This window comes from Coregonus lavaretus (genome assembly GCF_964263955.1).
Source record: "Coregonus lavaretus genome assembly, chromosome: 12".
Lineage (NCBI taxonomy): Eukaryota > Metazoa > Chordata > Actinopteri > Salmoniformes > Salmonidae > Coregonus > Coregonus lavaretus.
In genome coordinates this window covers 17,729,882-18,018,239 of record NC_139999.1, presented here as the reverse complement: position 1 = coordinate 18,018,239, position 288,358 = coordinate 17,729,882, and the positions used below count along the sequence as shown (strand labels likewise).

Sequence of the window (288,358 nt, the reverse complement as noted above, 5' to 3'; positions counted from 1 at the left end):
AAACGTGACGTAACTCAACTTCACGTCTACAGGACAGCCAAATGTTTCTATGAAACAATCCTAATGTTTATGGTGCTCCGTTTCCTCTTTCATCATCCTTAGTATCATCATCATTGCGAAACAACCAGAGAATTCTTCAGAGTCCCAAAAACAAGGAGAGTGGATAGTGTGGAATGGAGAACAGGACTGATACGATCAGAGCCCACCACACACTCCAAGACCTGTTTATCATCCCGACTGACGCACAGGTCACATCAGTCAACCACGAACATCCTGCTGCTGGGTCTGGGTAATAAACAGTGTAATATAGGCGAGAGGGATGAGCAACACGAGCAAGATATCCAACCACTTAATTACTCATTTCACTTAATAACATGGGAGAGACAAGGGGAGTAGAGGGGGCAACTCATTCCAGGGTCTCCCACGCACCCACTCCTGGACAATGCGCCGTAAAAAACCTCCACACGACCTGATGGTTTAGCTACTTTCCCACGGTGAAGAGAATTGGGGCCCCTGGCCCAAAAGCAAATAAAATAAAAAACGAGAAAAAAACGTGCATGGTCGGAGCTGTCCAGCAACATGACAGGGCAGTGGGTCGCATAAATAATGTCCCTGTAAGTGAGCTGCGTGCCCTCCTGCAGCTGCTGCAGCCAGGGTTTATGAGTTGTGGTGTGGCATTGTGCCCCAATTGAGCAATAATGAGCACTCCCTCCTCTCCTTGTTTAATGGATCAGATAAAGGTTAGAACACTTTGTCTTTATTGGTAAGCGGTAAAGTGTTAAGTTGCAGTGTCATTAAACTGATAGATGGTGATACCAATGTGGATCACACCACTGCTGCCCTGCACAAGAGTTTCAACCAAGCAACCTAAACTTGGCTAAAAGGGAAAATATAATCATCAATACAGATTATCAATATTGGTTCAGATCGTACACTGGCTGGGGTATGAAGGGGCCTTCCAAGGAGCCTCTCTGTCTCAGAAGGCATCCACACAATGAAGAAGTGAACAGCAAACTATTTGTAAATACACTATATATTGTGGACTTTTTACAGTACTGTATTAAACATCAGTTTGCATAGCACTAAAAAGAATAACAGTATTATGCATAAGAATACATGACATGAATTGAGCAGACATAATTCTGAAAATAATGAATTGCCCAAACAGTGAGTAATCTATAAAAGTCATTGTTTGCAGAGACTCAGGGGTAATGCTTGTGCGTTTTGTGAGGAAATGTTTGCACAGCCTTGTTAGCCCTTGTTAGCCAACACACATTTTATCATGGCTGTAAGGTGGAACTTACACTGTCCCCTGGTTCCATAAAAGTCACACAAGCAGAGCTAATGTATCCAACCGGTTGTGTTGAATTCCAGTGAACTCCATGAAAACAGGCTGGCTGTGCATTAACCAATGGCATATGTTAACCGACCAATGGTCTGCACACCACTGAGACGTGTTAAAACACACTTCATGAGCTGTGGCCAGTGGTTTCTGGGTTATAGGGAGGCATATAGGACAGGTCCTGATGGGGTTCTGAAAAGTCCTGTGTTGTCCCATTCAAAAGATAAAGGAGGCCTGTCAACAAAACCTCCTAATGGTGTACTGGCATACTGTTGCTACTTGCAAAGAATTCACACGTTTTTTACAAGTGTTCAGTGTTGCCATTAGCAACCATGTAATTGTAGCATAGCTCATAACATTTATGAGATTGGTTGGGCAGAAGAGGAGGAGAAGGAGGAGGAGGAAATACAGTTGAAGTCGGAAGTTTACATACACTTAGGTTGGAGTCATTAAAACTTGTTTTTCAACCACTCCACAAATTTCTTGTTAACAAACTATCGTTTTGGCAAGTCGGGATAGGACATCTGATTTGTGCATGACACAAGTAAGTTTTCCAACGATTGTTTACAGACAGGTTATTTCACTTATAATTCACTGTATCACAATTCCAGTGGGTCAGAAGTTTACATACACTAAGTTGACTGTGCCTTTAAACAGCTTGGAAAATTCCAGAAAATGATGTCATGGCTCTAGAAGCATCTGATAGGATAATTGACATCATTTGAGTCAATTGGAGGTGTACCTGTGGATGTATTTCAAGGCCTACCTTCAAACTCAGTGCCTTTTTGCTTGACATCATGGGAAAATCAAAAGAAATCAGCTAAGATCTCAGAATAAAAATTGTAGACCTCCACAAGTCTGGTTCATCCTTGGGAGCAATTTCCAAATGCCTGAAGGTACCATGTTCATCTGTACAAACAATAGTACGCAAGTATAAACACCATGGGACCACGCAGCCGTCATAATGCTCAGGAAGAAGACGCGTTCTGTCTCCTAGAGATGAACGTACTTTGGTGCGAAAAGTGCAAATCAATCCCAGAACAACAGCAAAGGACCTTGTGAAGATGCTGGCAGAAACAGGTACACAAGTATCTATATCCACAGTAAAACGAGTCTTATATCGACATAACCTGAATGGCCGCTCACCAAAACCTCCATAAAAAGACAGACTACGGTTTGCAACTGCACATGGAGACAAAGATCGTACTTTTTGGAGAAATGTCCTCTGGTCTGATGAAACAAAAATAGAGTTTGGCCATAATGACCACCGTTATGTTTGGAGGAAAAGGGGGAAGGCTTGCAAGCCGAAGAACATCACCCCAACCGTGAAGCACGGGGGTGGTATCATCATGCTGTGGGGGTGCTTTGCTGCAGGAGGGACTGGTGCACTTCACAAAATAGATGGCATCATGAGGAAGGAAAATTATGTGGATATATTGAAGCAACATCTCAAGACATCAGTCAGGAAGTTAAAGCTTGGTCGCAAATGTGTCTTCCAAATGGACAATGACCCCAAGCATACTTCCAAAGTTGTGGCAAAATGGCTTAAGGACTACAAAGTCAAGGTGTTGGAGTGGCCATCACAAAGCCCTGACCTCAATCCTATAGATCATTTGTGGGCAGAACTGAAAAAGTGTGTGCGAGCAAGGGGGCCTACAAACCTGACTCAGTTACATCAGCTCTGTCAGGAGGAATGGGCCAAAATTCACCCAACTTATTGTGGGAAGCTTGGCTCACATCAACAGCATAATCCCAGAAACCCTAGACCCACTCCAATTTGCATACCGCCCCAACAGATCCACAGATGATGCAATCTCTATCGCACTCCACACTGCCCTTTCCCACCTGGACAAGAGGAACACCTACGTAAGAATGCTATTCATTGACTACAGCTCAGCATTCAACACCATAGTGCCCTCTAAGCTCATCACTAAGCTAAGGATCCTGGGACTAAACACCTCCCTCTGCAACTGGATCCTGGACTTCCTGACGGGCCGCCCCCAGGTGGTAAGGGTAGGTAACAACACATCTGCCACACTGATCCTCAAAACGGGGGCCCCTCAGGGGTGCGTGCTCAGTCCCCTCCTGTACTCTCTGTTCACCCATGACTGCATGGCCAGGCACGACTCCAACACCATCATTAAGTTTGCCGACGACACAACAGTGGTAGGCCTGATCACCGACAACGATGAGACAGCCTATAGGGAGGAGGTCAGAGATCTGGCCGTGTGGTGCCAGGACAACAACCTCTCCCTCAACGTGACCAAGACAAAGGAGATGATTGTGGACTACAGGAAAAAAAAGAGGACTGAGCACGCCCCCATTCTCATCGACGGGGCTGTAGTGGAACAGGTTGAGAGCTTCAAGTTCCTTGGTGTCCACATCACCAACGAACTATCATGGTCCAAACACACCAAGACAGTCATGAAGAGGGCACGACAAAGCCTATTCCCCCTCAGGAGACTAAAAAGATTTGGCATGGGTCCTCAGATCCTCAAAAAATTCTACAGCTGCACCATCGAGAGCATCCTGACTGGTTGCATCACCGCCTGGTATGGCAACTGCTTGGCCTCTGACCGCAAGGCACTACAGAGGGTAGTGCGTACGGCCCAGTACATCACTGGGGCAAAGCTTCCTGCCATCCAGGACCTCTATACCAGGCGGTGTCAGAGGAAGGCCCTCAAAATTGTCAAAGACTCCAGCCACCCTAGTCATAGACTGTTCTCTCTGCTACCGCACGGCAAGCGGTACCGGAGTGCCAAGTCTAGGTCCAAAAGACTTCTCAACAGCTTCTACCCCCAAGCCATAAGACTCCTGAACAGCTAATCATGGCTACCCGGACTATTTGCACTGCCCCCCCACCCCATCCTTTTTACGCTGCTGCTACTCTGTTAAGTATTTATGCATAGTCACTTTAACTCTACCCACATGTACATATTACCTCAACTACCTCAACTAGCCGGTGCCCCCGCACATTGACTCTGCAACGGTACCCCCCTGTATATAAAGCCTCCCTACTGTCACTTTATTTTACTTCTGCTCTTTTTTTCTCAACACTTTTTTTGTTGTTGTTTTAGTCTTACTTTTTTTGTTTAAAATAAATGCACTGTTGGTTAAGGGCTGTAAGTAAGCATTTCACTGTAATGTCTGCACCTGTTGTATTCGGCGCATGTGACCAATAAGATTTGATTTGATTTGATTTGATTTGTGGAAGGCTACCCGAAACGTTTGACCCAAGTTAAACAATTTAAAGGCAATGCTACCAAATACTAATTGAGTGTATGTACACTTCTGACCCACTGGGAATGTGATGAAAGAAATAAAAGCTGAAATAAATAATTCTCTCTACAATTATTCTGACATTTCACATTCTTAAAATAAAGTGGTGATCCTAACTGACCTAAGACAGGGAATTTTTTCTACGATTAAATGTCAGGAATTGTGAAAAACTGAGTTTAAATGTATTTGGCTAAGGTGTATGTAAACCTCCGACTTCAACTGTACCTAATGACTTGCTGTTTACTCTGAGGGGAGTGGGGTGGGGGGAAAAAGGCCACTGATCTAAATCACCCTATGTTTTCTGAAGAACACCATCCACATGCATGCTTGGCTGCTTACCTTGACTCATTAAGACAACTGCTACTTCATCATGCTCAAGATAGCAGATAGCTTTTCAAAAGAAACTGTTAAGCATCTTGTCAATTAAAAGTAATTGTGATGTCATGAAATGTTTTACAAATGGGCGTGTCAGCGGCATGTGGTATACTGGCACGTGTTTTTGTGTGTTTATAAATAATCTTTAGACCAATACCAGCTTGAAAACTTCACGACCGGCCTGGATGTTAATGTTGGCTTGCAAAGCTGAGGAATTTGTCAACATAGAAGCGCATGCAAAACATGTCAGAAAGGGTCTATTCTGAATCAAAGTAGCTTTACATTGTCATGTGTTAAACTGAAAGAGGAAATCTATTTTGCTTTCCTTAAGGTAATGACATAGCTAAGATTGATAGACACAGCGCATGTTAATGTTGTGGTTTTAAACAGTTAACGTTATTGGTAAGCTATAGGTGGCATTTGCAAAATGCAAAGGGGGGGGGGGTGGTTCGATGGCCACAATAATAAATTGCTGTGTTGGAATATGCTTTGTTGATTATATAAAGGTGAAAGGGAGGTGGTTCTGCTCACCTCACTCCTGTACCTTTGGTTCTTTCATTTCCTCCTTGCCATAGCCCTGGTCCCCCATGCCTCCTCCTCTTAGGCCTGGAGCAACCTGATGAGACCCAGATAAGAACCACTGCTACAGCTCAGACAGAGGAACCTTACAACCATACAGGCCTCCATTCATCCATCAGCAGCTCTGCTCTCTCTCCCTCTCTCTCTCAACCATCAGGCCCAGCCTATTTGTGATTGTACATCACAAGAAAGAATACAATAAAGAAAATAAAAGACAGACAGACAGTTGGCAGTCCTCTCCCTGTGGCTGCTCTATTCACTGTATGCAAGTTTCAAGTTTATTGACGTGCACAAGTACAGAGACATGCCTTTCTTGCAAGCTTTTCCCAACAATGCAGTAATCAATATACAGTATGTAGTACTATAAAATAAAGTAAAGTTGAACAAAAACACACAAGAAATAGAAATAAGTAGAACACGAGAAAGTTAGTAAACTATACTGTATACAGGGTCAGGTCCAGGGTCAGTGCCAATACCTTATTTATGTGCAGGGATACTGGAGTGGTAGGGTTAGATATGTATAGGGGTAAGGTGACTAGGCATCAGGATATAATGTAAACAGAGTAGCAGCAGCGTATATAATGATTGTATGTGAGTGTGTGTGTGTGTGTGTGTGTGTGTGTAGAGTCAGTATGAATGTGTGTGCGTGTTTTGTGTGTGTGAGTAAATTAAGTGTGTGTTGGAGTGTCAGTATGAGTGTGTGTGAGTGTGTGTGAGTGAGTGTGTAGAGTCCTGTGAGTGTGCATAGAGTCAGTGCAAAAATGTAAATTAAATAAAAGGGTCAATGCTAGGGATGCACATTTCAGTAAATGTTGTTGCCGACTAACTGACCCTCATTAACCGGTTAAATTTTTTCCAAACAGTAAAATGAGGTGACCAACAGAAAATACTATGCATGCATACAAGGATTGGACATTTTTCATTAAAAGCTTAATGAAAACATGCAACTATAGCTAGCCTATCGCCTTACTGTCACGCCCTGACTCAGGGGACTCTTATATGTTGAGTCAGGGTGTGTATATTCTTTGTTATATATATTCTATTTTGTAGTTCTATTATGTGTAGATCTATGTTGGCCGGTGTGGTTCCCAATCAGAGGCAGCTGTAGCTCGTTGTCTCTGATTGGGGACAATACTTAGGCAGCCTATTGGCACTAGTGGGTTGTGGGATCTTGTTCTGTGTAAGGTATGTTGTTTGTGTCTACCTTGGACTTCACATTTCGTTTAGTTTGTTGTTTTGTCGTTGTATTTATTCGTTATAATAAACATGTATGCATATCACACTGCGCCTTGGTCCGTCCCGTCCTTCAATGAACGTGACACTTACAGTCAAAAGGTTATAGCCTATTATTGAACATGCAACTGCTGTAATGAAGCAGCTAATAAAACGCAATTTTCAAACATTTGCCAAAATACAATTTGCGGAAAAACACTGTTGCAAACAGTGCACCTAATGCGAGTGGTTCCATATGTAACAGAGATGAAAATCTCAGTTAGAAACTTCGAAATATGGGGAATCTAATAGCAACAACTAGGATGGGTTGCTAATATGACTAGTATTGTGTCTTTGGCTTCTGGACAATGAAAGAAAATGTATATGAAAACCAATAGAACAGGAGAGAAATGCTGGTTAAAGGCATGAGGAAGTCTTTATAAAATAATTGCCTCCACATTTCTATGGTTGGATTTTGGCTAAGCTACTTTGAAGCAAGGTAAGACATTCCTCATTATTTGAAGTGAAGTAAAAAGCTCAGGTTTCAAACAATTATACAGCCTCAAGCTCACATTGTAAAATGGTGGGTGACGCGCTGATAGCCTGCCTACCATTGACTATAGCGTATGCACTTGAATGGCGAATGGGAGGCGTGCTTTAATTACCAGTTGAGATTGAAAAATAAAAATAGTAGCTATTTTTAATCGTGGCCAACAAAACAGTTTTTAACACTTGATTGCATATATAATTGTTATTTGTTGCGCAATGACTGGGCTTATCAAAGGACATTTCACTCCATTACCAGCTTTTTGAGGAGCTGCTCTCACTCTGTCTGAAAGGTGATAGGCCATTCCACTCCTCAAACTAGGCTCTGTATGCTGTGCACGTGTGATTTATTATTATTATTAATTATTATATATATATATATATATATATATATATATATATATATAAATTATGTATGCACACATGACTGTAAGTCGCTTTGGATAAAAGCATCTGCTAAATGGCTTATTATTATTATTATTATTATTATTATTATAAATAAGTTACATGATGACTAATGAAAATACACGCGTCAATTGAATTCCACTAAATTATGCAAATTCACCTATAGACCAATAAGCATGACCGGTCAAATTTATTTTTTGTGGTTATTAACGGTTAACCATTAACATCCCTAGTCAATGCAAATAGTCTGTGTAGCCATTTTGTTAGCTACAGTGCCCTCCACAATTATTGGCACCCCTGTTTAAGATGTGGTCGAGGACTTCCAAAAATTCTCCTTTTTTTTTAAACAACATAGAACCCAAATGCAAAAAAAGAGAAAAATCCAACCTTTTATTTAAGTACATTACTTTGGTGTAAAAAAAATAAATCACACATTTAGAAAAAAAAAAACTTGAAATCATGTGTCCCACAATTATTGGCACCCCTGATGTTAATACTTTGTACAACCCCCTTTTGCCAACAAGACAGCACTTAATCTCCTCCTATAACATTTCACAAGATTGGAGAACACAGAGAGAGGGATCTTTGACCATTCTTCTTTGCACAATCTTTCTAGATCATCCAGTGTCCTGGGTCCTCTCTTATGCACTCTCCTCTTTAGCTCGCCCCACAGGTTTTCGATTGGGTTGAGGTCTGGGGACTGAGATGGCCATGGGAGGACCTTGAGTTTGTGACTGCTGAACCATTTTTGTGTAGATTTTGCCACATGTTTTGGATCATTATCCTGCTGAAAGACCCAATGACGACCCATCTTCAGCTTTCTGGCAGAGGCCATCAGGTTTTTATTTAAAATGTCCTGGTAGTTCAAAGCGTTCATAATGCCATGCACCCTAACAAGGTTCCCAGGGCCTTTGGAAGAGAAACAGGCCCACAGCATCACAGATCCTCCACCATACTTCACGGTGGGCATGAGGTGCTTTTCGGCATACTCATTTTTTGTTTTACGCCAGACCCACTTAGAGTGTTTGTTGCCAAAAAGCTCAATCTTAGTCTCATCTGACCAAAGCACACGATCCCAGTTGAAGTCCCAGTGCCGCTTAGCAAACTCCAGACGTTTACGTTTGTGAGTGTTAGTGAGAAAAGGGTTTTTCCTTGCATGCCTCCCAAACAGCTTGTTGGCATGTAGAGAGCGTCTGATGGTTGTTTTGGAGACTTTGTGACCCCAAGATGCCACTCTTTGATGCAATTCTGTGACAGTGAGCTTAGGACTTTTTTTTACTTCTCTTACCATCCTCCTCACTGTGCGTTGTGGCAAGATAAACTTGGGACCTCTTCCAGCCTTGTTTGTCACTGTTCCAGTTGTTTTAAACTTCTTAATGATTCCTCTGACTGTAGATACGGGCAAGTTAAGGCGAGTGGCTATTTTCTTGTAGCCATTGCCTGACTTATGAAGGTCGACACAAATCTGCCTTACTTGAATCGTGTGTTCTCTTGTCTTTGCCATGTTGACAAATGGGTAAGAGAATTAGGCCTCTGTGTCACGTCATATTTATACCCCAGGGAAACAGGAAGTCATGAATTACTAATTAAAAGTTCCTAGATACCCTGACCAACTTTAGCAACTACAGAAAAATATATTTAAAAAAAAATCAATTAAAATTTTCAGCGGAATTGTTAGGGGTGCCAATAATTGTGGGACACATGATTTCAAGTTTTTTTTTTCTAAATGAGTGATTTTTTTTTTTTACCACCAAAGTAATGTACTTAAATAAAAGGTTGGATTTTTCTCTTTTTTTGCATTTGGGTTCTATGTTGTTTAAAAAAAATGAGAATTTTTGGAAGTCCTCGACCACATCTTAAACAGGGGTACCAATAATAGTGGAGGGCACTGTATTTAGCAGTCTTATGGCTTGGGGATAGAAGCTGTTCAGGAGCCTGTCAGACTTGCTCCGGTACCGCTTGCTGTGCGGAAGCAGAGAGAACGGTCTATGTCTTGGGTGGCTGGAGTCTTTAACAATTTTCCTGGCATACCTTTCACACCACCTGATATAGAGGCCCTGTATGGCAGGGAGCTCAGCCCCAGTGATGTACTGGGCTGCCCGCACCATCCTCTGTAGCGCATGCGATTGAAGGCAGTTCAGTTGCCATACCAAGCAGGGATGCAGCCAGTCAAGATGCTCTCAATGGTGCAGCTGTGTAACTTTTTGAGGATTTGAGGGCCCATGACAAATCTTTTCAACCTCCTGAGAGGGACTGTGTGCATGTGTGTGGACTATTTTAAGTCCTTAGTGATTTGGACACCGAGGACCTTTAAGCTCTCGACCTGCACCACTACAGCCCCGTCGATGTGGATGCAGGGCGTGCTCGCCCCCCTGTTTACTGTCGTCCACGATCAGCTCCTTGGTCTTACTGACGTTGAAGGAGAGATTGTTGTCCTGGCAACACACTGCCAAGTCACTGACCTACTCCCTATAGGCTGTCTCATCATCGTCGGTGATCAGGCCTACCGCCATCATGTTGTCAGCAAACTTGATGGTATTGGAGTCGTGCGTGGTCACGCAGTCATGGGTGAACAGGGGGTACAGAAAGGGACTGAGCAAACACCGCTGTGTGGCCCCCATGTTGAGGGTCAGCGTGGCGAAGGTGATGTTGCCTACCCTCACCACCTGGAGTCAGCCCGTCAGGAAGTCCAGGTTCCAGTTGCAGAGGGAGGTGTTCAGTCCCAGGGTCCCAAGCTTGGTGACTGGCTTGGAGGGGACAATGGTGTTGAACGCTGAGCTGTAGTCAATGAACAGCATTCTCACATACAGTGAGGGAAAAAAGTATTTGATCCCCTGCTGATTTTGTACGTTTGCCCACTGACAAAGACATGATCAGTTTATAATTTTACTGGTAGGTTTATTTGAACAGTGAGAGACAGAATAACAACCAAAAAATACAGAAAAACGCATGTCAAAAATGTTATACATTTATTTGCATTTTAATGAGGGAAATAAGTATTTGACCCCTCTGCAAAACATGACTTAGTACTTGGTGGCAAAACCCTTGTTGGCAATCACAGAGGTCAGAAGTTTCTTGTAGTTGGCCACCAGGTTTGCACACATCTCAGGAGGGATTTTGTCCCACTCCTCTTTACAGATCTTCTCCAAGTCATTAAGGTTTTGAGCCTGATGTTTGGCAACTCGAACCTTCAGCTCCCTCCACAGATTGTCTATGGGATTAAGGTCTGGAGACTGGCTAGGCCACTCCATGACCTTAATGTGCTTCTTCTTGAGCCACTCCTTTGTTGCCTTGGCCGTGTGTTTTGGGTCATTGTCATGCTGGAATACTCATCCACGACCCATTTTCAATGCCCTGGCTGAGGGAAGGAGGTTCTCACCCAAGATTTGACGGTACATGGCCCCGTCCATCGTCCCTTTGATGCGGTGAAGTTGTCCTGTCCCCTTAGCAGAAAAACCCCCAAAGGATAATGTTTCCACCTCCATGTTTGACGGTGGGGATGGTGTTCTTGGGGTCATAGGCAGCATTCCTCCTCCTCCAAACAGGCGAGTTGAGTTGATGCCAAAGAGCTCGATTTTGGTCTCATCTGACCACAACACTTTCACCCAATTCTCCTCTGAATCATTCAGATGTTCATTGGCAAACTTCAGACGGGCCTGTATATGTGCTTTCTTGAGCAGGGGGACCTTGCGGGCGCTGCAGGATTTCAGTCCTTCACGGCGTAGTGTGTTACCAATTGTTTTCTTGGTGACTATGGTCCCAGCTGCCTTGAGATCATTGACAAGATCCTCCCGTGTAGTTCTGGGCTGATTCCTCACCGTTCTCATGATCATTGCAACTCAACGAGGTGAGATCTTGCATGGAGCCCCAGGCCGAGGGAGATTGACAGTTCTTTTGTTTCCTCCATTTGCAAATAATCGCACCAACTGTTGTCACCTTCTCACCAAGCTGCTTGGCGATGGTCTTGTAGCCCATTCCAGCCTTGTGTAGGTCTACAATCTTGTCCCTGGCATCCTTGGAGAGCTCTTTGGTCTTGGCCATGGTGGAGAGTTTGGAATCTGATTGATTGATTGCTTCTGTGGACAGGTGTCTTTTATACAGGTAACGAGCTGAGATTAGGAGCACTCCCTTTAAGAGTGTGCTCCTAATCTCAGCTCGTTACCTGTATAAAAGACACCTGGGAGCCAGAAATCTTTCTGATTGAGAGGGGGTCAAATACTTATTTCTATCATTAAAATGCTAATCAATTTATAACATTTTTGACATGCGTTTTCTGAATTTTTTTGTTGTTATTCTGTCTCTCACTGTTCAAATAAACCTACCATTAAAATTATAGACTGATCATTTCTTCGTCAGTGGGCAAACGTACAAAATCAGCAGGGGATCAAATACTTTTTTCCCTCACTGTATGTATTCCTCTTTTCTAGGTGGGATTGCATCCTCTTGTCTAGGTGAGATTGCATCGTCTATGGATCTGTTGGGACGGTATGCAAATTGGAGTGGGTCTAGGGTGTCTGGGATGATGGAGTTGATGTGTGCCATAACCAGCCTTTCAGAGCACTTAATGATTACAGATGTGAGTGCTACAGGGCGGTAGTCATTGTGGCAGGTAGACTTAGAGTTCTTGGGAACAGGAATGATGGTGGTCAGTTTGAGACGTAGGGATTACAGACTGGGACAGCTGTTCTGCGCATGCTCTGAGAACACGCCCTGGAATACCGTCCGGCCCTGCGGCCTTGCGAGTGTTGACCTGATTAAAAACCTTACTCATCTTGGCCTCGGAGAGTGCGATCACCCAGTCCTCTGGGTCAGTGGGGGGCCCTCATGCACGGCTCGGTGTTGTTTTTGTCGAAGCGTGCATAAAATGCATTGAGTTCGTCTGGTAGAGAGGCATCGTTGGGCAGATCACGGCTGGGTCTTCCTTTGTAATCCGTGATGGACTGTAGCCCCTGCTACATGTGGCGGGCGTTGGAGCCTGTGTAATAGGATTCTACCTTGTTCCTATATTGTCCTTTTGATTGTTTGATGGCTCTGCGGAGGTCGCAGCAGGACTTCTTGTACTTGTTAGTGTCTTCAGCTGTAGCCTCTGGGTTGGCTGATATGCCCTGTGTTCGGTAGCCCGGTCCTTTATTTTAGCGCCAACCTCAGTGTTAATCCAGGGATTTTATTGTGGAAGCAGCAAACCTGCACTGTGGGGAAAACGTCAGTGATGCATTTTCTAATGAAGCCGGTGACGGAGGTGGTTAGCTTGTCGATGTTATCGGAGTAGTCCCGGAACATTTTCAGTCAGAGCTAGCAAAGCAGTCCTGTAGCATAGATTCGGAGGACCATTTCTCTACGGAGCGCGTCATGGGTACTTCCTGTTTGAGCCATGATCTGATTTGCCGATGGGGGGACGAGGGGGGGCCTTGTATGCTTGCTTGTGGGTTGAGTAACAGTGGTCTTTATTGCCCCTAGTGGCGAAGGAGACGTGTTGATGGAAGTTGGGCACCACTTGTCTTAATGATGCAGAATTAAAATCACCGGCAACCAGAAAAGCAGGCTCTGGGTGCATGGTTTCCTGCTTGTTTATAGCATATCGTACAGTTCGTTATGTGCCAGCTTGTTGTTTTTCTTGTCCTGAGGTGGAATATATACAGCAGTCACGATAACAGCTGAAACATTTATTGGGAGGTAAAAGAGTCGGCATTTGACCATCAGGGATTCCAAGACGGGTGAACAATGAGTCGAGACTTCCACTGCGCTAGAGTCAGCACACCATTTGCTGTTGATGAAGATGCATACCCCTCCCCCTCTTGATTTTCCTGAATGCAATGTCCTGTCCACTCGGTAAATGGAGAATCCATCGAGTTGGATAGGCATGTTTCAGAAATGCTGAGAATATTGCAGTTACAAGAGTCCCTTATTTTGAAGTGACTATCGATTGGCCAACAGAATAGAGGGAAGAGGTGTCCACTTTTCCATTCACCTTAATCTCGCCATGTGCATATACTGCACATGAGGCAGTTTGACAGGAAATGCTCTGCTTTGGTAAGAACTAGAGCAGGACAGCTTTGAAAGCTCCCACATGTAAATGTCTTCACACTGACAGGTTGGTAACCCGCCCGCCAAGACACCTACAGCACCCGATGTCACAGGAATGCCAAAAAGATCATCAAGGACATCAACCACCTGAGCCATCAACCACCCGAGCCACTGCCTGTTCACCCCGCTATCATCCATAAGGCGAGGTCAGTACAGGTGCATCAAAGCTGGGACCGAGAGAATGAAAAACAGCTTCTATCTCAAGGCCATCCGACTGTTAAATAGCCATCACTAGCACATTAGAGGCTGCTGCTGCCTATTAAAATCACTGGCCACTTTAAGAAATTGAACTTTAGTCACTTTAATAATGTTTACATATCTTGCACTACTCATCTCATATGTATATACTGTATTCTATTCTATAATATTCTACTGTATCTTAGTCCATGCCGCTCTGTCATTGCTTGTCCATATATGTATATATTCTTAAATTCCATTCCTTACTAGATTTGTATGTATTGGGTATATGTTGTGAAATTTTTTGATATTACTTGTTATTACTGCACTGTTGGAGCTAGAAGCACAAGCATTTCGCTACACCCGCAATAACATCTGCTAAACACGTGTATGTGACAAATAAAATTTGATTTGATTTGATTTAGACATAAGTAGCCTACAGGCAATTCCTCTCACCAAGAAGACCTCACACTGTTTCTGTACAGTCCAAGGTTTTCTTTCCCTATGAGCATCGGTCCAGAGCAGTATCTGTTTCAGGTCAACCTTCCAGAATGTCCTGCTGTGGAATTCTGTTCTTCTGTAATGAGAGAATGTTTTGTTGTGATTTTTTAAATCATTGTCAGCAATTACCGTTTTGTCCTCCAGCAGATAATGACCTCTCTCTACCTCTTTCTATCTGCTGCACCTCAGCGAGAAGGAGAGGCGGGCTGATGAATAAAGGGGTTTGTTCAGAGCAGGCAGTGTCATACAGAGAGTCTTTTGTGTACCTGGGGGAGTGTGGTGGAGTCAGACCGCTGAGAGACATACAGGTAGGGCTGAGGAGATGAAGTGGGAAACGGTGACCTGGATGATACCACTCAACCTCTGAGAGGGGGAGGTCAGGTCATTCATATAGAGCCCTCAACTTCAACTCTGGACCTCAAAGCCAGTTCTACTGCATTTTTTCATTGTTCCCCTCTAATCAGGGACTGATTTAGACCAGACACAAGGTGTGTGCAATTAATTATCAAGTAGAACAGAAAACCAGCAGGCTAGTAGGGTAAGAGTTGAATTTTTTAGGTATTTGGTATTTATTAGGATCCCCATTAGCAGCTGCAAAAGCATCAGCTACTCTTCCTGGGGTCTACATGAAACATGACATAATACATAGTACAGAACATTATTAGTCAAGGACTGAATTACATACATTTTAAACGTCACACATAGCCTACATATCAGTACATACACACAATGTTTAGGTTTAATACATAACACAATGCGAATTACAATACAAGATGGCTGTGTCTCTTCACAGTCCCCTTTGTGCAGTAAGGTGTTCTTTTATAAATTTTTAAAACTGGTTTTATTGCTAGCTTGAGTTATCTGGGGTGGCAGAGTTCCATGTAGTCATGGCTCTATTAAATACTGTGCATTTCCCAGCCTCTGTTCTGGACCTGGGAACTGTGAAGAGACCTCTGGTTGCATGTCTTGTGTTGTACCGATGAGTGTCCGAACTGTGTGCCAAATGCTTGAACAGACAATTCGGTACCTTCAACACATCAATACCTTGCACAAAGACCAATAGTGGTGCAGTCAATCTCTCCTCAACTTTGAGCCAGGAGAGACTGACATGCATGTTACTAACACTTTCCCTCCGTGTATATCTAAGTGCAATACGTGCTGCTTTGTTCAGGACCAACTGCAATTGACCTATGTCCTTCTTTGCCGCACATGTCCACACAGCTGGACAGTAGTCCAGGTGAGACAAGACTAGGGCCTGTATGGAGCATATCATCATGGACATGGTCCTTGAGATGTAGTATGGTTTGAAATGTCATTGGAACAACCATTCCATGTGTAATAGTTTTATGATCAAAAGGATCAAAGTGCTCCATTTGACCTTGTCAAGCAAGGTTCAAACTCAATCCTGAGGAGTAGCAAAGAGTATTCCATCTGCTAAGAGATACTGAACTTTTAAGTTATAGCTTCTCTTCTCCTGAAGAGTGCATGTGCACATCTGTGGTTACTGATTGAGATGTAGACTGGCAGCAGCTCAGTCCATCCTCCTGATTCAGACCTCCTCCCAGAGCCAGCAGAGCAGAAAATGAGTTCACTGATTGATTTGGAGGAGGAGGAGGCTTGTCAACCTGCTTGTCGGGAGCCATCCATCCATCACCTATTCAGCACCAGAAAAGGCGAAACAGCCTTACTCTCAGCCCAGATGGTCAAACTGTGAGCATAATAAGTATATTTCGATCTTTACATGCTTTCAATCATTGCATTACATACTTAGATGTATTGATACACTACTTTATTTATTTTGGGTGACTATGCTGAACAAAAATATAAGTGTAACATATAAAGTGTTGGTCCCATGTTTCAAGAGCTGAAATAAAAGATCCCAGAAATGTTCCATATTCACAAAAAGCTTATTTCTCTCAAATGTTGTGCACAAATCTGTTTGCAAGTGCTGAGGAGTATTTCAGTCTGTAATAAAGCCCCTTTGTGGGGAAAAACTAATTCTGATTGGCTGGGCCTGGCTCCCCAGTATATTTTATATTAGTTATCTTGTATTATTATTATTAATTTTTTTATCCCACCCTTCAGCTTCCCTCAACCCCTCCCATCTATCTCTGAACACCATCCAGTTTTAATTTCTATTAGCCATATATTTTTCAACTGTGCTGTGATGTTTCACAAAAGTCCTGAACCTTTCTATTCTCATAGTTTCTACAGATTGTACATTGAAAATAAAATGTTTTGCTAAGAGTATTATTATATTATTTATCGACTGACTATGACTTTTCCAATCACCCAGCAGTGGAGTTAGATCCAGGTAATGTTGTAATTCTTCAGCCATTCCTGAACCTGCGACCAGAAACACGCTACATATGGGCAGTACCAAAACAAGTGGTCTAATGATTCTGTCTCTACGCAGCAAAATCTGCAGAGATTAGATGGTTGTATTCCCCATATACTGCGCATTCGCAAAGTATTCAGAACCCTTTACTTTTTCCAGATTTTGTTACGTTTTAGCCTTATTCTAAAATTGATTAAATTGTTTTTTTACTCATCAATCTACACACAATACCCCATAATGACGAAGCCAAAACAGGTTATTAGAAATGTTTGCAAATGTATAAAAAATAATAGACGGAAATATCACATTTACATACATATTCAGACCCTATACTCAGTACTTTGTTGAAGCACTTTTGGCAGCGATTACAGCCTTGAGTCTTCTTGGGCATGACGCTACAAACTTTGCACACCTGTATTTGGGGAGATCCTCTCAAGCTCTGTCAGGTTGGATGGGGAGCGTCGCTGCACAGCTATTTTCAGGTCTCTCCAGAGATGTTCGATCAGACTCTGGCTGGGCCACTCAAGGACAGTCAGAGACTTGTCTCGAAGCCACTCCTGCGTTGTCTTGGCTGTGTGCTTAGGGTCGTTGTCCTGTTGGAAGGTGAACCTTCACCCCAGTCTGAGGTCCTGAGTGTTCTGGATCAGGTTTTCATCAAGGATCTCTCTGTACTTTCCTCTGTTCATCTTTCCCTCGATCCTGACTAGTCTCCCAGTCCCTGCCGCTGAAAAACATCCCCACAGCATGATGCTGCCACCACCATGCTTCACCGTAGGGATGGTGCCAGGTTTCCTCCAGATGTGATGCTTGGCATTCAGGCCAAAGAGTTCAATCTTGGTTTCATCAGACCAAAGAATCTTGTTTCTCATGTTCTGAGAGTCCTTTAGGTGTCTTTTGGCAAACTCCAAGCGGGCTGTCATGTGCCTTACTGAGGAGTGGCTTCCGTCTGGCCACACTACCATAAAGGCCTGATTGGTGGAGTGCTGCAGAGATGGTTGTCCTTCTGGAAGGTTCTCCCATCTCCACAGAGGAACTCTGGAGCTCTATCAGAGTGACCATCGGGTTCTTGGCCACCTCCCTGACCAAGGCCCTTCTCCCCCGATTGCTCAGTTTGGCTGGGCGGCCAGCTCTAGGAAGAGTCTTGATGGTTCCAAACGTCTTCCATTTAAGAATGATGGAGGCCACTGTGTTCTTGGGGAACTTCAATGCTGCAGAATTTTTTGGTACCCTTCCCCATATCTGTGCCTCGACACAATCCTGTCTCAGAGCTCTACTGACAATTCCTTCAACCTCATGGCTTGGTATTTGCTCTGACATGCACTGTCAACTGTGGGACCTTATATAAACAGGTGTATGCCTTTCCAAATCATGTCCAATCAATTGAATTTACCACATGTGGACTCCAATCAAGTTGTAGAAACATCTCAAGGATGATCAATGGAAACAGGATGCACCTGAGCTCAATTTCAAGTCTCATAGCAAAGGGTCTGAATACTTATGTAAATAAGACATTTATTTTTCTTATTTTTTATAAATTTGCAAAAATGTCTAAAAACCTGTTTTCGCTTTGTCATGTGTAGATTGATGAGGGTAAAAATAATTGTATCCATTTTAGAAATAAGGCTATAACATAAAAAAATGTGGAAAAAGTCAAGGGGTCTGAATACTTTCCGAATGCATTGTGTGCCGATAGTGGACAACTTTGTTTTGCTCCTCTTGACAGTTTAATACTTTCTGAGAAGAACACATTATTTACTATTTTACACCTAGGGTTACTATACATAACTGTAATCCATTGTATAATTTTGTAATCCATTACAAAATTAAAAAATATACGCGGCATTTATATATAAATTCCATTCATACTTTATCAAAAGCCTTTTCAAAGTCAGCTATGAATACTAGGCATGGTTTCACAGATGTTCATAGTGTTCTATTGTTTCCAGTACTTGTCTTATATTATCTCCAATATATTATCCATGTAAAACACCTTTCTGATTAGGATGGATAATATCCAACAATACCTTTTTTATTCTATACTCTATGAATTTTGCTAGAATTATTGCATCACAGCACTTAAGTGTAAGGGGCCTCCAATTTCTTTTGTGGACTGGATCTATATATTTACCACCTGGGTCCTGTTTCAGTAATAATGAAATCAGACCTTCTTGTTGAGTATCTGATAGTCTACCATTTTTATAGGAGTGGTTAAAACATGCTAACGGTCCTCTGAGTACATAAAAAAAAGTTTCATATACCTCAACTGATATGCCATCCAGCCCTGGAGTTTTCCCAGACTTAAAGGCTTTAATCGCATCAAGAAGTTCCTCCTCTGTAATTTGACCTTCACATTAGTCTTTTTTTGTACATTATTAATAGAAAAAAATCCTTTCAATTAACTTCGGTTAGTGGAGATGGATGAGACAAACGAAAACATATGCTTAAAGTACTTTCCTTCCTCTTTTAAAATATTGTTTGGTGAATCATGGGTGACCCCGTCATTTGTAACCAGTTTCAGTAAATTATTTTTTGCAGCATTTCTATGTTGAAGATTAAAAAATAATTTGGTAAATTTTTCCCCATATTCCATCCAGTTCGCTTTATTTATATAATACATTACACTTGATCTTTATTGAATAAGTCCTCCAGTTCTTTTTGTTTGTCCTCTAACTTATTCTGTGCCTATCTGGTAATTTTTTATTGCTATCTATCTGTACTGTTAGTCCGTCTATTGTCATTGTTGAACTCTGGGCGGCAGGTAGCTTAGTGGTTAAGAGCGTTGTGCCAGTAACTGAAAGGTCGCTGGTTCTAATCCCTGAGCTGACTAGGTGAAAAATCTGTCGATGTGCCCTTGAGCAAGGCACTTAACCCTAATTGCTCTGGATAAGAGTGTCTGCTAAGCGACTGTATATCTGACTGCTAAATGACTGTAGACTCATTTGAATTAAATTGCTTTTGTTTTAAAGATGAGTGTTGAATTGCATGGCCTCTAAAGGCACATTTTAAAAGTGTCCCATACAATAAGGGGTTCTGCTGTACCTATGCTATGTTGGAAAAAATATGTTATAAATTCTTCTGTCTTGGTTAAAAACAAGTTGTAATCCAATAGGTTTTGATTACATTTCCAATATCCTCGCTCATGTGGAAATTCTGTAAGAGTAATGTATATGCCAATTATTTTATGGTCCAACTGCATTCTGTCCCCTATCAACACTTTTCAACTTTTGGTGCCAGCGAGAATGACATAAGAAAGTAGTCAAGACTACTAGCTTGATTTAGCCTCCGCCATGTATGTCTCATTAGGTCAGGATATTTAAGCCTTCATATATCCACTAGTTCCAATTTATCCATGATATTCGTAATTTTGTTAAATGCATGAGAGTGATAGTTTGTAGTGTGATTTCCTTTACGGTCCATTTGAAGTATTTAAAACCGTATCTCCCACCATAATAATAAAGTATTGTATCGCTTGTAGGCTTGATAAATTATTATATTCAAAGAAGCGTGGATCAGTTTGCACTGACGTCTGTAGCCATGGAGTGCTTTGAAAGGCTGGTCATGGCTCACATCAACACCATTATCCCAGAAACCCTAGACCCACTCCAATTTGCATACCGCCCCAACAGATCCACAGATGATGCAATCTCTATTGCACTCCACACTGCCCTTTCCCACCTGGACAAGAGGAACACCTACGTAAGAATGCTATTCATTGACTACAGCTCAGGATTCAACACCATAGTGCCCTCAAAGCTCATCACTAAGCTAAGGATCCTAGGACTAAACCCCTCCCTCTGCAACTGGATCCTGGACTTCCTGACGGGCCGCCCCCAGGTGGTAAGGGTAGGTAACAACACATCTGCCACACTGATCCTCAACACAGGGGCCCCTCAAGGGTGCGTGCTCAGTCCCCTCCTGTACTCCCTGTTCACCCATGACTGCATGGCCAGGCACGATTCCAACACCATCATTAAGTTTGCCGACGACACAACAGTGGTAGGCCTGATGACCGACAATGATGAGACAGCCTATAGGGAGGAGGTCAGAGACCTGGCCGTGTGGTGCCAGGATAACAACCTCTCCCTCAACGTGACCAAGACAAAGGAGATGATTGTGGACTACAGGAAAAAAAAGAGGACTGAGCATGCCCCCATTCTCATCGACGGGGCTGTAGTGGAACAGGTTGAGAGCTTCAAGTTCCTTGGTGTCCACATCACCAACAAACTATCATGGTCCAAACACACCAAGACAGTCGTGAAGAGGGCAAGACAAAGCCTATTCCCCCTCAGGAGACTGAAAATATTTGGCATGGGTCCTCAGATCCTCAAGAAATTATACAGCTGCACCATCGAGAGCATCCTGACTGGTTAGACCACACTATTTACCAAGAGAGTTTTCATCTATATTTTTCATAGCTGTCTATTTACCACCACAAACCAATGCTGGCATTAAGATTGCACTGAATGAGTTGTACAAGGCCATTAATCAACAGGAAAACGCTCATCCAGATGCAGCGCTCCTAGTGGCCGGGGACTTTAATGCAGGGAAACTTAAATCCGTTCTACCTAATTTCTACCAGCATGTTAAATGTGCAACCAGAGGGAAAAAAACTCTAGACCACCTTTACTCCACACACAGAGACGCATACAAAGCTCTCCCTCGCCCTCCATTTGGCAAATCTGACCATAACTCTATCCTCCTGATTCCTGCTTATAAGCAAAAACTGAAGCAGGAAGCACCAGTGATTCGGTTAATAAAAAAGTGGTCAGATGACGCAGATGCTAAGCTACAGGACTGTTTTGCTAGCACAGACTGGAACATGTTCCGGGATTCTTCAGACAGCATTGAGGAGTACACCACATCAGTCACTGGCATCATCAATAAGTGCATCGATGATGTCGTCCCCACAGTGACCGTACGTACATACCCCAACCAGAAGCCATGGATTACAGGACACATCCGCACTGAGCTAAAGGGTAGAGCTGCCGCTTTCAAGGAACGGGACTCTAACCCGGACGCTTATAAGAAATCCCGCTATGACCTCCGACGAACCATCAAACAGGCAAAGAGTCAATACAGGTCTAAGATTGAATCATACTACACTGGCTCTGACGCTCGTCGGATGTGGCAGGGCTTGAAAACTATTACAGACTACAAAGGGCAGCACAGCCGCGAGCTGCCCAGTGACACAAGCCTACCAGACGAGCTAAACCACTTCTATGCTCGCTTCGAGGCAAGCAACACTGAAGCATGCATGAGAGCACCAGCTGTTCCGGATGACTATGTGATCACGCTCTCCGTAGCCGATGTGAGTAAGACTTTTAAGCAGGTCAACATTCACAAGGCCGCAGGGCCAGACGGATTACCAGGACGTGTACTCCGAGCATGTGCTGACCAACTGGCAAGTGTCTTCACTGACATTTTCAACATGTCCCTGACTGAGTCTGTAATACCAACATGTTTCAAGCAGACCACCATAGTCCCCGTGCCCAAGAACTCTAAGATAACCTGCCTAAATGACTACCGACCCGTAGCACTGACGTCTGTAGCCATGAAGTGCTTTGAAAGACTGGTCATGGCTCACATCAACAGCATAATCCCAGAAACCCTAGACCCACTCCAATTTGCATACCGCCCCAACAGATCCACAGATGATGCAATCTCTATCGCACTCCACACTGCCCTTTCCCACCTGGACAAGAGGAACACCTACGTGAGAATGCTATTCATTGACTACAGCTCAGCATTCAACACCATAGTGCCCTCTAAGCTCATCACTAAGCTAAGGATCCTGGGACTAAACACCTCCCTCTGCAACTGGATCCTGGACTTCCTGACGGGCCGCCCCCAGGTGGTAAGGGTAGGTAACAACACATCTGCCACACTGATCCTCAACACGGGGGCCCCTCAGGGGTGCGTGCTCAGTCCCCTCCTGTACTCTCTGTTCACCCATGACTGCATGGCCAGGCACGACTCCAACACCATCATTAAGTTTGCCGACGACACAACAGTGGTAGGCCTGATCACCGACAACGATGAGACAGCCTATAGGGAGGAGGTCAGAGATCTGGCCGTGTGGTGCCAGGACAACAACCTCTCCCTCAACGTGACCAAGACAAAGGAGATGATTGTGGACTACAGGAAAAAAAAGAGGACTGAGCACGCCCCCATTCTCATCGACGGGGCTGTAGTGGAACAGGTTGAGAGCTTCAAGTTCCTTGGTGTCCACATCACCAACGAACTATCATGGTCCAAACACACCAAGACAGTCGTGAAGAGGGCACGACAAAGCCTATTCCCCCTCAGGAGACTAAAAAGATTTGGCATGGGTCCTCAGATCCTCAAAAAATTCTACAGCTGCACCATCGAGAGCATCCTGACTGGTTGCATCACCGCCTGGTATGGCAACTGCTTGGCCTCTGACCGCAAGGCACTACAGAGGGTAGTGCGTACGGCCCAGTACATCACTGGGGCAAAGCTTCCTGCCATCCAGGACCTCTATACCAGGCGGTGTCAGAGGAAGGCCCTCAAAATTGTCAAAGACTCCAGCCACCCTAGTCATAGACTGTTCTCTCTGCTACCGCACGGCAAGCGGTACCGGAGTGCCAAGTCTAGGTCCAAAAGACTTCTCAACAGCTTCTACCCCCAAGCCATAAGACTCCTGAACAGCTAATCATGGCTACCCGGACTATTTGCACTGCCCCCCCACCCCATCCTTTTTACGCTGCTGCTACTCTGTTAAGTATTTATGCATAGTCACTTTAACTCTACCCACATGTACATATTACCTCAACTACCTCAACTAGCCGGTGCCCCCGCACATTGACTCTGCAACGGTACCCCCCTGTATATATAGCCTCCCTACTGTCACTTTATTTTACTTCTGCTCTTTTTTTCTCAACACTTTTTTTTGTTGTTGTTTTATTCTTACTTTTTTTGTTTAAAATAAATGCACTGTTGGTTAAGGGCTGTAAGTAAGCATTTCACTGTAATGTCTGCACCTGTTGTATTCGGCGCATGTGACCAATAAAATGTGATTTGATTTGATTTGATTTGGTTGCATCACCGCCTGGTATGGCAACTGCTCGGCCTCCGACCGCAAGGCACTACAGAGGGTAGTCCGTACGGCCCAGTACATCACTGGGGCCAAGCTTCCTGCCATCCAGGACCTCTATACCAGACGTCAGAGGAAGGCCCTCAAAAAAAAGACTCCAGCCACCCTAGTCATAGACTGTTCTCTCTGATACCGCACGGCAAGCGGTACGGGAGTGCCAAGTCTAGGTCCAAAAGACTTCTCAACAGCTTCTACCCCCAAGCCATAAGACTCCTGAACAGCTAATCATGGCTACCCGGACTATTTGCACTGCCCCCCCCCACCCCCACCCCCACCCCATCTTTTTATGCTGCTGCTACTCTGTTAATTATTTATGCATAGTCACTTTAACTCTACCCACATGTACATATTACCTCTACTACCTCAACTAGCCGGTGCCCCCGCACATTGACTCTGCACCGGTACCCCCCTGTATATATAGCCTCCCTACTGTTATTTTATTTTACTTCTGCTCTTTTTTTCTCAACACTTTTTTCTTGTTGTTTTATTTTACTTTTTATATAAAAAAATAAATGCAGGGCTGTAAGTAAGCATTTCACTGTAATGTCTACAACTGTTGTATTCGGTGCATGTGGCCAATAAAATTGTATTTTATTTTATTTTATTTGATCGTCTTTTCTTATTATCTGCTAAGCCTTTACAATTATAACTGGGTATAATTATTTCACCATTTACCATACAGATACAAGTTCTCATTATATTTATCATAATATATGTTTGTAAACTTACTATTAAAAAGTACCATGATTATTGAGTGTCCATGTAGCTGTACCATCATATTTGCACTGCTACTGAGTAAAGCTCCAATTGTTCTCCACACTTCCACCCGCTAAAACCTCCCCCAATCCCAAGTTGGGTTGTCGTCCCCATGAATAGTAGACCACTCCTGTCAACCTGGATCCTAGGGCCTTTAAGAGATTGGGACCCAACCTTTGAAAATACCTCACAGTGCCACCTACAGAACAGAAGCAGATCAGCAGCCAAAGGCATTTCCAATGCACTCACCTCGATTATATTGTATAGTTATTTAAAAAAAAGTATATACACTACCAGTCAAAGGTTTGGACACACCTACTCATTCAAAGGTTTTTCTTTATTTTTACTATTTTTTTACATTATAGAATAATAGTGAAGACATCAAAACTATGAAATAACACATATGGAATCATGTAGTAAACAAAAAAGTGTTAAACAAATAAAAATACATTTTATATTTCAGATTCTTCAAATAGCCACCCGTTGCCTTGATGACCGCTTTGCACACTCTTGGCATTCTCTCAACCAGCTTCACCTGGAATGATTTTCCAACAGTCTTGAAGGAGTTCCCACATATGCTGAGCACTTGTTGGCTGCTTTTCCTTGACTCTGCGGTCCGACTCATCCCAAATCATTTCAATTGGGTTAAGGTCAGGGGATTGTGGAAGCCAGGTCATCAGATGCAGCACACCATCACTCTCCTTCTTGGTAAAATAGCCATTACACAGCCTGGAGGTGTGTTGGGTTATTGTCCTGTTGAAAAACAAATGATAGTCTCACTAAGCCCAAACCAGATGGGATGGCGTATCGCTGTAGAATGCTGTGGTAGCCATGCTGGTTAAGTGTGCCTTGAATTCTAAATAAATCAAACACAGTGTCACCAGCAAAGCACCCCCACACCATAACACCTCCTCCTCCATGCTTTACGGTGGGAACTGCACATGCAGAGATCATCCGTTCACCCACACCGTGTCTCACAATGACACGCCGATTTGAACCAAAAATCTCAAATTTGGACTCCAAACCAAAGGACACATTTCCAATGGTCTAATCTCCATTGCTTGTGTTTCCTGGCCCAAGCAGGTATCTTCTTATTATTGGTGTCCTTTAGAAGTGGGTTTTTTTCAGCAATTCAACCATGAAGGCCTGATTCACACAGTCTCCTCTGAACAGTTGATGTTGAGATGTGTCTGTTATTTGAACTCTGTGAAGCATTTATTTGGGCTGCAATTTCTGAGGCTGGTAACTCTAATGAACTTATCATCTGCAGCAGAGGTAACTCTGGTCTTCAATTCCTGTGGTGGTCCTCATGAGAGCCAGTTTCATCATAGCGCTTGATGGTTTTTGCGACTGCACTTGAAGAAACGTTCAAAGTTCTTGAAATGTTCCGGATTGACTGACCTTAATGTCTTAAAGTAATGATGGACTGTCATTTCTCTTTGCTTATTTGAGCTGTTCTTGCCATAATATGGACTTGGTCTTTTACCAAATCTTCTGTATACCAACCCTACCTTTTCACAACACAACTGATTGGCTCAAACGCATTAAGAAGGAAAGAAATTCCACAAATTAACTTTTAAAAAGGCACACCTGTTAATTGAAATCCATTCCAGGTGACTACCTCATGATGCTGGTTGAGAGAATGCCAAGAGTGTGGCTATTTGAAGTAGTAAATATATTTTGATTTGTTTAACACTTTTTTGGTTACTACATGATTCCATATGTGTTATTTCATAGTTTTGATGTCTTTACTATTATTCTACAATGTAGAAAATAGTAAAAATACAGAAAAACCCTGGAATGAGTAGGTTTGTCAAAACTTTTGACTGGTACTATATGTAAAAAATGATTGAATATCATCTTTATTTATTTCCACAATTAACAAATAATATGCGTAATAATGTAGGCACTTACTACGAAGGATTGTTACCTAAAACCAGGACTGGCATTACGAAAATGACATTTTTGGCAAGCAATTATTATTTTGGCAAATACTATTGTGATTTAACCTATCAAATCAAATCAAATTGTATTTGCCACATGCGCCGAATACAACAGATTACAACAACATTACATTGAAATGCTTACTTACAAGCCCTTAACCAACAATGCAGTTAAAAAAATAAAAAAATAATAATAATAATTGTTAAGTAAAAAATCAATAATAGTGCAAATTGTCCGGGTAGCCATGATTAGCTGTTCAGGAATCTTATGGATTGGGGGTAAAAGCTGTTAAGAAGCCTTTTGGACCTAGACTTGGCGCTCTGGTACTGCTTGCCGTGCGGTAGCAGAGAGAACAGTCTATGACTAGGGTGGCTGGAGTTTTTGACAATTTTTAGGCCTTCCTCTGACACCGCCTGGTATAGAGGTCCTGGATGGCAGGAAGCTTGGCCCCAGTGATGTACTGGGCCGTACGCATTACCCTCTGTAGTGCCTTGCGGTTGGAGGCTGAGCAGTTGCCATACCAGGCATTGATGCAACCAGTCAGGATGCTCTCGATGGTGCAGCTGTAGACCTTTCTGTGCCTAATATACTGTGCCTAATTTCATTACCCCATAGCAAAATATGTGGGATAAATACACGCACTCACCCCACCCCTCCCCACAAACAACCACAAGCTCAGATGTTCAGCAGTTGTTCCATCCCGGAGCCCAACTCAAGAGAAGACGTGATGTGTGAATGCGTGTACAGTTGTAGCTGTTTACAAATTGGGCAAGAATGGGGAGATTTGATTAACCAATGTCTAGTCCTAGCTGATAGAGCTCGGATACACCCCTATCCTCCGAAACACACACTGGTCCCTTGTTGTGGCCATCTTTCCAAGCACCTCTGTGCAGTCAGACCATTAGATTATTTTGTGCTGCCAGGGCCACAATAATTTCCCCCCTCTCTGATTGTCCTAGTGTGACCCCGTCCCCATGGGTTGATGCAGCTAGTGTTGTCAGCACTGCCACTTCCTGGGTGGGGGTACTCCACCGGAATTCCCACAGGCTAGGTACGAGGTCATCAAGGTTCTCATTAGCAGCTTTGAGAAATTCCTTGTATATTATTCTCAGCCATCCGGGGGCTTTGGCTTTGTTGTGCCAACCCTGCCAGGCAGGCTCAGACTCTTGAGGGGGCGGCATTGCTTTAGTGGGTTTCTGACCGCATTTATCTTTCTGTCTTGGTTGCCTATAGGCTACTTGCAGTAGGCCTATAAAACAGATAAGCACTTCTCTTTAGTGTGTGGGTCGCTCAGTTGGGTGTCTAGGGTACAGGGTTGGAGACAGTTTCATCATGATAGGATACACTCCTGGTTCAATCTCTGTGGTTCAGATAAGATGGGGTCCTGGTCTACTCTGTACCACATTGACCGGTCCCAGGGACGACCTTTGTGCCTGGGGCCAGGCTACCCAGGAGCTCCATTCTACTCATGCAGGACCTCCAGCCTGTAAGGAACCCATTGTTCTCCCGGACGTGCCTCCTCCTGCCAGGCAGACGCCAACTGCTCTGCTCCTCACAAAGTTTATTCTCTCTGGAAGAGGCAGAAAAACAACTTCTTCTTCTTCTTCTTCTTCTTCTTCTTCTTCTTCTTCTTCTTCTTCTTATTTTCCTTTTTCGTCTTCTTCTTCTTCTTCTCCACATGAAGACACAGCAGCCCCTCATGCCATATTGATGAAAGGTTCCGCCCAGACGGCATACAGAATTTCTCTGGCTCCTTTGAAGACTATCAGAATCTCTTGTTTTTCTCAGAGACCTATAAGGAAAAGAGAAAGATGAAAAACATATTTCCCCCCTGAGATTTTCATAGAGATCAGAGATATGTGCACTATTTTTCTCCGACTGAGTTGTGCTTTATAACCCTGAGATGCTTTCACGTGTTGAGGATGTCTCTCAATCTTGCAGAGACAGGAATAGTGGAATAAAGGAATACTGCATAAAATGATCAAACAGCGCTGTTTCAACTCTTATGGGAGAGTCTTGCAGTGAGCTGTCCAGTTGTCCAAACTCTGAAGTCTGACGGAAAGGCAAGAATCTTAGCCTTTTATGTTCTCCTACCGAGACTGACTGATAGCAAAGTTATCTGTCTCCACCTCACCCTTCATCTTTGGCCAAAAGGAATATGTCTCGGGACTCAGACTGTGTTAGAAACTCAGCAAGCAATGTGTTGGGAGATGTTATTGAGTAGTGCAGAAATGCAGATTCTGTAGACGTTCGTCAGCTTGCAAACGAATTCATTGTAAAACATAATAGGCATGGGGCCTCTCGAGTGGCGCAGCGGTATAAGGCACTGATCAGTGCTAGAGGCTTCACTACAGATCCGGTTTCGATCCCGGGCAGTGTCGCAGCCGGCCACGACCTGGAGACCCATGAGGCGGCGCACAATTGGCCCAGCGTCGTCCGGGTTAGCGGAGGGTTTGGCCGGCTGGGATGTCCTTGTCCCATCGCGCTCTAGCGACTCCTTGTGGTGGCCGGGCGCATGCACGCTGGCTTTGGTCACCAGCTGTACAGTGTTTCCTCCGACACATTTGTGCAGCTGGCTTCCGGTTTAAGCGAGCAGTGTGTCAAGAAGCAGTGCGGCTTGGCGGGGTTGTGTTTCAGAGGAAGCATGGCTCTCGACTTTCACCTCTCCTGAGTCCGTATGGGAGTTGCAGTGATGGGACAAGACTGTAACTACCAATTGGATATCACGAAGTTGTGGAGAAAAAGGGGTAAAACGTTTTTTTTTTAATAATACCAAATAATTTTTTTAACATTATAGGCATAGCAACCTTTACAACTCCTTCCAACCTCTACTGTCTTCTCTTCTCTCTCCCTACTTCTCTCTCTCCCTTATTCATCTGCTCTCCCTTCTCTTATAAACATAAGACAAGTCAGTCACTCTCCAGCTTATAAACGTCACTCAATGGTAAAGCATCTCTCTCAGCAGACCACATTTTTATACCCTCACAGCAGCCCATACTTTTCTACTTCAGAGGACTGAGCTCTGGAGTCAATAGCTTATCCGGGATTCCCATAGTGGGCTGAGAAAGGAGTTTGGATGCTCCTCTGCCTCTTCCCTCTGTGACCACCAGCCTCCCAAATCACTTAACCCCAAACCACAGCTCCACAAGCACTGACAGCCCACAAACACCCCCATGCACGCCAAACGCCCCGCACACGTACACAGCGGCAGCCTGAGAGGCATTGCCTCACCAGCAACCTTACCCCAGCCAGGCTAGCGGTCTCAGTGAGGACTTGATTTATTCTATTTGATCTGAGAGAGACAAATTGCACTAAATGCATCAAGGGCAAAATGGTATAGCAGCCAAATTATGATGCATGTAAATAGCAAGGAGACATTTTCACTCCTTCACAGATACTATTTGTGTGTCTTTTCTATACGTCAAGAGGGACTAGAAAGAGCTTTTGCTTTTTAACTGAATCTTTCTTATTGAGGACAACCATGGGGAGAAGTTTAGGAACACGCCAGAGCTGAATGTATGAATACATGGCACTATTAAATGATTATACAGTAATAAGGCACTGATATCAAAACGACAAGAGTTATCTATCATTTTCACTCTGCTGTCAATGTGGTGACAAGATCCCCAATGCTCCCTGCAGCTTCTCGCCCAGAGCATAGCAATCATAGATAAACACTTTCCAGTTATAATGCTACTGATATGGAGCTCTTCCACAGAACGTACAGTGCCGGGCAGGGGAGATGATTGTGTGTTGGTCTGCTTGAGACCCCCCTTAGCATCTGTGGTGAGAGCTGAGAGGTTCACAAGCACATCCACGTGCCAAGACTCCTTCACCCTAAGGGCTCTCATCTGGCCTCCATATGGCCTCTGGTTCTGGGTGGGGCACTAAACAAACTGACCCTTGGGAGGGTATCCTTGGCAACAACTGGGATTGACAGAGGTACTGTATGCTACATAACAGCAATATTAGTTTGGAATGCAAGGGAAAGTATAAATCACCTTAATCATAATCTCAACTGAATCAATACAGTGTTTGTGTAGAGAGAAAATCCCAATACAGAAAAAATCCTGATTACCATATGGGTCAGTGTTAAAAGTGCCTCTAAATGGGCAGAGAGCTAGGCTCTGGGGGGCAACAAAGAGCCTTGAGGGAGTGGAGTGGATTGTGGGTCTAAACCTGACCTCTACATGAGACCCTGTAACTGGATTAACTAGGGAGGAATTCTTCATTGCATCATGGACTACACCCCAATAATCCCTGTACTAGGCCAGAGGATTTATCATTCAAACAATGATGCATTATTTACTGTTTCTCTGAAGGATACCCTACAGAATCTGTAATGATGTCCATCTGCCTAATATCTAGGTATAATATGTTCTCCCTTCTTGACTGTTATTGAGACTGTTCCGTTGACATATTTATTGCCATTTTGGAATGTGGAAGAATTTTGAAGTCTTCCAGGAATGGCTAACGGAGACGTTTTGCGCTGTGGGACCTCTTCATACACACCATCCGTTTTGCCTCCGCAAACACTGCCCACGGTTTGGCTCTGCTCTACTCTAACCTGAGCTGAACGCTGCACACACAGGAAAGTCCCAGCTAAATCCATGCCTGACAGAGGAGCCACAGGAGAGGATTGTCCTACATACTCACAGCCAATCATTCAACACTTGAGTCACTCAGAATGGCACTCAAAAATCTCTGAAGAGGTCACAGAGAGACATTACCTAGGTGCAATACACTTTCCACAAGTAACTGGGATATTTTATTAACGTAGCCCTTTCCTGTAGTCAAATGACCTAGTGGCCTCATGGGTGGAATGTTATAAAAAATAGCATAATTAATACACATTTGTTTTATGCCGAAAATCTGGCGTTTCAATGTCAAACAGTTTAATTATATTTCAGGCTTCTGTGATGTATATAAAGCGTAATATTGGGATGCAAACTCAACATTTTATACATTTCAACTCTATATCCGACATAGTACAGGTGTCTTCTTTTTTTAAGCCCATAACCATGTGTGTGAGGTGTATATTTTTGGTTTCAAAGTAGATTTGTTTAAGACTACTTAACCTTTTACTGCAGTGGGCTAAATCAGGGTCACACAGAGTGTGATTTAGCCCACTGCAGTAAAAGGTTAAATTGTGTTTATAATCCTCATCTGTCTCGAAGACAGAGTTGTGGTAAAATAGCATCTCCATTCATCACTCTGGACTACCTAAAAACATGCCACTTCGATACAGCTACGACCGGAAGTGACTTTTCTTAGCAGCTTAGGAGAGCATTTTCACTAACCCTAACCCTTTTCCTAACCTTAACCTCAGTCTCCTAACCTGCTACGTTAATTAACCTAACCTGCTACCAAAAAGTCACTTTGGTCATAGCTGTGTGGAAGTTGCTTGTTTTTTTGGAATCTCCCATCACTCACTGCCTGCTTGAATCCCGTTGTGATACAACAGTATAGGCCAAGTTAGTCTCTACCCTAGCTCGCCCCATTGTGTGAAAGCTTCAGTATAAAAACAGTGAGTCTTTTATATGATGCCAGTAATTGCTGACCATGCTGCCAAAGTCTCAGAGAATCCATATGAAACTCCCTATTTATACAGACAAAGCAAATATTCTGTGACCATCTCTGTTTAGTCTAGAACAGTGGTGTACAAAAAAATACATGAAGGGGGTTGGTAAGGGCACTATGGTAGACATGGAACTGTATAGATTTTTTTGGGGGAGGAACATGGTGCTCAGTCTTGTGTGAGCAGTCTGTGCCTGTGTTAGGGAGTCAGCTCAGCCGGAAGAGATGGGTGTGTTGGAGGACCTGAGAAGCTTTTTGCAGCTAGAAGCTTGTTCTCCTTTGGACTGGGGACTTTCACTGCAGATTTCTGTCAGCAGGAAGAGGTCAGTACCATCCCTGAACCCCCCTGGAGCTGCAGTCTGGAGGCAAGAGACGGACAGGAAATGAAACATAGGGTTTGTGGGTAGAAGACAGAGCACAGGAGAGAATCAGTGATCAATGAAAGGTATTTTCTCAAAATAAAGCTGAGATCATTTGAAAAGAGAAATTATTGTTATCAAAACATATCAAACTTATCTCCACAAGTCCAACAAAACACTTCCATGATTTCATAGAGTAGGTGTGGCAAAATTAGAACAATATGATATAACCACCAAATGAAACAGCTTGATGAGGTCAAAGAGATTTGATTTTGTATCGTTAACGTGAAAAGTACAGTATCTCACTGATCGTGTGTGTGTGTGTCTCTGTGGATGTGTTTAACTATACTTGTGGTGACCAGAAATCTCCACATGAATAGTAAACGAGCAGAAATTTGACCAAATGACATTTCTAGGGGGTTTAGGGTTAAGGTTAGAATTAGTGTTAGAATTAGGTTTAGGGTTGGGGTTAGGAGCTAGGGTTAGGAGCTAGGGTAAGGTTTTGGGGTTAAGGTTAGGTTTTGGGGTTAAGGTTAGGGTAAGGGTTAGAGTTAGGGTTAGGTTTAGGGTAAATAGGATTTTGAATGGGACTGAATTTTGTGTCCCCACAAAGTTAGTTGTACAAGACTGTGTGTGTGTGTGTGTGTGTGTGTGTGTGTGTGTGTGTGCGTGTGCGTGTGTCTGGGATCTCTTTTTACAGGCCCAACTTAGTCATGTTTGGCACCAGTTCCTCAGAATGAGAGAAATCCAATCCTTTTTCTGCTCTGAGTTTAAGGCTTAATAAAGGAAAAATGGCCCTCTAGAAAAAGCTTTTCTGAAAATAGGTCCTGTTCAATGCTCCACTCCAGAGTGTAATCACAGGTTACATGGGACAAACAAAGGCATATGCTTGGTTCACAACAGTCCAGTGCTCTCGCAGCAGTGCTCACCAGGCTCACTCCATGGTCTGTAAAAAACAAATACTGTCTTCCCATACAACTTTACTACAACAATCATTCAATAACATGCAAAATGATGTAAATGAAAAATTACATACAACATAAAACCAAGCAGAGTAAGATTTCAATGATAATTGCCTGTCATGGAAGCCAGCTCTTCCAAGCAGTTCATCTCTGTTCCAGCCTAACTTCAGATGTTGCTAAGATGTTGTTTGGTGCAGAGTAGTTCCTCATTATCTGAGCTAAATAAGTAAGACAAGAAGATACATGTTTGGTCAATAATGTAAACAAATGATGATGCTTACGCATAGAAACAGCTGGTGTGATTGGCTCTACTTGACCTTTGGTGGCCATGTAACACATACTGAGTAAACAAAGGGAAGAGACAGACAGAGAGACATGAATAATTCAGTCAGGAGACACTGCTGAGACTATTCCAGTTCAACTCTGTCAGAAGAGATCAGTCTCCTCTATAAACCCCAGTCTGTAATAGAGTAGACAATCATAAACCATAACCAAAATCAACACCATGGTTTCAGCTAATCTGGAAAAATGTCATATCCAACTCCAGGGACAACTGACAAATAAATAGGGCAATTCAATTTGTTGTAAAAGTCATGGGACGTGCATGCTGATTTATGGTATATCTTGTTCTAATAAAGACAAACATGTAGGCTATACACCTTGGAAATAAGTATGCTTGAGCCATCCTGATCATTCTGGCATCTTGATGGCTAAACCCACGATGAGTTAGCTGAGAAATACAAATAAAAAATAAAACACACACACACATAGAATCAAGGAATTGGGTGGTCTCTCAAAAATGATTCAGAATCTTGAGTTTCCTGAGTTCCATGTTGACAAGGAGCCCAGTGCACAGAGAGGTGACCAACAGGCCCAGGCTTCCATGGACTCAGGCAGCAGGATACGACTGAGCATTACTGAGGATCAATCAAATCAAATTGTATTTGTCTCATGCTTCGTAGACAACAGATGTAGACTAACAGTTAAATGCTTACTTACGGGTCTTTTTACAACAATGCAGAGTTAAAGATCAAGACAAACAAATGGTCAGGGAGGTGACAAATAACCCAATGGTCACTCTGACAAAGCTCCAGAGTTCCTCTGTGGAGATTTGAGAACCTTCCAGAAGGACAACCATCTCTGCAGCACTCCACCAATCAGGCCTTTATGGTAGAGTGGCCAGACGGAAGCCCCTCCTCAGTAAAAGGCACATGACAGCCTGCTTGGAGTTTGCCAAATGGCACCTAAAGGACTCTCAGATCATGAGAAACAAGATTCTCTGGTCTGATGAAACCCAGATTGAATTATTTGGCCTGAATGCCAAGCGTCATGTCTGGAGGAAACCTGGCACCATTCCTACGGTGAAGCATGGTGGTGGCAGTATCATGCTGTGGGGATGTTTTTCAGCGGCAGGGACTGGGAAACTAGTCAGGATCGAGGGAAAGATGAACGGAGCGCTCAGGACCTCAGACTGGGGCGAAGGTTCACCTTCCAACAGGACAACAACCCTAAGCACACAGCCAAGACAATGCAGGAGTGGCTTCGGGACAAGTCTCTGAATGTCCTTGAGTGGGCCAGCCAGAGCCGGACTTGAACGCGATCAAACATCTCTGGAGAGACCTGAAAATAGCCATCCAACCTCCCCAAATACAGATGTGCCAAGCTTGTAGCGTCACACCAAGAAGACTCGAGGATGTAATCGCTGCCAAAGGTGCATCAACAAACTACTGATTAAAAGGTCTGAATACTTATGTAAATGTGATATTTCAGTGTTTTAGTTTTTATAAATTTGCAACATTTATAAAAAAAATGTTTTTGCTTTGTCATTATGGGGTATTGTGTGTAGATTGATTTAAGCCATTTTAGAATAAGGATGTAACGTATCAACATGTTGAAAAAGTCAAGGGGTCTGAATACTTTCCGAATACACTGTATATACATACATATATACATAAAAACATACATACATATACACTCCGGACTCTGACATTGCTCGTCCAAATATTTCTTAATTCCATTCTTTTACTTTTAGATTTGTGTGTATTGTTGTGTATTGTTAGATATTACTGCACTGTTGGATCTAAGAACAAGCATTTCACTACACCTGCAATAACATCTGCTAAATATGTGTATGCGACCAATACAATTTGATTTGATTTGATTGAATGAGGTCCTCGTTTCAAACCAGCAACCACTGAGGGGGACATTGGACGCGATAGAGTCAAGAGGGGAGGGGGAAAGTGGACTTTTTTTTTTTCAACGATGGAATATACTCTCAGAAAAAACAAGGAACTTGCCAAGGTGTTTAGCACCATACCCCACAATGCCACACAATATTCTAAATGAAATCATAGGGCTCATGAGTGGGGCGTCCACAGCTACATGCGAGATCTCATTTTCCACTTTGTTCAGTCAGCACAGAAGAAGCATGCTACACCCAAGGAAAGCCTCAGCTAATCCAACTGGCATTTGAGGGGGGATCTTACAAGAAGATTTCGGGGAGAATGGAATGATTGATTACTCATGATGTTCCACAGAGCATCAAGGAGGCTGCAACTCTTCTGAAAAGGTAAGAAACAATCTAGCTGGTTGGTTTTTATCAAAATCTTGGTGGTATAGCCAGTGGCGTCATTTCAGCAAATAACTAGGGCTTGGAATGGCAAAATGACTTCCTTAGCCAGCAAAGGTTTTCAATGGCTTGCGTTAGTGTGTAGGGTTCAGTCCATGGTGCTGATAGAGCGCAGCGGAGATTCCGCGCCAACCTGTCACTTCTTGGTCAAAAGCAGTCAATGTTGTCAGCATTTTAACTTTTATGTTTATTGTGGTATAGCATGATATAAGCAGAATTCAATATAATTCCAATGCAAGAACCCAAATGACGCCCCTGGGTATAGCTACATCATAGAAATAGATACATAGTATGAAAATTGTATGCACTCACTTACAGTGGGGGAAAAAAGTATTTAGTCAGCCACCAATTGTGCAAGTTCTCCCACTTAAAAAGATGAGAGAGGCCTGTAATTTTCATCATAGGTACACGTCAACTATGACAGAGAAAAAAAAATCCTGAAAATCACGTTGTAGGATTTTTTTATGAATTTATTTGCAAATTATGGTGGAAAATAAGTATTTGGTCACCTACAAACAAGCAAGATTTCTGGCTCTCACAGACCTGTAACTTCTTCTTTAAGAGGCTCCTCTGTCCTCCACTCGTTACCTGTATTAATGGCACCTGTTTGAACTTGTTATCAGTATAAAAGACACCTGTCCACAACCTCAAACAGTCACACTCCAAACTCCACTATGGCCAAGACCAAAGAGCTGTCAAAGGACACCAGAAACAAAATTGTAGACCTGCACCAGGCTGGGAAGACTGAATCTGCAATAGGTAAGCAGCTTGGTTTGAAGAAATCAACTGTGGGAGCAATTATTAGGAAATGGAAGACATACAAGACCACTGATAATCTCCCTCGATCTGGGGCTCCACGCAAGATCTCACCCCGTGGGGTCAAAATGATCACAAGAACGGTGAGTAAAAATCCCAGAACCACACGGGGGGACCTAGTGAATGACCTGCAGAGAGCTGGGACCAAAGTAACAAAGCCTACCATCAGTAACACACTACGCCGCCAGGGACTCAAATCCTGCAGTGCCAGACGTGTCCCCCTGCTTAAGCCAGTACATGTCCAGGCCCGTCTGAAGTTTGCTAGAGTGCATTTGGATGATCCAGAAGAGGATTGGGAGAATGTCATATGGTCAGATGAAACCAAAATAGAACTTTTCGGTAAAAACTCAACTCGTCGTGTTTGGAGGACAAAGAATGCTGAGTTGCATCCAAAGAACACCATACCTACTGTGAAGCATGGGGGTGGAAACATCATGCTTTGGGGCTGTTTTTCTGCAAAGGGACCAGGACGACTGATCCGTGTAAAGGAAAGAATGAATGGGGCCATGTATCGTGAGATTTTGAGTGAAAACCTCCTTCCATCAGCAAGGGCATTGAAGATGAAACGTGGCTGGGTCTTTCAGCATGACAATGATCCCAAACACACCGCCCGGGCAACGAAGGAGTGGCTTCGTAAGAAGCATTTCAAGGTCCTGGAGTGGCCTAGCCAGTCTCCAGATCTCAACCCCATAGAAAATCTTTGGAGGGAGTTGAAAGTCCGTGTTGCCCAGCGACAGCCCCAAAACATCACTGCTCTAGAGGAGATTTGCATGGAGGAATGTGCCAAAACACCAGCAACAGTGTGTGAAAACCTTGTGAAGACTTACAGAAAACGTTTGACCTGTGTCATTGCCAACAAAGGGTATATAACAAAGTATTGAGAAATTTTTGTTTTTGAGCAAATACTTATTTTCCACCATCCTTTTTTTCTCATTTTGTCTGTCATAGTTGACGTGTACCTATGATTAAAATAAATTTTTAAGTGGGAGAACTTGCACAATTGGTGGCTGACTAAAAAATTTTTTTCCCCACTGTAACTGTAAGTCGCTCTGGATAAGAGCGTCTGCTAAATGACTAAAATGTCAAATGTAATACATTCTATTACGGTTTTCTTGGCATTGCTTAATTGATTGCGTGGGTCTAATTGGATCCACAGAAGTACATTATGCCTTATCACAATGTGTTGCTGTACTCATGAGCGGCATGGTTTTCCATGTTTGAAGCGGGCCTAAAGGCCTATTTGTTTGGCAAGACAGCTGTGCATGGCTGCATCTCACTGTAGTAGGCTGTAGGCTATGTTTTAGTTATTTGGATATTCATTCACCTTTTGTTTACTGCGTTTGTTTACTGTTAATGTAACTAGCCTAAATATAGATTGTGTCATGCCTTTATTGATCTGATACTTTGTTTACTAGGCCTAGTTGGTACCACTGTTTTGTTCTGTTCATATTCATTAGTTCACATTAGCAGTTGTGTCGGTATTCTAAGCCAAACTGCAATTCAGTATTTTTGTTTGCATGCATGAATAACTAGGCTACTACTTTCAGCATTTAGTTAGCATTATTTTGGTAAGACAGCTGTGTGTATGGCTGCATTCAAATAGGCTGTTTGTAATAGGTGAATTACCCTATCTATCTTGTAGCCTATATTCATGACCAAAACAGCCTTGCTTTAGTGTGTAGGGTGCTGTTTAGCAGTCTTATGGCTTGAGGGTAGAAGCTGTTCATGGTCCTGTTGGTTCCACACACAGCCTACCAGCCACTGATGCAGACCTTTGGAACATCTACATTTAAAAAAGTATAATAAATCAATTTAATATAGCCTACAACGTCACAATAAATCCATTATTTATTTTAGACAGGTCTAAAGAAGCATGATATGAAGAAAATGTAGTCTATTTCAGAAGAACAGAATAGCATACTCTGCATTGTGCTGATGTGGCTTTGCCAAATGGCTGTGGGCTACAATAGTTCATTTAGCAGACAAGATTTGCTTAGAATTCTGTGGCATTATTTTATATTATTTTATAGTATGACGAATACAATTGAACGATTTGAGGGACTGCGCACATGCGGCTATTCTGTGTTGAGCGGTTAACAAATAAATAGGTACTCCTATATGCTTAATTTAGAGTTATTAATATAACTTTACTTTTTCTACAAACGTTGGGCTATATGTTTACATATTTAATACATTGTAAGGCTGCATGATGCGACTCTAATGATGATTTGAAAAAAGTCACTTGAAAGGCATGAGCTCTGCTTTGTTTTTTTTTGCAGGCTATACACACTTCATCAGTCTCCCATTCACAATTTGACAAGCACTTGATAATGCCTAGAATTTCACGGCGGCATCCCCTTTGTGGCTGTAATGCACCCTAAAGAAATCCATGCCTTTTGCAGCCAGTGGCCATTGTGCCCTTGGCACGAAGTGCTGCGTTGTGCCCTTCTCCCTGAGTGCTGCGCAATCTGAAGCGCCTCTCACTTACATGGCTCTCTGTCACGTGATCGGGTCTTTCTCACAGGCTACAAGTGAAGACAGACACATCAGGGATGCAACTGCGCATGTCCATATCCAATTCCGAGGTGCATATTGAAGATATTGGAAGAACTGTCCACATTTACTTTTCGACAGCCAACAAGATCAGTAGGCCTAACGAAGAGCAAAATCACTAGCCTATGTCAATCTACTATCCCACATAATACAAAAGTCAACCTATTCTATTCTGTGCGAGAAATAAATATTCCTAACATAGTCTGGGACAGTTGTGGGATGCAATAGATCCCAAATGAATACAACTAGCATAAAAAAATATGTTTTTATGCAATGTGGCTGACGCAACAGATCAGAACGTTTGGCTTAAATTGTTGATAAACTATTAGGCTATTTCTTCACATTATAAGCGCAGCAATGCACACATGGCAGTAGGCTATAAGCGTGAATGTTCCATTAGCGGAAACACCATTATCAAATTATTATAAAGGTGCATTTTCATAGTAAAAATGATCTTCCCCAAACATGAAATCACGCGCTGCTTATTTATGCCAGTTAGGCTCTAAACCCCTTGTAAAACGGATTAATGTGCTTAACTTTTAGAAGTTATTTGGCCGCTTTAGTTGTGATACAAACCTTGTCAAAACATATAGGCCTACGGGCTAGGCTACATGAGGTGTGCGACTATGATACGAAAAGGTCGCAAAAAAGAAAGGCAGTTTCTTATGATGGGCATCATTCACAAGTGATTATACACTGCTCAAAAAAATTAAGGGAACACTTAAACAACACATCCTAGATCTGAATGAATGAAATAATCTTATTAAATACTTTTTTCTTTACATAGTTGAATGTGCTGACAACAAAATCACACAAAAATTATCAATGGAAATCAAATGTATCAACCCATGGTCTGGATTTGGAGTCACCCTCAAAATTAAAGTGGAAAACCACACTACAGGCTGATCCAACTTTGATGTAATGTCCTTAAAACAAGTCAAAATGAGACTCAGTATTGTGTGTGGCCTCCACGTGCCTGTATGACCTCCCTACAACGCCTGGGCATGCTCCTGATGAGGTGGCGGATGGTCTCCTGAGGGATCTCCTCCCAGACCTGGACTAAAGCATCCGCCCACTCCTGGACAGTCTGTAGTGCAACGTGGCGTTGGTGGATGGAGCGAGACATGATGTCCCAGATGTGCTCAATTGGATTCAGGTCTGGGGAACGGGCGGGCCAGTCCATAGCATGAATGCCTTCCTCTTGCAGGAACTGCTGACACACTCCAGCCACATGAGGTCTAGCATTGTCTTGCATTAGGAGGAACCCAGGGCCAACCGCACCAGCATATGGTCTCACAAGGGGTCTGAGGATCTCATCTCGGTACCTAATGGCAGTCAGGCTACCTCTGGCGAGCACATGGAGGGCTGTGCGGCCCCCCAAAGAAATGCCACCCCACACCATGACTGACCCACCGCCAAACCGGTCATGCTGGAGGATGTTGCAGGCAGCAGAACGTTCTCCATGGCGTCTCCAGACTCTGTCACGTCTGTCACATGTGCTCAGTGTGAACCTGCTTTCATCTGTGAAGAGCACAGGGCGCCAGTGGCGAATTTGCCAATCTTGGTGTTCTCTGGCAAATGCCAAACGTCCTGCACGGTGTTGGGCTGTAAGCACAACCCCCACCAGTGGACGTCGGGCCCTCATACCACCCTCATGGAGTCTGTTTCTGACCGTTTGAGCAGACACATGCACATTTGTGGCCTGCTGGAGGTCATTTTGCAGGGCTCTGGCAGTGCTCCTCCTGCTCCTCCTTGCACAAAGGTGGAGGTAGCAGTCCTGCTGCTGGGTTGTTGCCCTCCTACGGCCTCCTCCACGTCTCCGGATGTACTGGCCTGTCTCCTGGTAGCGCCTCCATGCTCTGGACACTACGCTGACAGACACAGCAAACCTTCTTGCCACAGCTTGCATTGATGTGCCATCCTGGATGAGCTGCACTACCTGAGCCACTTGTGTGGGTTGTAGACTCCGTCTCATGCTACCACTAGAGTGAAAGCACCGCCAGCATTCAAAAGTGACCAAAACATCAGCCAGGAAGCATAGGAACTGAGAAGTGGTCTGTGGTCACCACCTGCAGAACCACTTCTTTATTGGGGGTGTCTTGCTAATTGCCTATAATTTCCACCTGTTGTCTATTCCATTTGCACAACAGCATGTGAAATGTATTGTCAATCAGTGTTGCTTCCTAAGTGGACAGTTTGATTTCACAGAAGTGTGATTGACTTGGAGTTACATTGTGTTGTTTAAGTGTTCCCTTTATTTTTTTGAGCAGTGTATATCATTCACAAGTGATAGGCTAATATTGTCACCCATCAGACTATTCTTGATTTAATCTTGTCTTTACATATACTAAATAATATATGTGTGAAATTAGTTTTGATTTAGAATGGACCATTATCATGCACCTGTCTCGAAACAAGGGCCATGGGAAAAAATAAATGTAATCTATGCACTTAAATAGCGAATTTTCATGCCAGCCAGGCAGGCTATACTCCTGTTGTAAATCAAATCAAATCAAATCAAATTTTATTGGTCACATGCGCCGAATACAACAGGTGCAGACATTACAGTGAAATGCTTACTTACAGCCCTTAACCAACAGTGCATTTATTTTAAACAAAAAAGTAAGAATAAAACAACAACAAAAAAGTGTAAAGAAAAAAAAGAGCAGAAGTAAAAAATAAAGTGACAGTAGGGAGGCTATATATACAATAGAATAAAGTGACAGTAGGGAGGCTATATATACAGGGGGGTACCGTTGCATAGTCAATGTGCGGGGGCACCGGCTAGTTGAGGTAATATGTACATGTGGGTAGAGTTAAAGTGACTATGCATAAATACTTAACAGAGTAGCAGCAGCGTAAAAAGGATGGGGTGGGGGGGCAGTGCAAATAGTCCGGGTAGCCATGATTAGCTGTTCAGGAGTCTTATGGCTTGGGGGTAGAAGCTGTTGAGAAGTCTTTTGGACCTAGACTTGGCACTCCGGTACCGCTTGCCGTGCGGTAGCAGAGAGAACAGTCTATGACTAGGGTGACTGGAGTCTTTGACAATTTTGAGGGCCTTCCTCTGACACCGCCTGGTATAGAGGTCCTGGATGGCAGGGAGCTTTGCCCCAGTGATGTACTGGGCCGTACGCACTACCCTCTGTAGTGCCTTGCGGTCAGAGGCCAAGCAGTTGCCATACCAGGCGGTGATGCAACCAGTCAGGATGCTCTCGATGGTGCAGCTGTAGAATTTTTTGAGGATCTGAGGACCCATGCCAAATCTTTTTAGTCTCCTGAGGGGGAATAGGCTTTGTCGTGCCCTCTTCACGACTGTCTTGGTGTGTTTGGACCATGATAGTTCGTTGGTGATGTGGACACCAAGGAACTTGAAGCTCTCAACCTGTTCCACTACAGCCCCGTCGATGAGAATGGGGGCGTGCTCAGTCCTCTTTTTTTCCTGTAGTCCACAATCATCTCCTTTGTCTTGGTCACGTTGAGGGAGAGGTTGTTGTCCTGGCACCACACGGCCAGATCTCTGACCTCCTCCCTATAGGCTGTCTCATCGTTGTCGGTGATCAGGCCTACCACTGTTGTGTCGTCGGCAAACTTAATGATGGTGTTGGAGTCGTGCCTGGCCATGCAGTCATGGGTGAACAGAGAGTACAGGAGGGGACTGAGCACGCACCCCTGAGGGGCCCCCGTGTTGAGGATCAGTGTGGCAGATGTGTTGTTACCTACCCTTACCACCTACCCTTACCACCTACCCTTACCACCTAAAGCTAAACAATGTGCTTAATATTAGGAAAGTTGAGAAATAAATATGGTAGGCCTAGTCTATAGAAAGCTGATGGGATCCCCCTCTTTTTAGTAGAGGCCATCACTCTGTTTTCTCACACAACTGCATAGCCTATAGACATCTTGCGCAATATGAGCTCATGGGCATTGATAACATTTGCATTGATGTCAGAGTGATTAGAGGGACAATAGAGTGCTGAGTACCACGCAGTTAGCAAGTTTGGTAGGCTACTAATGACCATCAGCAGCTTTAGAGCTTGGAGAAGCCTAATTACCATGACTAAACGGTCACATGGAATTTTACTGCCTTCATGTAGCTCCTCGACTTGACCGCCCTCTGTAGCTCCTCGTGGGCGGGTGCCTTGCAGTTGCCGTATCAAGCGGTGATGCAGCTAGTCAAGATGCTCTAAAAAGGTGAAATTGTAGAACTTTTTGGGGATCTGAGGGCCCATGCCAAATCTTTTCAGCCTCCTGAGTGGGAAGAGGCGCTGTCGTGCCTTCTTCACAACTGTGTGGGTGTTTTTGTTTTTTTTTTCTAGGGGGGATGGATCAGCTTAATATTGCAGATAGATTGTATCTTCTATCAATGTAATTGTCTGCATCACTTCCAATCCCCCATGTTTTTTTTTTTTTTTATATATATATTCCCCTTTATTACTTTTCAACCCCACCATCCTTTCCCTACTTGGAGTAAATTAGTGAACAACAACGCCCAGGCCTCTACTTCCGGTCTATACTTACTATCTACACCTTATGGACAGAGTTAATTTTACAATAATTCTATATCTATATATATATATTTATTTATTTTTTTGCTCCTGAACTTCTTCTACTCTCAACCTCTCCGATCATTTTCATGATGTCCATCCGGTTTGCTTCTAAATGCCATATCTTTCTAACTGTGCTCTTTCCCAAAAGCTCCCAACATACAACCTATATACTTATTATGGACACAGTATGCTTACATTATTAGCTATCTTTGTTATTATTTGTTGTTATTTGTTATTAGTCCCATCCTTCAACTCTATTCAATACCTCCCATCTATCTCTTAACACCATCCATATAGGATTTCTATTTGCCATATATATTTCAACCGTACTGTGATGTTTTACAAAAGTTCTGAACCTTTCTATTCTCATTGCTTCTACAGATTGTGAATTAAAAATAAACATTTTTGCTAAAAGTATTATTATATTATTGATTGATTGACTATGACTTTTCAGATCACCCAGTAATGCTATCTGCAAGGTTAGTTCCAGGTAAATATTGCAATCCTTTAGCCATTCCTGGACCTGTGTCCAAAAACAAGCTACAAATGGACAGAACCAAAACAAATGATCTAATGATTCTATCTCTTCACAGCAAAATCTGCAGAGCTGGGAAGATTGTATCCCCCATATAAATAACATTCTATTGGTAGCAAGAATTTTATATAATAATTTAAATTGAAAGATTCTAATTTTTGAATCCGGTGTCGTTTTGCGTGTCAGTTCATAAACACTATGCCATGGGATCGGTACGTCAAAGATCTCTTCCCAACTATTTTGCAATCTATATGGGACGGCTGTCAATCCTTTGGTCCTTAAGTGAAACTGATATACTTTTTTATTTATCACAGTTTTCCTTAACCAATTATGTTCTTTAATGCAAGGCCGACAGACAAGTTCCTTACTTTCTCCCCCTTCAACTTTCCTCTTCCACTTTTGCGGTAAGGCTGCAATTATTTGGTTGTAATTCTGGGTAGAGCAGACATTTCCATATGTTTTTGTTAGCTGCATGTGCGACATAACTCCACCAGTCCTACCGATGATATCATTTACGAAGATTATACCTTTTTTAAACATTCTGTCAAAAAATAAAGGTTTTTTGTCAATTAGTATATTTGAATTTAACCACAATATTTGTTGCATTATTTGTTCTGTCGTTTCTGGAGGATTAAATTGAAATTGCAACCAACTTTCTATGGCTTGTTTTAGAAATAGTGACATTTGGGAGATTATTTCCTTTTCAAATAACTGAAAGTGAGAGGTTGTAATCTGAATAAAGGGAAAAAGGCCTTTCTTGAACAGTGGGTGAGACAATCTTACTAATTTGCTTGAGAACCAGTTCGGATTTAAGTATAACTTTTGGATGACTGAAGATTTTAGTGATAGGTCTAATGCTTTAATATTTAATAATTTCTGTCCTCCGAATTCATATTCATTATATAAATATGCTCTTTTAATTTTGTCTGGCTTGCCATCCAAATAAAATTGAATATTTTTTTCTCATATAATTTAAAAAACTGTTTGCTAGGCGTAGGCAAGACCATAAGCAAATAGGTAAACTGGGATAATACTAAAGAGTTAATCAGGGTGATTTTTCCACAAATTGACAGGTATTTTCCTTTCCATGGTAGTAAGATCTTATCTATTTTGATAACTTTCTATTTAAATTTATTGAAGTGAGATCATTTATTTCCTTTGGGATATGTATTCCGAGTATATCTACATCACCATCAGACCATTTTATTGGTAAACTACATGGTAATGTAAAAATTGTATTTTTTAGTGATCCAATACGTAATATAGTACATTTGTCATAATTTGGTTTTAATCCAGAGAGGTTAGAAAATGTATCTAGATCCTCTATGAGGCTGTGGAGGGATTCTAGTTGTGGATCTAAAAGAAAACATGAATCATCTGCGTACAATGACACCTTTGTTTTTAAGCCCTGTATTTCTAATCCTCTGATATTATTATTGGATCTGATTTTAATAGCTAACATCTCGATGGCCACAATAAATAGATATGCCGATAGTGGACAACCTTGTTTCACTCCTCTTGACAGTTTAAAACTTTCTGAGAAATAGCCATTATTTACTATTTTACACCTAGGGTTACTATACATGATTTTGACCCATTTTATAAGAGATTCTCCAAAATTGAAATGCTCCAGGCATTTATATATAAATTCCAGTCGAACTTTATCAAATGCCTTTTCGAAGTCTGCTATGAATAGCAGGCCTGGTTTCCCATATTTTTCATAGTGTTCTATTGTTTCCAATACTTGCCTTATATTATCTCCAATGTATCTTCCATGTAAAAAACCTGTCTGATTAGAATGAATAATATCCGACAATACCTTTTTAATTCTATGCGCTATACATTTTGCTAGGATCTTTGCATCACAACACTGAAGTGTAAGTGTTTGTTAGTGATGTGGACTTGAAGCTCTCGACCCGCTCCACTACAGCCCTATCGATGTGGATGGGGGCGTGCTCGTCCCTCCATTTTCTGTAGTCCACGATCAGCTCCTTTGTCTTGGCCAGGTTTCTGACCCTCCTCCCTATAGGCTGCCTCATCGTCATCGGTAATCAGTCCTACCACTGTTGTGTCATCAGCAAACTTGATGATGGTGTTGGCGTCGTGCGCGGCCACGCAGTCATGGGTGAACAAGGAGTACAGGAGGAGACTAAGCACACACCCCTGAGGGACCCCGTGTTGATGATCAGCGTGGCAGTTGTGTTGTTGCCTACCCTCACCGCCTGGGGGCAGCCCGTCAGGAAGTCCAGGGATTGCTTATTAGCGTCCGGATTAGTGTCCTGCTCCTAGAAAGCGGCAGCTCTAGCCTTTAGCTCAGCGTGAATGTTGCCTGTAATCCATGGCTTCAGATTGGGGTATGTACGTACGGACGACGTCGTCGATGCACTTATTAATGAAACTGGTGACTGATGTGGTAAACTTCTCAATGTTGTAGGATGAGTCCCAGAACATATGCCACTGTGCTAGCGAAACAGTCCTGTAGCTCAGCATCCGCTTCATCGGACTATTTCCATATTGGACCACTGTTTGTGTTTTTGCTTGTAAGCAGTAAGCAGGAGGATAGAGTTATGGTATGATTTGCCAAAGGGAGAGCGAGGGAGGGCTTTGTATGCCTCTCTTTGTGTGGAGTAAAGGTGATCGAGGGTTTTGTCGCCTCTAGTTGCACAGGTGACATGCTGGTAAAAATGAGGTAACCCTGCATTAAAATCACCGACCACGAGAAATGCCACCTCTGGATGTGCATGTTCTGAGTGCGGTCTTATTAGTACCAGCATCCGTTTGTGCTGGTAAATAGACAGAAGAAAGCCTGCTCCAGTTACTCCTCATGATTTATACCTCAGCAGCTGTCCTGGTGCCATATAGCCCCACATGAACCCAGTCACAAACAAAGAGCCACACACCTCTGTTCTGTAACATGACTCTGTGGTAACAAAAACACCCCACGCATTATCTCCAGATGAACAGGACAGAGGGGTGCCAGTGGGTATCCAACCAGATCACATACTGGAACAAGAACAGGGTACAGTATGGTGTACGAGCCCCAAGGTCAGATCACCCACGCGCCAACCACCAAGGTTGAAAACCTGATACAATTATTTGTTGCCAACAACAACTCACAGAGGTACACTCTTAGAAAAAAAGTGCTACCTAGAACCTAAAAGGGTTCTTCGGCTGTCCCCATAGGAGAACCCTTTAAAGAACCCTTGTTGGTTCCAGGTAGAACCCTTTTGCTTCCAAGTAGAACCGTTTTGAGTTCCATGTAGAACCCTTTCCACAGAGGGTTCTACATGGAACCCAAAATGGTTCTACCTGGAACCGAAAAGGGTTTTACATGGAACCGAAAAGGGTTCTCCTATGGGGACAGCCGAAGAACCCTTTTGGAACCCTTTTTTCTAAAAGTGTAGTTCACAGAGATCTGCTGTAGAATTATGGAGACTTCATTTCCTTCGGTACATTTAGAGGTTCTACATTCTTCAGAGAGAATAAGTTCACTGTACCTGCCAATTTACCCGAGGTACTGCAGCCTGAGATGACCTGAAAGAGGAGTTTGATGCCCTATTTATGGGTTGATTGTGTAATTGTGCTTGTATGCTTGTGAGATTGTGAGAACATGAGAATATCAACACCTCAAGGATTACATAAATGTCCAAATAAAACCAATAAGCTATTTCCTTAAGCCTATGCTCCTATTTCAAGTTCCCAGGATATTGTGAAATGTTACGTCACATTACTAATTTGATAATACCATAAACATGTATTAGTATGTGACTTTAGCTGTTGAAACCACTACGTATACATAATTATCAGGTTTGAGAGCTTCTGTTATAGACTTAAGTCTCATTCAATAAACACACAGAGCTGTGTCATGACTGCAGCCAGGTTATCAAATCATTAGCATTCGCACACACACACACACACAAACACACACACACACACACACACACACACACACACACACACACACACACACACACACACACACACACACACACACACACACACACACACACACACACACACACACACACGCGGTTGGGTAAGTTACTTTCTAAATGTAATCCGTTGCAGTCACTAGTCCAAAATTGTAATCAGTAACGTAACTTTTGGATTACACAAACTCAGTATCATAATCTGATTACTTTCAGTTACTTTTGGACTACTTTACCCTTAAGAGGCATTAGAAGAAGACAAAAAGGATCCATCAAAGCATTTGGTGTGTCATCTTACTGGTCTCTGACTTGTGGTCAGACTCGCTCAGGTGGAACAAACTTAAACTTGCGCCTTTTTTCAATGCTGAATTGAATGTCATTGAGAAAACAAAAAGGTGTCATCATGCATTTTTTCACAAACATCCTTTCTGAATGTAAAAGTAATCCAATAAATAATCATCTAGTTTTTCAAAAGTATTTGTAATCTGATTACAATATTGTAGCTGGTAATGTAATTGATTAAAGTTTTTTTTGTCATCAGATTACATGTAATCAGTTACTCCCCAACCCTGCATGCACGCACGCACACACACACACACACACACGCACACACACGCACATTCCAGAGCCCCACAGCAGAGGGACAAACAGTAAAGGGCAGGCAGCTCCAGTAATCAGTATTATGAATACGCTAGCTAGCCAGGCCCTAGGGTCTACTTACTCTCCCTGCTACCCTGGTCTGGTTACATTTCTCGCCATAGTAGCCTTTGGAGACGCTGGGCTATTGTTGTCCATGTTCCCCATGCTGGACCCTCACCAGCCTTCCAGGACCCACCTCCTCTCCCCCCTCTCTCCCTACCATGGGACATCTATTACTCACTTCCCTGACAGCCCAGCCTCACTCCCAGGGCTGACAGGGCTGAGGCACAGAGTTCAACCCCTGGGAAATGTATGGTTAGCCGTGTTGTGAGGGCGCGTGCCTGTCTGAGTTGTTTATGTGGAAACTGCAGACTGAGGGTCTGAGGGGATCAACACACAACTTAAGGCTCTGTGTCACAACACCAGCCTTCTGAGAAACACTTGTGTAACATCTCAACAGGACAAAAACATTCTAAAAAAGTGCTATTTATTCAGGGAATCAGGCTGAGGTGTGAGGGGCACGCTATATAAAGAGATCTTTGACAGGGTGAGGTGATGCTACTGACTCTAATTAGTTAGAGAAGCTGCAGGATCAGGAGGGGTGGAGCGAAGTCTGCAGGATTTCAAAGGCATACCTCTGAAAGTGGAGGCAAGGAAGACTGAGGGGAAAGCACTACGGCACCGCTCCATTATAACTACAGGAAAGGGGTCTTCTTGGAACAAATTCCTTTGCTGTCCCACGTTTCTCTGTTTTATGTACAATGTGACTCATGGGCCTTTCTCTCTCTCTCTCTCTTTCTCTATATAATTGGCTTCTATGGCTGCTGCAACCCTGGTAGATAATTGAGAAAAATGTGATTACCTCGATACAGTGAGTAACTCCGAGCCACTCGCAGATTCCTTTCTCTGCTCTAGTGAGCAGCAGGCTGTTTCTATAAATGTGTGGCGTTTTTGGGGGTATGCTCCAGTACAGTGAAAAGAAAATGAGAGTGAGGTCAACCTTTAATGAAGGATGTCTGGTGGGAGAATGGGGATTCCAGCCTTTGAAAAAAGATGGCTGACTGTACAGCCACCTCTGGACTAATTAGACACGACCAAACCTTCAAATGTATTACGAACTTCACAATTTCTTTAGTCTGCTGCCTCGTTTTCGACTGCGAAGGCCTATTGACACACTCGATATAGCTCCCCGGAGCTCCACCCTCTGCCCTTATGCGAATGCGTAAACAGCACTGATATTTTCATAACCCAGACTCTGTGAGGTAAGAGTCTATAACGGACAGCCTGGGCGGCTCGGCTCGATAGTTCCCAGTGATAGCACCCCGACAGCTGCTGCCAATACAGTATGACATCGGCCCCAGACCCCGGTATCGTAGCAGCAGGATAGCGGGGCAAAATAATCCCCCTCTATCCCACCCTAGCTCCACTATTAAGCGGGTGAGGAGCGCCTACTTGCGAGCATTACGTTTATTTTTATAAGAAACATTAATGTGTTGAAAATCCCAAATTGTTTGCATAGTCAACTTACACACAGCTCTGACACACACACTTACCCCACCAGACATGCCACCAGGGGTCTTTTCACAGTCCCCAAATCCAGAACAAATTCAAGAAAGCGTACAGTATTATATAGAGCCATTATTGCATGGAACTCTGTTCCATCTCATATTGCTCAAATAAAGAGTAAACCTGGTTTCAAAAAACAGATAAAGCAACACCTCACGGCACAACGTCTCTCCCCTATTTGACCTAGATAGTTTGTGTGTATTACATTTTAGTCATTTAGCAGACGCTCTTATCCAGAGCGACTTACATGAGCAATTAGGGTTAAGTGCCTTGCTCAAGGGCACATCGGCAGATTTTTCACCTAGTCGGCTCGGGGATTAGAACCAGCGACCTTTTGGTTACTGGCACAACGCTCTTAACCACTAAGCTACCTGCCACCCTATGTATGTATTGATATGTAGGCTACATGTGCCTTTAAAAACATGTATGTAGTTCTTGAGCTATTCTTGTCTATTAATGTTCTGTATTACGTCATGTTTCTTGTTTTGTGTGGACCCCAGGAAGAGTAGCTGCTGCTTTTGCAACAGCTAATGGGGATCCTAATAAAATACCAAATACCAATACCAAAATACCAATCTGTAAGCTTTGAACACTTCAGGTTTTCTGATCCTTGCACCCCTGCCAAAGATATACTGATGGGAGACACAATTGATTTGCCAGTTGCCAGCTCTACCTGTCATCAGCATACAATGTACACACCCACAGGTAAAAACATACAGTAGATCTCATCTCTCATCACCAAGAATCACAATGTAGCACATACAGCACATTATATTGGGTCCATTTAGAATGACTCATCGAGGGCTTAACAAAAATCTATGTGCAGACTAGGACTGTTACGGTGACCGTATTACCGCCACACCGGAGGTCACGAGTCATGATGGCAGACAAATTCCATGTGACCGTTTACTCACGGTAATTAGGCTTCTCCAAGCTCTGATGCTGCTGATGGTCATTAGTAGCCTACCAAACTTGCTAACTGCCTGGTACTCAGCACTCTATTGTCCCTCTAATCACTCTGATGTCAATGCAAAAGTAATCGAAAATCAAATCAAAGACTTCATGAGAGCACATGATCTCACATGTTTATAGGCTATGCAATTGTGTGAGAAAACAGAGTTTTGATGGACTCTACTAAAAAGAGGAGGATCCCATCAGCCTTCTATTGGCTAGGCCTACTATTTATCAACTTTCCTATTATCAAGCACATTGCTTCGCTGTACAACAGGAGTATAGCCTACCTGGCTGGCATGAAAATGAACCACGGGAAAAGCGTCCTCCATTCGCTATTTAAGTGTGTAGTTGACACATTTTTTTCCCCATTCCCCTGTTCCAAGACAGGTGCATGATAATTGTCCATTCTAAATCAAAACTAATTTCACACATATTATCTAGTACAGTGCCATGCAAAAGTATTCCTCCCCCTTGCCGTTTTTCCTATTTTGTTGCATTACAACCTGTAATTTAAATTGATTTTTATTTGGATTTCATGTAATGTACACAAAATAGTCCAAATTGGTGAAGTGAAATGAAAAAAATAACTTGTTTCAAAGAATTCTAAAAAATAAATAACAGAAAAGTGGTGCATGCATATGTATTCACCCCCTTTGATATGAAACCCCTAAATAAGATCTGGTGCAACCAATTACCTTCAGAAGTCACATAATTAGTTAAATAAAGTCCACCTGTGTGCAATCTAAGTGTCACATGATCTGTCACATGTTCTCAGTATATATACACCTTTTCTGAAAGGCCCCAGAGTCTGCAACAACACTAAGCAAGGGGCACCACCAAGCAAGCGGCACCATGAAGACCAAGGAGCTCTCCAAACAGGTCAGGGACAAAGTTGTGGAGAAGGACAGATCAGGGTTGGGTTATAAAAAAATATCAGAAGCTTTGAACATCCCATGGAGCACCATTAAATCCATTATTAAAATATTGAAAGAATAAGGCACAACAACAAACCTGCCAAGAGAGGGCCACCCACCAAAACTCACGGACCAGGCAAGGAGGGTATTAATCAGAGAGGCAACAAAGAGACCAAAAATAACCCTGAAGGAGCTGCAAAGCTCCACAGCGGAGATTGGAGTATCTGTCCATAGGACCACTTTAAGCCGTACATTCCACAGAGCTGGGCTTTATGGAAGAGTGGCCAGAAAAAAGCTGTTGCTTAAAGAAAGAAATTAGCAAACACGTTTGGTGTTCACCAAAAGCCATGTGGGAGACTCCCCAAACATATGGAAGAAGGTACTCTGGTCAGATGAGACTAAAATTGAGCTTTTTGGCCATCAAGGAAAACGCTATGTCTGGCGCAAACCCAACACCTCTCATCACCCCGAGAACACCATCCCCACAGTGAAGCACGGTGGTGGCAGCATCATGCTGTGGGGATGTTTTTCATTGGCAGGGACTGGGAAACTGGTCCGAATTGAAGGAATGATGGACGGCGCTAAATACAGAGAAATTCTTGAGGGAGACCTGTTTCAGTCTTCCAGAGATTTGAGACTGGGACAGAGGTTCACCTTCCAACAGGACAATGACCCTAAGCATTCTGCTAAAGCAACACTCGAGTGGTTTAAGGGGAAACATTTAAATGTATTGGAATGGCCTAGTCAAAGCCCAGACCTCAATCCAATTGAGAATCTGTGGTATGACTTAAAGATTGCGCCCCCGATGTGTCTGTCTTCATTTACTTGTAGCCTACTTCTTAGCTGAAATTCCTGTGAGATTGACCCAATCACGTGACGGGCATTGGCTACATCTAAAGGAGCCATGTGAGTGAGAGGTGCTTTGGAGCAAGGCAGCCGGGAGAAGGGAATTATAATTATTATATTCAGCCCAAGGGCACAACAGCCACATTGGCCGCAAAAGGCATACATTTTTTTAGGGGGCATTACGGCCACACAAGGGTGATGCCGCCGGGAAATTCGAGGCCTGGTGAGAACATTATCAAGTGCTTGTCAAATTGTGAATGAGAGACTGATGAAGTGTGTGCAGCTTGCGACTTTTTTCAAATCATCATTAGAGTCCCATCATGCAGCCTTGGAATGTATTAAAAATCAAATATATAGCCCAATGTTTGTATCACAACTAAAGTTGAATAAATAACTCTAAATTAAGCACATAGGAGGACCAGTTTCTTTGTTAACCACTCAACACAGAATAGCCGTATGTGCGTACTTCCTTTGAAATAATTTGGAGAAACTATCCTTTCTATTTTACTAAGCTATGTTCAATTGTATTCTTCATACTATAAAATAATAAAAAATAATGCCACAGAATTCTAGGCAAATCTTGTCTTCTAAATGAACTAGTGTAGCCCACAGCCATAGCCAGATCAGGGCCTAACATAAGGACAACTCAGAGTATGCTATTCTGTTCTTCTGAAATAGACTACATTTTCTTCATATCATGTTTCTTTAGACCTGTCTAAAATAAATAATGGACTTGCTGTGATGGTGTAGGCTATATTAAATTGATTTATTATACTTTTTCAAATGTAGATGTTCCAAAGGTCTGCATCAGTGGCTTGTAAGCTATGTGTGGCCGGCAGTTATTTGCTTGACAATCACCGGCGGACAACATTTCATGACCACCACAGCCCTAGTGCAGAGTGAGCGAGAGAGCGAGAGAGAGAGAGAGAGAATTGATTGCCTGCAAGCTCAATCTCTCGTTTCTTCCACAAAACAAAAACACACACATGATGACAGAAAGATGAAATGCTATGCTTTCAGCAGAAAGTGCAATCAGATTAATTGCTCATTTAAGAGGGGAATCACTTTGAACTACAGAGGAAAAACAGAGATTTAACTATTAACCATCAATATAAATAATAAAAACTGACATGCAGTTTAATGATGCAGGCAATTGACCCTTTGATAATAAATAATACACACACACTATCCAGGAAATCCTCCTATGGCCTCTAGTCAGAGCAAAATCAGTTTTCTAAATATACATTGCTAATTAAAATAGTTATAATTAGCTGCTATACATAACAGGAGAACAAGAGTTCATTAAATGTTTAAGTGGATGAAATAATTTAGCTTTCAAATCCTCTGACTATACATTCTCACAACCTGTGTAAGCCTATACATTATGCAACTGCACATCTTCCAAGGGGAAGGTGCCTGCCTGTCTTTCTGGATGGCTGTGACAGTTATCAGGATATCATTGCAGACTGTAAAGTGGATCACCTGTTGTCTTCTGGCCTGGGCTCCCAGTATGGTACTGCCACTAAGATGACTGTGAGTCCTGGAGGCTGGGGCTGGAGAGCCACGGCGGTGGCTAGGGACAGACAGTGATTATAGGCCATAGGTAACAGGTGGTGGTGGCAGTAATCAGGCCGCATGCGGCACACTGTCAGTGTGTCCAGTGGGCATGGTGTTAATACATTTACAGCTCCCCTGGGCAACATTTGGCCCATTTGAAGGCCTGTGTAAAAGCCTGTGGTGACAGGTCACCTTGGTAGAGGGTGGCACTGCGGCAGCAGCAGGGCATTCTGCCAGGTCACATGGGACTGTTTGTGGACAGACACATCAAGACCCGGCCTCAGTCTCAAGATGCTGTCAAAGAGAGAATGGTGACAGGGGATTTTTTATTCTTTTTAGATTTTCAGTCATTTAGCAGATGCTCTTATCCAGAGCGACTTACAGTTAGTGAGTGCATACATTTTCATACTGGCCCCCCGTGGGAATCGAACCCACAACCCTGGCATTGCAAGCGCCATGCTCTACCAACTGAGCTACACGGGGCTACAGTGGACACTGTCATCATGGTGGTGTTACATTATCACAAAATGACTTCTTCATTCCCAATGAAGAACAGTTGGTGCACACAGAGCATTGAATTATACTAAATATGTGACCCTGAAAAAATACAAGTTTGAGTCCAACTTTGATCGTTATGATCATAGCACAAAGCTATGAAAAATATGTTATATGCAGAGAACATAAAAGGCTCTAATCTTGGCTCATTGACATCAAGATTAAAACAGTGTCTCTGAAATGAGAGACAAATGAAAGCAGACACCTTCAAGCTCAAACACATTACAGAGCCTCAGGCAAATGAATGAACCCTTTGATCCCTTCACATCATAATAAAGCAAATAGTTGGCTTGCTTAAAACGTTGTTTCCCTGGCAATGGCAATGTTTGCCTGGCTACCCAAACTCCTTGCTCCGGCCAAACGCTACGCCACATCCACGGACGTTAGTTTCTTCTCCGCAATGAGTCTGGATCTGAATACCTCCCCTACTATTTCTAGAATGGAAATATGTTCTAGACCAATGGGTTGGGCCAGAGCCAGAACACACGTGGGTAAAGCAACATTTTGAAAATTCGTCAATGGCTTTGATACTCTGATTGGTTAGAGATAATCGAATCGCTGATTCCTTTGTTCTGTACAACACCCCTCATTTTGACATCACCACAAACGACTTCAATGATGGCCGTCTCAGACTGAAGTATGTAGCGATACATAGAACAGCGGAAGAATTAAGTTTGAGTCGTCAGGCAATTGCAAAACTGTATCTTAGAATAAATTATGGAACCTACAGTCCTTTCTAAATATACAGTATCTATAAACATTTTAGTTACTAAGATTACTAAATTAACTCCTCTCACATTACTGAATTTCAATGAGTACTCACACGCAGAACTTCATCCAGTTGAATTTATCTGGCACAAATCTGCTAATTCAGGCGAAATAAACTCATCACATTAATATAATAAATGATCTTTCTTCATGAAGCGTACATAAGACAAGACATCAAAGGCCAAACAATCTTATAAAAACCTCTGCCACAGAAGTGTATCTTTCAACTTGATCCTTCATCATCATCGTCATCATCATCATCATCAGGACCAAGTAACTTTCCAGAGACAAAGCTAAATAGATGATTTATCATTCTGTTATGTCACTGGGGGGCCTCCAGCGCTTCAACATAGGAAAAAACACAATTTGTGAGATACAAAGATCTAATGTATAAAACCTACAGCTGTTAGAGGAGGGGGTCGCAGGTCCGGAGCGACCCACTAGTTGTCATCCTCCGACAACCTTAGGCACCTCCTCACTCACAGTTGGGACTAATCATTATCCTATTGGTGTCACCTGTGTCTATCGGTTCACCTGTGTATTTATGCCCTCACTTCCCTGTGTTCCCTTGCTCAGTTTTCTCTGCTAGTTTCTCTATGTCCAGCAGTACTACTCAGTGTCTGATCGGCGATCTATGTACAGGTACTTGAGAAGTGTTCTTCCTGTTTCGTTATTTGTTTCAGTCTTAGGTAGTATTTCGTATTTTGCCTGTCAGCCGGTTTTTGGAGACTTATTTGCTCCGCCTTTCTTTTATCATGATAAGTCTGTTATTTTGTATTTTGGCTTTGGGACAGCCAGTAAAGATCCTTGTTTCACCATCTCTGCCTACTGCCTACTGTATATCCTGCATCGCACCAGGGTCACACCTCACCCCAACCCTTACAACAGCACTCACCCTTTTAAAACAACAGTGTTTTTTATTGTGCAAGTCCTCTCTGGGGCAGAGTGGGGACATTACTCTGCTGTCAACTCAGATTGAAGGTAATAGCTTTCTGAGCTTAATGGACTGACGTGAGGGGAAGGCTTGCACTGACTGTGATACTACTGAGTTAAGTGGTCCTTTCTGACACTGAAGAGGCAAAGGCATGAACTTGTTTTTAATCTCTGTGTAAGAAGTAAAATACATTTGATAAAAGCCTCATCCACATACTGTAGACCTTGTTCAATACAAAATTCACACAAGGTCTAAATTCTACCAATAGTTTATATGAGGAGAAAATCAAGACATATTGCAGTTAGGTGATATACAGCTGCATCCATCGTACTCACTACACAGTACTTTTCTCCTAAAGAAGCCCTTTTCATCGTGGATGGGTTTTGGTTTGGCCCCCCAATAGCTCTCAGGCTTAATATGTACCCCGTGGCAATTCTCCTCCAATGACAGGCAGCTTATTGTAGAATGGTCCAGTATATCAAAATGAAGCAATTTTGAACTGTCGAATAGAGATATACATCAACAGGAGATATTGCTCTTCCATGAGTTAAATTACGGGAACAATTACATGGGCACCCATGGCACAATACTGCTATTGAAGATGGTTATATAACCAGCAGGCCCATGACCAACTGTCCACATCTGTTTCGGTTTTCACCTGTACAAAGATATCAATGGACTCAACCAGAGCACACAATTTGCCCAGCAAACGATTCAGACTTCCATAAATACACAGCACACTCAGAAATTAGAGCATAGTAAATGGAATAACTGGTGTTTCTAGATGTTACTGTATTACAGTGTATACAGCAGTGTATATAGCCAAGTTATCATTACTCATTGTGTATTTTCCTTGTGTTATTATCTTTCTATTATAAATAAAAAATTTAAATAAATCTCTTTGCATTGTAAGTAAGCATTTCACTGTTAGTCTACACTTATTGTTTACGAAGCATGTGACAAATAAAATGTGGTTTGACAATATTAAAACAGGTTTAGCTAAATGTTATAAGGAGGTTGTGCTGTACATGTCCTTGTTCAGCTCAAATTCTATCAGTAAGAGCAGAAAGCAGAGGAGCACAGGAGCACAGGAGCCTACAGTCCAGCAGGCACCTCTCAACTCTCAGTTTATCATAAATGACCCAATGAAACTAACAAGACACAATTTCACTCTTCATACTGTACTGTACACAGTAATAAAAAATAAAAAATAAATAAAAAAAAACATTGTAAAGTGGTTATCCCACTGGCTATAAGGTGAATGCACCTATTTGTAAGTCGCTCTGGATAAGAGCGTCTGCTAAATGACGTAAATGTAATGTAAATGTAATGTAATAATCGACTCTGCCTGGAAAACACAGAGCACATTTAAACTATGAGCAGCCCTGTCTCTCCCAGTGTACCTCTGCCCCATATACTTACACACTGTCTTAATCTCAATCATTCCATCTTCACCTCCACCCTGACATACAGTACATTTTCAGACAAAGCAGAGGGGGAAGTTACAGTACCAATGAATGGAACAGATGTAGTTCTCATGATGTATTGTGTAACATCTCCACTTTCCCCCTTGTGATGATCACAGGAAGTGGACCATTCCTTCTCTCTACATCTCTCAGTGGCCCTGGGGGGGCATAAATGGGGGGGGGGGGGGGGGGGGCATAAATCTCTCCCCTTCAGAGAGTACACGCAATTGAAAGCATACTGTACAAATCAGGTTAGATAGAGAACTGAGCCACAGAGGAGGCAATAGTGTAAACGCGAACTCTGGACTCTGTCCTGGACTCAATCTCGCTCACACGCTGGCACTCCCTCCTTCCCTGCCAAACCAACAGAATGGAGTGTAAGGCCGATCAAATCAAATCAAATTGTATTTGTCACATGCGCCGAATACAACAGGTATTACTGCACTTCACAACGACTCCAAGACCGGGGAGGACTTCACTGGGAAAACTGCAGAGTGCGAGACAGACCTTACCGTGAAATGCTTACTTACAAGCCCTTAACCAAAAACGCAGTTCAAGAAATAGAGTTAAGAAAATATTTACTAAATAAACTAAAGTAAAAACTAAAATAAAAAGTAACACAAAAAAATGACATAACAATAACCAGGCTATATACAGGAGGTACCGAGGTACCGAGGTACAGAGTCAATGTGCGGGTGTACAGGTTAGTCGAGGTAATTTGTACATGTAGGTAGCGGTAATAGATAATAAACAATGAGTAGCAGCGGGGGGGTCAATGTAAATAGTCTGGGTGGACATTTGATTAATTGGAAGTCAGGAAGTCCAGGATCCAGTTGCAGAGGGAGGTGTTTAGTCCCAGGGACCTTAGCTTACCTTGGCACTATGATGTTGAATGCTGAGCTGTAGTCAATGAACAGCATTCTCACATAGGTGTTCCTTTTGTCCAGGTGGGAAAGGGCAGTGTGGAGTGCGATTGAGATTGCGTCATCTGTGGATCTGTTGGGGCGGTATGTGAATTGGAGTGGGTCTAAGGTTTCTGGGATGATGGTGTTGATGTGAGCCATGACCAGCCTTTCAAAGCACTTAATGGCTACCGACGTGAGTGCTACGGGGCGGTAGTCATTTAGGCAGGTTAACTTTGCATTCTTGGGCACAGGGACTATGGTGATCTGCTTGAAAAATGTGGGTATTACAGACTCGGTCAGGTAGAGGTTGAAAATGTCAGTGAAGACACTTGCCAGTTGGTCCGCGCATGGTCTGTGTACACGCCCTGGTAATCCGTCTGGCCCCGCGGCCTTGTGAATGTTGCTCACATCGGCTACAGAGAGCGTGATCACACAGTCGTCTGGAACAGCTGGTGCTCTCATGCATGCTTCAGTGTTGCTTGCCTCGAAGCGATTATAAAAGGCTTTTAGCTCGTCTGGTAGGATCGCGTCACTGGGCAGCTCCCGGCTGGATTTTCCTTTGTAGTCCATAATAGTTTGCAAGCCCTGCCACATCCGACGAGCGTCAGAGCCGGTGTAGTAGGATTCAATCTAAGTCCTGTATTGACGCTTTGCCTGTTTGATGGTTCATCTGAGGGCATAGTGGGATTTCTTATAAGCGTCCGAATTACTGTCCCACTCCTTGAAAGCGGCAGCTCTAGCCTTTAGCTCAGAGCGGATGTTGCCTGGAATCCATGGCTTCTGGTTGGGATATGTACGTACGGTCACTGTGGGGACTACGTCATCAATGCACTCAGCAGTTGACTGAGGTGGTATACTCCTCAATGCCATTGGATGAATCACGGAAAATATTCCAGTCTGTTCTTTCAAAACAGTCCTGTAGCGTAGCATCCGCTTCATCTGACCACTTCCGTATTGAACGAGTCACTGGTACGTCCTGCTTTAGTTTTTGCTTGTAAGCAGGAATCAGGAGGATAGAATTATGGTCAGATTTGCCAAATGGAGGGCGAGGGAGAGCTTTGTATGCATCTCTGTGTGTGGAGTAAAGGTGGTCTAGAGTTTTTTTCCTCTGGTTGCACGTGACATGCTGGTAGAAATTAAGTAAAACAGATTTAAGTTTTCCTACATTAAAGTCCCCGGCCACTAGGAGCGCCGCTTCTGGATGAGCATTTTCTTGCTTGCTTATGGCCTTAAACAGCTCATTGAGTGCGGTCTTAGTGCCAACATCGGTTTGTGTGGTAAATAGACGGCTACGAATAATATAGATGGGAACTCTCTTGGTAGATAGTGTGGTCAACAGCTTATCATGAGGTATTCTACCTCAGACGAGCAATACCTCGAGACTTCTATAATATTAGACATCCCGCACCAGCAGTTATTGAGAAATAGACACACACCCCCGCCCCTCGTCTTACCAGACGTAGCTACTCTGTCCTGCCGATGCACAGAAAACCCAGCCAGCTCTATATTATCCTTTTCGTCGTTCAGCCACGACTCGGTGAAAGATATTACAGTATTTAATGTCCCGTTGGTAGGATAGTCTCGATCATAGATCCTTGAGTTTGTTTTCCAGTGATTGCACATTGGCCAATAGAACCGATAGTAATGGCGATTTACTCACTCTGCTACGAATCCTAACAAGGCACCCCGACCTTCTGACTCTGTATTTTCGCCTTTTCTTCACGCCAATGATGGGGATTTGGGCCTGTTCTCCTGAAAGCAGTATATCCTTCGCGTCGGACTCATTAAAGAAAAAAATCATCGTCCAGTTCGAGGTGAGTAATCGCTGTTCTGATGTCCAGAAGCTATTTTCGGTCATAAGAGATGGTAGCAGTAACTTTATGTACAAAATAACTTACAAACAATGTGAAAAAACAAAAGAAATAGCACAGTTGGTTAGGAGCCCGTAAAACGGCAGCCATCCCCTCCGGCGCCATTATATGTTCAGATACAGCACATGTAGTGTTTTGACACACTGACCAACATATCAGTCAGACTGCATGTGAGATAGGGTTTTGGAGCAGTTACCAGGGTCTGTTTTGTGATGTGTCACAGGAGTACTGTACTGTATCATCACCATACTGTGCTGTATCTGGCAGAGAGCAGACAACACTCTGAATAGGACTAAACAGTAAATCTAATGGAGTGGGGCTAACTCAAGTGTAACCATGCTGCCATAATGATGTAGGGGATTTCAGTGGAAGATGCTGTTGTTGAAAATAAACAATGAAGCATTTAAAGTAACTGTCCAGTGAAAATGTCACTTTTAAAAGTTAATATTTTGTTAACTCATATCCAAATAATGTTGTTGACTCATCCTATACTCGTATTTGTGCCCAAAGCATAAATTGGAGAAAAACACTTCAAACACCCCACCTCAAACTTATATCTCAAACAGACAGTTTCAAAGATGCTTGCTATTTCCTCATAGAGGATGATGTCATCCTCCTGAGGAGCATGAGCTGGCCAATCAGTGGTTTAGTTGCATTAATATTTTTTTATTACCGGTATATGCCCACACCATTCCATATGCACTCATTTACATGTGAGCAAAATAGCCACTTGAGGATATTAATTTGCACACACACTGATTCACTGATTGTACATCTGGATTTGGAGTGTGTTGGGCTACAAATGAGTCCCTCTTGTCTCTGTTCAGATAATTACAATCATCATTAGTGCTAGCCATTGCTGCACACTCAACAACTGTCCCTTGGTGACAGAAAATACAGATAAAACTGTGTTATACCTGCAGTTAATGTCACCTTCTTTCAGTGAATGGATAATGTCCTCCTTTTGTCTGTTGCTCACAAAATCATTCCTTTTATATTGTGTACTTCAAATCATGGGGACTTTAAATATATTGTAGGATTAGCAATGATGTTTTGTATATCTCTTGTAACGACACCCTCAGATTAGAGATCATTTCTCCAGTCCAGTCAGCTAGCCCATATACGGACCAGGGAACTGAGCTCAACACAATGAGACCGCTACTAAATAGCTACAGTACATCTGTCGACCTCCAGGTCCCTGCACTCCAGAGAACAGTCTCCAGGATATTGTTTAGTTATTGTGATTGGCAGCAGAACCTGAGGTGAGATCCACCGGTGACTATCTCTCCTTATCTGATCCTCCTACACCTGACTTAGAGAGAGAGAAAGAGAAAGAGAGAGATCTGTCCTGACGCCAGCCACATACCTTACTCAAAGTAATCTGATTAACCAGACCAAACGAGCAAGGCGCTCAGAGCATCTTCTTTTCTCATTCGCGCGCACACACACACACACACACACACACACACACACACACACACACACACACACACACACACACACACACACACACACACAAAATACAAATTCAGTAGATAATGAGGGAAGAGTACAGTAGACCAGGGGTACTCAAATACTTTTTGAGAAGGTCCGGTCACACAAAGTAGCAAAGGTCCGGATGAATATTGTCATCTATCACCTCAACCCCTGTACTGTACTGTACTGTACTGTACTGTACTGTACTGTACTGTTGAAAACAAAACACCACAGTGTGTGAGAGAGAGGCCCCAGATTTCACTTGGTTTTTCCACAGTCCTTCAGTGGCTCATCAAAGTCTGAACAAGGAAGGAACTCTGGGATTTCATGGCAAGCTGGAACACGGCTCAGCCTTGGGGGAGAAAAAAATCAAGCCTGTCACCCTCTTCTTCATTCAGAATAAAAAAAGACAGCCAAATAGAAGAGTGAAGTTATTGGAAGTCAAAGCGACATTTTCACCAGAAGTGCACAGAGTATCAGAACAGAAAAGCTCAACACATTCCTTTGGTTATCTGAAGTCACCAACTGCAGATTATTCCAAGGTGGTCTGCATCATATTCATAATCTCTGCTGTCATTTTAGCAGTGAATTTTAACAGTGATTTTCTGGCGCAAACGCCTAAAACCTAGCATTAATAGGAAATACCATTAATCCTCAGTCAAAGCTTATCTACTGTACCTACATTCCCCACATGTACCCCCACACATCGTCTGGAGCTGGTCACTAACACAACATGGCAACAGAGTGCTCCTAACAGCAGGGTATCTAACTCCAAGAAGTGTAGTAGTTGGAGATAGGTCTGCCCTTGGACGGCAGGCGTGCAGGCAGGCAGGCAGAGGTAGAGTAGTTTGAGATAGACAATAAGACACGCAGGCAGGCAGGCCAAGGCCTTGGGTGGGTGGTGTGGTGGTGTGACAGAACAGAACAGGACAAGGGGTGGATGAAGTGCCTGGGAACCCTGTTCTGAGAGAATGACAGCTCTATAAATCAGCCCCTGATAAACCAGTCAGGAGTGCCAACCTCCGGGCCCCAGCCAGCGCACCGTCCGTCCTGCTTAGATAAACCCAGACAGGTCATCTATCAGCCCAGAGAGCTGGACCAGCCGGCCTGAATGGACAGGCTCAATGGTCAACCACTCCAGGAATGCATGGAACCTCTCACTCTTAAGAGGCAGTAGCAAGGGGAACAAAGATGGCAGCGCACTCTGAGGAGAATCACCCATGCAGATTAGTGGAGTGTGGGGGTGTGAGATTAACCCAATTATGTTAAGAGGACAAAGAGGAGAAATGCTGTGTCTCGGGGTGAAGGCTGAGGACGAGGGTTGACAATGACAGAGCCACAACAGGTCTCCTGTGAATGAGACCACAACCAGCGCAGACAGCACACAAACACTGACACATCACATGTCGTAATAAGAATGTGATAAGCCCTGATAAACCGTTACGGCCACTAAACATTCCACATGTCAAGTCTATGATACTACAGGCAAAACCAATGTCATGAACTTGCCCTGTCTTCATAAATGTACGATACCCTTCAACAGTGCTCATTCTGTAAATATATCTCAGCTGATGAAATGGGCACTTCAATAGGAGGTGGGAACCTCCGGAGAGGGCAACCTCTCCATCTGTCTTTGGCCTCACTCTGTTCCAAAGAGGCCAAGAACTTGTCTGGTCTGAGAACCATTCCAAGGGAAACACAACTGCTCTAAGAAGAACAAGGAATCATTTATTTATCTCGGTTTACTTAACATTAGCCCTTTGGAGGTGTACCTGATAATAATAATTTTTAATGGCGCTGGAGAAAGAGGTTCAGAGAAGAGAAGGGTGAATAATTTCCCTCTGTTAGAGGGAGCAGTAGAATTAAATAATGTATATATCTAAAGGGGGTAAATAAAACAGTTGGTAGGTAAGATGTCACTATGCTTCACATATTACCTATTGAAATATAGCCCTTCAGTATGACATTTTAAACTATTTCTAATGGGAAATTATTCATTGTGTGACTTTACGTAATGTTGTAATCACATTCATATGTTTACAGTGCCTGGTCAATGTTTCTGATACTGTACACGGCTGTGTGTTGTAAGCTGCTGGTGCGTACTGTAACACTGTTTATCAGAGGTCCTGTAGCTGGCATCAGCTCTGTGTCATCAGAGGACAGCATATTATTTACCCATAATGCACTAAGTAGCACCCGGGGCTGGGGATAGAGAGCTGTGCCCTGTGTGGCCTCAGGTTCAGGCTCCTCCACAGAAATAGATGTGTTACCCTCAGGGTGTGTGCGCTTAATGCCTAGACAATAGCATTCCTGTCATGGTTCATCACTGTTACTATTTACTGTTGAAAGACACGTAGACACACACACACCCCATAAACAATGACATCACAGCCCAGCACTCGACATGGCAACCACTGGACAGGTAATATGTCAATCTTCACAGGTACACCTACACAGCAACACACACCTTACCCTTTGGGAAGTAAGTCATCCATAAAAATGACTTAGGTTGTGTGTACAGCACACACTTTTCATGTCGTAGAGTACAGTATATACACTTTCCTTGGTCAAATCTTGTTGAAGTAGTACTCTAATCATACATGAACTGATGGAGGCAGTTGAATAGACAATCCCTCATGCAACACTGCCACAGAATGAATGACTGGAAAGTCTGTTTGAGAAAAGCGTCAACTTTAACCTGCCAAAGAAAAACTGCCGCTTGGAAACCTCTGCCACCAATTTGGTAAAACTTAAATGAACGGACCATTTAACTCTCACACAATACACGATTGAAAGCATGAACGTGAGTATGAGGTGAGGGGAAAAGAACACACTCCTGTAGCTCAGTTGGTAGAGCATGGCGCTTGCAACCCCAGGGTTGTGGGTTTGTTTCCCACGGGGGGGCAGTATGAAAAATGTATGCACTCGCTAACTGTAAAGTCGCTCTGGATAAGAACGTCTGCTAAAATGTAAATAAATGAAACTCAATAACTGTGTGTTTAGAATAGCTATGAGTTCACCGTCACTGAGTACCCCTCTCTTCCTTTTGGCAGAGCCAGACACAATATGACAGATTATACGACCAGAGTGTGTGTACCCAGAGGGAGACAGGTGCTTGAGACTTTCTCCAAAGCAGACTTTTTCACTGTGGTCTGAGGAAATGCGGAGAAAGCGGTGAAAAACAGATGTTTCCCATCAGAAAACCTACCCATTATTTAAATTCACAGAAAGCAGACAGCCAACCCCTTGGGGAAAGTGTAACTCATATGAGCAACAGTATAACAGGTTGGTTCATGCTGTTTCATTGATAGTGTTGTGGATAATGTTTTTTCTCCACTGGATAATACCGTCTCAATGTCTAATTTCAATCAAGCAACTGCAAGCACCTGTAATAACAATGACCACATATTCAGCCAGCAAAGACAAGAATATCCCTGTCTCCACGTGAGAACACACATGCCTCATGATCCATTCATAAATCCCTTTTTATCTGGATCTGTAATAACTCAAACTATTTTGGCTGCACACACCATGTGACGTATTCAATGAGATGATTCCAGACCTTAATCAAGAAGTCTCTTACAGGGAGATGGAGAGATCAAGAGGTTTAACCCTTTCTGGGAGTCAGGCTCAGTGTGACTGCTTGACTGCAATAATGGACAAAAAGACAGCAATGTCCAAGCAATAACACGTGGTCCAGGTCCTCACCAAGCATCTTCACCTAGCACATAAATACACATTTTCATTTAAGAATGTACAACACATTTACAACAAATGTTGGATTATTCATCTAATAATGTCTACAATGTAAAATATTGCTAAACAATACAAGGCTTAGACCTAACTGTTTCTGCATCGGACAATAAAACCTCTAGAATGGAGTTTTACACTCAAAACGTATTTTGTGCAAACTCATTGTTTGCTCTACGTTATTTTGCACATCTTCTCACATGCCTCCCCCAATGTTAATCCTTTTTCAACATTACAGCCTCCACCACACCATTGCTCCTGTCAGCCCCCCTTATTCAGCAGCCCATTGTCAACCTGTAGCCTGTGGAAGAAAGAATTTGCCCCTTCAGATTCTTCTCACACGCTTACCTGATGCAGCACCCAAACAATGACAGAGAGATTCCACAGAGCAGCAAGAACTTCTATTGTAGTGGTCTACACCACATTTCTCAGACAACAGACAGTTGGTGATATATATTTTTTTCATTTGTCTTGTCCACTTCAAAGTGGACTCCAATATCAGTAGAAATTAAAATGAGAACGGGTCTCCGTGGTCGACTCAGTCAAGACAGAGAGAGATGGAGATGGTGTGGGAGGGAGGGTGGAGAGAGCATCCCATGCAAAGAATGTGGCTGCATTGCCAATGAGTGAATGGAAGAGGTGACCTGACCCGGGATGACTGACGTAATGGAGCCTGCTCTGAGTAGCTGAACAAATCAAATCAAATTGTATTTTTTACATGCTTCGTAAACAACAGGTGTAGACTGTCACAGGCTTTGATTTTTCCATTTATGTTTTGAGGTTGGACTTTAGCACATATAGCTTGTTAGCATGTAGAAAAACATTCCTTGGGGGCCTCCCGAGTGGCGCAGCGGTCTAAGGAGCTAGAGGCATCACTACAGACCCGGGTTCGATCCCGGGCTTTATCACAACCGGCCGTGATAGGAAGTCCCATGGGGCGGTGCACAATTGGCCCAGCATTATCTGGGTTAGGGGAGGGTTTGACCGTGAGCGCTCATCGCGCTCTAGCAACTCCTTGTGGCAGGCCGGGCGCCTGCAGGCTGACCTCGGTCGTCAGGTGAACGGTGTTTCCTCCGACACATTGGTGCGGCTGGCGGGCAGGTGTTAAGACGTGCGGACATGTTTTGGAGGACGCATGACTCGACCTTTGCCGCCCGTTGGGGCGTGGCAGCGATGAGACAAGATCGAAATTAGGGAGAAAAAACATTCCTTTGTCTGATTTCGTTTTGCTCCACCTTTTTGGTTTGCTTCCTGTCTTTAAGTTTGGTGTGGGTTTTTCTTTTGTTTGCCTCTTAGTGGACAAATTTAGTTGCCGCTCATGGTGGGTGTCTTTTAGGTTCCAGTTTTCAGTGGACACCCCCATGAGTGTCTTTCAGAACTCCTCCTAAACCCCACCAACGATAACTTAGCTATATACTCGGAGTACCAGTACCAAGTCGATGTGCAGGGGTATGAGGTAATTGAGGTAGATATGTACATACAGTGGGGAAAAAAAGTATTTAGTCAGCCACCAATTGTGCAAGTTCTCCCACTTAAAAAGATGAGAGAGGCCTGTAATTTTCATCATAGGTACACGTCAACTATGACAGACAAATTGAGAATTTTTTTCTCCAGAAAATCACATTGTAGGATTTTTTATGAATTTATTTGCAAATTATGGTGGAAAATAAGTATTTGGTCACCTACAAACAAGCAAGATTTCTGGCTCTCACAGACCTGTAACTTCTTCTTTAAGAGGCTCCTCTGTCCTCCACTCGTTACCTGTATTAATGGCACCTGTTTGAACATGTTATCAGTATAAAAGACACCTGTCCACAACCTCAAACAGTCACACTCCAAACTCCACTATGGCCAAGACCAAAGAGCTGTCAAAGGACACCAGAAACAAAATTGTAGACCTGCACCAGGCTGGGAAGACTGAATCTGCAATAGGTAAGCAGCTTGGTTTGAAGAAATCAACTGTGGGAGCAATTATTAGGAAATGGAAGACATACAAGACCACTGATAATCTCCCTCGATCTGGGGCTCCACGCAAGATCTCACCCCGTGGGGTCAAAATGATCACAAGAACGGTGAGCAAAAATCCCAGAACCACACGGGGGGACCTAGTGAATGACCTGCAGAGAGCTGGGACCAAAGTAACAAAGCCTACCATCAGTAACACACTATGCCGCCAGGGACTCAAATCTTGCAGTGCCAGACGTGTCCCCCTGCTTAAGCCAGTACATGTCCAGGCCCGTCTGAAGTTTACTAGAGTGCATTTGGATGATCCAGAAGAGGATTGGGAGAATGTCATATGGTCAGATGAAACCAAAATAGAACTTTTTGGTAAAAACTCAACTCGTCGTGTTTGGAGGACAAAGAATGCTGAGTTGCATCCAAAGAACACCATACCTACTGTGAAGCATGGGGGTGGAAACATCATGCTTTGGGGCTGTTTTTCTGCAAAGGGACCAGGACGACTGATCCGTGTAAAGGAAATAATTAATGGGGCCATTTTTCGTGAGATTTTGAGTGAAAACCTCCTTCCATCAGCAAGGGCATTGAAGATGAAACGTGGCTGGGTCCTTCAGCATGACAATGATCCCAAACACACCGCCCGGGCAACGAAGGAGTGGCTTCGTAAGAAGCATTTCAAGGTCCTGGAGTGGCCTAGCCAGTCTCCAGATCTCAACCCCATAGAAAATCTTTGGAGGGAGTTGAAAGTCTGTGTTACCCAGCGACAGCCCCAAAACATCACTGCTCTAGAGGAGATCTGCATGGAGGAATGGGCCAAAATACCAGCAACAGTGTGTGAAAACCTTGTGAAGACTTACAGAAAACGTCTGACCTGTGTCATTGCCAAGAAAGGGTATATAACAAAGTATTGAGAAACGTTTGTTAATGACCAAATACTTATTTTCCACCATAATTTGCAAATAAATTCATAAAAAATCCTACAATGTGATTTTCTGGATTTTTTTTCCTCATTTTGTCTGTCATAGTTGACGTGTACCTATGATGAAAATTACAGGCCTCTCTCATCTTTTTAAGTGGGAGAACTTGCACAATTGGTGGCTGACTAAATACTTTTTTTCCCCCACTGTAGGTAGGGGTAAATGACTAAGCAACAGGATAGATAAACAGTAGCAGCAGCGAATGTAATGAGTCAAAAGAGTTAGTGCAAAAAGGGTCAGTGCAGATAGCAATTTGGTTAACTATACTGAAAAAATATATACTGAACAAAAATATATACGCAACATGCAACAATTTTAACAACTTTACTGAGTTACAGTTCATATAAGGAAATCAGTCAATTGAAATGAATTCATTAGGCCCTAATCTATGAATTTCACATGACTGGGCAGGGGCACAGCCACTGGGGAGCCAGACCCAGCCAATCAGAATGAGTTTTACAGACAGAAATACTCCTCAGTTTCATCAGCTGTCCGGGTGGCTAGTCTCAGACAATCCCGCAGGTGCAGAAGCCGGATGTGGAGGTCGTGGGATGGCGTGGTTACATGTGGTCTGTGGTCGTGAGGCCGGTTGGACGTAAAATTCTCTAAAACGACAATGGAGGTGGCTTATGCTAGAGAAATGAACATTTAATTATCTGGCAACAGCTCTGGTGGACATTCCTGCAGTCAACATGCCAATTGCCTGCTCCCTCAAAACTTGAGAAATAAGCTTTTTATGCGTATGGAACATTTCTGGGATCTTTAATTTCAGCTCATAATACATGGGACCAACACTTTACATGTTGCATTTATATTCTTGTTCAGTATATTTAGTAGTCTTATGGCTTGGGGGTAGAAGCTGGTTCCAAACTTGGTGCATCAGTACTGCTTGCCGTGTGGTAGCGGAGATAAAAAGTCTATGACTTGGGTGGCTGGAGTCTTTGACAATTTTTAGGGCCTTCCTCTGACACTGTCTGGTATAGCCGTCCTGGATGGCAAGGAGCTCAGCCCCAGTGATGAGCCATCACCAGCCTTTCAAAGCATTTAATCGCTACATATGTGAGTGCTACGGGCGATAGTCATTTAGAAAGGTTACTTTGGTGTTCTTGGGCACAGGGACTATGGTGGTCTGCTTAAAACATGTAGGTATTACAGACTGGGTCAGGGAGAGGTTGAAAATGTCAGTGAAGACAACCAGCAGCTGGTCAGCACATGCTCTGAGTAAGTGTCCTGGTAATCTGTCTGGCCCCGAGGCCTTGTGAATGTCAACCTGTTTAAAGGTCTTACTCACATCGGCTACGGAAAGCCAGATCACACAGTCGTCTGGAACTGCTAGTGCTCTCACACATGGTTCAGTGTTGCTTGCCTCGAAGCGAGCATAGAAGGCATTCAGCTCGTCTGGTAGTCTCACGTCACTGGGCATTTAGTGGCTGGATTCGATCTTAGTCCTGTATTGACGCTTTGCCTGTTTGATGGCTCGTCAGAGGTCGTAGCGGCATTTCTTATAAGCGTCCGGATTAGTGTCCTGCTCCTTAAAAGCGGCAGCTCTAGCCTTTAGCTCAGTGCGGATGTTGCCTGTAATCCATGGCTTTTGGTTTGGATACAGTGCCTTTGGAAAGTATTTTGCAAATGTATTTTAATAAAAAACTACTGAAAAATCACATTTACAGTGCATTCTGAAAGTATTCAGACCCCTTCAGTTTTTCCACATTTTGTTACGTTACAGCCTTATTTTAAAAGGGAATAAATATTTTTTTTTCATCAATCTACACACAATACCCCATAATGACAAAGTGAAAACAGGTTTTTAGAATGTTTTGCTAATTTATAAAAAAAAAAGTGAAATACCTTATTTACATAAGTATTCAGACCCTTTGCTATGAGACTCAAAATTGAGCTCAGGTGCATCCTGTTGAGTCCAACTGTGGTAAATTCAATTGATTGGACATGATTTGGGAAGGCACACATCTGTCTATATAAGGTCCCACAGTTGTCAGTGCATGCCAGATCAAAAACAAAGCCATGAGGTCGAAGGAACTGTCCTTAGAGCTCCGAGACAGGATTGTGTCTAGGCACAGATCTGGGGAAGGGTACCGAAAAATGTCTGCAGCATTGAAGGTCCCCAAGAACACAGTGGCCTCCATCATTCTTAAATGGAAGGAGTTTGGAACCACCAAGAATCTTCCTAGAACTGGCCAAACTGAGCAATCGGGGGAGAAAGGCCTTGGTCAGGGAGGTGACCAAGAACCCTATGGTTACTCTGACAGAGCTCCAGAGTTCCTCTGTGGAGATGGGAGAACGTTCCAGAAGGAAAACCATCTCTGCAGCACTCCACCAATCAGGCCTTTATGGTAGCGTGGCCAGACGGAAGCCACTCCTCCGTAAAAGGCACATGACAGCCTGCTTGGAGTTTGCCAACAGGCACCTAAAGGACTCTCAGACCATGAGAAACAAGATTCTCTGGTCTGATGAAACCAAGATTGAACTCTTTGGCCTGAATGCCAAGCGTCACGTCTGGAGGAAACCTGGCACCATCCCTACGGTGAAGCATGGTGGTGGCAGCATCATGCTGTGGGGATGTTTTTCAGCGGCAGGGACTGGTGACTAGTCAGGTTCGAGGGAAAGATGAACGGAGCAAAGTACAGAGAGAACATTGAGAAAAAACCTGCTCAAGAGCGCTCAGGACCTCTGAAGTTCACCTTCAAACAGGACAATGACGTTAGGCACACAGCCAAGACAACGCAGGAGTGGCTTCGGGACAAGTCTCTGAGTGTCCTTGAGTGGCACAGCCAGAGTCCAGACTTGAACCCGATCTAACATCTCTGGAGAGACCTGAAAAAAGCAGTGCTCCCCATCCAACCTGGCAGAGCTTGAGAGGATCTGCAGAGAAGAATGGGAGAAAATCCCCAAATACAGGTGTGCCAAGCTTGTAGCGTCATACCCAAGAATACTCAAGGCTGTAATCGCTGCCAAAGATGCTTCAACAAAGTACTGAGTAAAGGGTTGTTCCGGGATTCATCCGATGGCATTTAAGAGTATACCACATCAGTCACCGGCTTCATCATAAGTGCATCGACGACGTCGTACCCACAGTGTGTCAGAAGGCGTGGATGTGGTGAAGGAATCAATCGCAGGACACAGAGGCTTAGTCCAACAGTCTTTAGTAAAGACAAAATGACACGGCTACAAAACAGAGCCGGAGGCACGAGAAAATTACGCACACTGCGTAAACGAGCTAAATGCAACAAACGCGCACAACAAGTGCGGACTCTCTATAAACAAAACAAATAGAGAAAAAATGTACTGACTGCTCCAGCTGACAAAAGAACAACTACACACAAACACATGACAGAAACAACGAGAACTTAAAGGACACATAATCAACACTAAACGAGAACAGGTGTACCAAACAGACCAAACCAAACAAACATCGAAAACAAAGAACGGTGGCAGCTAGTACTCCGGAGACGACGACCGCCGAAGCCTGCCCGAACAAGGAGAAGGAGCAGCCTCGGCCGAAACCGTGACAGTACCCCCCCCTTGACGCGCAGCTCCAGCTGTGCGCCGACCCCGGCCTTGGGGACGACCAGGAGGACGCGGAGCAGGGCGCGTGGGATGACCACGATGGAACTCAGTCAGAAGAGACAGGTCTAAGATGTCTCTCCTCGGCACCCAGCACCGCTCCTCCGGACCGTACCCCTCCCACTCCACGAGATATTGGAGACCCCCCATCCGACGTCTCGAATCCAGGATGGACCGAACTGTGGACGCCGGAGCCCCCTCGATGTCCAGCGGGGGCGGAGGAGTCTCTCCTATCTCACAGTCCTGGAGTGGACCAGCTACCACCGGCCTGAGGAGAGACACATGGAACGAGGGGTTAATATTCTTATAATCAATAGGTAGTTGTAACCTGTAACACACCTCGTTCAATCTCCTCAGGACTTTAAAAGGCCCCACATACCGCCGACCCAGCTTCCGGCAGGGCAGGCGGAGGGGCAGGTTTCTGGTCGAGAGCCAGACTCGATCTCCCGGTGCGTACACCGGTCCCTCACTGCGGTGGAGATCGGCGCTCGCCTTGTGTCGACGGATGGCCCGCTGCAGATGGACGTGTGCAGCGTTCCACGTCTCCTCCGAGCGCCGCACCCTCTCATCCACCGCAGGGGCCTCGATCTGGCTCTGATGCTTACCCCGGGGATCTGGCTCTGTAACTTACCCCGGGGTAGGTGTCTGGGTGCCTTACACTGGGCACACACCGAGCAGGAGGAAACATAAACCCTCACATCCCTGGCTAACGTTGGCCACCAGTATTTAGTGCTAAGGCAGTGCACTGTCCGGCCAATACCTGGATGTCCAGAGGAGGGTGACGTGTGAGCCCAATAAATAAGTCGATCCCGAACCTCGAACGGAACGTACGTCCGACCCACAGGACACTGGGGAGGACTAGGATCGGTACGCAACGCCCGCTCGATTTCGGAATCGACTTCCCACACCACCGGTGCCACCAGACAAGACGGCGGTAGTATGGGTGTGGGCTCAACGGACCTCTCCTTCGTGTCATACCGCCGGGACAGGGCGTCTGCCTTACCGTTCTGGGACCCAGGGATGTACGTGATCTTAAATACGAACCGAGGGTTAAGTCTCCTAGCTGGCCGGATGTACTCCAGGTTCCGGTGGTCAGTCAAAATGAGGAAAGGGTGTTGAGCCCCCTCAAGCCAATGCCTCCACACCTTTAGGGCCTGTACCACGGCTAGCAGCTCCCTGTCCCCTACGTCATAATTTCGCTCCGCCGGGCTGAGCTTTTTAGAGTAAAAGGCACAGGGACGGAGTTTAGGTGGCGTGCCAGACCGTTGCGAGAGCACGGCCCCTATACCGGCCTCAGACGCGTCCACCTCGACCTGGAATGGTAGCGCGGGATCCGGATGCGCCAGCACCGGAGCCGAAGTAAACAGGTCCTTCAGTCTCCCAAAAGCCCTATCAGCCTCAGCAGACCACTGCAAGCGCACCGGACCCCCCTTAAGAAGGGACGTTATGGGAGCTGCCACCTTTCCAAAACCCCGGATAAACCTCCTGTAGTAATTCGCAAAGCCCAAGAACCGCTGCACCTCTTTAACTGTGGTTGGGGTTTGCCAATTACGCACGGCAGACACACGGTCAACCTCCATCTTCACCCCTGACGCAGACAACTGATAACCCAAAAAGGAGACAGACTCCTGGAAAAAAATATATTTCTCTGCCTTGACATATAGGTCATGCTCCAACAACCTCCTCGACACTCGGTGCACCAGGGCTACATGCTCGGCTCGGGTAGAAGAGTACACCAGAATGTCGTCAATGTACACGACCACTCCTTGCCCCTGCATATCCCGGAAGATCTCATCTACGAAGGATTGGAAGACTGAAGGAGCATTCATTAACCCGTATGGCATGACGAGATACTCGTAATGACCCGAGGTGGTACTAAATGCTGTCTTCCATTCGTCTCCCTCCCTAATGCCACCAAGTTGTAGGCGCTCCTGAGGTCCAACTTTGTGAAGAACCGCGCTCCGTGTAATGACTCCGTCATAGTCGCAATCAGAGGGAGTGGATAACTGTATTTCACAGTAATCTGTTTGAGACTGCGGTAATCAATACACGGGCGCAAACCCCCATCTTTTTTCTTCACAAAAAAGAAGCTCGAGGACGCAGGGGAGGTGGAGGGCCGTATGTATCCCTGTCTCAGAGACTCGGCTATATAAGTCTCCATAGCTCTCTTCTCCTCTTGAGACAAAGGATACACATGGCTCCGCGGAAGCGCAGCTCCTACCTGGAGGTCTATCGCACAATCCCCCTGTCTATGTGGCAATTGCTAAATCCTCATACTCGGGGGGAACGTGCATTGCGGGCACTTGGTTTGGACTCTCCACCGAGGTCGCCCCCACGGAAACACCCAGACATCGCCCCACACACTGGGCAGACCACTCCTTAAGAGCCCTCTGTTGCCACGAAATAGAGGGATTATGGGTAATCAACCAGGGAAGCCCCAGCACCACCGGATACGCAGGAGAGTCGATAAGATATAGCTGAATAGTCTCCTCATGACCCTCCTGCGTCCCCCTCCTAAGTGGCGCTGTGACCTCCCTAATCAACCCCGATCCCAACGGACGGCTATCTAGAGCATGTACAGGGAAAGGATTGTTGACAGGAAGGAGAGGAATCCCTAACTCTACACAAAATTTCCGATCTACACCCCGGGTTTCACCCCGAGTCAAATGGGCAGGTGGAACGGGTGAATCAGGATGTGGGTAGGTTCCTGCAGTCCTAATGCCAGGGCCGGCCAGGGGAGTGGTCGATGTTCTTGCCATGGGCCGAATATGCCCAGAACTCTCTCCGCCACTCCTCCACTAACCTAACACCCTTTCAAAGCATCCCAGATGGACATCATGAAAATGATCGGAGGAAGTTCAGGAGTAAAAACAAACAAAATATCATTGTTGACTTTCCATAAAATGTATATAGTATGTATAAGCATGAAGTAGAGGCCTAAGCATTGTTGTTCACTAGTTTACTCCAATTAGGGAAGGGATGGTGGGGTTGGAAAGTAATAAAGGGAAAAATATATATTTTTAAAGGATATGTATGTATATGCGTATATGTATGTATGTGTATGTATGTATTTGTGTGTGTATATATATATATATATATATATGCGAGAAAAAATAGAACAAAAAAACATATGGGGGATTGGAAGTGATGCAGACAATTACATTGATGGAAGTTACAAAATATCTGCAATATTAAAGCTGATCTACCCCCCCACAAATAAAATAAAAAAATAAAAAAATAAACACCCTTTCAATGTGTCTTAGGGTATCAGCCGGTTCTGGCTCCGTGGCATCAGAGCCAGACCGAAGCTCCTGCGGTGGACGACTGGTTTCGGCGCGCGGAGGAGACGTGGAACGCTGCCCACGTCCACCTCCAGCGTTGCCGTGCGTCGCCAGAAAGCCAACGCTGACCGCCACCGTAGTGAGGCCCCGGTCTTTGTACCGGGTGATCGTGTCTAGCTCTCGACCCGGGATCTGCCCCTCCGCCTGCCCTGCCGGAAGCTGAACCCGCGGTTTGTGGGGCCGTTCAAAGTCCTGAGGTGAATGAACGAGGTTACGCATAGGTTACTACTCACTCCTGATTACCGTATTAACCCCTCGTTTCACGTGTCTCTCCTCAGGCTGGTGGTGGCTGGTCCGCTCCAGGAGTCTGAGGTGCGGGAGGTCCCTCCGCCCCCTCTGGACATCGAGAGGACCCCGGCGTACTCCGTCCGTTCCATCCTGGATTCGAGGCGTTGGGTGGGGGACCTTCAGTACCTTGTGGAGTGGGAGGGGTACGGTCCGGAGGAGGATTGTTTATTGTGGAGGTTACTATAGTTCGGTGGAGCTATATTGTATTTTGTATCACCGGGATATTCACCCGTGTGCCTTGTTGTCTCCAGTGCGGCGTAATACCACACTGGAGTGTTTTACGCATTGCAGCGTACCGCTGTCTTACCGAATAAACCATTTATTCTGTGATTTACCCTCCTGCGCCTGACTCCGTCCAAATCACCCGCCACAATGGCAAATAGAAATCCAATATGGATGGTGTTAAGAGATAGATGGGAGGGGTTGAATAGAACTGAAGTTTGGGATTAATAACAACAAGATAACTAATGTAAAACATACTGTGTCTGTAAAACGTATATAGTTATAGGTTAAGAACTTTTGTGAAAGGGCACAGTTTGAAAGATATGGCAAATAGAAATCAAACCGGATGGACATCAGAAATAGATGGGAGGGGTTGAGGGTAGAGGAAGGACAGGAGTAAAAACAAACAAAATAGACTGTGTCCATAAAATGTATATAGTATGTATAAGCTTGAAGTAGAGGCCTAAGCGTTGTTGTTCACTAGTTTACTCCAATTAGGGGAGGGAAAGTAATAAAGGAAAAAATATTTTTAAAGGATATGTGTTTAAATGTATGTATTTATATGTATGTATGTATTTATGTATGTATGTATGTATGTATGTATGTAGAGTGGGGAGAACAAGTATTTGAAACAGACCTCTACATGCTTTGTAAGTAGGAAACCTGCAAAATCGGCAGTGTATCAAATACTTGTTCTCCCCACTGTATGTATGTATGTATGTGTATATGTATATAAATTATATATATATATATATATATATATATATACAGTGAGGGTAAAAAGTATTTGATCCCCTGCTGATTTTGTAAGTTTGCCCACTGACAAAGGAATGATCAGTCTATAATTTTAATGGTAGGTTTATTTGAACAGTGAGAGACAGAATAACAACAAAATAATCAAGAAAAACGCATGTCAAACATTTTATAAATTGATTTGCATTTTAATGAGGGAAATAAGTATTTGACCCCCTCTCAATCAGAAAGATTTCTGGCTCCCAGGTGTCTTTTATACAGGTAACGAGCTGAGATTAGGAGCACACTCTTAAAGGGAGTGCTCCTAATCTCAGCGTGTTACCTGTATAAAAGACACCTGTCCACAGAAGCAATCAATCAATCAGATTCCAAACTCTCCAACATGGCCAAGACCAAAGAGCTCTCCAAGCATGCCAGGGACAAGATTGTAGACCTACACAAGGCTGGAATGGGCTACAAGACCATCGCCAAGCAGCTTGGTGAGAAGGTGACAACAGTTGGTGCGATTATTCACAAATGGAAGAAACACAAAATAACTGTCAATCTCCCTTGGCCTGGGGCTCCATGCAAGATCTCACCTCGTGGAGTTGCAATGATCATGAGAACGGTGAGGAATCAGCCCAGAACTACACGGGAAGATCTTGCAGCGCCCGCAAGGTCCCCATGCTCAAGAAAGCACATATACAGGCCCGTCTGAAGCCAATGAACATCTGAATGATTCAGAGGAGAACTGGGTGAAAGTGTTGTGGTCAGATGAGACCAAAATCAAGCTCTTTGGCATCAACTCAACTCGCCATGTTTGGAGGAGGAGGAATGCTGCCTAGAACACCATCCCAACCGTCAAACATGGAGGTGGAAACATTATGCTTTGGGGGTGTTTTTCTGCTAAGAGAACAGGACAACTTCATCGCATCAAAGGGACGATGGACGGGGCCATGTACCGTCAAATCTTGGGTGAGAACCTCCTTCCCTCAGCCAGGGCATTGAAAATGGGTCGTGGATGGGTATTCCAGCATGACAATGACCCAAAGCACACGGCCAAGGCAACAAAGGAGTGGCTCAAGAAGAAGCACATTAAGGTCCTGGAGTGGCCTAGCCAGTCTCCAGACCTTAATCCCATAGAAAATCTGTGGAGGGAGCTGAAGGTTCGAGTTGCCAAACGTCAGCCTCGAAACCTTAATGACTTGGAGAAGATCTGCAAAGAGGAGTGGGACAAAATCCCTCCTGAGATGTGTGCAAACCTGGTGGCCAACTACAAGAAACGTCTAACCTCTGTGATTGCCAACAAGGGTTTTGCCACCAAGTACTAAGTCATGTTTTGCAGAGGAGTCAAATACTTATTTCCCTCATTAAAATGCAAATCAATTCATAACATTTTTGACATGCGTTTTTCTGGATTTTTTTGTTTTTATTCTGTCTCTCACTGTTCAAATAAACCTACCATTAAAATTATAGACTGATCATGTCTTTGTCAGTGGGCAAACATACAAAATCAGCAGGGGATCAAATACTTTTTTCCCTCACTGTACACACTACCGTTCAAAAGTTTGGGGTCACTTAGAAGTGTCCTTGTTTTCAAAAGAAAAGCAATTTTTTGTCCATTAAAATATCATCAAATTGATCAGAAATACAGTGTAGACATTGTTAATGTTGTAAATGGCTATAGTAGCTGGAAATGGCTGATTTTCTATGGAATATCTACATAGGCGTACAGAGGCCCATTATCAGCAACCATCAGTCCTGTGTTCCAATGGCACGTTGTTTTTGCTAGTCCAAGTTTATCATTTTAAAAGGCTAATTGATCATTAGAAAAACCTTTTGTAATTATATGTGTGAATGGGAGTACGCCACCATTCACATCAACAGGGCTGTAGTGGAGCGGGTCGAGGGCTTCAAGTTCCTTGGCATCCACAACACTAGCAAAGTCCAAAAACACCAAGACAGTCATGAAGAGGGCACGACAACACCTATTCCTCCTCAGGAGACTGAAAAGATTTGGCATGGGTCCTCAGATCCTCAAAAGGTTATACAGCTGCATCCGACCACAAGGCGCAACAGAGGATAGTGCATACGGCCCAGTACATCACTGGGGCCAAGCTTCCTGCCATCCAGGACCTCTATACCAGGCGGTGTCAGAAGAAAGCTCTAAACATGGTCAAAAACTCCAGCCACCTAGACTGTTCTCTCTGCTGCCGCATGGCAAGCGGTACCGGAGCGCCAGGTTTAGGTCTAAAAGACTCCTTAACAGCTTCTACCCCCAAGCCATAAGACTGCTAAAGACTGCTAAACAGTTAATCAAATGGCTAGCCGGACTATTTGCATTGACCCCCTTTTTTACACTGCTGCTACTTGCTGTTTATTATATATTCATAGTCACTTTACACATACCCTCAATTACCTCGACTAACCTGTACCCCCGCACATTGACTCAGTACCGGTACCCCCTGTATATAGCCTCGATATTGTTTTCTTACTTTATTTTTTAGCAAATATTTTTTCACTTACTTAAAAAATATATCTGCATTGTTGGTTGAGGGCTTGTAAGTAAGCATTTCACAGTAAGGTCTACACCTGTTGTATTTAGAGCAAGTGACAAATAAAACTCTCCTAATTTCCTCTGATGTCTTTGTCCCTGGCTCCCTCTAATGAAGAGATGGTCTCCAAGGAGCTCTAGACAGAGGTGGAAAACCTGATATTTGCATTTCTATACGTTTTTTTTTTTTTAACTGTCTGGGTGGCTAATTAGCGCTTTCTTTTAGTTTTCTATATGTGTTGGCTACAGGAAACTGATAACAAAAAAATAACATTCACTCTCTTGGAATTAGGATGATCAGAAATCAAATCAGTTATTCCAAAAAGGACATGAAAGTAAGTGTGGCACACATCCAAGATTGACCACATCACACTCAATAAAGTTCTAGAATCACTTCAGCAGTTGAGACATCCATGATCCTGCATTCTAATTCTGTCCAACACTCCATGTATACACCAATGTTCAAAGAATTACACTCCCTACATCATATTTTCATTAAATATTTATAAATCCAACATGGTCCAATAAAATGGACTACAGTGAATCTGCTTTAAACGCGGACTCTTTGATAAATACTCAATCTATATGTAAATATGAGGACATTGGAACTTTGAAAAAGCTGGAAAATGCATTACCTTTTCCATTTGATCAGAGCCCCTGGAGCTAAAGTTATGACTTTTAATGGAATTTGAGGGGCAGAGAGTGTCAGAAGCAGGGGAGCTGGAAGTGTAAATGCAGACACAGGGGAGCTATCTGAAACAACGATGGATAACAAAACGGCTCTGAAAAGATTATGCTTTTCTAAATCCAAATAGAATTATTGCTTTTTGACATCGCAGCAGCTTTCTCTCCAAAATTGGCATAAATAAAAAGGTGTGATGGTTCCGCACTCAAAAAGATGTAGCATAAAGCTTACTTCATTTTTTTTATATTTTTTAAACTATTTTCGCTGCATCAGGGATAGCGTTGGTAAATAAAAAATAAAAATGTCAGTCTAACTAAGAAATTCAGTCAGCTCTTTTGATTCTCACTTTGTGTTCAGTTAGTCACTAATAATACATCTGCCCCATGTAAAACAAATGTAAGTCATGTATGCATTAGCCTATGCACTAGTCAACACAATGGTTCAAATAGGAACCACATTAGGCCTGTCTGTTACATGGTGAATGTCCATGTAACCATCTGTCTTTTATGGGGTGTGGAGGAGCAGTAAAGGGGATGTGTGTGTGTGCCATGCGGCTCCATATTAATCATGTGCTATTCCACACATAGCGATTAGCCCCAGATTATGGCCCATGTCGGGACACGAAGGAGGTGTTTGCAAATGCCTGTCAGAGTTGGGATTTGAAACCTCTAATCCCAAAACTATAATTTAACAATTTTGGAACAAGTTATTTACTACTCATAAAACAGAAGCAATCACTGCCTTTTGGATCCTGGCACAAATTACCCCATAATTAGAGCAGCCCCAAACTGATAAAATGTATGTCAAATGTAGCAAAGGTATGTACAGTGAGTAGCTAGCTATCAACACAACAGTAACAATAACAGTGCCTGTAAATAAAGAAAGTACCTTCACCAGCAATGACTCTATAGTACTGTATGTCAGTGAAACCCTAAATATAAGCAATTTTTCCTTTCACATGAGGAATAACAGGAATGAGCCAGCGAAGTGTTAGGCCTATACACTGTTCCCACAAAGACATTATGAATCCTCCAGACAACATCCCAAATGAAAAAAATATGAAAAATGGAGGGTTGACACTGGACTGCACATCACTCCTTCCAAAACATCCCATTCTAGGAATTTTTAAAGATTGATCGATCTTGATCAGTAGTCTTTTCTAGGAAAGGTAACTCATTTTCTTTTTTCCATGCACCACCCTCTTCAATGTATTTTCCTTTTAAGAAGTGACATAGAAATGAACTTGTCATCAGTTGTGAAGGGTGTAGTGCTCCTCTCCCTTGGGAGGATTCACTGCACTCTCATAGTGTGGTTTGGTTAGGTTGGTCCTTCAAGAGAAACATTTTAAACGCCACCACCTCAAGCTCAACCTGCTGTGCTCTACTCAGCTGAATGCAGCTGCTCCATCAGTGGACCAAGTCAGCTACAATGTGCCAGATAACGTAAACCCTCAGCAGGCTTTAAAGAGTGAGGGCCTCAAATGATCACATTTCTTAACTTTTTGATTTGATGGACTGCACTATGCAATGTGAACATTTCATTTTATAGTAAGCTACAGTGGCTTGCGAAATTATTCACCCCCTTCGGCATTTTCCCTATTTTGTTGCCTTACAACCTGGAATTAAAATTGATTTTTTGGGGGGGTTTGTTTCATTTGATTTACACAACATGCCTACCACTTTGAAGATGCTAAATATTTTTAATTGTGAAACAAACAAGAAATAAGACAACAAAACAGAAAACTTGAGCGTGCATAACTATTCACCCCCCCCCCCCCCCCCAAAGTCAATACTTTCTAGAGCCACCTTTTGCAGCAATTACAGCTGCAAGTCTCTTGGGGTATGTCTCTATAAGCTTGGCACATCTAGCCACTGGGATTTTTGCCCATTCTTCAAGGCAAAACTGCTCCAGCTCCTTCAAATTGGATGGGTTCCGCTGGTGTACAGCAATCTTTAAGTCATACCACAGATTCTCAATTGGATTGAGGTCTGGGCTTTGACTAGGCCATTCCAAGACATTTAAATGTTTTCTCTTAAACCACTCGAGTGCTGCTTTAGCAGTATGCTTAGGGTCATTGTCCTGCTGGAAGGTGAACCTCCGTCCCAGTCTCAAATCTCTGGAAGACTGAAACAGGTTTCCCTCAAGAATATCCCTGTATTTAGCACCATCCATCATTCCTTCAATTCTGACCAGTTTCCCAGTCCCTGCCAATGAAAAACATCCCCACAGCATGATGCTGCCACCACCATGCTTCACTGTGGGGATGGTGTTCTCGGGTGATGAGAGGTGTTGGGTTTGCGCCAGACATAGCGTTTTCCTTGATGGCCAAAAAGCTCAATTTTAGCCTAATCTGACCAGAGTACCTTCTTCCATATGTTTGGGGAGTCTCCCACATGGCTTTTGGCGAACACCAAACGTGTTTGCTTATTTTTTTCTTTAAGCAATGGCTTTTTTTCTGCTCACTCTTCTGTAAAGCCCAGCTCTGTGGAGTGTACGGCTTAAAGTGGTCCTGTGGAAAGATACTCCAATCTCTGCTGTGGAGCTTTGCAGCTCCTTCAGGGTTGGTCTCTTTGTTGCCTCTCTGATTAATGCCCTCCTTGCCTGGTCTGTGAGTTTTGGTGGGCGGCCCTCTCTTGGCAGGTTTGTTGTGGTGCCATATTCTTTTTTTTAAATGTATCATGGATTTAATGGTGCTCTGTGGGATGTTCAAAGTTTCTGATATTTTTTTATAACCCAACCCTGATCTGTACTTCTCCACAACTTTGTCCCTGACCTGTTTGGAGAGCTTCCTGGTCTTCATGGTGCCACTTGCTTGGTGGTGCCCCTTGCTTAGTGGTGTTGCAGACTCTGGGGCCTTTCAGAACAGGTGTATATATACTGAGATCATGTGACACTTAGATTGCACACAGGTGGACTCTATTCAACTAATTATGTGACTTCTGAAGGTAATTGGTTGCACCAGATCTTATTTAGGGGCTTCATAGCAAAGGGGGTGAATACATATGCACACACCACTTTTCCGTTATTTATTTTTTTAAATTTTTTGAAACAAGTAATTTTTTTAATTTCACTTCACCAATTTGGACTATTTTGTGTATGTCCATTACATGAAATCCAAATAAAAATCAATTTAAATTACAGGTTGTAATGCAACAAAATAGGAAAAACACCAAGGGGGATGAATACTTTTGCAAGGCACTGTACTAACGTTAAATATTTGCAAGTAAGTACCCACAAAAAAGAGAGAGAGGTTTAAACTTCATGACAGGTGAGAGGGAAAGAGATAGATGGGTACTGTTGGTGTTAATGCATCAGAGGCAAGGAGAAACCCAGAAGGGGAATGGTCTGATGGTCTGTCCTCGACACAATGGCACAGGGGAGTATACAGCTCCACGTTTTAAGTGGATCCAATTGGGGCACCATGTCTGCCTTGACTCGACAGACCAAAATATTTCCGCTTTTCTCCCTGAAAAAAACGATACTGTAGATGTGGAGGGACAAAAAAAAAAAAAAAAAAAAAAAAAGCCTTTTGCTGAACAACCCCCCCCCCCCCCCCCCCCCCCCCCCCCCCCCCCCATCTAGATGTGGAGAGACAGTTTGCAGGGAAGTTAAGCACCAAGGTTAGAGTTATGAGACTGTGACCTCTCCTTTTCACAGACTAGGAGTGAAATGGATCACAAGGCAAATAAAAATATGTGATATACGCTTGTTACACTGTCTGGAGGCCAGGTTCAACCATCCACATAGGTCAGGAGATGTAACTGACTTTCCTCTTATCCAAAACATGATACACAGAAACCTGTGTGCCCTCTGAGTGTCTCCTCATTCAGATGCATTGCATGATGAATTGCTCCTGTTTTCTCATTATAACAGAGGCCATCCGTCAGAGTGCTGCCCAATTTGACTAGCTACTATCTCTCCATTGGAACACATGATAAAGCACTTGTAAACTCCGCCTGGTTCAGCCCACTTCTTATCCTCCTAACCTAGCGACTTTTATCAATGGTTCCCCGCAGTTCAGGCGGCATGGGTGCCTTTGCTGTCAAAAAGGGCCGCATCACTTTCAACTGGACCACTGGACGTCATGAAGAGTTGAAACAGGTTTGGAGAAGCAGGCTGTGCTAGAATAATTGTTCTAAGGAGGATCCCTGTAATTTAAGAAAACAATGGTAATTTGGCTGAAGACACGAAACTGCTATTTTGAAGATGTAAGAAAATAAACTACTAACCATTGAAGGTTTGTGACATCAGGTGATTGGAACAGAACATGCTGTGTCACATTACATACAGTAAGTGTTGTGGCTGGTTTTGTAATACTAATTATGTATGTTTGGTACATGGTGTACATACATGAAGACATTGATATACTGTACACTTGTTTCACTGTCTGGAGACTGAGTAAAGTCATTTTTCATACATAAAGGCATGTTACACCTTCAGGTCAAGTCCATGACCTTCTGTTCATAAACCCCTGAGGCAAGGCCATAACCACCACTTAAACCACTGTGCTCCTTATAATCATAAACTACACACACACACACACACTCTCTCTACAACGCTCATGGACCTTGTCACTAAACACCTAAATCCATCCACACATGAACTACTGCTCACACGTACAATAAAACCCAGCAGCTGTTCATTTAAAAGCGGTGTTTAAGAAATTAGATAATTAAGGCAGGTCTGTTAACAGACTGGGCTACTCTGGGCTTCTCTCTAAGGGGTCTATACCTTACAGCTGGGAGTACAGGAATCACTTTGTTCGCCCCTACACTTGTTCTCTTATTCCCATTATTAAGGTAGGAGTTTTATTTCAATATTGTATATGACAGTGAATTTACACAAGAAAAACTGAAAGGGGTTAAGAGTGCATTGTGGACTCCACAATTTATCGTAGCCTTTTATTGAAATATGGATTAATGTAATGATCAGCTAAGGCAGGATGTTTAGGTTGTGTCAAGCCAATATGTGAGATTGCTTCACATTTATGGGAGATTTTTTGGTACATTTTCCAAGAAGTTCACTGGAGATGGAGATATTGTACACCAGATATAAGCTTGGTGTGATGAGTGTGAAAGATGTTGGAGACATTTTGCTGCCTGTGGTAAGAAGCGACAGATGTAATGCATTAAAACAATCAACACAAAAGCTGCTAAAGACCTATGGAATTCAAGGTATAACATTTTTATAAAACTAGTAAGAAACACATAACCTTAGACTAGCCCCGTAAGCCCAGGCTTCGCTCACGTTGTGAGGTGAAAGCCTGTAACAAAGGCTTACCTTAGACAAATAGGCCTATCAAAACGTGTAGGCTATACCTACATAGATCAATTTACCACAGAGCGACTGTAAAGTCTGTCTGACCCACAAATACAGATGTAGGATCTCAATTTGATCACTCCTGCGCTGCAGGAAATGCAGATGAGCTTTGTGACTTACATACATTCACTGAAAACCTGCACTAACACACATTTATATCCACAGTATTCCACCTTTCATGTAGTCTCATTTTGACCAGCTAATAACTACAGAGAGGGAAAAAAGTATTTGATCCCCTGCTGATTTTGTACGTTTGCCCACTGACAAAGAAATGATCAGTCTATGATTTTAATGGTAGGTTTATTTGAACAGTGAGAGACAGAATAACAACAACAAAATCCAGAAAAACGCATGTCAAAAATGTTATACATTGATTTGCATTTTAATGAGGGAAATAAGTATTTGACCCCTCTGCAAAACATGACTTAGTACTTGGTGGCAAAACCCTTGTTGGCAATCACAGAGGTCAGACGTTTCCTGTAGATGGCCACCAGGTTTGCACACATCTCAGGAGGATTTTGTCCCACTCCTCTTTGCAGATCTTCTCCAAGTCATTAAGGTTTCGAGGCTGACGTTTGGCAACTCCAACCTTCAGCTCCCTCCACAGATTTTCTATGGGATTAAGGTCTGGAGACTGGCTAGGCCACTCCAGGACCTTAATGTGCTTCTTCTTGAGCCACTCCTTTGTTGCCTTGGCCGTGTGTTTTGGGTCATTGTCATGCTGGAATACCCATCCACGACCCATTTTCAATGCCCTGGCTGAGTGAAGGAGGTTCTCACCCAAGATTTGACGGTACATGGTCCCGTCCATCGTCCCTTTGATGCGGTGAAGTTGTCCTGTCCCCTTAGCAGAAAAACCCCCAAAGGATAATGTTTCCACCTCCATGTTTGACGGTGGGGATGGTGTTCTTGGGGTCATAGGCAGCATTGCTCCTCCTCCAAACACGGCGAGTTAAGTTGATGCCAAAGAGCTCGATTTTGGTCTCATCTGACCACAACACTTTCACCCAGTTCCCCTCTGAATCATTCAGATGTTCATTGGCAAACTTCAGACGGGCCTGTATATGTGCTTTCTTGAGCAGGGGTACCTTGCGGGCGCTGCAGGATTTCAGTCCTTCACAGCGTACTGTGTTACCAATTGTTTTCTTGGTGACTATGGTCCCAGCTGCCTTGAGATCATTGACAAGATCCTCCCGTGTAGTTCTGGCCTGATTCCTCACTGTTCTCATGATCATTGCAACTCCACGAGGTGAGATCTTGCATGGAGCCCCAGGCCGAGGGAGATTGACAGTTATTTTGTGTTTCTTCCATTTGCAAATAATCGCACCAACTGTTGTCACCTTCTCACCAAGCTGCTTGGCGATGGTCTTGTAGCCCATTCCAGCCTTGTGTAGGTCTACAATCTTGTCCCTGACATCCTTGGAGAGCTCTTTGGTCTTGGCCATGGTGGAGAATTTGGAATCTGATTGATTGATTGCTTCTGTGGACAGGTGTCTTTTATACAGGTAACAAACTGAGATTAGGAGCACTCCCTTTAAGAGTGTGCTCCTAATCTCAGCTCGTTACCTGTATAAAAGACACCTGGGAGCCAGAAATATTTCTGATTGAGAGGGGGTCCAATACTTATTTCCCTCATTAAAATGCAAATCAATTTATAACATTTTTGAAATGCGTTTTCCTGGATTTTTAGTGTTGTTATTCTGTCTCTCACTGTTCAAATAAACGTACCATTAAAATTATAGACTGATCATTTCTTTGTCAGTGGGCAAACGTACAAAATCAGCAGGGGATCAAATACTTTTTCCCCTCACTGTACCTAACCACCGACCTAGCCTAACCACTGATCAAGCAACATAATGGACTAAACTTTCAAATCCTGTTGCTGCAGGATTATTTTTGCTGCAACAATACAGGTCAAATTAAGATCATACACCTGTACACATTTAGACTAAAAGCTTTTCTTAGGCTTAGAAGGCTTCGATAATATTTCAAGGGGAGGAGAAAGTAGCCTACATGTGTAGCCCTGGGGCCACTCCTTGGTGCACGTTTTGGTTTTTGCCCTAGCACTACACAGCTGATTCAAATTACCAACTCATCAAGCTTTGATTATTAGAATCAGCTGTGTAGTGCTAGGACAAAAAAACAAAATGTGCACGGGGGGGGGGGGGGGATCAGGACCTAGTTTGGGTAACCCTGGGCTATTGTACCATGACTTGTTCCCTCTGCTTTCAGCTTCCATGGTGCTTTGCTTCCCTCTTGTGGACAGAAAACGAATGACTACCAATATCAGCTTCTATGGTGCTTTGCTTCCCTCTTGTGGACAGAAAACTAATGACTACCAATATCAGCAAGGCATTTATCTGGTAATGCTTTCCCAGTTCTTAAAAAATTAAAATTATTTTATTAAGCAGTCACAGAAAAAATGCAATAAACACATACAAGAGCATTCACCTGAATACAAATCTTAACTTCTTATTTTTCTGCTGTTGAATCTATCGGTTTTGCACACATATACAAATTCACATGGGGGGCGAACGGCAACGTCTTTCATTCCACATGGTGTCACGCTTCCATAAAATGTCTGGGACAGCAAACACAGGATTAAAGAGGTAACACGCTTTAACCACCAAATTCTGCAGAAGGACACGTGGTTTACCTGGCCCCCACTTTCAGTACAACTACTAGACCACTATCAGTACAAGTATACAGAGACAGAGAGAGATGCCCCAATACAAAACAACAAAGCATGTGAGCTACTATACTGAGGACATCCTCAAGCAAACTAGATGAGATGCAGAATAACTAGTACTGTACAAGCAGCAAAGCAGGGATATTTAAGTATTGAAAGCTCTTCACATTTGGGTGCAGTGAACAATTTACTGTCTTCAAGGTACAGAATAAAATCTGGTGGTGGGGCGTGGCCAAATGTACAGTAGCAGACAGACATTTTTTAGGCCCTCTAAAGCTAATTTCCTGCATTTTTCATCTTTCCATGGGGCGGAGAGAAAATTTGCAGTTTTAAAGCTAATTTCCCGCAATTCGAAAATGTTGCATGGCTTATGCTGTCTGAGTGACTCAAACACAACAAAATCAATGGGGCCCTATGCCATGACAAAAATACTCCTGAATGGATCATTTTGGGAATTTTAGATTCTCTGACTGTCTAGCTTTTATTTTGGTGATTGTTAGTTCTCAAAGATGAACTTATTTTAAAATATAGCTCCATTATCTTTTCTACATACATCTAGTTTTAGTCGTTTATGTTCACACAGAAAAAAACATGTCCATTCCGAAAAGTATCAAACATTTTTTTACTGTTTGGACATAGGCAGGCCGAAAAAAAACACTTAGGCTGCCCACCCAAGACTTTTCTATGCAGAAGATATTCTGAAATCTATAGTATGTCATGAAGTCATAATTGGAGAACATATCAAGAAATCATTGTCTAATCACTGTAGAACTGATGACTCTTTAATATAACATGTGAAACTAAGACAGGTGACATCTTGGGGCTTGTAGCATTTTCCTTGGATCAGTAAGGCTTCACAAAATACATCATTATTCAAGCTAAAGCTTAGACATGACAAGTCATCCATGTAAAACTTTGTCTCAGACTGATCGGCATTGTGAGGAATCGAATGACACCATCTGCCATAAACTCCTCCATGAGTAACACCAGCTGGCTTTCTGATCAACTGAATTATATGACCCTCTGTGAGCTTGATATTCAAGAGTAACCAATGAGACAGCCACTCAAAAAGCTGTTAGAATCTGAAAACGTATGATTATTATTTTCATCTTTCACAAAATGTGGAGAACTACTGTGTTTCTGCTTCCCCTTCAACCAAGCTACATTTCCTCCTATGTACATCAATGACTTTTTATTATTGAAGCATATTTACACAAGTGCATTAAATAACGTGGGATTCTACAGAGTTTAATGATTGTGTCCAGAGACAACTAAGTAAATGGCGTGGGTCAAAAGTCAAAACAATCATTATGTTCAGCATATCTGTATGGTGTGATGATCATCTTCTTGCATGGAAAGCTAATTTGCTCCAGAAATCAAAGAGATTTTGCAGAAGGCACTTAAAACTCTGCAGAGCCCTCTTAGGATTGAGCTCAGACTACAGCATTCCATACAGTCTTACTTTCCATTTGTCAGGTAAACTGTAAGCCACTTCATAAAATACATCATTAAATATGTCCATTGACCAGCAAATCAATTAACGTACATTATATCTATCACAGTGTGTCAGGATATAAAGGCATTCACACATGCAACGTATTTTGGCAAAAACGTTAATTACAATCAAACAATATTACATTGACACCAAATGGGGACATTGAACTGGAGTAGATCCTGAATGAAGGAGACTGGATTCCACCACCTAGATAGAGTCAAGCTGATATGATGCCAGTGGGCTGGGAGGTAATGAGACTCCCTGAACCCAGTTTGTAGCGTTAAAACCAAAGGATGGACACAAACACGTAGAACTTCTCCAAGGAAAACAAGTATGATGAGTAGGGACTCTCCGCTGTCCTTCATCACAGTATTGTGACAACTGAAAGACTAAGCAGTGGTTGGTGTTGTACTGAAGACTACACATCTGGAAACGGTGCAGAATGTAGTGGTGGGTTGAGCGTAGACAGGGCGGTCGAGAACCACTTCACAGAGGCAGCAAGGAGGACTCACAGAAGCAGCGAAGGCTGGGGCAGGACCTACACTCTCAGCTCCTTCAGGACTTGGAATGCTGGATTAACCACTGCAGAGTGATATCTGAAGATGGAATAAAACTTCATCACATTATTGCAGAGATATTTAAAATCCCCAAACTATTGCGAAACAGAAGATACTATATATTACAAAGAGGGGACCATTTTTTTTAAAGAACAAGCATAAGCACAGCACTCCCTCTTAATTGAATTAGAAATGCTGAAACTGATAATTGGTAGGGGCTGTGTGCATTGCCTGCCTCACTACTACTCACCTATGTTGTCCTTCTCTTTGCAGGAAACAGAGTAACAACAGATTTCTCGGTCCTGGATGGCTGACAAATTCCTGCAGAGAGTTAAATCAGTCAGTGCTTTGGTTTCTTTTACTTTTGTATACAGGATAAAAGTGTCTTCTAGGTGAAATAAATATACAGTAAATGTCCTTTTATCACCTTTCAAATGGTCCTAATGTAGAGTATGTAAGTAATAGTCCTTCTAAACAATGCCAAGATAAAAAGGTATTTAAGGACCTGGCAGAGCATTTCTCTCTTCAACCCCGCATCAACCAGCAATCCGTAAAATAAACTCAAGATAAATGGTTAGCAAGTAATGGGCTACAAAAGTTCAATGTGGCATTCCTATTGGGAGTCATGGCCATTTCAATACCCTTGGGAAGATTTTAATTACACTGTCAAGATCACATACACATGAAGGATATATAGGTTAACATGTCTGTCCTTGTCATTTTGACCCATATGACAAATTGATCATTCAGGGAACAGAGAGAAACGGAGCATCTTACAACTTTTCGATGAGTTGCTTCTCGTCAAGCGCACTGGGAAGATCTCTCTTGTTTCCAAGCACTAGAACCTGAGGAGAGAAGAGCAAGACGGGTCAGTGGGTGTATGCAGACTGAGAGCAGGCTTTATGACCGTCTCTCTCGGAGACTCAGACTTCTCAGCAGAGCCAATCCCACTGGGCTGCCCTTCCCTGTTACTGCAGATACATCACACCTTCTGGACAGATAATCTATAAGCTTTGTATTACCTCTTTGCTATTACAGAACCTTCTCTGTTGGTGGAAAAAGACAACCTCTATTTGGCATTTTATCAGAGAAGCTGGAAGGCTAACGGAGTCAGCATGTCAAACATTGTCCTGTCAGTTGGCAAGCTGCTGGGCTGGAAACTGAAATCTAATAAAAAATCTTGGATGGGGTACAAAATTGAGCACTTCCAATGCCACTTAGTCCGAGTCACTTAAACCATTAGAGGTTGTGATTGCCAATTAGGAGTGATGATCAAATGTATTTGATTGGAGTCATTGGACTCTCCTGGGGATGTATGGCATGGGGTCAAGGTCAACCAAGATGGGCTGAACATTGGGTCTGAAGAACTCAAGGAAGATGATAAATGTGTCACTGACTGGCCACTCATTGGGATTGATATAGCATTAGAATTGACTTACAGGGATGCCTTGTAGCTGAGGCTTGTCTAACAGGTTGTGGAGCTCATTCCTGGAGGCCTCTACCTTCTCACGGTCTGCTGCATCTACCATGTAACTGGAGGAAAAAAGACAATGCTCAGACGCCGGTTTTTCATAACATTCAATTTAGTAGATCCATATGCAACTGGGTACAAAACATATACATAACTGTAACTCATCAAAGACCAAAGGCATTCAGTAGCATTTGATTTTCTCACTAATCACCATTGTCATTGGGAATGCATCCAGACTTCCAGCGAAAAATAGGCTGTGTAGCTCCAACTAGCACTATACTGAAGAAAAATATATTCGCAACATGCAACAATTTCACTGAGTTACAGTTCATATAAGGAAAGCAGTCAATTGAAATAAATTCATTAGGCCCTAATCTATGAATTTCACATGACTGGGCAGGGGCGCAGCCATTGGTGGGTCTGGGAGGGCATAGGCCCACCCACCAGGCCCAGACAATCAGAATTAGTTTTTCCCCACAAAACGGCTTTATTACAGACAGAAATACTCCTCAGTTTCATCAGCGGTCTGGGTGACTGGTCTCAGACGATCCCGCAGGTGAAGAAGCTAGATGTGGAGGTCCTGGGCTTGCATGGTTACATGTGGTCTGCAGTTTTGAGGCCGATTGGACATACTGCCAAATTCTCTAAAATGACGTTGGAGTAGGCTTATTGTAAAGAAATGAACAATTTTGCCAACAGCTCTGATGCACATTCCTGCAGTCAGCATGTCAATTGCATGCTTCCTCAAAACTTGAGACATCTGTGGCATTGTGTTGTGTGACAAAACTGCACATTTTAGAGTGGCCTTTTATTGTCCCCAGCACAAGGTGCACCTGTGTAATGACCATGCTGTTTAATCAGCTTCTTGATATGCTACACCTGTCAGGCGGATGGATTATCTTGGCAAAGAATAAATGCTAACTAACAGGGATGTAAACAAATATGTACACAACATTTGAGCAAAATAAGCTTTTTGTGCATATGGGAAATTTCTGGGATCTTTTATTTCAGCTCATGAAACATGGGACCAACACTTTACATGCTGCATTTATATATTTTTGTTAAGTATAATTATCCAATGTCTTTTTGCATATCTTGTTGAAAACTACTTAGATTAGATTGACGACTTAGAAAAGCACAAAAAGACAGTTGACGAAAAACATGATTGCTGCAGCTGCTAGAAAAGAACATAGCGGAGAAGAACAGTCAGACGGCCGAGTTCTAAACTAAATGCATCCTAAAAAGTTAACAATATTATCTTCTGAACCCAGCGTGATTGCTAAAGTAGATCAGAGCTTCAAATTAGGACAGGAACCACAGAGTTTTAAAAGGGTAGAAGGAGCCTGCGTTTCAGAGCCAAGGGCATATAATGAGAGACGAGGTAGAGAAATTGGTGAGAGGAAACAGTCCTGGCATTGACATACACACAGACCACAGCAAACACACAGATGCCACAGCAAACGTTAATACAGAGTAGCATGTTATGGTTAGAGAGGGGAGCAGCAAGGTGCTTTACGCTGGTCCAGATACTTACACAATGGCATTGACTCCTCGACAGTACCTCTCCCACATGCTTCTGAAGCGAGGCTGTCCACCTATGTCCCAGATCTGCACAGTAGACAATACAGACAGACAGTAGGTCAAAGTGGAGATGCACAGCACAGAGAGCAATTAGAGCAGGGTTGAATGGCGAACCTTTACCTTTATCGTCACATTGCCTTTGGTAACCTTCCGCATGTTGAAGCCGACTGTGGGAATCATGTCTTCACTGAACTGACCAGACTGTGAGAAACAAAAGCAAGGAAAAGCGAACTTAGGACATGAGGAAAGCTTTGTCGGTGATGTGGACATTAAGCACATAAAGCTAGACAAAAACATTTGGCTACACATTGAGCAGCAATTTGAAAAATACTAAATGTATTGTAGCAGATTTGGGGATAGTTGGTGGCCAGGCTTGAGCCTGGAACATCTGAAGGCCGTTTTCCAACTGAATTCACTACTGATGATTGTATCAAAGACTCCATAAAATGTAGGTATGGTCAGTTAAGGTCACAGCGATGTAAATGGGTGTGATTGTATCTACAATATTGTCTCTACATTTTGAGGCTACTATAGGTCAAGATAGATTAAATAAATTAGAACTATATATATATATATATATATATATATATATATATATATATATATATATATATATATATATATATATATATATATATATATATATATATATATATATATATATATATATATATATTATGTCATTGTCAGTCACATTACCATTTTTCTAAAATGCCTCTTAAAACAACTTTGGCTATGCATAGAATTTGAAACATTTCAGACACTGAAAATATGTAACATTTTAGATCACACAAAAATACACATAGAATTGAATTAAGAATATATTCTGGCACATAAGCTTATCAAAACAGCTGAAGGGTTTGGACATACAGATGTGAGAACTAACAGAGGTTAAAATTGGCAAAGAACACACATTTCTTTCCACAGGGCCGTGGGGTGAGACAGGGATGCAGTTTGAGCCCCACCCTCTTTAACATATATATCAACGAATTGGCGAGGGCACTAGAACAGTCTGCAGCACCCGGCCTCACCCTACTAGAATCTGAAGTCAAATGTCTACCGTTTGCTGATGATCTGGTGCTTCTGTCACCAACCAAGGAGGGCCTACAACAGCACCTATATCTTCTGCACAGATTATGTCAGACCTGGGCCCTGACAGTAAATCTCAGTAAGACAAAAATAATTTTGTTCCAAAAAAGCCCAGTTGTCAGGACCAAAAATACAAATTCCATCTAGACACCGTTGCCCTAGAGCACACAAAAAAACGATACATACCTCGGCCTAAACATCAGCGCCAAAGGTAACTTCCACAAAGCTGTGAACGATCTGAGAGACAAGGCAAGAAGGGCCTTCTATGCCATCAAAAGGAACATAACATTTGACATACCAATTAGGATCTGGCTAACAATACTTGAATCAGTTATAGAACCCATTGCCCTTTATGGTTGTGAGGTCTGGGGTCCGCTCACCAACCAAGAATTCACAAAATGGGACAAACACCAAATTGAGACTCTGCATGCAGAATTCTGCAAAATATCCTCTGTGTACAACGAAAAACACCAAATAATGCATGCAGAGCAGAATTAGGCCAATACCCACTAATTATCAAAATCCAGAAAAGAGCTGTTAAATTCTATAACCACTTAAAAACAAGCGATTCCCAAACCTTCCATAACAAAGCCATCACCTACAGAGAGATGAACTTGGAGAAGAGTCCCCTAAGTAAGCTAGTCCTGGGGCTCTGTTCACAAACACAAACAGACCCCACAGAGTCCCAGGACAACGACAACAACAACACAATTAGACCCAACCAAATCATGAGAAAACAAAAAGAGAATTACTTGACACATTGGAAAGAACAAACAAAAAAACAGCGCAAACTAGAATGCTATTTGGCCCTAAACAGAGAGTACACAGTGGCAGAATACCTGACCACTGTGACTGACCCAAACTTAAGGAAAGCTTTGACTATGTACAAACTCAGTGAGCATAGCCTTGTTATTGAGAAAGGCCGCCGTAGGCAGACCTGGCTCTCCAGAGAAGACGGGCTATGTGCACACTGCCCACAAAATGAGTTGGAAACTGAGCTGCACTTCCTAACCTCCTGCCAAATGTATGACAATATTAGATACACATATTTCCCTCAGATTATAGCGATCCACAAAGAATTCGAAAACAAACCCAATTTTGATAAACTCCCTTATCTACTGGGTGAAAAACCACAGTGTGCCATCACAGCTGCAAGATTTGTGACCTGTTGCCACAAGAAAAGGGCAACCAGTGAAGAACAAAAACCATTGTAAATACAACCCATATTTATGTTTATTTATTTTCCCATTTGTACTTTAACTATTTGCACATCGTTACAACACTGTATATATACATAATATGACATTTGAAATGTCTTTATTCTTTTGGAACTTCTTAGTGTAATGTTTACTGTTAATATTTGTTTATTTCACTTTTGTTTACTATCTACTTCACTTGCTTTGGCAACGTTAACATACGTTTCCCATGCCAATAAAAGCCCTTAAATTGAATTGAAACTGTGACACTGTTGAGGTCAACCAAGTGCCCCCCAAAATTAGGCCTATAACATCTGGTTGTATTAGTGCCTTCCTGGCCACCTGGTCAAATGACACACATTCACTTCACAGTTCCCTTTTAGTGCAGGAGGGAGTTTGCAAGCACCATCTTGCAAAAATGTAACACCAACAGATTGAGAGGGGTATCTCATGTCTGCTCCAATGGGGACTGTAGGAATGAGCTCTAGAAGAACAAAAGTCCAATGACAGCCACCATTTCCATCAGTTTAGTTAAATACAAACAATTGAGTAGCAAGGCAGTCATTAGGGGGATTTCAAGAATGAACCCCCCCAAAAAAAACAGCATTCGAGTTGTGTGGCTGGTGTCGTACTGCTGGCTATGGAGTGGGTGAGAGTGCAGCTTTGTCCAGCTCCAGACCACATGTCCAGGTCACCTGACCACAACTAAGTGAAAAAGTGCTGCATTCTTGTGATGAATTCAAGCATGGGGAAACTGTATTCCAATCTGCTATTGCAAAGCCTCTTTGGTAATGATCCTCTTCTACTCAGACTAGAGTACCCAGCCATTACTGTAAAGGACATTCTTAGGTCAAGCCAATACATATGCCTTGGTTTTAAATGGTTTTGGGGTCATGAATTAAGCAGGTTTTGTTGGTCCAGTGGGTTTGTCACAGGATAATGGACACCAGTGGAGGCTGCTGAGGGGAGGACGGCTCATAATAATAGCTGGAACGGAGCAAATGGAATGGCATCCAACCATGTGTTTGATATATTTGATACCATTCCACTCTTTCCGCTCCAGTCATTACCACGAGCCCGTCCTCCCCAACTAAGGTGCCACCAACCTCCTGTGATGGACACACACACACACTCCATTATCAAAGTTGTGGACACCTGCTCATCGAACATCTCATTCCAAAATCTTGGGCATTAATATGGAGTTGGTCCCCCCTTTGCTGCTATAACAGCCTCCACTCTTCTGGGAAGGCTTTCCACAAGATGTTGGAACATTGCTGTGGGGACTTGCTTCCATTCAGCCACAAGAGCATTAATGAGGTCAGGCACTGATGTTGGGAGATTAGGCCTGGCTCGCAGTCGGCGTTCCAATTCATCCCAAAGGTGTTCGATGAGGTTGAGGTCAGGGCTCTGTTGAGGTCAGGCCAGTCAAGTTCTTCCACACCGATCTCGACAAACCATTTCTGTATGGACCTCACTTTGCGCACAGGGGCACGGTCATGCTGAAACATGAAAGGGCCTTCCCCAAACTGTTGCCACAAAGTTGGAAGCACAGAATCATTTAGAATGTAATTGTATGCTGTAGCGTTAAGATTTCCCTTCACTGGAACTAAGGGGCCAGACTATTATTCCTCCTCCACCAAACTTTATAGTTGGCACTATGCATTCGGGTAGCGTTCTCCTGGAATACGCCAAACCCAGATTCATCTGTCGGACTTCCAGATGGCAAAGTGTGATTCATCACTCTAGAGAACGCATTTCCACTGCTCCAGAGTCCAATGTCGGCAAGCTTTACACCACTCGAGCTGATATTGCGCATGGTGATCTTAGGCTTGTGTGCGGATGCTCGGCCATGGAAACCCATTTCATGAAGCTCCCGACGAACAGTTCTTGTGCTGACGTTGCTTCCAGAGGCAGTTTGGAACTCTGTTGTGAGTGTTGCAACCTAGGTCAGCTGATTTTTACGCGCTTCAGCACTCGGCGGTCCAGTTCTGTGAGCTTATGTGGCCTACCACTTCGCGGCTGACCCATGTTGCTCCTAGACGTTTCCACTTCACAATAACAACACTTACAGTTGAACGGGGCAGCTCTAGCAGGGCAGAAATTTGACAAACTATTTGTTGGAAAGATGGCATCCTATGACGGTGCCCCGTTGAAAGTCACTGAGCTCTTCAGTAAGCCTATTCTACTGCCAATGTTTGTCTATGGAGATTGCATGGCTATGCGCTTGATTTTATACACCCGTCAGCAATGGGCGTGGCCGAAATAGCCGAATCCACTAATTTGAAGGTGTGTCCACATACTTTTGCATATATAGTGTATGAATAGGCCAAGTTTATTTTTGGGGGAAAGTAACTGTACCAAGTGTCCTTCTGCATGGAGTCAAAATCCAACATTGTGGAACACAACTAGGGAAAACAAAGGGCCTGCATTCCTTGTGCAACACTATTAGTCCTTCCAAGTGACTTAGCAGAAAACAGTCAAATCAGGCCCAACTTTCCACATACCTGCCTGTCTACAAATATATTGCCAAAGAGCTAATATGGACATTGGGACACATTTGATAAGGCTAGGCTTGTGGAGAGGGAAATGTAGCCTAATCAGCATTAGGTCAGCTGAACTGAGCCAAGGTCAGAGAAAGTGAAAAAACTCAAAGTTCTTAAATACCCTTAAGTACTATGTAGTGTGCACTTTTAAACAGTGATTTACTCAATACAATAGCGACATTTTACAGGTAGCCTAGATAGAATGTTAATCCGGTCTCAGTTCTTGTTGTAAGCAGTGCAATTCTTATAGGCCTAACTGTTGATGTTATGTTTCGATGTGACTTGTATCAGTGCATGGGAGGCATTACATCATCCAAGTGAGATGAAAACAGACTCAGGTTTCATTCATATCAAGTGGAGTGACTAACAACAGCAGAAGGCTGCCAGAAAAAAACCTCAAATTGGATTGTACAGTTTGGAGTAAGAAGTTAGGTAGTTAGTCTCATGATTCAGCTCTCAGAAGTAGGGCCTAGCCTATAGCTAGCTAGCTTTAGGCCAAAGCAAAGGGCTGTGGGTTTAATCATTTCAAACGGTCACTCTTCCTTACAACTTTGAGTGATGTTGATTGTCCATTTAATTTGATGACAAAAACAGTTGAATACAGTTTGTTATGCGTTAGCCATGCTAGCTAGCTACCTAGCTAGACAACGTTAGCTGACTGCAGAAACACAAAAAGGTGATGCCCCTCAGCTAGCTACATATTTTAGCTCCAGCGTTGCCATGTGGATAAATTAAATGGATTTGACATTAGAATCTATGTGACATAGCTAACGTTAGTTATAAGATACAATAGTCTTATTTATGGCTAAAGTTAACCAGTCATGTTGCTTACTAAATAGCCGATTAAATTTAACTCCAATGTCACATCAAAAACGACTGATTTCAGCACAAAAAGAATAGCCCGCAATTACGCGCGACAATTGCGGACTATTCTTTGGGTGCTGAAATCTGTACTTAAAAAATAATAATAACGTGGTTTTATTTGACGTCGGAGCGACAGTCCGCCCACACTAGTCGCCACTCAACTCCATCATAAATCGTTGAGTTTAGCCGGCTACTTACTACTAACTAGCTAGCTGTTGACACTGCAGAGCACCTGAAATTACTGCTATGCTAGCATAGCATTCATGTTAGCAAACAGTGAATCAGCTCATATGGTAGCTAAGCACACAGGTTCCTTAAATACTAGCTAGCTGGGCTAGACAGTCCAGCGGCTCGTGGTCTCTTCCTATCCAACAATGTTAACACTAGCATGTTTTATTGATGTGGTGTGGTAATTAAATCATTATACTTACTGATATCACATTGACAAACGTGGTTTTCCCGGAGTACTGAAGTCCAACTAATGTGAGCTCCATCTCTTCTTTCCAGAAGAGAGACCTAAACCAGTCCAAAAGTCTGTTAATTAGCGCCAGCATCTTGATGAGTGACACCGAACACAAAAGTAGTACAGCAAGACCAGTAACTTCTATGCATAGAGATCCTATTAATTCCTAATGATATGGTTCTATCCGCCTCCAGACAGCTGTTCGGTTCGGACAAACAAAAGTACGTCTTCAGGAAGTAGCATACGCGCTGTCATATGACCATGACGGCTGCGTCTCGAGACTCAATCAACATTACGTGTAGGTCTTATTTTTCACCACAAGATGGCGAGTTAATACTGTATTTAGAAAAACATTTTACTGACTTCAAGGGTCTCGTTTCATTTCTCATTCTCAGGGGATAGACTACTGTCTTCTGTCTGTAGAACAGCCAGGGGCAGGGTAGTGTAGGATGATTGTTTTCATTTTGTCCAATTATTATAAGAGGAAAGTGTTTGTTTTAGTTTACTTTATTTTGTGTATTTTGTGTATATTTATGTTTGTCTGTGCAATATGTGTGGTGCTGTATTTTATTAGTTTTATATTGTATTAGATTTCTTTATGTGTTTTATTAAGTTGTGTTCACAGGACTCCCTTATAAAAAGAAAAAAAAAGAAAAGAGACTGGTCTCAATGGTGACTCCCTGATTAAATAAAGGTAAATAAGTCCTGACATTTCCGTATTTCAATTATTATAGATTGTTATGTCAGTTTTTGGTTCTTTTATTTGGTCCTATACAGGTGTAGGATCTTAATTTGATCACCATGTTGCAGGAGAACTTGTAGTGTATTTGAGATCGAAAAAGGCTTCTACATTTTGCAATTTCCACTTTGAAATTCCAGACTTGATTTTCCCTTACGAAATATGTATCAACTGCTACAAAAATGTCCATTAACTATAATCCACATAATAATTCACATTTCCTGTTGCGGCAAGATTATTTTCCTGCTGTAGGAGACTGGCTCAAATTAAGATCCTACATCTGTACCTATTAGGCAATATGCACGGAGGCCTATACTGGTTTAATATAGCCACTTGTGAACCTTTATTGTTGCTGTTTGTACTATTTGGTTGTTTGTATTTATTGTATTTTCTTTTTCACAATTATTATTATTTTTCATTTTTGTAACTTACTTCTATTATTTTAAAGCCCATATAGGGACTGGATATTTTTTTAAATGTGAAATGTTTGATGCTAAATGTTTTTTATAAATCTGCCCAGGGACTACAAAATACAGATTAAAACTAGCCAGCTGGCTAAATCTGGCATATACGCACATTTACAGAAATGTTAATTGATGTGCACTGTCCCTGTCAAATAAATAGATAAATGCAGGCTATGTTGAATAATATTATGATGATAAATGTTGAATTTAATGTTTCAGGTAGGCTAATAGGCCATGGCATGTGCATTTTTCTTGCTGCCACACCCACGTACAGTTTGTGGCACACGGTTGACCGCCAGTTTGCATGCTTTGACACACCGGGCCAGTTTGCATTCTTTGACACATCAGCTGAGGCTGGAGAGAAACAGTGTGGCCAAACCCAATGATTGCTGATGCTATGTAATGGCCAATGAGAGGCTTTGAAGCTACCGGTCAGCCATATTGGTACTCCCCTGAAGAAGCAGTCCTCCATAAGAATGAATGTAATTCTACAGTATTTCAATTAAATGTTTCAAGGAGAAAATGACATGTATTTAATTATTTTATGTTGTTGTAGTGGGGACAGTAACATTAGAACTTTTAAAATATTATACTTTAAGGATTTTTTTATTTTTATTATTTAAAAAATTATGTTTAGCTCACATTATATAATATAAAAGTATGCATTAAATGTGGCAAAAACAAATGGAGACATTAATAAATGCATTTCTTTAGCTTCCAAATATGGTTTAAAACAGCGCCTCTGTCAGTCATCTAGTGTATATATAAATCATTGGGCCAAACGTGCCTCATGTTCACAGAACAGCGGCGCTTGCAATAACCTACAGTCCTTTTATGTCGGGACAGCCATTAATGGTGGGACAGGTAAACAGATATGCTAAACAGATAGCCTATTACACTATTCAGATTGACCAGCATTATACAATGAGTGAACTATGTGCGCTGTAAGGTCCTGCTGCCTATGCAACTACAAGTAGGCTATAGGCCTAAAATAGGAAGGCCTATATTGGTTCTGTTGGTTAGTTCTTATTTTCTGATGAAAAGGCATATGCCTATATAAAACGTAATCACAGAACTTTTCCTGTAACTGATAAAACGTACAATCACTCAAAATATTATTGAATATTAGCCTACAGATGCTTGACTAGGCTATCCTTAATATGATGAAGACCAATCCACAATTGTTTCTATCAATCAATACACTATTTGGTCTATCAATCCACTAGTTCCAAAAATGTCAGGTGGTCATACTATAATATCCTATCAGTCTGTTATAGAATCTCTATAAAGTCATTTGAGTTGTGGGGAACATGTAAATGTATAGTTATTTACAGCAACCTGCTTAATATTTTTTTTTTCATTTTCATGTCTTGTTGATTTAGGTCTACAATGGCAAATGCCAGATGGGCTGGTCCATTTTTATCCCAGTGGGCCTGTTTAAGTTTTTTTTTTTTGGTGCAAAATTATAATTATCTGTCTAATAATGGGGGCCTTGAGGAAAAGAATAGGCTGTTGCGGGGGCCTCTAGGAAAAAAAGGACCGGTGTATTAGAAATGCCAGAGCCGATTTCTTGCTCCAGTCTGCCTCTGACTGCTGCCTTATGGATTAGGTGAGTGTTCATGTTATGTAAGCATGTATTGTTATTATGAGAAGCCAGGTAGGGTTGCGTTGCTGTGCAACATGCTAAAGTGTTCTACCAAGATTCAGACCCAAACACTTATTTCCACAGAAAAAAACTTTATGTCAACAATACTTTATAGACAAAATATGTACAACAAGCAACCTTCTGTTAGGTCGCAAAATAGAAATCCCAAGTACCTCGTCCGATATAAAACTAACATTTTGCTGTAGCATTACATTCACTCTCCTCTCTTTGCCACAGACTCAGGAATTGATACAAATACATTTAGACATCTGCCATAATTTGTGTCTGCTTTAAGCGAAAGCAAGCATGAACTAAGATCAGGCCAGAAATTGACCAGACCAGAAATGAATAATGAGCATGATGCAAATCAGGTCTAGTGCAATGCTATGTACACGTTCTCTTGGCATACAGCAAAATGGCCATCTAAAATTCCCTCCCTCTAGTTACAATGCAAATACACTCTGTAGATCATGTATCAAAAATAGAGATGTACAAGTAGTATAAACAAAATAATTACAAGACATTACCTCACAAGAACTACTTGCACGAATGGTAGTGACTTACAAACTCAAAACTAAAATGCATAACTGACTGCATCACTCCTCTATTTACATGAGTGACACATATCAGGTCCGGTGACACCATCCTGACTTTTTTAAAATAATAAAATCCAGTGGAGTCCATTTAGCTGCAAGGTAGGGTACACTTGGTGGGTGAAGAGGGAGCAATGGATTTTGTGAGAGCCCTGGTCAACATAAACCAGAGACGTATTTGGTAGCGTTCTAGTCTAAAGGAGGGTCTGTTGCAGTTTCAGCAGCTACAGATGCAGAAAATGTGGATCCTCCGGTCGCACTTCTACAACACATAGAAACTCAAGCAGCATCTACAGGGGTTTCGTTAAATTCTTACATTCATTACAGACCGGTGTGTGTGCAAAGGGCAGGTCTGAATGGCTGGGGGCTGTGCTGTCTGCTCATCACATTCAGGGTTTAACTCTGACATTCAACACAAGTGCAGGGAAGCTATCTCAACAGTATGTCCCTCTCTTTTGTGATGTCCTTGTGTTGACCAGCTCTTCAGGGCTTTGCAACAGGTAATCTGTGAGCCTCCATAGGGTCTGAGCTTCAGTGCTGACTGGCTCCAAGGTCCCTCTGTGCTGGCTTGGAGGGCGGTGGCCACTGGGTTTGTGTGTGACAGTTGTTGTTTGCTCTCAGAGGGAGAGTGCGGGCTAATGGGAGAAACAGTTGCTTGCTGCTGTTGCTGAGGGAGACAAACTGGTGCTCTCGTGTTTGTCTTTGCTAACCTGGACGCCTTCCAGCAGGCGATCCGTTCAACCCCAAACATTAATTGAGCTGGGTGCAAACACAAAAGTGTATCAGTCTTTGGATTCCAAGTTCATGGGGGGGCTTGCTTTAAAGCTTGGAGGAGGGCTGGTGAGTCCTTGGGTGTCTGGTAGAGTGCCGGGGAACCTGCCCTGAAAGACATTACTAGGTTTTGGGGTATTTTATCTGGAGACAAGCTGGCTGCTGAGCCACTCATGCCTGGGTACAAAAAGGGCATGCCCCCTGGGAACCAGCACTTCTCCATCATGGGCCATGATGCAGCCTCTTGGGGGATGAGGTAGAAGGGCACGCAGAGTGGGGTCTGGTATTGGGAGAAGCTCATGTAACTGTGATGGCTGCTAACCACCTGCCCAGAGGAAGACTCATCCTCTGAGTAGTTGGCTTTTAACCTCTTGGCCTGGGGCTCATCACCCTCCTGCTTGATGCCACCTCCTGCCATCCTCTCAGCCAGAGCGTACTTGAGCTCCCCCTCCTTGCCGTAGTAGCTTGAGCATTTGGCTTTGAGGTCCCGTTTCTCGTGTTCCCCTCCATAGCCGCTGTCTGTGTCTGTGTCACTGCCACTCTGCTCTCCATGTCCGTGGGGGTATGTCCTTTGAATGACAGACACAAAGTTCTTGGGGTGACCCTCATTGCCCTTAGGCAGCTGACCAGCAGGCTTCTCCATGCTATCGATGGGTTTGTGGGTGGGCTCTTCGGGCCGGGGGCTGAATGGACCCTGGAGCACCTCTGATGCTACTTTGTGGAGGTGGCTGATCATTTGGGAGGGGGTCAGGTGGTCTCTGCTGCTCCCCTGGTTAGCCAGGTACAGGAGGACCTCCTTAGCACAGACGTGGAAGCCAGAGCGGAACATCTCCTCACTGTTCTCTGAGCTAACACTGCTCTGATCACCTTCAACAAACAAAGTCATATCAGACATTCAGTTAATATTTAATAATACTACAGTTTTGGAAATGAAACAGGTTTCTTTTTTTATTAATTTTTTTAATGGGAAAGATACAATTTTAGCTTTGATTGAGCAGAAACATCTCAATGGTATGGTCTGTCAATAATAAGTAATACTATTGATCGGTGGAAATAGGGTGTAGTCATAATAAACTGAAACAGTGTATCTCAAAGTATCACACTTACTGATTTGCATGCCATTCTGCAGTGCAATGATTTTCTGCTGCTGCTGTTCCAGGAGAGTGCTCAGGGCTTTCACATGCTTCAGGGTGAGTTCCAACACCACAGCTTTCTCCAAATGGCCCAGAGTCTAAAACAGGAAGACCTTGATAAGCATGTTGATCTTTCTTACATAACACTTTTAGCAGCTGAACAGAGGACAAACTGCCACAGGGCGGGAAGGCAGGCAATCTGCACACACCAACACAATGCAGTAAATTTAAAGACATAATTTATCTACATATTGTTTATGTATATTGTTATGAAAGGGTTTGGGGCAATATGCATTGAATTCAATTATTGTAATTAACCAAACTTTTCAATCTGATAATTTTAAATAGTGTTGATGTAATAATAATAATAATAATAATAATAATAATAAACAACTAATTTACATTATGAAAAAAAAATCGAATAAGAAGTTTCCTTTGTCATAACAGGCTAAATGTTTGGATTAAATCAGACTAATCAAGGCATTGATTTGGCCAAACAAATGAATCATGAACAACCAGGTGGCGCATTTGCATTCCTATTCCACAGTCAGTAGTAGTAGGCTACACATGAAATTCGTACTCACTGTGAGTTTGAGATGTTCTGGCAATAAATCCTTCAGTTGGGCAATGCATTCATTGATTCTGTCACGTCTTTTCTTCTCAATCAATCGGTGGGGTAACTTGTTCGTCTCCTGTGGGAGAAATAAAAGTACATTTGTTAGTCAATGTGTAAAATGTCTTAAATAGGGTATAAGAAATAAGAAATTGCGGACAAAAGTAAACCAAAGATGTACAAAATGTTTAAAGTAAAGAACAGCAGCATACCTTACTGTCTTCCCCGCGCTTCATTCCCCTTCGGTGTTTGTTCATGTACTTTGGGATATCCATTCTATAGGGCAAAGAGAATAGACAATATTGATAAGAAGTCATGCTTATAGTGTTTTTATTATTATTATTATTTACATAAGAATACTATGTTGTTTTGCAGTGTTATAATGCATACATTACAAGCTGTTTCTGTGGGCTTACCTTTGAATGTCTGCCATCTCCAGCGACTGGTGTTTTGCCATACAAGGAGGAGGTTGCGCATTTGTAATCCTCTCCATTTTGCGTCTTTATGAAATCCAAATATTGGTCTCCAAACAATTCAACCTTAAAAATAGGCTTCACTTGTCTTTCAATATTTGGCTAATATTGTCATCTGAGGAAAAAAAAGTGTATTCTTCTTGCTAATAGTATTGTTATATTCTTCTATTCAATAGTGAACACTTTTTCTATAAAGAATATTCTTTCATCAGGCTATTGCTTTGCAGAGACTGTCAATGTGATGTTGTCACTCTGAGATCCAAGCACAGCAATAGTTCAGATGCTCTACTCCCGGGTAAATGTGTGGTACAGGGGTGGTTTGGTCTACGTGTTAAATAAACCCTGTGACTAGACACGTCTCTCCGTTGGAGAGCTGATCTACCTCCGTCACATGAGACTCACGTGTTGGACGGTGCTTTCTACCCATCTGGAGTACAACCCATTTCTGTAGTTAAGGAGGATCTGCACGAGAATTGCCCTCCCTCTTATTCTAGCGTGCTGTGTCCCGTGTTCACCATGCTACAGCTATGCTACGAGAACATAAAACAACTCTGGGCGGTATGTGCTAGTATATGTTTACTATATAGAAAGTAGGGCAGAATTCCTTACACACTTATTAGCCTTATCGCCTACTGTTTGTTATTACTGTATGTTCTACATTCCGGCTTCTGTTTCATTTACAACTTTCATATGCATAATAATGACATGGCATATATACGGTTATTATAGGAAAGTGTCAGAATTAAGATAAAATAGATGCATTATCACATTCCTGTTTTTCTACAATCATATGCAGAATAGTGGTTTATAGGGGGGAGAAGGTAAGCTAGCCCTTATATGGCTTAATTTGATTGAAATTGAGAAAATATCCACAGACAATGTGCAGGGAAGAACATATAACTTTTCATTCGTGTGTAGCCTCACATATTCAACTTGTCTCAGTGTGTTGGTTAAAGCCGCAATCAGCTGTAGAAACAATAACAAAGCGTGTACTCGCTCCTGTTTCGGTAAAAAGCCTAGGAAGGGGGCTGAAGAAATGTAACCAATCTCAAATTCATAGACAGAGCTATTGATGCAAGGACTGGCCAACCATTATAAAAGTATAGTTTTAACCATGTTTTGGGGCTATATAGTGTTTGTTTACATTTATATTGTTTACAAACATTGGAGTAAAACAAGCTTATATTTTGGTTTTGATGGGGTATTCCAACAGTTGAACTAAGCTCATGAGGTATTTATAAGTTATATTCTTCAAAAATCAATGGGTAAGCCTACACATGTATAAGTATATTAATGTATAAGTCCAAAAATTGATGTATCAACTGCAAATTGCCCTTTTAAAATAAAAATGTGTGTGAATGTTTTTTTACCTTCATGATGTGAAAATAGTATTTTATTACATTTACATTTTAGCGGACTATACAGTTAGTAAGTGCATACCTTTTCATACTGGCCCCCCAGGGGAATCGAACCCACAACCCTGGCGTTTCAAGCGCCATGCTCTACCAACTGAGCTACACGGGGCTTTATCTATTTCTCTTTAAATATTATCTTTAGTAGGTTTTCAATTTTAGGTTTAGATAAAGCCTAAATAGGCCTGCCTGTGTCCATGACAATAATTCCTAAAAAACCAATCCACCCAACCTAACAGTAGACTACAGTCAATATGTAGGCTATTACATAAAGCTGTAATGCCCCGTGGGAATAATTATTTGGTGTGGCTCATAGCCTAATGTTTTATTTTCTCCACGCTGCTCTGTATTCTCGCATGTGCCAATAGGCTCAGAGTGGACACGGTTTCCACACATTACCCATTTGAGTCTACACGTGCACCTGCAGATGGATGATTCGGTTGATGCTGTGGATCGGATTGTTACCTGCTGCACTGAGCTGTCACGTTGAGCTCCTCATGGCCGCGCGAACCAATACCAGCTCCCTGCCACTGACGTCATATGCTACAGAGCTGAGCGTGCCTGTCTATCTAGTGCCAACACACCATACACACTTATGTCCCCAGAAAGGACAACATATATTTTCATGGCAGTTAATTACAAATAGCATAGTAGGCTTACACTGTACTATGATATGTCTGGACAATATACCTAGATTAGAAGGTCAACATCGATAAGCAGGGGCAGACTGACCATCTGACATTTTTGGCAAATACCAGATGGGCTGGTCCATTTTTAGCCCAGTGGGCCTGTCTAACTTGGGTTTTTTGCTCAAACTGATCATTATCTGGCTAATAATGGGGTCCTCAAGAGGGAAAAAATAGTCTGGTGTGGGGGCCGCAAGGAAAGAAATGGGCCGGTGTGGTAGAAATGCCAGGGTTGATTTTCGGTCCCAGTCCGCCACTGTAGATAAAAATGGAGCAGACCAGTTCGATAATTTGGAGTCCATTAGCCTATTCAAAATATGCCATAGTCTATTACATTATGTATACAGTCCATTTGGAAAGTATTCAGCCCCCTTGAATTTATCCACATTTTGTTAAATTAGTCTTATTCTAAAATGGATTTAAAAAAAATAATCCTCATCGATCTACACACAATGCCCCATAATGACAAAGCGAAAACAGGTTTTTAGAAATGTTTGCAAATGTATTAAAAATATGAAACAGAAATACCTGATTTATATAAGTATTCTGACCCTTTGCTATGAGACTCGAAATTGAGCTCAGGTGCATCCTGTTTCCATTGATCATCCTTGAGATGTTTCTACAACTTGATTGGAGTCCACCTGTGGTAAATTCAATTGATTGGACATGATTTGGAAAGGCACACACCTGTCTATATAAGGTCCCACAGTTTAGAGTGCATGTCAGAGCAAAAATCATGGTGGTGCCAGCATCATGCTGTGGGGATGTTTTTCAGCGGCAGGGACTGGGAGACTAGTCAGGATCGAAGGAAAGAAGAATGGAGCAAAGTACAGAGAGATCCTTGATGAAAACCTGCTCCAGAGCGCTCAGGACCTCAGACTGGGGCGAAGGTTCACCTTCCAACAGGACGATGACCCTAAGCACACAGCCAAGACAACTTAGGAGTGGCTTTGGGACAAGTCTCTGAATGTCCTTGAGTGGCCCAATCGAACATCTCTGGAGAGACCTGAAAATAGCTGTGCAGCAACGCTCCCCATCCAACCTGACAGAGCTTGAGAGGATCTGCAGAGAAGAATGGGAGAAACTCCCCAAATACATGTGTGCCAAGCTTGTAGCGTCATAGCCAAGAAGACTCAACGCTGTAATCACTGCCAAAGGTGCTTCAACAAAGTACTGAGTAAAGGGTCTTTATACTTATGTAAATGTGATATTTCAGGTTTTTAGAAAATGTGTGTACAGCAGTAGATATATAGGATGAGCCAGGACTGGAATACAGTACTGTATATACCTTTTATATAATACATTTTCTTATTTGATATACATAAAGTAGGTGAAACAGTATGTAAACATTATTAAAGTGACCAGCAATCTCTAAGGTGCAGGGTAGAGTATCGGGTGGTAACCGGCTAGAACAGTGACTAAGGTTAGTAGTGACTTTGTAACAGTCTGATATTCTGGAGATAGAAGCTGTTTCTTAGTCTCTCGGTCCCAGCTTTGATGCACCTTTACTGTCTCTGCCTTGTAGATGGTAGCGGGGTGAACAGGCCGTGGCTCGGGTGGCTGAGGTCCTTGATGATCTTAATTGCCTTCCTGTGACACTGGGTGCTGTAGATGTCCTGGAGGGCAGGCAGTGTGCCCCTGGTGATGCATTGGGCTGACCGCACCACTCTCTGGAGAGCCCTGCAGTTGCCGTACCAGGCGATGATACAGCCCGACAGGATGTTCTCAATGGTGCATCTGTAGACGTTTGTGAGGGTCTTAGGGGCCAAGACAAATTTCTTCAGCCTCCTGAGGTTGAAGAGGCGCTGTTGCACCTTCTTCACCACGCTGTTTGTGTGAAGGGACCATTTCAGGTTGTCAGTGATGTGCACGCGGAGGAACTTCAAGCTTTTGACCCTCTCCACTGCGGCCCATTCGATGTGGATGGGGGCGTGCTCTCTCTGCTGTCTCCTGTAGTTTACGATCAGCTCCTTCGTTTTAGGCTCTTTGGAAGGGTTGCCAGAAAAAATACTTTATTGAGAGCAACCAACAAATGTAAACGCCTGGAGTTTGCTAAACGCCATTGGCACTTGTATTGGAACCAGGTGCTATGGTCAGATGAGACGGAAATAGAGCACTTTGCACACGCAAACCAGTGGTTGGTTTGGCATAAAAAGGATGCATATGCAGAAAATAATATCATACCTACTGTACAATATGGTGGTGGATATTTGATGTTATGGGGCTGTTTTGCTTCCACTGATCTTGGGGCCCTTGTTAAGGTCAACAGCATCATGAACTCTACTAACTACCAGGACATTTTAGCCCAAAACCTGGTTGCCTCTGCCAAGAGGCTGTAACTAAGCCGCAAGTGAATCTTCCTGCAGGAAAATGACCCCAAGCACACATCAAAATCCACAAAGAAATGGTTAATTGACCACAAAATCAACATTTTGCAATGGCCGTCTCAGTCTCCAGACTTGAACCCCATTGAAAACCTGTGGTTTGAATTGAAGATGGCAGTCCATAAGCGCAGACCAAAGGATATCAAGGATCTGGAAAGATTCTGAATGGAGGAATGGTCTAAGATCCCTAACAATGTGTTCTGCAATCTCATAAGACATTATAGAAAAAGGCTCAGTGTCGTTATTCTAGCAAGGGGAGGTTGCACAAAGTATTTAAAACAGGGGTGGCAATAATTTTGACACCTATCTTTTTGAGAGAAAAAATATATAACTTGTTAAACAAAATCTATTTCTCTGAGCAATTATATTATAAAATAATACAATTTCCCAATTTTTGGCCTTCAGAAAGTATTTATACCCCTTGACTTATTCCACATTTTGTTGTGCTACAGCCTAAATCCAAAATGGATTAAATCGTTTTTTTCTTCTCACCCATCTACACACAATACCCCATAATGACAAATTGAAAACATGTTTTTAGAAATGTTTTTACAAATGTATTCCAATGAAATACATAAATATCTCATTTACATAAGTATTCACACCCCTGAGTCAATACTTTGTAGAAGCACCTTTGGCAGTGATAACAGCTGTGAGTCTTTCTGGGTAAGTCTCTAAGAGCTTTCCACACCTGGATTGTGCAACATTTGATCATTATTATTTTCAAAATTCTTCAAGCTCTGTCAAATTGGTTGTTGATCAATGCTAGACAACCATTTTCAAGTCTTGCCATAGATTTTCAAGCAGATTTAAGTCAAAACTGTTACTCGGCCACTCAGGAACATTCACTGTCTTCTTGGTAAGCAACTCCAGTGTATATTTGGCCTTGTGTTTTACTTTATTGCCCTGCTGAAAGGTGAATTCATCTCCCAGTGTCTGGTGGAAAGCAGACTGAACCAGGTTTTCCTTTAGGATTTTGCCTGTGATAAGCTCTATTCCTTTTCTTTTTTATCCTGAAAAACTCCCCAGTCCTCAATGATTACAAGCATACCCATAACATGATGCAGCCACCACTATGCTTGAAAATATGGAGAGTTGTCACGGATACTGCCGAGGCTGCCCCTCCTCCTCGCTCGGGCAGGCTTCGGCGGTCGTCGTCACCGGAGTACTAGCTGCCACCGATCGATGTTTCTGTGTCTCACTAGTTCTGTCTTTATTTTTCACACCTGTTACTCATTAGGCTTATTAGTTTCCCTATATTACCTCTGTTTTCCCTCCTGGGTGTGTGCGTGATTGTTCTTTGTTACGTCGTCTGTTGAGCTGTTGTTTTGCTCTTCCCTGCGTGGAGGGTTTGCTATGGTTTACTTTGAGTCTAGTAAAGCTATTTATCTCTCAGTTCTGTGTCCTGCGCCTGATTTCCCCACTTCACCCAGACGCTGACAAGAGTGGTACTCAGTAATGTGTTGTATTGGATTTTCCCATAACATTACACTTTGCATTCAGGACAAAAAGTTAATTGCTTTGCCACATTTTTTGTACTACTTTAGTGCATTGTTGCAAACAGGATGCATCTTTTGGAATATTTATATTCTATACAGGCTTCCTTCTTTTCACTCTGTCAATTAGGTTAGTATTGTGGAGTAACTACAATGTTGTTGATCCATCCTCAGTTCTCTCCTATCACAGCCATTAAACTCTAACTGTTTTAAAGTCACCATTGGCCTCATGGTGAAACCCCTGAGTGGTTTCCTTCCTCTCCGGCAACTGAGTTAAGTGACTGGGTGTATTGATACACCGTCCAAAATGTAATTAATAACTTCACCATGCTCATAGGGATATTCAATGTCTGATTTTTCTTCTTCTTCCCATCTACCAATAGGTGCCCTTCTTTGCAAGGCATTGGAAAACCCCCCTGGTCTTTGTGGTTGAATCTGTGTTTGAAATTCACTGCTCGAATGAGGGACCTTACAAATAATTGTATGAGTGGGGTACAGAGATGAGTCAGTATTATAAAATCATGTTAAACGCTATTATTGCACACAGAGTGAGTCCATGCAACTTATTATGTGACTTGTTAAGCACATTTTTACTCCTGAACTTAAACTGAACAAAAATATAAACGCAACATGTAAAGTGTTGGTCCCATGTTTCATGAGCTGAAAAAAAAGATCCTAGAGATTTTCCATACGCACAAGCTTATTTCTCTCAAATGTTGTACACAAATTGGGTTACATCCCTGTTAGTGAGCATATTTATTTAGCCAAGTAGTCCATCCATCTGACAGGTGTGGCATATCAAGAAGCTGATTAAACGGCATGATCATTACACAGGTGCACCTTGTGCTGGGGACAATAAAAGGCCACTCTAAAATGCGCAGTTGTCGCACAACACAATGCCACAGATATTTCAAGTTTTGAGAGAGCCTGCAATTGGCATGCTGACTGCAGGAATGTCCACCAGAGCTGTTGCCAGAGAACTGAATGTTACTTTATCTACCATAAGCCGCCTCCAAAGTCATTTTAGATAATTTGGCAGTACGTCCGACCGGCCTCACAACCGCAGACCACATGTATGGCATCGTGTGGGCGAGCAGTTTGCTGATGTCAACATTGTGATCATAGTGTCCCATGGTGGTGGTGTGATTATGGGCATAAGCTACGGACAACACAATTGCATTTTATCAATGGCAATTTGAATGCACAAAAATACAGTGAAGAGTTCCTGAGGCCCATTGTGAGGCCCATTTTTTAAAGGTATCTGCGACCAACAGATGAATATCTGTATTCCCAGTCATGAAATCCATAGATTAGGACCTCATTAATTAATTTCAATTGACTGATTTCCTCATATTTTTAATTTTCTTAATTTAACCTTTATTTATACAGGTTTTTCTAATTGAGATAAAATCTATTTTTCAAGAGAGACCTGGTCCAACAGCAGCAGGGGGAACAACGTTTCAGACAAAACAACTTACATACACTAACACAACATTGAACAAAACTATAGACACACAGACAGTACAACAATTACATATTATGTAAGAAAAACGAATGTCATAACTAAAAAACAGCTGTCCTAAAGATAATTACACTCTTCTATGATATTTACATCAACCAAGTGTTTAAACTCCACCAACGTAACTAGATCATCACATTTTAAAATATTCAGGAGACAATTCCAGGAGCACGGAGCTGAATAACTAAAACCATTTCTACCATGACCTGTTCTAATTCTTCGTACTGTTAAAAGCAAATGAGAATGGGACAGTAACTGATATTTATTTACTGACCTGATTAAAAAAGAACAGAGATAAAGTGGCATTTTACCCAGTATGGCCTTATAAATCAGTGTATACCAGTGTTTAAGCCTATGCAAGGTCAATAACGACCAGCCAACGGCGCTGTAGAGATCACAATGATGTGTTAGATGTTTTTGATTGGTAATGAACCTGAGGGCCGCATGATATACTGAATCAAGTGCTCTCAGGGTAGTGGTTGAGGCCTGTATATACAGTGAGGAGAACAAGTATTTGATACACTGCCGATTTTGCAGGTTTTCTTACTTACAAAGCATGTAGAGGTCTGTAATATTTATCATAGGTACACTTCAACTGTGAGAGACGGAATCTAAAACAAAAATCCAGAAAATCACATTGTATGATTTTTATGTAATTAATTTGCATTTTATTGCATGACATAAGTATTTGATCACCTACCAACCAGTAAGAATTCCGGCTCTCACAAACCTGTTAGTTTTTCTTTAAGAAGCCCTCCTGTTCTCCACTCATTACCTGTATTGACTGCACCTGTTTGAACTCGTTACCTGTATAAAAGACACCTGTCCACACACTCAATCAAACAGACTCTAACCTCTCCACAATGGCCAAGACCAGAGAGCTGTGTAAGGACATCAGGGATAAAATTGTAGACCTGCACAAGGCTGGGATGGGCTACAGGACAATAGGCAAGCAGCTTGGTGAGAACTGTTGGCGCAACTATTAGAAAATGGAAGAAGTTCAAGATGACGGTCAATCACCCTCGGTCTGGGGCTCCATGCAAGATCTCACCTCGTGGGGCATCAATGATCATGAGGAAGGTGAGGGATCAGCCCAGAACTACACGGCAGGACCTGGTCAATGACCTGAAGAGAGCTGGGACCACAGTCTCAAAGAAAACCATTAGTAACAAACTACGCCGTCATGGATTAAAATCCTGCAGCGCACGCAAGGTCCCCCTGCTCAAGCCAGCGCATGTCCAGGCCCGTCTGAAGTTTGCCAATGACCATCTGGATGATCCAGAGGAGGAATGGGAGAAGGTCATGTTGTCTGATGAGAGAAAAATATAGCTTTTTGGTCTAAACTCCACTCGCCGTGTTTGGAGGAAGAAGAAGGATGAGTACAACCCCAAGAACACCATCCGAACCGTGAAGCATGGAGGTGGAAACATCATTCTTTGGGGATGCTTTTCTGCAAAGGGGACAGGACGACTGCACCGTATTGAGGGGAGGATGGATGGGGCCATGTATCGCGAGATCTTGGCCAACAACCTCCTTCCCTCAGTAAGAGCATTGAAGATGGGTCGTGGCTGGCTCTTCCAGCATGGCAGCGACCCGAAACACACAGCCAGGGCAACTAAGGAGTGGGTTCGTAAGAAGCATATCAAGGTCCTGGAGTGGCCTAGCCAGTCTCCAGACCTGAACCCAATAGAAAATATTTGGAGGGAGCTGAAAGTCCGTATTGCCCAGCGACAGCCCCGAAACCTGAAGGATCTGGAGAAGGTCTGTATGGAGGAGTGGGCCAAAATCCCTGCTGCAGTGTGTGCAAACCTGGTCAAGACCTACAGGAAACGTATGATCTCTGTAATTGCAAACAAAGGTTTCTGTACCAAATATTAAGTTCTGCTTTTCTGATGTATCAAATACTTATGTCATGCAATAAAATGCAAATTAATTACTTAAAATCATACAATGTGATTTTCTGGAATTTTTTTTTTTTTAGATTCCGTCTCTCACAGTTGAAGTGTACCTATGATAAAAATTACAGACCTCTACATGCTTTGTAAGTAGGAAAACGGAAAACCTGCAAAATCGGCAGTGTATCAAATACTTGTTCTCCCCACTGTATATATATATATATATATATATATATATATATATATATATATATATATATATATATATATATACATATATATACAGTGGGGGAAAAAAGTATTTGATCCCCTGCTGATTTTGTACGTTTGCCCACTGACAAAGAAATGATCAGTCTATAATTGTAATGGTAGGTTTATTTGAACAGTGAGAGACAGAATAACAACAAAAAAATCCAGAAAAACGCATGTCAAAAATTTTATCAATTGATTTGCATTTTAATGAGGGAAATAAGTATTTGACCCCCTCTCAATCAGAAAGATTTCTGGTTCCCAGGTGTTTTTTATACAGGTAACAAGCTGAGATTAGGAGCACACTCTTAAAGGCAGTGCTCCTAATCTCAATTTGTTACCTGTATAAAAGACACCTGTCCACAGAAGCAATCAATCAATCAGATTCCAAACTCTCCACCATGGCCAAGACCAAAGAGCTCTCCAAGGATGTCAGGGACAAGATTGTAGACCTACACAAGGCTGGAATGAGCTACAAGACCATCCCCATGCAGCTTGGTGAGAAGGTGACAACAGTTGGTGCGATTTTTCGCAAATGGAAGAAACACAAAATAACTGTCAATCTCCCTCGGCCTGGGGCTCCATGCAAGATCTCACCTCGTGGAGTTGCAATGATCATGAGAACGGTGAGGAATCAGCCCAGAACTACACGGGAGGATCTTGTCAATGATCTCAAGGCAGCTGGGACCATAGTCACCAAGAAAACAATTGGTAACACACTACGCCGTGAAGGACTGAAATCCTGCAGCGCCCGCAAGGTCCCCCTGCTCAAGAAAGCACATATACAGGGCCATCTGAAGTTTTCCAATGAACATCTGAATGATTCAGAGGAGAACTGGGTGAAAGTGTTGTGGTCAGATGAGACCAAAATCGAGCTCTTTGGCATCAACTCAACTCGCCGTGTTTGGAGGAGGAGGAATGCTGCCTATGACCCCAAGAACACCATCCCCACTGTCAAACATGGAGCTGGAAACATTATGCTTTGGGGGTGTTTTTCTGCTAAGGGGACAGGACAACTTCACAGCATCAAAGGGACGATGGACGGGGCCATGTACCGTCAAATCCTGGGTGAGAACCTACTTCCCTCAGCCAGGGCATTGAAAATGGGTCGTGGATGGGTATTCCAGCATGACAATGACCCAAAACACACGGCCAAGGCAACAAAGGAGTGGCTCAAGAAGAAGCACATTAAGGTCCTGGAGTGGCCTAGCCAGTCTCCAGACCTTAATCCCATAGAAAATTTGTGGAGGGAGCTGAAGGTTCGAGTTGCCAAACGTCAGCCTCGAAACCTTAATGACTTGGAGAAGATCTGCAAAGAGGAGTGGGACAAAATCCCTCCTGAGATGTGTGCAAACCTGGTGGCCAACTACAAGAAACGTCTGACCTCTGTGATTGCCAACAAGGGCTTTGCTACCAAGTACTAAGTCATGTTTTGCAGAGGGGTCAAATACTTATTTCCCTCATTAAAATGCAAATCAATTTATAACATTTTTGACATGCATTTTTCTGGATTTTGTTGTTGTTATTCTGTCTCTCACTGTTCAAATAAACCTACCATTAAAATTATAGACTGATCATGTCTTTGTCAGTGGGCAAACTTACAAAATCAGCAGGGGATCAAATACTTTTTTCCCTCACTGTATATATATATACACTGCTCAAAAAAATAAAGGGAACACTAAAATAACACATCCTAGATCTGAATGAATGAAATAATCTTATTAAATACTTTTTTCTTTAAATAGTTGAATGTGCTGACAACAAAATCACACAAAAATGATCAATGGAAATCAAATTTATCAACCCATGGAGGTCTGGATTTGGAGTCACCCTCAAAATTAAAGTGGAAAACCACACTACAGGCTGATCCAACTTTGATGTAATGTCCTTAAAACAAGTCAAAATGAGGCTCAGTAGTGTGTGTGGCCTCCACGTGCCTGTTTGACCTCCCTACAACGCCTGGGCATGCTCCTGATGAGGTAGCGGATGGTCTCCTGAGGGATCTCCTCCCAGACCTGGACTAAAGCATCCGCCAATTCCTGGACAGTCTGTGGTGCAACGTGGCGTTGGTGGATGGAGTGAGACATGATGTCCCAGATGTGCTCAATTGGATTCAGGTCTGGGGAACGGGAGGCCAGTCCATAGCATGAATGCCTTCCTCTTGCAGGAACTGCTGACACACTCCATCCACATGAGGTCTAGCATTGTCTTGCATTAGGAGGAACCAGGGCCAACTGCACGAGCATATGGTCTCACAAGGGGTCTGAGGATCTCATCTCGGTACCTAATGGCAGTCAGGCTACCTCTGGCGAGCACATGGAGGGCTGTGCAGCCCCCCAAAGAAATGCCACCCCACACCATGACTGACCCACCGCCAAACCGGTCATGCTGGAGGATGTTGCAGGCAGCAGAACGTTCTCCATGGCGTCTCCAGACTCTGTCACGTCTGTCACATGTGCTCAGTGTGAACCTGCTTTCATCTGTGAAGAGCACAGGGCACCAGTGGCGAATTTGCCAATCTTGGTGTTCTCTGGCAAATGCCAAACGTCCTGCACGGTGTTGGGCTGTAAGCACAACCCCCACCTGTGGACGTCGGGCCCTCATACCACCCTCATGGAGTCTGTTTCTGACCGTTTGAGCAGACACATGCACATTTGTGGCCTGCTGGAGGTCATTTTGCAGGGCTCTGGCAGTGCTCCTCCTGCTCCTCCTTGCACAAAGGTGGAGGTAGCAGTCCTGCTGCTGGGTTGTTGCCCTCCTACGGCCTCCTCCACGTCTCCGGATGTACTGTCTCCTGGTAGCGCCTCCATGCTCTGGACACTACGCTGACAGACACAGCAAACCTTCTTGCCACAGCTCGCATTGATGTGCCATCCTGGATGAGCTGCACTACCTGAGCCACTTGTGTGGGTTGTAGACTCCGTCTCATGCTACCACTAGAGTGAAAGCACCGCCAGCATTCAAAAGTGACCAAAACATCAGCCAGGAAGCATAGGAACTGAGAAGTGGTCTGTGGTCACCACCTGCAAAACCAGTCCTTTATTGGGGGTGTCTTGCTAATTGCCTATAATTTCCACCTGTTGTCTATTCCATTTGCACAACAGCATGTGAAATTTATTGTCAATCAGTGTTGCTTCCTAAGTGGACAGTTTGATTTCACAGAAGTGTGATTGACTTGGAGTTACATTGTGTTGTTTAAGTGTTCCCTATATTTTTTTGAGCAGTGTATATATATCATCACTAAAATCTAAAACCGCCAGTAATGTACATCGTACCAGCTCCTTCCTGGCCTCCAGAGAAAAACAAGCCTTATGCCGGTAATAAAAACCTATTCTCAGCTTGAGCTTCCTTATCAAGTTCTACACATGAACAGTGAAGCTCAGCTTGTCATCCACCCACACTCCCAAATATATGAACTGTAAGTCAGCAAAAATCAATGAAATTGTTGCATGTTGCATTAATTTTTTTGTTCAGTATATTTAGGCTTGTTGAATACTTATTGACTCATGACATTTCAGCTTTTCGTTTTTAATTAGTTTGTTTAAAAAAAAATTCAAACAATTACGCTGACATTATGAGGTATTGTGTGTAGGCCAGTGACAATTTCTTTTCTCTCAATATAATCAATTTTACATTCAGGCTGTAACAACAAAATGTGGAAAAAAGTCAAGGGGTGTGAATACTTTCTGAAGGCACTGTAGCTCAGTATTTGTATTATTTATTGTATACATTCTTTTTTGCTCATTTTTATCAAGGGTGTCAATAATTTTGGAGGTGACTGTATTTAGTTACCACCATATTCATACTGTATTGCCTTTGCACAGATTACAAGCATTCACTCCATATTCATTTGTCAGTGTTTAGCAGAGGTGTAAAGTACTCAAGTAAAAATACTTTAAAGTACTTTACTAATTATATTTTTGACAACTTTTACTTCCCTACATTCCTAAATAAAATAATATACTTTTTACTCCATTAATTTTTCCTGACACCCAAATGTACTCATTACATTTTGAATGCTTAGCAGGAAAATGCTCCAATTCACACACTTATCAAGAGAACATCCCTGGTCATCCCTACTGCCTCTGATCTGGCGGACTCACTAAACACAAAGGCTTTGTTGTAAATGATGTCTGAGTGTTGGAGTGTGCCCCTGGCTAATCGTTAATTTAAAAAACAAGAAAATGGTGACGTCTTGTTTGCTTAATATAAGGATATTTGAAATTATTTAAACTTTTACTTTTGATTCTTAAGTATATTTTAGCAATAACAATTACTTCACTTTTACTCAACTATGATAATTGGGTACTTTTTCCACCACTGCTGTTTAATTAACCTTAGGTATGTGGAGAATACTGCTGGAAAGTCCCCCAATGAAGCTGGACAATTAAACACTCCTTTTATGCCTTTGCGGTTGGTGACTCTGTCAACTTGCTGATGTTTTTGAGTCTACAGACACGCACTAGTTTATTCATATTTTATTTAACATGCTCTGTTTCTCTGAATAACTAAATTGTCTTTGATTTGTGCTCGTCTGTGCACCGGCATGCCCGCATATACTGTATATAAATTCTTCAATATTTGTGACAATACTTACAAAGAGTTGACTACAAATAAAGGAATACTTTCTTTAACAGAAGCAGACACTGCGTAAGTAGGTGAACATTTTGGGGGAAGTTACCTCTCTGACCTTTGCAGCTAGATTTTACAATGGACTACAAGACTGTGTCCATTTACACAGTGAGCAGAGGGATAAGAGCAGACTGGACTACAGCTTTCCTTCATATGGTAGCCCAGTAGCCTACAGTGTAGTGACAAGATTCAGTGGTGGATGTAAAGGAGAATTACATATATTTTATTAGATAATTCTACATTATTTTACAATTCTGACAGTACTTAAATCTTTTAAATTAGTCATCTGAACATTCATTTTCAGTAACACAGCTTTTAAATTCCACATTACTTTTCTGAAAACATAGGTCCCTATACAAAAAACAATGGCTTAAGTGACATAATGTATGTATGTACATGTTTAAAATACAACAATAAAAATAAATAAATAATAATAAATCAAATAAACAGCAGAATTGAGAACAGAACAGCCGTGCTGAACGATAAAACAAAGAAAAAGATAGTGGCTTTGTCACAAGTAGTAAATCAGAACCAAAAACGTCTTAAAGGGACAAATGGCACACATGACAGGTGTATAATTACAAGAGGATAAACCTGGATGATAGATGCTAATAATATGTAGTTCAATACAATGTGGAAATAAGATTCATAAACAAATCATAACAGCATGATCAAATTTGAAAATATTACATTTACATATTACATTTGTTTGGATGAAGAAAGGCAAGTATCCTAAAAGCTTTAAATCCCAGTTTTATATAAGAAAGCAAACACCATAAAATAGTACAACAAGATAGGACACAATCTTATTTGCAGAAATGAAACCGAAAACAATACCTATACTTGCTCTCAGACATTATACTATCTCTATGAAGTGCATTTAAGACTTTTTATGCAACATTCTGAAATAAATAAAACAAGTAAAATCAGAAAGGCCAGAACAATACATGTAACTTCATCTGTCCGACCAACTGCTATTCTATATGGAGTCATTTCCATATGTAAAGTCTAACAACAAGGTCCCTGTTTCATTTAAAAGCAAAATAATAAAAATAAAGCTCCCATGTGGAAAAAATTCAGTCCCTATTAAATAAGACATGACTTTAAAAACAACTTCAATTCACACACCAAGGAGTTTGCATATTAAAGTAGTGATATTGCACAAGATACAAAAATAAGACATTAAATACTGCTTGCTATACCAGTAGTAAATACAAAAAGATGTTTATTTCCATGTCTCTCAGTGTCATTTCACGTTGGACTACATCTTCCTGTGTCCGGTACAGCTCTGCTGCAGGGCCGGCGCCAGAACGAATCAGTTGGATGGGCATTTTATTTCTATAGGCGGCCAGGTTTTTTTTCACGGGACATCCGGTGTGCACGCGCTTGCATGAATTTTGTTCATGGATGTTATAATAAAGACCATAGGCAGCTTGTGGGTTTCAAGTTTGGGGAAGCTTACAATTTATCCCAATTTCTACCTATCTGCGTACCAGTTATGATTATTTTAATATTCGCATTTTCGTGGAACAGTTTCATTTCAATAATAACGTTTTCGCTTCTCAAAAATATTGTCACGTGGTTAATCATAAAAATCTGAATCAAAATGATAAAAATCTAAAAGTTAAAATTCAACTAATGCAAGAGAACCAGCCTTTGCCATATGGACACATTGATACACCGTGATCCATTGGTGGCTAAAGAAATTAGCGCATAGAACTCAGAGATAGCCTATAGGCCAATGCAGCAGTAGGCCAACAACTTCCATCTTCAACTAAGTAAAATAAATAGGCCTAAAGCGACAAATAAAAACAGTAGAAAATATCCGGAAGATAATTCAGGTTCTTTCAATTGCATTAATCTCTCTACTCCGCCTGCCTGCCTCTCTTTCTATCTGTCTTGACTTTAACTATTGCTAGTGAAGTGCAACATTGTATCAACTCATCAGGTTGGCATGCTCAGGCGCTCGCGCTCCCTCAACGTTATCAGGACAGAGAAACCACACACATGCTCATTGCTCACATGGACCACTCCAAACAAAAGACAATGGAAAAATTGACAAAACTCCTTAAATGATGGTTACGAAATAAACCAAAACTTGTTTCTCACAAGTGTAGCAGGTTGTGAACTCTGTAAACAACGTTTCCACTCTGAGAATGAGAACAGTAAATTACTGTAATAGATGCATTAACAGAAATTAATGTAACCAAATGACGGTGATTAACGGTACATTTACTAGGCCTACTGGTTACATATGTAATGGGGAATTTATAAAAATAAACAATCAAAGGGCAAACAATTCACACAATGAAACAATTAATGTGCAAGAATTCGCGGGAGACAGCGGTGTATATTCTGGAGAGCTGAGTGCATGCATTCTTGAGAGAGACGCCCATATCTTCACCACACACCCCTCCCCTTCTTCTTGTCTCAACATTCTAAATTATACTCAAGACATTATCTTCACACATTTTAGATGGTTTTCACTGACAGCCACAACTCAATAATCAGCTAGGCCTATTGCCACGCTCGCTGCCCAAATTGCTGGCTTTCCAAATAGGCATAGGCCTATGTAGCTATTTAAAAAACAATAAGCTAACAATCCTCTGTGGCTAAGTCAAGATCTCTGGTAAAGTATTTTGAATTATATTATTTAGACAGCAGTAATTATATACTTTTGGCAAAACATCAATTTACTTTAGGGGAAGCCAGCATTCGAACAGTGCACTGTGTACCCACCAAATTGCCTTTGTAATTCGCAAGTGGCTGAAACCAGATATCCGTGTATAATGACGAGATGCTTTGTCTCTGCCCTAACAGTGCAAGTCGTTGTCCCAAAGGTGGGAATGCAGGCGATAAGCTTAGGTCTGCATATTATGCCCATAGAATCGCATTGGGCTTATTCAGGACAGATGTTGTCGAGAGTGAGCCCTCTCGCTTCACCTCTGCCTCTCTGCTAAAACTAGCGAGCGAAACAGCGTCGCTCTGTCTTACTATGTGTAGCCCATGTATCTGATGCTGTCTGGACAGAAAAAGTATGACATGCCATAGTCCTTTTGTCCAGACAGCATCAGATACATGGTCTACACATACGGAGACAGAGGGGCGCTGTTTCGCTCGCTCGCATGCTTTATCTGAGATTGATGCATCTTTCTGTTGGCACACATCTCGGTCAAATAAATTATCAATATTTCAAGGAGGTACGGTAGGGCAGGCCAGGCCCCCTACAGCAGGCCAGGCCGCCTACGGCCCACCCATAACGCTGGCCCTGCTCTGCTGTATTTCAAGTTCACCCAGTAAAGGCCATGTAATGAGAATTCACTTTTATTTTTACATAGAAAACATTTGGCACCAATCCCAACTGGACTGGGAAAAGAATGGGTTGTCTGGGTGTGGTGAGTGTTTTTGTTTGAGTTATACCTTTGTAGGCTAACCTACATATCACAATTACATGACTAGCTATTTCAGTGTGTTTCCTACTGTTACGCTTCACACACACATTTGGTAGCTACAGTTTATATGCAGGACGGGAGGGCCCACTAAGTGAAGAATCGGCACTCCGATCCCTATGCAAACACAAAGCAGTAGAAGTAGCTCTTCCTGGGTCTTGTGGCTGGGTTGGGGGGGGGGGCTTCCTTGCCTCAGCCTCACGCAGTTTGCTGGGGGTTGGCGTGTTGAGGATGCTGAGGATGACCCAACAATCCGATCCGCTGTTTCTGCTTCCTCTGCTCTGTCATCTAGAGGACAACACACAGAACAGATGCATGGTTATTTGCTCAAGTCTCATTTCCTGTATCTGTACATCTGCTGCTCTGTCACGTCTATGGGTGGGTTATAGGTTGTATGTGTCTGACACTTACAGTACCTCCAAATAAGCTGCTACTAAGTTTCTTTTTCGGAGAAACAAAAGTATAAACTGCCCGTGTCTGCAAAATCTGCACAGCAATGAACTGAGAGCTTTTGGCTTTTTTGGCTTTGACGGGAGGGTTTCAGGGTTTCAGGGTTTCATTTGAAACGTATCCTCCTAGCCTTTCAGAATGTCATCTCCTCTAACAACAAGTAAACCACAGGAAACAAAAGAAAAGACAAAGAAAATACCAAAAGACCAATAGTGAAACTTTCAAGCCAGGCTCATGAGTAATAATGAAAGATGTTGGCCTTTATGTCAATAGGGACAACAACAGTTTTAAATAAATTAAAGTTCTAAAACAAACAAAACAAGTTTAACCAAAAAAGGTTTTATTCGCCATCTTAATATTGCAAAGGCAATACAAATACCCTCATAACAATGTTGTTGGTCATCATGAGTTGAGCATTATAAAGGAAATAATTATTAGATGTCGGGAAGTGCTAGAAAGAGCAGCATTATATTATTACGATAGAGCCATGGGGGTGGCCACTGGCTAAACTCAGTTATAGTAGAATGTGACTCTTTATTTGTGCCACAGCAAACTAATTAAGTCAATTTTCATTGGAATGATGTAATAGAGGGAGCTCTTGTTTGGGCCTGTTGTTTGTGAAACGATGTTCTTATTTGTGAGCCACTTTTGAGTGCCATGGAGCATGCTCACAAACCTTCCAGGCAAGGGAGGGGGGGGGGGGGAGGCACTGCCCTGACTTCTGGGAAAATAAGTCTGAAACAATCTAATGTAAAAGCACAGTTAAGTCTGAATTTGTCTGTCAACTAAACTCCAAAAGTAACATTTTCAATTTGGTCTATGTTAGTGTACGTGTGAAAGAATGTGCAAAAACTAAGACATCAACCAAACAAAGATTTATTTATGGAGATATTTAATCCTGAATAATCAAGGGGAAACTGTGATTGTGTCCTCATCTAAACCTTTAGCCACACAACAACCATTTCCTCCTGTCTGGGTCTAGATACCACACGTATCCTCAAACACTTCTCATTTTATTGAAAGGCCAAAATACTATTTTATTTACAAGAAACAGTGCGCCGAGTTTGATTAATTTATTTATGAAAAATGTTCTTAACCTGAACACGATAAAAAAAAGGTTTTACAATTGATGAAAGTAATTGTCATTAAGATGTATTTTAAAAAGAATCTGTGATATGTTTATAAGAAATAAAAGGTGTTACGATCATCATTATCATCTTGCTAATTTAATCTGACCATGGGCATCTAAAGTCTACCAGATTCATATACTTACATAGAAGTACTGCATTTAAAGAAGCAGTGCTCTAACTCTGACTAGGATGTCCACAATACAGTATGAGCAAATTCATTGTGGAATTAATCCTTGCTTAATGACGCAAAGAATATCAGGTTGAAAGCCACATGAGCTGCAGCGTTGTGAACTATGACTCATTGCTTTCTGCTTTTAGTAAGCTCTACACCTACAAGGCAAAGAGTTGCCATCAAACAGACCAAACGCTACACAAAATAAATGGAAAATAAAAATAAAACAAATATTTTCATTATCTGACTATTATCTGTTCACTTTACCAGTCTAGATGGCCCACTCACCTGCTCCTTGAGCTCGGTCAGTTGTCCAGAGAGGCTGGAGACCAGCTTCATGGTGGACTCCAGTTTCTCCTGCAGGCTCCTGATCTCATTCTGCTCCCCGTCCGCATCGCTACATACCAGGGACATGGCCCGCATCCGAGGAAACCAGTCCAGGTTGTGCTCCTGGTGAGCAGAGGGAGAAGATATGTTATTCAAGCATGACTAGAACATTTGTTGAAGCACTGTATATAAGTGCAATACATTTTAATTCCGGTCTCTAATTATAAAAAAAGTTATAGAAAATATTTGGTAACACTTCACATTACTGTGCCTTACACTGTAATAAGTACATATTGTGAAGTGTTCCCAAATATACACTGAGTGTACAAAACATTAGGAACACCTTCCTAATATTGAGTTGCACCACCCTTTGCCCACAGAACAGCCTCAATTCATCGGGCATGGACTACAAGGTGTCGAAAGCATTCCACAGGGATGCTGGCCCATGTTGACTCCAATGCTTCCCACAGTTGTAGTCAAGTTGGCTGGATGTCCTTTGGGTGGTGGACCATTCTTGATACACACAGGAAACTGTTGAGTGTGAAAAACCCAGCAGCGTTGCAGTTCTTGACACACTCAAACCGGTGCACCTGGCACCTACTACCATACCCCATTCAAAGGCACTTAAATATTTTGTCTTGCCATTCACCCTCTGAATGGCACACATACACAATCTATGTCTCAATTGTCTCAAGGCTTAAAAATCCTTATCCTAGCCTTCATCTACACTGATTGAAGTTGATTTAACAGGTGGCATCAATAAGGGATCATAGCTTTCACCTGGATTCACCTGGTCAGTCTATGTCATAGAAAGAGCAGGTGTTCCTAATGTTTTGTAAACTCATTGTATATTTAATGTACTGTCTAGGGTTGCAAGGAGAGGGTATATTACTGGAAACTTTCTACATTTACCAGTAAACTACCAGAATTTTGTTAACTTTCAAGGCATTTTTTGAATTTTATCAGATGACATCTAGTGGCCATTTTGGGTACTTCAGATTATCACAAGCGTCTGTAATTATCTTTGGCCCTCTGTGTGGCCTTATCACATGTAAAATATATAAAATAAGATGATTTTAAAATATGAAGTAGAATTAAAGCTGTTAAACATGATCGTAAATATAAACCATCAACTTAGTGAATACCATATGAGGGTTTCAACATGAAATATTTTTTACACATTTATTTATTTTACTTTGTCAAAATGTCTTTGTTGTAAATGTTTTGGCACCAAACAGGTGGCAGTTGTGAAAGAATCTATAGTTGGAAGAGTTGCAGAGTTAATAAAAAATAATGCCATTGTTGATTAGATGCTTTTTTCATTAATTAGGCCATTTTCTCTTGAACTATATGGTCTATCCACTAGAAACTCATGGACAATATGGACACAGATATAAAAATAAAAGTTAAAATTACCTTAATTACAGAAGATTCCGGTAACTTTTGTAAATTACTGGTAGCTTTGCAACCCGAGTACTTTCCAGAATTGATCAAATAAGGTACAATAATTCAAACATCTTTACAATTGCTTGCTCAGGGAGAAATGATATTTCCATCACATTTTGTCATTCATTTAATGCAATACAATTTCTGGTGAACACTTATTTGATTTAATTTCACCAATAACATGCTAAGGTCCTTCATTTATGGGGGGACATAGCCTTACACATTAATGTAACTCAAATTACATAAAATATATTAGCTAGCTAAGGCTTCACTTTGCATACAGATGCTTCTTTGACTTGTGTTTCTCTCAAATAATCCCCTCTGTTTCACTCTCTGTGTGCACAAATCAAGTCTATAATAAAATGTAATATAATTAATGTTGGGGACTTTCCATACCAGGGAGTTCCAACTCACTGAGACAACTTCCTTAAAAAGATTTATACACCAACACAGTCAGGTCTACCATTTTGCCTCGTTTGATGTGTGAGGGTCAAACAGATCACACATAATTTACTCAGAATTAACCATAGAGATCCTATTAAATTACTATAACCCTCAAAGTTCCAGAACGGGGTTAAAATGGCAGCCATATTGGTCAGGGAGAAATCCAAACCAGTCTAATTGGAATGAATGGCAGTAGAGGCATAATCCTGATTTTACTTGTGCAGGAAAATAAAAGTAAGGCGTGTGATATCAGAAATTATGTAATATAATTATTAGTTTACAGTTTATATAGGTTTTATACAACTTTTCTGTATAAATAGCCTCTAAAATATATGTCAACTGACCATAAATGTCTTCATTTTTGTTTTCTTGGACAGCTGATAGTGCTATTATATGATAAAAAATCAGTCAGGGCGGTGCACCTTTGGTGGGGCAGGTGCTCAAAGGGAAATGGGTAAATTAATCTCCCAGTGTCTGGTGGAAAGCAGACTGAACCGGGTTTCCTCTAGGATTTTCCCTGTGCTTAGCTCCAATCAATTTTTTTATCCTGAAAAACTCCCTAGTCCTTAACTATTACAACCATACCCATAACATGATGCAGCCACCACTATGCTTGAAAATATGGAGAGTGGGTAATGGGTTGTATTGGACTTGCCCCAAACATAACACTTTCCATTTTGGACAAAAAGTTAATTGCTTTGATTTTTTTTTTGCAGTATTACTTTAGTGCCTTGTTGCAAACAGGATGCATGTTTTGGAATATTTATATTCTGTACAGGCTTCCTTCTTTTCACTCTGTCAATTAGGTTAGTATTGTGGAAAAACTGCAATTTTGTTGATCTATCCTCAGTTTTATCCTATCACAGCCATTAAATTCTAACTGTTTTAAAGTCACCATTGGCCTCATGGTGAAATCCCTGAGCAGTTTCCTTCCTCTCCGGCAACGGAGTTAGGAAGGACAACTGTATCTTTGTAGTGCCTGGGTGTATTGATACACCATTCAAAGTGTAATTAATAACTTCACCATGCACAAATGGATATTCAATGTCTGCTTTTTCACCCATCTAGCAAAAGGTGCCTTTCTTTGCGAGGCATTGGAAAACCTCCCTGGTCTTTGTGGTTGAATCTGTGTTTGAAATTCACTGCTCGACTGAGGGACCTTCAGCTAATTGTATGTGTGAGGTACAGAGATGAGGTAGTCATTCAAAAATCATGTTCAACACTATTATTGCACTTATTATGTGACTTAAGAACATTTTTACTCCTGAACGTATTTAGGCTTGCCATAACAAAGGGGTTAAATAATTATTGACTGAAGACATTTCAGCTTTTCATTTTTAATTGATTTGTAAAAATTTCAAGAAACATAATTCCACTTTGACATTATGGGATATTATACAACGGGTGGGTCTAATCCTGAATGCTGATTGGTTAAAACCGCATTCCAGACGGTGTCTATTCCACAAATTGCCACCTGCTAAATGTATGACGTTAAAATGCCTATTTACTCTGTTCCATCTGACTGCGCAATCCACTGTCTCATCAGCCCAGCCAGGCAAGTTATAAACTTGATCTCCACTATAAAAAGCATCTAGACATATTCTCACATTTCTTTTAGACTAACATTTCGTTTTCAACAGTGGAGATTTGTATAAACCTTGTCTGTCTCTCCAACATTTGCAACATTGTTTCAATATTCAAATTCAATCTCCTGCTGTCCAATAGTAATGAATGTGTCAGGAGTCAGGAAGAGACAGACAGGCAGGCAGGCAGCGTTTCTCAACCAGTCAAAATCATGAATCAGCTGGCATTATTTTTATGGATATACAAAAAAATATAAATTGAAAAAAGGTAAAACGAAACGCAGCTAATTTGCAGTCTTTCCAGCTTCAGTTTGAAGTGATTGTGTTACTGTAGCTGTGTTGTTGGCAAGCTCCTCTGAACCAACAGTGTCCTGACGAGTGAGCACATTTTCTATGCCAGGCGAAATCACGCCTCATTGGCTCATTGTTATGGATGTATCCAAATAAATGTCACTAGAAAACAGCTTAAACAAATGCAAATGCGCTACTTTTCTGTTATTCTTGCTGCACTTTTTGACGTGACTGTAAGTTAGCCGTAGTTGGCTAGCTAGCAAGCAAGGGATAAGAACGTTGCCAGCCAGTATGTCAATGGAACATTTCGAACGAACGATACACAACAAAAAGACTGAACGACTGGGTCGCGTCTCTAGCAACACTAGATTTGTGTCGGGACTATATCTTGTGGAAGCATGAAATAGTATGAATAAATTAATCAAAATAATGTTTAATGAAAACATGTCAATCATTATTTGAATATATTGGTAATCCCTTGTATAAAAGTGATTATGTACTCGAAGCCGGTGGTTGGAGCATATATTGGCACCGTGCCAATATATCCTCCAAACACTGGCTTCTCTGGCATTCTCACTTAATTGTGTGTAGGCCAGTGACAGAATATCTCAATTTAATCCATTTTAAATTCAGGCTGTAACACAACAAATTGTGGAAAAAGTCAAGGGGTGTGAATACTTTCTGAAGGCACTGTAGCTGTTAGCTCTTCAGCATCAAGTAGTTGATGCATGTCTGCATGCATGCTCTGACCTATCAATGGAACAACAGACCTTTCACAAGAACTATGTTATGAGTTTAGGAGAATCTGAGAATTGGAGGAATCGGTCACATCCCTATTAGTTATCTTCCTATGCTGTCACAACTCATCACATAAACTCTTTATCCCGGATTTTACATGGTAGGGGAAAGGCTCCATATGTTAGTGCAGGGCTCTCCAACCCTGTTCCTTGAGAGCTACCCTCCTGTAGGTTTTCAATCCAACTCCAGTTGTAGCTAACCTGAACCTGATTCATCTTATCAACCAGCTAATTATTAGAATCAGATGCGCTAGATTAGGGTTGTAGTGAAAACCTACAGGACGGTAGCTCTCCAGGAACAGGGTTGGAGATCCCTGTGTTAGTGTAATAGGTTTAATACTGTATAATAGGCTAATTCTATTGATCCATTTTCCCTTCTTACTCTGCTAACAAGCATAACAGTGTCAGATGCTGCTTGTTGTAGTGAAGATGCCTCAGATGCACAGAGGGGATTGGAGAGATCAGGGGGTGTAAAAGAAGTCAGACAACTCTGACAATGACTGGGACTGACGTCAATGGCAGAATGCTTTAGCTGAAATGTCGGGTTGAAGGCGTAAATTGATGGTGCTTGACTCAGGTCTGCCAGAATCTGTGTCCCTCATTATTATTGCGTCTCGCACTCGCTTCTCCGAGATGCATCCGCATTGTGATATGAACTTTGAATCGCATGCATCTTATTATGTGACTTGTTAAACACATTTTTACTCCTGAACTTATTTAGGCTTGCCATAACAAAGGGATTGAATACTTATTGACTCAAGACATTTCAGCTTTTCATTTTAAATGTTTATTTTTTAAGAATCATAAGTTTATGAAAAAATAATGTAGTTTGATAGATAATTCATTGCATTTAAAGTTACAATAGAGAAAAGAGACTAAAAATATAATACAATAATTTTTACGCCACCAATCAAAAGGTCACTTTTTTCATAGGAGGGCAAAAGGACAAGTGCTCCAGGACCGCTACACTTAGATAAGTTGTAAATGCAACAAGTACTGATATCAGGCACATGCACAGATAGAGCCCTACACTCTTAGAAAAAAGGGTTATTTGGCTGTCCCCATAGGAGAACCCTTTTTGGTTCCAGGTAGAACCATTTTGGGGTCCATGTAGAACCCTCAGTGGAAAGGGTTCTACATAGAACCCAAAAAGGTGCTATCTAGAACCTAAAAGGGTTCTTCGGCCTTCCCCTTAGGATAACCCTTTGAAGAACCCTTTTTGGTTCCAGGTAGAACCCTTTTGGGTTCAATGTAGAACCCTTTCCACAGAGGGTTCTACATGGACCCCAAAAGGGTTCTACCTGGAACCAAAAAGGCTTCTCTTATGGGGACAGCCAAAGAACCCTTTTGGAACCCTTTTTTCTAAGAGTGTAGGGCTCAGTATATCAGTCCTTGTTGCATTTACAACTTATCTAAGTCCTACTATCAACTGATTTCAGCCAGTGCCTCTTTCCTTATATTTGTAAAAAGCTTCCGTGCTCCCCCCTAGTGTATAGCCTACAGTACACATTACAATACTACAGCTATCAATAAGTCAATACCTCTCAATATTACAGTGGACTGCTTCTAAATATGGAAAAGAGAAAACATACTGGGCATTTCCATGTAAAAATCCCCATGAGCACTAAATTGAAGTTCATAGGAGTACAATTTGGTGTCAAATGAAACCTAAGAGTATATATTTTTATACATTGAGTGTCAATTCGTCGGGGCATGGACTCTACAAGATGTCGAAAGCATTCCATAGGGATGCTGGCCCATGTTGACTACAATGCTTCCCACAGTTGTGTTAAGTTGGCTGGATAGGTGTAGGACCATTGTTTTATACACACAAGAAGCTGTTGAGCGTGAAAAACCCAGCAGCGTTGCAGTTATTTACACAAACCAGTGCGCCTGGCACCTACTACCATACACCGTTCAAAGGCACTTCAATATTATGTCTCGCAGATTCACCCTCTGAATGGGACACATACACAATCCATGTCTCAATTGTCTCAAGGCTTAACAATCCTTCTTTAACCTGTCTCCTCCCCTTCATCTACACTGATTGAAGCGGATTTAACAAGTGACATCAATAAGGGATCATAGCTTTCACCTGGATTCACCTGGTCAGTTTATGTCAAGGAAAGAGCAGGTGTCCTTAATGTTTTGTACAGTCAGTGTATTTTAAAGGCATATATACACGTTTCAACCATTTTTCATCCTACAAATTAGGAATAAGCAAAGGCTTTGATTTCTGGTCAAGGAGATGGAAAAGGTATCTAGCAGAAAAAGTCTTAAAAGGTATTATAAATACATAAAAAATAAAATAATAATGTTGAAGTAAAGACCCCTGCCAACTAATAAACATATATATTTAGTTTTACAGAAATGATTTGCCTTCTGTAAGTTTAAGATATATTGCCTAGTGTCTTGTCATTCTGTTACCAAAAAGTTGGGATACCTGCTACTGTCCTCCCTTCCACTGGCATACTGTTACGTTCAGCTCATAACTGTTTTTTTTCTCTCTTTCTGTCGCATGGTGGTCAAAGCAAGAGTGTGAAAACAGTCTACATTGTACATTTTTTGTCATTTAGCAGACGCTCTTATCCAGAGCGACTTACAGTTAGTGAGTGCATACATATTTTTTTCATCCTGGCCCCCCATGGGAAATGAACCCACAACCCTGGCGTTGCAAGCGCAATGCTCTACCAACTGAGCTACACGGGACTGTCTAGACAACCCATCCCTCTCTCTCTCTCCCCGTCTCTCTTCTCTCTCTTTCCATTTAATGTCACATCTCCCGGCTCTTACTGACACCTACCCATGAGCCCCCTCTCTTTCCATTTACTGTAACCAGCCCTCTCCACTGAGCACCGACCGACACCGGACGTTGAAAAGTAGTTGAAATGTGGTCAGTACAAATCTAAACCAATCACAGACGTCTGTTTCACAAGTTTGGACAGCACAGTACAGTAGAGCACAGTGCAGTACAGAAAAGTTCAGTTGAGTGTGGGTCAGTACAATACAGTAAGGTACTGTAATGTACAGTAGAGAATAGTTTAATACAGTAGAGCACACTAGAGTAGACTACAGTATAATTTACTGTATTGTACTTTACTGTACTGAACTCTACTCTATTGTACTGTACTATACTGAACTCTACTCTATTGTACTGTACTGAGCTATACTCTACTGTACTGTGCTGTACTGCAATATACTCTACTCTGTTGAGTTTTTCTGTACTGTACTCTACTGAGCTCTACTGTGAGGTCCAAACTTGTGAAACATAGACGTCTATGATTGGTACAGATTTGATGCAGCCCGGACCAATCACATTTTGTCTTTTTTTTTGGGGGGGGGGGGGCTCATTAGAATAATAGCCAATGTGTAGAATAATACCCAAACATGCAAAGGAGGATATTGCATTTTTCTACCTTTGTGTACCTATTCAGGATACATCACCATGAAGAATATGACATAATTATGCATTTATGTATAGTACAGATCAGGGACCCATGATGTCATTCTGTTACCAGCACTCTGTTACCGGGTGTTGATCCACTTCACTTACTGTAGTTCAACAACCAAAACAGATTTTTTCAAACTCAAGTTGTCATATCATAGCTGACACCCCATCCTTTCTGCAGACATCTTTGATGTTTTGTTAGACTTCAGTGTGGCTTTTGACATTATCGATCATAGTCTGCTGCTGGAAAGACTTGTGTTATGGCTTTACACCCCCTGCGATAATGTGGATAAAGAGTTACTTGTCTAACAGAACACAGAGGGTGTTCTTTAATGGAAGCCTCTCAAACATAATCCAGGTAGAATCAGGAATTCCCCAGTGCAGCTGTCTAGGCCTCTTGCTTTTTTCCATCTTTACTAACGACATGCCACTGGCTTTGAGTAAAGCCAGTGTGTCTTTGTATGCAGATGACTCAACACTATACACATCAGCTACTACAGCAACTGAAATAACTGAAACACTTAACAAAGAGTTGAAGTTAGTTTTGGAATGGGTGGCAAGGAATAAGTTAGTCCTGAATATTTCCAAAACTAAAAGCACTGTATTTGGGTCAAATCATTCACTAAACCCTAAACCTCAACTACATCTCGTAATGAATAATGTGGAAATTGAGCAAGTTGAGGTGACTAAACTGCTTGGAGTAACCCTGGATTGTAGACTGTCATGGTCTAAGCATATTGATACAACAGTAGCTAAGATGTGGAGAAGTATGTCCATAATTAAGTGCTGCTCTGCCTTCTTAACAACACTATCAACAAGGCAGGTCCTACAGGCCCTAGTTTTGTCAGTAGTACATAGAGCCATGACTACATGGAACTCTATTCCACATCAGGTAACTGATGCAAGCCGTAGAATCAGATAAGAAAAAACAGGTAAAAATACACCTTATGAAACAGCGGGGACTGTGAAGAGACACACACAAGGGTATAGACACATTCATACGCACACATTGTGATATTGTTGTATGGTGGTATTACATTTTTTTTTATTGTAGATAGGTAGTGGTGTAATAATGTCATATGATGTACTGTTTTATATGTAATGTAAATGCTTTAATATATGTTTGGACCCCAGGAAGAGTAGCTGCTGCCTTGGGGGCTAATGGGGATCCCTAATAAATACAAATATTAATTCGGCGTAGATATTTAACAAGAGTTTTTGGAAAACGTGGTCACATAAAACAAAACAGAGGGAGATTTTACTGTCATTCTGTTATCAAACTGCACTGTTCTTCGAGTAAATGTGTTTTTGTAAAAAAAGAAGAAGGAAATTGTTCGATGTAGTCCTTGTGCATAGAGTTGTATGGTTTAACTTTGCAATCGATGGTTTTTGTTTGACATACGTTTAAAGTGAAAAATCTCAGCGTCATTCTGTTATCGTGGAATTACCCTAATGTCTGCCCAGTGCGCACACAGTTTTACATGTGGAGAGTATGAGTGGCAGCCAGTCACTTCAGAGCCTTGAGCCAGTGAAAGGGTTGCTGCGATCATCCAGGCGAGCAGCCAAGGGTCACTCCGAGCGCATTCTTTCACCCCTCTATCTCCTCCAGCACTGGGCCACTACATACCAATGTTATTGTGCACTGTCTGAACCTGGCCTCAAACAAGCCAAGGCCGTGTGAATGGGTCTGTCTGTAGTTCCCTTCAACAAAAACACACACATGTGCGTAGACACACACACACACACACAGACCATAAAAAACAGTCACTCCTTTAGCTACATGCATGTGCACTCCCTCACCTTACAAAATAGCATTACACTATCAATTAGCCTTACTACAGACCCAACAGTCAACAGTAGCGCAGTGTTGCCTGAACAGGAGGGTGCTGGGGAGCAACTGCACTGTAGCCTGTGTATGTTGTGAGCACAGCTGCATGGATGGAAAAGTCCCTGGGTTTCAGTGGTGAGAAGCAGGGGGTGAAAGTGGCGACTGCAGTGGGCCACAGGCCTGGGTCAGACAGACAGCAGGACAGAGGAATCACACAGAGACATGTACTCATTCTGAGAGGAGGAAAGGAGTGCTGTGTGCATGCTCCACTTCCTGAATGTCCACAATCACACAGTGCTGCTGTCCCGCATGTTATCATGTACAAGTACACTCTGTATTGGACATCTGCATACTATAATATACTAGAGATGCACCCTCAATAGACACAGTATACTAGTTTCCTCTGCTAGCATACTGCTGAATGTAGAAACAGACCATTCAAGGGGGTCCGAGACCGTAGCTCAGAAATAATGACATGATAAGTAAAATCTTGTCAACATTGTTTGTCTGCAATCAATTTCAATCAAAAGTGCCAGGCTAATTCTGGACGAGAGGGGAGCAGAGACGTAAAGTACAGCAAGATTGCTTAATTCTGCCCTTTGCCATCTGTGTCAAGAGTCAGTTTGACAGCCCAGCCCCCCAAACCCGCTTTCCTTCCTCAGTGTTTACAAGTGAAAACACTTCCAGTAAGTCTCAGACCGCGTGCGGTCAACGCTGACATTCAATTAATCTTCACAATGGTTCAATGGAAATTAAAGAAGTGCATTTTTCAGTATTAAAACCACAAGGGCCATGACAGAGAAACAGGATGCTGTGTGGTTTTGACAGCAACAGAAACGTCACAGGCAAGCCACCACATCTACTACTCTTCTATGCAAATTAAAAGACACAGATCACATTTCAAACTAGACCTAACAAACAAATAGTAACAGTGTGCAAAACACAACAGAAAACTCCTCACTCTCCCTTCTTCTGAAATGCCTCTAATGCATTATCTTATCAATGCAATTCAAAGTTCAAATCACCATGCGGATGCATCTTGGAGCAGCGAGCGTGGGCCGCAATAATAATGAGGGCAACAGATTCTGGCGGACCTGAGTCAAGCACCATCAATTTACACCTTCAACCCGACATTTCAGCTAAAGCCTTCTGCCATTGACGTCAGTCCCAGTCATTGTCAGAGTTGTCTGACTTCTTTTACACCCCCTGATCTCTCCAATCCCCTCTGTGCATCTGAGGCATCTTCACTACAACAAGCAGCATCTGACACTGTTATGCTTGTTAGCAGAGTAAGAAGGGAAAATGGATCAATAGAATTAGCCTATTATACAGTATTAAACCTATTACACTAACACGGGGATCTCCAACCCTGTTCCTGGAGAGCTACACTACAACCCTAATCTAGCGCATCTGATTCTAATAATTAGCTGGTGATAAGATGAATCAGGTTAGTTACAACTGGAGTTGGATTGAAAACCTACAAGAGGGTAGCTCTCCAGGAACAGGGTTGGAGAGCCCTGCACTAACATATGTGACCCGTTTCAAGGAGCTAGGCATATGTCACACGTCTTTACATCACATGAGAGGCATTTGTCAAAATGTGTTTTTTGGTAGAAATGCCTTCTGGAACATGTGAACTTTCATATGCCTTAATAACAAACTTGTATGCCATCTGTAAATACGAATAAAATTGTTAAATTACGAACCTAGTTAGTTTAGCCTTGGAAAAAGACTTCCCGCTAGCCAAGATTGGCTGAGATAATGGATGGGCTGGACATGCAGAGAGATGAGTTCGGATTGGTCTGCCATGTAGCAGGCTTCTGTCTATAACATCAGTGCAGATAATCCTTGCTACTGCAACTTTTTTGAAATATATAACGTTAGCCATGGAGAACTGCAAAAGTGTTGCTACTGCTCTCAATAACATTGCTGCCCTAAATTTATCAGGCGCTATCGACAAAGATCAGAGGAAAAAGTTGTGACTTGACACAACGGGCCAAACAAGCTGTAGCTACAAACAAAATGGAAACGACACTTAGTTAAAGGGATTCCAGTCTGCCATTAAGCGTTCATCCATGTATACGGGTAAGAGTCTAGCTACATTTTCAGAAAGTTTCTAATTTGGTCAGAAAGTCGTTTTATTGCAAGTTAAAACATATTGTTAGCTAGCTAGCAAACATTACATGTATGATCTGTGTAGTAATATTATTAGTATCTCAGAAAGCTATTTGCATTGCTAGTTATAGCCTAATGTTAGCTAGCTAGCTAACATTGAACCTAGTTGGTTACCTTTAGCTACCTGCAGATTCATACTACAGCTTTTCATGCATGGTGGCTAGCTATGGCAATCCGTTTTGTGTTGCTAGTAGTATGGGCTGAGATTACGGTTAATTGTTTAGCTAGCTAGCTACATGTCTAAACAAAAGACACCACTTCGCCAGATGACTACATGATCCATCAAGTTAGCCAGGTGTGTCTGGGGGTGATTACGGCAATCTATTGTATTTCATGAACACGTGTACATATCTAGACAATAGTGACTCATCCACTTCGCTAGATGTGGCTGGGTGGTGGTTATAGCATTTCTTTCACATGACCCATCAATTTAGACAAGTGTCTCTGGGTAAGCATCATCTAATAATTATAAAATATTTTTATCTGGACACTTTCATCTGGACATTTTTGATATAGTGTGTGTTTACCAGAGACGGTAATGTGAAGAACAACATGACCTGCACCAAAGTCAGAGTAGGATATAGGCCAAGGACTAGATAAAGTGCATTTTTACCTGGAGTTTTTCCTTATTGTAGGCTACTACTTTCACCACTTTAAGTCTTGAAATCTTTGGTTGTTTACTACACTACCTTACTCACTCTGTTTAGCACATGGCCTCGCATCCTTAAAGAGATGGGTGGGGCTTAAGAGGGTTTGGACGATGCTGAATAGGTGTAGACAATGAAGAGCTCTCCAGTAGGTGTACCAAAACATTCAAGGGCCATTTTCTCAAAATTGGGGTTACAACTTGATCAATTTTCAAAGCAGAATTACTTTCCCATTGTTCCTCAACTGCAGTGTATGATGTACCATTTTGTAGCTCTGAGTCTCTACTTTTATCCAATGCAAAAAACACAATTTCAAATGTTGCAACATAACACCAAATCGAGGTGGTCGCCACAGATGGAAATGTTTTCCCTACCATGTAAAATCAGGGATAAAGAGTTAATGTGATGAGTTGTGACATCATAGGAGGATAACTAATAGGGATGTGACCGATTCTTCCAATTCTCAGATTCTAAGCTTATAATTTAGTTCTTGGTAAAAGTGTTTTGATCCATTGATAGCCCAGAGCATGAATGCAGACATTCATCAACTACTTGATGCTGAAGAGCTAACAGCTAAGGTGTGAGTTCTCGATCCTCATCCTCATCTTCTTGCAGCAGAAGACCATGTCTGAGCTCTGTAGTGAGTCGTGCTGCAAACACCTAATTTAGCTCCCAGTCCAGAGCAGGAGGCCCCACATGATTAAACTTGTTGCATGGGTCCAGTTGTGATTGACTGGGTCAGTTGACGGGTCAGTGGGGTCTAACACACCATGTTACCTTAAACCCTCCTGTGGGCTACCACGTCTTGCTGGCAAGCTCCATTTGGCTCAGTAGGGCCTAAGGCTAAGAGGGGGTCAGTTAATCCCAAATTAGGTGACTCCTCACAAGACCTCGCATGCCTCAAACTGAGAGACAGAGGTTAGGAACTGGGCCAACTTGTGCCTGTTCAGAAACTGTGTTACAGACCAACACTAGCACAACCGTTATCACCGTTGAAGAAGGGGCTTTCCTTTGACAGTTATATTTCTCCATTAAATCACCTAAAAGCAACGGATAGCCTACTGACATTTAAGAAGCACACTTGAACAAAACTCATCAAGCAACAACAGTATATTTTACATCATTCTAAAAACTCAGACATTTTTTTCCTTCAGTCTAGACAATTTGTGTGTTTGAGATGCCTCCATGCCATTGGAGGAGTAGTTAATTAGGTCTTCAGCGGTATACAGGTCTGTTTGGCACAGAAGACACAGCATACATGGTGGGAGGAAGGGGTTTCCCACACTGTTCAGCAGGCGAGATGCACCAGGTTGAAGCAGGGTGAAACAGGGTAAACAGAGTTTGTGTGTGTGTGTGTGTGTGTGTGTTTCTGTGAGGGGGGAATGACTAAGACATCCCAGCAAACCGGGAACATTGCCACAACATTAGCTAAGATTCCCATTAAATTCTAGTTAGGGTTTTATCTAACATTAGGATGATAACATCCCAAAAACATTCAAAGAATGTTTTAAATGAAATATCCTTGGAATGTTCTCATAACATTCACTAAAATGTTGTGCACAACATCTGTAACAACCACCACAGAACATTTCACCAAAGTTCTAATTTGGTTTCCAGGTAACAGAGTTGTGGACTTGAGTCAGATGACTTGGAATAGAGTCTGACTCGAGTCACAAATTTGATGACTTGAGACTCGAATTGATATAAAAACAAAAAACTTGAGACTTCACTTGGACTTGGAGCCTCCAGTCTCGGGACTCGACTTTGACTTGAGACTGATGACTTGAAATTATTTGGCCATGTTTTGTAATGTTTTGTTACTCATTTTGTGGCACAGTCTAGGTGGATTAAAGCCAATTTATGCATGATCTGAAAATGTAGTCGGAGGCTTCGTATGGAGGGTGTGATGCAATTGTGGCGCCTGTGGAGGCATGCAGAGGCCAAATCAAGCTCCGTACCGCATGGCCGTGCGCCTCTCAAATTTTGGAACAGCGGAGGGCTCCGTACGGCTCCACATTCAATGCATTCTGGCTGTCAGATAAACGTCTGTCAGACCAAAGATGTTATAACAAAATGAGGTGAAGGAATGGCTCACTCATCTTTCGAGCAAACTTCCGGAAGTGAATAAAGGGAATTGAATGACAGTAGACGACACACCCCCTTCAACATGCATACTGCAAACAGACCAAACTCATCTTGTCTCCTCTTCTTATCTTTGGTTGACGCGAAAAAACAAACATGGTGGCGTGCACGAACTACCCATCGTTGGATTACTTTAGATTTTTAGAAAGTGTTTTACTCAATTATTTAGATCAATGTTGAGCTCACCCATGATGTGATGAATTCTAAATAGTAATTGCTATTAGCTAATTCATATTAGGGTTTATGTCAGCCGACAGCTAGCTAAATATGACCGCTTGTGTTACGTCAATCTTTCCTCAGTTAGCGCTAGGACTAATGTAGCCGACATTTTCCGGTTTGGATGATTGTGTTATGCTGTTGCTACTTCTGTAAATGTCTGAACATTGCATCCAAAAATAAACTGGTCACATTCAGGACATAGCGTTGTAAGGACTGTGTTTGTGCAAATGTTTGTGAAAAAACAGTGTGGCCAGCTCAAACGCTGACTGTTGTGTCAATCGAAACTGGACGTTCTAAATAAGCGTTCTAATCACACCGTTTTCAGCGTACGCTGCAGGGACCACTGTAGAATGATCACACCCGTGTGTTGGTACATGTCAAAGGGTTAAAGGTTCATATAATGTTTCATTAGGTTGTGGGAACAGTCTGCTGAGAACATTGCGGCTACTTAAAAACACGTTACCAAAACACAAAAACTGTCCAGTCATGTATAAGAATATTCCCAGAGCACATTTAGACTGTTCTTTAAAAGGTTCCCAGAATGTTTATTTAGGTTGTGGGAACAATGTGGGGATATGACAAGAGATAGGTTTCCAAAACACTAAAACTGTCCAGTTGTGCTGAGGTTCAGATAATGTTTGTATCAGGGTTTAAAAAAAACATGTTGACAAAACAGCCTTTGAGTTCTTTAAAAAGGTTCCCAGAACATTTAATTAGGCTGTGGGAAAAGTGTGGATACATTACAAGAGATAGGTTCCCAAAACACAAAATATGCTCAGTTGCGATGACATTCATACATTGTTTAAGTTAGGTGGCACAGGACATTCCCTTAATGTTGCAAGAATATTCTTGTGATATTCATGAATGTTGCACAGAACATTCCCACAATGTTGCAAAATGTTCAACAATTTCCAAATAAGTCAGTTTTTATGACGTTCATAGCACATTTGTTTTAGGTTTAACATAATATTCTATTGATTTTCACACAATGTACATTTGACCTCATGTTGGAGGTCCTCAGAACATTTAGAAAATATTATATTTAAGTTTCACCTAACATTACCACAACATTCTCAGCATGCACATGTAGTTCAATAAAGCAGATTGGAATACATCCCCATTATGTTTCTCTCCAGATTTAATGGTAATTCACGTTTGAGGACTGTATAGTAGGCCAACTACAAGGTGATATAGACACACGTCATTTTAATTTCATTCATAGGAAACTTGAACAGCATTTAGATAATAAAAACACAACCGTATCTTTTACACTTTATATGTTAAAAATCTGCATATGTGGAGTTTGAACCTGCAATGTTTGGTTCCCAAGCCAGGTCTTTTATCCTCTGTGCCACCAGGGAAGCTCTTTTATATCTTCTTTTTTTTCAGTATATAGCCATGGCAGTATGGTCAATCAGGAATTCCATGCTTTCTTTTTAGCCTTGTTAGGCATAACTAACCCAGGGATACACCGGTAACTGGGTTATTCATCATCACTTCACCCATCCTCTTTATATGCTGCATACTTCTGGGCTCATATTTACAAGGTATCCAAGACTATGAGTGTTGATCTTTTGCTTTTCAGATCATGAAAAATAAGACAGGGGAGGACCATGTCAAGCATCCCAAAGTAGGAATTATATTGGGTGCGTTTAAAAAAAAGTTGAACAGTCCATTTTTACATAATGTTTTATTTTGTACAGTTAGTCTAAATTCTGCATTTCTGACTGGATTTATAAATCTGGATGAAATAAAGACATCCTCTCTTTTAGTAGATTATATCTGAGCCTCAATTAAAAAGAAAAAACATGGTTAAAGAATATGAGATTGAACCTGCAATCTTCAGAGCTGCAACCAAATCATTAACCCTCTCCACCACATACAGTGGGGAAAAAAAGTATTTAGTCAGCCACCAATTGTGCAAGTTCTCCCACTTAAAAAGATGAGAGAGGCCTGTAATTTTCATCATAGGTACACGTCAACTATGACAGACAAATTGAGGAAAAAAAATCCAGAAAATCACATTGTAGGATTTTTAATGAATTTATTTGCAAATTATGGTGGAAAATAAGTATTTGGTCACCTACAAACAAGCAAGATTTCTGGCTCTCACAGACCTGTAACTTCTTCTTTAAGAGGCTCCTCTGTCCTCCACTCGTTACCTGTATTAATGGCACCTGTTTGAACTTGTTATCAGTATATAAAGACACCTGTCCACAACCTCAAACAGTCACACTCCAAACTCCACTATGGCCAGGACCAAAGAGCTGTCAAAGGACACCAGAAACAAAATTGTAGACCTGCACCAGGCTGGGAAGACTGAATCTGCAATAGGTAAGCAGCTTGGTTTGAAGAAATCAACTGTGGGAGCAATTATTAGGAAATGGAAGACATACAAGACCACTGATAATCTCCCTCGATCTGGCAAGATCTCACCCCGTGGGGTCAAAATGATCACAAGAACGGTGAGCAAAAATCCCAGAACCACACGGGGGGACCTAGTGAATGACCTGCAGAGAGCTGGGACCAAAGTAACAAAGCCTACCATCAGTAACACACTACGCCACCAGGGACTCAAATCCTGCAGTGCCAGATGTGTCCCCCTGCTTAAGCCAGTACATGTCCAGGCCCGTCTGAAGTTTGCTAGAGTGCATTTGGATGATCCAGAAGAGGATTGGGAGAATGTCATATGGTCAGATGAAACCAAAATAGAACTTTTTGGTAAAAACTCAACTTGTCGTGTTTGGAGGACAAAGAATGCTGAGTTGCATCCAAAGAACACCATACCTACTGTGAAGCATGGGGGTGGAAACATCATCCTTTGGGGCTGTTTTTCTGCAAAGGGACCAGGAGGACTGATCCATGTAAAGGAAAGAATGAATGGGGCCATGTATCATGAGATTTTGAGTGAAAACCTCCTTCCATCAGCAAGGGCATTGAAGATGAAACGTGGCTGGGTCTTTCAGCATGACAATGATCCCAAACACACCGCCCGGGCAATGAAGGAGTGACTTCGTAAGAAGCATTTCAAGGTCCTGGAGTGGCCTAGCCAGTCTCCAGATCTCAACCCCATAGAAAATCTTTGGAGGGAGTTGAAAGTCTGTGTTGCCCAGCGACAGCCCCAAAACATCACTGCTCTAGAGGAGATCTGCATGGAGGAATGGGCCAAAATACCAGCAACAGTGTGTGAAAACCTTGTGAAGACTTACAGAAAACGTTTGACCTGTGTCATTGCCAACAAAGGGTATATAACAAAGTATTGAGAAACTTTTGTTATTGACCAAATACTTATTTTCCACCATAATTTGCAAATATATTCATAAAAAATCCTACAATGTGATTTTCTTAATTTCTTTCTTCTCATTTTGTCTGTCATAGTTGACGTGTACCTATGATGAAAATTACAGGCCTTTCTCATCTTTTTAAGTGGGAGAACTTGCACAATTGGTGGCTGACTAAATACTTTTTTTCCCCACTGTAGCCTTATGTTTTTTTTTTCAGTCTAATATGGTCAATCAGGATACAAAACATAAAATACAGTGTTACAAGTATACAGCATATGAAGAGGATGGGAACATTTTAATAACTCTGAAATTGTCTTCTGATTGACCATATTAGACTGACCCCCCTCTCTCTCCCCATTTCAAAGCTAACCCCTGGTGGCGCAGCTAGAATATTATGTTAAACCTAAAACAAATATGCTATGAATATCATAACAAATGACTAATTTGGTTATTGTGGAACATTGTGCAACATTGTGGGAATGTTCCATGCAACCTATGTAAATATCACAAGAATATCCTTGCAATATCCCAGACAACTCCCATAACTTAATTAAAATGTTCTGGAAACCTTTAAAGACCAGGTGTTCTGTCAACATTATAGCGATGTCCTGAATAACCCAATTTAAGATTTTGTATGAATGTCATCACAACTGAGCATATTTTGTGTTTTGGGAATCTCTCTCTTGTAATGTACCCACATTGTTCCCACAACCTAATTAAATGTTCTGGGAACATTCTACCAACATCAAAGCAATGTTTTGTGCACCCTGATACAAACATTATCTGAATGTCAGCACAACTGGACAGTTTTAGTGTTTTAGGAACCTATCTCTTGTCATATACCCACAATGTTCCCACAACCTTAAGAAACATTCTGGGAATCTTTGAAGAACAGAATAAATGTGTTCTGGGAACATTCTTGTAACATTAGGTGAATGTTTTTTGCACCCTAAAATAAACATTTTTGAATTATCCACACAACTCTAAAGTTTTAGTGTTTTGGAACATATTTTGTGATGTCCCACAATGTTCCCACCAGGTTGTTCCCACATCCTAATGAAACAATCTGTGAACCTTTAAAGAACAGGTGAAATGTGTTCTAGGAACCTTTCTTGCAACATCAGGCGAATGTTTTATACAAACATTCTATAATCATCAGCACGACTGGACAGCTTTTGTGTTATGAGAACATTTACCACAACCTAACGAATGTTCTAGGAACTTTCACAGAACCAATTTTGGTTTGCTGGGATGGCTGCTTTTGGGGGTTAACACATTTCATGCCAACGGAACATTGTCTGGATCTTAATTCTCCATGCCAACAGAACATTGTCTGAATCTTAATTGTCTATTCACAAAGCTTACAGGTGTGATTATTCTTTGGAGGGATTCAAGGTCATGAAGGCATGGATTACATAACACAATGCTGCTGCTTTGGGCCAGCTGCCAAATTAATGGTAGAAAAACCCGGCCAGCCATAGTAGTCAACTCTCTCTGACCCAGGACCCACATAACCCCATGTTGAGTTAATTTAGATTAGTAGATGGTGGACTGGGCCATCTGCAGCAAAGCAGTGGAGGAGGACCTTTAAAAAGTCTACAATGTATTGGCGCTAATGTGGTTTTCTGTTTTCTTAGATTTATTCTCACCATGTAACAGAGATATTTTACTGCATGCCAAAATCTCTCTATCTAGTATAGGAACTGACCTACATTCTGAGGAGACACATTTGATCAAAGCTCAGATATGTGAGCCCTTCTGATGAAGTCATGCAGAACTGCCAACTCCCTGTCAGAGATCTATTTAGGACCACATCCCTGCCTATCTTGATGTGTATTATCAAGAATCTCCTTCATAATAAGCTGTTTTGGCTTGTACGCATAGTAGTCTAGTCATACCCTGATCATCTCAGCGACGTAGCTCTCTGGTCCCGTGTACTCTGTGGAGTCCTTCACCTTCACCAGCACTATGAAAAACAAGTAGTGCCACATGTTGTGCTCCACCTTGATGTGCTCTTCAAATGTCACCGTCTTGTTGTCAAACTTGTCCCTTTCCAGGCCTGCACACGAGGGGACATACAAAAACAAATAGTCAAAAACACATGCTGGAAAACAAATGCATGGCAGTTACTTCATCTGTAAACAAACAAATGCATGTGTGGCAATAATGAGCCATTCATTATCAGTCTGGTGATTGTCATGACCTTAGTTGGGATGACTGACTGCACAGCTATAGCATAGGGAAGTTCAGTCATTGGACAGGAGAATATAATACACTTCAGAGGGAGAATAGAATAGGCCAAGTGTCTTAATGCTCAACAGGTTCTCAATGTCTTACACAAATTTGTATTTTACATGCCCCTTTATCCTACTTTATCCAACGGGGCCGGTCATACGTAAAATGCATATAAATGTAAAGAAATGGATAGGCTACTGTAACTAAGGCTACAGTAACTAAGGCTACAGTAAAATTCTTTTTTAATCTTCAACATAGGAATGCTACCAAAAAGAACTTAATGAAACTGGTTACAATTGACGGAGTCACCCATAATTCACCAAATGATATTTTGAAGGAAGAAACAAAGTACTTTAAGCATATGTTTTCTTTTCAGTCGCCTCCATCTCCTCTAACTGAAGCTAATTGTAGAGCTTTTTTTTCTATTGATAATGTCAAATTAACAGCCACACAGAAAGACTCATGTGAAGGTGAAATTCCAGAGGAGGAACTTCTGGATGCAATTAAAGACTTTAAGTCCGGGAAAACTCCAGGGTTGGATGGCATACCAGTCGAGGTATACCAAACCTTTTTTGATATACTAAGAGGACCGTTATTAGCATGTTTTAACCACTCCTATGTAAATGGTAGATTATCTGACACTCAAGAAGAAGATCTCATTATTACTGAAACAGGATACAAGTGGAAAATATAAAGATCCAGTCCATTTACAAAATTGGAGGCCCCTTACACTTCAGTGTTGTGATGCAAAAATCCTAGCAAAATGTATAGTGCATAGAATTAAAAAGGTATTGTCGGATATTATTCATTCTAATCAGACAGGTTTTTTACATGGAAGATACATTGGAGATAATATAAGGCAAGTATTGGAAACAATAGAACACTATGGAAAATATGGGAAACCAGGCCTGCTATTCATAGCAGACTTCGAAAAGGCATTTGATAAAGTTCGACTGGGGTATATATATAAATGCCTGGAGCATTTCAATTTTGGAGAATCTCTTATAAAATGGGTCAAAATCATGAATAGTAACCCTAGGTGTAAAATAGTAAATAATGGCTATTTCTCAGAAAGTTTTAAACTGTCAAGAGGAGTGAAACAAGGTTGTCCACTATCGGTATATCTATTTATTGTGGCCATCGAGATGTTAGCTATTAAAATCAGATCCAATAATAATATCAGAGGATTAGAAATACAGGGCTTAAAAACAAAGGTGTCATTGTACGCAGATGATTCATGTTTTCTTTTAGATCCACAACTAGAATCCCTCCACAGCCTCATTGAGGATCTAGATACATTTTCTAACCTCTCTGGATTAAAACCAAATTATGACAAATGTACTATATTACGTATTGGATCACAAAAAAATACAATTTTTACATTACCATGTAGTTTACCAATAAAATGGTCTGATGGTGATGTGGATATACTCGGAATACATATCCCAAAGGAAATAAATGATCTCACTTCAATACATTTTAATAGAAAGTTAGCAAAAATAGATAAGATCTTACTACCATGGAAAGGAAAATACCTGTCAATTTGTGGAAAAATCACCCTGATTAACTCTTTAGTATTATCCCAGTTTACCTATTTGCTTATGGTCTTGCCTATGCCTAGCAAACAGTTTTTTAAATTATATGAGAAAAAAATATTCAATTTTATTTGGAACGGCAAGCCAGACAAAATTAAAAGAGCATATTTATATAATGAATATGAATTCGGAGGACAGAAATTATTAAATATTAAAGCATTAGACCTATCACTAAAATCTTCAGTCATCCAAAAGTTATACTTAAATCCGAACTGGTTCTCAAGTATTAGTAAGATTGTCTCACCCAATGTTCAAGAAAGGCCTTTTTCCCTTTATTCAGATTACAACCTCTCACTTTCAGTTATTTGAAAAGGAAATAATCTCCCAGATGTCACTATTTCTAAAACAAGCCATAGAAAGTTGGTTGCAATTTCAATTTAATCCTCCAGAAACGATAGAACAAATAATGCAACAAATATTGTGGTTAAATTCAAATATACTAATTGACAAAAAACCTTTATTTTTTGACAGAATGTTTAAAAAAGGTATAATCTTCGTAAATGATATCATCGGTAGGACTGGTGGAGTTATGTCGCACATGCAGCTAACAAAAACATATGGAAATGTCTGCTCTACCCAAAATTACAACCAAATAATTGCAGCCTTACCGCAAAAGTGGAAGAGGAAAGTGGAAGGGGGAGAAAGTAAGGAACTTGTCTGTCGGCCTTGCATTAAAGAACATAATTGGTTAAGGAAAACTGTGATAAATAAAAAAGTATATCAGTTTCACTTAAGGACCAAAGGATTGACAGCCGTCCCATATAGATTGCAAAATAGTTGGGAAGAGATCTTTGACGTACCGATCCCATGGCATAGTGTTTATGAACTGACACGCAAAACGACACCGGATTCAAAAATTTGAATCTTTCAATTTAAATTATTATATACAATTCTTGCTACCAATAGAATGTTATTTATATGGGGGATACAATCTTCCCAGCTCTGCATATTTTGCTGTGAAGAGACAGAATCATTAGATCATTTGTTTTGGTTCTGTCCATTTGTAGCTTGTTTTTGGACACAGGTCCAGGAATGGCTAAAGGATTGCAATATTTACCTGGAACTAACCTTGCAGATAGCATTACTGGGTGATCTGAAAAGTCATAGTCAATCAATCAATAATATAATAATACTTTTAGCAAAAATGTTTATTGTTAATTCACAATCTGTAGAAGCAATGAGAATAGAAAGGTTCAGAACTTTTGTAAAACATCACAGTACGGTTGAAATATATATGGCAAATAGAAATCCTATATGGATGGTGTTAAGAGATAGATGGGAGGTATTGAATAGAGTTGAAGGATGGGACTAATAACAAATAATAACAAAGATAGCTAATCATGTAAGCATACTGTGTCCATAATAAGTATATAGGTTGTATGTTGGGAGCTTTTGGGAAAGAGCACAGTTAGAAAGATATGGCATATAGAAGCAAACCGGATGGACATCATGAAAATGATCGGAGAGGTTGAGAGTAGAAGAAGTTCAGGAGCAAAAAATAAATTATATATATATATATATATATATATATATATATATATATATATATATATATATATATATATATATATATATAATAGAATTATTGTAAAATTCACTCTGTCCATAAGGTGTAGATAGTAAGTATAGACCGGAAGTAGAGGCCTGGGCATTGTTGTTCACTAATTTACTCCAAGTAGGGAAAGGATGGTGGGGTTGAAAAGTAATAAAGGGGAATATATATATAAAAAACATGGGGGATTGGAAGTGATGCAGACAATTACATTGATAGAAGATACAATCTATCTGCAATATTAAGCTGATCCATTCCCCCCCCCCCCAAAAAAATAAAATAAAATAAAAATAAAAATAAATAACTAAGGCTACAGTAACTAATAGCTTGTGTATGCCGATGTGATACAGTTCATTGCCATTGCAGTGCACTTTGGGAGGAGTGTTTCTTGGCTGAGTGAGTGTTGCACACTAACATGGTCAAGAACCGCATGGTAACAGGAGGAAGTTACTCAGCATCGCATCAGCCATGACTAACCATTCTGGTTCTGGGAAGAGGAGGCGTTGTGATGTTTACGCTGCTGAGCTGAGCAAAACAGCCCCCATTCTACCACGGGCCAGCTGTGAGGCATGCAACAGTATAAACTGGGTGGTTCGAGCCCTGAATGCTGATTGGCTGACAGCCGTGGTATACCACGGTTATGACAAAACATTTATTTTTACTGCTCTAATTACGTTGGTAACCAGATTATAATAGCAATAAAGCACCTCAGGGGTTTGTGCTATATGGGCAATATACCACGGCTAAGGGCTGTATACAGGCACGCGTTGTGTCGTGCATAAGAACAGCCCTTAGCCATGGTATATTGGCCATATACCTCACCTCCTCTGGCCTTATTACTTAAGTAACAGCCTCAGACAGACTTACAGACTTAGAGTGCAGTCTCAGGTTAGACCACTCATCTGTTAATTCTCCTCCAATGCTCGCTGGACTGCACCAAAGCCTAGTGTGAAATAGCACTACTTTTCATAGACTCTACAGACCACATCCACTAGTCATTCCAACCCCAGCTCAAAATGCAGCTACCACCATGATAGCTTAGCAAACAGTCTCAGACCGAGCATCAGCCCACTGATCACTAGCGGTGGACACAGGCCAGAAGAGCCCAGCCAGACCCAGGTAGGTCCACTCACCGCAGATGAAGCATGTTGTCTTCAGGACTTCCTCCTTTTTCTGTTTCTCACTCCTGAGGTCGGCAAAGGTGTCGATGATGACTCCGAAGATGAGGTTGAGGACGATGATGATGACGAGGAAGAAGAAGAGTAGGTCGTAGATCACCCTGCCAGCAAATAGAGGCTCCTAGCAAAGACAAGGAAGACAGGAAAAGTCATTTGATAACATACACCTGAACATTTCAACTAGTCAACTATCAAAGATGACTGCAGCTATGAAACACAACTGCAGCAAAATTCTTCCCTGTTGATTAGCAATAATTGAGATTGAGGTGAAGCTAAACTGTGTTTCTTTCTTCCTCTTTCTGGACCTGTGGGAAATGTAAATGGATTGATGGTGTTCAACATGGGCATTTGCGTACCTCTTTGGATGGCTTCCGCAGAACGTCCCCCACACCACCTCCACTCCTCAGGCCGTGACTCAGGACAGTGACGATACACATGAGGAGGGAGTCACATGACCGCTCCTTGTCTTCAATCACCACCGCCGACGGCTGGGTGGCAATGGCAGCTACAGAGCGACATCAGGGATATGAATTACACATAGTGTATATCCACAACAAATCCACAAGTCCTTTTCATCCAAATCACATCTACATTTCTCACATGGCAAATTCTGTGTTGAGGATAAAGAATTATATATTTGGTAAATGAGGACAATGTTGTGCGAACAAAAGCTTAAAATAAACCTGCAAAACAACCCTACCACAGCCTGCTTCTTCCCAGCACAGGAACCACTGACAATACCAATGTGACCCTCCCAAACAGTTCTCAAAAAACAAGAAGTCACCAGTCTAGCGTCATTAATTTGGGTGATGTTGATGGTGGTGGAAGCCTACATGAGGTTTGAACCTATGACACCCTCAGGCGTGACAAGGTTCAGCAAAGGTTGACTGAGCACATTAAGGCAGCATGCAGGTCATCTTTAATTTGGGAGCTTTTTCTAAAGAAGTCAACAGTGTCTGTTAGAATGCCTGGATCCCAATGAGTTGCTCCCGGCACCATCTCAGAGCGAACACGTTCTGTGCCTGATGGCAACTAACCACTAACCTCTCCTCCACCTCCCTCTGGATCCTGGTCCTCCAGAAGCAGACACACACGGCAGGGCCTAAACACCTGTGTGTTTTCCCCAGCCCAGCCAAACCCAGCCAGGCCTAAACCCCTGTGTTTTCCTCAGCCCAGCCAAACCCAGCCAGGCCTAAACCCCTGTGTTTTCCCCAGCCCAGAAGGGAGAGGCTATACGGACACGCCTGGTTCCCAAAACTGATGACGTGTGTCACGCAGCAAGAGTTGAGTTGGGACGAACGGATTCGTTTGTCAGTTCTGTCAGTTGCCTTGTCCTAATGAGCGCTCCCCAGCAAGCTAGTTTATGCTTATTGCTAGAAACTTCCGCGAGAATTTGAAACTTGAAGAAAGTTGGAACTTGGGAGTTGAGAATCATTCAGTTTTATCAGACTACAAAATCAACAAATGTGCTTTAGCTGCCTGTCACCCTGGTCTGATATTAGCTGCACTATCTATACTTCCCTCTAAGTTACTGCAGGACAGCAGTGCTCGGCACGCAGGACTCGGGAGCGAGGACACACTGTGTTAAGTTGCAGGCTTGCAGCGCAAACTCTTCCCATTGAGCAGCAGGAGACTGTATCACGGTGACATCCAGATGTTTACTACCAATACAAGTTATTTCTTGTGTAGGCTGCTATCCTACTCAAAATATAATTGAGTATGGAAGAAATTGGCAACATCAACTACCGCCAGCTGCATGTGATACAGCTGCCCGGTGAAGCAACTGCTGTCCAGTGGGAAGCAAAAGTGTAAAGCACCTCACAACACCGTTGCATTGGTCATTCACACCGGCTTGTCGTAACGTTAGCTAATTGGCATGTCACGGTGACATCCAGATTTCAGATGGTGACCAATACTACAAGTTATTTCTCCTTCGCCCATCGAAATAAACATCACATTTTCTTTGACAAGTTTTAACTAGCGCCATGCTGTTGTTGCCAGCATAAACTAGCTAGCTGGGAATGAAGGGCTTATCAGGACGACTGACTGAACAGAATCCATCGACTCTCGGCTGCATGACATTTGTCATCAATTTGGGCACCAGGAGTGTCGGTATAGCCTCTCCCAGCCCAGCCAAACCTAGCCATGTCTAAAACCCTGTGTGCTTCCCCCAGCCAGCCAAACCCAGCCAGGCCTAGTCAAGGCCTAATCCCATGACTGCCTCATCGCACAGATTTCCGTCTCAGTGGAATTGTGGGAAACGTCTCCTCTGGGGGAGGACTGACTCAGGTGGTCTGAAAGGACACAGGAGAACCCCTTGACACACATGCAAGCCTGCGCACACACACATACACACACACACTTTTCCCTTTTCCTGGAGCACATACCATCCACAACAGCTTCTGTGGAGCAGTTCTCCCCGCTGTCCTTCTGACAGACTCCTGCTGACAGGAAATCTCCCACCATACTGGCTCCACTCTCTGCTAAACAGGAAAACAAAATGTCAGGAGAGACTCAATATTGAGCCTTTGTTGGCTCAATATTGTCTATTGTAAACGAGGGACCATATTTGGCAGAAGTTGCAGAGTTATTTCACAGCAGGAAATCTGGTGTAAGTCATTTTAAAATATGACAATCAGAGTGGGGAGGATAGACAGAAGAAGTCGTTCTGTTTGGGAACCCTAAGTGTCATAGTACCTGCACTTTGAGCTTACCTAGTGTTTTATTAGGTATCCTGTCAATATTGAGGAGGAAGTCATCCTGGAAGAAGATGTAACCTACGATGGAGAAGAGGTAGACCAGGATGAGAGCCAGCACGGCTGTCAGCAGGATGGAGCGTCCATTACGGGTTACACTCTTGATCACGTTCAGCAGAGTCTCCTCCCTGTACACCAGGTCAAAGAGCTGCAGGAGAGACAAGAGACAAACACAGCTTAGTGGGAGACAGGAGGATGAGTGAGTGAGATACACTTTCCCCGTCCATACAACTAGCTGGGTTACATCGTGCAGATAGGAATAAAGAACTCTCCGGGAAGAAGAGAGGCGATGGTGTATGTTTCATGATTAACTACTCATGGTGTGATTGTGGTAATGTACAGGAACTCAAGTCCTTTTGTTCACCCGAACTAGAATACCTCACAATCAAATGCAGACCGCATTACCTCCCGAGAGAATTCTCTTCGGTCATCGTCACAGACGTGTATTCCCCCTCAAGCTGATACCACGACGGCTCTCAAGGAACTATATCCTGAGGCCGCATTTATTGTAGCTGGGGACTTTAATAAAGCAAATCTGAAGTTCTATCAACACATTGCCTGCAGTACTCACGGTTCAGAAACTCTGGACCATTGTTCTCCCTTCCGGAATGGCTACAAGGCCCAGTTCAGTTATGCCCTTGGTAAGGCAATCAAACAGGCAAAACATCAGTACAGACACAAAGCGGAGTCGCAATTCAATGGCTCAGACATGAGACGTATGTGGCAGGGACTCCAGATAATCACGGATTACAAAGGGAAAACCAGTCAGGTCGCGGACACTGAAGTCTTGCTCCCGGACAAGCTAAACACCTTCTTCGCCTGCTTTGAGGATAACAGTGCCACCGACGCGGGCCACTCCAGAGAACTGTAAGCTCTTATTCTCTGTGGCCGACGTGAGTAAGACATTTAAACATGTTAACCCTCGCAAGGCTGCTAGCCCAGACGGCATCCCTAGATGCATCCTCAGAGCATGCGCAGACCAGTTGGCTGGAGTGTTTATGGACATATTCAATCTCTCCCTATCCCAGTCTGCTATCCCCACTTGCATCAAGATGTCCACCATTATTCCTGTACCCAAGAAAGTGAAGGTAACTGAACTAAATGACTATCGCCCGTAGCACTCACAGCTGTCATCATGTAGTGCTTTGAGAGGCTAGTTAAGGATCATAACACCCCCACCTTACCTGACACCCTAGACCCGCTGCAATTTGCATACCGTCCCAATAGATCCACGGATGATGCAATCGCCATCGCACTGCCCTATCCCATCTGAACAAGAGAAATAGTTATGTAAGAATGCTGTTCATTGACTACAGCTCAGCCTTCAACACCATAGTACCCTCCAAGCTCATCGTTAAGCTCGGGGCCCTGGGTCTGATATTTGCCCTGTGCAACTGGGTCCTGGACTTCCTGACGGGCCGCCCCCAGGTGGTGAAGGTAGGCAACAACACCTCCACTATGCTGATCCTCAACACAAGGGCACCACAAGGGTGTGCGCTCAGTCCCCTCCTGTACTCCCTGTTCACCCATGACTTAGTGGCCACGCATGCCACCAACTCAATCATCAAGTTTGCAGACGACACAACAGTGGTAGGCTTGATTACCAACAATGACAAGACAGCCTACAGGGAGGAGGTGAAGGCCCTGGCGGAGTGGTGCCAGGAAAATAACCTCTCCCTCAACATCAACAAAATGAAGGAACTGATTGTGGACTTCAGGAAACAGCAGAGAGAGCACGCCCCTATCCACCCAAACAGACAGTGTGGTGAAGAAGGCGCAACAGCGCCTCTTCAACCTCAGGAGAGTGAAGAAATTTGACTTGGCCCTAAGACCCTCACAAACCTTTACAGAAGCACCATGGAGAGCATTCTGTCGGGATGTATCACCGCCTGGTACGGCAATTGCACGGTCTCCAACCGCAGGGCTCTCCAGAGGGTGGTGCAGTCTGCCCAATGCATCACCGGGGGCACACTGCCAGCCCTCCAGGAAATCTACAGCACCCGGTGTCACAGGAAGGCCAAGAAGATCATCAAGGACCTCAGCCAACCGAGCCAAGGCCTGTTCACCCCGCTATCATCCAGAAGGCAAGGTCAATACAGGTGCATCAAAGCTGAGACCAAGAGACTGAAAAACAGCTTCCATCCCAAGGCCATCAGATTGTTAAATAGCCATCACTAGCCGGCCTCCACCCAGTACCCTGCCCTGAACTTAGTCACTAGCCAGCTACCACCCAGTTACTGAACCCTGCACCTTAGAGGCTGCTGCCTTATGTACATAACATGGAACACTGGTCACTTTAATAATGTTTACATACTGTTTTACCCATTTCATATGTATATTCTGTATTCTAGTCAAGTCATTCCTATTCAACTATTGCTGTGCATATACTATTCTATCCTACGTATTTTCATATTCTATCCACATACTGTCCATAATGTCTATGGTACACACTACCGGTCAAAAGTTTTAGAACACCTACTCATTCAAGGGTTTGTCTTTATTTTTACTATTTTCTACATTGTAGAATAATAGTGAAGACATCAAAACTATGAAATAACACATATGGAATCATGTAGTAACCAAGTAAAAATATATTTTAAATTTGAGATTCTTCAAATAGCCACCCTATGCCTTGATGACAGCTTTACACACTCTCATCCAGCTTCACCTGGAATGCTTTTCCAACAGTCTTGAAGGAGTTCCCACATATGCTGAGCACTTGTTGGCTGCTTTTCCTTCACTCTGCGGTCAGACTCATCCCAAACCATCTCAATTTGGTTGAGGTCGGGGGATTGTGGTGGCCAGGTCATCTGATGCAGTGCTCCATCACTCTCCTTCTTGGTCAAATAGTCCTTACACAGCCTGGAGGTGTGTTGGGTCATTGTCCTGTAGAAAAACAAATGATAGTCCCACTAAGCCCAAACCAGATGGGATGGCGTATCGCTGCAGAATGCTGTTTAAGTGTGCCTTGATTTCTAAATAAATCACAGACGACAGTGTCACCAGCAAAGCACCCCCACACCATAACACCTCCTCCTCCATACTTTATGGTGGGAAATACACATGCGGAGATCATCCGTTCACCCACACCGCGTCTCACAAAGACACAGCGGTTGGAACCAAAAATCTCCAATTTGGACTCCAGACCAAAGGACACATTTCCACTTGTCTGATGTCCATTGCTCGTGTTTCTTGGCCCAAGCAAGTCTCTTCTTATTATTGGTGTCCTTTAGTAGTGGTTTATTTGTAGGAATTCGACCATGAAGGCCTGATTTACACAGTCTCCTCTGAACAGTTGATGTTGAGATGTGTCTGTTACTTGAACTCTGTGAAGCATTTATTTGGGCTGCAATTTCTGAGGCTGGTAACTCTAACAAACTTATCCTCTGCAGCAGAGGTAACTCTGGGTCTCCCATTCCTGTGGCGGTCCTCATGAGAGCCAGTTTCATCATAGCGCTTGATGGTTTTTGCGACTTCACTTGAAGAAACTTTCAAAGTTCTTGAAATGTTCCATATTGACTGACCTTCATGTCTTAAAGTAATGATGGACTGTCGTTTTTCTTTGCTTATTTGAGCAGTTCTTGCCATAATATGGACTTGGTCTTTTACCAAATAGGACTAATCTTCTGTATACCTCCCCCTACCTTGTCACAACACAACTTTTTGGCTCAAAAGCATTAACAAGGAAAGAAATTCCACAAATTAACTTTTAAGAAGGCACACCTGTTAATTGAAATGCATTCCAGGTGACTACCTCATGAAGCTGGTTGAGAGAATGCCAAGAGTGTGCAAAGCTGTCATCAAGGCAAAGGGTGGCTATTTGAAAAATCTCAAATCTCAAATATATTTTGATTTGTTTAACACTTTTTTGGTTACTACATGATTCCATATGTATTATTTCATAGTTTTGATGTTTTCACTATTATTCTACAATGTAGAAAATAGTAAAAATAAAGAAAAACCCTTGAATGAGTATGTGTTCTAATACTTTTGACCGGTAGTTTATATATTTCGCTACTGCCGCAGTAACATTTGCTAAATATGTGTATGTGACCAATACAATTGGAATTGATTTGATTTGAGAGAGTGAGCGAGCGAGCGAGAAGGCGAGTGAGTGAGAGTACAGTTTTTACCAGCAGACTGTAGAAGAAGACATGGACGAAGACACCCAGACTACAGATGATCAGGTAGAGGAGGTGGTAGAGGAACTCTACATCCATGATCATGGCCTTGTAGCCCCGCGTGAACGTCCCTCTGTTCCCCACAAAACTCATCAAGAAGATCATCTTATTGCCCACCTGAGGAACAGTGGAAAACATAGAAGGATTAAGTCAAAGAGCAACAATTTTGCCATGTTAATTTAAAAGTACATACTGGTACAACTAAGTAAAGAGATACAGAAACAATCAGGCATAGCAGACTAACACATAGCCAACTTTTGTTACAGAGACTGGCATAGAGGGGGAAAACTGCTCCCAGAAAAGTTGACATCACTCCAAAAAACTTCATGTGCAAGAAGCATTGGTCATGCATCCATTCAACAGGTTTTTACTCTTAAAAATAAATAAATAAATACATGTCACATACACCGGGTAGGCGCAGTGAGTGTTCTGTTGGTCTGGTTGACGCAAGAGTGCCACAGCTCTGTGGAATCCCACAGCGACGCACTACACACTTCACCTCACATGTGGGTCAGGCCAGGACACTGGATAGGGCGTTTGAGGGCACAGGAGCTACTGTGACAGGACCATGTGACCACAAACCTTCCCAGTCACAGAGGCACTCACACACACACACACTTGCAGACACACTCACGTTAAAGGCCCCTAGCAGGAAGAGGGTGGGCTCCAGGCCCACAGAGAAGATGAGGCGGAGGATGGTGGAGGCGATGAGGACCCGGACGCCGTGGGGCTGGGGCAGGATGATGACGATGGCCAGGGACACCAGCATGGCGATCCACAGCAGGGCTGACAGGTGACCATCCAGGGTACCTGGAAGAAGGAGGGGGAGAGGAGAGAGGTGAGAGGAGAGAAGTGGGGTTAAAAGGTAGAAATGGGGCGTGGATAGTGTTGTCCATGCAAGATGCCTACATGGAATATTCATACAGTGACACTTAGGCCTACTGTAGATACAGTTAAAGATCTGTTTACATTGAATGTTGAATCAAAAGACAAAAGCAGCCAACACTACAAGCGTCGGCTCATCCAACTGCTGTAATGATAGATGGCAACGCATTGGATTGTATTAACAAGCAAACAATCTGTTCTAGGCCTCCAGTGCGGGACATCCCTCTGCAGTAGTTTCACCTGTTGGACATGCTCAGGCAAAATATCTCCCCAGGGAGACGAGGCAGAGCTCTAGAACTTCACAATACTACCAGTTACAACAGAGGTTAAAGTGTGACACATCAGAATGTTGTGGCTCAGTGAAGCTTTAACATGAGCTTACCTGGCACAAACTTGGTGGCTAAGTCCCAGCTATGTCTGTGCAACACAAGGACAAAGTCAGTCGGATAACTGTGTGCGTGCATGCGTGTATGTGTGTTAAGATGAAAACAATTTAGTCGGTTTTGCTGTATTCAATTCTAGGCCCCAGCCAGAGGCCAGTTTCGCCCCCTCTTCTCCTCTCCGTGCAGAGATCACATGACAGGTGCATGTTACATAACTGGGGCAGCTAAAAATACACCTGGCTCCTGAGAAATTCATGAGGGATGGTCTGGGAGTGATCCCAGGTCCGCCGGCTGACAGCCCGTCAGGGAGCTGGACTCCACAGCCAAGCCCAGGAATGACGGCTAGGCTCACTTCTGTTAACTCACAGCACCTTTAGAGAAACCACCTCTCAGAGACATACAGTATCACAGGTGTCATGTCTCACTCCTATCTAATCCTATTATTCCTACTTATTGTTTACCTATCTCTAGACCTGCATACTGTAAGCACAAGTCTTCACATGCATTTCTCCTGCTCTCAAAAATGTATTTCAATAAAAGCTTTGTTTATTGTCTTAATGTCACACTTCCACGCAATACTTAGAAAGGACACTGAAATGAGACTTCTCTTTTACCAGCAGCTGGATTGAACATTAACAACGAGCAGCATTAGAGCTGGCATACATCCAGACAGACATTAGTATGGACCAATCAGTTGTATGTGCGTTTAAGATTTACTACAGAGCAATAATGATACGCAAGCCAAGGTTTTATGCATATGATGGATGGCTACATCGTTAAGCTGACATCATTTCCCCCATCGCACACCAGCGGACGTGACCTCAGCGTAGCCCTACAGTCTGATGCTACGCTCTCTGAAGTTCTTTGACACTGTAAACCACATGAAAGTATTCTAGCGTTTTTTTCCCTCCCTCTCTCTCTGAGGAAATTCAAAACAAAAGGGACTGCGCTGCTTGACCCCAGTTAGACAGAACAATGTAAAGTTTATGTGAGTCACAATGTGGGTCTTCTCTCTGCAACAATAGAGGCCTTAATGACTGGGGTTGTGGTTTACACATCACCACAGACTAACACTGCTCTCAGGCATATACAGTGAGGGAAAAAAGTATTTGATCCCCTTCTGATTTTGTACGTTTGCCCACTGACAAAGACATGATCAGTCTATAATTTTAATGGTAGGTTTATTTGAATGGTGAGAGACTGAATAACAACAAAAAAATCCAGAAAAACGCATGTCAAAAATGTTATAAATTGATTTGCATTTTAATGAAGGAAATAAGAATTTGACCCCTCTGCAAAACATGACTTAGTACTTGGTGGCAAAACCCTTTTTGGCAATCACAGAGGTCAGACGTTTCTTGTAGTTGTCCACCAGGTTTGCACACATATCAGGAGGGATTTTGTTCCACTCTTCTTTGCAGATCTTCTCCAAGTCATTAAGGTTTTGAGGCTGACGTTTGGCAACTCAAACCTTCAGCTCCCTCCACAGATTTTCTATGGGATTAAGGTCTGGAGACTGCCTAGGCCACTCCAGGACCTTAATGTGCTTCTTCTTGAGCCACTCCTTTGTTGCCTTGGCCGTGTGTTTTGGGTCATTGTCATGCTGGAATACCCATCCACGACCCATTTTCAATGCCCTGGCTGAGGGAAGGAGGTTCTCACCCAAGATTTGACGGTACATGGCCCCGTCCATCGTCCCTTTGATGCGGTAAAGTTGTCCTGTCCCCTTAGCAGAAAAACACCCCCAAAGCATAATGTTTCCACCTCCATGTTTGACGGTAGGGATGGTGTTCTTGGGGTCATAGGCAGCATTCCTCCTCCTCCAAACACGGCGAGTTGAGTTGATGCCAAAGAGCTCGATTTTGGTCTCATCTGACCACAACACTTTCACCCAGTTCTCATCTGAATCATTCAGATGTTTATTGGCAAACTTCAGACGGGCCTGTATATGTGCTTTTTTGAGCAGGGGGACATTGCAGGCGCTGCAGGATTTCAGTCCTTCACGGCGTAGTGTGTTACCAATTGCTTTCTTGGTGATTATGGTCCCAGCTGCCTTGAGATCATTGACAAGATCCTCCCGTGTAGTTCTGGGCTGATTCCTCACCGTTCTCATGATCACTGCAACGCCACGAGGTGAGATCTTGCATGGAGCCCCAGGCCGAGGGAGATTGATAGTTATTTTGTGTTTCTTCCATTTGCGAATAATCACACCAACTGTTGTCACCTTCTCACCAAGCTGCTTGGCGATGGTCTTGTAGCCCATTCCAGCCTTGTGTAGGTCTACAATCTTGTCCCTGACATCCTTGGAGAGCTCTTTGGTCTTGGCCATGGTGGAGAGTTTGATTGATTGCTTCTGTGGACAGGTGTCTTTTATACAGGTAACAAGCTGAGATTAGGAGCACTCCCTTTAAGAGTGTGCTCCTAATCTCAGCTCGTTACCTGTATAAAAGACACCTGGGAGCCAGAAATCTTTCTGATTGAGAGGGGGTCAAATACTTATTTCCCTCATTAAAATGCAAATCAATTTATAACATGCGTTTTTCTGGATTTTGTTGTTGTTATTCTGTCTCTCACTGTTCAAATAAACCTACCATTAAAATTATGGACTGATCATTTCTTTGTCAGTGGGCAAACGTACAAACTCAGCAGGGGATTGGATCAAATACAGGGGATTGGATCAAATACTTTTTTCCTTCACGATAGATAGATAGATAGATAGAGAGATAGAGAGATAGGGAGAGAGATAGGGAGAGAGAGAGAGAGAGAGAATGAGTATTACTTGTATTGTGTATTCATATTTTTCTTTATGTCCACAGATATATAGATTTTCAAGCACATTCTCATTTCTTCTGCTTTGTTGCTGCTTATCGGACGTTCATTATTTGACGAGAGAGACTGTTGGGAATTATCTAAGAGTTGAGAGGGACCCACCCCAGGCCTTATTGGTTAGGTGTCACTTTTTAGGGTAGACCAAACACTGCAGTCTGCGTTCTAGGCGTAATGATTCCTGCCAGGCTCAGGGTAACCAGACCACATGGAGGCACACACAGTACACACACACAGCCCAACTCACCAACAATAGAGACAGATACTCCTGAGTGGCGCAGTGGTCTAAGGCACTGCATCGCAGTGCTAACTGTGCCACTAGAGATCCTGGTTCGAATCCAGGCTCTGTCGCAGCCGGCCGCGACCGGGAGACTCATGGGCGGCGCACAATTGGCCCAGCGTCGTCCAGGGTAGGGGAGGGAATGGCCGGCAGGGATGTAGCTCAGTTGATAGAGCATGGCGTTTGCAACGCCAGGGTTGTGGGTTCGATTCCCACGGGGGGGCAGTATAAAAATATATGTATTCACTAACTGTAAGTCGCTCTGGATAAGAGCGTCTGCTAAATGACTAAAATGTAAATGTAAATGTAGATACATGGCAGTGGATCCTGACTAAAGGCTCATCAGTGTCAACGTGAAGACAGGAATCTGGTGACAGGTTCATTAAGTGTGTGTGTGTGTGTTAACTTAAGCTCAAACCCTGTATCAATAATCAGGTCAGGGCCCATATGCACAAAGCATCTCAGAAAATATCCTAGGAATCCTGCTAAAACCCATTTTAAGACTAAATGAACTGCCAGCTCAGAGTAGGTTTTAGGATGATCTTAAGACACTGCCCAGACAAACTCTGAGCCAGGAGTACAATCAACTCATAAAAGTTTCTCAGCTGGTAATCACAACAGTTTGAGGTACTAGGCGGCAGGTAGCCTAGCTGTTAGAGCGTTGGGCCACTAACCGAAAGGTTGCTGGTTCGAATGGCCGAGCCAACAAGGTGAAAAATCTGTCGATGTGCTCTTGAGCAAGGCACTTAACCCCAATTTGCTCCAGGGGCGCTGTACTACTATGGCTGACCCTGTAAAACAACATATTTCACTGTACCTATCCGGTGTATGTGACAATAAAACATTTTTTTTTTTTTTTATGTACCGCAAAGGAAAGATTGTGATGACACTCATTGACATTATAGCAAATGATGGGAAATAACCCATCGTGATGAGGCATCGCCAGCTATGAACTCTATAGCACACTTCAGACAACCACAGTGAATGTGATTGTAGGCCTACATCAAATGTTGCAATGGTAAAACGTTTTCTATAATTTTCACATGACACGATCAGTTTGCCTACTCTTAATTATTGCATAATATGTTGGTGTGCATAACCCGTGCTTTAAAACATACATTTATTTTCTCTGCCGTCAAGAGGAGGGCTACAATTTTTCTTTTTGCCCGGTTAGTGGTGGGGGCCTCCAATCAAATCTCGCTTAGGGCCCCCAAAAGGCTAGAGACGCCCCTGATAGCAACACACTGGTCACTCCCATTTAACAACTCTAAATCGCTTTGGCACAGTAGGCATCAAGTCACTAAATGTCTAAATAAGCATGTGCATTGTAAACCACTGTTGAAATATAAAGTACGGCAAAGTGGAATCACAAGACCTTCAGAAAACTGTTTTTAAAAAGGGATGAACCAGTTTACGCTCCATTCACCTTCCCAAACAGCTTGTGGTTGTGTGTAACATGCATTGTAATGCAGTTCCCCTTGCTTTAAATGGTCTGTGTGTATCATTCGTTCAAATATCCTGTTTTGTAACAGTCACACATGTAGAATAAACAGAGAACCTGTAGCTACACATGCAGAGATCAGCCATTGATTGGCACAGACACCCTGCAAATTACTCAGATGATTGAGGATGGGGAGGAGGACGGAGGAGAGAACTCACTGACCTCTGCGGATTCCTTCCAGAGGGTAGAAGAAGGCTACCAGCAGGTTCATGAGCACGGCCAGGTTGAATGAGATGCTGCTCCAGAAGGACATGTTGCGAGAGCACCAGTATAGAATGGGCTGGGCTGGAGAGGGGACGAGGAGTGCCAACACACACAGTCAATACACAGTCAACAGTATCACTTCTACACCAGACAACCACACAGTGCATTCACTACTACAACTTCACCACCACCACAATACTGCTGCACTCACAAACTTAGACAGGATTCACAGGAGATGCACATACACATACAGTATATATTGCACATGTAAACACATTCGACAGAGCATTAATTGGAGGATTTTCCACTTATGCACAATGCAGAGGTTCTTACCAAACACACTCACAATTGCATCTAGAGCTAAATCTCAAAGACATACACTGTACCACCAGGGGCTTGAGTTATGTAAATTATGACATTTTTGAAAGGGGGGAAGGAGTGACAATTTTGTATCAATTGGTTAGTTGTAGTAAGGTTATTGCTAGCTGGTACCCAAACATCATGGGTGATTGGGCGATTCACTTATCACTGTTTTTCCTTCCAGCAAATAATACACCCCAGTGGCACGTGTTATGACTATCCTGCAACTGATGCAGGAAATGACTGAAGTTTTTGCCTTGTTTGTGCCAGCTGAAGCATGATACACAGTAGGGCAGTGTTTCCCAAACTTGGTACTGGGGACCCCAATGGCTGCACATTTAGTTTTTTGCTCTAGCACTACACAGTTGATTCTAATAATAAAAGGTTGATGATAATAGTACTACATAGTTACAATAGATACATAAGTTAATCAATTTTCACACCAGAGCAGTGTTTCCATTTTAATGTCTTTAGACATGTTTCCAAATTGAGGGTTAATTCTGCATTAAACTAGAATTACATCCAGGTTAGGGTTCACAGTCAGTTTATTAAATTGCGTAAGGGTCAAATACACACAGCAAAGCAAAAACTTCACCTAAATATCAAAAGGGTGCAAAGCCAATTAGCATGCTTATTTGGTGTACATTAATTTTTGGAGTGTGTTCAGTACTGTCCAGCCCCGGGGATTTGAACTTCAATTCGGAATCTCGACCGTCAACCCCCTCCCCGGTTAACATAAGCCACACTCTCCTCGCCTACTGCCCACATGGCCATTGTTCAGAGAGGGTCACTGCTATTTTGGAGGCAGCTTTTTCATTTGAAAAGAGGAACTAAGGGTGGGGACTTTTATAAACAACAGCCACCGCACTCATGCATCAACGAAACAACATGGCTGATCAGTCGCTGTGCTGCTGATTCATTCAGATAAGACATGTGCGTCACGTGTGTTAGAGTGCAGTCCCCTCTTGCAGTACAGGGCTCACAGAGGGACAGACAGGCAGAAACACACTCCCACTGAGGAAACAAAGGGTGCAGTCATACAGCGACCGCAGCCTGAAGGGGGGTGAAGGGATCAGGTGCTAGGCATCAATAGGGAGACGCCCTACTGAATGTGCAACATGGGTACGTTGGGTGGGTAGACTTGGGGATGAGGGCATCAACAATCGCACCATGAGTTACTACTGTAGGACAATGCTTCATCAGATAATGACTCTTCCTCATAGGCTTAGTGTTTGCAAACAGATTCTGAGAGACATCATCTTATTTTCAAAGCGTCTTATCCTCTACCTCCTCAGAAACTCCTTTCCTCTCTAGCTCTCTTGAATCACTCTCTCCCCAGTCTCCCTCATGGCGTCTGGATCCCACTCATCAGTAGTTAGTCCTAATCTGGTCATGTCCTCCACCAGGGAGCAGTCCTATAGATGGCTCATGTCAGGGAACTTTCTGCTCTCTCTCAGTCTCTCCTGCCTCAACCCTTGTGAGCCTGTGGCCAGCAGTTGTGTCTGAAGGGAGTATGGACTGCTCCTGTACTGACTGTCTGCTGGATCCTGGACTGACTCTCTCTGGAAGAGACCCACTCAGACTGACCTCCAATCTCATTACACCCTGGGAGAGGATCACCCCCTGTTCTCAGAGAAGCTCAGCCTCTCTTCTAGCTATCTATACTCTCCCTCCTTTCCTACATGTACTCAGTGTAGTAAACAATCAGAATATATCCCACGTGATTATTTGTGTGTGTGTGTGTGTGTTACTGGCGTGGCGCACATCCCTGCAGCCCCCACAAGGCGGAGCGGACCCCATTTTTGGGGGTTGGGGACAGCATATGAACATATCTTAAGCCATGAAAGAAATTGCACAATTTTCTCTCAGCCTTTTGCAAAATGTGTACAATAGCAGGAAATTAGCTCAGAGATTCTTGAAAGTTGGGACAATCCTTGTCCAGCAAGGAAACTTTATTTTGATAGTAAAAAAAAATCTGGATTTTGTTGCATTATTTGAGCTTAAAATGTACATTTAGGGGAATTTTATAGAGGAAATGTTTGGTTTTGGGAATTTTCTAAATACTTTCAATATTATTCATTTCCATGTCACCGCTATGCCTGGAAATTCCTTTGTCAGGAGCAAAGGATCCTAATAAAAAAATATCCCAAAAAGTGTTTAAAATGAAAAAAACTGATAATAATGGATATTAACTGAAAAATGATCTCATGCAGTTTCTTGCAATAGCCCTCTGTGACTTTAAATAATATTTATCTCAAAACTGTAATTCCTAAAAGATGCTTCCGGATATTTGGTCAACTCCGTCAGGGTCAGTTATACCATAAGGACCCCTTATTCATGTCCTCATTACATGTACCATACACAAAAAAAATGTATGCACGCATGACTGTAAGTCGCTTTGGATAAAGCGTCTGCTAAATGGCATATTATTATTATTATTATTATTATTATTATGTAGTGCAACAATACCACTCATGGTCTGTAAAGTTCTCTACTTTTGATAGATTTAAACAAACAATATTGGAATCACCATGGTTACAAGCATAAACTGTCAACTCTATCTGCCCGATAGAATATTAATTTTGGTTCACATATGTAACATTTAATTTGGTTTTAGAGTAATAAATCAACTAAGGAAAACAATGCAATTTTGTCAACTCCGTAAAACGTCAACTCCGTCAGAGTGCTGAAAGATCTGATAGAATGGTTATGTTTTTATTGGGGATTTTCAAATGAATCATTTTCCAGTTTTACAAATGCTTGTAATGAACAGAAATACAGTGCCTTCAGAAAGTTGTGTTGTGTTACAGCCTGAATTTAAAATGAATTAAATTTAGATTTTTTGTCACTGTCACAATACCCCATAATGTCAAAGTGGAATTATGTTTTGAGAAATATTTACAAATTAATAAAAAACATAAAGCTGAAATGTCTTGAGTCAATAAGTGTTCCTTTTGTTATGGCAAGCCTAAATAAGTTCAGAAGTAAAAATGTGCTTAACAAGTCACATAATAACTTGCAAGGACTCACGCTGTTTGCAATAATAACATTATTTTTAAATGACTACCCCATCTCCGTACCCCACACATACAATTATCTGTAAGGTCCCTCATTTGAGCAGTGAATTTCAAGCACAGATACAAAAAAAGACATGGGAGTTTTTCCAATGGTTTGCAAATAAGGGCACCTCCTACTGGTAGATTAGTAAAAATAAATAGAAAATAAACATTGAATATCCCTTTGAGCATGGTGAAGTTATTAATTACACTTTGGATGGTGTGTCAATACACCCACTCACTACAAAAGATACAAGTGCCATTCCTAACTCAGTTGCCGGAGAGGAAGGAAACTGCTCAGGGATTTCACCTTAAGGGTAATGGTGATTTTAAAACAGAGTTTAATGGCTGTGATAGGAGATAACTGAGGACGTATCAACAACATTGTAGTTACTCCACAATACTAACATAAATGACAGAGTGAAAAGAAGGAAGCCTGTACAGAATACAAATATTCCAAAACATGCATTCTGTTTGCAATAAGGCACTAAAGCAGTGGTCACCAACCTTTTCTGAATCAAGATCACTATTGTGTCAAAATGCAAGCCGACATCTACCGCTCAAAACATGACTTTAAAAAAACATATGCCTATGCAACATTAACCAGTTAAAAACAGTTATGTTGCAATGAGGTTTGTGCAGTAAGCAATAGGCCCAATACGTTATAACTGCATATTGGCTAAGCTTGAATTGCCCTGCCAATGTTGTTCTTCTCAGACCATTTTTAAAATTATATTTCAACATGTTCGGTATATGATCATACTGGTAATAGGTAATTTGTTGTATTACTTGTGATGCACAGTTGAGAGAGCATACAAATTTGCTTATTTATTTTTTACTGGACTGATGGCCTGCTTCTGATGGTCAGTCTGAGGGGAGGAAGGGCGCAGCAGTGAGGCTGCCTCTCACCCGACTCACCGTCCCTCCTCTCTCCCTCCCTCCACTGAGAAAAGGGGACAGTCTTCCAGCAGGTGGCGAAACTTAAGTCGGACTGCATTATTTCTGCATTATGCACCAATTCATGTTGTTATTCCTATGACCAGAGAATATTCCTAGATATTAAAAAGACACAAGCCGCTAATAATAATAATAATAACACAAGCTTATCAAAGCACTTTGCTATACTCATTCATTGCTGTTGCAGTGCTGGTTGTAGCGTGAGTGGAAGTAGGGAGAATGCGAATTTTATGGCTTACAAAAGTGTTGAACAAAGTGTTGACAGTCATGAATAACAACTTAAACATGAACTTACTCATAAAAACAGCAGCTCTTTGCTGTATTCGTTAATTTCCCTCTTTAGACATGGTTTAAAAAGTTGCTAAATCTCACAGTATCAACTTTGCTGTGCATTAGAGGCTTCTTTTTACAGTCAATGGCGTGAGGAAACGGTGCAGACACAGTGATCAGAGCTATCTGATTGGCCAGTGGTAGGCTTACAAGTGCACTTGTTTTGCTGTCTGGGCCTGTTGGGTAGGCGGAGTTCTACCTTCAGACACATGAAATGGTTCAAAATGGGAACACTTTGCCTTCCCGGCACTAGGGCTGCAAAATCAAGTGCACCCACTGCCAACAGCGTGAAACAAGGCTTTATCGTTGGGTGTTTTACAGAAATGTTTGGTTATCGACTAGGAATACCGGTTGGTGACCACTGCACTAAATAAATACTGCAAAAGAACGTGGCAAAGAAATTAACCTTTTGTCCTGAATTCAAAGCGTTATGTTAGGGGCAAATCCAACACAACATGTCGCTGAGTACCACTCTTCATATTTTCAAGCATGGTGGTGGCTGCATCATGTTTTTGGCATGCTTGTCATCGGCAAGGATTAGGTAGTTTTTTTAGGATAAAAAAAACGGAATAGAGCTAAGCACAGGCAAAATCCTAGAGGAAAACTTGGTTCAGTCAGCTTTCCAACAGTCACTGGGAGACAAATTCACCTTTCAGCAGGACAATAACCTAAAACACAAGGCCAAATATACACTGGAGTTGCTTACCAAGACGACATTGAATGTTCCCGAGTGGCTTGGTTACAGTTTGACTTAAAATCTGCTTGAAAAATCTATGGCAAGAAAAATGATCAACAACCAACTTGACAGAGCTTGAATAATTTTTTAAAGAATATTGTACAATCCAGGTCCAGGTGTGCAAAGCTCTTAGACCGAGAAAGACTCACAGCTGTAATCGCTGCCAAAGGTGATTCTAACATGTATTGACTCAGGGGGTTGAATACTTATCAAGATACACTGAGTGAACAAAACATTAAGAACACCTTCCTAATATTGAGTTGCACGCACTGTGTCTGTTATGAGTATCTGTTGTCAACTCTGTCAGTGGTTTGTCAACTCCGTCACTGATGTAGTCAATTCTTTGTTAATATACTGAAAAAATATTTAAATCACTGTTCTGCAACATACAGTATGCTTAAACAACTTAAGTATTTGCTGTGCTAGTACTAAGGGATAATGTTTGCTTTATAAATGTTGTTTTATGTTCTAAATCTAGAAAAACATGCCAAAATGCTAATGAAATTAGCCCTGGAGCATTTAATAGTGCTATTAAACAAAACAAAAAAGAGGTTTGGAGATTTGTATTTCATATTTGAATAATCTAATGTTAGAATTAAACAATCAAGGCCATTAAACACTTGTTGGACAATAATTAAAACAATTTAATGCCTTTTATGGTGTCTGACAGAGTAGACATAAATCCAGTTAGTTGCATTTTATGAAAATGTTTAAAAAAATTAAGTGGTTGTTCCTTTACATGGTGTGATAGCTGATACTTCGTTGTATCAAAATATATAGTTCACATTTTGTTAATATTAAGACAAATATTTGTGGACAAAAAGTTGACTGTCCCATCTTTCAAGAATCCCTGAGCTGTAAAACAGCAACATTTTCTATCAGCCTCGTGGCAAAATGTGTAAAATAGCATTAGATTAGCTATAATACTGCACATTTTTCTCTCCCCATGGAATAATTATTACTCTTTTTTTTATTTAAAAAAGGGAGGTTAGATGTAACAATGTATTAATTAAATACCATCTCAGTAGTCTATTACACTTCTTAATAAAGCATTGTGAATGACTTTATAATTAGATTATATAAGATGATATAAGATACTGTATAAGATGATGACTCAAATTGTATTCTATTGTGGGACGCTGCAGAAATGTGTTTTTGGGTGCCACCAAATGATGGACTAGTGCCACCAACTGAAAAAGTTAGTGGGACCAGTGCCACCAGGGGAAAATGTTAGTCTGGAGCCCTGCAACCTTACACTGTAAATATCTTAACATTTATCCACCTTATGTTATGTACTCTAACTTAACGTATAACCTTTGCATGCCCTCTCCCCTGCCTTCCTTCCCTCCAGGGTTCAGGGTGGGTCTCTGGCCCACACATGGAGGACCTGACCCAGCCTGGGGAGTCTCCTGAGGGGCCCTGAGGGGTCAGGGAGGGGTGAGGGCATGTAAAGCAGTTACCTAGTATAGAGAGGTAGGGAGAGGGACGCACAGGGAACCGTGTTTGCGTTACCAGTGGTTGGCTCTTGAGTACCTCGCAGCTTCTTCTGCCAGTTCATCTCGTTGAAGAGGTCCTCGGAGCGCAGGAAGAAGTCGTTGATCTTGCTGCCCTGCTCGTCACGCTCCGTGGTGTAGTACACCCGCAGCTTGGACTCGTTGGTGAGGAACTCACAGATGTTGGGCACGGGGAAGACTATCTGCTCCATGGTGCGATCCAGCCGCACAATCTGGACACAACCACATGCAGCCAGTGCTGCCCGTCACAGACCCTCTCTCTCAGGGGGGGACGGCAACTCTAGGCCCTGGACTGGGTAGGCCCCAAACTTTATGGTTAGATAGTGGCATGTCGGTGCCTATTCTTCACCTTGGAAAACTGTCTAAAACATGATCTGGCTATAATAGACTGTTTTATACTTGAAGAGGAGTAAGGAGGGCAATTGTTTGTGTATAAAAGCACAGTACAACACCTTACACACTCATTTGATAAGCTCTTCCTTGTTTGAGGTTTTGTGCATTCTCAACAGAAAGCATTCTTTCCCTTTCCTGAGCTCACAGTGGAACACATGCAAACATGCCAAGGATGCTTGTAATTTTCATACACTAACAAAACACAAAATACTGACAGCAGGCCAAGAAAGCGGGCCAAGAAAAACAATATGACTGTCACATGGCTAGGGTAAGGAAAAGTCCAAACATATTGCCAAAATACATGTTGCAATCCACCAAAGTTAATACAGGGGTAATAAAACAGAAAACTACATGGTGAAAACAGATTGGAAAAAATGAACCACAATGGCGGACTCTCCTGAATCATGGGTAAAATGACTGACCTCAATTTGAGCTGTGTGCTTGGCATAGAACTCCAGGGCATCATCCCCCTCCCCATAGGTCTTCAACATGCCCTGCAGCTCCTTGTTGTGGCGGGCCAACTGTATGAATGCACCAATGCTGTCAGGTGATGTATCACATTATCCTTGTGAATTTTTATTGTACTGTCATTGGTCAAGATTTACAATCAGGGTTTTCTAAGTCACCAACCAAAATTTTTTTGTGTCTATTTTCCTCATTGTATCTGACATGTGGCATGAAACGTGTTAGGTGTGGTCTGGGAGTTTCTCTAGCTGCCTGTGGGGACAGGGAACTGACACTGACACCAGACGTGTCTGACAGTACATGCCGCTGTTTGTCTTTGTCTGTACAGGATGTGGACTGTTCAGTTTTTCACACACTAGCATGCTGGGTATCATGCCTTGGGATCAAAATTTTTATTTACATAACTGAAACTGTCTGTTGTTCATCCACATAACTACTTGAATAGACACAGTCATGAATAGAGCTGTATTGTGCCTAAGTGGGGTTAGAGGGGAAGAGCTCTGATGTAATATGCCTATAGGTTGTATAGGAGCTGTTACAGGAGGTGTAAAGTTACATGCAGTGGTCTACAGTACCTGATGAGCCAGGATGTAGATGTTGTGGCCCACGTTTCGTGGAGAGGCCGCATGCTCTTCCTCACCATCTTCATCTTCCTCAGCAGGCTCCTCCGGCTCCACCTCCCCCTGCATGTAGGCCTTCTTTATCACCTCCACCTGCACGTCACAAACCAGACCGTCAGATAACTTCCCCTTAACAATATCCTCTGTGCCATGCCGTGCTGCAGGTATATCTGACTACCAATACATGGCACTCACCAGTTCTTTAGGCCTCATGTTGTACAGTATCCTCTCTGCATTCTCGCTGTCGTGGCGACTCTCCATGATGGCCAAGAGGAGCTTAGAGGCGTTATTCTGGAACAGAGAGAGAGAGGGGCAAGGGATACAGAACATCAGGAGGATGAATAACATTCAGGTTGTCATGAGTGCTGGTTGTTTAAAAATGCATTGAAACCAAGACAGAACAAAGGGATAAGAAAGGAATACACACAGCGTGCAACATGACTACTAAACCAAGACAACCTTGAGCTCCAGCACCAGGTCCATCCTCTTCTTGCCCAGGGGGTTGATGTCGTTGAGGATTAGAGCGATGATGATGTCGATACCGTTGCATTCATGAGTGGCGATGCAGTTCTGACAGAGAAACAGACATACAGGAAACTTTTTGACGTTGTATTTACGATTGAGTCAAAATATATCCAGATTAACCGGAAAACAATATTATTATTATATTGTTTAGTCTGACATGAACCTGCAAGAAAAAGCCATTCAAGGAACGCCTTTTTTTGTATGGAGCTGTGTACTGGGACCTATCTGGGCATGTAAAGAGAATTTAAAAGCTTAATTAAAGCACTGCCAAATAAGAACAACCCTGCAATTACTGAAATAGAGATATCAATTAGACGCAAACACTGGGTAATTTGACTTCAACGTTTCATGATACTGCATGTGCACATATAAAACAATGCTTTTGATCTAGGTAGCAGGAGGTGTGAGTGTGTGTGCCCACCTGGTTCTCATGGCAGGGTCCCTGGCAGTACTCTGTGAGGCTCTCTACTGTCTGGTTGATGAGGCCTACGTTCTTCTCATTGATGTAGAGTCCCAGCAGCCCCAGGCCTCCCGTGGTGCTGCCACAGATACAGTCCAGGAACTGCAGCGTCTCACACACCAGGTTATAGTTGTTCTTGTTGTTCTGACACCTCAGGAAGTTCTGGAGCGGAAAGAGACACAACTTTTAAGTTAGAGACACACTAATTCATACATTCATTCTAGACTTTGGCAATATGAACAATAACCTTAGATCCCTCTATGAATAAATGGGGTTATTCCACTGAAAACCTAAAAGGTACTAGCTTTGAGTATAATATTATCAGAAAATATAAATGATCAATATGCTATGTTAAAAAGGCTGCCTGTTATAGCTGCCCTCTGCCTAAGAGGCGGTGCATTTGCGTATAGCCCAGTACATCACTGGGGCCGAGGTCCTGGATGGCAGGGAGCTCTATACCAGGCGGTGTCAGAGGAAGGCCCTAAACATTTTCAAAGAGTCCAGCCACCCAAGTCATAGACTGTCCTCTCTGCTTCCGCACGGCAAGCGGTACCGATGCACCAAGTCTGGAACCAACAGGACCCTGAACAGCTTCTACCCCCAAGCCATAAGACTGCTAAATAGTTAGTTAAATAGTTAACCAAATAGCTACCCGGACTATATGCATTGAGCCTTTTTGCACTAACTTTGACTCATCACATATGCTGCTGCTACTGTTTATTATCATATCCACCTCAATTACCTCGTACCCCTGCACATTGACTCGGTACTGGTACTCTGTGTATATAGCCAAGTTATCGTTACTCAACGTGTATTTATTATTACTTTTATTAGGGCCCGTAAGTAAGCATTTCACTGTTAGTCTACACCTGTTGTTTACAGTAGCAGTGCGTGGGTAAAATCACTGGGGAAACCAAGCCCCCCTCCCACCAAAAGGCCATAATTCAACCTATGTGTTGTGATAATTGCATTGTTTGCTCTATAACCTGTTAATTAATACGCCTTGCGACCTTGATATATAGGCCTAAAGGCAGAGACAATAAGAACACACAGTGGCAGAATAAATTCAACCACACCTTTGTTTTATCACAAAACCAGATAGCAACCTCAGTCCAGTGAAGTACACAACGCATATTTCATGTACAGTAACAGACAGTTACATGACATACAGCATGGTCAAGCAAGTTAATGTTTCCCACGTTTTCGGACCACTAAACAACTATTGATTTAGAATCACAGAGAGTTACTGCAAGTCTCAAAGAAAACAGGAGCTGCCTCCACTATTCCAGCACCATTTCATCCTCAACATCATCAAATCACCTTTGCTTAGTCTAATACAGTGACAACTAAAAAATACCAAAAACGATTTAGTCCAATCAACATAAGCTAAATATGATGTGGCTGCCTATGGTTCTGATTTCTGTGTTTGTGCATGCGCGTTCGTGCAAGTAGAAAAACATGTTGACTCACCCTACTTGCCAATGCCATCCTCCTTTCTTTCATGTTGACAAACCGGTCTATCACGCTGTCATACAGTACACGCTTTAATTTTTTGTTGTTGTCCTAGGCTACCTGTCTAAAATGCTTGCTTGCCTAACTTCCATTCATGGGCAACTTTAGCTAGTTAACATTAGCCTTCTACATTTAGCTACATATTGAACTTCCATCCTCTCAGGCCAGGGGCACAACAATGTATAAATTAATCGTTGGATCAGAATCACCGTTATAATCATTGGCCAGTACGTAGAATTAAGTCCAAATCCCTATCTCCATCCATGGCTAATTTAGGAAAGGGACCATTTTAGCTAGCTAGCTAGCTAGCTAGCCACTGGAGGACAACAACACAACGAGATGCAACAATTCACGTTTTTCTGTCAATGACGTATGCTCTCAATGGGATTTGATAGGAGTGACGCCAAAATCAAAGCTGGCTTCCCTTGACACTTTTTTTGGTGCGCCAGGACCATTCACAGATGAGCTTGCTCAGTTTAGCTCAACGATGATTGGCTATTTAAAAAAATATATATTATCAAGGGAGGCCAACTGCTCGCTGGCTTCCCTTGCCTTCAATGCTATGGGCAGCAACAATGTCATACTCGTTTGGACCAGACAGCATCAGATAGATGGCCTACACATAGAGAGACAGAGGGGCGCTGTTTCGCTCACGGATGCTTTCTCCTGTGAGATACATTCAGCCTCTTGCGAATTGAAGGAAAATAATGAAACAAATTAAAAAAACAAAAGATACATATTTTTTTGTCAATTCTTTTGGGAAGCCTGGCTTTCCTTGACATCCATGAATACACGCCACTGGTTGTTTACGAAGCATGTGACGAATCAAATTGAATTTTATTAGAGTTTAATTCAATGGCTGGATTATTTAGTGATGAGACGCATCTTTAACTCGTGTGTCTAAACATGTCAATGAGATTAAACCATGATTAGCTTAGCCCGCTGTGTTTGGCTCAGGATCAATCCATCCAGGCCACATGCACAAGACTGATGATGAACCATTGTGATTCAGCATCCAGCTATCTGTCAATGATGTGGAGCCTTGACCTTACTCCACAGAGTATGTTAGTGGGGGAAGTTCACTGTCTGTCTGAGATATTGAACCTCCCCATTTCCAAACACAACCACACTCGTCCTCATAGTGAAACCAGACTGAGCGCTATCAGATACGGAAACAGTTGCATCACGTTGTTCCAACAAATAATGTCTATTTTCACCATCTGGTTTCATTTCTGTATAAAGATCTGTTGATGAAAATGTACCAATACTGAAACTGTAAGTGTGCCATAGGGCCTGGGCAACCATTGCAGCCCCCCTTTATAACTAACTGGTGTAATGTAAACCACAGTAGTGCCCCCTGGTGGTGTGGCTGACCAACCTGCAGCTCCCTGTTGTGGTTCTCACACAGCAGCTGCATTAGGCGCAGGATGGGCTGCATGATGGTAATAATGACGCTCATCTCCCCCTCTTGGTCGTCAGGCGTGCTGGCGGGGCCCTGACCCTCGGCGGCGGCCAGGTGCTCCTCGGCCTCGGCCTCACGGCGGTACGTGGTGAACGCCTTCTTAGTGACCGTGGACGCTTCCACCAGCTGCTCCTTGACCTCCTCCGTCACCACACTAACCGGCACTGTAGCCACCACCTTCCCTGGTAAAATAAGAATGTGAGGAATAAGAGACACTCACAACAAAGGGGACACCAGAGAAACATAGGGCAGAGTCTCACTGTACAGTGTGTACACAGGAGCAGAGCTGGAGCTGTCACAGACCTTGAACTTCATCATCGGGCCCCAACTTACACTTCAGTGTCAAACAACTGTATGTATTTGTGAATTACTGATTTATGATATCTTCTGAGTGTAGTAAATTCACCGTATTGACTGTCTCACTTGACAGGACCAGGATGTTGTTCAAACCAGGCCCGTTACCCTGACCCCTGACCTTTCTTTCCTTTAGCGGCGGGCGTGTCCTTGTCTGGGGGCTCCTCGTCCTTCTTCTTGCTGCCCAGGTCGCTGGTGTTGACGGTCACAGTGGCCTTGATCTCCTGCTGGGCCAGCTTCATCCTCTCATAGAACACCTTGAAGAACATCTCTGACTTGTTTTCCCCCGTCAGACGCATGAAGAAGGATTTCTGAACATGGACAAGAAGAACAAGTAAATGTTGCAGAGTTAAGAGGTTTTGTTTCATTTCATTCTGTGTTAATAAGGGAATTGGTAGCTAGAGGGATTCATAGTGACGTATTAATGATAATGTTGTCAGATCATCTACATACAGTGGGGGAAAAAAGTATTTAGTCAGCCACCAATTGTGCAAGTTCTCCCACTTAAAAAGATGAGAGAGGCCTGTAATTTTCATCATAGGTACACGTCAACTATGACAGACAAATTGAGATTTTTTTTTCCAGAAAATCACATTGTAGGATTTTTAATGAATTTATTTGCAAATTATGGTGGAAAATAAGTATTTGGTCACCTACAAACAAGCAAGATTTCTGGCTCTCACAGACCTGTAACTTCTTCTTTAAGAGGCTCCTCTGTCCTCCACTCGTTACCTGTATTAATGGCACCTGTTTGAACTTGTTATCAGTATAAAAGACACCTGTCCACAACCTCAAACAGTCATACTCCAAACTCCACTATGGCCAAGACCAAAGAGCTTTCAAAGGACACCAGAAACCAAATTGTAGACCTGCACCAGGCTGGGAAGACTGAATCTGCAATAGGTAAGCAGCTTGGTTTGAAGAAATCAACTGTGGGAGCAATTATTAGGAAATGGAAGACATACAAGACCACTGATAATCTCCCTCAATCTGGGGCTCCACGCAAGATCTCACCCCGTGGGGTCAAAAGGATCACAAGAACGGTGAGCAAAAATATCCCAGAACCACACGGGGGGACCTAGTGAATGACCTGCAGAGAGCTGGGACCAAAGTAACAAAGCCTACCATCAGTAACACACTACGCCGCCAGGGACTCAAATCCTGCAGTGCCAGACGTGTCCCCCTGCTTAAGCCAGTACATGTCCAGGCCTGTCTGAAGTTTGCTAGAGTGCATTTGGATGATCCAGAAGAGGATTGGGAGAATGTCATATGGTCAGATGAAACCAAAATAGAACTTTTTGGTAAAAACTCAACTCGTCGTGTTTGGAGGACAAAGAATGCTGAGTTGCATCCAAAGAACACCATACCTACTGTGAAGCATGGGGGTGGAAACATCATGCTTTGGGGCTGTTTTTCTGCAAAGGCACCAGGACGACTGATCCGTGTAAAGGAAAGAATGAATGGGGCCATGTATCGTGAGATTTTGAGTGAAAACCTCCTTCCATCAGCAAGGGCATTGAAGATGAAACGTGGCTGGGTGTTTCAGCATGACAATGATCCCAAACACACCGCCCGGGCAACGAAGGAGTGGCTTCGTAAGAAGCATTTCAAGGTCCTGGAGTGGCCTAGCCAGTCTCCAGATCTCAACCCCATAGAAAATCTTTGGAGGGAGTTGAAAGTCCGTGTTGCCCAGCGACAGCCCCAAAACATCACTGCTCTAGAGGAGATCTGCATGGAGGAATGGGCCAAAATACCAGCAACAGTGTGTGAAAACCTTGTGAAGACTTACAGAAAACGTTTGACCTGTGTCATTGCAAACAAAGAGTATATAACAAAGTATTGAGAAACTTTTGTTATTGACCAAATACTTATTTTCCACCATAATTTGCAAATAAATTCATAAAAAATCCTACAATGTGATTTTCTGGATTTTTTTTTCTCATTTTGTCTGTCATAGTTGACGTGTACCTATGATGAAAATTACAGGCCTCTCTCATTGTCACACCCTGGCTCTGGGGACTCTATATGTTGAGCCAGGGTGTGTAGATTCTATGTGTTTGTGTTCTATGTTTATTATCTAGTTCTTGTATTTCTATGTTGGCCAGAGTGGTTCTCAATCAGAGGCAACGAGTGTCAGCTGTTGCTGGTTGTCTCTGATTGGGAACCACATTTAGACAGGCTGTTTTCCCACAGTAGTTGTGGGATCTTGTTCCGTGTTGGTTGTGTTAGACCTAGGACGTCACGTTATCGTTTGTTGTTTTGTTTATTGTGTGCACTTAATAAAATAAGTATGTATGCATTTCACACTGCGCCTTGGTCCTCCTCCTTCGACGATCGTGACAGAAGATCCCACCAAACCAGGACCAAGCAGCGTGTCCAGGAGCAGGCAGCCTGGACATGGGAGGAGATATTGGACGGGAAAGGGTCCTGGACTTGGGAGGAGATCCAGGCCTGGATGGATCGGCGTCCGTGGGAAGAGACGGTGGAGGCGCGCCGTAGAGAGGAGCAACGGCGTCAACAGTGTCGTCGTTGGACGGACGAGAGGCAACCCCAAAAAATGTTTAGGGGGGGGCACACGGCATGGGCGACGGGGCAGCAGGAGGCAGTTACAGGGCGTATTGGGAGGTTAGGTGAGGAGGCCACCAGGTTAAGGGGGCTATTGGTCCAGAGGGAGCAGGAGTTAGTGGTTCAGAGGGAGGAGCTACTGGAGGCGATAAGGGAGAAGGAGAGAGTAGAGGCACGGCGAGAGGAACTGTGTAGGCAGCTGAGGGAGCGGAGGGTTATGAAGAAACCCAGTCCCGCTCCTCACACCAAGCAAGTGGCGCCAGCCCGGCCCGGCCTGTTCCTGCCACTCGCACCAAGCCTACGGTGCGCGTCGCCAGCCCGGCCTATTCCTGCCCCTCGCACCAAGCCTACGGTGCGCGTCGCCAGCCCGGCCCGGCCTGTTCCGGCTCCCCGCACCAAGCCTACGGTGCGCGTCGCCAGCCCGGCCCGGCCTGTTCCTGCTCCCCGCACCAAGCCAATGGTGCGCGTTGCCAGCCCGGCCTGTTCCTGCTCCCCGCACCAAACCAATGGTGCGCGTCGCCTGCCCGGCCTGTTCCTGCCCCTCGCACCAAGCCTACGGTGCGCGTCGCCAGCCCGGCCCGGCCTGTTCCTGCTCCCCGCACCAAGCTAATAGTGCGCGTCACCAGCCCGGCCCGGCCTATTCCTGCCCCTCGCACCAAGCCTACGGTGCGCGTCGCCAGCCCGGCCCGGCCTGTTCCTGCCACTCGCACCAAGCCTACGGTGCGCGTCGCCAGCCCGGCCCGGCCTGTTCCTGCCACTCGCACCAAGCCTACGGTGCGCGTCGCCAGCCCGGCCCGGCCTATTCCTGCTCCTCGCACCAAGCCTACGGTGCGCGTCGCCAGCCCGGCCCGGCCTGTTCCTGCCACTCGCACCAAGCCTACGGTGCGCGTCGCCAGCCCGGCCCGGCCTATTCCTGCTCCCCGCACCAAGCTAATAGTGCGCGTCGCCAGCCCGGCCCGGCCTATTCCTGCCCCTCGCACCAAGCCTACGGTGCGCGTCGCCAGCCCGGCCCGGCCTGTTCCTGCCCCTCGCACCAAGCCTACGGTGCGCGTCGCCAGCCCGGCCCGGCCTGTTCCTGCTCCCCGCACCAAGCTAATAGTGCGCGTCGCCAGCCCGGCCCGGCCTATTCCTGCCCCTCGCACCAAGCCTACGGTGCGCGTCGCCAGCCCGGCCCGGCCTGTTCCTGCCACTCGCACCAAGCCTACGGTGCGCGTCGCCAGCCCGGCCCGGCCTGTTCCTGCTCCCCGCACCAAGCCTACGGTGCGCGTCGCCAGCCCGGCCCGGCCTGTTCCTGCTCCCCGCACCAAGCCAATGGTGCGCGTTGCCAGCCCGGCCTGTTCCTGCTCCCCGCACCAAACCAATGGTGCGCGTCGCCTGCCCGGCCTGTTCCTGCCCCTCGCACCAAGCCTACGGTGCGCGTCGCCAGCCCGGCCCGGCCTGTTCCTGCTCCCCGCACCAAGCTAATAGTGCGCGTCACCAGCCCGGCCCGGCCTATTCCTGCCCCTCGCACCAAGCCTACGGTGCGCGTCGCCAGCCCGGCCCGGCCTGTTCCTGCCACTCGCACCAAGCCTACGGTGCGCGTCGCCAGCCCGGCCCTGCCTGTTCCTGCCACTCGCACCAAGCCTACGGTGCGCGTCGCCAGCCCGGCCCGGCCTATTCCTGCTCCTCGCACCAAGCCTACGGTGCGCGTCGCCAGCCCGGCCCGGCCTGTTCCTGCCACTCGCACCAAGCCTACGGTGCGCGTCGCCAGCCCGGCCCGGCCTATTCCTGCTCCCCGCACCAAGCTAATAGTGCGCGTCGCCAGCCCGGCCCGGCCTATTCCTGCCCCTCGCACCAAGCCTACGGTGCGCGTCGCCAGCCCGGCCCGGCCTGTTCCTGCCCCTCGCACCAAGCCTACGGTGCGCGTCGCCAGCCCGGCCCGGCCTGTTCCTGCTCCCCGCACCAAGCTAATAGTGCGCGTCGCCAGCCCGGCCCGGCCTATTCCTGCCCCTCGCACCAAGCCTACGGTGCGCGTCGCCAGCCCGGCCCGGCCTGTTCCTGCCACTCGCACCAAGCCTACGGTGCGCGTCGCCAGCCCGGCCCGGCCTGTTCCTGCCACTCGCACCAAGCCTACGGTGCGCGTCGCCAGCCCGGCCCAGCCTATTCCTGCCCCTCGCACCAAGCCAGGGGTGCGCATCGTCAGCCCGGTACGGCCCATTCCTGCTCCACGCACCAGGCCAAGGGTGCGCATCGTCAGCCCGGTACGGCCCATTCCTGCTCCACGCACCAAGCCTACGGTGCGCGTCGCCAGCCCGGCCCGGCCTGTTCCTGCCACTCGCACCAAGCCTACGGTGCGCGTCGCCAGCCCGGCCCGGCCTGTTCCTGCCACTCGCACCAAGCCTACGGTGCTCGTCGCCAGCCCGGCCCGGCCTATTCCTGCTCCTCGCACCAAGCCTACGGTGCGCGTCGCCAGCCCGGCCCGGCCTGTTCCTGCCACTCGCACCAAGCCTACGGTGCGCGTCGCCAGCCCGGCCCGGCCTATTCCTGCCCCTCGCACCAAGACAGGGGTGCGCATCGTCAGCCCGGTACGGCCCATTCCTGCTCCACGCACCAGGCCAAGGGTGCGCATCGTCAGCCCGGTACGGCCCGTTCCTGCTCCACGCACCAAGCCAGGGATGCGCATCGTCATCCCGGTACGGCCCGTTCCTGCTCCCCGCACCAAGCCAGGGGTGCGCATCGTCAGCCCGGTCCGGCCCGTTGCTGCTCCACGCACCAAGCCAGGGGTGCGCATCGTCAGCCCGGTCCGGCCCGTTCCTGCTCCACGCACCAAGCCAGGGGTGCGCGTCGTCAGTCCGGCACAACCCGTGCCTGGTCAGGTACCGGTCAGCTGCTCCACACCGGAGCCTAAGCAATCCGCTCCTACGATGTCCAGTCCAGCTCCAGCCAGCGGGGCCAGACCGGACCAGGGGCGCTACGGGGGGATTGTTGGAGGGTGGTGGTCAAGCCCGGAGCCGGAACCGCCTCCGAGGAGGAATGCCCACCCAGCCCTCCCCTGTTTGATTTATGTTTAGGCGCGGTCGCAGTCCGCGCCTTTGGGGGGGGGGTACTGTCACACCCTGGCTCTGGGGACTCTATATGTTGAGCCAGGGTGTGTAGATTCTATGTGTTTGTGTTCTATGTTTATTATCTAGTTCTTGTATTTCTATGTTGGCCAGAGTGGTTCTCAATCAGAGGCAACGAGTGTCAGCTGTTGCTGGTTGTCTCTGATTGGGAACCACATTTAGACAGGCTGTTTTCCCACAGTAGTTGTGGGATCTTGTTCCGTGTTGGTTGTGTTAGACCTAGGACGTCACGTTATCGTTTGTTGTTTTGTTTATTGTGTGCACTTAATAAAATAAGTATGTATGCATTTCACGCTGCGCCTTGGTCCTCCTCCTTCGACGATCGTGACACTCATCTTTTTAAGTGGGAGAACTTGCACAATTGGTGGCTGACTAAATATTTTTTTCCCCCACTGTGTGTATGTTTCCCATTTAACAAATACAAGGTAAACAGCTTAAAGGTCTAGTATGTTTGTTGTTCCGTTTGTTGGCAGTTTGACCACATCTCCGTACGTCCCTCCCTCCCTCCCTCCCTCCTTCCTATGCAGCCAGAGGCTCTCTCTCTGCAGCTCTGTTACATAACCCTCAGCTCTCAGCCCCCTGCCAAGGAAATAACCTGGAGTGTGTCCCTGTGCTCACCTGAATTCACACCATCTGCTCTCTGCCCCAGGGGCACAACTCTACTGTTACCGCGCAGGGCAGGCTGCACTGTACACACATTCACACAGAAAACATAGCCAGGTACACAGCAATCACAGCCAGGTACACAGCAATCACAGCCAGGTACACAACAATCACAGCCAGGTACACAGCAATCACAGCCAGGTACACAGCAATCACAGCCAGGTACACGGCAATCACAGCCAGGTACACAACAACTACAGCCAGGTACACAGCAATCACAGCCAGGTACACAGCAATCACAGGAAGTTTGTCAACTCAAATGAAGGTGGCTTTCAGGACATTCAGCATCAAGTACTTCAGTAATAATATAACCAAAACAAAAGACCAGAGGCAGGCGGGTGAGAGGGAAGAGGAAGGGGGTGGGAGGGGAGGAGGAGGAGAGGAGGAGAAGAGACCAAAGGCAGGATGGTGAGAGAGATGGGTGAGAGGGGAGGAGGGGAGACCAGAGGCAGGCGGGTGAGAGGGAAGAGGGAGGGGGTGGGAGGGGAGTGGGGTGGAGTGGAGATCAGAGGAAGGTGAGTAGAAAAACTGTGCATGCATTCAATAGTACTCACAGAGGTCCACCAGTAGCTAAGACCTGAGAGTACACACTGAAAGTTACAATTAAGTTAATCGAAGTACTGTAGTTTGTCCCCCTTTAAAATAACTTTCCAATAAACAACAAAAAGGTAGAAATAAGAAAGCATGCGGTTTGCTGACTTGTACTGGCTATCAGTTTCCAATTCTCTGGAACAGATTTATAATCTACAGTGAGGGAAAAAAGTATTTGATCCCCTGCTGATTTTGTACGTTTGCCCACTGACAAAGAAATTATCAGTCTATAATTTTAATGGCAGGTTTATTTGAACAGTGAGAGACAGAATAACAACAAATCCAGAAAAATGCATGTCAAAAATGTTATAAATTGATTTGCATTTTAATGAGGGAAATAAGTATTTGACCCCTCTGCAAAACATGACTTAGTACTTGGTGGCAAAACCCTTGTTGGCAATCACAGAGGTCAGACGTTTCTTGTAGTTGGCCACCAGGTTTGCACACATCTCAGGAGGGATTTTGTTCCACTCCTCTTTGCAGATCTTCTCCAAGTCATTAAGGTTTCGAGGCTGACGTTTGGCAACTCAAACCTTCAGCTCCCTCCACAGATTTTCTATGGGATTAAGGGCTGGAGACTGGCTAGGCCACTCCAGGACCTTAATGTGCTTCTTCTTGAGTCACTCCTTTGTTGCCTTGGCCGTGTGTTTTGGGGCATTGTCATGCTGGAATACCCATCCACGACCCATTTTCAATGCCCTGGCTGAGGGAAGGAGGTTCTCACCCAAGATTTGATGGTACATGGCCCCGTCCATCGTCCCTTTGATGTGGTGAAGTTGTCCTGTCCCCTTAGCAGAAAAACACCCCCAAAGCATAATGTTTCCACCTCCATGTTTGACGGCGGGGATGGTGTTCTTGGGGTCATAGGCAGCATTCCTCCTCCTCCAAACACGACGAGTTGAGTTAATGCCAAAGAGCTCGATTCTGGTCTCATCTGACCACAACACTTTCACCCAGTTCTCCTCTGAATCATTCAGATGTTCATTGGCAAACTTCAGACGGCCCTGTATATGTGCTTTCTTGAGCAGGGGGACCTTGCGGGCGCTGCAGGATTTCAGTCCTTCACGGCGTAGTGTGTTACCAATTGTTTTCTTGGTGCTATGGTCCCAGCTGCCTTGAGATCATTGACAAGATCCTCCTGTGTAGTTCTGGGCTGATTCCTCACCGTTCTCATGATCATTGCAACTCCACGAGGTGAGATCTTGCATGGCGCCCCAGGCCGAGGGAGATTGACAGTTATTTTGTGTATCTTCCATTTGCAAATAATCGCACCAACTGTTGTCACCTTCTCACCAAACTGCTTGGCGATGGTCTTGTAGCCCATTCCAGCCTTGTGTAGGACTACAATCTTGTCCCTGACATCCTTGGAGAGCTCTTTGGTCTTGGCCATGGTGGAGAGTTTGGAATCTGATTGATTGATTGCTTCTGTGGACAGGTGTCCTTTATACAGGTAACAAACTGAGATTAGGAGCACTCCCTTTAAGAGTGTGCTCCTAATCTCAGCTCGTTACCTGTATAAAAGACACCTGGGAGCCAGAAATCTTTCTGATTGAGAGGGGGTCAAATGCTTATTTCCCTCATTAAAATGCAAATCAATTTATAACATTTTTGACATGCTTTTTTCTGGATTTTTGTTTTGTTATTCTGTCTCTCACTGTTCAAATAAACCTACCATTAAAATGATAGACTGATCATTTCTTTGTCAGTGGGCAAACGTACAAAATCAGCAAGGGATCAAATACTTTTTTCCCTCACTGTATATCTTGGGTACATAATAAAATGTCATAGTCTGCAACAATAACACAACATGGAGGGAAGATTAATATTTTTCTCTATGGGAAAATTGCAGGGATTCATTATACACTCTGAAAAAAAAAAAGGTGCTATCTAGAACCTTAAAGGGTTCTTCAGCTGTCCCCATAGGATAACCCTTTGAAGAACCCATTTTGGTTGCAGGTTGAACCCTTTTGGTTGCAGCTACATGGCACCCAAAAGGGTTCTACCTGGAACCAAAAAGGGTTCTACCTGGAACCAAAAAGGGTTATCCTATGGGGACAGCCGAAGAACCCTTTTGGAACCTTTTTTCTAAGAGCGTAGACTAGGCATTAAGGTGCATTTACTAGGTGATAGTACTTGTGCATTGCTAAGTGTAATTTACACCAGCATGGCTGTGGTGGTGAGCTTATTTATCCCTGGGCCCTTGGTATGCACCATCAACCTGCTGATTTCTTCTTCCAGGAAACCACCAGCTTATCCTTTTCTCTGCAACAGATTAGACCCTGCCTGCAGGGCCCACTGGGTGCACTATGCTCTCTGTATCAAAGGCCCCCCGAGGTCCCTGTCGTCCGTGGAGCTATCCATCACATACAGTAGTCTGGGCCCCGCCCCGGGCATCTCTCCCCAATGTTGGGCAAAGGGGCCTCCTCTATAAAAAAACACAAGGTCATTCCTCTCTTTCTCTTTGTTATTTTTCTCCCTTCACTGCTGTGCTGGCTCTTGGCATCAACAAGGGGCAGTTATGTAAGCTCTATTTATATTGCAGGCTCCCGCGCTCCCTCCCTCCCTTCCTCCCTTCCTCAGTGAGCGACAGAGCCCTGGCTGTAATCATTGGAGGGCTCCTGCACCGTACCGTGCCCACCAGCCAGTAACCAACGAGACCCACTCTCTCACAAGGCCCGGTCACAAACAGTATAAGAGGATAGAAAAACAAACAAATCAACCAACCAGTATCCAATTACAACCCCTGCCAGCCACTGCCATCAGCATGGTGGAATTGTAGGGGGGAGTTCAGGAGAGTTTGGAACAGTGAGTACGTTTACATGCACACTAATAACACAATATTAAACTGATTACAGCAGTAGGCCGAGAATGGCATTAGTCATGTAAACACTTTACTCTTAATTGCCGTAAAGTCATAATCAGCATACACCGATTAAAACACCTGGATTTCTATGCAATCTTTTGAAGTATTAGGAACACCTTAATCGGAGTTCCAGCGGTGTATTTGATCTGCGCATGTGCCAGCACCGGCAGCGTGAGCTTCCTCTTTTTTTGTGTGGCGTGACCTGCTAGCTCTATGAAATGACAGGTCAGTCAGAAGGCAGAGTCGATCATTATCATCAAAATGAGATGTCAGTTTCCAGCCTCCCGTCCAACGCCCCCTCTCCCTCTGACATTTCTATTTATACCTTTCTCTAGAACCTACAGGCCTGAAGGGTTTTAAAAATAGAACATAAGCTGGTTAGGCCTTTGAGAACTGATAATAAGACAGTGTTTCATCGTGCAAAGGACAATCAATTCAGACTATTAAAACAAGTCAAATACTGAACAATTACCTAATTTCAGTTTCTACAGAGGAGGAATTAAGTTAGTTATCCCTTGAAACAGCATAATGACCTCACCATAGCCTGCAGGCTGTTCTGCACACTGCCAGTGCTGTAATAGCCAATAGTGTGGGCATCAACTTCCAGCGTGGGTCAGATAGCCTTCCAAACAGAGCAAGCAGCGTCACAATCCAATTGGCAGTAGTCACTACTGTCTGACCTATCTGGATGTCTACGCTGGAGCAGAGCCTTACATTGACTAGAAGGCTCTGGACTGGAGTAGCCACAGGTGATTGATATCTCCATACAGGTGACCACCAGTAGCCAATGTACAGTCAAAGCCTCTGCTTCCTTGCTCCTGTGGGTTGGTTGGCTCAATGCTACAGCCTTAGCCTGCCTGGGTCGCAAAGTAAAAGTAGTGTCCTCTTATTTCTTAGTCTTAAAAATCAGGATACTTTTTTTGTTTGTTTTGATTCTATAACAATTTGAAAGGGGGAGGGGCCTGACACGCCTCTGGGTTTTCTACCTCTCCTGCACATGCTCTTTTCATTTGCCTTTTAAACTCGTATCATATTATTTTATATGTTCTTGTGTGCAAATTGAAATAAATACATAAAATAAATATAATAATGTTAACAAATTCTGGAGACCTGCAAAAAGGTGAATCTGACTTTCTTATGACGCTTCTTCTGTTCGATTTGTCCAATTCCTTCCCAGGAGAGAGAAAAGCCTGAAAAGGGCATTAAGGGGTTAAAACACTATCTCATAGAACATGTTTCATGTTCACAAAATGGTGTGACTGACTGCCCATAACATTTCTAAAAGGGGAGTCAAATGGATTACAAACAATGAAAGCCATAATTACAGCTGGGCTTAAAGCCCAACTACAAAAGCCATGTAAGTGTCAGCCATCTTGTAAGAACTCTGAGTAATGTTTCAGCAGGAGCCTCCATTGCCAGTTCTCATTAGTATGGTGAGCAGATAATCAGTGGGCATGTTAATTAAGAAAGTGAATCTCCCCAGTGTTGGGAGCATGCAGAGGAGAGGGCTGCAGAGGGCCTGGCCCATTTCTCTTTGTTTTCACTAACACACTTCCTCTTTCCCCCTGCAGGGCTGGCACATACAGCTCAGGGCTGCAGCTCACCTCAACTCCTTCACTTTCGTCCTTCATACTACTGGCCCTTACTACTCCTTCCCTACCTCTTTCCCGTTGGCCCGGCGACTGCCCAAGATTACCACAAAAAATTGGACAACAAGAGCCTTTTTTGTCGTTGAAGACGGGTCTAGCATTATCTAAGAGACAGAAATGTGATGCGACTGCTGACATGATTCACTCAGAACCATACGTGATCCTGCAACAAAGCTCACTTGTCCCCTGCAAATTGAGAGCGAAAAAACTAACTGGGATTATGAAAACGAGAAGCCCTGTGTGAAGTTGTGCAGGCTCCTTGGCTACAATGAGAGAACCCCACCCCCTCCAAATAATACATTATCCTGCCAATCTCTTTCCCTGACTACTACCTGTAATACTTTCCTGCAGGGAGGTCCTTTCCAAGGCCCCAGAGGGGGTGAAGGATAGCATAATGGTGCTTAAGAGTGGGAGTAAATTAGATTTTAAAACATTATAACCGAATACGCTTTAACTAAAAAAGGCAGGCATGAGGACCAGCAATCCCCTTACAATAGAAGTCTCAATGAGTAATGGCAGTAATTCCCTTGCTCAACTCTCACACACACCCACACTGCAGTGAGAAACTCTTCTCAATGAACACTCTTGCATGAGGTTGGCAACCACCAACCAAACACACACACACACAACAAAGATTACTTTGCAAATATTAACCCAAACTTCACAGGGAACATCGCCACGATGCCAAAAGAAAGACACACTCATGGCACTGTTGTCAACTATCAGCAAAAGAGGAAGACATGTAGCCTACCTCACAGGCCTGACGAGGCCTTTGAACCCTAACCTGACCACAACACTCCATAGATCTACATACAAACAGCTGCCCTGGGTGTGTATGTGTGTGTGATATGTGGATCTGTGTGAGGTGAGACAGTGGGATGGAGGACTACAAACTAGGGTGTGGCTTTTCTACAGGTGTCTGGTCTGTCTGGAACATTGGGGCTCCCAGGGCTGCTCCTCCTCTATACACCTTCCCTTGTTCTGACAGCACAGTGAGACCCAGTTAATAAGGCACTGTGGTCTCTGCATTATTCATCCAGTGACATGCTGTGGTTATGTAACAGGAGTCATGTGTGAGGGCCTTTGAGTAAACTGCCTGTGCTGTGGGAAGCCAAGCCAAGGTTCATCAGGTAAACCACTATACAAATACAAGCCCTATTATGCAACAGGCCTGTTTATGCATTAGCTCACACAGAGATAAACATACACACACACACACACACAAAACGCAGGCGCAAAGTAAGAAAATGTAACTGCCCAACAATCAGCCACCCCGCTCCCCCCCACTTTCCCCATGTCCCTCTCTTAACCTTGCTGTGCAGTCAGAGAAGTAATTAGGTTTGTTGCCATAGCAACCCCTTCTGGCTGGCTGAGAGGAGGGGAGGTAGTGACGCATTGGGGAGCTACTCAGAGCTCAGAGCTTGGACCTCTCCCAGCAGACAGACCATTAGTTCCTGCTCTGCCTCCACTTCCTGCTCTCCTCCTCTGGGCCCAGTCTCTCCCACTCTACCTCTTCTCTAACATGTTCTACTCATATCACATTGTGCCCCTGGCACGGGTTAACTCTCACCTGGATGACCGTGTTCCCGCCCTCCAGCAGGGCGATGGCCAATAGGATGCTCTCCTGGAAGATACGGTCGCTCGTGGCATTCATGATGAGGTCGATTACCAGGTCGGATGCACCCTCTTTATCCAGACGGCACTGGACCTCATGCAGGGTCAGCTCCCCTCGGGCCGCGGCCGCCCCTGAACTCACCACTGGGGAAGGACAGGGAGAGAGAGACGGGAGAGAGAGCGAGACGGGGAGAGAGAGCGAGAGAGAGACGGGGAGAGAGAGACGGGGAGAGAGAGACGGGGAGAGAGGGACGGGGAGAGAGGGACGGGGAGAGAGAGACGGGGAGAGAGAGACGGGGAGAGCGCCATCAAGAGCCAGAACAAGGAGGAAAGACATACATACAGGAGAACCTGTCACTGTAAATGAGAGTAAAAGTACAATTCCATCATCTCACAGGGATTTCCTCACTCAAGAGGATTGCCAGATGGGCAGATTAAAGAGATCCGTCTGTCTCTTTCCTGTTCATTGATTCACTGCATCATTTGCTTATTATATCATTTAATGAGATGAATCTTGATGGATATGATCTCTAAACTAAACCAAAAACAGGATGCCAAAAGTATAGTGAAGATCATTCCATGTCTTGAAAATAGCTGTATTTCCTAGCTAAGACTAGCTAGCCTTGTCCAGTGAGGACACCTGCTCCAGCCACACAAGGAAGCAGATGTGTGATAATGTTACCCAGAGGGCCACTCTCTGGCTGTGGGAGCAGGTGTCCACACTCCACAAAACATTATAATCTAGAGCCCGTCTCTCTGGTCGCCTGGCAACAGCACGGCTTGGCTCAGTCAGAGGAGATTGCTCAAATGCTGAGGGACAGAGCCTGGGTCCAAAGTCTTAATGGAGGACATGGGTGGGCAGGCAGGCAGACAGGAGCGTGAACAGGAAGGAACTCATTCCTATTCTCCAGGCATGGAGAAGAGACCAACCATGACTCATCACCCTGATTAGAGTCTGGACCACTTCAACATGCTTTAATACTCTGAGGTATTGAGATGTACAGTGGGGTCCCTTGATAAAGATGAGCTATATTGTATACAATATATATATATATATATATATATATATATATATATATATATATATATATATATATATATATATATATATATATATACACAATTGCACAGAGAAAAATATTTTGTTTAACAAGTAAAAAATACAATCTCAAAAAGATAGTGGTCAAAATGATTGGATCCCCCTGTTTTCAATACTCCAGCACCCTCCCCTTGCGAGGGTAACAACACAGCCTTTTTCTAAAATGTTTTATGAGATTAGAGAACACATTGGGAGGGGTCTTAGACCATTCCTCCATACAGATACTTTCCAGATCCTTGACATCCTTCGACTGTGCTTATGGACTGCCCTCTTCAAGTCAAACCACAGGTTTTCAATTTAGTTCAAGTCCAGAGACTAAGAAGGCCATTGCAAAATATATACTTTTTGTCAATTAACCATTTCTTTATGGTTTTTGATGTGTGCATGGGGTTATTGTCTATCTGGAAGATCCACTTCCGGCCAAGTTTCAGCCTCCTGGCAGAGGCAACCAGATACTTGGTAAAGTTCATGATGCCGTTGACCTTAATAAAGCCCCCAGTACCAGCAGAAGAAAAATAGCCCCATAACATCAAAGATCCACCACCATATTTTACAGTAGGGATTAAATATTTTTTGCACATGCATTGTTCTTTCGAAGGCCAAACCAACTGCTGGTGTGGGAAAGACCTCTATTTTCGTTTCACATGCCAAAGCAGTTGTAAACTCCAGGCGGAGCTATGGTCAGATGACATGAAAATAGATATCTTTGGCCACGGACACCAATGGTGGGTTTGGCCTTCGAAAGAACAATGTGTTCTCCCTCCCAATGAGTTCTTCAATCTCATAAAACATTTTAGAAAATGGCTCAGTGTCGTTATCCTTGCAAGGGGAGGCTGCTGGAGTATTAATTTTGACCCTGATCTTTTTCAGATTTTGTTTTATTACTTGTTAAACAAAATATATTTCTCTGATCAATTGTATTAGTATAAAATAATAATTGATTTTTTACCCCCAATTTCGTGATATCCAATTGCGATATTGTCTAATCGCTGCAACTCCCCAACGGGATCGGGAAAGGTGAAGGTCGAGTCATGCGTCCTCCGAAACATGAACTGCCTAACCGCGCTTCTTAACACCCGCCTGCTTAACCCGGAAGCCAGCCGCACCAATGTGTCAGAGGAAACAGCCTGCAGGCACCCTGCCCGGCACAAGGAGTTGCTAGAGCACGATAAGCCAAGTAAAGCCTCCCCTAACCCGGATGACGCTGGGTCGAACCCGGGTCTGTGGTGACGCCTCAAGCAATGCGACGCAGTGGCATAGACCGCTGCGCCACTCGGGAGGCCCCAAAATAATTGCATTTTTAACTGCCAAAATATAGGAAACACCAACATAAAGTGTCTTAATAGGGCGTTGGGCCACCACGAGCCAGAACAGCTTTAATGCAATTTGGCATTGATTCTACAAGTGTCTGGAACTCTATTAGAGGGATGCAACACCATTCTTCTACAAGAAATTCCATAATTGTTGATGGTGGTGGAAAACGCTCTCAGCGGCGCTCCAGAATCTCCCACAAGTGTTCAATTGGGTTTAGATCTGGTGACCGAGGCTGCCATGGAATATAGTTTACATCGTTTTCATGCTCATCAAACCATTCAGTGACCACTCGTGCCCTGTGGATGGGGGCATTTTCATCCTGTGGGGGCATAGACATGGTAGCCAAAATAATGGCCTGCCCAGCATGATGGGATGTTAATTGTTTAATTAACTCAAGAATCTCACCTGTGTGGAAGCACCTGCTTTCAATATCCTTTGTATCCCTCATTTACTCAAGTGTTTCCTTTATATTGTCAGTTACCTGTAGTTCAGTATTTGTGTTATTTATTTTATAATATTTTTTTTCTCATCTTTATCAAGGGATCCAATAATTCCGGACCCCACTGTATATGTCAGCCAGTTCAGACAAACAGATACAGAGTGACACAGAGATACAGAGACAGACAGGTACCTGCTCGAGGTTTCCCTTCTGTTCCAGGGGGGACAGGACCATTGATGAACGTCGTCACACTGTCTCTTCTGGCCGCAGGCTTGATGTTCCCATAGTAACGATTCACCAGAATCTGCCTCAGGGCTTCACCCTGGTGGAAAGAGGTGATGTCAGAGGATGGAGCCTACATCATCATCATGAGATAAACCCTAGAGTCGATTTCTGCGCCCCCGTGGAAATCAAATTAGCATAAAAAAAAAATCCCCATTAAAATCTGTCAGTTTAAACTAGAGATATCTTTTTGTTTTTGCATTGGATGCGTCTCAATCCACCGCACCACTTCCGCATCTGTGGTGAAAGGTGAAAGAGCTAGAGCGTCTGAACGATTTGGCCTACAAACTATTATGACCCCTCTATGGAAAGATGAGACGGTCACGAACACGATGGTGTTCTCTGTTTTGCTCCACAAGTTCTTGGGACTCATCTCAAGTCGGTACAGCCGATCTGCCAACTTCTGACAGTAGTGGCCGAACAGTTGGGCTACATACTAATATGACCCCTCTGTGGAAAGGTGAGACTCTCACGAACACGTACAATTGAAGTCAGAAGTTTACATACACTCAGGTTGGAGTCATTAAAACTTGTTTTTCAACCACTCCAAACATTTCTTGTTAACAAACTATAATTTTGGCAAGTCGGTTGGGACATCTACTTTGTGCATGACACAAGTAATTTTTCCAACAATTGTTTATTTCACTTATAATTCACTGTATCACAATTCCAGTGGGTCAGAAGTTTACATACAATAAGTTGAAAATTCCAGAAAATGATGTCATGGCTTTAGAAGCTTCTGATAGGCATTTGAGTCAATTGGAGGTGTACCTGTGGATGTATTTCAAGGCCTACCTTCAAACTCAGTGCATTTTTGCTTGACATCATGGGAAAATCTAAAGAAATCAGCCAAGACCTCAGAAAAAAAATTGTAGACCACCACAAGTCTGGTTCATCCTTGGGAGCAATTTCCAAACGCCTGAAGGTACCACGTTCATCAGTACAAACAATAGTACGCAAGTGTAAACACCAAGGGACCACGCAGCCTTCATACCGCTCAGGAAGGAGACGCGTTCTGTCTCCTAGAGATTAACATACTTTGGTGCGAAAAGTGCAACTCAATCCCAGAACAACAGCAAAGGACCTTGTGATGATGCTGGAGGAAAAAGGTACAAAAGTATCTATATCCAGAGTAAAACGAGTCCTATATCGACATAACCTGAAAGGCCGCTCAGCAAGGAAGAAGCCACTGCTCCAAAACCGCCATAAAAAAGCCAGACTACGGTTCGCAACTGCACATGGGGACAAAGATCGTACTTTTCGGAGAAATGTCCTCTGGTCTGATGAAACAAAAATAGAACTGTTTGGCCATAATGACCATCGTTATGTTTGGAGGAAAAAGGGGGAACTTGCAAGCTGAAGAACACCATTCCAACCGTGAAGCACGGGGGTGGCAGCATCATGCTGTGGGGGTGCCTTGCTGCAGTTCACAAAATAGATGGCATCATGAGGAAGGAAAATGATGTGGATATATTGAAGCAACATCTCAAGATATCAGTCAGGAAGTTAAAGCTTGGTCGCAAATGGCTCTTCCAAATGGACAATGAACTCAAGCATACTTCCAAAGTTGTGGCAAAATGGCTTAAGGACAACAATGTCAAGGTATTGGAGTGGCCATCACAAAGCCCTGGCCTCAATCCTATAGAACATTTGTGGGCAGAACTGAAAAAGCGTGTGCGAGCAAGGAAGCCTTACAAACCTGACTCAGTTACACCAGCTCTGTCAGGAGGAATGGGCCAAAATTCACCCAACTTATTGTGGGAAGCTTGTGGAAGGCTACCCGAAAAGTTTGACCCAAGTTAAACAATTTAAAGGCAATGCTACCAAATACTAATTGAGTGTATGTAAACTTCTGACCCACTGGGAATGTGATGAAAGAAATAAAAGCTTAAATAAATCACTCTCTGCTATTATTCTGACATTTCACATTCTTAAAATAAAGTGGTGATCCTAACTGACCTAAGACAGGGAATTTTTACTAGAATTAAATGTCAGTAATTGTGAAAAACTGAGTTTAAATGTATTTGGCTATGGTGTATGTAAACTTCCGACTTCAACTGTACATGTCGGTTGTTTTGCTCTAGGATACCTCACAAGACTTGTCTGAAGTCCCCCGGTACCAGTTGAAAAAATTTATGGAAGTATATACAGTATGGAGACTGATTAGTGCCAAAAATAAGGGGTTAAATACATGTAAAAAAAAATATATATATATATATATTATTGATCTACCTTATACTGTGGCTTGCGAAAGTATTCTCCCCCTTGGCATCTTTCCTATTTTGTTGCCTTACAACCTGGATTTAAATTGATTTTGGGGGGTTGTATCATTTGATTTACACAACATGCCTACCACTTTGAAGATGCAACATATTTTTTACTGTGAAACAAGCAAAAAATAAGACAAAAAAACAGAAAACTGGAGCGTACATACAGTGGGGAAAAAAAGTATTTAGTCAGCCACCAATTGTGCAAGTTCTCCCACTTAAAAAGATGAGAGAGGCCTGTAATTTTCATCATAGGTACACGTCAACTATGACAGACCAAATGAGGATTTTTTTCTCCAGGAAATCACATTGTAGGATTTTTTATGAATTTATTTGCAAATTATGGTGGAAAAGAAGTATTTGGTCAATAACAAAAGTTTCTCAATACTTTGTTATATACCCTTTGTTGGCAATGACACAGGTCAAACGTTTTCTGTAAGTCTTCACAAGGTTTTCACACACTGTTGCTGGTATTTTGGCCCATTCCTCCATGCAGATCTCCTCTAGAGCAGTGATGTTTTGGGGCTGTCGCTGGGCAACACGGACTTTCAACTCCCTCCAAAGATTTTCTATGGGGTTGAGATCTGGAGACTGGCTAGGCCACTCCAGGAACTTGAAATGCTTCTTACGAAGCCACTCCTTCGTTGCCCGGGCGGTGTGTTTGGGATCATTGTCATGCTGAAAGATCCAGCCACGTTTCATCTTCAATGCCCTTGCTGATGGAAGGAGGTTCACTCAAAATCTCACGATACATGGCCCCATTCATTCTTTCCTTTACACGGATCAGTCGTCTTGGTCCCTTTGCAGAAAAACAGCCAAAGCATGATGTTTCCACCCCCATGCTTCACAGTAGGTATGGTGTTCTTTGGATGCAACTCAGCATTCTTTGTCCTCCAAACACGACGAGTTGAGTTTTTACCAAAAAGTTATATTTTGGTTTCATCTGACCATATGACATTCTCCCAATCCTCTTCTGGATCATCCAAATGCACTCTAGCAAACTTCAGACGGGCCTGGACATGTACTGGCTTAAGCAGGGGGACACGTCTGGCACTGCAGGATTTGAGTCCCTGGCGGCGTAGTGTGTTACTGATGGTAGGCTTTGTTACTTTGGTCCCAGCTCTCTGCAGGTCATTCACTAGGTCCCCCCGTGTGGTTCTGGGATTTTTGCTCACCGCTCTTGTGATCATTTTGACCCCACGGGGTGAGATCTTGCGTGGAGCCCCAGATCGAGGGAGATTATCAGTGGTCTTTTATGTCTTCCATTTCCTAATAATTGCTCCCACAGTTGATTTCTTCAAACCAAGCTGCTTACCTATTGCAGATTCAGTCTTCCCAGCCTGGTGCAGGTCTACAATTTTGTTTCTGGTGTCCTTTGACAGCTCTTTGGTCTTGGCCATAGTGGTGTTTGGAGTGTGACTGTTTGAGGTTGTGGACAGGTGTCTTTTATCCTGATAACAAGTTCAAACAGGTGCCATTAATACAGGTAACGAGTGGAGGACAGAGGAGCCTCTTAAAGAAGAAGTTACAGGTCTGTGAGAGTTTGTAGGTGACCAAATACTTATTTTCCACCATAATTCGCAAATAAATTCATTAAAAATCCTACAATGTGATTTTCTGGAGAAAAAAATGCTCAATTTGTCTGTCATAGTTGACGTGTAACTATGATGAAAATTACAGGCCTCTCTCATCTTTTTAAGTGGGAGAACTTGCACAATTGGTGGCTGACTAAATACTTTTTTCCCCACTGTAACTATTCACCCCCCTAAAGTCAATACTTTGTAGAGCCACCTTTTTCAGCAATTACAGCGGCAAGTCTCTTGGGCCCCGTGTAGCTCAGTTGGTAGAGCATGGCGCTTGCAACGCCAGGGATGTGGGTTCGTTTCCCACGGGGGGGGGGCAGTATGAAAATGTATGCACTCATTAACTGTAAGTCACTCTGGATAAGAGCGTCTGCTAAATGACTAAAATGTAAAATGTATGTCTCTATAAGCTACTGGGATTTTTGCCCATTCTTCAAGGCAAAACTGCTCCAGCTCCTTCAAGTTGGATGGGTTCCGCTGGTGTACAGCAACCTTTAAGTCATACCACAGATTCTCAATTGGATTGAGGGCTTTGACTAGGCTATTCAAAGACATTTAAATGTTTCCCCTTAAAACACTCGAATGTTGCTTTAGCAGTATGCTTAGTGTCATTGTCCTGCTGGATGGTGAACCTCCGTCCCAGTCTCAAATCTCTGGAAGACTGAAAAAGGTTTCCCTCAAGAATTTCCCTGTATTTAGCGCCATCCATCATTCCTTCAATTCTGACCAGTTTCCCAGTCCCTGCAGATGAAAAACATCCCCACAGCATGATGCTGCCACCACCATGCTTCACTGTTGGTTTTCTCATGGTGATGAGAGGTGTTGGGTTTGCGGCAGACATAGCGTTTTTCTTGATGGCCAAAAAGCTCAATTTTTGTCTCATCTGACCAGAGTACCTTCTTCCATATGTTTGGGCAGTCTCCCACATGGCTTTTGGCGAGCACCAAACGTGTTTGTTTAAAGAAAAAAATAAGCAATGGCTTTTTTCTGGCCACTCTTCTGTAAAGCCCAGCTCTGTGGAGTGTACGGCTTAAAGTGGTCCTATGGAGAGATACTCCAATCTCCGCTGTGGAGCTTTGCAGCTCCTTCAGGGTTATCTTTGGTCTCTTTGTTGCCTCTCTGATTAATGCCCTCCTTGCCTGGTCCGTGAGTTTTGGTGGGCGACCATCTCTTTGCAGTTTTGTTGTAGTGCCATTTCTTTCCATTTTTTAATAATGGATTTAAATGGTGCTCTGTGGGATGTTCAAAGTTTCTGATATTTTTTTATAACCCAACCTTGATCTGTACTTCTCCACAACTTTGTCCCTGATCTGTTTGGAGAGCTCCTTGGTCTTCATGGTGCCACTTGCTTGGTGGTGCCTCTTGCTTAGTTGTGTTGCAGACTCTGGGGCTTTTCAGAACAGGTGTATATATACTGAGTTCATGTGACAGATCATGTTACACTTACAGTGAGGGAAAAAAGTATTTGATCCCCTGCTGATTTTGTATGTTTGCCCACTGACAAAGAAATGATCAGTCTATAATTTTAATGGTAGGTTTATTTGAACAGTGAGAGACAGAAAAATAACAAAAAAATCCAGAAAAACGCATGTCAAAAATGTTATAAATTGATTTGCATTTTAATGAGGGAAATAAGTATTGACCCCCTCTCAATCAGAAATATTTCTGGCTCCCAGGTGTCTTTTATACAGGTAACGAGCTGAGATTAGGAGCACACTCTTAAAGGGAGTGCTCCTAATCTCAGTGTGTTACCTGTATAAAAGACACCTGTCCACAGAAGCAATCAATCAGATTCCAAATTCTCCACCATGGCCAAGACCAAAGAGCTCTCCAAGGATGTCAGGGACAAGATTGTAGACCTACACAAGCCTGGAATGGGACCATCGCCAAGCAGCTTGGTGAGAAGGTGACAACAGTTGGTGCGATTATTCGCAAATGGAAGAAACACAAAATAACTGTCAATCTCCCTCAGCCTGGGGCTCCATACAAGATCTCACCTCGTGGAGTTGCAATGATCATGAGCACGGTGAGGAATCAGCCCAGAACTACACGGGAGGATCTTGTCAATGATCTCAAGGCAGCTGGGACCATAGTCACCAAGAAAACAATTGGTAACACACTACGCCGTGAAGGACTGAAATCCTGTCAAATCTTGGGTGAGAACCTCCTTCCCTCAGCCAGGGCATTGAAAATGGGTCGTGGATGGGTATTCCAGCATGACAATGACCCAAAACACACAGCCAAGGCAACAAAGGAGTGGCTCAAGAAGAAGCACATTAAGGTCCTGGAGTGGCCTTAATGGGATTTCTTAATCCCATAGAAAATCTGTGGAGGGAGCTGAAGGTTCGAGTTGGCAAACATCAGCCTCGAAACCTTAATGACTTGGAGAAGATCTGCAAAGAGGAGTGGGACAAAATCCCTCCTGAGATGTGTGCAAACCTGGTGGCCAACTACAAGAAACGTCTGACCTCTGTGATTGCCAACAAGGGTTTTGCCACCAAGTACTAAGACATGTTTTGCAGAGGGGTCAAATACTTATTTCCCTCATTAAAATGCAAATCAATTTATAACATTTTTGACATGCATTTTTCTGGATTTTTTTGTTGTTATTCTGTCTCTCACTGTTCAAATAAACCTACCATTAAAATTATAGACTGATCATTTCTTTGTCAGTTGGCAAACGTACAAAATCAGCAGGGGATCAAATAGTTTTTTTTTCCACACAGGTGGACTTTATTTAACTAATTGTGACTTTTGAAGTTAATTGGTTGCACCAGATCTTATTTAGGGGCTTCATAGCAAAGGGGGTGAATACATATGCACACACCACTTTTCCGTTATTTATATTTTAGAATTCTTTGAAATAAGTAGTTTTTTTCATTTCACTTCACCAATTTGGACTATTTTGTGTATGTCCATTACATGTATAAAAATACATTTAAATTACAGGTTGTAATGCACCAAAATAGGAAAAATGCCAAGGGGGATGAATACTTTTGCAAGGCACTGTATCTCTCAGATATAGGACAGACACTTCAGAACTATCTTCCTTTTGATTTTCTTTTGGGACTATCTGTTGTTCCATGTAGTGAATCTGGTATTCAATGCATTTGCATGGGCAAATAGCAGTAAGGCCAACTTAACATTCTCATCAAATATTTTTTAAATATATTTTTTTGATACTTCAAATGGGTCTTAAAATTCTAAATCAAATAGTTAAATGATCCTTGGTATGACCTTCTTAAAACAATTCCATATAGCTTAGCCTGGCAGTGACTCTCAAAAGAACACATACCTTCTCTCTCCTTCACCTCTGACTTCCTGCCCTGCTGAGTCAGCCTGTTTAAAGACTTGACCCCACTCATAACGCACATCTCACGGCATCTGGATGCCTAGAGGCCTCATAACTTGACCCCGCTGGGGTTTACTGCAGCCCAACCTCCTGTTATTTAGATATCTTACATCCAAACTGCAGTTCCATCGATACCTGGTATTGCATGAGCCTCGGAATGTTCCAATTCATATTTATACATATCAGTTTTGTATATTCCTCCTGAAACCCATTGACACCCACACCCAGTGGCCAGTTAGTTAGTAGTGGGGTAACCCTGTGAGTAGGTGGGCATGCTATGGAAGCAGCGTGGCTGCAGGCTAGGGCAGAGTGGTGCATCAGGACAACCAGCCCAGCCAGGGTGGGCCAGAGAGGGGGGGGGGTTGGGGGGGACACTGGACCGGACAGGATCAGACCAGACTGTACCTACCCTCCTCTGGTCCTCCAGTTGCTTCAGGGGCTGGTTGGGGTCAAGCTCCTGAGGGTGAGGTGAGTTAGCAGAAAGCAAATCAAGTCCAAAAAGGAAATTAGGGAAAACAAAAACAAAACAAAAGAGGGGTGTTAATACTGTGCACATTAGTCACTTTCCTGACATGCAGGGAACTGTGCCAAATGATATCATGCAGTTAACAGAGAAAAGGTGGGAGGTGTGTTGGGGTGGATGTGGGGTAGGAACGTAACCATGCAGGCTTAGAGTCTAAAAAAATACTAATAACATAAGGTGGCTTGCTGCCGGAACAAAAGGCCATTAATTTAAAACCCTTATCTCAGGATCGCTTTTCATTTGAAACACTTAAGTCGACAATGTTAAACAAGGCTTAAACGTTGCTGCTCACTCCTTTGATGTTGGGTAATTTCAACCAATAAACTGTACAACTCAGAGTGACTACCTTGTTACTTTGCAGTCGTCGCACAAATGAAACCATGTTAATTACGTATGGTAGCGAGAAGCTGCCAGGGGCAGAAACACAACTCAAGCCATGAGGAAAAAACCCAGCCCTATCCACGTTACATAATGGAGCCAGTGTAGTGTGCTATTAGCACTACGAACACAGTGTAAACCCATGTTCCCATCTGCCATTGAAAAACACCCAGCGCGCAGTTCCAAAACCCTGCAGAAAGAAAGTCAGGAAACTGGACTTCACTCAAAAACCTATGGCGGGATGGAGGGATGAACAGAGGGAGGGAGAGAGGGACAAACGTGTCAGTTCACAGTATTATAAAAAATCCACAGGCTGGAAACATTGGAGTGTGTTAAGTGTGTTTTTGTGAGTCGGCCCTGAAAAAGGAAAGACGCGGGGAGGTGTGATGACTACTGTAATGGAATGTGGCCACCACAACGTAGAGGATAGACAATCTACCATCTACAGTATATTCAACAACAACCCATATGCTGAGGCCCAGGGCCAATATGGGCGTTGAACTCACATCTGCAGCAGGAACTTCAGGCTCAGCCGGCGGAGGGGCCAGCTAATTGGATAGATAGATAAAAGGTCTGGGTTAGTCAAGATGTGGGTTAGACCACAGTTAGTCATGTTGTTGCTCCAAAGAGCAGAACTCTCCCTGAGCAAATTAACCTCAGGCTCTCAGGTCACCTGCCTCACAATGCAAACAGACCGATGCAAGGCCATGCCCGCTTTGCAAAGAAGCTCCCTGCCCGTCTGGCAGGTTACAGTTCATCGGTTGTCCTGTAATGTGCCCGACAGTAATAAAACCGCATGACTCATAGCCAGCCGCGGAGAAGCAAGGGGACAACAAACATGCCCTTATCTAACGTATCTATGCTAAGTTTCTGCTGTTATTGGAGCACTTGTCTGTGTCATCACTATTCTACGCTCCCTGTGTTCACATGCCAATGCTTTCACACAGTTGCTTGCATGGCAAAATTAACACCTTGACATAGGAGAACAAATGTACTGTTTAGTTGTTTATGTGAAAGGATTCGAAATGTCATGTTCTAACATGAAGGACATGAAGGACTAAGGACAAATCAGACTTGAAGGACAAAGGACAAATCAGACTTGCAGATATGGCTTTTAGTGATATGACGGAAGTACACCACATTACCAAAAGTATGTGGACACCTGCTAGTCGAACATCTCATTCCAAAATCATGGGCATTAATATGTAATAGGTCCCCCCTTTGCTACTATAACAGCCTCCACTCTTCTGGGAAGGCTTTCCACTAGATGTTGGAACATTGCTACAGGTACTTTCTTCCATTTAGCCAGAAGAGCATTAGTGAGGTCGGGCACTGATGTTGGGCGACTAGGCCTGGCTCGCAGTTGGCGTTCCAATTCATCCCAAATGTGTTCGATGGGCTTGAGGTCAGGGCTCTGTGCAGGCCAGTAAAGTTCTTCCACACCGATCCAGAATGTAATTGTATGCTGTAGCGTTAAGATTTCCCTTCACTGGAACTAAGGGGCCTAGCCCGAACCATGAAAAACAGCCCCATACTATTATTCCTCGTCCACCAAACTTTACAGTTGGCACTATGCATTCGGGCAGGTAGCGTTCTCCTGGCATCCACCAAACCTAGATTAGTCCGTCGGACTGCCAGATGGTGAAGCATGATTCATCACTCCAGAGAACGCATTTCCACTGCTCCAGAGTCCAATGGCGTCGAGCTTTACGCCACTCCAGCCGACACTTGGCATTACGCATGGTGATCTTAGGCTTGTGTTTGGCTGCTCGGCCATGGAAACCCATTTCATGAAGCTCCTGAAGAACAGTTCTTGTGCTGACGTTGCTTCCAGAGGCAGTTTGGAACTCGGTAGTGAGTGTTGCAACCGAGGACAGACTATTTTTACGTGCTACGCGCTTCAGCACTCGGCAGTCCCGTTCTGTGAGCTTGTGTGGCCTACCATTTCGCGGCTGAGCCGTTGTTGCTCCTAGACGTTTCCGCTTCACAATAACAGCACTTACAGTTGACCAGGGCAGAAATATGACAAACTGACTTGTTGGAAAGGTGGCATCCTATGACGGTGCCACGATGAAAGTCACTGAGCTCTTCAGTAAGGCCCTTCTACTGCCAATGTTTCTCTATGGAGATTGCATGGCTGTGTGCGAGATTTTATACACCTGTCAACAACGGGTGTGGCTGAAATAGCCGAATCCACTAATTTGAACGGGTGTCCACATACTTTTTATATATATAGTGTATTAGTGATACAGTGCATAATAATACATGCAAATTAAAACAACATGATGCATGATTACAAACATCACAAATAATAAAAACTAACACCTCAGCTGAGACTCATAGTCAATGTTTGGCAAAGCGATCAAGAAGAAAATATACATTTTATTTTCCGTGGCTGACTGCTAATATGAAATGCTTGCTTGAACACCTTGTTAAAAAGAACCTTTAGAAGGAGAGAGACTGAGTAGACGCATGTGGTACATTGAAATGGTGCAAAGTGAAAAGGCAGAGAGACAGATAGAAAGACCACAGTGGGGTTGACTCTGCCCCAGTAACCCAGTCATGCTGACTGAGTAATTGTGAGACTAGACAAGAATGTCCCATCATCAGGCCCCTCTTTACATAAAACATCAGGAATATCCACAGGAAAAAGGATGATGCATGCAAACAAGGCTCAAAGGTGTCTAATTCAATTAAAGCACAACGTCATAGAGTTAATTTCAAGTGCATTTCCCATTCGTCAACATTTTGAGTGGTGGAGAATGACAATCATTCCGGTCCTCATCGGAACCGATTGGTCTTCCATGTTCCAGTGAGCTGAAGGCTGGGGTCAACCTGCCCCAGTATCTGTGTTAGAGATGAGTATGACGTGCCTCCTCTAAAACGCCCAGGAAGCTCCGATTCAAACTCCAATTAGACAGCTCTGCAAGCGTTATAATGTCAAAATACATGAGTTACTCACCAAATATGTGAGTTTTGCTGAGCAACTATCGTCATATACTCCCATTACGGCCGGTCTGTACTTCTAAAAAAGGTCTAAATAAACATATACAAGCACGCACAGGTCAGAAGTCTTCAACAGCTCAATTCATTTGAGGTGCCGTAGAGCAATTTTTTCGGTTGCTTGTACATTTTTATTTAGACCTTTTTTAGAAGTACATACCGGGCGTAAATAGAGTAAATGAAGATAGTTGCTCAGCAAAACTCCATATTTGGTGAGTAACGAATGTATTTTGACATTCAAACACTTAGGATTATGTCTAATGGGAGTTTGAATCGGAGCTTCCTGGGCGTTAGAGACATCTTGAACACACAGTTACTGGGGCAGGGTCGCCCATAATTTCCCCATGGAACTGCTGGCATCAGCCCTAGACAGCTGGACCCATGACTGCCAGCATTGGTTCTACCGGTAAGTTTTCTCAGACTGTATGATGTCGACTATATAGCGGCATAGTGGGCTGAATCACTACAAACATAAGGTCATCTGTAAGTTACTGCCACATTTCAGCAACCACAGAGGTTCCACCGGTCTCTACACTTGTCTCAGGGTGTGCCTCAAAGGTCTGGAGTCAGAATCACACCAACCCCTTCTTCCTGTTTTATATAACCTGCCTGGCCTTTCGTCTAGTGACAGGTCATCGGCACCCCAGCAACAACTACCTGTCCCTGCCCCCATCCCCCGCTGATCCCCCTCATATCCCCTAGCATGGAAGATTACAGCCTAGAGATAGGCAGATAGAGGGAGAGGATAATCATAGGGGATAAAGGGGGGAGGACAGAGAGATGATTTCCTTTGTTCTTGTCTGACACCATTACATCAGTGGCCTTCCCTGGACCAGTAGTGGTTCTGAAACAGTTAACAGGTGTAGGATGTGCAGTGCCCCACATTCCTGCCCTCCCCTGCCCCGCTCCCTTGCTCGCCCCAGCGCCACCCAACACGAGGCACTGCCAGTCTCTCAGTAAACAGCGCCGCTGCACTTTTACTGGCAATTACTGCTGAAGGTCACATCAGTAGAGAGTCTGAATTCCAGGGGAAAAAATAACACTAGCTCTTATGTAACCACTGCTTGAGAGCTGGCGGGAGCCCAAGAATCGTGCAGGACGAAGGCAGGCTACATGGAAACTGGGACATAGCTGCACGGCCAGCAGAAATGCCTATAGTTCCCCCTGTTGGAGGAGATCAGAGAAACAACCAGGGTCCCCTCACCTCACACACACTGCAGCGGCTCTGAGGATAGCTGAGGACAAGCAGGGACATACTGAGGCAGAGAGGACACCAGCACTGAGTGATGCAGAACAGCCATGAGGGGAGAGAAGAGGGAGAGACTAAGAGAGAAAAAGATTGGTATAGAGAGAGAAATAGAGAGGGGGACAGAGAGAGTGAGTTTGCCAGGGATAATGAGACTATAGCGATCAGCTGACACGGACACACACAGTGAGGAAAGGGAGTGAAAGAGACACACAGACCGCCGTGCTCTCTACTGCATAGACATTATCTCCATGAAATAACCCCCCTTAGGCACAGAACATATTGCCAACCTAAAGCCATATCTCTGCTCTCTGTTGATCCTATTGCATCATCCCCACCCCCCTGACACCAACACACACAGACACAAACAGACAGACACACATGATCAGCCCTACAGTACCCAGTGCTTCCCAGATGAATAGGTAGAGTAGTGTTCTATATGGCAGGCCTCTCCTGTAGCCGGGGTACGCCACAGAGGAGCTGGCATGCCGGGCAGAGCAGAGATGCAGGCTGAACACAGGGCTTATTTAACAGCTAACTGACAGACAGCCCAGTGCTGCTGCTGCTGTTTCTGCCGTGGAGGGGAAGTGTGGGCTTTGGATCAGCATTGGGTCTGGGACACCGCGTCCCACAGGGGGCCCCTCCTGGGTCCATGCACGTGCCGGATGTGTCGGTGGGGTGTGCACATTCTTCAGACACTACGAATGGCAAGGGTCTGTTCAGACAACAAAGAAGTAGTCTATCTGTTCGCTCCCTTTCTTAGGAGGGGAAGCAGCCGGGGATTTCCATCACTGGATAACACTGAGGGAAGGAATGAAGGGAGGAATGGAGTGAGGAATGGAGGGAGGAAATAGAGATAGAAGACACTCATGTGAGCATGTGACCTCCTGGCAGACATACAGCTCAGAGCGTAGACTCTCCAACGGTCATTCTCTCCAACGGTCAGCGTAACTGATATCTGTGTTTACCTCTCCTTCTTATCAGTCTCTCTCACTCCCTTGTTTGCTTTCCTTTTTTTCTGAAAGGAAGTTAGTTTCTACTGCTGTAACTCATTACTTTATTGTGTACGTGCTCATTTACTGGACAATAAAAGTTGTGACTAGATGTTGTTGTGACCAAAAAGATAACGACAGTAATACTGCAACTAATACTAAACCTTCTAAAAAGGTAAAAAAAAAACAATACAATCTGTGGTTGAAGGCTGTGCTCTTAAATGTCATACCTTCTCAAGGTAGGCTTTGGTCAATGGGGTGTCCTGTACAGTCTGGTGCTTTGACGTTGATAAGGGGAATAATAATAATAGAACCACTTCTGAGCAAGAGAGGTGTTCTGTTCTATGACATCAGTCAGAATGTGGTGCCACATTAGCCCCTCCCATATGGCACTGTCCCCAGGCTTTCTGAAAGTCCCCTGACAGACGCAGTACAAGATGAAAGGGAAGAAAGAGGATATCTGCAGTTTCCACTTCCTCTAGGGCACGCACAGACACACTCCCTGATGTACATATATAATACACACGTGCAAAGCAAGCACACCTGCGCACACGAACACTCCGCTACCCTCTATGGATGTGGGGATGATCTGGTTTCCACCACTACATTTAAGGGATAGTTCCATGTGTATAAATACTCACACACCTGCTGTGGTAATGGTGGTGGGGTGCTTAGGGGCAACCACCCTGCCCCAGTCCCTCTGACCCCCCTCCAAAGAGAGACTGGGTATGATCAACACCCCAATACCAACCCTCCCTTGGCCCCACCCCCCCCTCGCTGCTCCCCCCGCAAGCCAAACCCTGGGCGTTGGCTCTTCATATCCTGCCTCTATTCAGATAAACTACCACTCTATCTAGCTTCAGTTCTGTGAGGAGAAAGTGGTGAATTAAGCTACAAACCGAATTTAACTTGTTTCAATGTTGCTTGCAGTTTGCACATAAAATATCTCCACTTTTCCAATTCAGAGGATTTATAAATATACTATATGGCGTAGCACTGCAAATGACTGGAAATGTCAAGTGACACAGTGCATAGAACACAACAAGAAAATAAAAATGAATAAATGCAATGTACACATGGTGAAAGGAATGGCACCATTAGGTATTTCACCACAGAAGTTCCAAAGATGCTAGGGCTAGTAAGTACATCATTATGACTGAACCACAACGCCATCACCATGTTCCAGTTTTTATGTCCTAAATGGCTACATCCACTGACATGTAGATTCGTTTTGAAATTGTGCGTTGTGGTCTGTCATTACACTCTGTGTGCACGTTTTCCTAAAATAAAAGATTCACAATGTGCAAGTCCAGTCTGAAAAGACACACTACCTCTGACACACTCATACAATATAAGTGTGCCTCTCAGTATACCACGACCAGCAACTAAACTTCAAGCAGATGACTACAATAAAGACACATAGCAGTATGGCAAGCTTGCAACAGTACCAGACAGTGCTTAGCATGCTAGTGGTGGCACAGTTACACAGTACAACACACGGCAACTGGCAGCTACTCTGACAGGCACAGAGAGAGCATGGGGAAGAGTTCACTGGGGTCAGCAGCACATAAGACAGCAAAACTTCTTGCACAGGCGCATCTAGCTACACCACTAGCATGAGACAGAAATCAAACGAAAGAAGGAAAATTATCAACCTCAGCCACATCCATCTCATCATCAAAGGCAATGTGCTGGAAGAGAAGAGTATTGAGGCAGAGTTAGTAGAGCTGGGTTAGGAAGAGGGGAGGCAGCTGGAAACAGACAAACAGTCGGTCAGAAACACACACCATGTCAGTTAACCAGTTAGTAAAAACACGCAGGTTACTACATCTCAAAGCAGTGGTCAGTATCAACAGAACAGCAGAGAGAACAAAGGGCTTTAATCAGAGATTAGTACAGAGAGTCATTGGCACATAAATGGTGTATTAGTGTTTATGGTGTATTAGTGTTTAAGTTAAATTAGAGCATGCTGGTACTGTTAACGTGTGTACATTATCTATCCCCAACAGCCAGACATGGACACGTCATTTTCAGAGGGACGCTGATCTGTTGTTGTTTATGAATGTCTCAGTGTGTGATTATGAATAGCATGGAGGATACCATATACACACACCCTTGGCATCTTATTCCTGCAGAAGGGCAACTGCTACTGTAGGTTATAAACCAAACCAAAAGACTCATCCCATCCATCACAGACCTGATGTACACCCAGTATCATCTGGGGGAGGGCACAGGGCAGCAGAGGAAAACTGAACCTCCAACTCCATCTTTGCTCTTAACCCCTGACCTCTGCACTGACCTCTGCACTGACCTCTGCAAAGAGCTACAGAATACTAGGCCTCCTAGCAGCACTCTGTTTCCTCTCATGATAAACCCCAGTGTAGAGAGAACCAGGTGAGTATTGTGAGGTGGTAAAAAGGGCCATATTAGTGTAGGTAGCTACCTTCTCCCCATAGCCACGGTCTTTGGTCATCATCTCCCTCAGAGTCTGCAGCACCTTGATACACAGCCGCTCCTCGTTCTCCTCCAGCAGCTGCTTGGTGTGTTTGATGAGCCTGGTCAGAGGTCAGAGGACAGGGACATGTGGATCACACATACTGCACTGTACAGAACTGTATACCACAACAACAACAAAAACACTTCAATGGTAACAAACCCTGATTTCAGAGAGCTTCTACTACAGTAATTACTGTTAAGCTTGTAGTTTAGAGATGAGGGTAAATGTCTTCTTGACATAATCCTAATTGATTGGCTTCATTTATTATTGGGTGTAAATGTTTGGGTAGAGATTGACCTCACGTGTAAAATGGTTGGCTAGAGATTGACCTCACGTGGGTCTTAGAGCTGTCAATCAGGTGCTGTATTTTACTGTATTCGTGGTTAGGAGCCTTTCAGTCCAAATTATCAATCCTGTATACGAGTTATGTGCTGAAGCTTCAATGAAAACCAGTAGACCCAATCTCTTCCTGTAGACCTAATCTCCTCCTGGCATACAGGCTTTCCATAAAGGTCCCATTGTATTCTACACATTGCGGCTAGTACTGTACTGTATTGCCTTTGTACTGTAAGTCAGTGTCCTGAATCAGTGTGAACTGGTGGTGTCTCACGTGCTATTCCACACATGAATCCCCCCTCCCTGCGGCCCTTTACAGTAGGCTAATCCCTGAGCCGGCACCTGTTCAAAGAGCACAGACACCCACACTCACGCCCTATTTTCCAATCTCAGCCCTTATCAAGCACAACACACACAGGAGTGGCCTGGCCTGTGTGTGGAAGGCAGGCTGGGAGGGAGGGAGGGAGCACTGTTTGAGGGAGCCAGAGCTCCAGCAGGCTCAGGGTAGGACATGTGAAAACAAAGCCCTGGGTCACTACCGTACTTAGCCTGTTTGGAGCGGCACGCCCTGCTCAATTATGAATTCAGTTACTGTGTACACTTACATGGGAAATGTGTCCCAACTCTAGATACAGTACAACAGGTACAGTATGAAAGAGCTGCATCAGGTTAACACAATGCATTCCTCAACACTGAGACAGTATCAGGAGACTGTACAGACTTTCCAGTCAAAATACAGCTAGGTCATTTTCTAGTGGATTAACCCTTATTTGGTCTATAACTGCTTCGGAAGAAATGGCTACATTTCAAAGAAAATTGGAGACTGTGGTTCATCACTGGACGTGGCAAGAGGCAGGTCGATTGTTATTAAACTTGTCAGGGAAGTGGGTGGCTTGCCGTGGTTTGTGGGTACTGGAGTCTTACTTGGAGATGAAGCCACCGCTCTCACATTTTCTGCGGGCGTCTGTGTTCTCCGGGAACAGCAGCTCAGGGCGATGCAGCACGTCCACCAGGACAGACAGCTCAGCTTGGACCAATGGACGCAGACGGTCCTCCAGGGCTGACACTATGTCCTACAACACAAAGCAGAGCAGAGGACAGGCACGGTTAGAGGGGTAACAGAACAGAGATAGTACACAAACAGGGCACAGGCAAACTCAGGGCATTGGCACACTGAGTGTTAAACCAGGGGTAGTTCTAGACTGATCCCAACTGAACTGTCTCTATGAGATTGGTGCCTGGGTGCCAGCCCCTACTGTTGAAGTCCTGCCCAAACAGGGTACAGGGAAGCTGAAAAAACATGCTGGTGAATTCTGTGACCTTATTGTCTCAGACTGCTCACTCGACTAATGTATAAAAGCAGAAGTGAACCATGGTTTACCAAAAACCTCCATTAAAATAGACCAATACCGCTCCCCTCACCCCCGCTACATATCCCCATGAGTCAGAGTCATCATCAACTCCATGGAAATATGCAAACCGATACAGTTGCACCATACTGTCTGTTGATGTAGACACGGACTTGTGTAGGAGGGAGGGAAGGAGGGAGGGATTCTGGTAGAGTTACTGTAAACAGTATGGTGGCTGCAAAGAAATTGCAACAAACTTAGCGTTAACTTTCTTGGGAATTACAAGTCTTTCTTTTACTATTGCACTTCCATGCATTCCATTTCTGGATTGGCCAATTGATCTGGAGTTCCAAAACCTCAGCACCTGAAGTCATGGGTCATTTCCCCAACAACAGAAGCAGGATGTTATTGAATTCAAAATCCTAATGAAACTGATTCCCTGTATCAAATGTTGTCAGAACTACGCTTGAACCCACTGTTAGATGCAAAGCTACAGTAAACGTTAGTTCCTCAACATATTCCTGAGTCTCACCTGTAGCCTCTCTATGATGTTCCTGTAGCTGACGGACGTGGTCAATATGAAGTCTCACCTGTAGCCCCTCTATGATGTTCCTGTAGCTGACGGACGTGGTCAATATGAAGTCTCACCTGTAGCCTCTCTGTGATGTTCCTGTAGCTGACGGACGTGGTCAATATGAAGTCTCACCTGTAGCCTCTCTATGATGTTCCTGTAGCTGACGGACGTGGTCAATATGAAGTCTCACCTGTAGCCTCTCTATGATGTTCCTGTAGCTGACGGACGTGGTCAATATGATGTCTCACCTGTAGCCTCTGTATGATGTTCCTGTAGCTGACGGACGTGGTCAATATGAAGTCTCACCTGTAGCCTCTCTGTGATGTTCCTGTAGCTGACGGACGTGGTCAATATGAAGTCTCACCTGTAGCCTCTCTATGATGTTCCTGTAGCTGACGGACGTGGTCAATATGAAGTCTCACCTGTAGCCTCTCTGTGATGTTCCTGTAGCTGACGGACGTGGTCAATATGAAGTCTCACCTGTAGCCTCTCTGTGATGTTCCTGTAGCTGACGGACGTGGTCAATATGAAGTCTCACCTGTAGCCTCTCTGTGATGTTCCTGTAGCTGACGGACGTGGTCAATATGAAGTCTCACCTGTAGCCTCTCTGTGATGTTCCTGTAGCTGATGGACGTGGTCAATATGAAGTCTCACCTGTAGCCTCTCTATGATGTTCCTGTAGCTGACGGACGTGGTGACGGAGTCCCTCCTGGGGGCATTCTTGGCTGAGAGCCTCCAGCTCAGGATGGACTTGGTGACCACGTTGTTGGACTTGACAAACAGGTTGTTCACCTGGCTGTCCAGGTCCACAGGGATGGCAATGGCTCTGCTCTTGGCTGTGTGCAATGAAACAGCAGGATGCGAACTTAAGAGGGGTGCTCGTTTAACAATAGTTTAAAAAGTTGTTGAAATATTATATATATATATTTTTTAGATGATAGATAAAATGAGCTCATTGGATTTATTTCTCACACTTTATCAAGACAGTGTTTGGGCAACAGTTGGAGGCCAAGTGCAGGTATCTTACCCACATCAGACAGCACCTTGATACAGGCCTCAACTGAGGCCTTCTGAGTGGGGGTGAGCCAGTTACAGTGGAACACCCTAAACACCCCCTGAAGGAGCTGAACGAACACCGGCTGGCGAGTCTGAGGGAAAGAGAAAAAGAGAGAGAGCGAGAGAGAGATAGAGAGCCGATAGAGACAGACAGGAAGAAAGTAGAGAAGATATGTGAGGAGAGAAGACGTCACAAGATGAGTCAGAGGCTACACATTAGCCAAATCTAACATCCCCAGTGGTGATCAACAAAGGCTTTTGTGGTTTATCACAGACCATATCTCTGAAACCCAGTTTCACCAATGTGAGGGTGCTCTCAGACACAAACGGGTCATGTTCAGCAGGGAGAAACCAGAGAAAAGTTTGAAAGGTATTACCTGAATGCTAATTTATGTATTCTGTTTCAAAGCGTTTTATATTATACACCTACAGTAGGTAAGAGGGTCTAACACTTCTAGTATGCCTGTTGGTTATCACCAGAAACAGCTCAGGTCCCAACCAGGCCTAATGCACCAATGTCTAATACATACAGTATCACCACTACCACCAGGACCTAACAACACCCTGTAAGCAAGCTGAACACAAACCTACAGCACAACATATACCTCGGTTATCTTTCCCAGAACGCTCGCCTGTCATGGGAGAGAAGGTAATTAATATTATCATTCGGCGCTTCACATAAATTGTGTACATGTGTATTACTGTAAGTGTATGGGGATGTGGGATGGTTTTTAAGAGTGAGAAAATAACTACGAGAGAAACAAATCCTAATAAGGTCTAATGGGAGTGAAACTATTCCTGCAAAACAGGAAACCCAATTCCTAACAGGCTAATCTAGCATTGGTATTACTAGCCTACGCCAGGAGTGGTTGTAAAAGCCATTGAGTGAAGTGGACAAGTCTTTCAAGAAAAGCAGTGGGCTACTCCATCACACGGCACACCTCCCAACCTCTTTAGGCTACAGTAGACCAGAGTGATTGACCATTCTCTACTTGCTGTTTGCAACCACATCCCAGCAGTGATGTCATCTTGCGAAACAAAGATCTGGGAAGGAACTCAGGGGAGGACTAAAGACACCAGCATCTGTGAAGGGTTCTTGGAAAGTGCTGACTCAGTTCCATACGAAATGTATTGCTAGTCTAGGAGTGCTGGTAAGGAACACACCCAGGGGACACGAAACAAACCACAGCCGGACATTTACCCATACTTACATACACTTGACGCGCCACCTATTTGAAGCAAAATGTAATATGTTACATGATAAATGTAAGTGTGTTGAGCCTTTGGGGATAATGTTTCTTCCACACAGACAAATAATTCATAAATGCCCATTATGAAACGATAAGTCAACACATATCACTATCAACAGAAAATTATTGATAACCAGATTTCACCTGACAACGCAGATTATCCATCATTAAACTGCTTGGATTGTGACATGTTGTGTGTTATGGTGGTTATTTAAGTAATGTGTTGTTTTGTAGCCGTGGTTACCTGCAGACTGGTGCTCTGGTCAGAGAAGGGCGAGCTGAAGAAGGTGGTGACGATGCTCATGACCGTCTCTGTCACATATCCCTCATGAACCGTGTCTGCATGCTTCCTGTCACTGGTGTTGTTGCACACCTACAGACAGCAGACACAGATATACATGGTTCACTGGATCACACTTCTTCCCTTAAAACATTTCAAAGACTCCAGTCACACAAGTCACAGACTGTTCTCTCTGCTACTGCATGCCAAGCAGTACTGGAGCACCAAGTCTGGGACCAAAAGGCTCCTTAACAGCTTCTACCCCCAAGCCATAAGACTGCTGAACAGTTCATCAAATGGTTACCTGTACTATTTACATTGACCCCCTTATTTTATTATGATTTGTTGCTCTGACTCTCTTGCACAGGCTCGATGTACACTCACTGGACCTAACCACACACTCACACATACTACACTGACACTCCAACACACACACACACACACACACACACGCTGCTGCTACTCTCTGTTTATTATCTATGAATAGTCACTTTACCCCTACTTACATGTAAATATTAACTCAATTACCTTGACTAACCCGTATCCCTGTACATTGACTCGGTACCGGTACCCCTTGTTTATAGCTTCGCTATTTTTATTTTATTGTTTTCCTATTTAGCACATTTCTCTTACCATTTTAAAACTCTGCATTGTTGGTTAAGAGCGCGTAAGTAAGCATTTCACGGTAAGGTCTACACCTGTTGTTTTCTGCATATGACAAATACAATTTAATTTGATTTGCATCCTCAGAAAAAAAAAGAGGACAGAACATCCTTACTCCACCAGGCTGTGATCACACACTGTCTCTCAGCATAACACACTGTCTCTCAGCATAACACACTGTCTCTCAGCATAACACACTGTCTCTCAGCATAACACACTGTCTCTCAGCATAACACACTGTCTCTCAGCATAACACACTGTCTCTCAGCATAACACACTGTCTCTCAGCATAACACACTGTCTCTCAGCATGACTCTCCCAGAAGAAAAAATAAGGGTTGCAAAATTCCCCAGTTTTCCATAAACCCTGGTTGGAGGTTCCAGATTCCCTGCTATTTCCCTCCTCATTCTGGGAATGCTCCAACTGGGATTTCTGGAAAACCTGGGGAAAACCGTAACACTTTATTTGGAGAGTCTCCCTGTAGAATGCTTAACAAACTATCAACAAGCTATCAGTAATATGTCACCTGCATGTCTATTGACTAGCCATAAGATGTGTGATTATTTACCCTGCATATGTCCACCAGGAAGTTCTCAAAGAGCTTCCACATGTGATTGCTGGTGTAGATCTCCTTCATCTCCACCTCTGTGTCCACGTAGCAGTGATTCAGGAAGTTGATGTAGGCTATCTTCACCTGGAGAGAAAGGTCAGAATTAAAGGGCGACGGCACTTTGTGAATTGGCCTCGTTTTGAAGATTGCTCATTAAGAAATGCTAGAGGCCTGAAGCCAAAGGAGAAGCCAAATGAGAGTCTTGGTGGTGGGCTTTGATATGGGTGTGTAATGTTTGCATATTATAAACTGGGTGGTTCAAGCCCTGAACGCTGATTGGTTGACAGCTGTGGTATATCAGACCGTATACGACGGGTATGACAAAACATTTATTTTTACAGCTCTCTTATTAATCTAAGATAAATCAAGAAATCTGTAATTAAAATTTAGACATTTTTGCCGAGGAGGTCTAACTTAGGTGTTTGGTGCAGTATTTCTCAAGTAAAAAAATGTGCATGAAAAACTAGTCAGTGCACTCCATACAGTCTATCGAGTCGAGAAGGTCTGGCTACGCACTTAGGACTGATTTCTGAGAACAATAACACGTCTATAATATCATCTGCAAGCTTTCAAACTATCGTAAATAAAGCACAAGCTACACGCTGTTTATCAGTTCCCAAAATCACTTGGCAGCTAGCTAAGTTTCAACTCTGTGATTGTCAATGAAGCTAGCAAGTAGTAGCTAGCAGGCACATTGAGCAGCCAGGCCACAATCAGCTTATCAAGTCACTGGGGAGTGGCAACGTGTGTGCTTCGGTGCCGTTTTGTTTTTTACAACTTTCTCACGATCTATTACCAGAGTGTGCATCTGTCTGGCAGCGTTTCATAGAGAATCATGTTAAAAAATAGACACAAGATGCTTGCGAATGCCTGGGGTTTGGAACATTGACAGGTTGCAGTTGGGATACAAGTGTGCTCTGATTGTCTCAATTCAAATTTTGTCCCCAAAAAGTGGCAGACTCGAGTCATTGACACTATCAAACACATCACCAAGTGGCCACTCCATCAAGGGCTTAGGGCCAAGGGTTATTCAACATAACATTGGTGACGTGTTGTCTTATGTAAACAAGTCTGAGGCACTGCGTAATAGCAAGGTCTGTCTCACTTCCTGGAGGTTCTGGCTGCTAGAATAGGATAGAGCGCAATCAGCACAGCTGCTTCTCTCGAGTTAGTGGGAACTGGGCAAGTGGGAATGATCGTAATCCATACCCAACACTCCAGTAGTAGTGACGAACTCACTTACAAAACTCTGTTTTAGACGAGACTGACTTTATGACCAAAATGATCCTATTTACACTTTGCAGTCAATTTTGACACTATAATTTTTTCTGACTCATATCTATGCCACATAGGCAGTTTAAAATCAGAAAAGTTGGTTCTAAGGGGCAGTTGACCTTTAACAACTTTAGAGTTGCCTAAGTACAGAACATCATTATTCTCAAGAGCCCAGAATGATAACTTAGCCTAACTTGCTTCAAGAAGCATCTGTTCAGATGAGTTCCATATTATACAAATAGGGCTCATCATATCTTTCCGGCAGTCTACCCTGCTTGCCTGTTGGCCCAACCGACATTCACTCACCTCAGGGATGCAGTCCTCGTGGGTGACCACCCTCACTATGTCGTCCAGAGGCAGCAGAGAGTTACACTTGATCTCTGTGTAGACGTTCTTTCCCTCCGTGCAGACAGCCAGCAGCTCTACCAGGTGGATGTGGTACCTCAGAGGACTGTTCTGATCCATGCGGTCCCGTTCTGAGCGCATCATCGTGACCAGGGTCTGGAAGGACGCGCGATCATTGTAGAACACCAGCGCGTCCTCGCCTGAGTTCACCAGCTGAGCAGAAGGAAGACAGATGCACTGATCAAATGCTACTGACACGATATCAAATCAAAATCAAATCAAACTGTATTTGTCACATGCGCCGAATACAACAGGTGTAGACCTTACAGTGAAATGCTTACAAGCCCTTAACCATCAATGCAGTTAAGAAAAAAATGTGTGTTAAAGTATTTACTAAATAAACTGAAGCAAACAATAAAGAAAAAAAAAGAAAAAAAGAAAAATAACCAACAATAAAATAACAGTAACGAGGCTACTGGTACAGAGTCAACGTGCGGGGGCACAGGTTAAAAGAGGTAAAATGTATAGATTTGATTTATAGATTTGAATGCATGTTTTGTTTGGGTAGTATTGCATGCTTATATTACAGAAATGCATAGTGTGTTTCATTTGCATTATAATCATGCGTGCACTGCAATTATGCTGTCCCACCTCAGCCATGACGGTGTCCTGACACTTCTTGATGAACTTGTTCTCGGCCTTGACGATTGTCTGCAGGAATTTGAGGTATTGAACATGGCGGCCGTGCGTCTCGGTGCAGTGGACAAAGTGCTGCACCACGCGCTCGTTGATCTCACTGCACAGCTGGAAGTTATTCATGAAGATGTGCTGCATGGTGATTGCCTCCAGAATCTGAGGAGAAAGAGAAGCATTAAACTAGCTGCTTTATTGGCATGGGAATGATGGAGTACCACTGGTTCTTCCCAGCCCAGCGCCAACCCTTGCCCGAGGAGAGTCCACTCACCCCTGGGTTGAGGAACAGGTTGATGTGCTTGTGCAGCAGGATCTGGTTCTGCTGGTTCCCTGCACAGAAGTTCTGGAGGAACTCATGGGCCAGCTTCATGATCTCCTGCATGCGGACATCCTCACCCTAAAGTGTTCATCACAAGTACAGACAGACACACAACCAAAAAGCTGCAGTTTTCATTCAAACCTTCCACAAATGTCATTGTTGACCTCGTAATTGTCCAAGTCTATGACATGCATCCTCTATTGCTTGCTTCATGCCTTTTTAGTCGCTCTCTCTAACGCATGAGGTGATGAGAGTATAGGTCTGGCCCATCCTATCTTCCAGTACCTTCTCATAGGGGATCTGCAGTAGTTCCAGCACCACACTGTGGGCTCCCATGTTCCTCAGTAGTCTCTGCTGCTGCTTCTTACTCTTCTTCCCTGACGCTCCCTCCTGGACACACAGCTTGCTGAGCCGCAGCAGGATCTGAACAGAGGGGATGACAGAAGGGGCTCAGAGACTGACTGCCTCATTCATATCTGATCAATGACCGTATCTAAACGGGTGAAGGCAATGACTCCTTACAGTGTGTGATGGAACAATGAGAGAAAATTAAGAAGATGTTACCTCTTTCATAACCCTGTAATTGTAACTGCTGGTGGTTTCCGTCTTCTTTTTGTCTGAGCCGCCTGAATCCCCCTGCACATGGACCGAGTTAGAATGAGAGCTTGTTCATATTCATGTGAAGCATAACCAATGGGAAGTTGAAACAATACCTTCTTCTTATGGTCGGACTGCGAGGGTCCGTCCCCTCCGTCATCGTCCCCCTGCCTCTTGTAAACCCACAGCTCAGACTTTTCTACAATGGAGCGCAGCTGGTCCAGGTCTGACTTGATCTGCTTGTAGTTGTCCACGTCTTGGCTGGTCACCAAGAGCTGGACCTAAGGGGAAGAGGAAGGGGTATAACTGAATGTAGACTAAAGTTGAATATTCACAGCAAGCTAGGCCTTCAAGCACCTTATAATCCAATGACTGCTGCTAATTCATAAGATTACTTTCTAACTAAAGATACGATTATTGATGAGTGTGAGGAGCAATGATACAGAGGACCTGTGTGTTCTTGTGGCTGTGGAGCCTGTGGAGCCTGTGGGTTTGGGCGGTGGTCTACCTGTTTGAAGGCCATGAGGACCTCCTGTCTCTGGCTGAAGTGTCTGAAGAGCAGGTGAAGAGCCCCAGACACCAGGGGAGGGTAGTCATGCATGGTGAGGTGTAGCAGCACCCTCAGGAAGGTTCTCCCTCCATGGTCATCCAGGTCCAGAGGGGTGTTTTCCTCACTGCAGGACAACACAACAGGCTCAGACACTGGGGATACTTTCATAAGACCTACGCCATTGTTAATACAGTGTTACTACAGTTTTATTATGGACACTGACACTGCATTCTATTGTCTCAAGATTTGAAATGAGAGGGTTTACCTTCCTCCAAAGATCGCCTCTGCCTGCTCCTCAATGTTCTCAAAATCTAGCGTCCCTAACAAAACAAATGAAGCATTTACATTATTGTGAAGCCCTTTTGATACATTAATTGTATAATTCTGAAAAGAAACATTGAGTACAAATACTAAGACATGTGGTATGTCTGTAGGGTCAGTAGCTTGAGGGTAAAATCAGTAAGAAAAAAGGCATGGCTTTGGCTGTCAGCATGCTGACCTGTCATATTATTTCCATCCTGACTAGCACTAGATGGTGTAGCATCACCCTGAGGGTTACTCTCATCAAACTCCCGCTTGAAGATACAGAGTAGGCAGGAGATCCTGTAGTCCAGCCGCACATTCAGAATGAACTAGAGGGCAGGAACAGAACGCACCATTTAGTTAAAACACCAGGCTTTAGAGCTCACCACTAAGAATAATCATACAGAGAAAAATATGTCCTAGATTTTGTATAAAACGTTATTTGATACTATGGGAAATGAAAGCCGTGATAATTGGATACAACATCAGACAATCTATATGAAAGGCCAGATGAAAGGGGCAGGAGCTACCTGGAGGATCTCGATGATCTTGAGCTTGGTGTCCATCACCATGATGTCCTCCCTCTCTGGCTCTGTCTGGGTCTTGACCACGCCCTCCTCCGGCTGGTGGGTGGGGGTGACAGGGAGGAAGCCCCCCCCTCTGAGGACAACCTGGGTCATAAGCTCCCCCACCCCGTGGATAGACTTCATCACATTACTGCCTGTGGACACACACCTCAGAGTTGAAATGGGGCACTTACTCACACACAACACATTAACCAAACCTTATCAACTCCACCATGATTCCTCATAAAAGGGAGGTGTATTGAGAAAGAGAGAGAGCGCGCCTCAATTACAGTACATCAGTAACAACCAATACAGACAGGTAACAGACAGGCAGCAGTGTGCTGTTCACCTTGTTTTTCCTCTCCCTTCTCCAGCTTGGTGACGGGGTATATGGTGCTGACATGAACACAGTCCAGGATGTTCAATAAGATCTTAGTCAGTCGCAGCAGGTCACTGAAGTTGTAGAAGCCAAAGTATATGAGGTTCCTTGCCAGGTTCACTACCTTCATAGATAAGAGAGAAAAAGGAGGGGAGTCAATTCTCCACATATACATTATGCATTCCTACCTCGAAGTAAAGTTGTCTGGTTGACATCATGCTGTTTCCAGGGAAACCTACCTCGAAGGTGAGCTTGTTTTTCTCTCTGTCATCGAAAGGGATGTTCTGAGACACCACAGACATCAGGTAGTTCTCCACAAACTCCATGGTCAGGCAGAACCTCTCCTTGATCTCATCTCTGGTTGTCCCATCATTGTCATAGCTTAGAAAGGGAGAGAACATTATTGTGTAAAGGCTCAGAGGTAGCCTATAGATGAGCTCAGGTAATGTTGAATATCTCTGATAGGACTCTAATAACACGTTCATAAACCCCACTCACTCGCCGATGGCGATCTTGGAGGGAATCTCGGACCAGAGGCGGGCGTACTTGACGGGGGTGACCTGTTCCTGGGGGTCGCGGTCCACGTGCATGTGCAGCATCATGCGGCAGAAGGAGGCGCGCAGGTCGTAGGGCAGGTCCTCGTCAGACATGCAGCGCAGGATCAGGTCCACGTCCAGCTGGCCAGAGATCTTATTGATGGCCAGGTACTGACGGTCCAGACACATCCGCGCAAACAGGTTCAGCTGGTACCTGCAGGGGGAGAGGAACATACTTTAACATCTGGTCAGGGCTGTAGTCTGAAAGCAGGCCTACAAATAGACAATCAAACTACTGTCGCATATGCTTCTACATGCTGTACATCCAAACATGTCATAACACTAACTATCCAACCAAAACCCATTGTGAACCCTGTAAGGCCCTGATCCCTGACCTGTAATAGCTGACCACCTCCTGGTCCTCCTTCTGGCCCTCCTTGGCGTCCTGGGCCAGCTCTCTGACACTCTTGCTCCTGATCTCCTTGAGGTTGTCCCTCCAGAAGAGCCACACCTCCTCTTCATCCTCCTCCGTTTCCACGGAAGCCTCCCCAATTGTTACAGCCTCAATCTCAAAGCGCGACAGCACTAGCCTGGTCGGCGGAAAATAAAACAGACAGTCAACAAAGTAACTGCAGAAAAGAATGAATACTGAAACACACATCTGTGTTTTGTTTTCATAAAATCGACAGCATTACTAATAACAGCAATTGAGCCAATCTAATTAGAAATCATCAGATCAATGTTCAAACACATGCACACACCCACGCGCATGTTTTCAGTGCTAGGGTAAAAAAAAAAGTGATGATCATCATATCAAGGGGGGTTTACTTAGTCTCGATAAGGATGTCTGCGTTGGAAGGGTCCAGCACGGCGTTACAGATGAGCTCCTGAGTCACTGGGATGGACTTGTTCATGGACACACACAAGTCAGACAGGTAGTCCAGAAACCTGAAGATAAGGGACAAAGAGAAAGGGATTGATTGTCAATGTACAGGCCCAGCTGCCAGTAGCCACACTATAGGCTCCCAGAGTAGGCTTATTCAGGCTCAGTCCCAGTCCCCCTCCCAGCTCCATCAGATTCCAGTAAAAGCCCTCTATATCCAGACCCTTGGATCAGCATGTTTCTCATATGGCCAGTAGAATATGGCATGACTGGAGCTTGCCAGCTCTAATGACAGCAATTACCTCCAGTGCCACGGACCCACACAAATCCCTTCCTCTAATATCCTCATGCATACATTTGAATACATCTACATTTACATTTACATCTACTACATTCCCTGGCTGGTGCTGTACAAAGAAACCTCCACCCAAACAACCTTCTGTATCAGGCCCATGGCTTGCCCCCATCCTATCGCCCCTCCTCTTCATCTCACCTGGGCTCCCGGTTCTTCCTGACCAAAGTGACGAAGGTGTCAATCTCAGCAGCCGTGATGTGTTTCTCAAGGAGCTTGCGGTTGTTATGGAGCAAGGCCGTTATCGTGTCCTCAGCCAGAACGTCGTACCCTATCTGCTTCTGCATGAAGCGGAACTGCTTGGCTATGTACTCCTGTAGAGGGGGAGTCAGAGGGTCGGCACCATTCTAACGTACAACTAACAGGTCAAGTAAACATAGCCTTTTAACTAAAAAATGTCTGCATCTGTGCGTCTGATGCAACATCAATCAATAATTTATGCACACCGACCTGGTTCTTCCTGTAGTCTTGTTGGGAGTGCCGTAATACTCGGTAGCAGAGCCTGCAGATATGCCTGAAGGGGGCGTGGCGCTGGTCACCAAGCTCCTCCAATCGCAGCATGGGACCATCCCCGCTGTCCGTGAACGGGGCTTGGAGAAGTTTGAAAATCTAAAGAGGGATATTTATTCCATATGTAATTTAAAATTGTGATGCTCAAACTGACAATGTGGAGAGGTCAATTTAACCAAACCCAATGTAGATGATATTACGGCTGTACTGTATGATGAGGTGTACCTGTTTGAGGATGTTTTGCTCCCTCATGAGTTTCTGTCTCTCTCGATTGGGCTTGTTGACCATGATCTCAAGCACGTCCTGGCCAGTGTTGGGGATGTCACACACAAAGAACACCAGGTCCTCCAGAAGCTTAGTGACAAATCTAGAGACCAGAGTGACAGGGCCAGGGAGGTGACTGGTTCAACCAAGGTACCAGATAACACTAACTCCTACAGCCTGCCTCTCCAGAGAGAGGAGCTAGGAACAACAGCTAAAGGAGAAAAACTATGGCATACCTGGTGCAGGCGTTAAACGGTGACTCATCTCAACATGAAACATTTGTTCTACCAAATGTCAAAAGTCCAACAGCAACCTTCTAAAAAGACTTTCAACCTACCAGATATGTACGATAATGTAATAAAGTAGGTCAAAGGCCTGCTGGGACACACTTTACCTCCTCTCGTTCTGTGTTATAGTGCCCCTCTCCAGCTTGCCAGCGATGGATGCCAACACTTTACTGGCATCGTTGGCCAAGTCTAAGTCTCTGACTTCCGCTGGGGGGACAGGCACTATGGCAAAGGCCTCTTTGTCTTCTTTAACCGCTGATGTGCCAATCTAAAAGAGGGACGTGTAAAACATATTTTCAATAAATGGATTTTACAAGTCCGACCAAAGGTAACACAATATTATCCTTCCCAGCCACTCACCCGTAACATGACAGGCTTCTCCTCCTCCTTGTCAATTGGGTTGTTGGTGCTGTGGACCCATGTGTTGGTGCAGAGGTGCCTGAGCCTCACAAAAGAGTTCCTGAGGGAAAAGGACAGAGCAACTCATAGGGCAGCAACAATATAAAAAAAACACTATAGTAGTCTCTCCAAAACCACTCTCCAAAACTCTTGAGCGTGCCGGCTTTAGCCAACTCTCTTGCTATCTCTCTCAGAATGACCTTCTTGATCCAAACCAGTCAGGTTTCAAGACTGGTCATTCAATTGAGACTGCTCTTCTCTGTGTCACGGAGGCTCTCCGCACTGCTAAAGCTAACTCTCTCTCCTCTGCATTTGTCCTTCTAGACCTGTCTGCTGCCTTTGATACTGTGAACCATCAGATCCTCCTCTCCACCCTCTCCGAGCTGGGCATCTCCGGCGCGGCTCACTCTTGGATTGCGTCCTACCTGACCGGTCGCTCCTACCAAGTGGCGTGGCGAGAAGCTGTCTCCGCACCACGTGCTCTCACCACTGGTGTCCCCCAGGGCTCAGTTCTAGGCCCTCTCCTATTCTCGCTATACACCAAGTCACTTGGCTCGGTCATATCCTCACATGGCCTCTCCTATCATTGCTACGCAGACGACACACAACTAATCTTCTCCTTTCCCCCTTCTGATAACCAGGTGGCGAATCGCATCTCTGCATGTCTGGCAGACATATCAGTATGGATGACGGATCACCACCTCAAGCTGAACCTTGGCAAGACGGAGCTGCTCTTCCTCCCGGGGAAGGACTGCCCGTTCCATGATCTCGCCAACACGGTTGACAACACCGTTGTGTCCTCCTCCCAGAGTGCGAAGAGCCTTGGCGTGACCCTGGACAACACCCTGTCGTTCTCCGCTAACATCAAGGCGGTGACCCGATCCTGTAGGTTCATGCTCTACAACATTCGGAGAGTACGACCCTGCCTTACACAGGAAGCGGCACAGGTCCTAATCCAGGCACTTGTCATCTCCCGTCTGGATTACTGCAACTCGCTGTTGGCTGGGCTCCCTGCCTGTGCCATTAAACCCCTACAACTCATCCAGAATGCCGCAGCCCGTCTGGTGTTCAACCTTCCCAAGTTCTCTCACGTCACCCCGCTCCTCTGCACACTACACTGGCTTCCAGTTGAAGCTCGCATCTGCTACAAGACCATGGTGCTTGCCTACGGAGCTGTGAGGGGAACGGCACCTCCGTACCTTCAGGCTCTGATCAGTCCCTACACCCAAACGAGGGCATTGCGTTCATCCACCTCTGGCCTGCTGGCTCCCCTACCTCTGCTGAAGCACAGTTCCCGCTCAGCCCAGTCAAAACTGTTCGCTGCTCTGGCACCCCAATGGTGGAACAAGCTCCCTCACGACGCCAGGACAGCGGAGTCACTCACCACCTTCCGGAGACATTTGAAACCCCACCTCTTTAAGGAACACCTGGGATAGGATAAAGTAATCCTTCTAACCCCCCCCTTACCCCACCCCAAAAAATAAATAAAATAATAATAATTGTAAAGTGGTTATCCCACTGGCAATAAGGTGAATGCACCAATTTGTAAGTCGCTCTGGATAAGAGCGTCTGCTAAATGACGTAAATGTAAATGTAAATGTAGTCTACCTCTTTATCATATAATTCAACTAAGAGGCCTTTTATATCCAAAATAATGTTGTGGATTGTAATTCCTCAGGTGATTATTTCCAGTGTCAACCTTACAGTAGCTTTGAAAAGTGAGCTTTGCTTAAACATTCATAGAAATGTGTGGTAATACTGGGGAATACCAGCTGGGTTTACCCTGTTATCACACCTGCCAGTTACAGTATAACTGCCATCGTTGCTATGCTCTGTCAACTTGGATGAGCAAATGTTGTTGTCCTATTATGTAAACCAAGCCCTGTGAGGACGGGACAGGACGCTCAATAACTGATGTCACCCCATGACGACAGCTAGTCTTCCTGGGGTGACATTAGCCATCCTTCAGCTAATGGGGATCCTAATATAATAAAATGTTACTGATTACTCATGCTCTGCTCCTGATTCAAGCTCAACTATCTATAACAGTGCATTGTCTGCATGGTCACTCTGCATGGTCACTCTGCATGGTCATAGATGGCCGAGTCAGTAGTATCCCCCCAGTAGTAACCTCTACAATAACAACAACACTGTCATTGCTCTAATCTGATGAGTTACTCAATACAAAGCGAGAAGACAGCCCTGTATGCCTCTCCCCCGCAGGATGCTTGCTCTTTGAGCATGTGTATCAATTTGTTGTTTAAACCACCTAAAACCTACTTAGGCATAGATGCTGGTAATAACAGCTACAGCGGGCTGGTGGGTGTGATGACATGCTGTAACGTCCTCAAACAAGTGTATGAACATCTACGTCCAAAATGCAAACACTTTTATTTTTTGTGTGCCAACACTAAGGGTACCGAGTGTCGCTTTTTTGCACAACTATGTCTAGGGAAAACTGTCCGGAAAATAGGGCTGTTGTAAATATAGGTGATTCTGTTGGAAATTGCAGTCCAACTCCTTTTCCTGTCGTTGTTATGATGCCAATAATCATAATCACCTATATTCACAACAGACATTAGATGACAACAGACCGATTATTACACAATTTCATGAAACAAATCTAAATGGAGAAGAAACAAACGTCTTCTTTTTTTTGGGAGATGGCGGCATAGGTGCCAATGGCATATAAGATGAAGATCTGAGGGCCAGCATCGATCCACACCTAGGAACACCACATGATTGAACACGCGTGAACACACACACACACACACACACACACACACACACACACACACACCCAAACACAGATTCTCACACAACAGTAGAAACACAACATGAACAAAGAACATGTCAAATAATAACTGCTGGGTTTTACCGGGAAAAAACTGCAGCTGAGCAGTTACTGCTTCATGGCTTTGTGTTACTTCACAGCTCTGTTCTCTTCCCTGAAGCACATGCAGATTTGGACAGAGGCTAGGTCTGTGGGAGGTTATAATGAGAAAGCGACTTCCCACTATCCTGTGGTAACCTACAGTTTGAGCCTCCTAAACGTAATAATAAAGTTAGAAAAAAGGAACATATGCCTTTTTCATCCTATTCAGCGAATTTCGGTGGAATTATCGGCCAATATCTATACATCTATTCATACTACCCTAACAAATCTGGACAAGACCAACAACTATGTCAGAATGCTGTAGATTGACTACAGGTCAGCATTAAACACTATTGTTCCCTCCAAGCACGACACAAGGCTCAGAGCCTTGGGTCTGGACACCACCCTCTGCAACTGGATCCTAGATTTCCTGACTGGCAGACCACAGGGTGTGAGGATTGGCAAGAACACCTCCTCCACACTGACTCTTAACACAGGGGCCCCCCAGAGATGTGTCCTCAGCCCTCTGCTGTACTCCCTGTTCACCCACAACTGCGTGGCTTTGCACAACACCAACTCTATCATCAAGTTCGCTGACGACACCATGGTTGTAGGCCTGATAACCAACAACAACGAGTCAGCCTATAGGGAGGAGGTAAGTGAAATGGCATTGTGGTGCCAGGACAACAATCTCTCCTTCAACGTCAGAAAAACAAAGGAGATTATGCCCCGATCCGCATCAACTGGACAGCAGTAGAGAGAGTCAGCAGTGTCCAAATCACAGAGGACTTGACAACAACACAACCACTCTTGTCAAGAGGGCACAACAGCGTCTCTACTTCCTAAGGCGGCTGAAGAAATTCGGCATGCCACCCCAGGTCCTCTCCAAATACTACCGCTGCACCATCGAGAGCATCCTGACAGGTTGCATTATGGCCTGGTACTGGAATTGCTCTGTCCACGACCACAAGGCCCTCCAGCGGGTAGGGAAGATGGCCCAGTACATCACTGGGACCGTGCTCCCACCCGTCCAGGACATCTACTCGAAACGGTGCCTGAGGAAGTCCTGCAGCATCATCAAGGAACCCACACACCCCAGCCATAAGCTGTTAACTCCCTTACCGTCGGGCATACGGTACCGGAGCATGAGGTCTGATACCAACAGGCTCCATCAGACTGCTGAACACTTGAACTGGACTGACCACTTGGACTGACTCTCCACACCTTAGCACACATGCACTAACTCATGTAAACACCCACACATACACAAAAATATGCATTCATGCTACACACACACACACTCACAACTGCTGCTACCAGACTCATATTATTACTAAATACTGCACAATTTAAACATTTGCCCCCCAATCCCTCCTTCCGAAAAACACGTGTAAATATTGTACCTTCCTGTATTATGCTCATGCTAAAATCTTTATTCTATTCTACTGAGCCATTTAACTTTATGTTTGTATTCTTCTCTTTTCTTATTTCTTATTGTTGTTTCTTATTGTTGTTGTGGCAAGTAAGCATTTCATTGGACGGTGTATACATTGTGTATCCTGTATATATGATTAAAAACGGTAAAAGGGAAATATCGTTCAATTAAAGAGCGTTCAGAAAGTATTCACACCCCTTGACATTTCCACATTTCGTTGTGTTCCACCCTGAATTTAAAATGGATTACATTTAGATTGTGTTGTCACTGGCCCACTGCCCCATAATGTCAAAGTGGACTTGTGTTTTAAGAAATAAAAATACAATTAAAAAATCATTCTACGCTGAAATGTCTTGAGTCAATAAGTATTCAACCCCTTTGTTATGTGAAAATTTGCTAAACAAGTCACATAATAAGTAGCATGGACTCACTCTGTGTGCAATAATGGTGTTTAAAATTAATTGTTGTATGAATACCTCAGCTGTACCCCACACATATAATGATCTGTAAGGTCCCTTAGTGGAGCAGTGAATTTCAAACACAGATTCAACCACAAAGAACAGGGAGGTTTTCCAATGCCTTGCAAAGAAAGGCACCTATTGGTAGATGGGTATAAAAAAAAAAAAAGCAGACATTGAATATCCCTTTGAGCATGGTGAAGTTATTAATTACACTTTGAATGCTGTATCAATACACCAAGTCACTACAAAGATAAAGATGTCCTTCCTAACTCAGTTGCCGGAGAGGAAGGAAACCGCTCAGGGATTTCACCATGAGGTCAATGGTGAATTTAAAACAGTTACAGTTTAATGGCTGTAATAGGAGAAAACTGAGGATGGATCAACATCGTAGTTACTCCATAATACTAACCTAATTGACAGAGTGAAAAGAAGGAAGCTTATATAGAATAAAAACATTCCAAAACATGCATCCTGTTTGCAACAAGCTACTAAAGAAATACTGCAAAACATTTGGCAAGCAAAACATATTTGTCCTGAATACAAAGTGTTATGTTTGGGGCAAATCCAATACAACACATTACTTAGTACCACTCTACATATTTTCAAGCATAGTGGTGGCTGCATCATGTTATGGGTACACTTGTAATTGTTAAGGACTGGGGAGATTTTCAGGATTAAAAAGAAACGGAAAGGAGCTAAGCCCATGCAAAATCCTAGAGGTAAACCTGGTTCAGTCTGCTTTCCACCAGTCACTGGGAGAGGAATTCACCTTTCAGCAGGAAAATAACCTAAAAAACAAGGCCAAATCTACAGTTGCTTACCAAGAAGACAGTGTTCCTGAGTGTCAGAGTTTTCACTTAAATCTACTTGAAAATCTATGGCAAGACCTGAAAATGGTTGTCTAGCAATGATCAACAACCAACATGACAGAGCTTGAAGAATTTTGAAAATAATAATTTTACATTTTAGCCATTTAGCAGACGCTCTTATCCAGAGCGACTTACAGTTAGTGAGTGCATACATGTTTTTTTGTGTGTGTTTTTTCATAATGGGCAAATGTTGCACAATCCAGGTGTTGGAAAGCTCTGAGAGACTTACCCAGAAAGACTCACAGCTGTAATCGCTGCCAAAGGTGCTTCTACAAAGTATTGACTCAGAGGTGTGAATTAATGTAAATTAGATATTTAATTTTCAATACATTTGCTTAAATTTCTAAAAACATGTTTTCACTTTGTCATTATGGGGTATTGTGTGTAGATGGGTGAGAAAAATAAATAATGTAATCCATTTTGAATTCAGGCTGTAACACAACAAAATGTGGAATAAGTCAAGGTGTATGAATACTTTCTGAAGGCACTGTATATTGGTGAAACGATATATCGGTTGGGCTTTAAGTGTGTGTGCACCTTCTCTGACTATATTCTTGGCCTGGTTGCGTAATGGCCCGTTAGGCTAACAGGCTTACTTCCACCACACTCACTCTAATGACTCGCACCTAAAGCCCAGTTTGCTGCCAGCGTCCTGGAGAACATGGATTATTTCAGGTAGGGAGGGGGAGCAGAGGGGGAGGGTGCTGCCAATGGTAGCCAGCAGGCAGGCACCTGACAACATGACACAATGCCGGCTTTGACACTATGGGGGGAGGGGGCACAGGCCTTATCTGATGTGGCGCTGGTGACAGAAACAACCACACTATTGTCATTTTAGCCAACACATGATGCAGTCAAGAGGTGAAGAGGAAGGAACACACAGAGGTAAATATAGAAGTACAGTGAGGGAAAAAAGTATTTGATCCCCTGCTGATTTTGTACGTTTGCCCACTGACAAAGAAATGATCAGTCTATAATTTTAATGGTAGGTTTATTTGAACCATGAGAGACAGAATAACAACAACAAAATCCAGAAAAAAGTATGTCAAAAATGTTATAAATTGATTTGCATTTTAATGAGGGAAATAAGTATTTGACCCCTCTGCAAAACATGACTTAGTACTTGGTGGCAAAACCCTTGTTGGCAATCACAGAGGTCAGACGTTTCTTGTAGTTGGCCACCAGGTTTGCACACATCTCAGGAGGGATTTTGTCCCACTCCTCTTTGCAGCTCTTCTTCAAGTCATTAAGGTTTCGAGGCTGACATTTGGCAACTCGAACCTTCAGCTCCCTCCACAGATTTTCTATGGGATTAAGGTCTGGAGACTGGCTAGGCCACTCCAGCACCTAGATGTGCTTCTTCTTGAGCCACTCCTTTGTTGCCTTGGCCGTGTGTTTTGGGTCATTGTCATGCTGGAATACCCATCCACGACCTATTTTCAATGCCCTGGCTGAGGGAAGGAGGTTCTCACCCAAGATTTGACGGTACATGGCCCCGTCCATCTTCCCTTTGATGCGGTGAACTTGTCCTGTCCCCTTAGCAGAAAAACCCCCCCAAAGCATAATGTTTCCACCTCCATGTTTGACGGTGGGGATGGTATTCTTGGGGTCATAGGCAGCATTTCTCCTCCTCCAAACACGGCGAGTTGAGTTGATGCCAAAGAGCTCGATTTTGGTCTCATCTGACCACAACACTTTCACCCAGTTCTCCTCTGAATCATTCTTCATTGGCAAACTTCAGACAGGCATGTATATGTGCTTTCTTGAGCCGGGGGACCTTGCGGGCGCTGCAGGATTTCAGTCCTTCACGGCGTAGTGTGTTACCAATTGTTTTCTTGGTGACTATGGTCCCAGCTGCCTTGAAATCATTGACAAGATCCTCCTGTGTAGTTCTGGGCTGATTCCTCACCGTTCTCATGATCATTGCAACTCCACGAGGTGAGATCTTGTATGGAGCCCCAGGCTGAGGGAGATTGACAGTTATTTTGTGTTTCTTCCATTTGCGAATAATCACACCAACTGTTGTCACCTTCTCACCAAGCTGCTTGGCGATGGTCTTGTAGCCCATTCCAGCCTTGTGTAGGTCTACAATCTTGTCCCTGACATCCTTGGAGAGCTCTTTGGTCTTGGCCATGGTGGAGAGTTTGGAATCTGATTGATTGATTGCTTCTGTGGACAAGTGTCTTTTATACAGGTAACAAGCTGAGATTAGGAGCACTCCCATTAAGAGTGTGCTCCTAATCTCAGCTCGTTACCTGTATAAAAGATACCTGGGAGCCAGAAATCTTTCTGATTGAGAGGGGGTCAAATACTTATTTCCCTCATTAAAATGCAAATCAATTTATAACATTTTTGACATGCATTCTTCTGGATTTTTTTGTTGTTATTCTGTCTCTCACTGTTCAAATGAACCTACCATTAAAATGATAGACTGATCATTTATTTGTCAGTGGGCAAATGTACAAAATCAGCAGGGGATCAAATACTTTTTTTCCTCACTGTATATGTCAACAACCTTTGCCCTACTGCTAAAGCGAGCCAGTTGATCATCTTTACTCACACAAGGACTTTAGACACTACACACACACTACATCTAGGAAAAAAAGCTCACAACTATTTGCACAACGATACATAACTCGTAGCACACCTAAATATGACATTGTCTGATGCCCATACAGTATATGCAGTAGTATATGGACAGGACCTGATCATTCCCATGTATTTGGCAGTGGCTCTCTGAAAGATCAAATTACTTCATGGGAAAATATGCCTTCCAGATGATGGTGTGGGGGTGGATGGATGGTTATGCAACATCTGGCTTCTGTTTTCAGCTGGGAGACATTACTAAATCACGGCATGTTGCAACATCTTCTGGATATCCTGATCCAGTCTGTAGTGCTGCAGTCCACCCCATCACCATGGTGTCCTGCTTCAAACCATACCGGGACTTTCCTGACTATCATTAGCTAGTGTTAACAAACTGGGCTACCTCCTACAACACACACACACACAGGCGCACACACACGCAGATATTTTCATGAGAAGAGACATCTTCTTAGAAATATGAAGCACTTTGAAAACAAAAGTGCCAAAATTGCACTGAGCTCAGCTGTCCTGCAAACTCACTCTTCAGATCAAAGAGCAAACAATCAGCCATCCTTTAGCTATCCTAAAATAGCCCTGAAATGATCATCTCTGAATTTGAAATGCTGCTCCTGGGTTTCTTAGACTAACTAGGCTGCGTGATTAGACACCTCCGAGGGCCCTCCTCTGTCTCTGCCCAGAAGCCTATGAAATGCTCTAATCCTGCCTACGAAGGGCCTGAGCCCAGAGCCCCTGCCAGACAGGAAAAAAATGGAAGGTGTGAAGAGCAGCCGCATCAACAGCAGTTTCATATGTCATGGTGGGTCCCCCATCCAGTCAACACAACGTGACTGTCAGCAGCAGCAGCCTGTGACATGGACACTACAGGAGGAAGCAGAGCCCCACACACGGCCACCCCTTCCCCTGACCAGACAGATTTGTATCAAGCATCGCACCCGTGCTATTTAGACCAGGTTGATTGAAGATGCGATGAAAGGCAGATCATAGAACGTACTGCATGTGTGGAGGGGTGTGATATTTGGCTGTGTACCTGGGCACCAGGGAGTCCCCCCCTCTCAGGGTGGTAGGGTCCAGCTCAAAGATAGAGGAGATGTCCATGCCGTCAGGGACAGACACCAGTTGGTACATGACCCTCTCTTGAGGGGTCCGCAGACGCGCTCGCAGGGCCTCATGGTCTGAGTCCAACTGCAGGTACAGTAGGGAGAGGACACTGTCAGTTTATGGAGCTTCATATTGAAATCCCAATTTAGCAGTTCAGTTCATAATTTCAATGCAGTGATATTATTGTCTGTGACTGTGTGTAACAGACAAGGCTGAGAGCATGAAGAATGATGCACATGTTTCCTCCAATCTGTTTATAGTTAGACTTGCATGGCAACAATAGCTTAAATCAGTGCTATATCAGTGGATCACATTAAGATGATAAAGCACTGCAACATTGTTTGGATTACCGCAGTCGTTAAAGACATTTTCTAATTTGCAGCTTTACAGTACAGTAAGAAGAGTGAAATTATCATTCTATGATTGGGTATCGGGAATAATTGACCAAACTCCCTCCTAACGTCCCCAAGACAAATACACCCACCCAAACATCTCTCCTTTGCTGTACCTATCAGTACCAAATCAGATGAAGACTGAGCATGAGGTTATATTGAGATAGGAGTAACACCAACTCAGATACATTTTCCCCTTTTAGAAGAGATAATGTGTTGTTGACTCATCCTGTCAAGTTGACTGATCTAAAGGCTAATTCATAATGCATTTAGCCTCATATTTTCACATTTGATCATTTGTAAATATTTATGAAAGCTGTAGGAAACAATCATAGAAAGCAGACCCTGGATTCCACCCCCCAAAATAATATTATTTAGCATATTCTTTAGCATATTCCCATATTCCCACACTGTATAATGACTCCAGCCACAGTAATGGTGTTATACTGCCATCTATATGTGAGCTCTAGTACCATATACAGAGAATCTATATGGCATGCTGACATGCTGTTGTGCTCTACAACAACTGCCAATGCCATTGAATGTGTAAATCTATTACAAAAAGATACTCTCCTTTCAGAATATACAGAAATAGCTTCAAATGATAATAGATGGTAATAGAGAATGGTTTAATAAAGGAAAAACCTGCACTCACTGAACTATGCTTTACATGTTCATGTATTTTTTTAGCAGCAGAGGTCAGAACAAACTGAAGGGTTCAGGAAGCAGCTTTCGCCAGCGTATAAGAACTACTCAAACACACTACACAAACAGTAGCCTGAATTGAGGGACACGAATGAAGGAAATCAGAAAAATATTTAGTTTAGTTAGTTCTCTTCAAGAGCGTTGATTATTAAAACATGGTTAAAGAGTCCCTCAATTCATCAATAAAGTATTTGAGAGGATGAAACACACAAGGACAGGCACAGTACCTGGAAGTTAAATGGAACAAAATCCACCACCTGGAGAGGAAACAAGATCCACCACAGATCAGCAGCAATAGGTAGGGCAAGACAGCAAACACAGCTTAAACATGAAACACAGAAATAGAGTTGTCTCTGGTTGACTTACTGAGGATCGGGGCTCAGGACATTCTTCCACATAGTCAGGGTTCACCTGAAAAGAGATCAGGAACCAGAATGGGATACTTAACTCCAACATGTGAGGAAGCAAGAGGTAACACATAGTCCTCTTATAAATGACTATAAAGTCAATCCAACTTAAACTTAATCAAGCCCTGTCATTAAGACTTTCAGATCGCATAATGAAGTACTGCAAGATGATTGTGCGCATGATACTCCCAGGTATAAATCAAATGAGCCATGCAAGTGGTTTGTTGGTGGACTACCATGTAAATGCCTACTGTCAGTTTGAGGGGACTCACCTCAGCAGCCAGGTAAGACCCTGTGGCAAGGTGTTTGAACCTGAACAGGCTGTTCCAGTAGCCAGCACCGCCCCGACACGGGTCATGGTGAACCACCTGACAGAAGAATGCAACACCTGACAGCATGAGAAACAGCGTCTGGACTGATAACATAAACGTAAAAACATATTGTAAGATGCAGGACAACCCACATAGTTTCACTTGGTTCTCACCGTTCCAGGTCTTAACTAGCTTTGGAACAACCTACAGAATGTCATGGCAATGCAAGGCTTCCACAATCAAAGATCTTGGGTAACCATGTCAACAAATATCACTGTCATATGTGTGATTCACAAGCTGCTGGTGGCACCTTAATTGGGGAGGACGGGCTCATAGTAATGGCTGGAACGGAATGGTATCGAACACATTAAAAACATGGTTTCCTTGTGTTTGATACCATTCCATTCACGCCATTCCAGCCATTATCATGAGCCGTCCTCCCCTCAGCAGCCTCCTGTGGTGTGATTGTGTACCACGACTCACACCATGTATCTACTATCTACTTGTCCTATGCTCACCTCCACTTCCCACAATGCCTTGCTGCTAGTAGCGGAGGTGGCGGACTGGCGTCCTGTAGTCCTGAGAAATACGTACTCCTTCTTTTTGAAGTCGTCACATGTCAGGAACTTCTCCTGCTCTGCATGGAACAGCCGAACAACGTCGCCCTGGCAAAACAAACAGACACCAGTCAGTATCATGGGGAAGGAGAGCCAGCTACCCTGTTTAATGTGTTATTGTGTCTAATACATTTCAATCAACTATCAGAGTACCTACTCCTTTAAGAATAATCTCCTTGTTGTCACTCCATTTCATGAACAAAACTACTTTCCAACTTGTGTTGCAGTTTACAGAGTTCACCTGAAAAACAAGAGGATGTCAAAGGCTGAGTTTAATTCTCTGTAATACAGCTGAGATAAAAGACATGTATTCACAATCATTAAGTTTGGTTTAAAAAAAGTGACAAAAACAATAGAGCCTGGGAGTCTTTGTGCATGTTGGGTTTGTACAGACTTGGAGGGCTGTGAAGGAGGAGCACAGTAATTATTTAGTCTTTAACCGAAGAGTAATTTGTCTTAATGGCTGTTGAGCTTTAAGAGTGGAGTTAGGACTAGCATAAATAACCCTTACTTAATCAACTCAAGACAATATTTCCATTTCACAATCCATTCTTCGCATAAAGTTTTGGGATGATTAGTATATGTGAAACAAGCATAAGACAGGAGCTAGTTGTACAGTGAATATGTGTCCTCATCTTTGAGAGGACATGAGAATGAACAATAAAGCACAGTTCTCAACATGGTTAAAACCTACACTACTTGTGATTTGAGGAAGTGAAATGTGCAGGCACACCTTGGTTTACACAACAATGGAGAATATGGTTTCTGATCCACAAGCAGTCTCCACCCAGGAGACAATGAAGATGAAACATGTATTCTACCTCATTGCATCCTGGGTTGTCTACCAACTGATGGCTACTGGCATGAAGGGGCTGTCCAGCATTCACAGGGTTAAGGACCACCTTGTCTCCAATCACCACCTAGACAGACAGGGGAGCAATCAAATAGCATTACTATACACACAGAGATGCATGATCAACTACACAGAATCTCACATCCACACATGCTCACACACATGCTCACACAGCTGTCCACACTTACTGTACAGAAACACTCAGAGACACAGCAAACAGAGAGGCAGTCAGAGAGGCAGTTTGATTGTCTTTGTTTTTATCAGACCCATCATCCAGTAGAAAAACACTAATAACACTTGTACATCCATTAGTGTCCTCCAGAGTGTGCTATCTGCTCATCTACAAAGGCCCCAGGAGCTGTTACGCATGACAGCCCAGAGACACACACAGGGAAATAAAGTGAGGGGTCAGACCAGTTTAGAGCAGGAGAAAAGTGCCCTTCAAGATAAACAGAAGCTCTCAACTTTTGGCAACAGTTGATTGCATAATATGAGAGAACAGCTGTGGTATCATAACAGCAAGGTGAAGTCCTGCTGCTGCACAGGATGTACTGCTGAACGGGTCTGAGCACTGCATAATGAATTCCTTTTAAACAACCATTATCCTCATTTTTCCCTAAAGTCTCTTTCCTCAATGTTGTTATAGCTAGTGACTGGTGCTATGTAACACCAGGCAAATATGATAACACATTGGACCATGTTGGCTACCAATCACTAGGCCGCCACACTGGGCCTCTCATCAGCACAGGAATCAATCAGCCAGAAAAACCCTAATGGCTAAAGCTAATGATGATGACCTATGGTAGCCTACTTGCAATTAAACCGGTACATACCCTGAGGCCAACACAATGTCAAAATATGAAATGATGTATTAATTTAATCTTACAACCTGTCAATTCTCTACACCACAACTTCTATTTATAAAGCAGGTAAACTTCAGCGGCATCAAGCGTCAACAGAGGAGTGCTGTCCTAGAGATCCCTATGGTAATGATCTTTGCTGTGGTCACTGACGCCAGGAGCTTTACGAATCTCAGGGTGTGTACCAGGAGCTTTACGAATCTTGCATGCCAGACTCTTCAGGTGAACTTTTAGTGAGATCATTACCTGTTAGGCTCTTAAATCACTCTCTACCTAGATGTCTATGGACAAATACAACTGGGACCAGCTAGCCTGAATTATTAAATGCTAAAATGTTAGACAACCAATTAACAAATTGAAACCTGGAGAGAACATTACCAATAACTAAGAATCACAACAATGAGCATCACATGAATGGATCTTGAATGGAAAAGCTGTTGTCTGGGCTTCACTGTTGTTCTATAGAGACATGACCAGACTTCCTATCTGACCTTTGACCCACACTAAAGCCAACACTGGGCTGGACACTCACACTGTCTCCCAGGGAGCGCAACTTGTAGAAGGGCTGGATGTAAAACCAGGAGCCCTCATTGCCTGCAGAGTCCAGTGTCACTCTCATTGCATTCTTCTCCAACAGGGCAGGGAGACGCTTATTCACCGTCAGGTACTTATTGCTTTTCAAGTGCAACAGCTGGAACAGAGTGGCAAACAACAGACATCGTTACAAACTCATGTGCATGTAAACGTCATGTACATTCCCATATTAGAGTTTGATCAAGGTTAAATATGTAATGCTTATAGAAGTCTCATACTTTGTCTATTGGGGTTTAATAGACAGATACAGTACATGTCACGGTCTGAGTCTATTATGGAGTATATCTACAGGAAGAGATTGAGTTAGATGTCAAATACTTGCACAGTGGCCATTCCTGAATATCCCCAAAGGAATGTGCCATTTGAAAATATCACACTTGAATGCTTTCTGGACACTTTTCTCCCCCTGGAATTTTTTTATAATACTCCAAGGCCCTTGTTCAAATATGTTTCTCATGACCTCCTTTGCCCCATAATTTCATCCAAGAAATCAACCATGTTTACTCTACTGACGTCAACCAGCATCGACCCCTCAAACAAGTATTCAGTGTGATGTCTGGTACTGGGAGACTAGACCTTAACCAACCTGTCTGATTGTGGTTGTTTGTTTTGAGGGAGAAAGCAGGGATTGAAAAAACAAGACAACTGTAGTTCGAAATGTCTCAGACATTTATAGATACATGTGTTTACAATGCATGCTCTCAAGTGCTGTAACCACTTACCACAGTAGGACTGTGGCAAATATCAAACACTGGCAGAGGAGCATAGCTGTACCCTACTGACCTCAATACCTTACCTGTCATCACACCCCTAAAACACATAAACCCCATAGACCTACTGTACCACTTCCGCCAATACAATTCTGAGAGCATGTTCAGGACTATTGTTCAGGAGACAGCTGCCCTAAAATAGATACAGTATATGTGGGTGTTTTTCCTTTTTAGATGACAGATATCACTCCTACCATAGTGTTCTGGTTGAGGGTCTGTCACTTGACATCAACTGACACACTATAGTGTGTACTTCTAGTGGTCCATTAGACCCGTTTCCCTGTGGCCTGATGATCTCATTTCAGCGTAGGAGACTATCAGTGGTCAAATATGCAGGGGATGATAAGGCCTGGAGGACAATTGGCTGCATTTATGGAAGTGCTGTATTACCTCTCTGCTCCAGGCTTTCCACTAACCTTAATGACACTGTTATATTGTGGCTTTACCAAACTCAATCTCCTTGTTACCTTATCACCCCCACTCTTCCTGCTCATACCTGAATGACATTTCCATACTGGATGACAGTTCCTAGCAGCTTTCGGTTCTCAGATTCATTCTGCTTCTTCTCCAGATCAGCAGCATGCTGAAATATAGGGATACAATGAGATGTCAGAGAATACAAATGGCCACCAATTAGATGTAGTGCTCCAAAAACACATTAAGAATAAGAAGCAGTACTTTATGGAATATAGATCTGGGTTTATGGCATGTTATACATTTGGAGAGTGTTTCACTTGTAATGATTTGCTCGACCTCAGCAACGCACGCAGTTGAGAACCAGTAGGCATAATGGGCAGCAGATGTGTTAGAGAACTTCTAATAGAAGCCAGTGAGATGAGGTACTCACGTGGAGTTTGTTGAGGAGCACTGTGTCAGTGGTGCTGTTTCCACCTGGTTTTGCTGCCTTCCAGAACTGTTTCTGTGCAGAGTACCTGTTCATGGGGCACAGCTTGAAAAGGCAGTCTGGAAAGAGGACACCACAGAGAAAACAGGTGATGATTTATTATCAAATTCATAACATTCAGTACATGATGAATAAAGCAGTGGAAAGTTGCCAAAAGGGCATGGAGGAGTAATCAGTTGTCAGTATAACAAGGGCACGACCGTAGCTAAATAAATATAACAGGATGATGGTGATTTTAGACATTTTGATTCTCTTGTAGGTGAACACATTGGCCTGATCAGATTAGAGCTCTCTAGACATAGCACAGCACTGATCAGATCTTGAACAGTGTGAGTCCTAACAGAAAACACACTAGTTCCTCCTCCGGTTCCGAGGTTGGTTACCTGCAAAGCACAATGATGGGAGACCTGATTATCTGTGACAGGGGTAAAAATAGCCGCTCCAAACCAGCACAAAGCACACCGTTAAAACTCGGCCAACAAATGCCACAGCGTCCAGGGATTAGCTGTCATGGGACGCATGAAGAGGGAGGATAAGCACAGGAGGAGGAGCCAGGGACAGAAAACGGGACAGTAGGAGAGAGGGATAGGTAAATGAGAGAGGGAGAGGAAGTGGGTTTAGGGAGTGAAGGAAACCAGGTTAGGGGGACAGAATGGGGAGGGTTATATGCAAATGCTACACAGTGGGAAGGAAGGGAATGCACAGTTGTGGGGTTTCTTTTTAAAGAACAGTTGGCAAACTGTGCAGGAAATGGCAGGGTACAGTCGGACACAACCCAGAGGGCATACACTGAGGAACGGAGACAGGAATCAACATAAAACAGGCGGCCATCGAAATGCTTAAAACAATGCTGGTTTAGATCAAATACATTTTAGTTTACACAGGAAGCCAACTGTACTAAATATTGTAAATACTTATTTCAGAATTGTCACATTACTACGACATGCTTTGCCTGATTGTGATTATCAGAGGTTAAAAGATTCAACAGGTCACATCCTTCAAATACCATTGCCTTCTCTCCTTACATCCATGAGATCACAGCTCTCTGAGCAGTGTATAAATACTATCACAGACAGCAACGAGTCGTCCTAGCAGAGGGTAATATTTCCTCGAGAGACACACCTAAGTGTCAGACATGACACCAAAGCAATTACTGTCGCATGGTACCAATCCCAGATCAGAGAGAAAAAAGTGAGGTTTAAAACGCCGGGCATAAGCTCCCTGGAAACCAGCTTAACCAGGCTATTAATAATCAACTGGGATTTTAGGATTTAGTCTGGTACACTTTCCCTCTGCTCAGTGCTCAGGCGCACTGAGATGTAGCATGGAGTCTCAGTCCTGTTGCTGTGGCTACCTGGAGGAGTGATGATGAGGCCTGGGAGAGGCTGGAGAGGTGGGGTGAACACGAATACGCTGCAGAACCACACACCAATCTTGAAGCACCATGAGGACACTGAGGCCCCTGCGGTTGCAACATGCTCATGTCACAGCACCTACTAGGAGGGTTGTCATATGTCATCTCTTGAGGTCATCTCCACAATAGGCCGCCCAATACTACAAATGCAATGCCTGTCAAACACAGAGACAACGCTATCCTCTCACTGTGCAGGTGAACTGTTACCAGGCTTGTTAGGACTCTCAGAACACCACAAGTGCTCCACTGTTCTACACCAATCTCAAGAGTACTTTCTTTGGAATCACAATAACCCTGGTACCTTGAATCTGCCATAGATGCCCACAGTGGTAGAGCTTCAGGTAACAGTCGGAACTGCTGATATTGCCCTTAACAACAAAGTAGTTCACTACCTACCCGCACAGTATTCACCTCATGCATTCAATGTAGGCTAAGCTCTTGTGGACAGACAACATAAACATAGCATCTGACCAATTTACGTAAGATTTGAGTTCTGGGTTAACCAAGGTTAAATGTAGGCTGATGTTTTGCTCTGGTCCAAGTGCATGCATCAGATCTGAACTACAATACAAGCTGCATGCGCGCACATGGACCAGAGCTAGTCTGGCGGTAAACAAAGTGCTCAGAAGAAGTTTATTTCATAATATGGTGAAATGACAGCTTAAAAACGCTTGTCAGCACTCCAGCAACAACTTTACTTCAGTGAGTAACGGATTTTCGGCCAATTTTATTTAGTGACTGGCTTCAATATATTGAGCTAGCTAGGTGTAGCTAACGCTAGCTAGACTCGCACAGCTAACTAGTGCCTGCTGAATGAAGATTTCATCTTTCTTCTTTTGGATTAAAACTTGGGTGTCAGCTGATTTTTTAAACAACAGTATATCTAGCCGTCTTTCATGTTTTTGTATCGTTTTGCTAGGTAGTTAGGTTATTTCTGTAGCTTAGTTAGCTTATTAAATAGCTAGAACGAGCTGCAGCCAGCAGCAGCTGCAGCCCGCGAGAAATGACCCAGTGAAAGTAATCGTCCCTTCCGCTTCACTTCTGGATCATGTCCCCTAATCTTTTGAATGGGTTTGACAATTATATAATAACATGTGAAAACTCGGTCATTTAACGGGTATAACGCTGCTCCCTAAACTGAAAGTGGAGTGTGGCAGCTGCCCACTTTGCCCCAAAGCCGCTTTGACCAGGCGCTATGGCCTCCTATGCTGACTGTAGCCTATGCTTTGGTTTGGAGACATGTCACACAGTCTTGAGCAGGGCTTTGCCTTTTATTTTCAAGTCAGTTATACATTCACAAGACAATGTTATGCCCCTGTTTTTTTGCTCCTTTAAAAAAGAGATGTGGTACACCTTGTTAACTTCCATAAACATGGCTCTCTCATTCCACTGGCCAATGATGATAGATTCCAGAATGATGAGCTCACTCTACAAACACTAGTGCCGTCCTTCTCACAGTAAGTCAGTTGAGTATTGATCAATCTCCAGCCAAGCACAGTGCTGCTCAATGAGTGAGTGTGCCTCTCTGTATGTCAGAGATATTAGGCCTGATTTGGTTCCAGGAAATCTGCACACTCTATTTTTTTAATTATTTTTCTCACCTTTATTTAACCAGGTAAGCCAGTTGAGAACAAGTTCTCATTTACAACTGCGACCTGGCCAAGATAAAGCAAAGCAGTGCGATAAAAACAACAACACAGAGTTACATATGGGGTAAAACAAAACATAGTCAAAAATACAACAGAAAATATATATACAGTGTGTGCGAATGTAGTAAGTTATGGAGGTAAGGCAATAAATAGGCCATAGTGCAAAATAGTTACAATTTCGTATTAACACTGGAATGATAGATGTGCAAAAGATGATGTGCAAATAGAGATACTGGGGTGCAAATTAGCAAAATAAATAACAATATGGGGATGAGGTAATTGGGTGGGCTAATTTCAGAATGGCTATATACAGATGCAGTGATCGGTAAGCTGCTCTGACAACTAATGCTTAAAGTTAGTGAGGGAGATAAGTGTCTCCAGCTTCAGAGATTTTTGCAGTTCATTCCAGTCATTGGCAGCAGAGAACTGGAAGGGATGGCGGCCAAAGGAGGTGTTGGCTTTGGGGATGACCAGTGAGATATACCTGCTGGAGCGCAGACTACGGGTGGGTGTTGATATGGTGACCAGTGAGCTAACATAAGACGGGGATTTGCCTAGCAGTGATTTATAGATGACCTGGAGCCAGTGGGTTTGGCGACAAATATGTAGTGAGGGCCAGCCAACAAGAGAGTACAGGTCACAATGGTGGGTAGTATTTGGGGCTTTGGTGACAAAACGGATGGCACTGTGATAGACTACATCCAATTTGCTGAGTAGAGTGTTGGAGGCCATTTTGTAAATCGCCGAAGTCAAGGATCGGTAGGATAGTCAGTTTTACGAGGGCATGTTTGGCAGCATGAGTGAAGGAGGCTTTGTTACGAAATAGGAAGCCGATTCTAGATTTAACTTTGGATTGGAGATGCTTAATGCATTCTCTCAACCAGCTTCATGAGGTAGTCACCTGGAATGAATTTTAATTAACAGGTGTGTCTTGTTAAAAGTTAATTAGTGGAATTTCTTTCCTTCTTAATGCATTTGAGCCAATCAGTTGTGTTGTGACAAGGTAGGGGTGGTATACAGAAGATAGTGAAGGTCAGTCAATCCGGAAAATGTTAACTTTGAAAGTTTCTTCAAGTGCAGTAGCAAAAAACATCAAGCGCTATGATGAAACTGGCACAAATGAGGACCTCCACAGAAAGGAAGACCTAGAGCTACCTCTGCTGCAGAGGATACGTTCATTAGAGTTAACTGCACCTCAGATTGCAGCCCAAAAAAATGCTTCACAGACCAAGTAACAGACATGTCAACATCAACTGTTCAGAGGAGACTGCTTGAAAATCAGGCCTTCATGGTGAAATTGCAGCAATGAAACCACTACTAAAGGACACTAATAGTAAGAGACTTGCTTGGGCCAAGAAACACGAGCAATGGACAATGTGGAAATCTGTCCTTTGGTCTGATGAGTCCAAATTTGAGATTTTTGGTTCCAACCGCCATGTCTTTGTGAGACGCAGAGTAGGTGAACAGCTGATCTCCGCATATGTTGTTCCCACCGTGAAGCATGGAGGAGGAGGTGTGATGGTGTGGGGGTGCTTTGCTGGTGACACTGTCAGTGATTTATTTAGAATTCAAGGCACACTTAACCAGCATGGCTATCACAGCATTCTGCCGCGATACGCCATCCCATCTGGTTTGCGCATAGCTGGACTATCATTTGTTTTTCAACAGGACAATGACCCAAAACACACCTCGAGGCTGTGTAAGGGCTATTTGACCAAGGAGAGTTATGGAATGCTGGTTTGGGATGAGTTGGACCGCAGAGTGAAGGAAAAGCAGCCAACAAGTGCTCAGCATATGTGGGAACTCCTTCAAGACTGTTGCAAAAGCATTCCTCATGAAGCTGGTTGAGTGTGTGCAAAGCTGTCATCAAGGCAACATGATTCCATAGTTTTGATGTATTCACTATTATTCTACAATGTAGAAAATAGTAAAAATAAAGAAAAACCCTTGAATGAGTAGGTGTGTCCAAACTTGACTGGTACTGTATATATAATCATTTTGTTTTTTCTTCCTCTGCATTTGTAGCCAGTTAAACAGCATGGCCAAATAAGGTCAGTGGGAAAATCTAATCAAAGTTCATTGGTTGCGTACAGAGATTTGCAGATGTTATCGCAGGTACAGCAAAATGCTTGTGTTTCTAGCTTCAACTGGACAGTATATGAATAGAAAAGTTCTGTACAGCAGTAGTTATATAGGATGAGCCATGACTAGAATACAGTATACAGTGACATGCGTTTTTCTGGATTTTGTTGTTGTTATTCTGTCTCTCACTGTTCAAATAAACCTACCATTAAAATTATAGACTGATCATTTCTTTGTCAGTGGGCAAACGTACAAAATCAGCAGGGGATCAAATACTTTTTTCCCTCACTGTCCATGCCCGTCTGAAGTTTGCCAATGAACATCTGAATGATTCCGGGGGGGACTGGGTGAAAGTGTTGTGGTCAGATGAGACCAAAATCGAGCTCTTTGGCATTAACTCAACTCGCCGTGTTTGGAGGAGGAGGAATGCTGCCTATGACCCCAAGAACACCATCCCCACAGTCAAACATGGAGGTGGAAACATTTTGCTTTGGGGGTGTTTTTCTGCTAAGGGGACAGGACAACTTCACCGCATCAAAGGGACGATGGACGGGGCCATGTACCGTCAAATCTTGGGTGAGAACCTCCTTCCCTCAGCCAGGGCATTGAAAATGGGTTGTGGATTGGCATTCCAGCATGACAATGACCCAAAACACACGGCCAAGGCAACAAAGGAGTGGCTCAAGAAGAAGCACATTAAGGTCCTGGAGTGGCCTAGCCAATCTCCAGACCTTAATCCCATAGAAAATCTGTGGAGGGAGCTGAAGGTTCGAGTTGCCAAACGTCAGCCTCGAAACCTTAATGACTTGGAGAAGATCTGCAAAGAGGAGTGGAACAAAATCCCTCCTGAGATGTGTGCAAACCTGGTGGCCAACTACAAGAAACGTCTGACCTCTGTGATTGCCAACAAGGGTTTTGCCACCAAGTACTAAGTCATGTTTTGCAGAGGGATCAAATACTTATTTCCCTCATTAAAATGCAAATCAATTTATAACATTTTTTACATGAGTTTTTCTGGATTTTGTTGTTGTTATTCTCTCTCTCACTGTTCAAATAAACCTACCATTAAAATTATAGACTGATCATGTCTTTGTCAGTGGGCAAACGTACAAAATCAGCAGGGGATCAAATACTTTTTTCCCTCACTGTATATGTGCTTTCTTGAGCAGAGGGACCTTGCGCACGCTGCAGGATTTCAGTCCTTCACGGCGAGGTGTGTTACCAATTGTTTTCTTGGTGACTATGGTCCCAGCTGCCTTGAGATCATTGACAAGATCCTCCCGTGTAGTTCTGGGCTGATTCCTCACCGTTCTCATGATCATTGCAACTCCACGAGGTGAGATCTTGCATGGAGCCTCAGGCAGAGGGAGATTAACAGTTATTTTAATAATAATAATAATAATAATAATAATAATAATAATAATAATAATAATAATAATAAGCCATTTAGCAGACGCTTTTATCCAAAGCGACTTACAGTCATCTGCGCATACATTTTTTACGTATGGGTGGTCCCGGGATCGAACCCACTACCCTGGCGTTACAAGCGCCATGCTCTACCAATTGAGCTACAGAGGACCACTTTTGTGTTTCTTCCATTTGTGAATAATCGCACCAACTGTTGTCACCTTCTCACCAAGCATCTTGGCGATGGTCCCATTCCAGGCTTGTGTAGGTCTACAATCTTGTCCCTGACATCCTTGGAGAGCTCTTTGGTCTTGGCCATGGTGGAGAGTTTGGAATCTGATTGATTGATTGCTTCTGTGGACAGGTGTCTTTTATACAGGTAACAAGCTGAGATTAGGAGCACTCCCTTTAAGAGTGTGCTCCTAATCTCAGCTCGTTACCTGTATAAAAGACACCTGGGAGCCAGAAATCTTTCTGATTGAGAGGGGGTCAAATACTTATTTCCCTCATTAAAATGCAAATCAATTTATAAAATTTTTGACATGCGTTTTTCTGGATTTTGTTGTTGTTATTCTGTCTCTCACTGTTCAAATAAACCTACCATTAAAATGATAGACTGATCATTTCTTTGTCAGTGGGCAAACGTACAAACTCAGCAGGGGATTGGATCAAATACAGGGGATTGGATCAAATACTTTTTTCCCTCACTGTATATATTGAGCTCCTGCGCCAAAAACAAAAACCATCCATTTAGCAAAGCACACAACTAACCTCCCAAACTAACCAGAAGCAATAAATTGTCCTGAGCAACAACAGACATGTCTCCTTACATTTAATCATCTTCCATTGTGCTACAGTGCAGGTGATCTTTGATATCTGGCGACAGATGGAGAGTGCAATATACTAGAGTAGTTGTGGTGTGTTTCATTACATCTTCATTTTGTCACCATTGTCACTGAAGGTTGGCATAATATAGAGTGATTCGTGTGACAATGACACGGACGTGCTATTTAAAGTAAAGCGGGGCTCTCATTTTCAGGGATAAAAAGGTCAATTTAATTTCCATGACCTTGATTAGAGTAAATGAAACTCACATTGGCAATCACGTCATTTCACTCAAAAATTAATTTACAAAGGTCTGCTCTGGAGGCCTGCCAGGGTCTTATGCTAATTTGAAAAGGGCTAGATTAGAGACAGAGACAGTATGCAGCCAGCGCTTCCAGGTGCCCATCAGCAGGAGTCTCACAACCACTCCCAGCTGGCCTTCCCTGCTGCTACCAGAATCATTCTGCACTGACCTTGAGGTAAAGGGAGGCATCCACTGTAAAAACTGTCAACACTCAGGGTGTTTTATTGTCTGACATCACTGATCAGACTAGAAAGCTCAATAACGTATAGGCTAGGTTGTATGGTTTTGAGTTAGTGGGGGAAAAAGTTACATATCTTCACCAAGACTGAGAATAAAGTTAAAAACAGAAGCTTGATATAAACCCCAACCAATCATACAAATCCATAGCTGGTAGATAGCCTTTTCTCCAAAATAACCTAATTAGTTTCAATCAAAGTGCTAGTATAAATGAGTGTAGTCTATTATTATCATATTCTGTACCAAATACATTTCATTATGGAATTCATCATTTGCATTACGCACAAAGCAGATGTGTTCAACATGAGCTAAAAAGAGACAGTAGCACACGTCATCCACCGTTGAAATCTCCATCTGGGAAAGGCCAATATGTTGTTACTATGGCAATAGGATTGACCCGGTTCCAGTTCACACTGACAGACAGCCATGGCAATAAATGAAGAACACCAGTGAAGGCACGAATCCCAGTGTACTATCACCTCTCTAATCAGAGTAATTGGGCCGACATTTTGGTGTTGTTGAATGACTACACAACAAACCCATGGCATTAGACATGTTGAAGCAATAAACGTGAACTCCAAAACATCCAAGTATGAAATGTGGTAGGATTTACAACAGCAGTGGCATCAAAATACACTCTTATAATTAATTTTTTTCTTTGAGGACAGTGTTGTTGTTAATGGATTAAGATGCCTCTGAAGATATGAAGCTCTAGTTACAGTGAAAGTGAAGTAAACAGAATTTCACATCAAACAACTATTTTGGTTGCTGCCTCAGCCTGCTCAAATCCAAACCCCAATAACAGCACGCTGGGAACAAGGGTTTGCATTCAAATCAAGACATCGCAAGGGCTTGCTTTAGGCACAAATGGGCCTCAGAACCACCAAACAGTTTGAGATTTCACAGACAACATTACTGTAGGCAAACCCTGGCAACACACAGGAGTCCCAACACACAGGAGTCCCAACACCCAGTAGGATGCATCATCTGCACTACTGCATCAATCTATATGACTTGGAATGCTAATCTGTTCATGGAAATACTTCGGATATGAGCAGTGAAGCCTATCAGACCTGTCAAGAAAGATATACTGTATGTAGATCAATCAGATCTAATGCATGAACCCCTGACCATGACTCATGACCAGGCTATATACTAGCTTAATTCTTATAGTCTTGAAGTCAAAGCTCTTCTCTGTCCTGGCTCCCCAACAGTGGAACAAGCTTCCCCCTAATGTCAGTCCCTACCCATTTTCCCCAAAACATCTGAAACCCTATCTCTTTAAAGAGTATCTTAAATAAGTCTCGCGAGTATATTAAAAGAAGAGTATCTTAAATATGTCCCCCCCTCCCCCGTGCTACGATTGTGATGTTGTTGTCTCACCTAGCTACCTTAAGATGAATGCAATGTAAGTCGCTCTGGATAAGAGCGTCTGCTAAATGACTAAAATGTAAATGTAAAATGTAGTCCTGAGAACAATCCTGAATGCCTTGAGAAACTGCCAGTAAATAACCTATTATCCCTTACTCACAGTACACACAAGGCAGTTCCAGACAGTCTCTGAACACTAAACTCAGAGATGTCCTGGCGTAATCCACACTGCTTACATTTGCAGGAAATGGACTGCATAAGTCAGCCTCAATAATGAAAGAAACATGGCACTCTGCCATCAAAACGCTTCACAGAATATTTCACAGTCTAAAGACATTTGATACATTTGCAAACACCTTTAAATTTCAAAATGCTGCCACTACCAGATAAAAGTATGAGAATAACATGGAGGAAAATTCCTTAACTTCACATTAGGTTTAAGTGGTGAAAGAACAAAGGACATCAGAGTTAAACATTCTCCCCCCCACCCCCCAGAGTCAACACAGGGTACAGGCGTCTCACTAGGTGACACAATGTGGTGTATTAACTCTACTGTAATGTAGCCTGTCCTGTAATATAGCCTAGTGCCACATTTCACTGAGGGGAGGCAGGTGAATGCAAGGTTAATTAGCTTCAGTAGAGTTTCATTTCCACAGACATCAGTCATAACAAAGGATCAGGGGTTACGGCTCCATGTCTCAACAGACCTTTTAAATCTCCTCTGTGTCAACTACTGATCTAATGGTTACATGGAGCACAAACCACTGGGTTAAACACACAGTACTTAGTTATAATCCTCTTGCCATGATGGCCTCAGAGTTGGAAGAGATTCTACAAGGCTTTTTCCAGCTGACATAGCCATTGTAATGACATCTGAGCAGAGATTGGACTGAGAGAGCAAACTAGAGTGAAAAAAGGTCACATTCATCAATGCCATAACTCCTTACTGTAGGATCAAAAAGTCAGCATGGGTTGAATGCTTGCATTTGAACAGCAGCCTGAACAGAGTGATAGAAGGGATGTATTCATTACCTCTGAACTTCTTGGGCGGGTTGTTGAGGTCCCCTGTGTCTGGCTGTACCACACAGCGGTCATCCACAAGCCTGGGAACAGGAAGAGCAATGACAGCTGTCAATCAAACACTCATAATACTCATCCCTTTGACTACACATACATCTAGCCTGCAGAAACAGACAAACAATACATCAGCCACAAGTTTCATTCTGAGCAGTGAATGCCACTGATACACGTGCATACACACAGCACAAACAATGATGTTGAGTCGCTCAATACTGTAATCCCCATCTGTATTATAACCTCTCTTTTACTCATAACTATGACCTATATTTGATCTATGCTATTCCTAGCCTGGCTGATGCAACTCACATGGTCAGTGAGGGAGAGCTGACAACACTGGTCTGGACAGGAGGCCGTTGTAAATGCAGTATTTGCACAGATTTGTGCTTATTTCTTGCTGAGCTTAGATTGGTTCTCTTTAGACGTTTTCTTTTTCTGGGGGGGTTGAGACAACAACTGTATTGGAAGGGGGCGGAGCTCGGGGCTTTGTGTGGCTGTACATGTGGATGTTTGAGTAAGAAAGACACAGATGAAAACCAATCAATAAAAAAGAACAGCCCCTTCATTATCGACGCATTGTGCCGACAACATCAAAAGAGCCTTTCCAGACTCTGAAGTCTTGGAGTTAGGTGGCAGCCAGACTATGCGAACCCTGCATGTGTCACCAATCAGCATCACAGCGCATAATGCCACTACTTCATTGTATCAACAACAGGAATATTGGTCAAGAGATGTAGAGGGCAGATTGCTGTGAGAACTGCCCATCAAACTCAGTATGCCCAATTTTGGCCGAGCAGTGCACAGAGGCATCCAGCAGCCCTCTCTGGAGGCTGCACATTGAGAGAACCTATAAGGACATAAAGGCCTGAAATCAAGCAGTCCAAATTGTGGATGAACTACGTTTCATCCTCTACCCGCTGTAAGAAAATTCATAGCAATACTAAGCCAGTCTGCTCACTCAGACCTAAACCAAACCTTCTGAGCTAAAAAATTTGCGGAGCAAGAACAGCGTCAGCTGAAATTTCCTCTGCATTCCTGGCTGAAATTTGTGAAAATAAATATTTGGTTTGGTAAAAGCTAGTGAAATTAGGAATATTAAAGGCTTGGGGCTGTGCCTGTAAATAAAGCTTTTAGGTGGTTAAAACTATTTTTTAGCCTTATTACTAATAATACTTATTATTCCATGGCTATTCACATTTAGCCTAACTCCTAAACATCTAAATCCATTGAGCCTTATGAGCCTTAAGAAAGCAAACATTAAACATTTAAGTCATTTAGCAGACGCTCTTATCCAGAGCGACTTACACATTTCAAATTTCACCTGCGGGATAGTCTGAGATGAGCCACCCGGACAGCTGTTGAAACTGTGGGTTTGCATAACAGAATAATTTCTGCACAGATTGTCAGAAACCGTCTCAGGGAAGCTCATCTACGTGCTCGTCATCTTCACCAGGGTCTTGGCCTGACTGCAGTTTGGCGTCATAACCGACTTCAGTTGGCAAATGCTCAACTTCGATGGTACTGGCACACTAGAGAAGTGTGCTCTTCACGGATGAATCCTAGTTTCAACTGTATGGTGTCGTGTGGGCGAGCGGTTTGCTGATGCCTCATGGTGGCGGTGGGGTTATGGTATTGGCAGGCATAAGCTAGGGACAACAAACTAAATTGCATTTTATCAATGGCAATTTAAAATGCACAGAGATACCGTGATGAGATCCTGAGTCCCATTTTCGTGTCATTCATCCACCGCCATCACCTCATGTTTCAGCATGATAATGCACGGCCCCATGTCGCATGGATCTGTACACAATTCCTGGAAGCTGAAAATGTCCCAGTTCTTCCATGACCTGCATACTCACCAGACACCACCCATTCCTATTTTGGTGCAGCAATGCAATAATCAGAATAAGTATTCATATGGATCCTCATTCTTGGAGCATTCTGCTGATGCATTAACACTATTAGTATCTGACATTTTAAATCAGAGTTGTTGCTCTTATATATGTGTAGCAACACTTATTACACAAGGCACAACATTGTATTGACATGTTAGATAGTATTGTTAACTAATAACAGTAATGGAGTTGCATGTTTATTGTAATTACACAAGAGGAATAGAGACCATTCCTTATTCTAATTGTGTAGTAGCAAAACACATTCAACTCCCTTAGTTTGTCATTATAAAGCACACCCAAAGCACTTAAGATAATGTAACTACAATGCTGTTACTATAGTAATTACAGTGTTACTACACAGCTGTAACACCCATGGAATAATCCATTTCATAAAAGCACAGTCCATTATAGGCCTCAGATTTATTCCTGGCTGCAAAACACAGGATGCTTGGCAGGTAGTCGGAAAGATAAATATGACACCTCGATGGGGTTCTAGAGCCAGTCCAGTCAGCGTTTTCCTTTTATAGCCTGTGCAGTGTGTAGGCTATGTATTGTTCTGTAGGACATTATTATATTGTTTAAATAAAAACACACTGTAAGCATCTCCCCAAGGGAAATTAATCCGGTTACGATAGTTTTAGGCTATTTGTTTTATTTACTAATATCTTGTCCATGCATCACATGGATGTACTGCATTGTACTGATCATGGATAGATGTATCTGCATGAATGATACATTATTTAAACAATATAATAATGTCCTACAGAACAATACAGCCTACACACTGCACGGGCTATAAAAGGAACATGCTAGATGTCCTTCAACTGAATTTCTATGCAGAGCCTGTAAAGAGGTGTAATAACGTTGATGTAAAATCAGCAGAGGGCAGCAGTCTTGCTCTGTGCTCCAGGTGGCTCATTATAAAGCTTTATAATGGTCAGTATGATACACAGAGACAACCAACAGTCTCCTGTACACTGCCTGCTGTTGCTAAATATAGCTCCTTCCCTTTAGCTCATCTAACAGAGGGCCACCACAACAGGGAGGGGACCAGAGGGAGAAAAAAAGTGATTACCAGGCAGAACAGTGCCAGGCGGGCAACTTGACAAATGAGTACGGTCAAGGTGCCGCTCTTCAAAGCCATGCACACATTTGTTTCCATGGCCTGGTGACACACGACGCCAATTCCTGTAAGAGCAGGGGCTTCTTGAGAGATGGCAGGGCAAGGCTTGAATGGGGCCCCAGCTAAGGGCCAGATAGTGACTAGGTATGATTAAGAGGCATGAATCCCAACGCTAAAAAGGAGGCTAAGAGTGGAGAAGGCAAGACAGATACTGTGTTCATTTTCACTGAGGGAAAAGAACAACAAACAGGCAGGAGCAGAAACTAGAAGGGAGGAACAGGAAGGAGGTTACGCTGCTCTGACGCCAGAGAACTAGAGGCTGAAGTGTTGTCAAGCCCATCAACGTTGTTGTGAATTCAGCTCACATTTCAGCCAATAATCTCCCTCAACGTGGCCGTGTTGAAAGTCTAGGCGTGAAAATGCTGTTCTCGCTGATAAATGGGTGTGAGCACTTATGGGGAAGGACTGGAGTTAAAATGTACAGTTTAATTTGAGCAGTCACTTCTGTATAATGTAACAGCATAAGTTCTCAATATTTAAATTCAAACACAGGAATAATTTAAGCCACTTAGGCCCATCATTTTATGGTTTTACTAATGGTACCACTTGGAAGAGAGACAAAGAGGACAGCCAACACATCCTATAAACAGCCAACACATCACCTGCTCCTTGTCCCACTGACACTATCCCATTCAATATAACATTTTACTTGTTCAACCACATTCCTCTCTTCCCTGACACTCACCATCCCTACGGTTTCACTTTCTCCTCCCCCTCATGCTCTCCTTTGCCTTTAACACCCTCACTTCTGTGGCCTCAGCCCTCCCTCTCACTTCTCTCTCCCTCTCCACTGCTATTCTACATTCTCAGCTGGACTCCAAAATTGTCTGTGACCGCCCTCTGACTCTCACACTCCAGTTCCAAACACTCTCTCCCTTGCCATTTCTCAAAATGTGTTCTAAGGGCATAAAACATTATCACCTCAATGACAAGCATTCTGCAATCTAGCTTTTCTTATTATATGCTCCACCACATCGGCTGAAACCAGTATGAAACGCCGTTACTTTAATAACAATGGAATGAGCAAGGGTTTATTCTGCTAATAACACTAGGGGAGCAAACATTATTAAAGCTTGTGAAATAAAAGCCATGACTCCGACTAAGCCGTTAAATAAACCCTTACATTATTTGACGTGATCACCTTGGCAGCAGTTCCAGCTGCCTCCCTGGTCCCAAACACCAACCAGGTTAATTATTTCACTGCCACCTGGTTCTGTCTGTGTATTTGCATGTTTATGCGTAAATGTACACAAACCTGTGTCTGATCTTGGATGTGTACTGTGACAGACATGAGTCTATGAGCATGTGTCTTCCTATAAAATAATGTCTGATGAATATCAGTGGGGTTTTGATGACAAATTCAAGTTGAGAGGGATGGGATTCATATGCAGCAGTATAACAGTAGGCAGACAGACGTACCCTAAAGTGCTGATAAATCCACTGGTGGAGCCCTCTGCATAGAGGGAGCAGATGTCCCCTATGTGGAGGAAACTGGACATCTTGTCTGACATGTTGCCTCACCCAGGACTATGCCTGGAAAAGAAAGATGGAACAGACAAGAGTTAGCGTGATACATATACCATACATATGTACAGTAATTTACCCTGATAAATACTGCCTATTTAATTGTATATTTAATTTTTTCACCCTTTATCGATGCGCAATGCAGAGAACACCGGAAGAAGAATTATCATTTAATTACAACAGTGAATTATTGTAACGTTTGTTTGTGTCAATTAATCCCATAAGGGATGGGTTGCCAATTGGCGATTTGACATGAAAATAAAATGTAATTCATTAATTCATTCATTCATTCATTTATTCATGTATATTGTCATAAATAACCCATAGGCCTACAGCTATTACCATGTGATCACATAGCGGTTTCTATGTACAACATTGTTACTATAGATTTTTATTTAGTCACATGCCTAGTTGCAGTGTACAGTGAAATTCTTAAGCTCCAACAGTGCAGGTGAAACAATAAATAAATAAATACATACATACATACATACATACGCGTTTACAACTGTGACAATGATCATTATAAACTGGGTGGGTCGAGCCCTGAATGCTGATTGGGTATGACAAAACATTTATTTGTATTGCTCTAATTATGTTGGTAAGCAGTTTATAATAGCAATAAGGCACTTCAGGGTTTTATGATATTTACATTTTAGTCATTTAGCAGACAATCTTATCCAGAGCGACTTACATGAGTGCATATATTTTTCATACTTATATACGGTCAATATACCATGGCTAAGGGCTGTATCCAGGCACTCTGCGTTGCATTGTGTGTAAGAACAGCCCTTAGCCGTGGTATATTGGCCATATACCACACCTCCTTGGGTGGCCATGATGCTCCTGTACTGCCAGCATCTGAGTGATGGAAGTTGGGAGAACAGGCCGTGGCTCGGGTGGCTGAGGTTCCTGATGATCTTCTTCGGAGAGGGTCGAGTGTGTCGGGGAGGGAGGAGGTGATGTGGTCTTTGACTCTCAAAGCACTTCATGATGACTAAAGTGAGTGCTAAGGGTCAGTAGTCATTCAGTTGTTACTTTCCCTTTCTTGGGTACGGGATGATAGTGGACATCTTGAAACCGGTGGGGATAACGGCCTGAGCTAGAGAGAGAGATTGAAAATGTCAGAAAACACAACAGCTAGCTGCACATGCTCGGAGGGCACGGCTAGGGATGCCGTCTGGTCCAGCAGCCTTGCGAGGGTTAACACGTTTTAATGACTTACATACGTCCTCTGTGGACCGTAAGCACGTAGCCCTCATTGTCCTCAGGGGCTCTCCTTGGCAGCTCAGAGTCGTTTTGGTCGTCCGGTAGGGCGGAGTTGGTGTCCGCGACATGACTGGCTTTCTTTTTGTAATCCATGATTGATAGAAGCCCCTGCCAAATATGCCTCATGTCCGGCCCGCTGAATTGCTCCTCCACTTTGTCACCATACTTGTGTCTCGCCATCTTGAACGATCGGCGTAGGTTGTGTTTGTACTGTTTAACCATACAATTGTCCCCGGTCACCTTGCCGTGTTTATAAGCAAAATCTCATCTTCAGTTTCCCGACAACGCTGCCATCAATCCACAGGTTTTGATTCGGGTACGTTATGGAAGAAACCATCAGTATCACATCAACGCATTTTTATATGAATCCGGTGTCTAAGTCGGCGTATTCATTGATGTTATCCCCAGAGGATACCTGGAACATACTCCAGTCCACGTAATCAACACAGTCTTGGTACATGGATTCCGACTGGTCAGACCAGCATTGTTCAGACCTGATTACCGGAACTTCCTTCTTGAGTATTTGTTTGTAGGCGGGGAGGATCAAAATGGAGTCATGGTCAGATTTGCCGAAAGGAGGACGGGAGATGGCCTTATACCCGTGTCGAAAATGCATGTAGCAGTGGTCCAGCGTAGAATCTCTGCGAGTTGATAGTAATTCGGGAACACTGTTCTCAAAATACTTTTGTAAAGTCTGAACGCTGCCTCCAGGTACACGGTCTCCAGTTTGTTCAGGGTGTAATGAAGATCTTTAAGAGCATTTTTAGTGTCGGCTGTGTAGTTACATTAAGCAATAAGGCCTGAGGGGGTGTGGTATATGGCCAATATACCACGGCTAAGGGCTGTTCTTATGCATGACTCAAAGCAGAGTGCCTGGATACAGCCCTTAGCCGTGGTATATTGGCCATATACCACAAACCCCCGTGGTGCCTTATTGCTATTATAAACTGGTTACCAACGTAATTAGAGCAGTCAAAATAAATGTTTTGTCATACCCGTGGTATATGGTCTGATATACCACTGCGGTCAGCCAATTAGCATTCAGGGTTCGAACCACCCAGTTTATAATGGAAATTCACATATTTACATTTCAAACTTTGAGCCATATATGATGTCTTGCAGTTGTGCAATGAAATAATTCCAGCATGGGATAATTATTCTAGAAAATATTCAGCAATTCCACCTGATTTAATCAATGGAGGGTGTAATAGATTAAGAAATGTACTCAGGCAGTTTGCACATCTGAAACTTGACTGGATCAACAGAACTTGATAGGATGTCTTTCCTGTGGTCCCATGTGGCTCAGTTGGTAAAGAATGGTGCTTGTAACGCCAGGGTTGTGGGTTCGATTCTCATGGGGTACCAGTACGAAAAAGCATGCAAACGTATGCACTCACTAGTTACTGTAAATTGCTCTGGCAAAAATGACTAAAATCTCAATGTAAAATTCCTGTGAGGGATGTTGGATTTGTGCAGTTGGGAAGCTATGCCTATATTTAGATATCAAACAAAACAGTGACCTCTTCAACCTGGTGTATTTGTGTGTAGACATAGGCTAGCGAAAAGCATCAACACAGCCAAGTGTCTCACATACAATACTGTACAGAGCAAGAATAGAATAATGGAAACAGCATGTGGAGAAGATGTCAAAGCACAGGGTTGAAGCCACTGCATATAGATTGCAGTTTGACTGTACCACTTCTGTTCTCTGACAGGTGCAAATTCACAAACCTGAACAAAAAAAACACATTTGATTTCACATATAGGCATTGGTTGAAGCTCAGTGTTAAATTCAAATCTCCCTACCATCATATATAAGCCAATATGACATCAATCTCTATGAAAATGTGCTAATCAACTGGATTGAAGGTACACAGCACACTCCCTGCCTCTCGTCATGAGCCGTCCGTCCGTTACGAGAACCACATACCACATTTTTTAACAGGGTTGTTAGCAATTGAGTTTTAAGAGTATTTCTTGTGGCTACCTAGCTCAAATTCTAGATGTCGGATTAAAAACAAGACAATAGCGTCCATAAAGTGAGCATTGGACTTGCAAATGACAGATTGACTAACTTTGTAGGTTAAAACAGTTTTTATTAAATGTATAATTTAAATCGATCTCTTGTTCACATTTCCATCCATTAAGAAATAATGATGTGCTTGCCTCTCAAGTGGCGCAGCGGTCTAAGGCACTACAGCCTGGGGTTCTATAGCCAGGCTGTGTCATTACCAGCCGTGACCGGAGTCCCATAGGGCAGCGCACAACTGCCCCAGCGTCGTCCGGGTTAGGGGAGGTTTGGGGGCTTTACTTGGCTCATCGCGCTCTTGCGACTCCTTGTGGTGGGCCGGGCGCCTGCAGGCTGACTGCAGTCGTCAGTTGAACGGTGTTTCCTCCGACACATTGGTGTGGCTGGCTTCCGGTTAAGCGAGCGGGTGTTAAGAAGCGCGGTTTGGCAGGTCATGTTTCGGAGGACGCATCACTCGACCTTCGCCTCTCCCGAGCCCGTTGGGGAATTGCAGTGATGAGACAAGATCGTAATCACGAAGTTGGGGAGAAAAAGGGGGTAAAAATTATTACAAAAAAGAAAGAAACTACGACAATGCTAACATCTTTTTTAGCAGAAGCTCAGAATTCTATAACACCGGGTCGGTAGGCTTGGCAACAACACAGCTGCTTGCACCATGCTGCCAGTCATAACAAATATATGCGAACAAACCTAGGCTGCTGTATAAAGCTAACTATATGGTGGTATTCAAGCTGAGGTTAATCAATAAATGCAAACAGATATTTTGATTAGCTAGGTAGCTAGCTAGCTAATGTTACCTAGCTAACATTAGCTTGTTTTTACAAAGTCCAGCAGCTAACCTCTCTAGCTAGCTAGCTAGCTAACGAACAGGCAAATAAAAGTAGCTAGCCAATGAATGTGGTTTTGTTTTCATTAGCTAGGTAGCTAGCTAAAGTAACGTTATACCAGTCAGATGAGAGCTAACGTTGGCTAGGTTCCTTACCAACAAGCAAGGAAAGCTAGCTTGCTATATTTAGCCAACTAAGGTTTTTCATATAAGGCTGAATGAAGTCATCATGTATAAACTGCTGATCTAGACACTTGTGTGTATTCAGAGCACAAACAAATATGCACAAATAAGCTAGCGAACGTCCTTGGCTGCTATGATAGCCAGTTAACGTTAAATAGCTAGGTAACGTTAGCTAACATACATGACCAGTTCATGCACCACACTATATCATACTTTATTACACAAAACATAGCTAGTAAATGTTAGTTAAGTTAAGTTTAAAACCACCAAACTTTGGGAAACAGCCACGCTGCTCACGTTCATTTGCATTGCACAGACCAAGCTACGGTAAGACGAGGTAGCCAGATTTCAGACAAGAGAAACGCTGTAGTTAGCTACGCTACATTTCCTCAACTAAGAACAACCGAGACCACACAAACCATAGCGAGAAAACAAATTGCTTTGTTAAGAAACATTAAGCTAGTTTTGAACCTTATATAACAAATGGTTGAACCCCAGTTGTGCATGCTAGCATCAATTTACCAGACGAGACTGGCAGCGTCGCTGTTTCAAACATGTGTAGAATAAATCCCAGCTCCGGCATAAACTCTCTCTCCTGCTGTCTTGTCATTCTTATAATCCACATGTGTGCTGACTGATCAATACAGTGTCAAATTACTTATCAGTGTGTTCACAGAAAATCTGAAGTCACCATGCACAAGTAAAAAGTAGTCAGGGGGCTGCACATGGTGCACCAGGGTATGAGATAGGTAGAGTATCTCATAAGCTGTAGACCACACTACTTACCAAGAGAGTGTATCTATATTTTTTGTAGCTGTCTATTTACCACCACAAACCAATGCTGGCACTAAGACTGCACTCAACGAGCTGTATAATGCCATAAGCAAACAAGAAAATTCTCATCCATAGGCGGCGCGCCTAGTTGCCGGGGACTTTAATGCAGGGAAACTTAAATCCATTTTACCTAATTTCTACCAGCATGTTACATGTGCAACCAGAGGGGGAAAAAACTCTAGACCACCTTTACTCCACACACAGAGCTATCCCTCGACCTCCATTTGGCAAATCTGACCATAACTCCATCATCCTGATTCCTATTTACAAGCAATTACTAAAGCAGGAAGTACCAGTGACTCGCTCAATACGGAAGTGGTCAGATGACGCAGATGCTAAGCTACAGGACTGTTTTGCTAGCACAGACTGGAATATGTTCCGGGATTCTTCTGATGGCAATGAGGAGTACACCACATCAGTCACTGGCTTCATCAATAAGTGCATCGATGACATCGTCTCCACAGTAACCGTACATACATACCCCAACCAGAAGCCATGAATTACAGGCAACATCTGTACTGAGCTAAAGGGTAGAGCTGCCGCTTTCAAGGAGTGGGACTCTAACCCGGACGCTTATAAGAAATCCCGCTATGCCCTCCGACAAACCATCAAACAGACAGTTTCAGTACATGACTAAGATTGAATCCTACTACACCACCTCCAATGCTCGTCGGATGTGGCAGGGCTTGCAAACTATTACGGACTACAAAGGGAAGCACAGCCGCGAGCTGCCTAGTGAAACAAGCCTACCAGACGATCTATGCGTGCTTAGAGGCAAGCAACACTGAAGCATGTATGAGAGCACCAGCTGTTCCAGAAGACAGTGTGATCACGCTCTCCGTAGCCGATGTGAGTAAGACTTTTAAACAGGTCAACATTCACAAGGCTTCAGGGCCAGATGGATTATCAGGACGTGTACTCCGAGCACGCGTTGACCAACTGGCAAGTGTCTTCACTGACATTTTCAACCCGTCCCTGACCGAGTCTGTAATACCAACATGTTTCAAGCAGACCACCATAGTCCCTGTGCCCAAGAACACCAAGGTAACCTGCCTAAATGACTACCGACCCATAGCACTCACTTCTGTAGCCATGAAGTGCTTTGAAAGGCTGGTCATGGCTCACATCAACACCATTATCCCAGAAACCCTAGACCTACTACAATTTGCATACCACCCAACAGCTCTATTGCACTCTACCCTTTCCCACCTGGACAAAAGGAACACCTACGTGAGAATGCTATTCATTGACTACAGCTCAGAGTTCAACACCATAGTGCCCTCAAAGCTCATCACTAAGCTAAGGACCCTGGAACTATACACCTCCCTCTGCAACTGGATCCTGTACTTCCTGACGGGCCACCCCTAGGGGGTAAGGGTAGGTAACAACACATCTGCCACGCTGATCCTCAACACAGGGGCCCCTCAGGGGTGCGTGCTCAGTCCCCTCCTGTACTTCCTATTCACCCATGACTGCATGGCCAAGCACGACTCCAACAGCATCATTAAGTTTGCCGACGACACAACAGTTGTAGGCCTGATCACCGACAACGATGAGACAGCATATAGGGAGGAGGTCAGAGACCTGGCATTGTGGTGCCAGGATAACAACCTCTCCCTCAACGTGATCAAGACAAAGGAGATGATCATGGACTACAGGAAAAGGAGGGCACGCCCCCATTTTAATCGACAGGGCTGTAGTGGATCAGGTTGAGAGCATCAATTTCCTTGGTGTCCACATCACCAACGAACTATCATGGTCCAAACACACCAAGACAGTCGTGAAGAGGGCATGACAACACCTATTCCCCCTCCACTGTGGATGGCACTTGATTGGAGCCAATTTCCTCCTGCAACAGGACAATGACCCAAAGCACAGCTCCAAACTATGCAATAACTATTTAGGGAAGAAGCAGTCAGCTGGTATTCTGTCTATAATGGAGTGGCCAGCACAGTCACTGGATCTCATCCCTATTCAGCTGTTGTGGGAGCAGCTTGAACGTATGGTACGTAGGAAGTGCCCATCAAGCCAATCCAACTTGTGGGAGGTGATTCAGGAAGCATGGGGTGAAATCTCTTCAGATTACCTCAACAAATTGACAACTAGAATGCCAAAGGTCTGCAAGGCTGTAATTGCTGCAAATGGCGGATTCTTTGACGAAAGCAAAGTTTAAGTTTGAAGGACACAATTATTATTTCTATTAAAAATCATTATTTCTAACCTTGTCAATGACTACATTTCCTATGCATTTTGCTATATTTCCTATTCAAACTCATTTCATGTATGTTTTCATGGAAAACAAGGACATTTCTAAGTGACCCCAAACTTCTGAACGGTAGTGTACATATTAACTCAATTACCTCGACTAACCTGTGCCCCCGCACATTGACTCTGTATTGGTACCCCTTGTATATACAGTGAGGGAAAAAAGTATTTGATCACCTGCTTATTTTGTACGTTTGCCCACTGACAAAGAAATGATCAGTCTATAATTTTAATGGTAGGTTTATTTGAACAGTGAGAGACAGAATAACAACAATAAAATCCAGAAAAACGCATGTCAAAAATGTTATAAATTGATTAGCATTTTAATGAGGGAAATAAGTATTTGACCCCCGTTCAATCAGAAAGATTTCTGGCTCCCAGGTGTCTTTTATACAGGTAACGAGCTGAGATTAGGAGCACACTCTTAAAGGGAGTGCTCCTAATCTCAGCTTGTTACCTGTATAAAAGACACCTGTCCACAGAAGCAATCAATCAATCCGATTCCAAACTCTCCACCATGACCAAGACCAAAGAGCACTCCAAGGATATCAGGGACAAGATTGTAGACCTACAAGGCTGGAATGGGCTACAAGACCATCGCCAAGCAGCTTGGTGAGAAGGTGACAACAGTTGGTGTGATTATTCGCAAATGGAAGAAACACAAAAGAACTGTCAATCTCCCTCGGCCTGGGGCTCCATGCAAGATCTCACCTCGTGGAGTTGCAATGATCATGAGAACGGTGAGGAATCAGCCCAGAATTACACGGGAGGATCTTGTCAATGACCTCAAGGCAGCTGGGACCATAGTCACCAAGAAAACAATTGGTAGCACACTACGCCGTGAAGGACTGAAATCCTGCAGCGCCCGCAAGGTCCCCCTGCTCAAGAAAGCACATACACAGGCCCGTCTGAAGTTTGCTAATGAACATCTGAATGATTCAGAGGAGAACTGGGTGAAAGTATTGTGGTCAGATGAGACCAAAATGGAGCTCTTTGGCATCAACTCAACTTGCCGTGTTTGGAGGAGGAGGAATGCTGCCTATGACCCCAAGAACACCATCCCCACCTTCAAACATGGAGGTGGAAACATTATGCTTTGGGGGTGTTTTTCTGCTAAGGGGACAGGACAACTTCACCGCATCAAAGGGACGATGGACAGGGCCATGTACCATCAAATCTTGGATGAGAACCTCCTTCCCTCAGCCAGGGCATTGAAAATGGGTCATGGATGGGTATTCCAGCATGACAATGACCCAAAACACACAGCCAAGGCAACAAAGGAGTGGCTCAAGAAGAAGCACATTAAGGTCCTGGAGTGGCCTAGCCAGTCTCCAGACCTTATTCCCATAGAAAATCTGTGGAGGGAGCTGATGGTTTGAGTTGCCAAACGTCAGGCTCGAAACCTTAATGAATTGGAGAAGATCTGCAAAGAGGAGTGGGACAAAATCCCTCCTGAGATATGTGCAAACCTGGTGGCCAACTACAAGAAACGTCTGACCTCTGTGATTGCCAACAAGGGTTTTGCCACCAAGTACTAAGTCATGTTTTGCAGAGGGATCAAATACTTATTTCCCTCATTAAAATGCAAATCAATTAATAACATTTTTGACATGCGTTTTTCTGGATTTTGTTGTTGTTATTCTGTCTCTCACTGTTCAAATAAACCTACCATTAAAATTATAGACTGATCATGTCTTTGTCAGTGGGAAAACCTACAAAATCAGCAGGGGATCAAATACTTTTTTTCCTCACTGTAGCCTCGTTACTGTTATTTTATTGTTGCTCTTTAATTATTTGTTATTTTTCTATTTTTTGTGTTTTTGTTTATTTTTATCTATTATTTTTTAACGTTTTTTTTTTGTTTATTTTAGTAAATACTTTAACGCTTATTTTTCTTAAAACTGCATTGTTGGTGAAGGGCTTGTAAGTAAGCATTTCACTGTAAGGTCTACACCTGTTGTATTCGGAACATAATATTTGATTTGATTGGATTATTTGTGTATAGAATTGAGCACACAGCCATGGAATCTCCATAGACAAACATTGGCAGTAGAATGGCCGTACTGAAGAGCTCAGTGACTTTCAACGTGGCACCGTCATAGGATGCCACCTTTCCAACAAGTCAGTTCGTCCTGCTAGAGCTGCCCTGGTCAACTGTAAGTGCTGTTATTGTGAAGTAGAAACATCTAGGAGCAACAACGGCTCAGCCGCGAAGTGGTAGGCCACACAAGCTCACAGAACGGGACTGCCGAGTGCTGAAGCACGTAGTACGTCAAAATCGTCTGTCCTCTGTTGCAACACTCACTACCAGGTTCCAAACTGCCTCTGGAAGCACAAGAACTGTTCGTCGAGAGTTTCATGAAATGGGTTTCCATGGCCGAGCAGCCGCACACAAGCCTAAGATCACTATGCGCAATGCCAAGCGTCGGCTGGAGTGTTGTAAGCTTGCCACCATTGGACTCTGGGAGCAGTAGAAACGCAATTCTCTGGAGTGATGAATCACGCTTCACCATCTGGCAGTCTGACTGACAAATCTGGGTTTGGCGGATGCCAGAAGAACGCTACCTGCCCCAATGCATTGTGCCAACTGTAAAGTTTGGTGGAGGAGGAATAATAGTATGGGGCTGTTTTTCATGGTTCGGGTTAGGCCCCTTAGTTCCAGTGAAGGGAAATATTTACGCTACAGCCTACAATAACATTCTAGACGATTCTGTGCGTACAACTTTGTGGCAACAGTTTGGGGAAGCCCTTTCCTGTTTCAGCATTAAAATGGCCCCATGCACAAAGTAAGGTCCATACAGAAATGGTTTGTCGAGATCGGTGTTGAAGAACTTGACTGGCCTACACAGAGCCCTGAACTCAACCCCAACTAACACCTTTGGGATGAATTGGAATGCCGACTGCGAGCCAGGCCTGCCCGACCTCACTAATGCTCTTGTGGCTGAATGGAAGCAAGTACCCGCAGCAATGTTCCAACATCTAGTGGAAAGCCTTCCCAGAAGAGTGGAGGCTGTTGTAGCAGCAAAGGGGAAACCAACTCGAGATTTACTTTTGGCCATGTAGTGTATTTTGACCATTGTTTCGTTAATAGTTTTGACAGCCCCTCCTGACACACACCCACTTATTTTAATTTATTAGATGGCTCTTAAAAGAGCCTTTGGGTTTGTGGAGAGGCAGGCAAGTGGCAGTGAGTGTGGGGTGTACTACTGCGTGCATCTTGCTAGAACGGAGGAGAGACCAGGGCGCGTCTCCACAAAGGGTCTCAGAAAAGGTCCTAAGAATCCTGTTAAACCCAGCTTTAAGATACAAAAAAAACTCAGCAGATTTTAGGATGATGTTAAGACACTCAGACAAACTATGAACCAGGAGTAAAATCAACTCATAAAAGTTTCTCAGTTGGTAATCACGACAGTTTGAGGTACTGCAAAGGAAAGATAGTGACAACGCTCATTGACATGTTGCAAATGATTGGGAATAGCCAATCGCGATGAGGTATCGACAGCTGTGAACTCTATAGCATGCTTCAGACAACCACAGTGAATGTGATTGTAGGCCTACATCAAATGTTGCAATGGTAAAACGTTTGATATCAGTTTTGCCTGATATGATCACTTTGCCTACTCTTAATTCTTGCCTAATATTTTGGGGTGCAAAACCTTATTTAACTTTTTCACCAATTCTGATATTTTGAATAATGTTATAGGCATTTTGCACTGAATCATACAGTATAATGGTTTAAAAGCGGAATTTTGATAATATTACTGTTATATCAACAAACTCGTCACTCCCGTTAAACAACTCTAAATTGCTTTGGCACAGTAGTTACTTGCCATTAATGTTGCATAAAATGTTTGAAAGGTCTATAATTTTTACAGAACACAATTAAATGCTTTCAATTGCCCACTTATAGGCATGACCAATTTAGGCATATTTTTTAACAACGTGATATTCTGCTTGAAATAACATGTAGGTTAATGAAATAATCGAAAGAAAAATGTGATTATTTATTAGCCTAGTGGTTGTATTTAGGCATACATCATGTGAATTAGGCCTCATATGAAATCATTGTCAAAAGCAAGTCGGTCTAGATTATTTATGGGTTGATCATATAGAAATATCAATACATTCTTTCAACTCCAAAGCAATTGCCTGTCTATGGTGCAGGAATCATCGAATCTCTGCCTTTTTTTCTATTATCAAGACACCTGCTGGTCACTCTTAACTGGTTAGGACAGCTCATGAGGTCTCCTAAATATGTCGACTAGGTGGGACTCTTATTACTAAAGAGGCTTTATTCATAGCTTTTATTTTTACCCATAAGAGTAGGAGTAAAATGTCTGTTGTCAGCACCAATTTTCTACTCAGAGACACTTTGGGAATATGGGCCCAGCTCTCAGACTCTCATGGAAGAGGTCATTGCCCTCATCCGTGAGATGCACGCCATCCCTACGGTACTTCCCAGGGACACAGTGCTTTATGTCAGAGTGGCGGACTGTGGGCATGCACCTGTCACAGAGGAATGTAAACACCAGTTGGTTGACAGAGCTCCGGGCCATCTCTATGTGCTTGTTGATGTCCTTCTCGCACTGGAACATCTAATTCCTCCACTGTTGTCCCGGGGAGAATTCAGATGACTACCTCCAAATTAGCTCGCATCTGACGCACCAGGGCTGTCCCCTTTGTGAATCCCAAGTCGTTTCCACCGAGGTGGATGACTATGATATATTCACGGTCACACCTCGGCGAGAAATAATATTTCAGAACCCTTCCATTGAGAACAGCTCAGCCATATTTTGCGCTCCTGTAATCATCTAGCCAACTACATTGTGTAATCGCATAGTAAATATTTGCTTCAGTCTTTGTTTCCTTGCTCTCACCAATTTGTTTTGAGCAATGATCAGTAGGATTATGAGCTGGGATCTTTTCAATAAATAAAATATAAAACGCACGACATTGTGAGGGTTCACAAGGAGAGCATGTGTTAAGCTGTATTCTAACATTGTATAATAAATCACCCTCCACTGTAAAAACCATGGAAATTAAAAACAAAAACTACAATTTAAGTGAGAATAGGCATCGGTCTGAAGCCAAAAAAAAGAAAGGAAATTCATGAGCACCACAATGCCTATTCCATCCATGCTCTACCAAGGTTTTCCAGCACACAGCTTTGACCTACTACAGTAGCTATGTTGGTATTGTACTTCAAACTATGTGTAGGCAGGTTGCTTAGGATTCAAACCTTCTCAAACAGCCTAATTTATACTCTTCAGAGGGATAATGGACAATACAGTGTTCTGCTATTAAAATGATGTATACTGGTTTATATTCATTTATAATTTGGCTGTATGTATTTTTAGATATAGTTCAACATGTAAATATCCCTTGGCTTTTGCATGGGCAGTTAGTCCATGACAGTATTCCTTTTATTGGAAATGGTGACATACTCAAATTCTGTGGCGCCACAGGTCAGAGGTCCTCCTTTATATATCGGTTTAGGTCAACTTAACTTGATCATAATGGTTTCAAATGATAGTGTTTAACAATCAACACAGCTCATGCAGGTTGCTGAGTAAATGAGGGATACAAAGTATATTGAAAGTAGGTGCATCCACACAGGTGTGGTTCCTGACTTAATTAAGCTATTAACATCCCATCATTTTAGGGTCATGCATAAAAATGCTGGGCAGGCCATTATTTTGGCTACCATGGCTATGCCCACATAGGATGACAATGCCCCCATCCACAGGGCACGAGTGGTCACTGGATGGTTTGATGAGCTTGAAAACGATGTAAACCATATGCCATGGCCATCACCAGATCTCAACCCAATTAAACACTTATGGGAGATTCTAAAGCTGCCCCTGAGACAGTATTTTGCACCACCATCAACAAAACACCAAATGATGGAAGTTCTTGTGGAAGAATGGTGTCGCATCCCTCCAATAGAGTTCCACACACTTGTAGAATCTATGCCAAGGTGCATTGAAGCTGTTCTGGCTCATGGTGGCCCAACGTCCTATTAAGAAACTATGTTGGCATTTCCTTTATTTTGGCAGTTACCTGTACATGAACCCAACACTCAAATAAAAGATAGGCCTATTTAAAAACTCATTCAGAAGCTCAGTCTTTATGGAATGTTCTGAAAAATCTACAACTCTGATTACCAAAAGTGTCCAAACAGAAATGTCTGCAGGCCTTCCCATTAGTAATAATCCTGCCCAAATCCCCAGTGTGAGAAACCATTGTGCCTCATCAACATCCCCAATATAAACATGATCCAAACAGAAGGGAATACTATAGCCATCTAGAATGTAGCAATAGGTCTAACTGACTCCATCAGAACCATCTGAGAATGCTTATTTTTACTCTTGGTTTGTAGACCTATTCTGTCATTGATGTAGACAACACTAATTGTCTGGGATAGGCTTCTGAATCATCAGGATGAAACAAAATTAGTGGTTACACTAACTCCAAACATTAGATCTGTTTATAAATTATTCAACTGATACATTGTCATTACATTGTTAGGCTACATTGCCAGTCTTTGCTTGCTTGCTTAGGCTACGTTGTTACATCTTTCAGTTCCTGAAGCTGTCAAATGTAACCGAGTCGCATAAACCAAAAATGTATCGCTTGGTCACATCGTGTCTGTATTGCCCACTCTGTGACAAGTAGCCTACCTTGACATTTCTCACAGCTCATTCAAAATGCACTTGTCTAAAAACAGTCTGACATTTTGACGTCTGAAGTTTCAGGTTTTATTCCACGATACAGACCCATTTTAGTGGACTTGAAATGCAATGCATAAAAAACTATAGAAGCCATAGTCTACTATATCGAGGTAGGCTATAACGCGTGGGTTCCTTGACAATTTATGTATGATGTTAGAGGATGATGCTCCTCTTAAAACTATGCTACAGGGTGAGAATGCGCATAGGACCTTACCTTCACAAAAGAAAGAATGAGGCGAAAAAATTATCGATTCAGGCTGGATCAGCAAAAGTGAATTTCCACTGCGCCGTCCTCGTTTAATTCCATGATAGCCGACTGAAACTCGTTAGAACACCGCGTCTCTGACAGCTGAATTTGTCCTCAGTGGCAATCCGCTTCTTACCTCCTCCACATGCGCTTTGTAGAAACGCCCCTTTTGCATATATATATATATATATATATATATATATATACTGCAGCAGTGGTGTTTGGGAAATGTTGTTTTAATGAGAAAAACTGTAGGCTACGCTCCACCTTAATTGGGGAGAACGGGCTGGTGTTAATGACTGGAGCAGTATTGGTGGAATGGAATCAAATACATCAAACACATGGTTTCCAGGTGTTTGATGCCATTCCATTTGCTCCATTCAGGCCATTATTATGAGTCGTTCTCACCTCAGCAGCCTCCTGTGCATCTGACATACTGTACATGTCACATGACATTGCAAATCCCTGAGGTTGAGTTATGTTTTGACCATAGTATTTACTGTATCTGTGTGTAATAGAAATGTTTGCCATGTCAAAAACAGAAATGTCAAAAACATGCACTCTCCCTTATAGCTAGGCCTTATGCTGTGTATGTCAGTCTTAGAAAGGAAATGAGAGAAATACGGTCATTGTGTGGACATGCTGCTGTCAAAAACATAAACTTTTCAACTCTGTCACAAACACTGTTCAATCAATTGTGTTTTATGAAAAGGATTCAGCCGAGTCAGACACCTCAACAATTGAACCTGCATGGTCTATTCCTTCTAGGCTGCTGTTCACACTGAAAAATATCATCATTCCTAGCCCTTGTTGGAATATCCTGAAAAATGCAACTGTATTGTACCCACGCTGCAAGTTAGAGAGCATGATGTGTTTTGAAATTAACCTTCAGCTATGGTGGACAATGAACATAAACAACCAAAGACAGGAACATTTGGTTACGGTACGCTAATTTAGTTTCTGTCCTCTCTCTTTCAGCAAGCAAACTCTCTCTTTGATTTCAAGTTTTGAAACTCTGATGTAGTGTGAGTGATCTAGTTTAGTTTCATTTGCCCCATTAAAGTCTTATCTTATCATTTTTTTAACTGCTGGAATTAGAACACAGACTAATCAATGTACTCTGTCTGAAACATTAAAAAGCATCCATGCAACATTAAAGCCACTAAAACACTTCCCAGATGAATTCAATAAATTGAAGTGCTCCCCTGACTATTTCCAGACCCCACTTTTTCACATGTTGATTTTCTAACAAAAATAACATTGAGATCACTTAAAGGTAGAATCCTTAGTTGAAACAATAACAACGTGACACCCCGCTTCTGTTTTGGTAGAAAGTTGAGGGATTGGCCTGGAGAAATGTAACCACTCTCAAATTCATAGACGTAGCGATGGATGCAAGGACTGACCATCCATGATTATAGTTGTGATCCTGTTTTGAGACTACACATGGTTTGTTTACATTTACATTGTTTAAAAACATTGGAGTAAAACAAGCTTATATTTTGGGTTCTGGTGGGGTACGACAGTTGAACTAAGCTCATGAGGCATTTATATTGTTCAAGAATAAATGGATGTATCATTAATTTACAACTCCAAAAATGAATGTACAACTACGGATTCTAGCTTTAATAAACAGTAAATGGCACTGTTTTGTTTCACCTCCCACTGGAATTCAGTGGCCCACTAAGATGATCAGTTGGAAAGCTTGTAGCATTTGCCATCTGTTTTTCAACATCGATGACTTCAGGATAAGGTGCATTTGTTATCTACAGTGGGGAGAACAAGTATTTGATACACTGCTGATTTTGCAGGTTTTCCTACTTACAAAGCATGTAGAGGTCTGTACTTTTTATCATAGGTACACTTCAACTGTGAGAGACGGAATCTAAAACAAGAATCCAGAAAATCACATTGTATGATTTTTAAGTAATTAATTTGCATTTTATTGCATGACATAAGTATTTGATACATCAGAAAAGCAGAACTTAATATTTGGTACAGAAACCTTTGTTTGCAATTACAGAGATCATGCGTTTCCTGTAGGTCTTGACCAGGTTTGCACACACTGCAGCAGGGATTTTGGCCCACTCCTCCATACAGACCTTCTCCAGATCCTTCAGGTTTCGGGGTTGTCGCTGGGCAATACGGACTTTCAGCTCCCTCCAAAGATGTTCTATTGGGTTCAGGTCTGGAGACTGGCTAGGCCACTCCAGGACCTTGAGATGCTTCTTAAGGAGCCACTCCTTAGTTGCCCTGGCTGTGTGTTTCGGGTCGTTGTCATGCTGGAAGACCCAGCCACGACCCATCTTCAATGCTCTTACTGAGGGAAGGAGGTTGTTGGCCAAGATCTCGCGATACATGGCCCCATCCATCCTCCCCTCAATACGGTGCAGTAGTCCTGTCCCCTTTGCAGAAAAGCATCCCCAAATAATGATTTCCACCTCCATGCTTCACGGTTGGGATGGTGTTCTTGGGGTTGTACTCATCCTTCTTCTTCCTCCAAACACGGCGAGTGGAGTTTAGACCAAAAAGCTCTATTTTTGTCTCATCAGACCACATGACCTTCTCCCATTCCTCCTCTGGATCATCCAGATGGTCATTGGCAAACTTCAGACGGGCCTGGACATGCGCTGGCTTGAGCAGGGGGACCTTGCGTGCGCTGCAGGATTTTAATCCATGACGGCGTAGTGTGTTACTAATGGTTTTCTTTGAGACTGTGGTCCCAGCTCTCTTCAGGTCATTGACCAGGTCCTGCCGTGTAGTTCTGGGCTGATCCCTCACCTTCCTCATGATCATTGATGCCCCACGAGGTGAGATCTTGCATGGAGCCCCAGACCGAGGGTGATTGACCATCATCTTGAACTTCTTCCATTTTCTAATAATTGCGCCATCAGTTGTTGCCTTCTCACCAAGCTGCTTGCCTATTGTCCTGTAGCCCATCCCAGCCTTGTTCAGGTCTACAATTTTATCCCTGATGTCCTTACACAGCTCTCTGGTCTTGGCCATTGTGGAGAGGTTGGAGTCTGTTTGATTGAGTGTGTGGACAGGTTTCTTTTATACAGGTAAGTTCAAACAGGTAACTGCAAACAGGTGCAGTTAATACAGGTAATGAGTGGAGAACAGGAGGGCTTCTTAAAGAAAAACTAACAGGTCTGTGAGAACCGGAATTCTTACTGGTTGGTAGGTGATCAAATACTTATGTCATGCAATAAAATGCAAATGAATTACTTAAAAATCATACAATGTGATTTTCTGGATTTTTGTTTTAGATTCCGTCTCTCACAGTTGAAGTATACCTATGATAAAAATTACAGACCTCTACATGCTTTGTAAGTAGGAAAACCTGCAAAATCAGCAGTGTATCAAATACTTGTTCTTTCCACTGTATGTCAGAATTTTGACATAATCAACTATTACACCACTTATGTCCACTCAGATTCATAAATACAGTGCCTTCAGAAAGTATTCATACCCCTTGACTTATTCCACATTTTGTTGTGTTACATCCTGAATTAAAAATGGATTAAATAGATTTTTTTCTCTCACCCATCTACACACAATACCCCATAATGACAAAGTGAAAACATGTTTTTAGAAATGTAAATTTATCGAAAATGAAATGCAGAAATATCTCATTTACACCCCTGAGTGTACATGTTAGAATCACCTTTGGCAGCGATTACATCTGTGAGTCTTTCTGGGTAAGTCTGTAAGAGCTTTGCACACCTGGATTGTACAATATTTGCACATTATTTTTTCAATTATTCAAGCTCTGTCAAGTTGGTTGTTGATCATTACTAGACATTTTCAAGTCTTTCCATAGATTTTCAAGCCAACTTAAGCCAAAACCGTAACAAGGCCACCCAGGAACATTCAATGTATAGTTGGCCTTGTGTTTTAGGTTATTGTCCTGTTGAAAGGTGAATTTGTCTCCCAGTGTCTGTTGGAAAGCAGATTGAACCAGGTTTTCCTCTAAGATTTTGCCTATGCTTAGCTCTATTCCTTTTCTTTTTATCCTAAAAAAAACTCCCTAGTCCTTGCCGATGACAAGCATACACATAATATGATGCAGCCACCACCATGCTTGAAAATATGAACGCTTTGTATTCAGGACATAATGTTCATTTCTTTGTCATATTTTTTGCAGTTTTACTTTAGTGCCTTATTGCAAACAGGATGCATGTTTTGGAATATTTTTATTCTGTAAAGGCTTCGTTCTTTTCACTCTGTCATTTAGGTTAGTATTGTGGAGTAACTACAATGTTGATCCATCCTCAGTTTTCTCCTATCACAGCCATTAAACTCTGTAACTGTTCTAAAGTCACCATTGGCCTCATGGCGAAATCCCTGAGCGGTTTCCTTCCTCTCTGGCAACTGAGTTAGGAAGGATGCCTGTATCGTTGTAGTAACTGGGTGTATTGATACACCATCCAAAGTGTAATTAATAACTTCACCATGCTCAAAGGGATATTCAATGTCTACTTTTAAATTTTTACCCATCTACCAATAGCTGCCTTTCTTTGCGAGGCATTGGAAATCCTCCCTGGTCTTTGTGGTTGAATATGTGTTTAAAAATCACTGCTTGACTGAAGGACCTTACAGATAATTGTAAGTGTGGGGTACAGAGATTGTTATTTACCTTTATTTAATCAGGGAGTCACCATTGAGACCAGTCTCTCTTTTACAAGGGAGCCCTGCATACACATTTTCATAAAATACATAAAAATTCGATTACAATATTAAACAAATAAAATACAGCACAACACATATTGCACAGACAAACATAAATATACATAATATACACAAAACACAGTCAACTAAAACAAACACATTCTTCATTATAAAAATCCTCTGTCCGCTGCCTGAACTGACCTATGGACACTAACACATTTATTCAAAATGTATTTTGGAGATCTTTCAAAAAATGTGAAGCAAGAAAACTAAAGGCTGACTTACCTAACTCTGTAGACACCAAAGGAGTCTCCAGAGTTAACCAACCCTGAGAACGTGTTTGATAACTTTTAATTTTAAATCTTAGCAGTGAAGTTACGTAAGTCGGAAGCTTGTGGAGCAAGGCTTTGTAATGATGTAGTCATTAAAAAATGCTATTATTGCACGCAGAGTCCATAAAAATGGTATAATGTGACATGTTAAGCAAATGTTTACTCCTGAACTTATTTAGGCTTGCCATAACAAAGGTGTTGAATACTTATTGACTCAAGACATTTCAGCTTTTCATTTTTTAGTAATTTGTAAAATTCCACTTTGACATTATGGGGTATTGTGTGTAGGCCAGGGACACAAAATCTCAATTTAATCCATTTTAAATTCAGGCTGTAAGACAACTAAATGTGGAAAAAGTCAGGGGCTGTAAATACTTTCTGATGGCACTGTGTAGAGAGTTCAGCTACCATGTTAACACCTTTATTCTCCACATTTTAGTGATCTAACAATACGAGAGCACCTCCGACAATTCCTTATGAAATGACCCGCTGTAAACATACAAAATAGAACAGCGAATTTAACAGACTATTTATTGATTAGCATTTGGAATAATAATATCAAAGTCTGTACTGTGTAGTGGTGTCCACAGATTGCATATCTGCTTTCACTGGACATCTTCATAGGTTTTGAAAACAGCACAATGTGGAAGCGGCAATTATCACTTAGCAACGGCTATGGAGGAGAAAGTGGGCCCTCTGAACATTCAGACAGAAACCGCATCCCACCGGGCACAGACGTCAATTCAATGTCTATTCCACGTTGGTTCCACGTAATTTCATTGAAATTACATGGAAACAATGTTGATTCAACCAGTGTGTGCCCACTGGGATTGGCCCGATTCTCTATATGGCTCTGGGTCCACTTTCTCATCTGGTCTGTGATATTGTCAATATCATATTATTACCATGTATTTAAGCACCCACACGCACAGACACACCCACACGGCTCAGTATCTTCAAATCTTGTTCATAGAGCATGTTACTTTGACAACTGCAGGGTGTAAAGGGATAATGAGTAATGTTCAGCTTCTGTGGGAGTGCAAGTGCATGTATTGCCATATGAGAGCTGCCTTCCACATCCACCGTTCACTCTGCTTTCGCTTAGTGCCCAATAAGGAGGCCATTGAGAGGCCTTTGAGATGTAAATAGTTGCAGATCACTCTGTAATACATTTTGTAGTTGATGCTTTGAAGTTAATTTAAATGCTGTGTGGTAGACCTTACTGTAGCATCACTTTGATCTGTGTAACCCAAATTCATTGGGAGTGTCATGTAACACCCCATCGCTTTGATACAGTTGAAGGCATCTTCGCACACTGCAGGGTGTACTCAAGTTGCTACACTGCAGGGTGTACTCAAGTTGCTACACTGCAGGGGTACTCAAGTTGCTACACTGCAGGGTGTACTCAAGTTGCTTTTTATTTTTTATTTTTTATTTCACCTTTATTTAACCAGTTAAGCCAGTTGAGAACAAGTTCTCATTTACAACTGCAACCTGGCCAAGATAAAGCAAAGCAGTGCGATAAAAACAACAACACAGAGTTACATATGGGGTAAAACAAAACAAAGTCAAAAATACAACAGAAATAAATATATATACAGTGTGTGCAAATGTAGCAAGTTATGGAGGTAAGGCAATAAATAGGCTATAGTGCAAAAATAATTACAATTAGTATTAACACTGGAATGATAGATGTGCAAGAGATGATGTGCAAATAGAGATACTGGGGTACAAATGAGTAAAATAAATAACAATATAGGGATGAGGTAGTTGGGCGGGCTAATTTCAGATGGGCTGTGTACAGGTGCAGTGATCGGTAAGGTGCTCTGACAACTGATGCTTAAAGTTAGTGAGGGAGATAAGTGTCTCCAGCTTCAGAGATTTTTGCAATTTGTTCCAGTCATTGGCAGCAGAGAACTGGAAGGAATGGCGGCCAAAGGAGGTGTTGGCTTTGGGGATGACCAGTGAGATATACCTGCTGGAGCGCATACTACGGGTGGGTGTTGCTATGGTGACCAATGAGCTAAGATAAGGCGGGGATTTGCCTAGCAGTGATTTATAGATGGCCTGGAGCCAGTGGGTTTGGCGACGAATATGTAGTGAGGACCAGCCAACAAGAGCGTACAGGTCACAGTGGTGGGTAGTATATGGGGCTTTGGAGACAAAACGGATGGCACTGTGATAGACTACATCCAATTTGCTGAGTAGAGTGTTGGAGGCTATTTTGTAAATGACATCGCCGAAGTCAAGGATCGGTAGGATAGTCAGTTTTACGAGGGCATGTTTGGCAGCATGAGTGAAGGAGGCTTTGTTGCGAAATAGGAAACCGATTCTAGATTTAACTTTGGATTGGAGATTCTTAATGTGAGTCTGGAAGGAGAGTTTACAGTCTAACCAGACACCTAGGTATTTGTAGTTGTCCACATACTCTAGGTCAGACCCGTCGAGAGTAGTGATTCTAGTCGGGTGGGCGGGTGCAAGCAGCGTTCGGTTGAAGAGCATGCATTTAGTTTTACTAGTGTTTAAGAGCAGTTGGAGGCTACTGAAGGAGTGTTGTATGGCATTGAAGCTCGTTTGGAGGTTTGTTAACACAGTGTCCAATGAAGGGCCAGATGTATACAAAATGGTGTCGTCTGCGTAGAGGTGGATCTGAGAGTCACCAGCAGCAAGAGCGACGTCATTGATATACACAGAGAAAAGAGTCGGCCCAAGAATTGAACCCTGTGGCACCCCCATAGAGACTACCATAGGACCAGACAACAGGCCCTCCGATTTGACACATTGAACTCTATCAGAGAAGTAGTTGGTGAAACAGGCGAGGCAGTCATTTGAGAAACCAAGGCTATTTAGTCTGCCAATAAGAATGCGGTGGTTGACAGAGTCGAAAGCCTTGGCCAGGTCAATGAAAACGGCTGCACAGTACTGTCTATTATCGATCGCGGTTATAATATCGTTTAGGACCTTGAGCGTGGCTGAAGTGCACCCATGACCAGCTCGGAAACCGGATTGCATAGCGGAGAAGGTACGGTGGGATTCGAAATGGTCGGTGATCTGTTTGTTAACTTGGCTTTCAATAACTTTTGAAAGGCAGGGCAGGATGGATATGGGTCTGTAACAGTTTGGATCTAGAGTGTCACCCCCTTTGAAGAGGGGGATGACCGCGGCAGCTTTCCAATCTCTGGGGATCTCAGACGTTACGAAAGAGAGGTTGAACAGGCTAGTAATAGGGGTTGCGACAATTTCGGCGGCTAGTTTTAGAAAGAAAGGGTCCAGATTGTCTAGCCCAGATGATTTGTAGGGGTCCAGATTTTGCAGCTCTTTCAGAACATCAGCTGTCTGGATTTGTGTGAAGGAGAAGCGGGGGGGGGGGGCATGGGCAAGTTGCAGCGGAGGGTGCAGAGCTGGTGGCCGGGGTAGTGGTAGCCAGGTGGAAAGCATGGCCAGCCGTAGCAAAATGCTTGTTGAAATTCTCGATTATTGTAGATTTATCGGTGGTGATAGTGTTTCCTAGCCTCAGTGCAGTGGGCAGCTGGGAGGAAGTGCTCTTATTTTCCATGGACTTTACAGTGTCCCAAAACTTTTTGGAGTTAGTGCTACAGGATGCAAATTTCTGTTTGAAAAAGTTAGCCTTTGCTTTCCTAACTGCTTGTGTATATTGGTTCCTAACTTCCCTGAAAAGTTGCATATCGCGGGGGCTATTTGATGCTAATGCAGTACGCCACAGGATGTTTTTGTGCTGGTCAAGGGCAGTCAAGTCTGAGGAGAACCAGGGGCTATATCTGTTCTTAGTTCTGTATTTTTTTAATGGGGCATGTTTATTTAAGATTGAGAGGAAATTACTTTTAAAGAACAACCAGGCATCCTCTACTGACGGAATGAGATCTATATCCATCCAGGATACCTGGGCCAGGTCAATTAGGAAGGCCTGCTCGCTGAAGTGTTTTTGGGAGCGTTTGACAGTGATGAGGGGTGGTCGTTTGACCGCGGACCCGTTACGGACGCAGGCAATAAGGCAGTGATCGCTGAGATCCTGGTTGAAGACAGCGGAGGTGTATTTAGAGGGTAAGTTAGTCAGGATGATATCTATGAGGGTACCCATGTTTACAGATTTAGGGTTGTACCTGGTAGGTTCGTTGATAATTTGTGTGAGATAGAGGGCATCAAGTTTAGATTGTAGGATGGCCGGGGTGTTAAGCATATCCCAATTTAGGTCACCAAGCAGTACGAACTCTGAGGATAGATGGGGGGCAATCAATTCACATATGGTGTCCAGGGCACAGCTGGGGGCTGAGGAGGGTCTGTAGCAAGCGGCAACAGTGAGAGATTTAATTCTGGAAAGGTGGATTTTTAGAAGTAGAAGCTCAAACTGTTTGGGCACAGACCTGGATAGTATGATAGAGCTCTGCAGGCTATCTCTACAGTAGATTGCAACTCCACCCCCTTTGGCAGTTCTATCTAGACAGAAAATGTTATAGTTGGGGATGGACATTTCAGAATTTTTGGTGGACTTCCTAAGCCAGGATTCAGACACTGCTAGAACATCAGGGTTGGCGGAGTGTGCTAACGCAGTGAATAACTCAAACTTAGGAAGGAGGCTTCTGATATTTACGTGCAGAAAACCAAGGCTTTTATGGTTACAGAAGTCAACAAATGATAGCTCCTGGGGAGTAGGAGTGATACTGGGGGCTGCAGGGCCTGGGTTAGCCTCTACATCACCAGAGGAACAGAGGAGGACTAGAATAAGGATACGACTAAAGGCTTTAAGAACTGGTCTTCTAGTGCTGTCAGGAGGCGTGGATGTGGTGTAGGAATCAATCGCAGGACACAGAGGCTTAGTCCAAAAGTCTTTAGTAAAGACAAAATGACACGGCTACAAAACAGAGCCGGAGGCACGAGAAAATTACGCACACTGCGTAAACGAGCTAAATGCAACTAACGCGCACCACAAGTGCGGACTCTCTATAAACAAAACAAATAGAGAAAAATGTACTGACTGCTCCAGCTGACAATAGAACAACTACACACAAACACATGACAGAAACAACGAGAACTTAAAGGACACATAATCAACACTAAACGAGAACAGGTGTACCAAACAGACCAAACCAAACAAACATCGAAAACAAAGAACGGTGGCAGCTAGTACTCCGGAGACGACGACCGCCGAAGCCTGCCCGAACAAGGAGAAGGAGCAGCCTCGGCTGAAACCGTGACAGTACCCCCCCCCCTTGACGCGCGGCCCCAGCCGTGCGCCGACCCCGGCCTCGGGGATGACCAGGAGGACGCGGAGCAGGGCGCGTGGGATGACCACGATGGAACTCAGTCAGAAGAGACAGGTCTAAGATGTCTCTCCTCGGCACCCAGCACCGCTCCTCCGGACCGTACCCCTCCCACTCCACGAGATATTGGAGACCCCCCATCCGACGTCTCGAACCCAGGATGGACCGAACTGTGGACGCCGGAGCCCCCTCGATGTCCAGCGGGGGCGGAGGAGTCTCTCCTATCTCACAGTCCTGGAGTGGACCAGCTACCACCGGCCTGAGGAGAGACACATGGAACGAGGGGTTAATATTCTTATAATCAATAGGTAGTTGTAACCTGTAACACACCTCGTTCAACCTCCGCCTGCCCAGCTTCCGGCAGGGCAGGCGGAGGGGCAGGTTTCTGGTCGAGAGCCAGACTCGATCTCCTGGTGCGTACACCGGTCCCTCACTGCGGTGGAGATCGGCGCTCGCCTTGTGTCGACGGATGGCCCGCTGCAGATGGACGTGTGCAGCGTTCCACGTCTCCTCCGAGCGCCGCACCCACTCATCCACCGCAGGGGCCTCGATCTGGCTCTGATGCCAAGGTGCCAGAGCCGGTTGGTACCCTAATACACATTGGAAAGGAGTTAGTTTGGTGGAGGAGTGGCGAAGAGAGTTCTGTGCCATCTCGGCCCAGGGAACATACCTCCCCCACTCCTCCAGCCGGCCCTGGCAATACGACCTCAGAAACCTACCCACATCCTGGTTTACCCATTCGACCTGCCCATTGCTCTCCGGGTGGTACCCCGAGGTAAGGCTCACCGAGATCCCCAAGCGCTCCATGAACGCTCTCCAGACTCGAGAGGTAAACTGGGGGCCTCGATCAGACACTATATCCTCGGGTACCCCGTAATGCTGGAAGACGTGAGTGAATAGTGCCTCAGCGGTCTGTAGGGCAGTAGGGAGACTCGGCATGGGAAGGAGACGACAGGCCTTCGAGAACCGATCCACAACGACCAGGATGGTGGTATTCCCCTGGGAGGGGGGAAGGTCTGTAACAAAATCCACCGAGAGGTGAGACCAGGGTCGTTGTGGAACGGGCAGGGGTTGTAACTTACCCCGGGGCAGGTGTCTGGGTGCCTTACACTGGGCACACACCGAGCAGGAGGAAACATAAACCCTCACATCCCTGGCTAACGTTGGCCACCAGTATTTAGTGCTAAGGCAGTGCACTGTCCGGCCAATACCTGGATGTCCAGAGGAGGGTGACGTGTGAGCCCAATAAATAAGTCGATCCCGAACCTCGAACGGAACGTACGTCCGACCCACAGGACACTGGGGAGGACTAGGATCGGTACGCAACGCCCGCTCGATTTCGGAATCAACTTCCCACACCACCGGTGCCACCAGACAAGACTTAGGTAGTATGGGAGTGGGCTCAACGGACCTCTCCTCCGTGTCATACCGCCGGGACAGGGCGTCTGCCTTACCGTTCTGAGACCCAGGGATGTACGTGATCTTAAATACGAACCGGGCCAGAAACATGTTCCACCGAGCCTGGCGAGGGTTAAGTCTCCTAGCTGGCCGGATGTACTCCAGTTTCCGGTGGTCAGTCAAAATGAGGAAAGGGTGTTGAGCCCCCTCAAGCCAATGCCTCCACACCTTTAGGGCCTGTACCACGGCTAGCAGCTCCCTGTCCCCTACGTCATAATTTCGCTCCGCCGGGCTGAGCTTTTTAGAGTAAAAGGCACAGGGACGGAGTTTAGGTGGCGTGCCAGACCGTTGCGAGAGCACGGCCCCTATACCGGCCTCAGACGCGTCCACCTCGACCTGGAATGGTAGCGCGGGATCCGGATGCGCCAGCACCGGAGCCGAAGTAAACAGGTCCTTCAGTCTCCCAAAAGCCCTATCAGCCTCAGCAGACCACTGCAAGCGCACCGGACCCCCCTTAAGAAGGGACGTTATGGGAGCTGCCACCTGTCCAAAACCCCGGATAAACCTCCTGTAGTAATTCGCAAAGCCCAAGAACCGCTGCACCTCTTTAACTGTGGTTGGGGTTTGCCAATTACGCACGGCAGACACACGGTCAACCTCCATCTTCACCCCTGACGCAGACAACTGATAACCCAAAAAGGAGACAGACTCCTGGAAAAACAGACATTTCTCTGCCTTGACATATAGGTCATGCTCCAACAACCTCCTCAACACTCGACGCACCAGGGCTACATGCTCGGCTCGGGTAGAAGAGTACACCAGAATGTCGTCAATGTACACGACCACTCCTTGCCCCTGCATATCCCGGAAGATCTCATCTACGAAGGATTGGAAGACTGAAGGAGCATTCATTAACCCGTATGGCATGACGAGATACTCGTAATGACCCGACGTGGTACTAAATGCTGTCTTCCATTCGTCTCCCTCCCTAATGCGCACCAAGTTGTAGGCGCTCCTGAGGTCCAACTTTGTGAAGAACCGCGCTCTGTGTAATGACTCCGTCATAGTCGCAATCAGAGGGAGTGGATAACTGTATTTCACAGTAATCTGATTGAGACTGCGGTAATCAATACACGGGCGCAAACCCCCATCTTTTTTCTTCACAAAAAAGAAGCTTGAGGACGCAGGGGAAGTGGAGGGCCGTATGTATCCCTGTCTCAGAGACTCGGCTATATAAGTCTCCATAGCTCTCTTCTTCTCTTGAGACAAAGGATACACATGGCTCCGCGGAAGCGCAGCTCCTACCTGGAGGTCTATCGCACAATCCCCCTGTCTATGTGGTGGCAATTGCGTCGCCCTCGCCTTGCTAAACACAAGTGCTAAATCCTCATACTCGGGGGGAACGTGCATTGCGGGCACTTGGTTTGGACTCTCCACCGAGGTCGCCCCCACGGAAACACCCAGACATCGCCCCACACACTGGGCAGACCACTCCTTAAGAGCCCTCTGTTGCCACGAAATAGAGGGATTATGGGTAATCAACCAGGGAAGCCCCAGCACCACCGGATACGCAGGAGAGTCGATAAGATATAGCTGAATAGTCTCCTCATGACCCTCCTGCGTCTCCATCCTAAGTGGCGCTGTGACCTCCCTAATCAACCCCGATCCCAACGGACGGCTATCTAGAGCATGTACAGGGAAATGATTGTTGACAGGAAGGAGAGGAATCCCTAACTCTACACAAAATTTCCGATCTACAAAATTCCCGGCTGCGCCTGAATCTACTAGCGCCTTATGCTGGGAACGAGGTGCAACCTGTGGAAAACAAACAGGTATGGTTAGGTGCACAACAGAGAGCTCTGGGTAAGTGGGGCGCCTACTCACCTGGAAGGACTCCCCAGTGCGTGGCCTGCCATCTCGTCACCTTGGAGACCCCCCCCAGCACCTAGCCGCAGTGTGTCCTCCACGGCCACAGTTGGTACAGGGGGTGGCCCCCTTCGGACTCCTACTCCTCTCCTCTCTAGCGCCAGCACCCCCGAGCTCCATAGGACTCGGCTCGGAGGTGCTGGAGGGTGGAATGGACGACCCCCACTCAGGACGTCCGCGGGTAGCCAGCAGGGTGTCGAGACGAATGGCCATGTCCACCAACTGGTCAAACGTAAGGGTGGTGTCCCTGCAAGCCAACTCACGACGGACATCCTCACATAGGCTGCATCGGAAGTGGTCTATGAGGGCCCGCTCATTCCACCCTGCATCTGCCGCTAGAGTCCGGAACTCCAGTGCAAACTCCTGGGCGCTCCTCCTCCCCTGTCGGAGGTAGAATAGACGCTCTCCCGCTGCTTTCCCCTCCGGTGGATGGTCGAACACAGCCCTGAAGCGACGGGAGAACTCCGCATAGGTGTTCGTCGCGGCGTCTATCCTCCTCCATTCGGCTTTGGCCCATTCCAACGCCTTGCCGGTGAGACAGGAGATGAGGGCGGAAACGCTCTCGTGTCCCGAGGGCGCCGGGTGTACGGTGGCTAGGTAGAGTTCTACTTGTAGGAGAAAACCCTGACACCCGGCAGCGGTGCCATCATACGCCCTCGGCAGCGAGAGCCGAATCCCACTGGGTTCCGGAGCTTGGACGAACGGACTGACCGGTGATGGTGGTAAGGTAGGAGGAGGCGCGGGTACCCAACTGGTCTCCAGTCGATGCAGGGTATTCATCACTCCCTGCAGAGCGGTTGTGATTTGGGCTATCCTGTCATCCTGTCCGCGGACGCGCTCCTCCCATGACTCGGTCGCTGCTGCTGCTCCTGCTGATTCCATGAAAGGTGTGTAGTTCTGTCAGTAGGCGTGGATGTGGTGTAGGAATCAATCGCAGGACACAGAGGCTTTGTCCAAAAGTCTTTAGTAAAGACAAAATGACACGGCTACAAAACAGAGCCGGAGGCACGAGAAAATTACGCACACTGCGTAAACGAGCTAAATGCAACTAACGCGCACAACAAGTGCGGACTCTCTATAAACAAAACAAATAGAGAAAAATGTACTGACTGCTCCAGCTGACAATAGAACAACTACACACAAACACATGACAGAAACAACGAGAACTTAAAGGACACATAATCAACACTAAACGAGAACAGGTGTACCAAACAGACCAAACCAAACAAACATCGAAAACAAAGAACGGTGGCAGCTAGTACTCCGGAGACGACGACCGCCGAAGCCTGCCCGAACAAGGAGAAGGAGCAGCCTCGGCCGAAACCGTGACAAGTGCGTTGGGTACATAGAATAAAGGGGGCAGTTCTCCGGGCGTTGTAGAAAAGATTCAGGGCATTATGTACAGAAAAGGATATGGAAGGACATGAGTACAGTTGAGGTAAACCTAAGCGTTGGGTAACAATGAAAGAGATAGCATCACTGGAGGCACCGATTGAGCCGGTCTCGGCGTGTATGGGGGGTGGAACAAAGGAACTATTTGAGGCAGTTTGAGAGGGACTAGGGGTTCTACAGTGAAATTGTATAATAAGAACTAACCCAAACAGCAATAGGCAAGGCATATTGACAAGGGAGAGAGGCATAAAGCAATCACAGGTGTTATTAGAGAGAGCTAAGACAACAACTGGTAATAGCGATAACGTTTGGGCTGAGGCTAAACAGAATAAACAGGACAGGGTACCGTGTAAAGGAACAGTCCAGCAGGCATCAGCTGTGCAGCTGAGTGATCATAAGGTCCAGTGAACAGCAATATGTGAGTCCGAGAGCAGTTCAAATTGGTGCTTCAGCACAGCTAGCAGGGAGCACAGTTGTAGTTTGCGTGTGCTAGCGGGCCGGGGCTAGCAGATGGATCTTCGTGGTCGTCGCAACGGGAAGCCTGTTGAAACCACATCAGACGATTTCGTCGGCAAACCAGTCGTGTTGGATCGGCGGGGCTCAGTGTCAACACTAGGAGGTCCCGTCCGGTTGACAGAGAGGTAGATAGCCGGGAGATGGGCCTGAGGCTAGCTCAAGGCTAACTGGTGCTTGCTATAGGGCAATGGTAATTGCTACACTACAGGGTGTACTCAAGTTGCTACACTGCAGGGGGTACTCAAGTTGCTACACTGCAGGGGGTACTCAAGTTGCTACACTGCAGGGTGTACTCAAGTTGCTACACTGCAGGGGGTACTCAAGTTGCTACACTGCAGGGTGTACTCGAGTTGCTACACTGCAGGGGGTACTCAAGTTGCTACACTGCAGGGTGTATTCTAGTTGCTACACTGCAGGGTGTATTCGAGTTGCTACACTGCAGGGTGTACTCAAGTTGCTACACTGCAGGGGGTACTCGAGTTGCTACACTGCAGGGTGTACTCAAGTTTCTACACTGCAGGTGGTACTCAAGTTGCTACACTGCAGGGTGTACTCAAGTTGCTACACTGCAGGTGGTACTCAAGTTGCTACACTGCAGGGTGTACTCAAGTTGCTACACTGCAGGTGGTACTCAAGTTGCTACACTGCAGGTGGTACTCAAGTTGCTACACTGCATAATGAAAATGTATTATTAAGTTGGTCACACTTGGTCCACCTATAATCCTTCCCCTGGAAGTATTTCTCATGGCTTGACTGACTTAATAATACATTTTCATTATGCAGTGTAGCAACTTGAGTACCACCTGCAGTGTAGCAACTTGAGTACACCCAGCAGTGTAGCAACTTGAGTACCACCTGCAGTGGACGTGATCCCCATGCGAGTCTCAGCTCATTGCTGTCTGTCAACACTAATACTCTGTGTCTACAACAGATTACATTTCTGTGTCAAATTCCTTACATTGCTATGTTTTCCAATATGCATTTTCTCTTCCTTCCCTACCAGTATCCAGACTTCAGTTCAACATAAAGTCAATGACATCTGACAAACATCATCATGAGTTCTCCGTTGTCATGGATACAGAGTACTGTCTGGATTTGACGTCATGTTCTCTTATGCCTACACCACTACCAAACTGAGCGGGTGAAATCAACTGATTGGCACTTTCATAAGTTACTATTGTGCCTATGTCAATACTGATTTATTCCTGGCCAAGTGTACCTTAGCCATTCAGGAAAGATCAAGATGGCGGAGCAGCGCGGTCGTGTTTTCTGTTGTGTCCTCGTGTAAACAGACAGTTTTTTTGTTTTTTGTCTATTTTGTATATATTTCTCAATTTTACTTTTTTACTTTTTATTCTTTAACTAAATATATTTCCTGCAACCCGCCTCACCCAACGTGGAAAGGATTCTATTATTTATTATAACTTTTATCAAGAACCTTAAGCTGAAACTAGTCTAGCTGCAACCGAATGGCTGTGGTAGCCAGCTAGCTAGCTACTTGCTATTAGCCACCGTTAGCGTCTTCACCATTGTCCGTGGCCTGCACTACCCACCAGCCAGCTCTAGCTCTAGCTCTAGCCTGGACAATTTGTCGGCCAGTCTGCACAGCGTGCTTTCGACCCAGAGCATATCGGATTTTCTACCGGAATCATTGGACCTCTAACACCGGATCATCGCAACTAGCTAGCTGCAACCGAATGGCTGTTGTAGACAGCTAGCTAGCTACTTGCTATTAGCCACCGTTAGTGGTCTAAACCATTGTCCATGGCCTGCACTACCCACCAGCCAGCTCTAGCTCTAGCCTGGACAATTTGTCGGCCAGTCTGCACAGCGTGCTATCGACCCAGAGCATATCAGATTTTCTGCCGGAATCACTGGACCCTAATGCCGGATCATCGCAACTAGCTAGCGGCAACCGAATGGCTGTTGTCATTGGCTAATTACCATTGCCCCTTAGCAAGCACCAGTTAGCCTTGAGCTAGCCTCGAGCCAGGCCCATCTCCCGGCTATCTACCTCTCTGTCAACCGGATGGGACCTCCTAGTGTTGACATGGAGCCCCGCCGATCCAACACGACTGGTCTGCCGACAAAATCTTCTGATGTGGTTTCAACAGGCTTCCCGTTACGACGTCAACTACGAAGATCCATCTGCTAGCCCCGGCTCACTAGCACACGCAAGCCGTGCCTCTTGCTCGCCAGTGCTGTAGCAGCCCCCGAACTACCTCCAAACTCTCCTATTGCTGTTCACTGGATCTTATGATAACTCAGCTATACAGCTGATGCCTGCTGGACTGTTCCTTTATACGGTACTGCATCCTGTTTATGTTTAGCCTCAGCCCAAACTTTGTCGCCATTACCAGCTGTTGTCTTAGCTCTCTCGAGTAAAACACCTGTGATTGCTTTATGCCTCTCTCCCATGTCAATATGCCTTGCTTATTGCTGTTTCGGTTATTTCTTATTGTACTATTTCACTGTAGAGCCCCCAGTCCAGCTCAACCTGCCTTAGATAGCTCCTTTGTCCCACCCCCCATACACGCGGAAACCGACTCAATCGGTGCCTCCAGTGATGCTATCTCTTTCATCGTTACCCAACGCTTAGGTTTACCACCACTGTACTCATATCCTTCCATAACCTTGTCTGTAGATAATGCCCTGAATCTATTCTACAACGCCCGGAGATCTGTCCCTTTTATTCTCTGTACCCAACGCACTAGAAGACCAGTTTTTAAAGCCTTTAGCATTATCCTTATTCTACTCCTCCTCTGTTCCTCTGGTGATGTAGAGGTTAACCCAGGCCCTGTAGCCCCCAGTATCACTTCTACTCCCCAGGCTTTATCATTTGTTGACTAATGTAACCGTAAAAGCCTTGGTTTCTTGCACGTTAACATCAGAAGCCTCCTCCCTAAGTTTGAGTTATTCACTGCGTTAGCGCACTCCGCCAACCCTGATGTTCTAGAAGTGTCTGAATCCTGCCTTAGGAAGGCCACCAAAAATTCAGAATTTCCATCCCCAACTACAACATTTTCCATCTAGATAGAACTGCCAAAGGGGGTGGGGTTGCAATCTACTGTAGAGATAGCCTGCAGAGCTCTATCATACTATCCAGGTCTGTTCCCAAACAGTTTGAGCTTCTACTTCTAAAAATCCACCTTTCCAGAAATAAGTATTTCACTGTTGCCACTTGCTACAGACCCCCCTCAGCCCGAGCTGTGCCCTGGACACCATATGTGAACTGATTGCCCCCCATCTATCCTTAGAGTTCATACTGCTTGGTGACCTAAACTGGGATATGCTTAACACCCCGGCCAACCTACAATCTAAACTAGATGCCCTCAATCTCACACAAATTATCAATTAACCTACCAGGTACAACCCTAAATCTGTAAACATGGGCACCCTCATAGATATCATCCTGACAAATTGACCCTCTAAATACACCTCCGCTGTCTTCAACCAGGATCTCAGCGATCACTGCCTTATCTGCCTCTAACCCTAGGAAGCTCTTTTCCACCTTCTCCTCCCTGCTGAATCCTCCTACTCCTCCCCCTCCCTCCTCCCTCTCTGTGGATGACTTCGTCAACCATTTTGAAAAGAAGGTTGACGACATCCGATCCTCATTTACTAAGTCAAATGACACCGCTGGTCCTGCTCACACTGCCCTACCCTATGCTTTGACTTCTTTCTCCCCTCTCTCTCCAGATGAAATCTTGCGACTTGTGACGGCCAGCCGCCCAACAACCTGCCCGCTTGACCCTATCCCCTCCACCCTTCTCCAGACCATTTCCGGAGACCTTCTCCCTTACCTCACCTCGCTAATCAACTCATCCTTGACCGCTGGCCATGTCCCTTCCGTCTTCAAGAGAGCGAGAGTTGCACCCCTCCTCAAAAAACCTACACTCGATCCCTCCGATGTCAACAACTACAGACCAGTATCCCTTCTTTCTTTTCTCTCCAAAACTCTTGAGCGTGCCGTCTCTAGCCAACTCTCCTGCTATCTCTCTCAGAATGACCTTCTTGATCCAAACCAGTCAGGTTTCAACTGAGAGTGCTCTTCTCTGTGTCACAGAGGCTCTCCGCACTGCTAAAGCTAACTCTCTCTCCTCTGCTCTTATCCTTC

At 43.6% G+C, this 288,358-nt stretch overlaps 2 protein-coding genes and 1 pseudogene across 4 annotated transcripts; all 3 read right to left on the bottom strand.

Moving 5' to 3' along the window:
* Positions 1 to 89,877: 89,877 nt before the first annotated feature.
* LOC311138399 (ADP-ribosylation factor-like protein 8B-A) lies at positions 89,878 to 100,624 on the bottom strand. Its single transcript, XM_084173068.1, has 7 exons — positions 100,336 to 100,624; positions 94,333 to 94,413; positions 94,166 to 94,239; positions 92,600 to 92,693; positions 91,938 to 92,005; positions 91,411 to 91,481; positions 89,878 to 91,199 (listed from the first exon to the last, which is right to left on the bottom strand). Exons 1-7 carry the CDS (start codon positions 100,456 to 100,458, stop codon positions 91,159 to 91,161), a joined length of 552 nt encoding a protein of 183 aa, XP_084029194.1. The 5' UTR covers positions 100,459 to 100,624; the 3' UTR covers positions 89,878 to 91,158.
* Positions 100,625 to 104,499: 3,875 nt separating this feature from the next.
* LOC311139013 (class E basic helix-loop-helix protein 40-like) lies at positions 104,500 to 107,187 on the bottom strand (annotated as a pseudogene). Its single transcript, XR_014615471.1, has 5 exons — positions 106,742 to 107,187; positions 106,538 to 106,601; positions 106,297 to 106,404; positions 105,687 to 105,810; positions 104,500 to 105,446 (listed from the first exon to the last, which is right to left on the bottom strand). The product of XR_014615471.1 is annotated as a class E basic helix-loop-helix protein 40-like (transcript).
* A 17,531-nt stretch (positions 107,188 to 124,718) lies between these two features.
* On the bottom strand, positions 124,719 to 254,333 carry LOC311139054 (inositol 1,4,5-trisphosphate-gated calcium channel ITPR1-like; the record flags this gene model as incomplete). Of its 2 annotated transcripts, XM_084173906.1 has the most annotated exons (61): positions 124,719 to 124,808; positions 126,561 to 126,722; positions 146,802 to 146,962; positions 151,419 to 151,584; positions 151,820 to 151,968; positions 153,851 to 153,943; positions 154,178 to 154,367; positions 158,353 to 158,517; positions 159,035 to 159,210; positions 164,438 to 164,560; positions 171,452 to 171,644; positions 172,248 to 172,346; positions 172,866 to 173,003; positions 173,106 to 173,201; positions 173,370 to 173,480; positions 173,857 to 174,057; positions 176,786 to 177,033; positions 177,345 to 177,534; positions 190,226 to 190,413; positions 193,314 to 193,443; positions 201,015 to 201,062; positions 202,013 to 202,054; positions 208,403 to 208,438; positions 209,191 to 209,302; positions 210,505 to 210,653; positions 212,158 to 212,339; positions 212,531 to 212,651; positions 214,054 to 214,182; positions 215,321 to 215,446; positions 216,944 to 217,195; positions 217,634 to 217,834; positions 217,947 to 218,072; positions 218,280 to 218,417; positions 218,559 to 218,630; positions 218,708 to 218,872; positions 219,100 to 219,265; positions 219,407 to 219,461; positions 219,641 to 219,773; positions 219,975 to 220,165; positions 220,360 to 220,513; positions 220,629 to 220,770; positions 220,888 to 221,139; positions 221,321 to 221,515; positions 221,754 to 221,873; positions 222,302 to 222,474; positions 222,611 to 222,769; positions 222,896 to 223,037; positions 223,329 to 223,489; positions 223,582 to 223,681; positions 232,895 to 233,049; positions 234,290 to 234,319; positions 234,429 to 234,473; positions 234,742 to 234,837; positions 235,299 to 235,445; positions 235,555 to 235,638; positions 236,219 to 236,317; positions 237,643 to 237,801; positions 238,971 to 239,057; positions 239,322 to 239,437; positions 249,700 to 249,770; positions 254,242 to 254,333. In XM_084173906.1, 61 exons carry the CDS (start codon positions 254,331 to 254,333, stop codon positions 124,719 to 124,721), a joined length of 8,292 nt encoding a protein of 2,763 aa, XP_084030032.1. The 2 variants fall into 2 exon arrangements, with proteins under 2 accessions (XP_084030032.1, XP_084030033.1); XM_084173907.1 differs by lacking the exons at positions 202,013 to 202,054; positions 208,403 to 208,438; positions 234,290 to 234,319 and having other exon boundaries at positions 193,308 to 193,443.
* Positions 254,334 to 288,358: the final 34,025 nt, after the last annotated feature.

Bases quoted from the DNA above. Each gene is read 5' to 3' on its own strand.
- LOC311138399 (XM_084173068.1), bottom strand. From the start codon at position 100,458: ATGCTGGCGCTAATTAACAGACTTTTGGACTGGTTTAGGTCTCTCTTC. The intron at 92,006-92,599 runs GTAAGTCAATTC...TTCTCTCCTCAG, and splicing joins CTCAGCTACAAGGCATCCCT to GTTCTAGTGCTTGGAAACAA. The intron at 91,200-91,410 runs GTGAGTAGTAGT...TTCCATCTTCAG, and splicing joins CAAAGAGAAGGACAACATAG to ATATCACTCTGCAGTGGTTA.